The 282,365-nt window shown below is 40.9% G+C and overlaps 12 protein-coding genes, 2 long non-coding RNA genes and 1 other non-coding gene across 25 annotated transcripts in view; 7 read left to right on the forward strand and 8 right to left on the reverse strand.

The window, feature by feature from the left end:
- The first annotated feature begins 23,026 nt into the window (after positions 1-23,026).
- On the forward strand, positions 23,027-31,319 carry synpo2la (synaptopodin 2-like a). The gene is made up of 4 exons (XM_020096953.2): positions 23,027-23,365; positions 26,240-26,391; positions 26,586-27,289; positions 28,255-31,319. The coding sequence occupies exons 1-4, from the start codon at positions 23,264-23,266 to the stop codon at positions 30,897-30,899; spliced, it is 3,603 nt and encodes a 1,200-aa protein (XP_019952512.2). The 5' UTR covers positions 23,027-23,263; the 3' UTR covers positions 30,900-31,319.
- Positions 31,320-35,536: 4,217 nt separating this feature from the next.
- On the forward strand, positions 35,537-39,783 carry myoz1a (myozenin 1a). Its single transcript, XM_069538905.1, has 6 exons — positions 35,537-35,746; positions 37,230-37,316; positions 37,751-37,938; positions 38,128-38,404; positions 38,690-38,855; positions 38,937-39,783. The coding sequence occupies exons 2-6, from the start codon at positions 37,232-37,234 to the stop codon at positions 39,169-39,171; spliced, it is 951 nt and encodes a 316-aa protein (XP_069395006.1). The 5' UTR covers positions 35,537-35,746; positions 37,230-37,231; the 3' UTR covers positions 39,172-39,783.
- Positions 39,784-40,439: 656 nt separating this feature from the next.
- On the forward strand, positions 40,440-55,840 carry hhat (hedgehog acyltransferase). The gene is made up of 12 exons (XM_020087376.2): positions 40,440-40,596; positions 41,750-41,892; positions 41,976-42,040; positions 42,235-42,348; positions 42,440-42,634; positions 43,821-44,033; positions 44,629-44,806; positions 45,209-45,359; positions 46,931-46,966; positions 50,074-50,275; positions 50,920-51,064; positions 55,011-55,840. Exons 2-12 carry the CDS (start codon positions 41,778-41,780, stop codon positions 55,094-55,096), a joined length of 1,500 nt encoding a protein of 499 aa, XP_019942935.2. The 5' UTR covers positions 40,440-40,596; positions 41,750-41,777; the 3' UTR covers positions 55,097-55,840.
- Positions 55,841-59,376: 3,536 nt separating this feature from the next.
- On the reverse strand, positions 59,377-92,035 carry kcnh1a (potassium voltage-gated channel, subfamily H (eag-related), member 1a). 6 transcript variants are annotated; one of them, XM_069538567.1, is made up of 15 exons: positions 91,331-92,035; positions 90,233-90,589; positions 88,128-88,154; positions 85,667-85,790; positions 82,535-82,641; positions 82,024-82,152; positions 80,524-80,642; positions 79,980-80,372; positions 76,458-76,484; positions 74,418-74,575; positions 72,565-72,836; positions 69,674-69,873; positions 67,738-67,990; positions 64,310-64,506; positions 59,377-61,582 (listed from the first exon to the last, which is right to left on the reverse strand). In XM_069538567.1, exons 2-15 carry the CDS (start codon positions 90,303-90,305, stop codon positions 60,716-60,718), a joined length of 2,946 nt encoding a protein of 981 aa, XP_069394668.1. In that variant the 5' UTR covers positions 90,306-90,589; positions 91,331-92,035; the 3' UTR covers positions 59,377-60,715. The 6 variants fall into 6 exon arrangements, with proteins under 6 accessions (XP_069394668.1, XP_069394669.1, XP_069394670.1 ...); XM_069538568.1 differs by having other exon boundaries at positions 90,233-90,592; XM_069538569.1 differs by lacking the exon at positions 91,331-92,035 and adding an exon at positions 91,010-91,322.
- Positions 92,036-92,182: 147 nt separating this feature from the next.
- On the reverse strand, positions 92,183-95,077 carry mrpl57 (mitochondrial ribosomal protein L57). Its single transcript, XM_020087352.2, has 2 exons — positions 94,916-95,077; positions 92,183-93,346 (listed from the first exon to the last, which is right to left on the reverse strand). Exon 2 carries the CDS (start codon positions 93,329-93,331, stop codon positions 93,020-93,022), a length of 312 nt encoding a protein of 103 aa, XP_019942911.1. The 5' UTR covers positions 93,332-93,346; positions 94,916-95,077; the 3' UTR covers positions 92,183-93,019.
- A 565-nt stretch (positions 95,078-95,642) lies between these two features.
- On the forward strand, positions 95,643-100,877 carry LOC109633951 (cytochrome P450 3A56-like). Of its 2 annotated transcripts, none has more exons than XM_020094156.2 (13): positions 95,643-95,825; positions 95,951-96,044; positions 96,267-96,319; positions 96,941-97,040; positions 97,460-97,573; positions 98,098-98,183; positions 98,295-98,437; positions 98,520-98,638; positions 99,019-99,103; positions 99,535-99,695; positions 99,790-100,016; positions 100,162-100,324; positions 100,519-100,877. In XM_020094156.2, exons 1-13 carry the CDS (start codon positions 95,752-95,754, stop codon positions 100,591-100,593), a joined length of 1,494 nt encoding a protein of 497 aa, XP_019949715.2. In that variant the 5' UTR covers positions 95,643-95,751; the 3' UTR covers positions 100,594-100,877. The 2 variants fall into 2 exon arrangements, with proteins under 2 accessions (XP_019949715.2, XP_069394463.1); XM_069538362.1 differs by having other exon boundaries at positions 95,667-95,825; positions 100,162-100,365; positions 100,448-100,877.
- A 648-nt stretch (positions 100,878-101,525) lies between these two features.
- Positions 101,526-116,677, reverse strand: desi2 (desumoylating isopeptidase 2). Its single transcript, XM_020094167.2, has 5 exons — positions 116,037-116,677; positions 110,068-110,140; positions 109,803-109,896; positions 107,632-107,773; positions 101,526-105,441 (listed from the first exon to the last, which is right to left on the reverse strand). The coding sequence occupies exons 1-5, from the start codon at positions 116,073-116,075 to the stop codon at positions 105,175-105,177; spliced, it is 615 nt and encodes a 204-aa protein (XP_019949726.1). The 5' UTR covers positions 116,076-116,677; the 3' UTR covers positions 101,526-105,174.
- Positions 116,678-116,869: 192 nt separating this feature from the next.
- mtrf1l (mitochondrial translational release factor 1-like) lies at positions 116,870-121,612 on the reverse strand. Of its 2 annotated transcripts, XM_020087528.2 has the most exons (9): positions 121,428-121,612; positions 120,715-121,161; positions 120,151-120,230; positions 119,949-120,053; positions 119,580-119,658; positions 119,057-119,220; positions 118,595-118,712; positions 118,230-118,366; positions 116,870-118,076 (listed from the first exon to the last, which is right to left on the reverse strand). In XM_020087528.2, exons 2-9 carry the CDS (start codon positions 121,130-121,132, stop codon positions 117,864-117,866), a joined length of 1,314 nt encoding a protein of 437 aa, XP_019943087.2. In that variant the 5' UTR covers positions 121,133-121,161; positions 121,428-121,612; the 3' UTR covers positions 116,870-117,863. The 2 variants fall into 2 exon arrangements, with proteins under 2 accessions (XP_019943087.2, XP_069394464.1); XM_069538363.1 differs by having other exon boundaries at positions 120,715-121,589.
- Positions 121,613-124,050: 2,438 nt separating this feature from the next.
- On the forward strand, positions 124,051-127,542 carry fbxo5 (F-box protein 5). The gene is made up of 6 exons (XM_020087175.2): positions 124,051-124,185; positions 124,877-125,505; positions 125,638-125,808; positions 125,957-126,047; positions 126,175-126,399; positions 126,802-127,542. The coding sequence occupies exons 2-6, from the start codon at positions 124,925-124,927 to the stop codon at positions 127,060-127,062; spliced, it is 1,329 nt and encodes a 442-aa protein (XP_019942734.2). The 5' UTR covers positions 124,051-124,185; positions 124,877-124,924; the 3' UTR covers positions 127,063-127,542.
- Positions 127,543-133,040: 5,498 nt separating this feature from the next.
- Positions 133,041-138,197, reverse strand: vip (vasoactive intestinal peptide). Its single transcript, XM_020090533.2, has 6 exons — positions 138,058-138,197; positions 137,082-137,186; positions 136,838-136,942; positions 135,698-135,823; positions 134,948-135,059; positions 133,041-134,608 (listed from the first exon to the last, which is right to left on the reverse strand). Coding segments are annotated over exons 1-6 (459 nt in total). The 5' UTR covers positions 138,060-138,197; the 3' UTR covers positions 133,041-134,599.
- A 7,015-nt stretch (positions 138,198-145,212) lies between these two features.
- trnar-ccg (transfer RNA arginine (anticodon CCG)) lies at positions 145,213-145,285 on the reverse strand. The gene has a single exon. It is a non-coding gene; the product is annotated as a tRNA-Arg (tRNA).
- Positions 145,286-146,525: 1,240 nt separating this feature from the next.
- anapc1 (anaphase promoting complex subunit 1) lies at positions 146,526-178,108 on the forward strand. 3 transcript variants are annotated; one of them, XM_020095474.2, is made up of 53 exons: positions 146,526-146,696; positions 147,501-147,740; positions 147,940-148,104; positions 148,353-148,395; positions 148,495-148,592; positions 149,027-149,106; positions 149,263-149,336; positions 149,413-149,558; positions 149,670-149,827; positions 149,925-150,056; positions 150,205-150,423; positions 150,602-150,697; positions 150,881-150,971; positions 151,128-151,193; positions 151,336-151,473; positions 151,705-151,848; positions 153,093-153,153; positions 155,362-155,417; positions 155,647-155,778; positions 155,890-155,964; positions 156,169-156,279; positions 156,703-156,872; positions 158,135-158,226; positions 158,521-158,669; positions 160,382-160,460; positions 161,071-161,107; positions 161,370-161,443; positions 161,602-161,780; positions 162,305-162,391; positions 162,543-162,682; positions 162,878-162,996; positions 163,454-163,584; positions 163,820-163,960; positions 165,036-165,188; positions 165,331-165,412; positions 165,628-165,719; positions 165,872-166,006; positions 166,295-166,377; positions 166,981-167,059; positions 167,160-167,234; positions 167,475-167,527; positions 167,672-167,819; positions 167,943-168,139; positions 169,686-169,772; positions 170,332-170,449; positions 172,708-172,785; positions 172,882-172,949; positions 173,423-173,561; positions 174,192-174,278; positions 175,274-175,369; positions 175,681-175,870; positions 177,154-177,285; positions 177,484-178,108. In XM_020095474.2, exons 2-53 carry the CDS (start codon positions 147,525-147,527, stop codon positions 177,624-177,626), a joined length of 5,934 nt encoding a protein of 1,977 aa, XP_019951033.2. In that variant the 5' UTR covers positions 146,526-146,696; positions 147,501-147,524; the 3' UTR covers positions 177,627-178,108. The 3 variants fall into 3 exon arrangements, with proteins under 3 accessions (XP_019951033.2, XP_019951017.2, XP_019951026.2); XM_020095458.2 differs by having other exon boundaries at positions 146,556-146,696; positions 166,274-166,377; XM_020095467.2 differs by having other exon boundaries at positions 146,556-146,696; positions 149,263-149,324; positions 166,274-166,377.
- A 4,882-nt stretch (positions 178,109-182,990) lies between these two features.
- Positions 182,991-236,684, forward strand: LOC138413711 (uncharacterized). 2 transcript variants are annotated; one of them, XR_011246127.1, is made up of 5 exons: positions 182,991-183,005; positions 183,238-183,605; positions 192,486-192,532; positions 230,805-230,863; positions 235,797-236,684. It is a non-coding gene; the product is annotated as an uncharacterized lncRNA (long non-coding RNA). The 2 variants fall into 2 exon arrangements; XR_011246126.1 differs by lacking the exon at positions 182,991-183,005 and having other exon boundaries at positions 183,144-183,605.
- A 21,761-nt stretch (positions 236,685-258,445) lies between these two features.
- On the reverse strand, positions 258,446-281,197 carry bcl2l11 (BCL2 like 11). The gene is made up of 4 exons (XM_069539146.1): positions 280,846-281,197; positions 278,202-278,596; positions 274,658-274,779; positions 258,446-263,902 (listed from the first exon to the last, which is right to left on the reverse strand). The coding sequence occupies exons 1-4, from the start codon at positions 280,860-280,862 to the stop codon at positions 263,738-263,740; spliced, it is 699 nt and encodes a 232-aa protein (XP_069395247.1). The 5' UTR covers positions 280,863-281,197; the 3' UTR covers positions 258,446-263,737.
- Positions 281,198-281,460: 263 nt separating this feature from the next.
- The window catches only part of LOC138413712 (uncharacterized), a 10,859-nt gene continuing 9,954 nt past the window's right edge, over positions 281,461-282,365 (reverse strand). Inside the window, exon 4 of the long non-coding RNA XR_011246128.1 lies at positions 281,461-281,741. This is a non-coding gene — a long non-coding RNA (uncharacterized lncRNA). The remainder of the gene's footprint in view (positions 281,742-282,365) is intronic.

Consider the following 282,365-nt stretch of genomic DNA (forward strand, 5'->3'; position numbering starts at 1 on the left):
TTTTTTTTAGATTTGGTGGTTTCACCATTTCCGAAGGTCGTAGAAGCTCGGGGATGGTCCCAATGGATCGGGCATAGCCACATTAGTTGAGATGGAACCAACTTCCAAGTCTCTAAGACTTTCAGAAAAAAAGTTATTGAAGAATATCTTGATCTCCAATGGGTTTTCATCCCTAACCCTAACCCTAATCACAACCCAAAAAGCAAACACTAATCACAACCCTAACCCTAACCCTTCCAAAGGTCGTAGAAGCTCGGGGGTGGTGCCAATGGATCGGGCATAGTCACATTAGTGGAGATGGAAACAACTTCCAAGACTCTATGACCTTCAGAAAGAAAGTTATTGAAGAATATCTTGATCTCCAATGGGTATTCATCCCTAACCCTAATCACAACCCTAACCCTAATCACAACCCTAACCCTAACCCTCATTGCAACCCTAACCCTAATTGCAACCCTAACATCATATTCACCATAGGGTGAATAACTCCGCGCTGCTTGCTCGAAACGTGCTGTAATTCGGTGTGGTTGCGTGGCAGGCTACCCTCTATGAATCCTGAAATGCCCGAGCCTCTATGACGTTCGGAAAAAAAGTTATTCAAAAATATCTTGTACATCTTTTTTTAGATTTGGTGGTTTCACCATTTCCGAAGGTCGTAGAAGCTCGGGGATGGTCCCAATGGATCGGGCATAGCCACATTAGTTGAGATGGAACCAACTTCCAAGTCTCTAAGACTTTCAGAAAAAAAGTTATTGAAGAATATCTTGATCTCCAATGGGTTTTCATCCCTAACCCTAACCCTAATCACAACCCAAAAAGCAAACACTAATCACAACCCTAACCCTAACCCTTCCAAAGGTCGTAGAAGCTCGGGGGTGGTGCCAATGGATCGGGCATAGTCACATTAGTGGAGATGGAAACAACTTCCAAGACTCTATGACCTTCAGAAAGAAAGTTATTGAAGAATATCTTGATCTCCAATGGGTATTCATCCCTAACCCTAATCACAACCCTAACCCTAATCACAACCCTAACCCTAACCCTCATTGCAACCCTAACCCTAATTGCAACCCTAACATCATATTCACCATAGGGTGAATAACTCCGCGCTGCTTGCTCGAAACGTGCTGTAATTCGGTGTGGTTGCGTGGCAGGCTACCCTCTATGAATCCTGAAATGCCCGAGCCTCTATGACGTTCGGAAAAAAAGTTATTCAAAAATATCTTGTACATCTTTTTTTAGATTTGGTGGTTTCACCATTTCCGAAGGTCGTAGAAGCTCGGGGATGGTCCCAATGGATCGGGCATAGCCACATTAGTTGAGATGGAACCAACTTCCAAGTCTCTAAGACTTTCAGAAAAAAAGTTATTGAAGAATATCTTGATCTCCAATGGGTTTTCATCCCTAACCCTAACCCTAATCACAACCCAAAAAGCAAACACTAATCACAACCCTAACCCTAACCCTTCCAAAGGTCGTAGAAGCTCGGGGGTGGTGCCAATGGACCGGGCATAGTCACATTAGTGGAGATGGAAACAACTTCCAAGACTCTATGACCTTCAGAAAGAAAGTTATTGAAGAATATCTTGATCTCCAATGGGTATTCATCCCTAACCCTAATCACAACCCTAACACTAATCATAACCCTAACCCTAACCCTAACCCTCATTGCAACCCTAACCCTAATTGCAACCCTAACATCATATTCACCATAGGGTGAATAACTCCGCGCTGCTTGCTCGAAACGTGCTGAAATTCGGTGTGGTTGCGTGGCAGGCTACCCTCTATGAATCCTGAAATGCCCGAGCCTCTATGACGTTCGGAAAAAAAGTTATTCAAAAATATCTTGTACATTTTTTTTTAGATTTGGTGGTTTCACCATTTCCGAAGGTTGTAGAAGCTCGGGGATGGTCCCAATGGATCGGGCATAGCCACATTAGTTGAGATGGAACCAACTTCCAAGTCTCTAAGACTTTCAGAAAAAAAGTTATTGAAGAATATCTTGATCTCCAATGGGTTTTCATCCCTAACCCTAACCCTAATCACAACCCAAAAAGCAAACACTAATCACAACCCTAACCCTAACCCTTCCAAAGGTCGTAGAAGCTCGGGGGTGGTGCCAATGGATCGGGCATAGTCACATTAGTGGAGATGGAAACAACTTCCAAGACTCTATGACCTTCAGAAAGAAAGTTATTGAAGAATATCTTGATCTCCAATGGGTATTCATCCCTAACCCTAATCACAACCCTAACCCTAATCACAACCCTAACCCTAACCCTAACCCTAACCCTCATTGCAACCCTAACCCTAATTGCAACCCTAACATCATATTCACCATAGGGTGAATAACTCCGCGCTGCTTGCTCGAAACGTGCTGTAATTCGGTGTGGTTGCGTGGCAGGCTACCCTCTATGAATCCTGAAATGCCCGAGCCTCTATGACTTTCGGAAAAAAAGTTATTCAAAAATATCTTGTACATTTTTTTTTAGATTTGGTGGTTTCACCATTTCCGAAGGTCGTAGAAGCTCGGGGATGGTCCCAATGGATCGGGCATAGCCACATTAGTTGAGATGGAACCAACTTCCAAGTCTCTAAGACTTTCAGAAAAAAAGTTATTGAAGAATATCTTGATCTCCAATGGGTTTTCATCCCTAACCCTAACCCTAATCACAACCCAAAAAGCAAACACTAATCACAACCCTAACCCTAACCCTTCCAAAGGTCGTAGAAGCTCGGGGGTGGTACCAATGGATCGGGCATAGTCACATTAGTGGAGATGGAAACAACTTCCAAGACTCTATGACCTTCAGAAAGAAAGTTATTGAAGAATATCTTGATCTCCAATGGGTATTCATCCCTAACCCTAATCACAACCCTAACCCTAACCCTCATTGCAACCCTAACCCTAATTGCAACCCTAACATCATATTCACCATAGGGTGAATAACCCCGCGCTGCTTGCTCGAAACGTGCTGAAATTCGGTGTGGTTGCGTGGCAGGCTACCCTCTATGAATCCTGAAATGCCCGAGCCTCTATGACGTTCGGAAAAAAAGTTATTCAAAAATATCTTGTACATTTTTTTTTAGATTTGGTGGTTTCACCATTTCCGAAGGTCGTAGAAGCTCGGGGATGGTCCCAATGGATCGGGCATAGCCACATTAGTTGAGATGGAACCAACTTCCAAGTCTCTAAGACTTTCAGAAAAAAAGTTATTGAAGAATATCTTGATCTCCAATGGGTTTTCATCCCTAACCCTAACCCTAATCACAACCCAAAAAGCAAACACTAATCACAACCCTAACCCTAACCCTTCCAAAGGTCGTAGAAGCTCGGGGGTGGTGCCAATGGATCGGGCATAGTCACATTAGTGGAGATGGAAACAACTTCCAAGACTCTATGACCTTCAGAAAGAAAGTTATTGAAGAATATCTTGATCTCCAATGGGTATTCATCCCTAACCCTAATCACAACCCTAACCCTAACCCTAACCCTCATTGCAACCCTAACCCTAATTGCAACCCTAACATCATATTCACCATAGGGTGAATAACTCCGCGCTGCTTGCTCGAAACGTGCTGAAATTCGGTGTGGTTGCGTGGCAGGCTACCCTCTATGAATCCTGAAATGCCCGAGCCTCTATGGCGTTCGGAAAAAAAGTTATTCAAAAATATCTTGTACATTTTTTTTTAGATTTGGTGGTTTCACCATTTCCGAAGGTTGTAGAAGCTCGGGGATGGTCCCAATGGATCGGGCATAGCCACATTAGTTGAGATGGAACCAACTTCCAAGTCTCTAAGACTTTCAGAAAAAAAGTTATTGAAGAATATCTTGATCTCCAATGGGTTTTCATCCCTAACCCTAACCCTAATCACAACCCAAAAAGCAAACACTAATCACAACCCTAACCCTAACCCTTCCAAAGGTCGTAGAAGCTCGGGGGTGGTGCCAATGGATCGGGCATAGTCACATTAGTGGAGATGGAAACAACTTCCAAGACTCTATGACCTTCAGAAAGAAAGTTATTGAAGAATATCTTGATCTCCAATGGGTATTCATCCCTAACCCTAATCACAACCCTAACACTAATCATAACCCTAACCCTAACCCTAACCCTAACCCTAACCCTCATTGCAACCCTAACCCTAATTGCAACCCTAACATCATATTCACCATAGGGTGAATAACCCCGCGCTGCTTGCTCGAAACGTGCTGAAATTCGGTGTGGTTGCGTGGCAGGCTACCCTCTATGAATCCTGAAATGCCCGAGCCTCTATGACGTTCGGAAAAAAAGTTATTCAAAAATATCTTGTACATTTTTTTTTAGATTTGGTGGTTTCACCATTTCCGAAGGTCGTAGAAGCTCGGGGATGGTCCCAATGGATCGGGCATAGCCACATTAGTTGAGATGGAACCAACTTCCAAGTCTCTAAGACTTTCAGAAAAAAAGTTATTGAAGAATATCTTGATCTCCAATGGGTTTTCATCCCTAACCCTAACCCTAATCACAACCCAAAAAGCAAACACTAATCACAACCCTAACCCTAACCCTTCCAAAGGTCGTAGAAGCTCGGGGGTGGTGCCAATGGATCGGGCATAGTCACATTAGTGGAGATGGAAACAACTTCCAAGACTCTATGACCTTCAGAAAGAAAGTTATTGAAGAATATCTTGATCTCCAATGGGTATTCATCCCTAACCCTAATCACAACCCTAACCCTAATCACAACCCTAACCCTAACCCTCATTGCAACCCTAACCCTAATTGCAACCCTAACATCATATTCACCATAGGGTGAATAACTCCGCGCTGCTTGCTCGAAACGTGCTGTAATTCGGTGTGGTTGCGTGGCAGGCTACCCTCTATGAATCCTGAAATGCCCGAGCCTCTATGACGTTCGGAAAAAAAGTTATTCAAAAATATCTTGTACATCTTTTTTTAGATTTGGTGGTTTCACCATTTCCGAAGGTCGTAGAAGCTCGGGGATGGTCCCAATGGATCGGGCATAGCCACATTAGTTGAGATGGAACCAACTTCCAAGTCTCTAAGACTTTCAGAAAAAAAGTTATTGAAGAATATCTTGATCTCCAATGGGTTTTCATCCCTAACCCTAACCCTAATCACAACCCAAAAAGCAAACACTAATCACAACCCTAACCCTAACCCTTCCAAAGGTCGTAGAAGCTCGGGGGTGGTGCCAATGGATCGGGCATAGTCACATTAGTGGAGATGGAAACAACTTCCAAGACTCTATGACCTTCAGAAAGAAAGTTATTGAAGAATATCTTGATCTCCAATGGGTATTCATCCCTAACCCTAATCACAACCCTAACACTAATCATAACCCTAACCCTAACCCTAACCCTCATTGCAACCCTAACCCTAATTGCAACCCTAACATCATATTCACCATAGGGTGAATAACTCCGCGCTGCTTGCTCGAAACGTGCTGAAATTCGGTGTGGTTGCGTGGCAGGCTACCCTCTATGAATCCTGAAATGCCCGAGCCTCTATGACGTTCGGAAAAAAAGTTATTCAAAAATATCTTGTACATTTTTTTTTAGATTTGGTGGTTTCACCATTTCCGAAGGTTGTAGAAGCTCGGGGATGGTCCCAATGGATCGGGCATAGCCACATTAGTTGAGATGGAACCAACTTCCAAGTCTCTAAGACTTTCAGAAAAAAAGTTATTGAAGAATATCTTGATCTCCAATGGGTTTTCATCCCTAACCCTAACCCTAATCACAACCCAAAAAGCAAACACTAATCACAACCCTAACCCTAACCCTTCCAAAGGTCGTAGAAGCTCGGGGGTGGTGCCAATGGATCGGGCATAGTCACATTAGTGGAGATGGAAACAACTTCCAAGACTCTATGACCTTCAGAAAGAAAGTTATTGAAGAATATCTTGATCTCCAATGGGTATTCATCCCTAACCCTAATCACAACCCTAACCCTAACCCTAACCCTCATTGCAACCCTAACCCTAATTGCAACCCTAACATCATATTCACCATAGGGTGAATAACTCCGCGCTGCTTGCTCGAAACGTGCTGAAATTCGGTGTGGTTGCGTGGCAGGCTACCCTCTATGAATCCTGAAATGCCCGAGCCTCTATGACGTTCGGAAAAAAAGTTATTCAAAAATATCTTGTACATTTTTTTTTAGATTTGGTGGTTTCACCATTTCCTAAGGTCGTAGAAGCTCGGGGATGGTCCCAATGGATCGGGCATAGCCACATTAGTTGAGATGGAACCAACTTCCAAGTCTCTAAGACTTTCAGAAAAAAAGTTATTGAAGAATATCTTGATCTCCAATGGGTTTTCATCCCTAACCCTAACCCTAATCACAACCCAAAAAGCAAACACTAATCACAACCCTAACCCTAACCCTTCCAAAGGTCGTAGAAGCTCGGGGGTGGTACCAATGGATCGGGCATAGTCACATTAGTGGAGATGGAAACAACTTCCAAGACTCTATGACCTTCAGAAAGAAAGTTATTGAAGAATATCTTGATCTCCAATGGGTATTCATCCCTAACCCTAATCACAACCCTAACCCTAATCACAACCCTAACCCTAACCCTAACCCTCATTGCAACCCTAACCCTAATTGCAACCCTAACATCATATTCACCATAGGGTGAATAACTCCGCGCTGCTTGCTCGAAACGTGCTGTAATTCGGTGTGGTTGCGTGGCAGGCTACCCTCTATGAATCCTGAAATGCCCGAGCCTCTATGACTTTCGGAAAAAAAGTTATTCAAAAATATCTTGTACATTTTTTTTTAGATTTGGTGGTTTCACCATTTCCTAAGGTCGTAGAAGCTCGGGGATGGTCCCAATGGATCGGGCATAGCCACATTAGTTGAGATGGAACCAACTTCCAAGTCTCTAAGACTTTCAGAAAAAAAGTTATTGAAGAATATCTTGATCTCCAATGGGTTTTCATCCCTAACCCTAACCCTAATCACAACCCAAAAAGCAAACACTAATCACAACCCTAACCCTAACCCTTCCAAAGGTCGTAGAAGCTCAGGGGTGGTACCAATGGATCGGGCATAGTCACATTAGTGGAGATGGAAACAACTTCCAAGACTCTATGACCTTCAGAAAGAAAGTTATTGAAGAATATCTTGATCTCCAATGGGTATTCATCCCTAACCCTAATCACAACCCTAACCCTAACCCTAACCCTAACCCTAACCCTCATTGCAACCCTAACCCTAATTGCAACCCTAACATCATATTCACCATAGGGTGAATAACTCCGCGCTGCTTGCTCGAAACGTGCTGTAATTCGGTGTGGTTGCGTGGCAGGCTACCCTCTATGAATCCTGAAATGCCCGAGCCTCTATGACGTTCGGAAAAAAAGTTATTCAAAAATATCTTGTACATTTTTTTTTAGATTTGGTGGTTTCACCATTTCCGAAGGTCGTAGAAGCTCGGGGATGGTCCCAATGGATCGGGCATAGCCACATTAGTTGAGATGGAACCAACTTCCAAGTCTCTAAGACTTTCAGAAAAAAAGTTATTGAAGAATATCTTGATCTCCAATGGGTTTTCATCCCTAACCCTAACCCTAATCACAACCCAAAAAGCAAACACTAATCACAACCCTAACCCTAACCCTTCCAAAGGTCGTAGAAGCTCGGGGGTGGTGCCAATGGATCGGGCATAGTCACATTAGTGGAGATGGAAACAACTTCCAAGACTCTATGACCTTCAGAAAGAAAGTTATTGAAGAATATCTTGATCTCCAATGGGTATTCATCCCTAACCCTAATCACAACCCTAACCCTAATCACAACCCTAACCCTAACCCTCATTGCAACCCTAACCCTAATTGCAACCCTAACATCATATTCACCATAGGGTGAATAACTCCGCGCTGCTTGCTCGAAACGTGCTGTAATTCGGTGTGGTTGCGTGGCAGGCTACCCTCTATGAATCCTGAAATGCCCGAGCCTCTATGACGTTCGGAAAAAAAGTTATTCAAAAATATCTTGTACATCTTTTTTTAGATTTGGTGGTTTCACCATTTCCGAAGGTCGTAGAAGCTCGGGGATGGTCCCAATGGATCGGGCATAGCCACATTAGTTGAGATGGAACCAACTTCCAAGTCTCTAAGACTTTCAGAAAAAAAGTTATTGAAGAATATCTTGATCTCCAATGGGTTTTCATCCCTAACCCTAACCCTAATCACAACCCAAAAAGCAAACACTAATCACAACCCTAACCCTAACCCTTCCAAAGGTCGTAGAAGCTCGGGGGTGGTGCCAATGGATCGGGCATAGTCACATTAGTGGAGATGGAAACAACTTCCAAGACTCTATGACCTTCAGAAAGAAAGTTATTGAAGAATATCTTGATCTCCAATGGGTATTCATCCCTAACCCTAATCACAACCCTAACACTAATCATAACCCTAACCCTAACCCTAACCCTAACCCTCATTGCAACCCTAACCCTAATTGCAACCCTAACATCATATTCACCATAGGGTGAATAACTCCGCGCTGCTTGCTCGAAACGTGCTGAAATTCGGTGTGGTTGCGTGGCAGGCTACCCTCTATGAATCCTGAAATGCCCGAGCCTCTATGACGTTCGGAAAAAAAGTTATTCAAAAATATCTTGTACATTTTTTTTTAGATTTGGTGGTTTCACCATTTCCGAAGGTTGTAGAAGCTCGGGGATGGTCCCAATGGATCGGGCATAGCCACATTAGTTGAGATGGAACCAACTTCCAAGTCTCTAAGACTTTCAGAAAAAAAGTTATTGAAGAATATCTTGATCTCCAATGGGTTTTCATCCCTAACCCTAACCCTAATCACAACCCAAAAAGCAAACACTAATCACAACCCTAACCCTTCCAAAGGTCGTAGAAGCTCGGGGGTGGTGCCAATGGATCGGGCATAGTCACATTAGTGGAGATGGAAACAACTTCCAAGACTCTATGACCTTCAGAAAGAAAGTTATTGAAGAATATCTTGATCTCCAATGGGTATTCATCCCTAACCCTAATCACAACCCTAACCCTAACCCTAACCCTCATTGCAACCCTAACCCTAATTGCAACCCTAACATCATATTCACCATAGGGTGAATAACTCCGCGCTGCTTGCTCGAAACGTGCTGAAATTCGGTGTGGTTGCGTGGCAGGCTACCCTCTATGAATCCTGAAATGCCCGAGCCTCTATGACGTTCGGAAAAAAAGTTATTCAAAAATATCTTGTACATTTTTTTTTAGATTTGGTGGTTTCACCATTTCCTAAGGTCGTAGAAGCTCGGGGATGGTCCCAATGGATCGGGCATAGCCACATTAGTTGAGATGGAACCAACTTCCAAGTCTCTAAGACTTTCAGAAAAAAAGTTATTGAAGAATATCTTGATCTCCAATGGGTTTTCATCCCTAACCCTAACCCTAATCACAACCCAAAAAGCAAACACTAATCACAACCCTAACCCTAACCCTTCCAAAGGTCGTAGAAGCTCGGGGGTGGTACCAATGGATCGGGCATAGTCACATTAGTGGAGATGGAAACAACTTCCAAGACTCTATGACCTTCAGAAAGAAAGTTATTGAAGAATATCTTGATCTCCAATGGGTATTCATCCCTAACCCTAATCACAACCCTAACACTAATCATAACCCTAACCCTAACCCTAACCCTAACCCTCATTGCAACCCTAACCCTAATTGCAACCCTAACATCATATTCACCATAGGGTGAATAACTCCGCGCTGCTTGCTCGAAACGTGCTGTAATTCGGTGTGGTTGCGTGGCAGGCTACCCTCTATGAATCCTGAAATGCCCGAGCCTCTATGACTTTCGGAAAAAAAGTTATTCAAAAATATCTTGTACATTTTTTTTTAGATTTGGTGGTTTCACCATTTCCTAAGGTCGTAGAAGCTCGGGGATGGTCCCAATGGATCGGGCATAGCCACATTAGTTGAGATGGAACCAACTTCCAAGTCTCTAAGACTTTCAGAAAAAAAGTTATTGAAGAATATCTTGATCTCCAATGGGTTTTCATCCCTAACCCTAACCCTAATCACAACCCAAAAAGCAAACACTAATCACAACCCTAACCCTAACCCTTCCAAAGGTCGTAGAAGCTCGGGGGTGGTACCAATGGATCGGGCATAGTCACATTAGTGGAGATGGAAACAACTTCCAAGACTCTATGACCTTCAGAAAGAAAGTTATTGAAGAATATCTTGATCTCCAATGGGTATTCATCCCTAACCCTAATCACAACCCTAACCCTAATCACAACCCTAACCCTAACCCTAACCCTCATTGCAACCCTAACCCTAATTGCAACCCTAACATCATATTCACCATAGGGTGAATAACTCCGCGCTGCTTGCTCGAAACGTGCTGAAATTCGGTGTGGTTGCGTGGCAGGCTACCCTCTATGAATCCTGAAATGCCCGAGCCTCTATGACTTTCGGAAAAAAAGTTATTCAAAAATATCTTGTACATTTTTTTTTAGATTTGGTGGTTTCACCATTTCCGAAGGTCGTAGAAGCTCGGGGATGGTCCCAATGGATCGGGCATAGCCACATTAGTTGAGATGGAACCAACTTCCAAGTCTCTAAGACTTTCAGAAAGAAAGTTATTGAAGAATATCTTGATCTCCAATGGGTATTCATCCCTAACCCTAACCCTAACCCTAACCCTCATTGCAACCCTAACCCTAATTGCAACCCTAACATCATATTCACCATAGGGTGAATAACTCCGCGCTGCTTGCTCGAAACGTGCTGTAATTCGGTGTGGTTGCGTGGCAGGCTACCCTCTATGAATCCTGAAATGCCCGAGCCTCTATGACTTTCGGAAAAAAAGTTATTCAAAAATATCTTGTACATTTTTTTTTAGATTTGGTGGTTTCACCATTTCCGAAGGTCGTAGAAGCTCGGGGATGGTCCCAATGGATCGGGCATAGCCACATTAGTTGAGATGGAACCAACTTCCAAGTCTCTAAGACTTTCAGAAAAAAAGTTATTGAAGAATATCTTGATCTCCAATGGGTTTTCATCCCTAACCCTAACCCTAATCACAACCCAAAAAGCAAACACTAATCACAACCCTAACCCTAACCCTTCCAAAGGTCGTAGAAGCTCGGGGGTGGTGCCAATGGATCGGGCATAGTCACATTAGTGGAGATGGAAACAACTTCCAAGACTCTATGACCTTCAGAAAGAAAGTTATTGAAGAATATCTTGATCTCCAATGGGTATTCATCCCTAACCCTAATCACAACCCTAACCCTAACCCTAACCCTCATTGCAACCCTAACCCTAATTGCAACCCTAACATCATATTCACCATAGGGTGAATAACTCCGCGCTGCTTGCTCGAAACGTGCTGAAATTCGGTGTGGTTGCGTGGCAGGCTACCCTCTATGAATCCTGAAATGCCCGAGCCTCTATGACGTTCGGAAAAAAAGTTATTCAAAAATATCTTGTACATTTTTTTTTAGATTTGGTGGTTTCACCATTTCCTAAGGTCGTAGAAGCTCGGGGATGGTCCCAATGGATCGGGCATAGCCACATTAGTTGAGATGGAACCAACTTCCAAGTCTCTAAGACTTTCAGAAAAAAAGTTATTGAAGAATATCTTGATCTCCAATGGGTTTTCATCCCTAACCCTAACCCTAATCACAACCCAAAAAGCAAACACTAATCACAACCCTACCCTAACCCTTCCAAAGGTCGTAGAAGCTCGGGGGTGGTACCAATGGATCGGGCATAGTCACATTAGTGGAGATGGAAACAACTTCCAAGACTCTATGACCTTCAGAAAGAAAGTTATTGAAGAATATCTTGATCTCCAATGGGTATTCATCCCTAACCCTAATCACAACCCTAACCCTAATCACAACCCTAACCCTAACCCTAACCCTCATTGCAACCCTAACCCTAATTGCAACCCTAACATCATATTCACCATAGGGTGAATAACTCCGCGCTGCTTGCTCGAAACGTGCTGAAATTCGGTGTGGTTGCGTGGCAGGCTACCCTCTATGAATCCTGAAATGCCCGAGCCTCTATGACTTTCGGAAAAAAAGTTATTCAAAAATATCTTGTACATTTTTTTTTAGATTTGGTGGTTTCACCATTTCCGAAGGTCGTAGAAGCTCGGGGATGGTCCCAATGGATCGGGCATAGCCACATTAGTTGAGATGGAACCAACTTCCAAGTCTCTAAGACTTTCAGAAAGAAAGTTATTGAAGAATATCTTGATCTCCAATGGGTATTCATCCCTAACCCTAACCCTAACCCTAACCCTAACCCTCATTGCAACCCTAACCCTAATTGCAACCCTAACATCATATTCACCATAGGGTGAATAACTCCGCGCTGCTTGCTCGAAACGTGCTGTAATTCGGTGTGGTTGCGTGGCAGGCTACCCTCTATGAATCCTGAAATGCCCGAGCCTCTATGACTTTCGGAAAAAAAGTTATTCAAAAATATCTTGTACATTTTTTTTTAGATTTGGTGGTTTCACCATTTCCGAAGGTCGTAGAAGCTCGGGGATGGTCCCAATGGATCGGGCATAGCCACATTAGTTGAGATGGAACCAACTTCCAAGTCTCTAAGACTTTCAGAAAAAAAGTTATTGAAGAATATCTTGATCTCCAATGGGTTTTCATCCCTAACCCTAACCCTAATCACAACCCAAAAAGCAAACACTAATCACAACCCTAACCCTAACCCTTCCAAAGGTCGTAGAAGCTCGGGGGTGGTGCCAATGGATCGGGCATAGTCACATTAGTGGAGATGGAAACAACTTCCAAGACTCTATGACCTTCAGAAAGAAAGTTATTGAAGAATATCTTGATCTCCAATGGGTATTCATCCCTAACCCTAATCACAACCCTAACCCTAATCACAACCCTAACCCTAACCCTAACCCTCATTGCAACCCTAACCCTAATTGCAACCCTAACATCATATTCACCATAGGGTGAATAACTCCGCGCTGCTTGCTTGAAACGTGCTGTAATTCGGTGTGGTTGCGTGGCAGGCTACCCTCTATGAATCCTGAAATGCCCGAGCCTCTATGACGTTCGGAAAAAAAGTTATTCAAAAATATCTTGTACATCTTTTTTTAGATTTGGTGGTTTCACCATTTCCGAAGGTCGTAGAAGCTCGGGGATGGTCCCAATGGATCGGGCATAGCCACATTAGTTGAGATGGAACCAACTTCCAAGTCTCTAAGACTTTCAGAAAAAAAGTTATTGAAGAATATCTTGATCTCCAATGGGTTTTCATCCCTAACCTTAACCCTAATCACAACCCAAAAAGCAAACACTAATCACAACCCTAACCCTAACCCTTCCAAAGGTCGTAGAAGCTCGGGGGTGGTGCCAATGGATCGGGCATAGTCACATTAGTGGAGATGGAAACAACTTCCAAGACTCTATGACCTTCAGAAAGAAAGTTATTGAAGAATATCTTGATCTCCAATGGGTATTCATCCCTAACCCTAATCACAACCCTAACACTAATCATAACCCTAACCCTAACCCTAACCCTAACCCTCATTGCAACCCTAACCCTAATTGCAACCCTAACATCATATTCACCATAGGGTGAATAACTCCGCGCTGCTTGCTCGAAACGTGCTGAAATTCGGTGTGGTTGCGTGGCAGGCTACCCTCTATGAATCCTGAAATGCCCGAGCCTCTATGACTTTCGGAAAAAAAGTTATTCAAAAATATCTTGTACATTTTTTTTTAGATTTGGTGGTTTCACCATTTCCGAAGGTCGTAGAAGCTCGGGGATGGTCCCAATGGATCGGGCATAGCCACATTAGTTGAGATGGAACCAACTTCCAAGTCTCTAAGACTTTCAGAAAGAAAGTTATTGAAGAATATCTTGATCTCCAATGGGTATTCATCCCTAACCCTAACCCTAACCCTAACCCTCATTGCAACCCTAACCCTAATTGCAACCCTAACATCATATTCACCATAGGGTGAATAACTCCGCGCTGCTTGCTCGAAACGTGCTGAAATTCGGTGTGGTTGCGTGGCAGGCTACCCTCTATGAATCCTGAAATGCCCGAGCCTCTATGACGTTCGGAAAAAAAGTTATTCAAAAATATCTTGTACATTTTTTTTTAGATTTGGTGGTTTCACCATTTCCTAAGGTCGTAGAAGCTCGGGGATGGTCCCAATGGATCGGGCATAGCCACATTAGTTGAGATGGAACCAACTTCCAAGTCTCTAAGACTTTCAGAAAAAAAGTTATTGAAGAATATCTTGATCTCCAATGGGTTTTCATCCCTAACCCTAACCCTAATCACAACCCAAAAAGCAAACACTAATCACAACCCTACCCTAACCCTTCCAAAGGTCGTAGAAGCTCGGGGGTGGTACCAATGGATCGGGCATAGTCACATTAGTGGAGATGGAAACAACTTCCAAGACTCTATGACCTTCAGAAAGAAAGTTATTGAAGAATATCTTGATCTCCAATGGGTATTCATCCCTAACCCTAATCACAACCCTAACCCTAATCACAACCCTAACCCTAACCCTAACCCTCATTGCAACCCTAACCCTAATTGCAACCCTAACATCATATTCACCATAGGGTGAATAACTCCGCGCTGCTTGCTCGAAACGTGCTGAAATTCGGTGTGGTTGCGTGGCAGGCTACCCTCTATGAATCCTGAAATGCCCGAGCCTCTATGACTTTCGGAAAAAAAGTTATTCAAAAATATCTTGTACATTTTTTTTTAGATTTGGTGGTTTCACCATTTCCGAAGGTCGTAGAAGCTCGGGGATGGTCCCAATGGATCGGGCATAGCCACATTAGTTGAGATGGAACCAACTTCCAAGTCTCTAAGACTTTCAGAAAGAAAGTTATTGAAGAATATCTTGATCTCCAATGGGTATTCATCCCTAACCCTAACCCTAACCCTAACCCTCATTGCAACCCTAACCCTAATTGCAACCCTAACATCATATTCACCATAGGGTGAATAACTCCGCGCTGCTTGCTCGAAACGTGCTGTAATTCGGTGTGGTTGCGTGGCAGGCTACCCTCTATGAATCCTGAAATGCCCGAGCCTCTATGACTTTCGGAAAAAAAGTTATTCAAAAATATCTTGTACATTTTTTTTTAGATTTGGTGGTTTCACCATTTCCGAAGGTCGTAGAAGCTCGGGGATGGTCCCAATGGATCGGGCATAGCCACATTAGTTGAGATGGAACCAACTTCCAAGTCTCTAAGACTTTCAGAAAAAAAGTTATTGAAGAATATCTTGATCTCCAATGGGTTTTCATCCCTAACCCTAACCCTAATCACAACCCAAAAAGCAAACACTAATCACAACCCTAACCCTAACCCTTCCAAAGGTCGTAGAAGCTCGGGGGTGGTGCCAATGGATCGGGCATAGTCACATTAGTGGAGATGGAAACAACTTCCAAGACTCTATGACCTTCAGAAAGAAAGTTATTGAAGAATATCTTGATCTCCAATGGGTATTCATCCCTAACCCTAATCACAACCCTAACCCTAATCACAACCCTAACCCTAACCCTAACCCTCATTGCAACCCTAACCCTAATTGCAACCCTAACATCATATTCACCATAGGGTGAATAACTCCGCGCTGCTTGCTTGAAACGTGCTGTAATTCGGTGTGGTTGCGTGGCAGGCTACCCTCTATGAATCCTGAAATGCCCGAGCCTCTATGACGTTCGGAAAAAAAGTTATTCAAAAATATCTTGTACATCTTTTTTTAGATTTGGTGGTTTCACCATTTCCGAAGGTCGTAGAAGCTCGGGGATGGTCCCAATGGATCGGGCATAGCCACATTAGTTGAGATGGAACCAACTTCCAAGTCTCTAAGACTTTCAGAAAAAAAGTTATTGAAGAATATCTTGATCTCCAATGGGTTTTCATCCCTAACCTTAACCCTAATCACAACCCAAAAAGCAAACACTAATCACAACCCTAACCCTAACCCTTCCAAAGGTCGTAGAAGCTCGGGGGTGGTGCCAATGGATCGGGCATAGTCACATTAGTGGAGATGGAAACAACTTCCAAGACTCTATGACCTTCAGAAAGAAAGTTATTGAAGAATATCTTGATCTCCAATGGGTATTCATCCCTAACCCTAATCACAACCCTAACACTAATCATAACCCTAACCCTAACCCTAACCCTAACCCTCATTGCAACCCTAACCCTAATTGCAACCCTAACATCATATTCACCATAGGGTGAATAACTCCGCGCTGCTTGCTCGAAACGTGCTGAAATTCGGTGTGGTTGCGTGGCAGGCTACCCTCTATGAATCCTGAAATGCCCGAGCCTCTATGACTTTCGGAAAAAAAGTTATTCAAAAATATCTTGTACATTTTTTTTTAGATTTGGTGGTTTCACCATTTCCGAAGGTCGTAGAAGCTCGGGGATGGTCCCAATGGATCGGGCATAGCCACATTAGTTGAGATGGAACCAACTTCCAAGTCTCTAAGACTTTCAGAAAGAAAGTTATTGAAGAATATCTTGATCTCCAATGGGTATTCATCCCTAACCCTAACCCTAACCCTAACCCTCATTGCAACCCTAACCCTAATTGCAACCCTAACATCATATTCACCATAGGGTGAATAACTCCGCGCTGCTTGCTCGAAACGTGCTGTAATTCGGTGTGGTTGCGTGGCAGGCTACCCTCTATGAATCCTGAAATGCCCGAGCCTCTATGACTTTCGGAAAAAAAGTTATTCAAAAATATCTTGTACATTTTTTTTTAGATTTGGTGGTTTCACCATTTCCGAAGGTCGTAGAAGCTCGGGGATGGTCCCAATGGATCGGGCATAGCCACATTAGTTGAGATGGAACCAACTTCCAAGTCTCTAAGACTTTCAGAAAAAAAGTTATTGAAGAATATCTTGATCTCCAATGGGTTTTCATCCCTAACCCTAATCCTAATCACAACCCAAAAAGCAAACACTAATCACAACCCTAACCCTAACCCTTCCAAAGGTCGTAGAAGCTCGGGGGTGGTACCAATGGATCGGGCATAGTCACATTAGTGGAGATGGAAACAACTTCCAAGACTCTATGACCTTCAGAAAGAAAGTTATTGAAGAATATCTTGATCTCCAATGGGTATTCATCCCTAACCCTAATCACAACCCTAACACTAATCATAACCCTAACCCTAACCCTAACCCTAACCCTCATTGCAACCCTAACCCTAATTGCAACCCTAACATCATATTCACCATAGGGTGAATAACTCCGCGCTGCTTGCTCGAAACGTGCTGAAATTCGGTGTGGTTGCGTGGCAGGCTACCCTCTATGAATCCTGAAATGCCCGAGCCTCTATGACGTTCGGAAAAAAAGTTATTCAAAAATATCTTGTACATTTTTTTTTAGATTTGGTGGTTTCACCATTTCCGAAGGTCGTAGAAGCTCGGGGATGGTCCCAATGGATCGGGCATAGCCACATTAGTTGAGATGGAACCAACTTCCAAGTCTCTAAGACTTTCAGAAAAAAAGTTATTGAAGAATATCTTGATCTCCAATGGGTTTTCATCCCTAACCCTAACCCTAATCACAACCCAAAAAGCAAACACTAATCACAACCCTAACCCTAACCCTTCCAAAGGTCGTAGAAGCTCGGGGGTGGTACCAATGGATCGGGCATAGTCACATTAGTGGAGATGGAAACAACTTCCAAGACTCTATGACCTTCAGAAAGAAAGTTATTGAAGAATATCTTGATCTCCAATGGGTATTCATCCCTAACCCTAATCACAACCCTAACCCTAACCCTAATCACAACCCTAACCCTAACCCTCATTGCAACCCTAACCCTAATTGCAACCCTAACATCATATTCACCATAGGGTGAATAACTCCGCGCTGCTTGCTCGAAACGTGCTGAAATTCGGTGTGGTTGCGTGGCAGGCTACCCTCTATGAATCCTGAAATGCCCGAGCCTCTATGACTTTCGGAAAAAAAGTTAATCAAAAATATCTTGTACATTTTTTTTTAGATTTGGTGGTTTCACCATTTCCGAAGGTCGTAGAAGCTCGGGGATGGTCCCAATGGATCGGGCATAGCCACATTAGTTGAGATGGAACCAACTTCCAAGTCTCTAAGACTTTCAGAAAAAATGTTATTGAAGAATATCTTGATCTCCAATGGGTTTTCATCCCTAACCCTAACCCTAATCACAACCCAAAAAGCAAACACTAATCACAACCCTAACCCTAACCCTTCCAAAGGTCGTAGAAGCTCGGGGGTGGTACCAATGGATCGGGCATAGTCACATTAGTGGAGATGGAAACAACTTCCAAGACTCTATGACCTTCAGAAAGAAAGTTATTGAAGAATATCTTGATCTCCAATGGGTATTCATCCCTAACCCTAATCACAACCCTAACCCTAATCACAACCCTAACCCTAACCCTAACCCTAACCCTAACCCTCATTGCAACCCTAACCCTCATTGCAACCCTAACATCATATTCACCATAGGGTGAATAACTCTGCGCTGCTTGCTCGAAACGTGCTGAAATTCGGTGTGGTTGCGTGGCAGGCTACTCTCTATGAATCCTGAAATGCCCGAGCCTCTATGATGTTCGGAAAAAAAGTTATTCAAAAATATCTTGTACATTTTTTTTTAGATTTGGTGGTTTCACCATTTCCGAAGGTCGTAGAAGCTCGGGGATGGTCCCAATGGATCGGGCATAGCCACATTAGTTGAGATGGAACCAACTTCCAAGTCTCTAAGACTTTCAGAAAAAAAGTTATTGAAGAATATCTTAATCTCCAATGGGTTTTCATCCCTAACCCTAACCCTAATCACAACCCAAAAAGCAAACACTAATCACAACCCTAACCCTAACCCTTCCAAAGGTCGTAGAAGCTCGGGGGTGGTACCAATGGATCGGGCATAGTCACATTAGTGGAGATGGAAACAACTTCCAAGACTCTATGACCTTCAGAAAGAAAGTTATTGAAGAATATCTTGATCTCCAATGGGTATTCATCCCTAACCCTAATCACAACCCTAACCCTAACCCTAACCCTAACCCTCATTGCAACCCTAACCCTAATTGCAACCCTAACATCATATTCACCATAAGGTGAATAACTCCGCGCTGCTTGCTCAAAAGATGCTGTAATTCGGTGTGGTTGCGTGGCAGGCTACCCTCTATGAATCCTGAAATGCCCGAGCCTCTATGACTTTCGAAAAAAAAATTATTCAAAAATATCTTGTACTTTTTTTTTTAGATTTGGTGGTTTCACCATTTGCGAAGGTCGTAGAAGCTCGGGGTTGGTCCCAATGGATCGGGCATAGCCACATTAGTGGAGATGGAACCAACTTCCAAGTCTCTATGACTTTCAGAAAAAAAGTTATTGAAGAATATCTTGATCTCCAATGGGTTTTCATCCCTAACCCTAACCCTAATCACAACCCAAAAAGCAAACACTAATCACAACCCTAACCCTAACCCTTCCAAAGGTCGTAGAAGCTCGGGGGTGGTACCAATGGATCGGGCATAGTCACATTAGTGCAGATGGAAACAACTTACAAGACTCTATGACCTTCAGAAAAAAAGTTATTCAAAAATATCTTTTTCTCCAATGGGTTTTCATTTCTTACCCTAATCACAACCCTAACCCTCATTGCAACCCTAACCCTTTAAGCAATAATCTCCTTTTCATATTATAGCAAGTTTATGATATTAGCATTTATTGCTTCTTGTATTTACTATTTATTTCCTTTATTTCCATATTTTAAGCAACAATATGTCAGACCAAAGGGTTTAATTGATGTTTAAAAATACAGTTAAAGCTCATGAGATGAACTGGATAGCACAAGCAACAGTGTTGATATACACGACTGGTTTCTAAACAGAAGTCTGATTTTAATATGTCTCTAATTCAGAAGAAGAAATCCTGGAAAGTCAGGATCTCAGAGAGAGAAAAAAACGAGACTTAAAATATATCTTGCCAAATGTCAGGATTCTTCCTCCTTTGATGGATAAAAACAACCTTTTGAACTTGACATTTTTTAAATGTGAGACTCTCAGGGGTCAAATCAAATGTTTTTCCCAAAGGGGCACCGTCTGATGTCGAGAACGATATGTTCTCTCAGTGGAAATTAACTACTCATTTTTTTAAGTTGCACAGGTTATACTGTATGCATTTACAAATAATCTTATGGGTTTGAATATAAGTTGAACAATGATTGCTGTCTCTTTGCACAAGATCAAAACATTCCATACCCAACTTTTATTTTTATTAAACACATGCACTGTTTACTTTGTATCGCAGCCTCATTTTCACCTCATCTGACCAGGGCTGGCAGTGGCCGGTTGTTTGGCAGCGTCGGCCATGTTGGCACAGACGCCTCAGTTAAAGGGCACTGGATCTGTGACTGCTGCTTCTCAACAAACCTGTCCGTCAAAGTCTGGCCGACAAAGGCGCCATTAAACAGAAAAAGAGAGAGATGGTGCTTCACAACTAAAATAGAGAAGAAAATCAGACACACTATAAGAGAGTGGAAGAGAAAATACAAACTACCCACACGGGGGGGGGGGGGGGGGGGGGGGGGGGGGGGGGGGGACATGAGAAGGACGGACTGGGGCAGAGCTGTTGCCTCACTTAACAGTTCCTCCATGTCCGCAGGAAAAAATACCCAGCTTCCTCTATTTCCTCAGTTAAAACAACAAGCTGCACAGAACTATGGTAAAGAATATGGAATAAATAAGGTGTTCCATGAAAGCTGCTGCATATGAATTTTGACCTTTTTAATTTTCAGCTCCTGTCTCGGGCAGAGTGACTGAGCAGACCTCGCCCTGACCTCTACCTGCAGGAGCTGCAGCTCTCTGTAGCGTTCGGTCTGACAGGTAAACAGTCAGTGACAGCAAAGGGCACAGTGTGGTGCTGGAACTGCTCTGATATACAGAATCACACATTTCTTTTTGTTGGTGCAGGGTTTTTAGAAATCAGCTGCTCACAGTCACAGCAGGGACAGCATCCGGGTCCTGGGTTTTCAGAGGAGGACATTAGACTCCACTGTCAAACCTTTTTCCACTTTTTTGATGACTAGATTCTCATTAAATGCAGATTAGTTTTTACATATCCTAAAATATATTTCAGCAGTTCAGACTAGGATGTACAATACATAATATATATATATATATATATATATATATATATATATATATATATATATATATATAATGGAGCAAAGCAATGGAGCAAAGAATTAAATACGTTTAATTGTCTAAACACGTGTTGGATAATAGATGATATATATATTTTGTGTTTTATGTGTGTTATATATTGTTTGACATTATTGGACATATTTCAGTCAGATAGTAGGGAAGTAATGGCACTGTTTGAAATGTATCATGCATTTTCAGAGTGAAGGATTGGACAAATCTGCCAAAGCTAATTTTAGCTGGGGGGGGGGGTTTTATCACAAAAGAGACAGAAGTTACCACTAAAATAGTCAAATCATGAGAAGTAGAAAAGAAGCATACTTTTCAACCACTAGGAGGAGCGGTTGGCACGGCTGATCTCCAGGTTTCATGGTGTGTCTAATATTTCACTTTCCCTGTGCAAATGCAGATCTGATGTAAACTGCATCAGTTGCATCTGTACATCTGAGTCCCTGATTTAACTGTGATATACTATTCGATCTAATTCAGTCTGCAGGAAGAGACAGTGATTTTTGTTTTTCTCACTGTCTGACCCAGGACTGGTCTTAGGTTCTGTTCTGAGGTCTGGAGACAGCTGCAGAGCGACGCTGCCAAAGTGAGCAGCAGCCATCATTGGTAGTGTCCCCGCAGCATTGATAATAGCAGTGTTGCCTTTCTAGCAAGGGATTAATGCAGCCTCCATCAACAAGCTTAGAGGCCCGGAGGAAAATACAGCAAAGGAAGTTCCTGTTGCACAGAGACTGTGAGAAATGAAGGTTTTGTTTGTCTATACAGTCTATTTTTTAAGTGCTGCCATTAGATCCAGATCAGATTCATTTTAACTTTAAGATCTGTTCAGAAAACATGAAAGAACAGGGAACAACATCAACATCAACAACTGACTTTGATCATCTTTTTGGTGTCTTAGCACAGAACTCATTTAATTTAGTTTCAACTAGGCAACTATGAAAGTGGATCACTCTGACCCGTGTGCTATACTCAGTCTTACACTCCAGCATAGAGATGTTTGATTCTAAAACTTTATCTCATTTATAAGGGTATGATAAAATCTACTGCAGCTTAAATGAGCAGCAGTAAAAAAAGAAAGGCCCACAAATTTAAAGAAACATATTAAATGGGTTTTTTCCGTTCAATCAAAACTGTGAAATTCTGACTTGGGACATATTTCAAATAGATACAGACTGTTTGTCCAGAGCTTGAGTAAGTATTTACTCTGAGGTCTCTATGATGACAGGCTAGAATGTCTCCGGACCCAGAGGTGCTGGCAGCACACAGCCTCAGCAGTGAAAGAAAAACCAGAACAAAGAGCATTGTTCACATCGAGTGAATCAAATGATTTTTGAATGTAATTGAATAATGCCACCGAGGCAAAGTCCCAACCCTGAGTGCGAGTTGACTAAAGGTTGGAATAAGTAAGGTTAATGACCTCAGTGCTGTGAAGCCAGATATGAAACAGTGTCATTTGGATGTTCTGGATGTTAAACTTCCCCTTGATCCGAAGAGGAGCAGCAAAGCAGCAAAGCAGCAGAGGTGCCGGTGGTGTCCTATTTTTGGAAGAGCTATCAGCAACCCAGTGGCACAGGTCTGAGTGACAGGACAAGTGTTCTGCTGGACCCTCCCCTTGCTCATTTGGGGCAGACATTCCTCAGTGTAAGCAGACACAGACCCCCCCTCCCTCCAGTGCCATCATATTTCTCTCTCCTTCTCCCCCCTCCCTCTCCCCTTGGCTGTGATTGTTGGCCCACTCTGGGTATGGGTGGGCGCACGGCAGTGTGTGTGTGTGTGTGTGTGTGTGTGTGTGTGTGTGTGTGTGAGAGGGTGGGTGTGTTCAGGTGTGAGCGTCGGCCTTGGAGCTGGACTCAGAAAGACAAGTCTGCACCCGGACAGCGTGGCAGGCAAAGAGCAGGTCTCTCTTAGGGGGCCCTGATCGGTGACCATGGGGCCAAAGCACTGAGGGGCCCCCAGACAAAATATACGAAAACCAAAGAGGAACGGAAAATAAGCAAGATTAAGAAGAAACGCTTTTTTTAAAAAAGAAAGAAGAAAAATGGTTGCAGAGGAAGTGATAATTACATTATCCGGGGGTGCGCCATGGGGGTTTCGTCTCCAAGGAGGCGTGGAACATCAGAAACCACTTCAGGTGGCTAAGGTAAGACTCAGCAGGTTGGACAGAAACAGACAGTTCATGGTTTGCTGAGCTGGAGGCAGAAAGTCAAACGCTGCTTTAGATTCAGCGTTGGTCAAGAGAAGTGAAACATCAGCTGAGATATATTAAGGTAGAGATTTAAGAAGCTGTGAACAAAGTTGAAATGGAATATTGGCGACCACGCCGGTTGGTCTGCAGCCTGAATATGAGTCATCATCTGGTTTGAGAACTTCACGCAGGAGCGCGCTGATGATTGATTGGATGAACTTTAAACTTCAAGTTCATTTGGGAATGTAGGACGACACTGTTGCATATCTGCTAATTATTGCTGCTTAACCTATTAAACTGGATACAGCTCAAATCCATAGCAAAATTAGAGTTGTACATACAAATAACGTGTGAAAGGATTTGCAAGAAGTGCTTTGTGTGGTTAAATGTGCACGTTGTATTTGCTACTGTCCATATTGTGAGGGGCTTATGGTTACTTTACACCTATCACCCATGACCGTGATGGGATTTGTGCCACTGAACTTGTGCATGTTTCCACACCGCCATCATTTCACTAAGAAATGCAAATGACTGCAGACGTCACGTTTAAGCTGCAGGTTACCTGAGATCCATTATTACAACTCATACGTACAGATTTTATTAAATTACGTTCACAGACAAAAATGATAGAGAGTGAAATATTAAACCTTACGAGAGTTTTAAGGAGGCTCTCATCTCATCTTACCCCCCTCGAGCAAATTCTTCACAGAACAGAATTTTGTGTCGGCATTTGTCAAGTGAAGCAGCCCAGATTTGAATCTTGATCTCCATTGAAAAGTGGAAAATATAAAGGATAAAAGTAATAACAACTACCTCTGAAGGATAAATCTGAAAATCATGGGCAACAAAACTTAATTAAAAGTAAATACTTTAAATAAACATCACATTTTCTGACTTCACACCTTTTTTCTACAGCTCAAAAATCATCGATCGACAGTCTTTACTTTCCCAAGTTAGATTTTTCCCGTTGAAAAAGACTATACAGAAAGATCTAACCTCTCAATATAATAGTTCAGGTTTGAGCGCACCTGCACATACACATTATTCATACATGAATGCATATACACACCCACATACACTTTCAGTAATTGTTGACTGGGCAGAACTACTTTTCCAGGTAGCTATATTTGGTTGAGAAGCAGGGTGAGCCAAGGTGTGTGTTTCAGCCCACCGCTCAAAAATTAACCTCATACACTATTTTTGTACATGGACGTCTCAGTCCATAAAATGTAGATTTATACGGCAAGTAAATCCTGATTTCTAAACCTTTGTTGCACTTGATATTGGTAATAAGTAATTACCCTGAGGTTTGCTTCTTTAGCCTGGTCCAACTATATCATATTTGTTTTTTTCTGAATTATCAGAAATCCTGTTTTTGTATTTCAAACATTCAGCCTGACAATGTTTTTATTCTTGACTGTCAAGACTAAAAAAAAACATTTCCTATACTGTATCTTATCTTGCTTATCTACCAAAAACCTAAAAACATTCAAGACAATCATGTTCTAATAATTCATGTTGGGTTAATGAAATGTTTCTGCTTAAAAACCTCACTTATTCAAGATTCCCATTTACTGGACAGAGGGGAATCTTTACTGGCTAACATTCACAAAACAGTAGCCTACTCGACATCAACAAAAAGTTCCCTCTTTAAAATGCTAATCCTACATGTAGTTGACTTCTGCAGAATGCGGTTGCACATACACAAGAGAGCCACAGGACACTGAATCACCTTCACGGCAGTAGACAGCTGTTTCTTTTGACCATCCTAACAGCGTGCTCCTTCACCCCTCCGAGCAGGAAGGCGTAATCTTGTCAGGTCTCAAACTATATACTGTCCCTAACAGGTGGAGCAGTTCAGGGCTCCACTGACAGAGCCACTGTGTCAGTGTGTGTGTGTTTATTTATATGTGTTTATGTGTATTTTTGTGTCAGCCCATGCCGTGTGGGTCTGTGTGTGTATGTAAGCATGTAAGGGTATTATTACTGTTATGACTTGTAACCACAAGGTGATTGACTGAATAAATAGCTCATATCCTGGACCACCGGCAGGCACAGTCCACTTTGAAAGGATTAGCTAAATGGGGTAGTGGAGATTTCATTACAGGGAAACCAGAATAGCTGGAAATAAAAGTTATTCGGCCAACCAAGCTTATCTCCAAAAATCTATCGTACAATGACAATCCCTTCATAGAGTGGCATTAACACAACACCTGCTTCAAATAGTTTTTACAGGACATGTTGACATGGCTAACATAGACCTGAGGCAATTCAGAGTGGGCACAAGGCCGTGGTCTTGACAGACCTCTGGCACAAATAGCAAAGCACCAAATGAAGATGGCCGCTGGCTGGCATATCCCTGTCTAGTGCATGAGTGCCTTACTTGAGCTGCAATATGTGGCATATGTCCACAGCAAGATCAAGCTGTCAGGACAAAATCTGCTCTCTGTCAATCACTATCTCAAAGCACAACACAGTCCGGTTTTTATCTTCTAGTCCAGCAGTAACAAAAGACAAACATGCAATGTTAAGGAAATAATCAAATATAACAGTAGGGAGATAAAGTATAAGTATAATATAAATATGTATGTAAAACACCGTTGATCAGCATTCAGCTATGAAAGACACGCAACCCATTGGGCCTGAAGACATGGCTTGAAATGTGTCCTTAAGACATTAGAGACTTAGAAGTCTTTTGAAGAACTTGAGAGTTGTCTTGGACTTGACCAAAAGACTACAAAACACATTCTTCATATAGATCATTAAAACATTTGTGTAACTTTTTGCCTCAGTGAGAGCTTGAAACTTTGCCTTCCCATGCTTGTACAGGTGCGTAAACGCAGTAAGGCATGCAGGGCTGGGCTACGGGAGGGTGACGAACTGGTGTCCATCAATGAAGAGCCATGTGGAACACTATCTCACGCCCAGGCCATGAACCTCATCGACAGCTCCAGTGGGATATTACACATCCGGGTCAAAAGGTCAGAAAAAGAAAATCCACAAAAAACATAATAATCTCAGGCACAAGGCTGACTCGGAACATGCAGCATTTTACTATTTGCATATGTTTGATACTATATTTTATAAATTAAATCAGAACATTTCAGAACTATTAAAGGTCCAAAGGGCCATCATTTGACCTCAAGTATATTGTAAACCCTCTATTTGTTTGCAGGGCCCCTGCTGGTTTTCAGTCTGTGGTGCTTGTGACCCGTGCCCCATCTCCCCGTATAGACAAAGAGTACCGCGCTGCTCTGCGCGCTATGTCACCCGGCCACCCCCACCATGCACCTGTTCGTGAGGTCCACTGCAGTCGCTCCTCCCTCACCAGTGGCTTGACATCTCCTCCAGGTAGTGAGGCTTACTACGGTGAGACTGACAGTGATGCAGATGTGGCGGGCTATGAGAGGCAGCGCCGGCAGAAACGCCGCAGCCCCAGCAACTCCAACCCTTGCAAACCTACAGGACGAGCCTCCCCTGAGGGCGGGGAGACATCAGAGCTGAGCGGCTACGACAGTGCTCCAGATGCACACATCTACCCCCCTTTGTTGGATGGAAATGGAGCAGGGGGGCTACCTGGGGTAGCGAGGAGGGAGGTGATTTACCAGCCTCCTGTTCCAGGAATGTGGTCTTCCCAGACATCCACTGAGACCTCCTCCATCATCTCATCAGCGGATGACCAGGGGCCACGGGACGGAGGGCAAGAGGAGGACAGTGGCTTCCTAGAGCCAACCAACGTGCCACTTGTGTCCCCTGAGAGGGCAAAGGAGGCTATGATGCTGAGCTCGCGCAGCCAACTAGTGCCTATGGTGGGTCCTGTGAATAAACCCATTGACGAGGAGCTCACAACAACCTACATGGAAAAGGCAAAGCAAGCCAGTAAGTAAAGCTGAGGACCTGGTATTTTTTCTTGCTATTTTATAAAATATTTATAAAAGAGCTAAAGCATGATATGTTTTTTAACATTCAGAATGACAGCTTGGTTCTCATCACAAATAACATGTATCATAACCTTAATATATGAGAGATGTGCCTCGAGTGAGTTGGAAGATGAGGCTGAAAGTCATAGATATATAAAAGGGAACAATCACAGAAACTTGCAGATGAAGATAGTTTGCTGAACTAAAATGTCACAAAAGGAAGTCGGTCTTTCATATTGGTTACTATATAAGCCTGGAAAGTCACGTCTTACTGTTGGAAGAGAGAGCAAAAATATCGTGATGCAGCAACTAATACTGGCACTGACAAGCATTCTTATGTAATCTTGTCCATCATTACAATAAGCCCACAAAAAGCATAGAGTTGGGCTATTTGAAGTTAACAGGCTCTTGTAAATTTACAGGCTCTTGTAAATTTACACTTGTAAATCCCCCTTGCCAAATTAAGAACTCTCTTCAAGTAGCAGTCCATATTAGCGTAACAGAATTAGGGTGCCTATGATAATCTCCTTAATACCATAACAGGTTGAAGGATATGTTGTGGCTGCCCTTGGAAGTTCTCTTTCCAGTAACCTACAACATGCAACTTTCCACTAGCTTGCAAATATGTTAAGCTAGATGTCAGAGTACATAAGCCTAACAATGTGCAAATTTATCCCACAACCTAGATAATGTGAGAAGCTGAAACCTCGTTTGGAATTTTCCTGCCAGTGCTCCTGCAGCAAGATATGATTTGAATACCTGTTGAAGGCATGGGGTTCAGGACAGTATTACATGCTCTTTCATGAGACAGATCTTTATTTAAAGGTTAAAGCTGTAAATTCAGACTTCTCTGACCTTGTGGCAGTGCTGATGTTATGTTAATATGCAAGTACACCTAATAGCTATTGCTTTTATACCCTGCAGAACTGAACCGAGGAGACACTGTGCAAGACAAACAAGTAAAAGAAGCCAAAACCAAGTGTCGAACAATTGCATCCCTGCTGACTGATGCTCCCAATCCTCACTCCAAGGGCGTACTGATGTTCAAGAAGAGAAGACAACGCTCTAAGAAATATACTCTCACCAGCTTTGGCAGTGTGGATGAGGACAGCATTCAGGACTCACAAGAAGAGGATGGGGTATTCCCAGGGAGTGAATCAGAGTTTGACGAAGACGGCTTCTCAGCAGTTCCTGACCCAACTTGGGATAGTGACTACTTGGATATGCTGGAGAAGAGGGCAACAGCAGGCACTGAAGGTCGTGGGGATGGGGCAGAGGGTGCTCTGAGTCCAGGGTTGAGTGACACTGCGGGCAAGGGTGCTCAGTTGTTTGAGCAACAGAGAAAGAGAGCTGCTGAACATGCAAAGAAGGTGGAAGCAGCACAGCCTCATGCTCCTCCACAGTTTCAAGTCCAAGACCAGGCTCAGATGTACCAGATGCATCCAGAGATACAGACGCAGATACAACCAAATCTTCAGCCACAGCAGATTATACCACCAGGACCTGCAACCACACAACAAGAACTCTTCCAGGCTCCAGGACAAGTTGCTGTTGGCATCCATGGCGTGACTAATGGGGACCTATCCTACTCGGCAGTTAGTGCAGCTAGCATGGTGATGGCACCTCCACCTGTGGCACACAAACCTGCCACTGCCTCAGTTACTATTCTGACTAGTCCTGCACCACCAGCTGAAACACCATTACCAGATTTACCTGCTAGTAATGTTCTCAACAGAACGGCCCGTCCTTTCACTCCTGGATTCATCAGTATCCGATCTGCAACTGCCCCTGTAACGTTCCGACCACCAATCACAAAGACATCTCAACGTCCTGCCTCAGCAGCTGTTGTGCCACTGTCATACTCCACGACCTCTGAACTAGCCTTTAATGCTACATCAGTAACATCACAACTATCCCCTGGTCCTCCATCAGTGATGTCCCCACCATCCTTTGTACCTCACAGTCCCTTTGCTCCAATGCCAGAGGGTCGAGTTACTTTTCATCCCTCAGCCATCTCTACCTCCGTAGAGACAATGCAGTCAGCACCAGTACCTACTCTTCATCAGCCTTCATTTGCAACTGTGCCTCCTCTGTCTATGCCTTCCATACCACCAGCTCCCCAAGCATTGATGGTTCCAGCCCCTGCTCCTCCTGTCCCTCAGATTCTTGGTCCAGCTGATCCAATTACCCCAGTGCCTCCACCTCAAGTACCAGCTGTTCAGTCAACTCCACCTCTATTCTCAATGGCCCCTGCAGCTCAAGTAACAGTGGTCAACCAGCCAGAAGCAATAGCTCCAACCCCTGTTCCCGGTGCAACAGGTCGCACAGGAATCTTACTTGAGGCTCGGCGTCGTAGTAGCAAAATCAAACCTATGTTTAATGTGCCAGAAGTAAAAAAGAACTCCCCAAATCCTGAGCTGTTGTCTATGGTGCAAAACCTGGATGACAGGTTCACCCGATACAAATATGGCCAACCACCCACTGAGGCTATCTATGATGCTGAAGAAGAAGACATGAGTGCTGAGGCTGGCATGGGCAGGGTACCTCCTCCAGTGGCACCCAAGCCTCGGGTCATCCAAGAAGCCCCACAGATTCTTAAAGCAGGGGGTAAGGGGGCAGAGCTTTTTGCCCGCAGGCAGAGCCGCATGGGTATGTATGTAGTTGACACCCCACTAGAGACCCCTTACCAGCAGGAAGTGACCTTCCGCAATGCTTCCCAACCCCTTGACTCTTCCCTCAATTCTTCTTTTCCATCTCAGTGGAAATATTCCCCGAATGTCCGTGCCCCACCTCCCATTGGGTACAACCCACTCCTGGGCCCCACCATACCCACAGGGCCTCAGAGGGATGCAAGTAAGCCAGGCAGCAGGGGGAGAGGAGGCTCCCAAAGAGATGGCATCCAAGCTCTGGATTTCATGAGAAGGCAGCCATATCAGCTCAACTCTGCAATGTTTAACTATGGGGGCAGTGTTGCAAATCTATCAGCCATGCCTTCTTACCAGGCCCAGAGGCAACAGCAGGGTGATTACTCAACAACACTAGTGGGAAGCTCATTAATCTCGCCTAAGCAGGTCCCCCTCAAAACAGCCCGTGTCTATGAGATCAAGCGATTCTCCACACCTACACCCATGTCAGCTCCCACCCTGGCACCCAAAGTCATTGTACCCCGCTCCGCCACAACCCTTGGTGAACGATTGATTCACTCTGGCATGACCTCCCCTCCTCCTGCTCCTGTCCCTCCAAACCCAGCTCCTCTCTTTACACGAGCACCAGTCACTGCCCCAGCTCCAATTCCACCTCCCTCGCAACCAGTTGGACTTCCCAATCTCCCAAAATTCTCAGCCACCCCTGTTGCAAACCCTGTGCCCTGTGCAATCCCTACACCTTACACTCCAGCAGCCTACAGCACTGGGCTGCAGGCAGCCAAGCAGTTCCAGAGTGCCCCTGAGCTCAGTATCCTTGCTTCTTTGCCCCCACTCAAGTCCAACCCAATTCAGGCGCCCAAACCACGTTTTGTTGCCACCAAGGGGGGCATACAGCCCCATGTCTGGAGGCCCGGGGCAATGTGAAGAGCACTAAAATGTCACTGCCACCCTTGGACATCTTCATATATTATTCATTTTGGGCTTACATGAGCAGTCAGTCATTGTCAAAAAACCAATAATTTTGGTAATTGGTTCATTGTAAAAGAGCAATAAAATGCTCAATATGCATTGGCTCAAATTTCTAAAATGTGACAATATTCTGTTTCTCTCTTAGATCATTGTAAATAAAATATATTTGGGTTAGTTCTAAATTCAGCTTTGAATTTTTCATTACAACATTTAAATACCGTAACTTGTGTGTTATGGTCTTATAAATATTATCAATACCTACATGCTGTTCAAAATGCTGCTCATCACATTCATTTAGCTACAAACACATTTACTCACACATTTATCCAAGTGATGATGATAACAACAACTATAATAATAATAATAATAATAATAATAACAACATTATTTTGTATAGTCAACCATACGCCTGTCCTGGGAGAGGTTTGTGTAAGGTTACTGGAAATCTCTGTCTACTATTTTAGCAGAAGCACCATGTGAACAGAGCCTGTATCGAATTATTCTTTGAAACTTGAAGGGTCTGAGAGATGATGAAAATTAATCGGTGCAGTTCTAGGAACGAAATCAATAAAGATGGATGTTAAAGTATGTTGACAGGTTGATAGCAACTTTTTTCTTTGAACATGTATTGTGTTATCCAATAATTAACGATGTGCACAGAATGTTTTTTTTAACCACTGTCTGTAGCATTATCATAAAGAGTCTCTAGGGGTATAAATGATGCATAAGTAGTTGAAGAGTGAAATGTATTTAAATGCCTCAACATGCTGTGGAACTTCATATGAAGCTACATAGGAGAAATGCTATCTTTTTAGCATGGGTCACATACAACAAGTGCCTGTTCTGTCACTGAATATTCACTTTGTGTGTCACTGGATACCAAAGCTTCCGAACGCAACTTATAGGAACACGACAGCTTCTTTCATATCAGTCTGATCTTTGCATATATATGTAAATCCTTTAACTTTTATTAAACAAATCACACAGATAAAGGAATGTGTATTTTTGCTTTGTTTAATTGTGATGGGGTGCAGGGGAAGTTGAAGAACTGAGCACCAGCATTTCTGAAAGGGTTCATGGAATGAGAGAGAGGCTGTGGAGGTGGATATAGGTAAGCCCGATTACGGGACGGGATCTCAGTTGGAACATTTTTGATCGCAGCCCAGAAACGGTCATGGTCGGATTTAGTAAAACTGAGACTCATGATGGATTGTACATAGTTGTGATGTGCCACAGCCAGTTAAAATCAAAAGGTGATGGCCAAAGCAGTTTGGCACCTGAAGTTTAATGGAAAAGCTGAAGAAGCTGATAGAAAGAAATATAAGTTTATCTGGTGTTTTTCCATTAATAATGGACAAAGGATAAATGTATTTGATGGCTGCATATCGCGAGACACTGGGTATGTTAATGGAAACAAGAAAGAGAAGAATACGTTGTTTTCAGTTGTGGAATTCTTGGGGAGATACTTTTCTTATTTTTTACAATTTAAAAAATATAACTGAGCTTTTTTCTTGATTTCATATTATGGCTATGAGAAATCTAGTTTGTAGATAAAGTCATGTTGATGTGTATATGATATGATAAATACATATTTCTGAATGTAGCTGGATTAAATAATATGTGTGAAAGTGTTTGTTATTAATGCGGAGCAGAGGTTTATATTGAGTAGGAGACAACATTTTTAGAAGAATAAAATTAGATGTCAAGGCTCTCCCGTTGTCTGACTTTACACTGCCTCCTGCTGTTGATTGTGTGGTGCTGCACCTCTTTAACTATACAGTACATGCATGTATCAATTGTAATATGAATAAATGAGCAGTGCAATAACAAAACCGTTTACTAGTTTTAATTAAACACACAAACATTACTTGGAGTTTATGTAAGACCTCAGGTTTAATTACATATAGATCCTGAATTTATAAATTCTTTGTTGTAGTTCTTTTTCATAATAGTCAACCAGGATATCTTATTTTCTCCCAGATGCATAAAGTCTTTTGATTTCTCCCGGTATCTTATCTTTTTAGGCTTCCCTAGTGAGGGTAGTTTTCAGGCTTGTGTGGATCAATTAGCCTCAAACATTAAATGAAAATGATGAAATAAAATGAAGAAATAGCCACAACATACAACAGAATGAGTTTTGAGAAACAGTTTTGTATCAAATGAAAAACTTACTCTAAATAATCCAAATTATGAGGATGGGACAACACTTGGATAGAGTCCTGTTCATCAGAGTCAGTATCATTTCTTACATGTTTTTACAAGTTAAGATGCAGAGAAAATCTAAATATCTTCACTTTAGTATATGACAAGAGCAAAAAAACAAAAACAAGCAGAAATTAGTTTCAGGGGTAAAAGGAGCAACAGCAGCATCAGGGAAAACTTGGAAGACAAGCAATTCCAGGCCTTGCCACTAGAGGTTTTCAGGTTGACAGGGAGGAAGCCTAAATGATGTCTGACACACACACAAATATACAGCACAAAGAATATAAAATAATGATTTGTATTTTCGTCATTACAGTTATCAGAGTCACTTTGCCTTAAATGTTAATTTCATGTGTGAAACATCACATCCTTTCACTTATGTGTTCAAACCCCAAAGGTAAATGATTAATTATTTTCTTGCTGAAATTTTCCTCAGGTGGCAAAGTGAACCTATCTGAGACGTCCTGATGTACTGGAGTCAGTCAGGAAATATTTAATGTAAAACACCAGTCTGCATTAGACTGGTCAGTCTGCACTGGACTGTTCTCTGCTTGCAGTGAGTGTACAGTCAGAAGGGCATTTTATTTCCAGCCTCCACATTCACAGGGTGTCTATATATAGGGCTGCTAATATCCAAACAGAAGACTATTTATAGTGACATTGACATTTTGACAAGTTGCTACTGAAATTAAAAATGTGTTCTTCATTTAACTGCTTGATAAAAAACTTAATTTAAAAAGTCAAACAGGCTTCTCAGCTGCTGGAAAATGTCTATTTTGAGATGTATTGAAAACACGATGGACAGTTTCTTTGGTATGAAATCATGTAATCATTTCTACAGAAATAGGACAATGTTAAAACAACCAGATTATTTATCATAGGTCACATCAACCCTCAGTGTTGATTTTCTTTTAAATAAAATTGTAATAATCTTAAACAGTTCCATGGTACCAGACTAAACCACTGTACTCAAACAGATTAAATACAGAAGGTTAGATTTAAAGAAAACAAGTAGAAAAACAGTAAGAAAGGAAAGCACCAGAAATCAGAATGAGTAGACCTGTGTACAGAAGATGAGTTAAAAGAAGTGATTTGAGGGAAGACGCAGACGTGTCGCTCCAGAACCAACAGGGACTCACATAACAAAGAATGGATTGCCTTTTTTTCCTTTATGTAAAAGCCAGTGAGGTCGGATGTAAAAGTGAGAGTCATTCGCTTATTAGAAAATGTTCCTTAGGCTCTGAATTAAACAGAAGTTTGGAGATGGGTCTCAAATTCAAATGACTGATAATTGAGGGGTTAATACCTGCCCAGATTCTGGCTTGCAGGAAAGCACGTAGTCATAACAATTACTCCAGAGACATGACATTGACATGGTTGGATATGAGATGATAACACTGATAAGAACTACTGAAACACAGGATATGTAGGTTTTATGATACTTTTTCTCTTTTAAGCATGTCCTCTGCATTGTGTCTGAGAACCTCACATTCTAAAATTACACATTATTTACCCATATTGACTGTTTTAACGACGCCTGTGAGTCCAAACACTTCGGTGCAGACTGAAATATCTCAACTACGTGAGGGTTTGTCACGAAACATTATTCAGACGTTCATGATTCTAAGGCAATGAATCCTCTTGACTCATGTGATTCTCTGACTTTTTCTGCAGGTTAACGACAAATGTTTTCAGTGACATTTCATGAACTAATGATTTTAGTGTTTCCAAGCCGAAGCCGAAAGAAACAACAACAATAACTCACTTTAAAGTCACTTTTGTCTAACTTTAAAATGTTTCCATGCTCTCAAAATGATCAATACTCCAGGGAATACACTTATAAACATATATTGTCTTTTATTGGCAGTGACCTTTGGATGCTCTCCAGTAAACGCCATGCAAGGATCGCTGGCTGTGAGACAGCTCTGTCTTCACGTGTCCATCACGTCCACTCACATGACGCCTGAGAGAAACTGAAAATGTGACAATGTTGTGTCAGATTAGAGCAACGCAGGAAGGAGAGGAGCTAACTCTCAGCCTGAAACACAAACTGGCACGGCCCCAATACACACACACATTCCTTAACCTTAAACATGCACTGTGTACTTGTATATATGTGTGTCTGTGTGTGTGTGTGTCTGTGTGTACCATAAACACACCCGAGTCCTTTGAGGTTATCTTATAGCAGAATTCTGTTCCCTCTGGTTCATTGCTACTAAATATAGGCTTCAGAGCCATCTGTGAGAATGATTTTGTTCCCTTAATATCACCATCAGCACTTTCAGCTGGCCAACAGAGACTTCTCCTCCAGCACTGACGCCCCCCCAACTCCCCCAGCCAAGATCCCTATTCATACCCCCAAACCTCAACCGCCGCCTCCTCCTCCCGTCTTGACACCAACTCTGCTGCCACCCACACCCCCGAGCCTCTGGAAGATCTGCCATCTGAGTGCAGGTTGGGTTTTGCACCTGGGTCCAGCAACAGGGTCAGAGGCGCTGCGGGATTTGTAAACTTGTGATAAGAGATAAGCCCTGGGTCTCCTCCCGTCTGTTTGATTTTTATAGGTCTGCCTCTCCTCCGAGGATTACAACAAAATACCGGTGAGTGGATCTGCATCCCATCGATGTACTTTGTTCTACTAAACAACCAACAGCTTGGATTTAACGTCCGGCTACTACAAGAATGGGAAGAGGCAATAAAGACAACATATTTTCCATGCAATCATAAATGTGTGGATTGTAAGCCTGAAAAAAATTACTAAAGAAGACTCAACCTACTATGCAGAGCAGATTATTACTTTGCTTTTGATATGAATGCTTCTAATTCCACCAATAAATGGCTCAGTGAGTCACTTTGCTGCTTTTAGATTTTCTTAGGTCTTAAAATGACCAAAGGAATGGGTGAATGTGCTGACCATCCCTCTCTGTGGGCGTTGCACAGATTTTATATGGTGTCTCCAAACCCTGATGGGGGGTGGAAAACCTGATCGCAAGGCATCCCTGAGCTTGTAATTATTTAAGGAAATGAAAAACGTTTCCAAAAACTCTCCGCAACTGCTCCAGATCTCTCTGGGGTTTTGAAAGAGGTTCAAACGTGCCCTTGGCTTTGTTTTCTGGAGGTGCGCATTGTGTCCTTAAGGGCTGTGTTAAGTCCATTTGATAGTTGAATGACGCCATCACACGTCACTAAAATGTCTTGGCTGGAAATGGCTTTTAAAAATAGCTGCAGGGGGGTTGAGTTTCAGCCAGTAGATGCGATGTGATGTGATGTTTTGTCACTTGACTGTGAATTAAAGAAGCTGAGGGGTGTATGTGCACGTAGAGAGATTAAAATCACATAAACCCACAAGGTAATGTAAGAAGAAGATGCATATCCAAACACCAGGGAGGTTGTCAGAAATTTGTATTGCTTCCACTTTCCCCTGCCAGCTTGTTCTCATGAAGGCTGCAAATTGGGGAATATGAACAGATGATATGAATAATGCTGATGGCCTTCACTCTTACTGCAGCAGAATAACACCAGGGTGCATTGATCACCACAGCGTGTTTCTGTTTATGTTGACTCAGTGTGTGTCACCTAACAAAACAGAAACATGCGTCAAGGAGCTATACGTCTTTTAGGGCAGACATCTGTTTCGCTGGGTAATGTGGGTAATCCGAGGGTGCTGAAACTTGAACTTGAAAATGGAGCAGGGCCCCGTGCCGTCTGTTTGCATGTCACATTCAGGTCCCGTGGATTCACTTTCAGGGGCTGCTGATGACCGTCAGTGTTGACGAATACTGAGAAGTTGGTTGACATCTAAAACGAAAACACTCCTATCACTTGATCCTTAGCACAGATGATGATTCCATTCCTTTGAATAGGCAAATAAAGGCAGCATCATAGTTCAGGTTGTTGTATTTAAAACCCAATTTACCTTTACTTACATTTATTTTGTTTGTCTGCTTTCAATTTCTCTTTTTGCTTTGGGTTTTTTGGAGGAAGACAAGTTCACTCACATCACCTCTATCGCTTGAAAATATTCAAAAAGTACTCAAATGTTATGTTTGTGCTAACACCATATGGTTTTTCTTGGCCCTCCAGTCATGCCTCTGGGAACGCCTGCCCCACTAAACAAGCGGCAAAAGCTCTCTAAGATCATCACCGACCTCTCACACATCACTCAGGATGGTAAGTCTGACAGGAGCGCATATGAAAATGAAGTACATTTTTTATACGGTTGGGGTACCATGCTCAACACAGCTCAAGAATATACACATTTTGGTAAATGCCAGGTGAAAGTTACTGCATTCTTATAGTATGAACAGCTTTATTTCTGCAGTAAAATCCAAACAGCTATATTAATTAAGCATATATGTAAATGTTTTAGTTCTTTGGATATTTTTTTCTCATTAAATGTCAAAAAAGTGTGAAATAATGAAGGTAATGTAAATGTTAAAATTAAGTCACATTATAATTGCAGAGGAAGCACATGAACAAATATTGTAGAAATGCTTAAACAAGTAGTTTAAACATCTGTTAAATTACCTTATTGTCCTCTGTCTACTATATTGTTTTGTCATTTTCAAATGTTGAATCCATGTGTGTTGATGCCCCTCACCCAGAGTATGAGTCGGAGCCGGAGGCCTCTGAGTTCGACCTGGGGACAAAGATCAGGACTCCCAAAGACATCATGCTGGAGGAGCTGTCCCTAATGAAGAACCGAGGCTCCAAGATGTTCAGGATGAGGCAGAAGAGAGTGGAGAAGTTCATCTACGAGAACAACCCCGACGTCTTCAGCAGTGAGTCGATGGTGAGAGCCTGTAGTTGATGGAGGAAAAAAATACAAATGACTCTTCTGTAAACTCAAGGAACGTTTTTTCCTCAAAAGTTAACGATACCATGTGAATTACACACACAGACTGAAACAAGGTTAATGAGCACAGACAAATGAATGTGCTGTGGGGCATATGGTGGTTTATGTGGATCACATTTCTTTCAGGACAACCTCCAGAAGTTTGTTCCCTCTATGGGGGGTCAAATTGGAAGTGACATGATTAACCTCGGTGGGCATTTTGTGAGCAAGCAGACTGGACATGTGCACTATGGAGCGATGCAGATTGGAGGAGGAGGAGCCCCTGTGCCTCCTCCAAAGCCTGGAAGCAAAGGTGCAGGAGCAGGAGGAGCGGGAAGTGCAGGAGGAGCAGGAGGAGCAGGAGGTGGTGACCAAGGGAAAGATGGAAAAGGAGAAGGTGCTAGTGGGTGGTCTCCACTAAAAGGTTGGTTCCGCTTCTGTGGCCTTTGAGTTTAAATATATACTTACACAAAAACTACAGTGTGTTATAATATATAAATATAATATAGATATAATGTATTAATTTGTGAAGATTAAAAGATTTTATTTCACCTTTAGATGGAATCCAGCTAATTGTTTCCCCTTGTTTCCAGTCTTTGTGCTAAGCTACACTAACTGTCTGCTGGCTGTAACTTTTCTGACCCTTAATAACAATGATGAACACTTATTTACATAAATGATCCTCTAGCTTTGGATGTTTCCTCCGCAGGAGGTGGAAGTGATGATGCAACCAAGAGGCACCTTCATCTGAAGGCGTACATGTCGCCATGGGAGAAGGCCATGAAGGGTGATGAGATTCTGATAGCCACTCTCAAAGCGGGAATGCCCGGCCCGACTGAGCACAAGGATCTGCCCAAGTACAGAAGCTTCAACAGGTACTTTCACCCAGACCTGACTCCGTAGATGCTTTTGTGACGAAGAGGAGCTTTAAGAATCCTCTCACCTCTCTTTGCCAGGTTTGCCATGCCCTTCGGCGGCTTCGAGAAGGCCAACCAGTTTCTGAAATTCCAGCTGCCAGAATCCGAGGCGACCAAACCGGAGCCTGAACCCGCAGTGGTGTACCAACAAGACATCGGCTGCCGGCCTTCCTTCAACCGCACTCCTATTGGCTGGGTGGGCAGCAGCGAGCCCAGCAGCATTCACATGGAGAACGATGTTGTGCCCTTTGATGGAGAGACCGACGAGCTGTGAAAAGATATTCATACTGTGAATACACTCACTGTGCACACACAAATACACACACACGCAGGCATGAATGCATGCACACATGTTAGCATGCACACACATGATAGATGAGCTTACAGTTCACTGTTATATTGATGAATTTGAATCTCTCAATGTGGATATCTGAAAGCGTACAAGATGTATTTGGTTGTAGGGAAAAGAAACAAGTTTAGGTCTTACAGGGAGATGAAACATCAAACGTCTATTTATTAAGTTCACAAGTGGAGTCTAATAACTCTATAATTTGTCAGAAAAGTTTTTGTTCTCGGTGAGAAGTTGCAGATTTTGTTGATGAGGAAAGAATGAATCATGTATGAAGGATAGATTTATGCTATATTACTGCTGCGCATGCTGTCTCTATGTCAACTTGTTACGATATTTGTTTTTACCCAGTGCCTTTTTTGTTGTTAAGACTCTCTGATCTTTTGTTGGGCAATGAAAACGTTGATAACCTGTCGAATTCAGGATGCATGCATAGTCAGTTGCTCATTCATCAATCAACCATTTCTCCACAATAAATCATTTAAAATGAATAATGTAACACCATAAAAATAAACCATGTATCAATCCTCTTGCAGAGTGGTGCAGTGTCAGGAGAAATCATTGTGTGTGTGTGAAACTTCTTATTTAAATAAATGTTTGTTTGTCAAAGTTTCCCATATTTGCATGTACAGGTTCCAGCCCTTGTTTTCATGATATTGGTGCAAAAGTGTGTCTAGTTTGCCCGAAATGAAATACACTTATGTCATGACTTAATAACTCAAATATAAATAAAAGAAGTTGCCTGGTGTCGGTTAGCTCAGTTGATATATGTTTCATATCTTAGAAGTCGATTACATGTTTTAGAGGCTCTTCCAAGGACGTTATGTTTTGTTTGTTTGTTTGCGAGCAAGATAACAAAAAAAACTACTACACAGATTACCTCAAAATATGAAGGAAAATGTGTTAAATTTGGGTGAGGGTTCAGGAAATCTTTTTCACTTGGGTTAGGGTTAGAGTCTAAAGTCTAACCCTAGACTTGTGTTTATGAGTGTGAGCAGTTTGGTGCAGATCCAAATAAAAATCTGGATCCAGTGGAATTAAGAGCCATTTTTGTAAATCATGATCCTCGCATACTTCAAATATAAAAAAGGTATTAATATAATATGCATTATATCATATTAGATTATATTATATACAGTCTAGGTCCAGATTTTCCTGACAGAGGCTGTGTACCCACTCCGGCCCTGATGGGGGCGGTAGAGCTCTAATAAGAAGTTTTCCAGAGTGAAGCCATAGAAGAAGGATTGAGTCCCTTGGAAACCATCGTGATCATGTTGCTAAGATCCAAACACAGTCAGACAGATCAGCCTCCCAGTGACAGTGACATGAGCAACAGTCCGACATCAACAGGTACCTCTACACCTCAATTCATCCGTTAGCTTGAGTGGCTAACGTTAGCCAACTCTCGCCCGCCCGGTGTGGCCGGATTTGTTTCATAAAAACCCAGATTCAACGTGGATTTGCTCACTTTTTTTATAAAAACCAACTACGCCGAATTTCCCGTCAACAGTTTATGTTCGCTGTGTGAAGTTCAACGACCCGTTAAGTGTCACCGATTTACTTTGTCACTGAAGCAAACTTAAAAACTCACTGATTCTCAGGCGAGTTCTGGAGCTTTAAGCGCGAGCGTCCTTTTTCTAAGCGTGTTTATCGACTCTTGCTATCGACGGACTTCAGATATAAACTAACGTGAGACAGTGTCGGTCACAGTCAATCTAACAATGTGTGTTTCGTGTCTGTTCAGAGACAGCTGTGGACTACAGACTGCAACAGAGAGTTCAAGGTGTTTAAAGTTAGTCACTGGAATAATTTCAAACTTTCGTGGGTGTATTTATCTGCAGAGAGTTGATGTAGTGTTAAATATTACCTGAAACCAAGTGGAGTTGGGTTTTCGTTAGCTTGGACTGAGCTCTTTAAATGATAGGGAGCAGGTCCATGTTTCGCCAAAGACTTTTTGTCGTCTGAAGCCAAAACATCTCGATCGCCCCCTGGTGGCTGGCTGCAGTGCAGGTCGATAATCCCGCAGACTATAAGAGCGGTAAAGGTTTTTAAAGTTAGTTCAAGGAATACTGCAAAAGTTCGTAGGTGGAAACGATACAAAAAAGTTGCCCTAACCCAAAACTACTCTTCTTAGTTTCAGGTGATATTATAAACTAATGAAAACATGATCTATTTCCACATTCTGCAGATAAATGCACATTCTCCCACACGTTGGACCTTAGATTGGTCGGGTTCTCATTGATTTGACGAGTTAGGTCAACTTTACTTTACCATTAAGATCATTTACACCTATGAAAGTTTGTCACTATTCCAAGGACTAACTATACAAACCTTTGACGCTATGCTGCAGTATTTTTCCTCAAAGATGATTTACAGCTGAGACTAGAGATTGATCGAACGCGTGTAATGGTGGTACCTTGTACTTACCGCTGTTTCACACGGTGATCACGACTGCAAAGACTCCAGCTTCGTTTGTGTGTGTCTCAATCATTCTGTCTTATAGGTGCACTATAGCACAGTGATTTTACCTGATGAAGTCAAAGGCCCAGTCCTCACCCCTGCCATGGACAGAGATCCTTGTGTATTGGGTGCTTTCGTTAGGCTCACACCTCTACTCCTTCTACCAACTGCACACGTTCTCCAAAGGTAAGGCGCATGGTCAGATGTCAGTGTGACTGTTTAGTAATATGAGATAAAATAATACAGTGAATTTCTGTTTTGTATCTCAGAGCATGAAGCCGGATTAGCAAGAGAGTTCCAGCTGGAAAAAGGCCTACTTAAGGGTTTTAAAAGGGTAAGTCTCCTGATGTCACTGAAAATATTGTGTTTTAAGTTTTAATTTAAACTGTTTGTATCATAAAAACTGAAATGTTTCCAAAAGTTCTATTGTCTTTATTCATAGTCTTTTAAAATGTGGCATTAACACACTATTTAGAGTCTTCTCTCCAGGCTTCATGTGTGTTTTTAAAACTCGTTGTTTTTGTTCAGGACCCATCAGACTTTGAGTGGAGTTTCTGGACTGAATGGGCCAAGAAGTCTTTACTGTGGACTCTGACCGGTCACGGCATCATATCAAGATTCACCAGCATCTTTTACCCCAAGGTAGGAAGCAGCAGTTGAATATACTGTTGTTGTTGTTGTTGTTATGTGGGAGATATTTAAATCAAACACATTATTCATGCTTCTCTAACAGGTTAGGGTACCAGCGCTCACGATATACGGCCTCTTAGCAGCCAGCAGCGTGTTGGGGGTTAAAGGTGTGAGTGTGCTGCTGGTGCATCTGGGCCTGACCTTTTCGGTGGCCCAACTGCGAAAGCCCGCTCTGTCGTGGGGATGTAACCTGCTGCTGCTCTCCACCCTTCACATCCAACCACTTCAAGAGATCCAGGTGGGTTGCAGTCAGAGGATAAAACCGATTAGTTCAATAGTTTTTTTCAAAGTACAGTAAAGGACACTTTTAAAATGTGTTAATGCTCTTTGAATTTGAATCTGTCTGATCAGAGTCAAAAAACTCCATGAAGATATGACAAGTCACATAGGCTGTGCAGTCTGTTATTAAACCATGCAAATACAATACATTTACAGCCACCGTTAGTTTGTTTCAGATCCACTTCACTCACTCACTCACTCACTCACTCACTCACTCACTCACTCACAGTCAGTTCCAAACTTAAATTGTTAAGTAAATCTAGATCAAGCCGTAGTTGCACACACAAGAACAAAGTCTGTCTGGCACAAAAGTCACTTCACAGATAACTTCACCATTTCATTATCAGTAGGTGTCCTATTTGCAATGAACACAAGAGGGCGCAAGATACTAAAGGGGTGTGCAGGTCCATTATTCTCTGGCTGTGGAAGTTGAGTGGATTTTTTTGAAACAATACAAATCATCTTATTATTTCTAGTGTTCCCTGATGATGAGATGATGGGAAACAGCTCAGTACCTTCCTGCAAGAATTTGGAAATGAGAGAGAGCAAAAAGTCAAAATCAAGCATTTGCTGCAGCTACATGACAGAGAGTAAAAATACCTTTCATTTAACACAAGACAATGAATTACAGACCAAAAATATTTAAATTCAGTTTTAATCTGATTTTAGAAACTTGCTTCCATTCATTCTACACTGGATTCTTAATATGGAAACTGGCTCATAGTATTTCACCACTTTAAGGATGCTGTGACATGTATCCTCCTCTAAAGACATATTTTAACTGCACAGTTTGGACGAATCAAGTGTAGTGGCAGCAAGGTAACTCTGTTCCAGTTAGAGTTGAATCCAGAAATAGACCTGACAGACCTGTGCATGGTTTACAAAAACTACCTCTTCCCTTCTTGTGCTCTCACCGCCCACATACATGCAGCAGCACACAGCCGACTACCTGAGTTCAAGCACTACTTCGAAATCATCGATATTCCCATCGCTGCCAAGCAGAGCTCATTAAAAGTTGTATGGAGGATGTGTTCTTTAGTATTTGGAGGAGGTGAAGCTAAATTTAGTGCCAAAGTGTCACTATTTATAGAAGGATTCCTCAGAGATGTGTTAAAAATAATTGGCCTCTATGCTGTATTTCTCAGAGAGGCTGGTACAAGACTGAGGAGGAGTACTATCTGCTGCTCTTCAGCGTGGCTGTCTGTGGTCTGCGCTTCATCAGCTTCAGCCTGGAGCACTGCTGGTGCCCTGCAGGCCGCGGTGGAGTCGTGCAGCTCTGCTGGCTGTTTTCATACACTTTCTATCATCCCTTTTTCTACAATGGACCCATCATCACGTACAGAGACTACGTTGAGCAGGTGAGAGTGTTTTTCGTCTGGAGGAGCCTGAAGCTGATTGCTGCCTCTAAGTGGAAGTGATCTCAGGTCATGTTTTTTATAAACATTGCAGACGACACACGAGTGGAGGTTTGTTTTCAAACGGACAGATACTTTAATTTTCCTCATTTAAAGAGAAATAGCTCCCAATTATTTGGTTTGTTGTTACTTTTATAAAACTTTGAGGCTGGTGTTCACATCCATCTTTCAGAGTTAAATGTAGAATATGTAGCGTGTAAGATTTGTTCACAGAGCGAATGGTGATGAATAATTGTGATCCACTACAAATGAACAATAAGAACAATGCAGTGTGTTTTTTCCTTCGTCATACGCTGTTAAGTGAATCTGATGCAATTAAAAGGCAATGGAATGAAACATTGGTTTGAACATTGTTGGAAACATTTTGGATAATGTAGGTACACAAGCTAACAAAATGTTTGTTTAACATAGGTCTAGTTGTTTTTAGACATAATGAAGAATTGTTGCATATCATACTGTAATGTATGAAGTGTTTTGTATTGACGATGAAGATTCACCTAGCAGCCCTTAGCAACCTGCTCACTTTCCCCTCTTGCAGATGCGGAGACCTGCAGAGGAGAGTGACAGGGACGGATCTGCTTTGAGCTACTTGGTGCTCAGATCAGGACGGATCGTACTGTGGTGGTGCATCGCAGAATACATGATCCACGTTATGTACATGCACTCCATCCAATCTAATGAGACCTACTTAGAAATGATTCCTCCTTGGGCCTTGGGTAAGAATTTAGACTGTGGGTATTTTTAGCTCTCACGCGCAGCACAACATTGAGCTCCAGCTTTAATGTTTCCCTGCCACTTCAGACACACACACACACACACACACACAGAGAGAGAACATGTTTACACCATGCAGACTTTAAAAACATGTCTCCCTCACAGGATTTGGTTTCAGATGTGCTGGTAACTGATTTACTTATTGCCTTTGATTCAGCATTCAGTTTTTTTACTTGTGGATAGATTTGATTTGATTTTTGTTATTTATGTATTTACTTGCTTTTATAAAAAGCTCCTTTATGTCTTTGCAAGTTTTTGGAGATTTATTTAATTTATTCAAATCGCTGCTGTGGTCTATAAATAGTTGGATATTTGTGCAAAACTCTTCTTCCTTGGCTTCACAGGCGGTCTGGCCTTGGCCCTCGTCCAGTTCTTCTATGTGAAGTATCTGGTGCTCTTCGGCCTTCCATCCATGCTCGCCACTTTGGACAAACTAGTCCCCCCAAAGCTTCCATCTTGTGTCAGCATCATGCACAGTTTCACAGGGATGTGGAGGTAAGATCATACAGTGGAACCCATCACAAATGTAAATACAGTCTAACACTCATCTCACAGTCAGAATTCCTTAACACCTCAGTGGAAAAGCCAGAAATTCTGGAATCATTGAGGGAAAAGGTGCATTTATTGTGAAGTGCTTTAAATGAAGTGCTTTGGCAATCAGATTCTGGGCACAGTGAATTGTCTCATCTTCTGTTATTACTGGCAATCAGTAGAATACTTCACCTCCGCACCAGGAGCATTATAACTTTCTTTCAGACTCAAAGATAAAAGGGTTTGTTCATCTGGACTGATTCTGATGCTTTTAACCTTTTAATGTTTGTTGCAGCATTTCAAAAAGTGAACATTATAAAAATGAATGTCAAGATGATTTAAACATTTACCAACACAGTAAAAGACGATGCCTGGTTTCCACTGAAGGGGTCACAATTGTTCAAGTTAATGAACATGTACATTGCAGTGTTTGTGACACAAGGATAAAGCACCTTAAACACTTGAAACATAAAAAGAGTTTCCAGTAATAATTCAGCATAGTCAGGTGTTGTTTACAATAGCAACATTTTGTCCCAGATTTGTGTTTGCTGTTTAGTTTTGAGGTCCTCCGGGATGCACATCACTTCTGGACAATGAAAAAGACTTGTGGCTCACATGCTGCTCTCAGCATCCAGTTTATTAGATCGACTAGTGAAAGCTATTGCAGTCCTACAATAAACCCTAAAGCCATAAAGATTCATATATTCTGTTTGTGTTTCAGCTGTATGATAATTGTGTGGTAGTTTGTGGTTGTTGATCTGTGTTTGTTGTAGTGGCAGGTGTTTCTATTATTCTGGCCACCTATTTATTTCCATGAGGGTAGGCTAAATTACAGAAACATCGCTCTGTATAATAAAATACAGAAAAATAGCACCACAAACTGCAGCCTTCGGAATTGATCATTTGGAAATAATAAAGTTTATGTATCCGTGGGTACAAAAGGCTTTAGGAAAGGCATAAGGCAATAAATCAATTAGAGTATGTGAATTGAATTTGAATCTACACAGCTTTAAGCATCTTAACAAAAATGGATTGTTATAATCTTTATGAAGGATTTATAGCAGGACTGGATTAGATTCAGCTAGTTGTATCTATTTGATCGGCAAATTAATGTATAAAAGTTTCAGTGGAAAATGTAATTAAATGGGATATAATACTCAGGATAGAATATAAATACTATGATGAAACTAACAGGCTCGTGCGTACTGTGAAGTGGAGGTGCAGGCTGTAAAAACACACTTCCTGTAGACGAGCTCGATCATCGTGCTGACACTGATGCACTCCAATCCAGCCCGTGTGTGCTGAGCTGGCCGATGTTGACAACATTGATGGAATGCATAAAGCTGTCCACTGACATCATTGACCAAACCGTTCCAGTTTACAGCCTGAGGGGGGGAAAAAAACAAAAACACAGGTTTTCTAATCTTCTTAATGACAAAGAGCAATCACACAAACACACATGCACCATACACACTAGAACCCCAGAGCTCAGGTGTGCTGTATTATGTAAATGACCTTTTTCTTTTTATTCCCAGGCACTTTGACGAGGGGCTGTATCGATGGCTCATCAGGTAAGAGCCACTTCATGAGCAGTGGACAGTCTAATTCAAATGTTAATGTGTAGAAAAGAAATTATGTTATCTAAATCAAATAATGTCTGTCTGTATGTATATATAACTAAATTTGTATTGATTTATTTATATAATTTTATATCTATAATAATGGCCACTGTGGCTCATAAGGTAGAAAGGGTCTTCTACTCACCAGAAGGTTGGTGGTTCGATCCTCGGCTCCTCCAGTCTGCGTGTCATAGTGTCTTTGAGCAAGACTCTGAACCACTGCTGTTCAGACAGTGTGTGAATAATGTGTGATAGAGAAAAGTGCCGTATGAATGTATGTGTGAAATCATTCTTATTTTAATGTTTGGAACAGCATGTGTTTAATCTTATTGTATCTGTGTAGGAGCCATTTTTGGCTGCCTGGCGAAGTCTTATGAAATGTTTATAAATATATAAATAGTAAATTGTCAATTAAATGTAAATTATCCAGGCCTTCTGTCTTCTGAAATCTTTATATCTTTGCTCGATACTAGGATTGCCAAGTTTGGGAAATTTTATCTTACAAGTGGCCATTTAATATCTATTCATTTCTACAGTTTCATGTCTATATAGATCTGGAGATAGATATAAATTATATTTTTGGAATAGCACATGTAATCATCTTGTATCTGTTATTTACTGCACACTTGTTGTAAACAGCTCATTTCCTGTTGGGCATTGAATTTGCTGAATATTCTTTAAAAACAAAAGGTGCCATTCTCCAGCTGCCTGCCCGCATGTGTCGTCATAATGGACAAGGATGCCACATTTGCATGGAGGCTTTCTCATGATTATGAGGTTGCATGTTGTTGGTGAACAGTTCTTCTGTTGTGTTGCTGCTCCTGCACCCTGGAGAAATGCCTCCTTGTTTAATATGTGCATCTGTAATGGGCGCATTATGTGTCTGCTCACTTGTAGTTTGGACAACGCACATTATTGGTTTGTCTGCTTTTAATGATGCACACTCGGCTGAATGCAGCCCATCGAGAGTTTATGGTCCACTTGCTAGACGCTGGTTGCTATGTCGAGGCAACGCTGCAGTTGCACGGTTGTCAGAAAATACTGTGATATTCTGAGAAAATGTTCCTTGTCTTGGCTATTGTTTGCTAATTAGTGTGTGTCTGTGTGTGTGTGTGTGTAAGTGTTCTGTTATTTGGCAGATATGATGGTGTACGTGTGTATCTGCCTTTCAAATCCTGAAGATGAATTTAGAGGGAAATATGGTGTCCGAGTGGCTGCACATAATTTGCTTAAGATCCAAGAATTTAAATTGCAAATTAAAGTTTCTATTTTAATCTGTGGTCATTGGAAATTGTTTTCTCCGGTTTAATGGTATCACTTGCAATTATCATACTGCAGATGCAAAGTGACACCCATGACACAATGCCCCGCCGTTCCTTCTGCTGAAAAGAGCTTTTAAAGAGGTTTTAATGCAGTTCTGAAATTCTGTAGAAATTGTCTGAAGAGGGCTAGATGAGCGTGTAGGTGTTAAATGATGTGCTCCGCATGACTCACTGACACCACGTCTCTCTGGGCAGCTAAGTGGCTCATTCTTCACCATTCCATTACGTTTTTACTGCCTGTGCACCACCACAGTGGCTCTCAGGTCCCTGTTTCACACGCATATACAATTATTGCACAACAAAAGAGCTTTTGCTGGTTTCTGGTTATTGAAGCTGCATATGAGGAGGAGCGTTTGATCCCTACGAAATGTTAGCTGTTTTGAGTAAGTGGGGGTATGGAGGTGGTCGAGTTGAGCAAGTTCAGCTTTCAGTTTTTGTTCTGTTTGGCGTTAAAGCATGAAAACTCAAAGATCAAGTCAACTCTGTCTCTGCAAAAGCTCTGGAACCAACAATAATCGATGCTAGACCGGCTAAAGCCTGATACATACATTCATGCATATCCATTAATTACTGTGTTGTGCCAGTGCATCCTTAGGAACAACTACATCTTCTTTCTGTTTTACATGTATACAATTTGGAAAAATGAATAAACATATATGGCCTGGATAGAAAAGGGAAAGATACACCAACAAGGACAAAAATCCATTAAAGATTAAATTGTCACACATTGTGCATCATCAGTATAAACAAAATCAATACTGAGAATCACACAGTTCATACTGATCCTGTATGTTGCTGTCTGCACCCTCTGTTCACTGTAGTCAGGTGTTGATTATTCAGGTTTTAATGTATATCTCCGAATCATCATATTTTGATTAACATCTGTTTGGAATATATCTGCATCTAAATGATGGATAGATGCTGAGAATGTTTAGATATTCTCTCTTAACACTGGTACCTCTCCATCTGTCTCTGCGCCTACAGATCTTTCATCCTCTCACGTGGCCAGGCTGGCCACTCTATTTAAGGCTCTGAAAATGCTGGCTCATCTTTCTGGAACATTGATTAGCAACAGGGTGGCTGAGATAATTAGTTCCCAGCTCAGCAACATGAGATGGATTGTAATATGTTTGTTGCTAATGTGTTGGACTCATGTAGCATGTTTAGACTCCCGGTTCCTCAGGGAAGGGCAAGCGTCTCACAATATCCGAGACCATTTCTCTTCCCGGCAGCAGCCACATTTACTGATTACTGAGATTTATTAATCACATCAAGTGAAGGAGGGCACAGAGTTACGAAAAAAGATTTTATGAAAACATATGAAATTCTAAACAGCTGTCTATGCTCAGTTAATAAGCCAAAATATTGAAATCAGCAACGAACGAACAATGTGTTGACGGTTTGGTTCAAATTCCAGGAATCTTTTTGAATCATTACCCAGTTGAAGGATTATTACAGCCAATTTGGCAGGATCAGTTTGAGTGCTTCTATTTTTACCCTGGACATCAGAGCAACGTTTATTTGATTAAAAATCAATGAGCATGAAATGATCATTTCTATGACAGGAGTTCTTTGAAACCCATTGGTACATTGTACTGTCATTTCCAGTCCTATGCAATTTCTCATTTGCAGCTGTCTTGACTTTCCTTGCTCTTTTTTTCCTAAACAGTCATAATAATGTATTTATTGTAATAGAGTCGGTACTTATTAAGTTCTTGTGATATACTCATGTTTCAGATACATCTATGTGCCTTTGGGAGGTTCACGACACGGCTCTCTTTATAAAATCGTATCCACCGGCCTCGCCTTTGGTTTCGTCTGCGTCTGGCACGGTGGCCGGGACTACCTACAGTACTGGGCCCTGATGAACTGGGCTGGAGTTCTGGTGGAAAACGGATTCAAGTCTTTCTTTGCCTCGTCCTCTATTCACTCCATTGTTGTAAGTTTGAAACCCAAGTGTTTTCATCAGGCAGAACAGCGGGCTGAAAGAGATTAAAGTTGCATATTGATTTAATTCCCTGATCACTCTATTGATCGGTTTAGATGTGTGGAAATAAATGGGTCATGTAATTTGATTAAATGAGAGATATTGCCCAGAGCTGCTACAGCATGTACCGATAAGTGTTGTGTTCTGTCACATTGAATTTGGGATCGGAAATTATACGATTCTACGGACACCAATGACTTTACTGATTATGTTAACTGGTCCGGATCAATTTTCTGGGAGGTGAAGCAGTGAGTTCTCAGCATCAACACAGCTGATGTCTCACACATTTTCTTCATAAAATTGGGATTTTGTTCTCTTAAAATAACGGCATTATTCTTGAAATCTCTGATTTTCTTTTTCTTCAATATGGTCCCAATAAATAAGAGGCAATGGATTTATTCAGGTTATTCTTTGTTCTTTTTTGGCCTGTAGCCTAGAGAGAAGGTTCATATTCCCAAAATAGTAATAAGATATGATGACTGTGTAATCATTCCAGTTTATGTTCAAACAGGTTTATTGTACTTTGATGTTTTTTGCTTCTCAGACATAGAACGAACTTCTCCTTCAATCTAACTATTTATTTACTGATTTCCCAGGAGCAACATTTCTCTCCAGCGATGAAAAGGCGCTCCATCGCTTTCCTCTCTGCCTTCTCCACTGCAATGCTCATCCTCTCTAATCTGGTGTTCCTTGGGGGGATACACGTTGGCAGAATCTTCTGGAAGCGTGTCGTCATTCAAGGTAAGTTGCCCTCCAAGGCGCTCACTCCATACGATTTGTGTGTGCCTTCATTTTGTGGGATTGTTTCAGCTGGCTTTTTGTAATTGTGTTACTAGTGTGGGTCATCAGTCATTTAGCTGAATTGTGGGACATCATAGATTTCTCCTCCAGTGATGGCAGCTAAAGAGAGTTTGTCTAAAGCAGCAGAGAGGCTTAATAAATTAATAAAATGTATTACACTGATTAAAAATGCATCTTCATGCATCTGCATCGGGAAACTCTTCCTAATAGTGAGACAGCAGGTTATTAAAGTAAGATGGCACATGATGAGTCACCTGAGCTGCACTCAGATCAGTGCTGATACATCATTTTATAATTCCTATAATTTATTATAAGGAACTGTCAGCTCATGCTCAAATATAATTCAGAGTTTACTCATTTTTAAAGCAGCAATTAAAGATTTTGTGGAAACACATTATCTCATTAAGTTGCTACTTGTGTCACATTTTCCTCGTCAGAAACAGAGGGTATTCAGTTTTTATTTGAAGTTGTCTCTGGCCCAGTATTCAATCTTCCTGTAGCTGTTCACCGACTCCTGAGGGACGTTTCTGGCTCTTTAGCTGCTAAATGCTCCGCTATGGTCACCAGCTACTCGCTAACTTAATCTGCTGTTCAGGTGGAGTACAGGGGGTTCATCGATTCTATTGTATAGCTGCATGCTGCTGAAACCATGGTTGAGTAGAGCCCTGAGACCAGAAGACGATTTGTAGGGGGATGAGGTGGATGCCAGACACAGTCGGACTGACCATTAACAGCACAGGGAGAAATCCTACCCACACCAATGACCATTAAAACATCCATAAAGATGTTACTGTCTTCGGCAGCAGACCATCACTCCCTATATAATTTAATTAATTGCTGACTGCATGAGACTAGACCAAAACATTACATTTGCTGACCATGAAATAAAAACAGTAGTCCAGTTTTTTGTTAGCTATTACTGTTGGATATTTGTTCTGCTTTAAATTAGACAAATATCACATCTCCCGACTCGGATTCTTTCCTTGTGGTTTCTGGGAGGAGAAGCAGAGAAGTGGTTCTGTTGTGACCACTGAGAAAAAGTATGAACTATAAAATCTGAACACTGCAAAACCAAAGTTAGCTCCATTATGACTAACTGACTGAGAGGAAAACAACAGTTCCAGCAGCTGAAGAGTGGTTCTGCCACAGATCACGTGAACAGCCTCCAGCTTCTGTCTCATTTTAAACTTCAAACTCTTGTAATTTCCTCCTAATGATCTGTTGTGAAACGTCTAAATTGGGATTTTGGATGATGTTGTGGAGTCAGTGTAAAAAACAGCAACTCTTAATATTTCATCATAACAAAAGTCTGTGTTCACTCCCTTCAAGATAAAGCTGCTTTCTGACATGCACATGAACACATTTGCGAGTCAGTTCCTCCGGATATTTTGCTTCACATTTTTCTGCCAGCCCCCTAATAACAAGTGAGCCCATAAGAGAACACGGAGGGGAAATGTGTAGGTGTGTTGATAACGTTTCTAACACAGGACGGACGCGATACTGGAAAAGTCTAAAAGAATCTCATCTCAGGATGAAATCATGTCAGGGGCCAGTGACGCTGCGGAAAACAAAAACACCTCATTGGAATTCATACATGATGTCCGGCTGTTCTACCCAGATGCCGCTCCTCATCTGAACGCTCTGGGGATTTACCTGTTGTTGTGAAAAACATCGGAAGATTATTTCCTGCTCCATTTTTCATATGTGAAATGCAAACTCTAGAAAATGTGCAGACCTCATTTTCCAGTCGCAGAGTTCATGTCTGGAAACTGCTTTGATTTTTTTTTTTAACTTGTTGCTAATCTCACTCCTTCACTGTATTCTGTCTTCAGATGAGTATATTCTCTTTAGATGTCTTTATGTGACAAATCTGAGCCCGAGCCTCCTGACAGAAACCCTTCTCCGGTCTCCAATTGAGTTTTATAGTGACAGTAATCATTTGTTGGAAGCCTGGCAGGCTCACAGCAAATGGTGCGTTCACATCATCTTCTGACCTCTTTCTCACACATAATACTGTAGACTGCGTAAATAACTTAAGAGAGACCTAAAAAAGAATAGCAGGGTGTTTGAAAAGACCATCTCTGTTGTGAATAATTCAGAGCGAGAAGCACAAACCAAACAGAGAATCTCAGTTTGCTTTCATGGTGATTCACTCGGACCATTAAAGCACTAAAAATAGCGACTGAACGCGTCAGTGCGAGATTTAAATTGACCATTGAACAAACCACTTCGTAATTTTGCAGCTTTAAGTGACTTCTTGGTTTTTTTTTGTACTTTTAAATTTAGATATGGATCCTCCAGAAAAGCCCAAAGCCGTGCAGTAAAGCACCGAGGGGAAGTCGCGGTTCACTTCATTAACATGGAATCAATTCCTTTAAATCAGCCTGTCTGGCCTTTTTAGTGCAGGCAGCAGAGTAATTGCAATCTGACCTCTGGTGAAATGTATAAGAAGTAACTCCTATTCATAGCATGTGTTTAAAGTTGTGTGTGTTTATTGAGGATGTATAAAGTCTCTCACATACAGTCACAGTGCTGAGTTGTCTCAGTATTAATTTAATAACTTATCATCACATTATATTTTAATGGCTGCAGTGAAACCAGGTCGACTGTTGTGGACTAGTGATGTCGTGGGGTGAGGTTTTCCAGAGGTGTGGGGTTAGCTCACCTGTGAGGTCAGAGCTGCTGATTCGCAGCAGCACCCCGTCATCATTTGGTTTCATAGTTCAGCGTTTTGTTGGTGACAAAAATATAAAAGTTAAAAAAGCTGAAGCTGTGGCAGTATCTAGTTTTGTCGATGTGGGTAATGTCGATAACTTAAATTATGCATTTGGTAGAAAATGGAAGTTTCTGAAACTTTGAAGTCGCTGTCTATCTTTCCTAACATGACCCTGTTATCTAATTAATCAAATGTTATTTAAAACTTGTTTTGTCTCAAATCTATTTGTGATCAATCAATACTTTTACTTTTATATGAACTTAGAAAGTGCACCTGATGATCTGCTGGAGTTCTCATTTCCACTCTGTTAGTTTGCTGACAGCAAGTCAGATGACTTGTGCTGTGAGAGGATATATTTCACACTGAGGGTGTTAATGAGATGCACATACCTGCAAAGACTGGGACACTGGGACGTCTTGGCACAGCGGCGATGTTTGCTCGTGGTGCGCGCTGAGCCTTGAATGAAGAGTTTACACGTCAGTAAATGCTAAATATTCCATAAGTGTGCTTGAAAAATTTTCAAATAATGTGAGATTGAATTAACATTTATAATTCACTAAAATTGACTGAAAACATCATTAAGGCTTTTTAAGGACAAATGCAAAAGAAGAATTATGGACTTTAACTTGCAGGGAAAAATACTTACCATCATAATATATCTTTGTGACCCAGAGCCCAGGTACCCTTCCTCTTCTGCAGGCTGGAAACTGACAGTACAGCTGAGCATAAAGCAGCCTGTGTGCGTGCGTGTGTGCATGTGTGTGTGTGTGTCTGTGGCTGTGTGTGTGAATTACATTTTGACATGAATAGAAAAGAATAGACCATTCAACAGCATTGTGGGTGCAGGTGCAGGTTACGGAGATAATCTGGAGGCGAGCCAGTCGGGGGGGTGCAGACAGCTGTTCTTACCTGCCTGCTGGACCCTTCAAGACGCAGCTATAAATAGAAAAACCATAGCCCAACACAATACAGCAGAGAGCTGACCAGACGATTCCTCTTTGTTTCCTCTCTGTCCTGTGAAAGAATGCAAGGCTCCGTTCGTAGCAGTCACCATGTAACTTCAGTATTTATAAAGAATATCATATAAAGTTATCAGAATTGTGGATACTTTGTGTAAATCTAAATATTCCCTGTGAACAGACGTGTTAATCACTTGTCTTTTAATCTCAGGCTGGTCTACGATGGCCCCACCAATGCTCGCCTTCCTCTACTGCTTCGCTCACATTGGACTCGAGTGGACTTCTCACCCGCCATGAGTCACCTTGACTTTGAATCGCAGCGAGAGCGTCCGAGCTACCGGACAAACCCGAGCGACCCGCTGAGTCCGGTGCCTCGCTCTCACCACCCGTGCGTCTCCGTGGTGAATCTGGCTCGTGGCCACAGAACTCGTCCAAACCTGGCTGAGGTGCAGCAGAGCAGCTGCTTCCCACAACCTGCAGGACCAAGAGAAAATCCTTCTATGTCACTGAGGCTCAGAGGATCAGTGTTGATTCTTTCCAAGAGGAGAGTTTCCTGTTCTTCATGGAAAATGTAGGCGTTAATTAGACGTGGAACACTGAGTGTGATGCAGTCGTTACTATATTTAAGTCACATCTTGGCTGTGTTGAGGTGTTTTCTACCAAACGAGCTGCACTGATTCACTGTTATTCTAAGAAACAGTACAGGAGAATATGGACCTGGAATCAGTCCTGGTTAAATGACTGATAAGATATTGCTCAGTGGTGCGGTGAGGTGCATAAATGCTGATTTCATGTTTACTGTCGTCCTGTAGTTTGCCGCAATGTATTCGGAGGTTGAGGAGACAGAACACAGCAGCTGATCAGTGTCAGTATTTCTCTGTCGACATTAATATAAGAAGATCGTGCTCAAAAGCTTCAGAGCTTTTTAATTATCGCAGTCACACTGGAATACAGAGGAGAAGCACATTTTGGAGCAAGGATTAAAAAAAAGATTCCAAGCTGTACTTTTTTTGCTGATGTGTAATAAATAAATGTATGTTGTCTCCGCTGCACATTTCGTATATTTCCTGAGAGGATTTCTATGAAACTTGGTGAACGATTTGGATGTGGGCCAACCAAGAACCCATTAAGTTCTCCCTCCATTTTTTTTTTTAATTTTCCTGAGAATAATTAATGGACCTTGATGAAAACAATCAGGCACATTGAGGGGACCGAAATTTATGAGTGTCTGCAATTTAGTGCAGTTTGATGTTGTGAGCCCGATTGAGTGCCTCTCTAGTAAAATTATGAGTAAATAATTAATAACAAGTCCAAAGACATTAGAATCACCAAAATATGGAGGTGTGTTGTTGAATATGAGAGTTAAAAATTCAGTGAAATTGACTTAAGAAATTATATTTTCATTGTCAGTGGATCCGGATAAACAGGCACAACTTTATTTACTTTTTTTACCACAGCGAGATAGAGCGTTATCTTTGGCAGAAGTATGCAGCCTCTAGTTTTAATAATCAGTAACTTCTTTAAGTTATTTTTATGCAAAATGTGCAGATTCCTTCTCAGGAAAATGCCATTTTCAAGCGTTTTGGATCATTTGGATTGAAATCTATTCTATCATTTTAAAGAGAAAATAACCAGTAGATTGATAGACAACAGTAATCTGGTGAACACTGTCTATAGATATGAGGATCAGTAGCATGGCCTGATGGGAGAAAAATCTTTGTAATTTCAGAGTATTAGCATCTGACATTTACATCCAAGACATAATCTCATTTGTAAGAGACTAATTTCTCAGCTTTCGTTTTAAATGTATATGTTTTTTGGAATTATTTGGAAGCTGCTTTAAAAAACTTATTTGTCCAGTTTGTCTTTTGAGCTGAAAGTTGCAGAAACAATTTGATCCTCTTACTATTCACTGTGCACAATAAGCTTCAGGCTATGCATGAGTGAATTTTAAGTCAGGGGCCATCGGCGAAACTCCTTCATTGACTTAAAAAACTCATGTTGCCTCTGGTTCTCTGCTTGTTTATTGTTCTGCTGCAGCAATTGATTGTTCCCAAGGTTTCTCAAGTTTCTCCATCACTGATCCGTCTCACCTGCACGAGCAGTGGTGAGTCAACAGTCTTATAAAACAAGCTGTTTGTCAATAAATAATAAGTACGGTTTAATGTGGAGTCTCTTGTTCTGCTGCCATTAGCTGATTTCTGTCCTGGGGATTATCACATCGGTGACACTAAGGAGGATCAATGTAAACTCGGGTCAGCGAGGAATCCTCTTAAATGAGAATAAAACTGTGGTTTATCCGACGTAAGATGATCAGCAGGAGAAAACACCTGCTGACAAACACTTTCTCGGAGCCGATAGCTGACGAAGCTGAAACGCAGATGCCGTCAATCCTCACAAGTCCGAACAGACAAAAACGTTAGCATACAAAATGTTTATTATGAAGAGCACAGTATGTCACAGTTCATTACAAAGAGTTCCCGTTGTGCTTGTACGTTTCTCATCACGTGACATGTGACCGCGGAGGCACGTGCATATTACAGAAACCACTCATCAGATCCAAAGTGCTCGGCTTCAACAATCATTGCAAGGTGATCTGTGCATATAGAGTCCAACAGTCCGAGACCACTTTTACCTTCCCCATTCATCCCTGTGTACAATATATGTGTATAAATACCACTTATAGTGATGAACCGCTAATGTGGATCAAAAAGCTCTGGACAGAATCATTCCAACAAAAGTGTGTTATTTGTACAAAGTTTGTAAACTGCCACTGTGTGTGTGTGTGTGTGTGTGTGTGTGTAGAGAATATCTCATCTCGATCAATGAGACGACCACAGCACAGCTTCTATTATTTTAGTTTGAATCAGTAACATATTTGTTTCTTAACATTATATTCATGTAGGTTTTTATCTGCATGAGAAATAAACAAAAAAATGTTATATGATCATCTGCTTATAGTGATCGCTCTCTCTCTCTCTCTGTCTCTCTCTGACTCTCTCTCTGTCTCTCTCTCTCTCTCTCTGACTCTCTCTCTCACACATATTGCTCTCAATGCCCTTATTTCTGAATTTTAGAGGGCACCTACATCCTGTTGCAGTAGTTGATACTGTGTGTATATATATATATCTATATATTGTGGTTTTATAATTAGGCAGCTATGGAGAGCTGACCACAAAAATATTTCTGTTTTCAAATCATTCCAAAGAAGAGATTTAGATATGTCACACTGCTTTTCTGTAAGTGGGGCGATATTATGAAGGCACAGTGTTGCATGCTTCTAGAATAAAAGGTGATGGCTTTAATATTGTCAGTGACGTGTTTGTGCAGTAATGTAAAAGTCCTTTTCACTTTTCTAGATAGTTCCTCACGGTCTGGACTTTTGTTTGTAAATGTTACTGCACAGTTCGACATATTGCTTTCAATGACCTTCTTCCTGAATTTTAGAGTCAACCTACATCCTAATTCATTAGTTAATTTACTAAGATATTTCCCTTTAACTGCTTTATGTTTGTTGCAAAATTCAAATTTTTATCTGGAACAGATTTGATTATTTTAAGGAATTTCTTTATGAAAATAATTTGATCTGGTTTAGTTCCTGCTGGAAACTAAAAACGTAAAGAATTAGATTTAGAAGAAAATTACAAAATGTACATTTAAATAGAACCAATCACAGAATTAAATAAGTTAAAAATATAATTACAAATATCAACTATGTCATTCATATGTGTCATAGATAAAGTGAAACAGCATTTCATTGTTCAACTCCATGATCGCAACTGCACAGACTCGACCCCAAATGACTCCAAGCTTTTTGAATTCTGATCGACTCGGTGTAGTCGTAAGATAACAAACTGATTTTTTATCATTTTCAAGGTGCTCTGTGCTGAACTCAGAGTTCTGTCAGTCTCAGTCATAAGTGGAACAGTGAAGTGATCATGTAATAATAATGTTAAATCTCCCTGCAACCCAAACCAATCCTCCTCACTTTTGTGATGACATGCCCGTTTATTTTTAGTAGGATGAATTTTTGATGGAAGTGGAGGCTACAGTATAAAAACCTCTTTTCCTCTCAGCTTGTCTTTTGTCTTGTTGAGAAAGAACGAATGCAGGGGACATAAATTATCCATATGAATAATAAATAATATAGAATAGTGGTTATTGGTTCTTGCCGGTTAAAAGACTATTTCTACTGTAAACTACAGATAGAGTCGAGCAAGAAGCAGCGACGCTTCTGCCAGAGGAGCCTTTGACTTCTTCAGTTTTATTTAGTTTTTAGAAATAAAAATATAATATATAACTGCAGTTTAAATCAGTGATACAAAATAATACAGTATGAATGACTGCAACTAATTAATTCTCAGCAATCTACATAAACCCATCAATCTATTACGCTGCAGTAGTTTGATTGTTTCAGACATGATTTATATTCACTGAATGTTATTACACTTTAGTTAATCATTGCTTAATACCAGAACTCATGACTTTGATTAAAGTTTGATGCATCTTTTTATGGGCTTATTAGATTTGTGTTGACAGTGGTGAAATTTGGAAATAATATTTGGTGGTTCCTGAACATTTATTTATTTATTTTTGACTGGATTTTGCTCTGGTGTATTTTAATGCATGGAACATATAAAATACATTTTAATTATTATTTTATACATTCTTGAATAATGAATTTACCTCAATACATTTTTTTTCTGATCTCAGAAATCAGTGACTACTTTAAAAGCACTTTCACATTAGTTATTAACTCATAGTGCGATGATGTTTTTTGTATTTTAACTCGTGCATGCTAACTGATCTAAAAATGTACCTCAGTGGCCGTCAAAAGGCAAAAATCATCAGTCCACGTACCCCGGCCTGCTTCCAAGAACAAACCTCTGATGACTCTGTGACAGCTCGTTTTATTTTACATAAATTAATTATTTTCAGAAATATTATGTAAAAAATGCATTCCTTACTAAGTTCATGTCAGTTTTTTAAATAAGGGGCAGCAGCAGCACCATCTGCATGACCTAATTGTGCATCACCAAAGCTAAAATGCATGGCTGTCATACAATACATATATTTATACATAGATAGAGAAATAGATCACCAGCTGTGGTGTTTATATAAGAGAATGACAAGAATGCAGAGGAGATAGCTGACTGCTGCCACACAAGTTAAAATTGCATTCCATTTTTCACCGAGCAGATTTATCCATGGTTTATGGAAATGATAAGCTTTGCTGAGAGATGTCTTTGAAAATCAGATTGCGTGGCCGGAGTTATCTGTTGTATAATTCATTATGATCCTGGCAGATGATATAATAAGAGAATTCATCAATCGCTGGAGGAAATGACTCGGAGACTGTTTCAACATCTGCAAAGACCGTCCCTCTCCGCTGTCACGGTGAAATAACGCAAATGACTCAACGTGCAGCCTCAATTAATAAAATATGCACCATCTGCAATTTGAGGCACACGTACTTTATGTGACATGCAAAGAATCTCATAGAAATAATAAACCAGTGGGTCATGCTGTTTCTATAAGAGCCTTCCAACAGGGATACAACAATGTTCTTCTGCAGAGACTCAAAACCGCAGCAGATTTTGGACTCAAGATAAATTCATACCACTCAAGCTATTTTACCATTATAGTGCAATGGAAAACTAAATCGAACTTATGTACAAACATCGAGCTGTCAGTTTTTTACCTCCGAGTGCTCAGTGTTACGACGCCCAAATCTGGGCCTTGACTTCAACACGACGTTCCCTCAGTAACCAACAGGGATACGATACAGGCCGGTGTATCTTAAAGACCACGCTGATGCCTAATCTAAACTGTGCACCCAGTGCAGCTTCAGCAATCCAAGTAACTGGATTCTAGCTGAGTTTACTGAAAACTGATGCCGGACGACTCAGCCATCCCTCAAGAGAAGATATCCTCTTTGCCCAGTTCTGGTGAAGCAGGTCTGGAAATGTCAAAAAGATGCTGCGGAGAGCCAGCCCTCGACTGCCTCGCTTTGAGGAGCTGAAGTGCTTCTGTTAGTTGCACCTCCAGGCCGGACATTCGAACATTCAGGTTCATGAGGTCGTCCTTCAGCTCCAGCTTGAGCTCCTGAAGTGAGGCCTGAAGCGTCTGTTCTTGGATGGGATAGAAGGTGTGCCTGGTCTCCGGAGGCTGGACAGGACTGCGGTCCTGAGGCGTCATGCGGAACTCGCCCACTTTGTCCAGACGCAGGTCACTTTTGGTGATACCGCTGTCACATGAGTCTGTCTTTTTTAGAGACGTCTGTGATTCATGCACTTTTGTCCGTTCGGGTAAAACCTCCATGGATTCGGCTTTAGACACTTTGTTCCAGTTGTCGGCTTTGGCCATGGACTCCTTGAAACGACCCCAGCCTTTAGCTTTAACTGGTTCGGCAGGCCGGCCTCCAACCAGAGAAATGGGAGACGGCACCTGTAGCTTTGCCTTGTCTGACGGAGTACATTTGGAGGCTGTTGAAGATGAAGGCGTTGAAGATGAGGGTGTTGCTGGGCTCTCTGTTACTGTGACGATGCTGCTAGTTGGAATGGCTGATTTCGCCAGCGGGACGTCCACATACATGGGGCCCTTTTCGATATCATGATCATCTAGTGGTTTCTCTGTCGCCATTCGGGCCTCCTTCTGCTGTCGAAAGCGCTGAAAGAGTTTTCGTACCGGGTGATCCGGTGGCAGGTTCAGAGGGGCTTCATTTTTACGCCTCTGTCGCTCCTCTTCCTCACGTTTCACATCACTGATCTTTCGGAAGACGATCTACAAGACAATTTAAAGTTCTGATGAGCATGAGTTGGACAACATGCAAACGAAATCATGCTGAAATACTGAACGTGACACGTGTGAGTCACGCTGCGATTATAAAGCCGAAACGTTAGTGGCGGTGCAGCTTCTATGCTACTGTGTTGAGTGTCTTTCGGTTTCTGGTCCGTTCCTTCAACTCAATTAAAAAATGGCGCAGACTCTGCCAGAAATTCTTTGGGGAGGTGCACGTCTACGCGTAGGCTATGGCTTAGCTTCGATGCAGAAACATGAATTGGGCTTTAGAGTATAAAACCAGATCAAGATCATCTTCAGTTATTCTACATTAACACCTGATGTTTAAACATGTTTTCGGTGATAGGATTGTGTACCCAAGATGCAATGAGGACAGTTTCTGATCTGATAGGCCAAACATCCTCCAGATATGAGAATGTGTTGTCAAGTGCATAGGAGGAAATAACAATCACATCAATGAGGTAGCAGCAGCTAGTCCCCCCCCCCCCCCCCCCCCCCGCCTCACTGTTCAAGACACCTGTGGATAGAGTGAAGTGGACACCAATCAAAACGCAGGTAAAAACAAAATGTGCTTGGATACGAAATTGGATACGAAACACATTTGAATGTCAGGTGTAAATGGATTCATAGAGAACTGGTGTGTCTGTCTCACTGTGCAGACAATGTCTCAGAATGTGTGTGGTTTGTAAATGTCACCTTAATGAGCTTATTCCCACAACACTGAGGGAAAGTTCATATCATGCCTGTGGCTTCAGAGGGTGAAGACACAGTGTTCCTTCACCACACAGCTGCTAATGGACAACTGTGCTCACGAGCTGCTCTGTTTTAGTCTTCCTTCTGCACGCTGATGTATGTAAGCAGCAGTGTTTCCAGATGTATGATAATTATCTCAATATATCAAATTATTAACTCTCTGTACGATGTGCGATCAATAATCTGGATATGGTCAAATATGGATCTGTATTTATGTGACGTCTTTTTTGCAGATCATGCTTGTGATGATGAACGTGACCATCACATCGCGATGCCGTGACGATTGAAAAGGTTTGTTTCTGGACACTAAATTGCTAAGGAATCCCGACACAGCTTCTAAATGTCGGTATTGAGCGTCCCATCCCAACTCTGGTCACATATGATAATCTTAAGCTTCTGGTACGATTTTCCTATCTTGTCAAAAAAAGTAGTTGCAGTATAGATATACAGCATCTATAATAATAACCGCTCTACTTCTCAGAAAGGAGGCAATTAAGCGTATTTCCCTAAATGTCAAACTATTTCTCTGACTGAGAAAGGAAGCATTCAAAAGTATTTGTCTCTTAAAAATCACTCTGTCTGGAAAAAGGAGCACAGGTTAAAAATGGAGTATCTAGTATCTAACAACCAGTGATAACTTTTATTGTTTATTTTATGACTACTTTTTGTCATCTGCTCTTTTCTTGTTCACGGGTACGATGCTGAAAAGCAATACACATAAAATCGTTCATCATAAAAGGTAAGAGATCCCGTTTTTCTTCTCACAGCTCCACTCTTCTCTCAACCCAAACCACTTGAATGCTGAACATATTGTGCTTTGCTGCTTTTCTTTCTCAACTTCAAAACACAACCTCACCAGCTTGATGTCTGAACGCAGCGTTTGGCTCCTTGTTCAGCGAAATACTTTTGTCCATTTTTGTCCATGAGAAGATGATCAGTGGTGGAAGAAGTACCAAGAAGTACTGATACTAAAACGTAAAAATACTCAACTCCATGTGAAAGTATTGCCTTCAAAATCCTACTCATATAAAAGTGAAAACATCAGCAAGAGGCAAAAGTTAAAGTGCTTGTTCTAGAGAAAGATGCCCCATTTGAATGATTTATTATTATATATTACATTACTTTGTAATATATTGATTAGTGATTGCTGTATGCAGTTAAATCCATTGGTGCCTGACCTCAGGGTCACAACATAAATCTGTGGAGGGGGTCATAACTCATGAGGTGACAGGAAAGAAGAAATAAATATTTCCGATGCACATACTCTTAATCGTTACTAAACTATTCTCTAATCTTTACTGTTATTTGTGAAATGTTGTATATTCTCAAGGCTAAAGGGGATCATGTGTTTACTTTTCATCCTTTTAAATTGTAAGTATTTTTATTTTATTGTTTTTTATTCTTGTACTTGTCTTTGTTTTTATTTATCGGCTGCGCTTTGGTCGACACAGGTTGTTTTAATTGTGCTTTAATGTGGCAAGAAACAAAAACAGAGAGAAATAAATTGGTCTCAGTAGAAACAGTAGAAAGAAAAAGCTCTCCCACATTACGACATGATCTGTGGGAAGCTCAGTTCAAAACCAACACAGCAACTGTGACTCAGCACCAAAATGAAAACAGGATGCAGGACGTCCACTTAAGGTTCAAGCTCTTATTAAGGTCAGCTGAAATTGAAAATCCCATTGATCATATTTCAAGGAGCAGATAAACAATGTGGGAAAAGAGATTTTAAAATCTTGGGTTTATTATCATGTTGTACATTCAGGTCTAAAAAAAAGGTTCTGCAATAAATCTTCATTTTGTGCTTTGTGGTGACTTTTAATTGTATTGAGTTATTTTCTCTACTGGGCTTAACAACGTCAGAACATGATAATAACATCTAAATATTTTTCTCTGTAACATATTTTAAATTAACTGTAAAACTGTAACCCGTCTGTTCTCTGAACAGCCACTCACCCTTTTTCGCAGGTTGTAAGTGAGCAGCAGATTTCTGGAGAAGTGGTTGGAAAATGCCGTGTAGAACTCCAGCACCTTCTGCAGGGCGTCGCGTTTGATGACGTGGAGGTCACAGTAAGTCAGAGCTCGCACGTTGGCGCAGGCTTGAGCCAGAGTCACCTCCTTCCAGAAAACGTCGCCGAATACATCACCTTTACCTGCAGACACAGAACACGGTGTTAGACCAGGGGATACTTCCAAAAGTACTTGATGTATGTGCTAATTAGACTTCCTAGGGTGTTTTGGGTGTTTGTCTATCAAGGTTTAAATTTTACTCCTGGACTGTGCTTCTTTTCTTTTTCTTCAGAAAATGTCTCAACAGATCCTGAATAAATATATATAATTGTAACTCTGATAACTGAAATGATAAAAGATCCGTCTTGCAAAAAATATAAATGAAATAGATAAAATAAATAAATAAAGCTACTCAGACTGAAGGTCTATCAGATAATAAAATGATAATTTAGCTGACTAAACCAGTGAGTCATGTTTAATCTTGTAATAAGTACTATGACTCAATATATAATTTACATGTAAATGAAAAGCTTCTCTCACTGTTAGATATAATCACTAATTTGGTTTTACTAAAAACATTTAACTACTTGTTTTACTGGATCAAGACCTGAACAGGAAGCCGTCTTTAAAGATATGCAACTAATAATCAAATTATCATTGAGTCACAGAAATCAATAACATTTAGAACTACTCTACAGTAAATTTGTACTGTGGCAGTAGTAGTATTTGTCTAATTTACGACTGTATTGTACGTTATATTCTGTCTTGTTTGTAGCTGTACTTTACATGTTGTTTCTGCTCTACTTTGCCATTCAGCTAATGAGAATTTGACTCATAGTGGTAACTTCTAAATGGCTTCAGGCTCCATTACAGATCCATCCAGGTCAATGGTATCCACCTGACAGTCTGGTAATTGTTGCCAAGAGGAAACAATATTGACGAAAAAGAGCCAAGATGGTGTCACTGGTCCTGCTCGAGGACGCCAGCCATTATTCACTAAATCAATAATTTGGAAAATTAAAAGCAGGGGGTTTAAAAAAGAAAATGCTTGTGGGAATTAAACAGACGGACCCAGAGGAGGAAAGAGATTTATTTTTATTATGTATCGAGAAGATCAGCTCTAGGAGCTATGAAGAGAAGCTGGGTTCATAAATACTAGTCAGCAACTGGCCTGTTTCATTCCTCAACTATATGTGGGTCAGATAATTATAGTCTAAGGATGATGGGTCGGTGTTTATCTCAATGGGTCTTGGATCTGAGTGGTTACAGAATCAGCCCTGATCACGTGATATGTCACAATCATGGACACCTGATGAATACAAATCTAACGTTGACTCTCTTTAGAGCCCATTTTTAGACATGAACTCTGAAAACTGTCCAGAACATTCTCCAGAGTTTGGCTTTCACATATAACCAACACAGCAGGATTCAGACGCCTTCACAGCAACAGGGAAATGTCCAAAGCGTTACAAGCACATTGGACACTGGAGTCGGCCCTCAAACCAAAAGCTCTCGAATCTCGCCGTGTGTCCGTGGTATTGTCTTTGTCGGCGTCTTCTACAGATATGAAAACTCTTTTTCATCCTGAGCTATTTATATTCTTTTGCTTTGTTTTTTTTTAATGGTCTGGACTTCCAAAAGAGGATAATCTCTGTTCAGACCCCAGAAACCTACGGAGCGCTCAGGTGAGGGGTGGTGCAGAGGCAGGACATGATGTATTCATTTCACTACAGAGATCACCTGAAGCTCAAAGATCAGCTCGTCATCAATTACTCTGCCAAGATATTTACTGTTACACAACCTCAACAGCCGGAACATTAATTACTCGCGCGGCGATGACCGTAGGATTTTTCCTGGAATCTAATATCATCCCTTTAGTTTTTGACACGTTGATGGAGCATCGTGCTGCTGCTGTTGGTTTCCTTCATTAGAGTCCGCTCAGATTGACCACACTCTGTATCACGTCTAATTATCCGCAGGTCGATTTGGGTCAGGTGTCTGTTTTTTTAACAGTTAATTTATGCAGTTTTTCATCAGTTTGATTCGCTGGCTGCAGTTCAGGCACATCCCAGAAGTAAAGGCTGAATCACTAACTTTCATAATAAAATATGTACATTTATTTTCTAACATATTTAAAACTGCACAAGGCTGCATTAATGTGTATAATAAAACAGCATCCTTGGTTTCTATTCTCCTCTTGTTTTCCTTAATATTATATGAGGATATATTTTGATTAGGACTAAAGCTCGGATGACTGGTGGATTAATAAATGACCTTGAGAAAATGGATCCAAAATTTATAATATTCTGCTTTCATTGTAATTTAAATGAAAATATCTGAGACTTTTGAACTGCTGGTTCATTCGCTTCGGGTTCGGTGAAACTGTGACGGACAATTTAAAACTTCTTTGGGACATTTTAAGAAACCAAAAAATATGTAAAAGAGGATGTAATCAAAATATGAATCTGTTTTAATCAGGTTTTTGTAAAGGTGATAAACTCAACTGCTTTGTTGATATAATACTTCTAAAGATGAGAGATGTCCCAAAGTGCTTTACAAAGAAATAGAAATATACATCAAGATATAAAGCAACTAAGAACTTGAGAATAGTCAGAGTAAAGCTAGACTTCGGACACATCAGAGATGATACTAAAGTCTTATGTGAACCATTCTGAAAATGAATGCGTTTAGTGGATCAAGTTGAAAAGAGCCGAGTGTTTCCAACGTGTTACACAGAGGATTCAGAGTCTGTGACAAACTCTGGTACAAATCCAGTTAATGACTCAGCGGAAAACGATCCCCAAACAGCTCAGCTTTCACTGCAGTCAGAGTTTGTAAAGTGCTGCCACACAGAAAAGTCTCCTCACACAAATATTCTGTGCCTAAGAGGCAAAACCTTTTCGTTTGACCAGAGCTGGAGGCCAGTTTGACGATGAGATCATAAATTCAGATATAAGCAGGAAGCTCCAGCAGCAACTCTGCATCTTCAACATTTGATTCTCTGTCACAGTAATTCAAAGCTTTGGAAATCAAACTTTATATTCTGTAAAACTTGGCTGAACCATTCGTAATTCATAATAAGGTAGTTCTTCTCGTTCATCGTGTGCTCGGCAGCAGCTGAATTCCTTTTCTGCTACAGTTTGATTGTTTTCTTTCCATTTCAACGACCTCTTTCATCTGTTAATTGTTAATTTTGAAAAATTATTGCTGGTAGAGATGATGAGAACCTCACACAAATCATTAGACCCAAGAGTCGTGGTTTCTTGAGATTTCACAGAAACACAAGAATATTTATTAAATCCTATGAGTCGGAGGGGATTAGATTGAGTTCTCATTAAAGCACGATGCCCATTTAAACAACAGGATCAACTCACCTAAGATGGCCACCACCTCATCATCCTGGATGACCTCCAGAGATCCAGACACCACAAAACAGAGGCTGTCCACGCTCTCTCCTCCGTGGTAGATGAGGTCGCCAGGAGCACAGTGGATGGTTTGAAACTCCATGGCCAGAGCTCTGAGACACCCGTCACTGGCCAGCCGGAAAGCTGGGTGCTCTTTGAAAACCTTCCGGTTGAGATGAACACAAATATCTGCTCTCATGTCCTTCGGACAAATCTGCAACACCTGGAAGAAAATCCAAGAGCAGAGAGAAGAGCTGAGGATCCAAGACAGACCTGCTCCGGTCAGGTTTGGGTCGGGCTCAGCTTATTTTCTCTCAGGCCTGGTTTGGTCAAGACAGAAGATTGTGGCCTGAGCTGCACTGTAACATGCATGAGAATGACCTGCATGTGTTCTTCACTGGGTAATCACAACAATCAACCCTCAGCTGCCCCAGTTTGAATCCAACTCTGTGGGAAACTATTAGATGATTTCTTTCTCACTCTGCCTTGTTAATAGCTGTGCTCAGAGAAGCAGTTATGAAGAAACAATTTTATTCGCTGGGACTCAGAGAATATTGGCTTTATATTCAGAAGCCCTCTTTTAGCTCTGTTTTTGGTTTCTACCAGCTCCTCAGGGAAATATGTGGAGCTTAAGCTGCTAAATTCTCCTCTTCGCTCCCCAGCTCGTCGCTAACTTGTTCTGTCTGCTGTTTAGTGCTGAGCATCATAGTATAGTGCCTGCCTCAGAGTATGCATCAATTTTTATTTGATTTTGTTTTCATTCAGAGAAGTGAAAAGAACAGTTGGTACCTTTCTCTTATTTTTTATTTTGTATCATCTGTGGATGTTCAAGGTGAAATCCAGCCTGAACAATAGTTATGTACTTGGTTTAGATTGTTTAATGAGCTTTCAAAATCACATACTCCAAACCCTTCAATTAAATGATTAAGTATCTGCCTCCACATTTTTCAGAAGTTCCTGTTATTGTTCTCAAAGCATAAATTAACTGTCACAAGAAACACGGTTTTATATTTAAAACAACAGATCTGGAGCTCCTTCCTTTTTCAGGGATCACCGAACAACTGAAAGTGTCCTGATATGTCTGTGAATGATGTTTTATTGTGAAGGTCACATGGAAGCTGTGAGCAGGTCAGAGTCCAGCTGGCTCTCTGCTGAGTGTCACCGAGTGGCAGCATCTCGTTCGAGTGCATTTAATCACCGGGATGTCAGCCTGTTGCACGGCTTGGCCTTTAGAACAAATCTCTTTGAAGATGAAAGTCAAGCAGAGAAGGATTATGAGCCATTTTTAGTCCCTTTAGTGTCGCCTGAAGCCAGACACATAAATGATACATGGACACAATGTGAGGACGCAATAAATACCACGGTTTGATTTTCATAAACAGCTAAATCCTTGTTTTATTAAAAGTTACATTTCTAGTTTAAAGCGAAACATTGTTCTATTTACATGATTGTATTTTTGGAAAGGTGGATTGAAATGTGTGCAGGGATATTAAAGCTTTCTGGCCTCACATTAACCAGAGTGGTTAAAGCTTCCAGCTGTAAATGTTTAATTTTCACACGTTCACATCCTTTTAACATCACTTGGATTCAGCCGGACGCCTGCTGGTGACTGGTTATTGTTTTTTCCCCAAAACAAATAACTGAATTTTATATAAATACCAAAAAGTAACATCACTTTAAAAAATCCTTGAGGTGACACAGATATTTCACCTCACTCCTGTTCATGGTGACTCTCACTGTCTGTATGACAAGTTTCAGAAGATTTTCCTGTAGAAGTTTTGAGAAAGTTAAAGGCAAAGCTGGCTACTATTTTCATTATGGCACTCTTAAACTATGTCAACTCAATATATCTTGTGCGGATCATGGTGATTTTACAGACACGGGCTGTAGAAGATGTCTGACGCACCTTTTCGGTGTCTATGCCCCGTGACATGGACCAAGTGGAGGCGATGTAGTCCATGACTCTTTCGCTCAGGCCTTTGGGCACCTGGTAAAGCTTGAGGAAGTCCCGGACGCTGTTGAGCATCTCATGATAACGATTCGTGTTGGCGTACATCTGCTGGAAGATCGTTGTCACGTTACCAAAGATGGTGGCGTAAAGCAGGGCTGGAGAAAAAGAGACAAGGTTCATATTAAACACTGAAGCTTTGAGGAAGCATAGAAATCAACCTATTGTTAGACAATTATATGGACGTATTCCTCATAAGGAAACAAACACTTTGTCAAATCCTATAACAAACTGTCATTTGTTATAGGATTTAAATATTCCTTTCTCAGGGGATCCAGTGGGTTTTGAGGGATTCATTAAACACTTGCAAGTCCAGGGTCACACTGCAGATTTTAAATTAAACATGAACAGTCTTTAACAAGCAAATCAGGAATTTCAAGGACATAAAAAACCTGATTTACAAGGACGGACAAGATGTGCCTTAAGAGTTAATATTGTTTGATGTGGTGAGTGCTTTAATCAGTCACGTGGGAAATAAACAGTTACTTCTCACCGTTTCCAGAAAATACAATCAACACATCTCTTGCCAAAGGGAAAAACTATGATTACAGCTTTTTATTGCATGCAAGCGTCCGTTCTCGTGCAGCTTTATCCGACTAAACAGGGATATATTTTTCTTGTGATACAAGAATGAAAGAAAAGGCAAAAGAAAGAATACAGCAGTGCATCTGCGAGGTGGTTGGGTAGTTGAACTGGTGCAACAGCTGGCATGTGTGTGGATCAAAGCCATCAGATGTCTGCTCTGTATGGAGTAGTGTTCTCCTGGCAATGGAGCCCTAATTAGCCCTGCTAGGAGGGATGGAGAGGAAGCATGCCAGCCACACATTTCAATTATCCTCAGATGATGACAGTAACCTGTGCGTGCATTTGTGAGTGTGTGTTTGTTTATTTCACAGCGCACAATCAAAGTGTTGAAAAACTGCACTGGGAATAATACTAATTAAAAAGTGCTCAAAACCCCCCAAGGGCGAGGAGAACCGCAACTTTCATCCTTTCATCCCCATCGCTCACTGGTACTACTACGTTGTCAAGCGTTGCCGTACAGTGCGATTTTCTTTATCAACGTAAACACAAAGGATATGTTCTTGTTTTGTTGCATCCTCTCAGCGCTGCACATTCGCAGGCATCCAACTCAGCAAGTTGACAGAAGAAGAGAGACGATTTGACAACCACCTCGTTTTGAAGTCGCCAAAGTTTCTGGACAACTACTGCTTCCAAGCTTGAATGCAAACGCTAACTTCTCTGATTAAGCAGGAAACGCTGTCACAAAGGAAACTCAATCGGCCCCTGCGGAGCGGAGCTTCAGCTCGTCCCCAACATTCCTCCTTTACTCGCTGACGTGCACAACTCCGTCGCAGCATTGCTCGCTGCTTGTTTGAGCGTAGACACTTGTCAGAAACTCAAGCCCCCTGGCCAACAGTTGCTATAGAAACAGGACATACTGTATATACACTTCCCTCCCACGCTTCCCCGTGCCACCCCCCACCGATCCCTCGTCACACTGTGATCTTCTCCTGCCAGCACCGATCCACTGCTGATGGTAAAAATAGAACAGTATCAGGGCATCCATATTTCATAGAGAACCGCCACAGACTACAGTAGATTTCATCTACAACTCAATCCTCCCGAGGCTGTCTGCTTTCTGGATATTTACGCTTCAGGTTGATTTGTATCTCACAATAACACATTTAAAACAGATCCAAGCCTGCAGATGACTTTTAACCAGCTCCCCCGAGATTATATTCATAAACCTGAACAGCTGAAAGGTAAGAGAGGGGCGGAGGACGAGGGGGGGGGGGGGGGCATTATCCTCTCGTCTCAGGGTTGAGATTGTGGCTGAAAAAAGTAGAAGGGAGGTGAGGAGTGATTGCAGAGGGAGCACTGTGTTAAATTGATCTGGCAGTGTCAGTTATTGCTCCGAGGTGCTGCTCTCTGCGTGCAGTCACACATGATGACCCCGCTCTTTACGCTGCATTATGAGATACACAAGCAGAAGATTCCTTATAAATGTTTAATACAGAGAAGTTGAAAGAAAGGCACGCTGTGAATATCCACCTCTGTTTTTAACAGATTAGACGTTCTGTTAAATAAACAATATCTCAGTCACCATTATGTGCTGGTTAACCACTAGGTGACTTTAATAGACATTATTCATCATTATTTAAGTGTCATTTTAATAATAGATTTCAGATGTGAATATATTTGGTGACTTTTAGATTCACGACTGATGTGTTTCAAATCTGCCAGTGACCACAAACGCTCGTTTAGATGCTTTTTTCTGAAATACTAAAAACTTGTTTGAGTGACATTCACATAAATAAAGCAGCGGCTACATGTAATCATAATGGAGGAGAGAATAAAGAGCCAGGCGTCTGTGTCCTGGAGGAAAAAGATCTCTCTGACCAGTGGCATGCTTGTCAAAATACACACTAAATGTCCAGTCTCTGAAAACTCTGTGGAAGTTTACAGGTGAAAATGTGGATAAAAAACACTTTCAACCTAAAAACTGTTGAGAACACAGGCCCATGATGGTGTCAGTGAAATAAAACCTTCAGCGAGGAGTTCTGACATCAACTATATTCAACCCGAGCAGATTATCCCAGGTGAGTTATAGAGAGTTGGAAATATTGCTCTACTAATTATCGAGTTTTGCTTTTTCTGGGCGTCAGAGGCTCCATAATTCATTTATTCACCTACTTCTGTGGACTGTGGTTTTAAAGAGCATAGTTAAACTTCTCATGTTTCATGTATTTGCTGCATTAGAGAGAAGGAGAGACGCCTTCACTCACATCCAATCATCATCATGGCCACGGCGAAGATCTTCTCTCCGTCTGTCGTCGGGGCGATGTTCCCGAAGCCGATGCTGGTCAGGCTGGTCATGGTGAAGTACAGGGAGGTGATGTAGACCGAGTCCTTGTTCGGCCCACCTTCCCACTTCCCTGAGCCGCTGGCGTTGAAGCGATACGGCGTGCCCACCGTCTCAGCCAGGATGAAGAGCCAGCTGTCGCTGCGCACGATGTTGGTCTCTTCGTCGATGACTTCATAATCACCGATGCTGTACCTGGAGCATGAATAAGCATCATGAGGCAGCTGAATCTCACAACAGAGCGTTTTTCTATAGGAGAGGAGAATTCATCTCTGAGGTTTAAATCAAGTCTATACAGCCAATTTGTACTACACCCTATTGAGTTGGTTATTTATGACACGTCTGAGTAAGCTTCCTGGGGAAAGCCTTGGAGACATGTAACAATCCTTCTGAATATAAATTTGATAAATGTCCTGATGCAGCAAAAAAAATGATGACTGTGCTTCAGTTTACGTTGAAGCGGTGAACACATGAAGAGGAAATCCTTTGTTTCAATCTTTTTTAGAGGCCCGGGCACGTTAAACTCGACACAAGAGAAAAGGAAGGATAAAAGAAAACCCACAAACCAAACAGAATTCTGTGTGACAGGATCTAAATTTTCTTATCAATACCCTGATGATTATGAAATACCAACAGCCACTTCCATTATTTCGTGACGGGCAGAGAGGGAGGCTGCTGCTGCAGCTGTGAGAGGGCCTGGCTATTCGCTGCTGTCATCCGGTGGTTCAACTTTTCTCAACACGACACCACGACTTGGAGTGTGACCATGGCAACCACAGAACCCGCACTGAGGGAAGTGGTACAAGGGGCTGATTTTACTGGTGTGTGGTTTTAAAGCAACACCAGCGTTATTAAATTGTCTGATTATACTGTCTGGGTGTGAGAACCCCGCAGGAGGCTTAAATAATGCATATTAGCCCAGTTTGTCTCATATAAAAACACAATGCTTGAAATTGCCTCTCTTGCAATTCTGTTCGAGAAGTGTTTGTGTAAAGGAAAATGTGAGTGTGCGGTTATTTTGTACAAAATGTATAAACATAAACGGGCGTCTGCGAAGGAAAGATTTGAGCTCATCATCAACTATCCGACATATAGTTTGACATTATGTTGTCGTGATGGCATCTCCAATCCACTGTGTGTGTTTCCAAACATAAACAGAACAAAACAAGCACAACACATGATGGGAACTTGCCCCCTGTAGAGGAGCTGATCTGATTAGACTTTGGAGGCCCGTGCTCCATACATTTACATATTAATGAAGAAAAAACAAATTCGCTCGAAACCGCTATACCTCTGTCATGCAGGCTTTATAGTAGGAAAAACACAGGTTTAATACATGAGAACAAGTGTGTTGACCAGAAAACAACAGCTAATTAATGCAATAATTAGGTTAATCAACGACCTCATTACATTACCTGGCTCTGTGATTAATTAATCCAGACGATGGCAGTCTAGCACAACGTGTTATGTGATTTCATGTGTGTTTTCTTTTTAACAGATGTGAGACTGAAACTGACAAAATGCTGCCTAGGATACACATTGTAAATAATTTTTGAAATGATATTCATGTTCAGTCCGAGTTATATACTTGATTTTTCACATTTCACGTGACTTAAATGAGTGAAAAACCATCAGACTCGTGTCGGGTTCAGAAACAAAAAATAGGATGTCAGCTGGGATTGTTAGGACAGAGGATTCTGGCCCAAGAGAGTTTAAAAAAAGTAATAGAGTGAAAGGTAACGACGGATTAGTGATGAATAGATGTCATGAACGTACCAAATGCAGGCGAGCCAATGAGCAGCCAGTCCGAAGACACACACCAGCAGGACCAGTACAGCCGCCCCGTACTCGATGTAGTGATCCAGTTTACGAGCAACACGACCCAGACGGAGGAGCCGGACCACCTTCAGGGAGCTGAACAGACTGCTGATCCCCTACGATGAAAACCGAGGAGGAGAAAGATAGAAAGAGAGACAGACTTTGAAAACAACATTTATAAAAGAGAGAACAGTTTTTTTAGTTACAACATAGTAAATGACAAACTATACAGTTGTATACATCTAAAGTGTTAATTATAGCAATTTTAAATTGCCATATATAGTATATTTCATATAATTACAGATTTTTAACTATATTATCATTTATTAAGTTAAAGGTGCCCAAAGGAGTTACAGCTGTTGACATATACATTTATATTTGTTTACAACTACATCATTTCATGTTCATGTACTGCATACAAATGCTAAATATAGGTTAGAATGTCTTATCATATATACCTTCCAGTATATATTTGCAGTACAGTATTACTTTTTCAGTTCAGTTTCTAATTAAAACACATTTCATTAATGTTTTCTTTTATTCATTTATTTTTCCATCCACCTTTCTCTGTGTCCTTATGTTGTTTGTGTTTCATTATTCATGAGTGACTGGTCGCTGTAACGCTGAAGTTTCCTACTGGGATTAATTAAGCTCTTGCTGGATAAAACAAACTTTGATAGTTCTTCAGGTAAAGAAATAGGTGCAAGAACTTTACAATTAAAATACATCTTCAGATTGAACAAACCTCAGGATTAAGGTGATTTGCAAGAATCGGTCATATAAAACCCAGTGTGAACACAAAGTGTTTCCCTCTGGTGAGTGTGATGACAGGAAAGCATTTTAAAGAATCAGTAGACGAGTGTATGAACCTGTTTTTTCTAAGTGCTTCAGTGGATGTGACACGACCACAAGAGCAAAACAATAGTGTTAACATGCGCTGAGTTGATTTTAGAAAACATTCCCATGCAATGTGATGAAGTTCCTCAACTTATATATGTTACATAACCAGCAGCTAAATGTCTGCTCAGCTTAACTGTGCAGTGAAACACCCACTCAGTGATTCAAACAGACAACTGCAATCCCATCAGTCTGCTCTCTGCTGCTATTGCGTGCGTGCTTGTGTGTGTGTGTGTGGCGGCAGGAGGGGTATTGATTTAGCTAATGTGCTGTGGTCTGCAATGCGAGCAGACCTACAACTGCAGCGCTCGGTGTCACTCGATCTGATCAAGCTGCCGGACACCTCGGCTTCACTAAAATCACTTTACCGACCTGAGCTCCAACACAATTCAATTACCACTGCGGTCGTGCTGTTTGTTCTGCTGCAGCTCAACTCAAAACACGAGTTGAGAGAAAGGTGCGACGCTGAACAGATATGAAAAATAAAATACGTCATTAAAAGAAGAGTTAAACATTTTGGTATCAGGAGGGAGCTGAGACTCTCAGCAGCATCGTATTAGCTCGGCGTTAAGACCAGAAACAGAAGAAAACAGCTTTTTAAAGTTTCTAAATAGTTACAAAAACCACCTTAACTCACAGAATGCATCTTACTTGTTTAATCAGTAAACACAGAAACCAACAACAGAAGTCTGAGCTAACCTAAATAGGCCTGAATTGAAAACTGTGGTGTGGGGGGGGGGGGTGCTGCTGCAATCACATCAGCGGTATGAGTCTCTTTTGGCCATCAGCTCTCATGCAACTTTAATGATGCTGTTGTTCATTCTCAAACTGCAGAACACAATCTGATCGATGTTGTCTCCTGGCAGTGAAAAGCTTTGGCAGAGACATTTGTGACTTTTGTTTCCTGCATTGATGCGTCGGTCGTCGTTCTCATCAAGCAACTGCGGCGGCTAAAACGCTGGCGTGAGAGTAAATGTGGGAAGTGTGTGCAAATGTTGTCGTTGATGGGAGGGACCATGTTTGGCAGTTGTGCATGTTAAATGAAAAAAAAAACACAAAAACTGTTCATCATCATCATATTCTGATCAAACTGAAGCCTACTTGAGTGACAGCTCGGTGGTTCCAATTCTTCCCATCGCGTCCCATGCATGAACAAAGGCGGAAGAGGGAGGGGCCATGCAAACAGAACAGAGGGATGAAAAAGAAGAAAAACAAATACGAAAGCACAAGTAAGAGAGAAGACACTTGATCAGTGGTAAGCGATGAATAAACACATGAGAAAATCAATAATCAATAACGGCTTTAAAATGAAAAGAAGCATAAAAAACCACATCATCTGTGATTGTAAACATGTGCAGTGACCAGAGCATGCAAACAAAGCATCGCTTCATCAGCTGTTTGCTAAAAACACTCAGACAACGTGAAGTGGATCATTCTCTGTTGTTTGGGTTTCCAGACGTTAGAAACTGAAATGAGAAAATAACTCGTTGTTGTTTCAGTCAGTCTCAAGGTGAGGATTTTAAGATTGCAGAGAATAACTTTGACAGCCGCTCCTCGCTAATGATCTTCCCTTCTCTGTTTGGAGACCTGTTGGGGAAAACAGCCATCAAAGTTATTCATGCCAGTCGTTAAGATCCGTAGCAGCAGCAATACGTTCTGCTGCTGCTTTAATAACGTGGACAATCTCTTAATCTCATTTGAGATTCGCCTCAAAAAAATTTGGGAGCAAATTGGAGTCGCTGAGTTGTTGCAGAGACGCAGCGGAAGATGTTCCTGGAAGTGGACAATCGCAGCTTTGATGTCGGTTTAGAGTCAATGTGTTCGAAACCTTATCATAGGCAACACGTATGTTCATGTCTGCCATTAACACTTATTTTCCCCGAAAAAAATATTTTTACGTTTTTTTTCAATTAAAACATTTGTGTCGATAAGAAAATTTTGTAAAAAAATGCAATTTCCAAAATTTGCTCGTCAAACGTTCCGTTATAAAAACTCACTTAAGAACCAATGAATTCTATCTGTAGAGAATTAATCAGTTTGATAACTGATCAGGGATTTAATATTTGACTGACAGCATAATGACTAAATAATCATTTTTCATGGGAAGTACTGACAGTAAGAAATAATATAAGAATATTTGGTTTTAAAATAAGTACATTTGAGGTTTGGTTTTTTCTTGATAACACTAAAAAGATCAAATAACACCAGTCTGGTTCTTTTGTGGTTGTTGGTTTTCTCTTCTTCCGCCTTGTTTTTCTGGCCCTGCTGACCCCTGACCACTTCTGCTCTGGACGCTTGTCAGCGTTTCAGATGCTGAAGTGTTGAAAGACTAGAAAGGAGAAAAATGCTGGAGCTGCAGATACAAGCCAGCGCTCACTGACCACCCAGTAACGAGCCTGTTTTTCATCACAGGATTATCACAGCACGTCATGTCGACTCATATGGATACGTGCTGCCCGACGGCCCCTGAGAGCCAACGTGCACCGCGCCGCCCGCTGCGTGACACACTGCGCGGTTAAATGCCATCACAGCACTTTGCACAACCACGTCATTGCAACAACACACACATATCATGAGACACGTCACATTCAAGCACGCAGAGGCGTTCACACACAGTGATGCATTGACATAATGAAAACCAGCAAGTGCTGGACCCCGAGGATCCATTTAATCAATCAATGTGTGTGTGTGTGTGTGTGTGTGTGTGTGTGTGTGTGTGTGTGTGTGTGTGTGTGTGTGTGTGCGTCTGTGTGTGTGTGTGTGGGTTGGAAAACAGTGATTTACAGGAGCAGTTGGATCAGATTCAGAAGCTGTAGTTGCACTGTACAGCTAGAGATATGAAGTAAGCATCAGCTGCATGTTTTCTGATTAGATTTCATCAGCAAATATATAATATTTTAATATGATTACAATCTGAAAGGGAATTTATTTCCCATAAATATTCCTTTGCTGAATCTCCGGCTGTATTCTCACATGGGATCACTCGAGCATTATCCAGAGTTTTAGCGGCCTGGCAAGAATAACTGCAGGGAATGCACACAGGAAGCCCTCTCTGGATAATTTCAGGACAATACCTGAGGTTCAGTGCACGTCCGAAAGCAGCTCAGGCCTGGTGAAAATTGGTCATGTTAGCATAATCCCACTAAATGATAAAGCAACAATCACATGTTTTTTTGATGCTTTTGTCAGCTGCCATAAGGTGTTAATGGTTTTGGTGCATTAGTGACACAGCGGAGCTCAGAAGACAGCTTCAGTTTAATAATGTAAACGCTCCAGTCCCAATTAAAATGTGCCAATTATCTCAAGATCCTGCCACAGTTACTCCACCGAACCCTCCTCATCCTGGCTGAAACCCACACGCAGACATTTCATCATGCTGCTCACTCAAACTCAGTTTTTCACTGTCACCGTACAAAACAACAAGTGGAGCCGGATCTGATGTCGGCTACAGCGGTTATTAAATGTGGTCGAGTGCCTGCGTGGAAACCTAATGACCTGCCAGCTCCGTTCAAAAGGATCCACTCTACAATGTTAACTTAGTTTGATGGGAGAAAAAAAAGATGAGCAGGCAAAGAACAAGTCTACGTTTCTTAGAGGTAGTAACACAAAACTACTGCATCTTTTACTACAATAAAAAAACACACACCAGTACTGGAGTTTGAAATACTATCATTGATATTTAAGGGTTGAATAAATCAGATAATGATAATATTCAATGATGTTACATTCATTAGGTACATTTTGTGCATAAGCACTAAAGCCTCAATGATATATTGGTTGAACAATCAAATTGGCCGATAAAAGCCTTAATCAGTATTGACACTATGTTTGCTGATGTGTCACACAAACACAATAAACTATCATGTACATGCATTTATTTTCTTAATTCAAGTTCTATACATTTGGTTGCATTTGTGTTTTTATTTTTAGTAAAATATCAATTTAATATTTGCTGATAAATAGATTTTTTTTCCCTCCCTATTATCGGTATCAGCCTCAACCCACAAAAATCCATATTGGTCCAACACTAAATTATCTGTCACTAACTAAATATCTATCCGTCCATCATCAACAACACTTATCCTTAGAGGGTCATAGGTGAGTGACCCTCTAAGCAGCCTGGGCCAATCCCAGCTGACCTTGGGCGGGGTTCAGCCTGGACAGGTCACCAGCGTATCACAGGACCGACACACAGAGTCAAACAACCATTCACGCTTATTTTTACACCTCAATTTATAGTCTCCAGTTAACCGAACTCCAATCTGCATGTCCTTGGACTGTGGGAGGAAGCCAGAGTAGAAACTGACTCCACACAGCAAGGCCCACTGACCTATAAATCAACAAATAAACTAACAGTTGATTAAATGTCTCTTCCGCTCTGTCAATCATCAACTCATCCGCTGATTACTTTCGAGAGTTTCGTCTAAAAAGTCTGAAAATGTCCATCACAATTTCACTCATTATTTTATCTGACCAACAGTCTGAAAACCCCCAAATACTTGATTTATGATCACATACTAGCAGATGATCGGCGTGAAGTTTGAAATGAAAATGAAGAATAATGATGATTATCCAAATAGTTTCTCCGACGCCCTCGCTGACACACAGAACCACTGCACTGACCTCGTCCACGTTCTCGAAGGCGTTGATGACGTCGTACGGCAGACAGGACAGCAGGTCGATGACAAACCAGGTCTTCAGGTAGTTCATTCGAATCAGCTTTGGGTCGGAGATGACCTCGCCGGCCGGTCCGACGAACGTGGTGTGGAAGTTCAAAACTATATCCACCAGGAAGATGACGTCCACGATGCTGTCCACCACCAGCCACGTCACGTTGTTCTGCTTGGTCTTGAAGGAGACGTTGTACGGCACCATGATGGCCGTGTAGAAGGTGAGGATGAGGATGACCCAGTCCCAGGTGGTCTTGAAGAGGCAGTAGTGCAGGATGATGTGAGGAGGGGTTTTGGGGGTCTCCTGCTTGTACTGAGGTAGGAGATCTGAGCCAAGCTGGAGAACCTGCAGAGAGATGTAACGGGAAAGTGTAACTGCTCAGAGGAAGAGCTGATCTCTCTCTCTTTTTCAGCAAAGTAACGATAGTTCTCAACCATTTCTCCAGAATGTGAACTGATTCTAACTGAACAAAAGTCAGCGACTGAATCGTCTGTACCTCAGCTAAGCGCGAGTGCTTGTGGACGTTCTCTCCTTTGTGGACCGTGGGCTGCAGCTGCTGTAAGACTCCTCTGCTGCTCGTTAGAGCTCGAGTCAGTCGGGCAAACTTCCCCCAACCTGAGGATTATCAACACAAACGATTTACAAGCTTTAAATGTTAATTCAGAGATTTTTCTAGGACTACAGCAGGTTTTCTAAACATGTGGGGATTCTTGATAAGACGCACAGTCAGGGTCTGAGGTGTTGCTTTCTTTTCAAACAGACTGCTTGGCAACTGGAGTTCTCAAACCTTCAGTATATCTTCTGCATCACCAGCTTCAAAAAGCCTCGGGTTTGTGTTCGGTTAAATTGATGATGTCTGACTCATTTCATCTGGAGACTTTTCTTATGTTGGGAAGAAATAATGTTTTGGGGTCCAGTCGATTTATGTCGACACAGCATGGTACCGACTGCAGGACCTACTGGAAAGTCAAAACATCATTTAACATGAGAACCGAGCTTCTTTTAGAACGGTGCACATTTTACTGCAGTGGCCTTTTCAGGTTTACATATGATTATATGTTTCTAAAGCTGCAATAAGCTGTTACAGGTTCTGGGTACTTGGTTGTGAGGCTTTATATTCCAATTTATATCCTGTTCCATTACTTTTTAATCTTAAATTCATCACCCTGCTGAATTCAAATAAGAACTTTTAATGATACTGATCCATAAAGAATTACCAAATGCAAGTGTAAAGATTTAGCATTGCACTCCTTTGGCATAGTCGGACTCAAGATGGACGATTCTTTGCTTTCTTCCTCTTGTCGAAATCTGCTGCCCTCATTACACATAATGCAACTCAAGTAGCCTCAGGTAGAGACGAGATCCAACTATTTCATTTTCAAGCTTCAAGTTTTCAGACTCGACTGATAAGTGAGAGATCTGAGACTTTGTACAACTGGAGCCGCAAAAGATTTTACACTCTTGCTTTTTCTCAAGATCTGACAACAGATTTTAGTGGGTAGAATCAGTGAAGTTCTCCTTAAAGCCAAACTATTTCAAAATGACCTCGTAAAAACATTTTCTGAGTTTTGCTTAGGCAGCATAAGGCCACTTTATTTCAGCACAGTGATATATTCATGTCTTCATGAGGTGATGCTACCTGTTGATGCTGTGATGAGTGTCCTTCTGTTTTTTTTCCACCACTGTGCGTTTATCGTTGCTCTCTTGCACTCATCCCTGTTCTATTCTAGCCGTCTTCAACAGTTACACAATTATTCAGTGGAAAAATGAATAGTTTCTTTGTGTTGTGAGCTGATGTGTTTGATTGACTGGGTACTTGTCGGAGCAGATGCACAACGCACAAGGTGGAATGGTGCTGCCGCTCTCATTTGATGACAAGCATGGATCTAAAAGTATTGTTTCTATTTCAATCCCTCTGACGTAGAATTAACTTTCGCTGCTTCAGAAAGGCTTCGTTTCTGACAGAGGGCGTGAGGCTCAACAAATGAAATCGAACCTTTGGAGGAATCGTCTTCGATGGGCTGTTTAAAGGCTGTTATATCGCTGAACGTGCAAAGGAACAGGACCACTTTCTCCTGTTCGTTTCGAATGGGCGCAATCTTCACAAAAAACCAAACAGGCGTCCCTGGAAGTATAAAAAAAGAACACACACATTAATCTGCGTTATTTTTGGATCAGTGTGAGCGTGCACATGGCAGAAAATCTTGATTGCACAGTGTTAAGTAAAAGTGAAACGTTGTGGAGTGTAAAAACTTTCCGTTTCTCTGCACCACCTGCAAACAGATTTACACCTGCGAGAGGAAACAAGCACAGCATCGCATTTTTCTGGGAGAAGATTTCTCTGGTCTGGCTCTCAACCAATTAGCACATTTCTACAGAGGTAGGAATGTTCTGGGCTGTGTTTGAACTCGGCTCTGTATTTTACACAGGCTGTGAATACATTTGCATGACAAGAAAGTGGAACAGCACATTTCTCTCCTTTTCTTACATTCGTCGTCGATACTTACTGTTCTTCTTGTACATCAGTATTTCAAACGAGTTCATCTCATAATTCTCGAATGTTAGTCGCACTTTTTCCGTCGTGTCCTTGTCTGTGAGCTCCCCGTACATGAAGCTGGAAAACACAAAGGGAAGTGACAATTTGAATATTTAATAGATAGATTCATTCTGGCGCTGAGGAAGGTTCAACTGTGTCAATATCTCAATGGATTTGTTTCCAAGTACATTGCCTCCTTAAACGTTGGTGTTCTGTTTTGCTTTTTATATCAACATGCTAAACATAAACCTCTTCTTAAATACAAATCTGTATTTTCTAAAAAATAGATGTAGCAGCAACGGCTGGGACACAGAGTAGGTGATCGATGTCGGCAAAATCTAAAAGGTTCTAAAGGGTTCTGTGTACTAAGTCGAGCTTCACTAAACAGCTCTATGTGCAGCAGCGGTGGTGCATCTTCAGGGTTCTGAGGACTGAGTCCAGCAGCCGTGCAGCTCGATCACTGCAGGTCACTTTTCCAGTTTCAGAAAGAAAGCTGCAACCAAGCGTCACCACAGGCCAAGCAAACAGCCCATTTCATCCAACCTTTGATTTCCACTTGAATATAAATGTATATTCTCTTAACAAAATTAAAATTATGTGCTATTCAAGTTACACTTAAATTGTGCAGACAAGCTGCTGATTGCTTGCTACAGAGATCTTTAGAGAGGCAGACACTGCAGAAATAGGCTCCATTAAATATGGAGCAGGAGTAGATTAAAAGTCATTGAAATATATCCTGAAAGCATAAAAAAGATAAATGCAATCTGGTGTCTAATTGGCCAAATGCAAAGTACCGCTCAAAAACCAATTAAACCTGGAGATGGGTCAAGCAACCATGAGCACATTTAACTGGAGACATTCATCTCACTTTGCTTGTGACTGCCACCCTCAGTAGCAGCATGTTCCAGCATGAGCTAAATATAACGTAGTTTGTTGTGAAATACAAGAGGAAGGCTAAATTTAATGAGACTGCGTTCTGACACTGCAGAGACTTTTCAGACCAGCGCTCGATATAACATCACTGATGAATGTCCTCTTTCTTCTTCTCTCTGAGCTGAGAGGGATTTTGCTTCAAAGAAAAAAAAAAAAAACGCTTGAAACCCCAACCCTCAATAGCTTTCTTGTCACGCATGAGAAATTCCCACAGGTCTGTCACTGTATGTTTACGGGATCCAACACAGAGAACGATATATGCATAATTGAAAAGACATGGATCAAAATAAGAGCAGTTGAAATGGAAATAACATCTTTGACCTGCTACAGTGAAAGAGGTTTAGTGATTAGACCTAAACACTCTGGAGGCATGAGTACACATTTTATGTTTGAGTCTCACTCAACATCAAACGTCCACAATCTGAATGTTTAATGCCTCATAATCATCGAGGCTCATGAAGTGACAGGAAATGAATCTGCACGTTGCTGCTCCTGTACGACACAGTTCAAATACTGTTGATATGATTCAAGGTATAAAAAGGACAGGAGGGTTTTCTTTTTAGAAGCTAATAGCAGCTAATAATAAGAATTTTTTAATTATTACTACAGTTGTATAAAATTGCCGGTACAAATGGCTGCCAGATCATTTTGATAATCAGTTTATTTTCATTTTTATATATATCGGACTGAGACACAGACATTCACCAGAGTGGCGTGTTTAGCCGGTTTTTTTTTCATAACTAAACAGACCTCTGAAATAACCGACATGTAATGTTTGAAAAAACAACAGTTAAGAAATCATTCAGACTTAAATAAACCACACACACGATGCAAGAACAATTATAAAGCAAATTAAGTTTCATTTTATGAAAAAGATTACATAATATAGAATCTCCACTGCAGATAAAGCAGGTAGGATGAACACAAAGTTTTCTAACTTCATTCTGCAACATTGACTGTTTACAAAAAGTTCTGCACACAAACAATAAAGAAGTGACAGTGTATTGTAGAGGGTTTTGAGGACGGGGACTATATACAGTATATATATAAACACAAGACTCCTCTCTATGGAGCAATCAAAAATAAGCCTTAAATTGTCTCACACACTGTTAAATGTTTGTACTGGCACATGTACTGAAGCTTATGTTTAGGGAGCCGAGGGTCTGAATCAGTAATAGCAGCAGTGCTGGCTGTGACACACACCATCTCCCACAACACAAACAAGCTCCCACGGTTTTCTAAAAACCTGGCAGCTCCAACGTGATCCCATTAAAATAACGTTTTACTGATGTGTTTATTACAGGTACAATACACACAAGTGCTGAAAGTGTTCGCTCCAATATGAGGACGACTCATTTGGAGAATTTCCTTTTATTCCTCACTGCATTTTGGAAAAACACCGGGGACACTGTGTCCACACTTCACCGTTACAGTCGGTGATGTGGAGGCAGTTTCAGTTTTTACAACCTGGTTACATCACAGGTCTGTCTTCGTTATCTGGGTTCTGGTGTTGCAGGAGAAACAAATCCGCTGGACTGTCTTTAACGATGGGAATATTATTAAATCTGATGCAAGTGATTTTCTCATTTCTGTCAAAATAACAAAACGTATTGTTTTAACTTCCTCTGCTGAGGGACACTGGGAGATGTAGTCCATCCAGGGTCTCTGTCACAGTTACATCTGGTATAAATAAGGTCTCCTGAGAACCAGAAAACTGAGCTACTCACGAGTTCAGCGATCCTGCAGAATGCAATACACACAGCTAATAATCGTAAATTCACGTTTGAAATGAAGAGCTATATATCAAATGCTCGGTGGTTCCTCGTCCACCACTTTGGTCCAGTCTGAGACATCTATCTATGGACTGCCGTGACGCTGACGATCCCCCTGACGTTTCCTCTGGTTCCACAATAAGGCTGACATTTGTGTTATTGAGTGAAATCTCTCATCAACTATTGGACTGTCACAAAATCTGGCACGCACATTTATATCTCCCTCTGGATGTATTGGAATAACTTTGGTGACCCTGTGGCATTTGATCTAGTGCCATCTAGAAAATGTCACTTTCTTCTTTCCATTGTTCTTTTTTAAGACAGTATATAACTTTTAAATTTGATTATATTTTAGTTTGTGTGTTCTATACTCAGAAACGCTGATTCCCTTTACCTACCTGCAGGTGCTGCTTTTCTGCATCACCTCTGCTCTGTGGTACCCAGACAGCTTGCAGAAACCATCGTTACTGTAGACAATGGGCCAGTCCACGATCTGAGCATTTCCCAGCACAAAGTTGGTATCTGTTTGAGAGTAAAAGGGCAAATTAGTTCAGACATTAAGACTAAAACATTATACAAATACTTCAATTAGAGTTTGAGTTGGGGAAAAAGGCCAATTGCACCTGATTTAAATCAAAGACAAGGATGTGACTGAAGTTATTCAAACACTGACAGGACACAACTACAGAAGATACAGATGTTAAATGATTAACCCTGAACATGTTTTTGTTATAAGGCAGATGTTGGAGTTTAAAAGAGAAACATGTCACCTTCAGTTACATTGCGGATTGGAAAGTGCACATGCTTATTTATAAAGAAGAGAGAAAACATTTACTGGAGCATTACAGTGATTCAGCAATTATACTGGGCCATTTAAATGTTCAGTAACAATATGATGGAGGTTATCCTCACACCAAAGCTACAAAACCTGATATATGATTTTAGTTTCCTCCATCCTGTATGTGTGTATTTACAAATGTGCCCAAAGCTCGTTATGTTGTCCCTCATCTTTAAAAAGATTGAGTAACCCTGCCTTTAAAGAGCCAACACACACTTTTCCAAACACACTGAAGATTTCCATTAGTGTCCATGAGGGTCTACGGCCCATTACACACTCCACACACACAGATGTGACCCAAGCACCAACTCTGTGCATCTAAATATCTGCTTACTTGATTTTCTTATTAGTAGTTGCTCATTAGCCGTTTTCACCAGAGCAGCTTGTGCGGAGTGTGTAAAAGACCTCATTAGCTGTTTCTGAGGGAAAACTGTTGTGTTTGTTATTTGGTCCAATTTACAGAAACATTATGATAAAGTATTCCTTACTGCGTAATGCTGTGTACAAATATTAATACCTGCCGTCATCAGTTTTTAAATGTCATGGATAATAGAGTACATTAATTCTCATACTTTGCATTTTGCTTATTCAAATGTCAGCAAGGCTTTCGGGTTAGGCTCCAAGCGAAACTTATTCATGGTTATAATGTGAATAAATAATCAATGCGTTCAGGTCCACTTTAATTGGCCATGTTACTTCCATCCTATTTTGTTAACGACAGCAGTTTTGTAATCAACATTCACATGCTGGCACTCTGTGTCATTACCTAAACTAGTAAAGTCTTAAATTAAGGGATTACGCTGGTATTCTTAATTTTAATGGATGGTTTAATGATCTAACAATAATGAATAAAACAAGCACAGGTGAAGTAAATTTAAGAAATAGAATATCCACTGTTCGCATAATTAACTGTTAAAATCCCAATACATTTAAATACATATTTCTTATACCTTATTAATACTAAATCCTGATTATTATAACAGCAGGTATTCATATTTGCGAATGTACTGAAAAGAATACTGTCTTAAAATTCACTGTAAATTGGACCATTTAAAAACCCAAGTTCCCTTCAAACAGTCTGTGATTCAAGAGCCAATAAGAACCAATGACAGGGACCAAGTTGACACTTAATGTGTACTGATTGATCGACTACATCAACTCATGCGATGAGAAACACACGAGAACATTCCAGCTCAAAGCCTCTGAGTTTAATGTTTTCTAAAAGGCAGTAAAACATTACGTTCACTTTATTTTAGTTTCCTCAGAATGGATGTTTTCAATATGACTACAAGTGAAGGAAATTATTCAAAACACAAAATAGTTGTGTTCCTTCAGCGACGTGCTAAACACAAGCTCATAATCCAATATTCAAACAAATAGTTGTGGTATTGCAATATGAATATATGCAATATTTTTTCCCTGTCTTAAAATAAATGGCTATGTTTGGTTAAAATTCCTTTCAAATCATAAGATATTATTGTACACTTGTGTTTTTTTGGATACTCTTTTGAAATAATCAAAAAAATCGACTTAACTTTGGAGAAAGGCAAGAAGGAGCAGATATAATGGTTTTAAATGTTTGGGAATCTCAAGGCAAACCACCCTGCTATTCACACACATTACAACAATGTGACGACACAGGGGAGAGTTGAAAAACACCTGGTACAAAAACACACAGAGATTTTATACCACATGTAAACACACACGCACAAACAAAATAAAAATTACAGTTAGAAGCATGAGAACACTGACAGAATAAAAAGCATAAGACGTTCCATGCCAACGTGTTATTTTACAGTGATCAGGTGGATGTGACTCTTGTGATTAAAGAAGCATCAAGTCAAAAGCTCTCATTAGAACTGGATTTGTTCGTTTACTGTTGTGATGCAACAAATTTGGACACAAATCTCAACGCATTGAATCAGTGAGGTGCTTTGTAAATTAACAGCATTTGGTATAGAACATTACAAATGAGAAAGATACTGTACACGAGCAGCACGCCAAACTAAACTTCAAAGTACCTGTCTGTTTATGTGACAGTGTCCAAACTGAAATATTTGAAAAGAAAAGAAGGTTAAGAGAATATACAGTGAGAGACATCTGTTGGATGCCAGACAAAAAAAGATGGGACGTGTCGACCAAAAGAGAGAGACAGGTGATTACAACAAGTCAGTAATCCTCACACCTGAATGTTTTCTTCATGACAAACTGTACAGCAATCGTCTGATCAACACCTCCGGCTGAAGCTTTACCTTGTTTTAAAAAGCGTATCCTGCAATTCTGCTTAAGTTAACAACAACAACAGACACTAGAACATACATCAGTTTGATAGGAGCTGCCTAAAAATCACAGAAAACATCTTTTCAGGAATTTGGTTTTAGTGTGCTCCATGTCCCATCCACGAACATGGAGGAAGAGGGACTTGAGACCCATTCTGCAGTCAGTCAGCAGGTGGCGATCCAGGTTTTTGGTGTCCATCTTTAAAACCAGTGGACGGTGGAGATATGTTACAAAAAGCTGATTTTGTGTTCCTGGTACGAGTCATACGGTGAGTCCCAGACATGAACATGACGACTGCAGCTGGGAGGAGTTTATTTTACAAAGAACGACTGGAAGTGACCTCATAAGGAACGTGTCGTTGTTTGTGAACGCCCACCCACCACTGTGTCCCTCACAAGTCGCTCCATTGTTTCTCGGTGGAATCCTCCAGATTAGAGGCTCTCAGGCTTCTAGCTTCAGAGAGATTTACTGCTCACTAATCCATGGACCGCCCAAGGTCATGAGAAAAACATATCCTCGTGCTTTTGTTTTGAAACGCCTCTTTTTTTTTTTTACACTTTAGGGATTTAGATATCGCACGTTTATCCGAGGAGAGCCTCGCTCTGTCGTGACAGATTTCACCATGTGCAACAGAGGTACATATGACACACGTTGGTTTGTCATATTCTGGGGGTACAACCCGAAAATGAAAGCCCTAACCTTACTTCAACCAAACCCCAATGAAAAGAGAAGAAAATATAGCTCAAGCAAATGAACTGGTGTACATCCAGGCTGGTGACGGGCACAAACACCATCCTGTCTGGTGCCATAACCCTCCAGTCTGTCATGTCACTTCCAATCGGGTCAAACGCTGCAGAGAGGTCAAATGGTTACTGAGACACACCGTGGGCCCTCCATCAGTTCTCAGCTTTCTAATGTGGTTAATTGTCTTCACATCTGGACGGCACACTGTGCACTAATTGGCCAAAATAAAATTAGACTGGAAGCTCGACTTAAAATCCTTTTATTTCAATAAATCAGTTGTAGAGGAGGAACTCATCACTGTTCTGTTTTTTTAATGTGTTTTTGATTTCTGGTTTAAACTGAAACATTCCGTGTGCTGAGAGTTAAAGACTTTTTAACTGACTGAAAATGATTTAATTAGTTTCATCATCGCTCATCATTATCCTCCAGGGGGAGGATTTTATTGGTGAGACCTCTGCTGAATAATTTCAGTGGCCCCATCAGCCACAAAATAAAAAATACAGAATAATAATAATAATAATAATAATGATAATAATAATAATGTGTGCAGTATCTGAGCACAGCTTGATGTTTGAATGGAAAACTACAACTACAACCAGAATATGTTGGCTGATGTTTGACATTAAAATACATAAGAAAAAGTCTCCCAGTTGGATTTCAATGTGTTTGTAACTAATTGCTTTCACACTGGAGATGATGCTCAGACATGAATGACAGTTTATTTGTTCTTTTAATGACATAATCTTTCCTTTACATAAACACGTCAGTATCCAGACATTTCTGCTGTGCGTCATTTTGCAATTAAGATTTCCACTGGTCTTAATAATACATTTAATGATTTAATGATCCCAATTACAAACAGGAGCTGTGTCGCAATCTGAAAAATGAATAAACTCAACTAATTGCATCAATGAGATTTACATGAATACGATTGTAAAACCAATATGCTAAGAACAAAATAATAATTAACTTTCTATTACCAATTATCTTCCATTTTTTTTAAATGTCCTTAATTGGCTGAAAGGTTTGATTGTCCAGTTCATGAGTCAGAGGGTTTTTGTATTAATGGTTGAATCTTAACTGAGTGAATAAATCTTCTTACCGTTCGACCGTCTCACAATATTCTCCAAAAAAGTATTCTGAGGGGCCACAAGTCCTCTGCGGCCCCCCGCCATCCTGCCTCCGGTCTCAGTCTGCAGGTGAAGCTCTGCTGCTGCCGCTCGTCTTCATGGTCTCTCGCTGGATGTGTGGGACAGCGGCGGCTCGTCTGTCTGCTCTCCTCCGCAGATGATGCCTCCTCCTCGGCCTCCTCAGCCTCCTCAGCCCGGCGCGGTGCTGTTGGCGCCTCTTAACGCACCTCATCATCCAGGAGAGGAAAACAACGCCGGGGCGCAGCGGCGCAGGAGGGGCCGCTGCTCCGGTGCGCCACCGTCAGCCACACCCGGAGCTGCAGCGCCACCTGCTGGACCAAATAACCTTTACACTCACAATTACATCAACTTTGTTCATTTATCTCATGTTAATAGTATTAGTTTGTGTTATTGACTTGTATTTCTTATTTATTTTAGGGTACTTGTATATTTTTGTTATAGCTTTTAAAATATATTTAGATTTTTTTTAATTTCTAAGGTAAGTGTTGTTACTTTTATTTTATTAATTTAATGCCATTATTTATTTATTGATGAAACACTTTTCTAATAACTACTGTAGCCACCTGAGTTATTATGGCACATGAGCTGGAGCAAGTTTTATGCTCCTGAGATGTTCATGAATTTACAACTCATCGTTCTTATCATTGTTATTTCTGAAAATATCCATATTTTACTTTTAGTGCCTCAGACTTATGCGTAGCAGATTAAAACAAACTAAATTGACGTACATTGCCAAACTGAGAGGAGAGAGAGTTCCCTGCAGTCAACCCAGGAGTTTTCTGGTTTCTTGAGAATGAATCGCTTACAGTCGGGCTCTTGTTTCATTAAGGAGCAGTAATACTGCGCCATGTGGATTTTGCCCTTTGATTCCTGCAGTAAAATTTTTACCCTTCCAGAGACAGCGTTTCCTCCACCAGCTCATTAATCCTGCTTAATTATTTCTGGACCCTGCAGTGTCTGTACTGACAGAACTCCAGTAACGCTGCAGGTCACAACGTCCTCATCAAAATTAAACTAACAGTACAAAAGTAGTTGGTTCAAAGAAATACCTGTGGCTCGGAGCTGGTTGTCTCTCTTCTCAATTAGGTTTCACCTGTTGTCACAGGTGGACATCAGACTTCTTAATGGCTCCTATGGAGAGCAGCAGGCCTCTGTGTGCTGAGCTGAATATCACCGTTCTGTGATAAACCAGGTTTGAACCATTAACTGTAAAAGTACCGACACAGGCTATGAGTTGGACAAAGCTGAACCATGTTGCTGGAATTCCAGTTTTGCTGACACTTTAATTTAACCCCATGTTTATCATTGATAAAAGGTTGAAACCATCAGAAGCTCCCCTATAGTTGTGAGCACGTGTTTATTAATGTAATAGTCAACAGTTACTACTCTTCCTGTGGACACATGTAAGTGGAGGCTATTTTATTTGTTCATCCACAGAAGCTTACATCAACTTATATCATCCTGTGCTATATATAAACGTCTCTATACTTTATAGCCTCTGAATGATTAATTGGGCAAAAAGAAAGTGTTTCAAGTCTAAATATTGTTGAGTCAGTTTCTGCTTTCATATAACAAACACTTTGTAGCTTCTGAAAAGCAGGAGGCTATAATGATCCCCCTGGCTCTTCCTTTAGATCTGAGTTAGTGTTCAAATAACTTTAAGTGTCTGCAGCTTTCGGTCAAGCTGTAAATACATCAAAGTTTTATAGACGGTCAAACTCCTGCACAATGTCCATCACTGAGTCACCAGTTAGCTGCTGTCAACACAGCCCTTTCGTCCCAATTAGTAAAGCATCACTTTATCACAGCAGGTCCACCTCAACCCAGAAAAGGAGTGGGATCATTTCTATGAAGCTTTTTTTACTCATTCTAACTTCAAAGGCTGAAGAAAAGGATTAAACTCAAGTCTCAGATTTATTTCGCCGCACTGACAGTCTCAACTGTTTAATACACAATTAAGTGAAATAGAATGTAGGATTAACCCTGTGTGAAACATTTTGCCAAAAACTCCCCTTCCACTTTATATAGTTCCTCTATCATTTACCTCAGGGGAAACACACTTCAGTAGCAAATATATAAAATCACAGATGTTAGAACCAGCCGGAAGCCTGAATTTCTCAACTTGAAACTGTATATTGTCAATTAGCTCAAAGGACCCACAGATCAGCTATAGAGCCGATTATCTAAAGCTGCTTTCAGACATGCACTGACATTTTCTGGAGGGGCTGTATGTGAGAGCACAAATGCCTAAGTCAGTTGCTGCAGGATTTTTCCTGCCAGCTAGTGACATGTCCACAAAATGCTTCAGTGAGCCCACGAGAAAATACAGTAAGAACTCGCCTGAATGTTCGCGTCTGAACAGAACAATCTCCTGCTGCGTCTTTTATATGTGACGGACAAACTCCGTAGAAATGTACAGATCCAATTTTCCGGGACGTTTTCAGAGTTCATGTCTGAAACAGCTTGAGAAAGCTGATCTGAATGTGGAGGAATCACAGTCCTGCTGCAGAGTGGATTCAGTTTGTTCCAACAGACAAACCACAAACTGTTTTGAGGATTAGTTTTATGGAGACAGAGTTAAAACAGGCTGTTGAAGTATTGACACATTTTCATGGCAGCTGTTCAGCCGACATTCTGAGTCCCCTTCACATTGATAACAAAGCAGCGCTCTCCCTCACACATTAACATGTTGTGTTGTCACATAAAGACAGTCTTTGTGCGTAGTTTCATTGTTTGCATTAACTCGACCACGTCTTGGTGATGTTGAGATGACTCAGGTGATCCGTTATGTGCTTGTGTTCTGGGAAATTGGCGAATTTGGACTCCTTGATCTTGAGCCAGCTCTTGGCTCTGCGCTCGGCGGCGTTTCCGTACTCCTGCTCTGAAGTCATGTACGGCCGGCTGATCCAGTATTCGTTCTCAGCCTCGATCTCCAGCCGCTTCAGCGTGTTGCGTTGCATCTGCCACGTGATCTGCCGCGGACGCCGGTACTTTCCGATCCACTGCTTCCCGGGGATGCCTTTCCGCAGCAGGGTGAGGGTGAGGAACATATTGGCCGACTATTTCTGAAAAATAGTAAATCAGAGAGATAGAGATCAGTGATTGCTGTAATGACCCTAAATGAACAGTACCACTTTTCATTTAGGGTTGGGCCATATGGATACAAATATATTCAAGATAAAAGAAATTCCCATTGGTCGATATCAATAATTACATTAAATGTCACATTATTAGTTCAAGTTTAAAGAAATAGTTTTGCTTTGGATGAATATTGTGGTTTTTAATTCATTTTCTCATCCAACACATTCCACTGCACCGTTGTTGATCATGATTTACTAACGAATAAACTGGACTGAACTTATCACCGGAGGTTCATCAACTTTCTTATTGTTTACCTTTGGAACTGTGTTGAGTCACGGGATGTAAAACTTTACAGCCATACATGACCATGATATCACATCAGCCATCTCATCCTATCATGGTTAAGTGGGTGACTGCAATCGAACTCAAGTGTGTAACAGTAAAAACTGTTTATAGCAGCTGCAATCTATACTGTATGACCACATGCATGTGTCACCTTTATTACACAGTACTCAGACTGTGGACATTCCCTTGCTGGAGGTGCTTTGATATGTTTTTCAGGACTTTCATGGCTTCTGCTTCGAAGACATAAATCAGCTTCATTTTCAGATTTTCAGCGAGTCGCTAAGAAGAGCATTGAAGATTCACAAAGAGTAAACTGTAACTTGATTGTACCTGTAACTGATCTGTCAAACAACTGAATTAAGATCTTGGAAACCAATGGAGTTCTGAGACTGTAAAAGTTGAAAGGTTCCCAAACTTTCCACTTCATAAATAGATCAAATACGTGATTTGCCTCGGGGGTGCTCATAGTTTTGCAGACAATTGGGAGATTAGTCAAATAAAAATTAATTTTCAGGCCGACAAACATTTGCTGGATCAAGCTTCAATAATACGATGACTTAGTTTTTCTTGATCTTACTGTGTCGTAACTTTAATATTCTTGTATCTTATATCTTTGACAAAATCTAAAATCTAATGTCCTCACCTGGTGATGTAGGCTTCTCTGTTTATGATCATTTAGCAGCATGCACGTGTGGATCTGAGTGTTTGCTTGGATACTTGTATGTAATGTGTGTTCTCATTTTTCTAATTTAGCTCCAGAAAACATCTGGATTGATGTCATGAGTTTAACCGAATTAAAAAAATCCAGAAAATAAGTGGCAGCACAAGTTTGGGACCCAGATTATTGGTCTACGGCCTCAAACAACAATAATGATGATAACAACAATAACAATAGTAGAACAACATGAAGGTTCAACAAGATAGAAGCTTATAAAATGTCGATAGCGTGAATAAAACCGTTCGTGTAAACATTCAGTCTTTATCGACGTATGTCCTCCCACGTGTTCATGTGTTTACTTGAGGTGAAAGTTGCAGCCAAAGTTTAAATTTGACCCAAATGTAAAATGACATTGATGAAACGTGTGTACGCGGTGCGCTAAAGCTAGCTTAGCTTTGGGCTAACGCTGCAGACCAAGGGCAGCTCAAAGGGAGAATCCAGTTTCTGTCGTCGTTCAAATAAAACGACGCGACACGTTTTACTTCCTCACCTGCTCTTCTTCCTGCGACAGACGAGGATCGGTTTCAAGCGACGGGACGAAGAAACGAGAAGAAACGAGAAGAAACGAAAGGTTTTAAAACACGAAACTGTGGAAAATGTGTCAAACAGCGGTGAACTACACGACCACTTCCGGGTTAACTACGGAGCGGGAGGAGGCTCAAATGTGTTCAGATCCGTTCACTGGTTTATTTTGTGATATTAATTTAATTTTTAATTGTTCGAAGGAAATAGTGTTCATGAGAATCCTTTCACAGAAACGCCGCACGAATCCTAAAATTAAGTAATTAACAATTTAACAATAATTAATTGTAATTATTGTTGACAAAAGTCTTAAAAAAAAGATTAATATCAATGTATATCGAATAAATATAGAATTACATCACCCCCCACCCCATTCCCCATTTCTACATTTTGTAATTTTACTAATGTGACTTTGTTGTGTGCTTTGTATTCTGGGAAACACAAAAATATATAAATTAATACACAAACTATTTTAAAGAAACTGGGGAAATGGATGTGGATGCAGCATTTCTATAAAAAATTTTCGTGTTTTTCTAGAGAATCCTCTTGTTTTGAGTCGAGTCTGGTTATCTTTATATAAGACAACCGATAGTTTATCAGAACATGCATCCGGTGCATGATCCATGTGAAAGGTCACCAGCCACCTCCTCACTTCTGCTCCTTTGTGTGTTTTATAAACACCAGTCATTGGATTCACTGGAGCTCCTCCCCCCTGGGCCTGGATTTAAGAGGTTACATTAGTTCTCAATACACTTCCTCCTTCCTCTCTCAGTTTGTGCTCGGCTCTGCTTCCGCGCGGTCAAGATGGTTTTCCTCCTCACGTTGTTTTCAGCCACCACCTGGACTCTGCTGGTTCTGTGTGCCACCCTCCTGTTTCTGTGAGTTGTCTCTGGATCAGACTGGAGAGAGTCAAGCTGCCTTTATTCACTGAGTTGTGTGAAGTTGTTCTATCATTGATCTTGTTACTGTAACATGCACAACTCTTTCTGTTTTTGTATTGCAGCTATTCCATTTGGCCTTACAGGTTTTTTAAAAAGCTGGGAATCTCCGGACCACGGCCTCTGCCTATAATGGGGACATTGATGTACTTAAGAAAGGTATCACACAAACCCACATTGTAAGGAATATACTGTATATGATACTGACAGAAAGTGATCACAGTGTTTGTTATATGTACATTCAATGATGATGACCCTGTTTAACTAAAACACAATTCAGAAGTCTCAGTATCCTGACCCTCACTGCTCAACCTATCACTACACACCATGATTGTAGCTTTTTAAAGGTTGTCAACACATTAACTTTCATTTTCCTCACAGGGTTTTTATGCTTTTGACCGTGAATGCCAGGCAAAGTACGGAGATGTGTGGGGGTGAGTTATTGCTTCATCTTTCAACTTGCACAGACTGAAAGGCAGCGGATGAGATGATTAATAGGACAGGGAAGAAGAACTTTGACGGGCTGCTGGGGACATTATTTATATTAGATATTCTTGAAATCTGTTTTTTCCCCTTATTACTCCATTGTGTAAAACTAAGTCATGCAAGTGTAACACAAATGGAATCTGCCTATCAGTGCCTCTTGTATGAGTGTCTATGTAAATGTATGATCTCTCTTATTGCAAAATGATCATCTGTAAAGAAACTAGATGGACAGATAAACACTTTCATTGATCCTAAGGGAAATTTAGGGAATTTTTAGGAACTAAAGACCGATAAATGTAATAAAATAATTTTAAAAAATAGATGAAAATTTAATTGTACAGGAGTAGAAATTTAGTATAAATGGCATGATCGTCACATGTTCAAATATGTTTTTATTTTCAGTAAATGCTCATTTTATATCTCATCATAAAGATAGTATAAGATGAAGAAAATACTTTTTGAAATAATGTGACACTAGAAGAAGCTTGCTAATCCATATATATAAAAGAGAAAAGTATAATGCAAATAATTAATAAGTTATTATAATCACTCTTGTTGTTTTTGTGCAGGTTGTATGAGGGACGCTTACCAGTTTTAATGGTGTCAGACCCGGACATGCTTAAAAGTGTGATGGTGAAGGAGTGCTACTCTGTGTTCACCAACCGCAGGGTAAGAGACTCACCTGGCTGCATGTGACTGAGTCATTTTAAACTCAGCATATTATCACACAGTGTCATCAGCACTGATGTAATAATAACTGTAGATAAGTGAGAAGACCACGTGTCTGTGATGCAAGAGCCTCTGGTTGAGGCAGAATTCAAAGAAATCTATTCAAAGTCAAAAAGTACAAATCAAAGCGACTACTGAAATGAAGAAATTTAAATTGAGCAGATAATGTGTGGTGAACCACCTCACCTTTGTAAATACTCTGCATTTACCCAAGTTTATGTTGATTTATATGGCGTGTGGTCTCATTAGAACCACAATAAATATGTCGTCGCACTTTCAAGATGGAAGGAAAAACGTTGTATGGTCAGCGTAGGAGAAAGGTTGGAATCTAAACATTCAGAGTTTCCTCTTGTTCTTAGGATACTTTTTTTGATGGACCGATGGATGACGCGATTACAGCAGTGAAAGATGAAAGGTGGAAACGGATTCGGAGCACGTTATCTCCCTGTTTCACCAGCGGACGACTGAAAAAGGTCAGTATCAAATCTGAGCTCACTGACCACGTCTACTTTCTTTTAACTACGTCTGTAGTACGTGTCTATACTGTGTGTATCTGTCTGCTGTACACACTGTACACTCTCTGAGAGAAGTATTTACACCTCTTTGTCAACATTGCAAACAGTGGAAAGTACCTTCAAACAAATACTGAACTTAAAGGAACACAAACTTTTCAGTCTGATGGTTCAGAATAGTGCCACTTTCTTTTCTATTCTATTTGAAGGTAATAATAAGGGTTACAATAAGGTTATTGAGTGTTGCTGTAACAATCAAGTATAATAATATGTAATAATAAGTCAGTCACAGGTCAGAGTCTTGTGATAAACAGTAAAATGTGATTGATTGACAAAGGGAAGAATAGGTTTTCTAAATATTTCCTAAATAAAGGACTCTTACTTGAGTACTTTTTTACATTGTGGTATTGATACTTTGGTTTGAGTAAAATGATATAAGTACTTGTTTCCCCACTGAACATGATGCAACCTTTCTTTCTTGTAAGATCTTTCCCATCATTGCTCGCTATGCAGACCGGCTCGTTGAGAAACTAGGAGAAAAACACGAGGATGAAATGGTCGAGGTCAAACAGTACGTTATAATTCTGTCACTCTAGGCATCGTGAAGTCAATGAACATGAGAGTAATGAATCCACGTCCCATCTTAAGAATGAAAACAACCTCTCCTTTCCCTCTGATGCAGACTGGTGGCACCTTACAGCTTAGACGTCGTGACCAGCGCATCGTTCAGCGTTGAGGCCGACTCCCAGAACAACCCAGACGACCCACTTATCGTTCACCTCAAGAAAATTCTGAACTTCAGACTGTGGCCGCTGGCTATAATATGTAAGTCCTCCTTCCACGTCTGGTACGTGTTTGGCATCATTTGATCGATACTCTGGTGAACAGCGCTTTGTCGTCCTTTCAGTGATATTTGGTGTTCGTGTGTTTAAACTGCTGAAGATCGAGGTGATGCCCAGTCTCAGCTTGGATTATTTCTACAACATCATCAAGAGATTTAAAGAGCAGCACCATGCAGACGACTCCGTGAGTATTTGGTCTGTCCCAGTGAATTCACACATTTTATAACTAATGACATGTTCACGATTCAGACAGGAGTTTTATACATATTTCAAAAGTAGTTTTTTTTAAAAAAATGCTTTCCACGTTTGTTTCTGGTTTAGATGTATCAACACTTATGGATTCAACAATAAGCTGCAGTTTACCATTGACAGAGCCAAGCTTGCTGTTTACTTCCAGTCTTTATGCTAAGCTAAACTTAAACCGACCAGTGGACATTCAGCTCCTAATCCATCCCCTCTCTCTAAAATGTTAAACTGCTCCTTTAAACCCTCTGAAATTTCTTATTATCCACTTATTTCAACAATATTTCTGCCGACGTTGAGATTTTCTCTGTGCTGGTCTAGATTCGAGCCGACTTCCTGCACGTGATGCTTCAGAGCGAGATTCCAGATGCGGAGATACAGAACGAGGAACAGCAGCCGAGCAAAGGTGCGTTTTCTCCACAGAGGTGAATCACAACAGTCGAGGTGACGCAGAGATTCTTTTGTTTTTGGTCTTGTGAACGCAACATCTCAGGAACACCTTGTGGGGATTTCTTCAAATTTGGCACAAATGTTCGGTTGGACTCAAGGATGAACTCATTAGAATTTAGTGATCCAAGGTCAAAGGTCAAGGTCACAGTAGCCTGATTTAACATGTTTTCCGCCTCTTGAATATGACCTCTTAAGTCTGCCTTAAGGGAATTTCTTCAGTCAAACTTCTGATCAGTTGTCACTTGGACTCAAAGATAAACTGATTCGATTTCAGAGGTCAAAGGTCATGAAGGCAAACAACTGCAGGGGGGAATTCTAGTGAAATGGGTTTCATGTTTTAAATGTTTCATTGGATTGTTGTACACATTCTGCTTTGTTTTGTTGTAGGTCTGACTGAACACGAGATCCTTTCTCAGGCCTTGATTTTCATCTTCGGAGGCTATGAGACCACCAGCAGCACCCTTTCATTCCTGTTTTACAATCTGGCAACCAACCCTAACGCGATGCGGATCCTGCAGGAAGAGATCGATGCCAGCATACCGAGAGATGTACAGTAATTCATCGGTCTTATATTGTTCTGTGACTTTCATTTTCATTTTTTATAATGAAAGCTGGTATCTTTTGCTGGTATTTCACCTCTAGGCTCCAGTTTCGTATGACGACCTGCTGCGTCTGCAGTACCTGGACCAGGTGATTTCTGAGTCGCTGCGCTTGCTTCCCACTGCGCCTCGGCTCGAGCGGATGTGCAAAAAAACAGTCCAGCTCCACGGCATCACCATCCTGGAAGGAACGCTCATTGGGATTCCTGTGTACTTGTTACACAAGGATCCACGTTTCTGGAACTCACCAGAGCTTTTCAGACCAGAGAGGTAAACATTCATTCTGTACACGATTAATAAGGAGGGGTAAGATCCCCCGCTTTCTTCTTGACTGTGAAAACAGCAGATGATCAATTTTTTCAGTTTGAGTTCATCTAGTGTGTGTGTGTGTGTGTGTGTGTGTGTGTGTCTGTAGGTTCAGTCCCGACAGCGGGGAGGAGGTGAACCCGTACGTGTACATGCCGTTCGGGCTTGGGCCTCGTAACTGCATTGGGATGCGCTACGCTCTCCTCGTCATGAAAATGGTTGTTGTGCGTCTCCTGCAGGATTACACCATAGAAACATGCAGAGACACTGTGGTAAGAATAACAGCAACACACACACACACAGACACACACACGCACACACACACACACACACACACACACACACACAGACACACAGACAGACACACACACACACACACACACACACACACACAGACACACACTAACTTTCATGTTCACTCAGACTCACTCTCCTCAGCTGATCTAACATCCATTTCTCTTTTTAGATTCCTTTAGAGCTCAACTGGAAGTTTCAGCCGGTGGTGCCAATAAAACTCAAGTTTGTTCCCAGAAGACATTAGTCAGAAGAAGAAATTCTGTCAAAGTCAATATTATGTACATATCACTTTTCTATAAATAGTCTCAAATGTTTCATCTTTATGTCTTAATTTTTCGGAAGAAAATAGAACATTTATCTTTTATTTTTATGACTATACATGAATTTAACTATCTTAGTTAAAAAAATTGTAATGGACAGTTAAACCTACCAGCGTCATTCTTATAAAACCGCTTTAATATTTTAAGGGGAACATGAGAGAATGTAAAATAACCTGATCCAAACATAAAAATACTTTATAGCACCATCTTTGCTGTCTCCTTTTTTCAAGGTTCCTGTTTTTAAAGTCACTTTAGCACAGTGTGTGGATGATGCAGACGTCTCTCACTTTATTAGCTTCATGCTCTGATATAATTACAACAATCAGATACATTTAAACTTCCACTAATGATACCATGTTAAATAATTGTTGTGTTACATAATTGTGTTTGTCTTGATTTGATTATTGTTTATTCTGGGTAGGATCTTATTCTGGTTGAAGTAATCGGTAAATCCTGTTTATATGTCTGTGTCTCATTCAGTCTTAATATGGTTAACGTCTGAATATTTGTGTCCATGTGAACATAGTCGCTGACGTCTTTAGCTGCATCATTGATGAGGATTTGTCTCCATCTAGTGACGTACACTCAAAGCACTGACTAAAGTACCTGTAGGATATGAAACATTTTAAATACCCGGATAAAAACAAATACAATCCACTTTTACACTTCCACACCAATTAAAGAGGTGCTGCTACACACTACAGTTGATAAATGAATCTGGAAAAACTGGTGCAGCACTCAGTTCTTTTACTGCTAACAGCTTCAGTTTTAGATTTTAAATAAAAACAGTTTGGAATTCCACGTTAAAGTCAAAGATCATAACCAGAAGTCATGTATAAAAACAGTGATGACACAATGAAAGTCACAGATCGTCTCTTTAATAACTTTCAAACAAGAGTATAAATCTGTTCTGAAGTCTCTGTGACAGTTTACCATCAAACAGCTGAAGTCATTTTTTATTGTGGGGATTAAATGACTGAGGTTTCCTCATTTACATTCATAGCTCACACATGTGGTGCAATCAGAACAATTTGACAGGACATTTACTATTATTATTAAAACTACTACACAAAGAATGAGGGATTCCATTCAAAATAAGAAATCTGTGATTAAGTGGCTTTAGAGAAAAACTGAGGAAGGACAGAAGGTGATTAATTGTGTGTTAAATGTTGTAATCTGAACTTTCCAGTTTTATTTATCAGCATTTTGAAATGAAAGGTTACACATGTTTAAACGGTGTTTGATGAGATACTGTTTATCAGTCAATTAAAGATCAACACATTATGTGACGCTATGAAGGTTAAAGGAAAAACCTCAGTGTCTGTGTGAAGCAGACAAGTAACAGTACAAATGACTTCCAGCAGATGGCGCCGGCATGAGCAGTACAAGTGAGTGAGTCAGTCTGTGTCAGTGCATTAAAAATAAAGTTTTCATATTCAGATTTACAAAGAAACATTCAAAATGAATCTCGTAGATCGAGTGGATTAGAAGAATGTGCTGGTTTTAATAAAAATGTTGTTTTACAGTGCGTCCTGCTTAAACACTGATTCTGTTTGGTTTGTTTATCAGAAAATAAACGTCCTGAAATCTGTCGCACACTGCATCAAAATAATGTAACTGAAAATATCCTGAATTCAGGTCAGAGGACAAAATGTTAAAAGAAATTCAATCGGTTGAAGAAAAAGAAATAACTTTGAAACGCTGCTACGGTTGGGAAGAGAATGTGTGAGATATGGAGAAGTGTGGCCAAGTTGACAGGTTGTTGATGTCATAGACTGTTTATAAAGTTGGACGGACTCCGTAAAAGTGAAGCCAAAGTGCCAAAACTGCCCCCTGGTGGCTTTATGCAGTACAGGTCATAAACCCCTCCTCTGCCATGTTATTGGAAGATGGATTATTTCATTTTAGGTAGTTCTTATCACACTGGTTTGGTTTTAATTAGTTATTTGAGCATTAAATGACTGACTTCAAATGACGTGATCGAGTTGTGTGCAGGATATTTTGGCTTCACTTCTGGTTAGTGGTGGGAAGTGGAGATGCGTCGTCCATCTTAATACGCAGTCGATGGTTGAAACAAACCAGTTATAATACACTTGTGCACATTCACGCACAGACAGAAAACCAAGAGCAGCACAGGCTCAGATACAAACATCTGGGCTGTAAATGAAAGCTTTTGTTTGTGTTTCTTAATCAAAGAGGAGAGTATAAAAAACTGCACCGCCACAGTGCCACGTTCTTCAAAAGCTCTATGGAGTGACTACTGCATTAGAAAAAGCAACGACAACGCAAACGTAGAGCCGTGGGATAAAAAAGTTTAAAGGAATATATTACAAAGCCTTTTGGAGTCCTGAGTTTATCAAACATAAACAAAACAGACTAAAAGGCCAGAGTCCATAAAATATAATTGAAATACAATAAAGGATTTAAACAAATAAATGGTTCCTGCTTGTCGTCCGGTCCTCAGACGTCCAGGAAAACAAGTAGATCAACTGAGAAGTATGTTTGACACCTGTTTGGGACGACACACATTATGCAGCATACGTGGTGTCAACAGCATATATAGAGTTTTAAATGAGGTGCTCGTCTTTTTGGGAAAGCAGCATTGTCTTTAGATAAGAGTGACACAATGATTTCAATCAGTTTTTCCAACATAAGATTTAAGTATAATCCTTTAAAATAAAAGCTTAAAATGTGTTTGTGATGTTTTAAATTAACAACAGTGTGCGACATCCCTAAACGGACACAGATGTGAGTCGTCAGTTTAAGACACACGTCCCGACTTTGACGACATCGTGGCCGCCAAGTTACTCGAGTGAAGACAAAACACGTTGCTTCACACTTACAGATGATAAACACGCTGACGACCGGGAGCGGTCCAGTTAGACCACAGTAGTCCTCTACTGGTGGCCACTGGGAAGCTTGTAGGTTAAGTACCTTGCTGAAAGGCACCTTGGCAGTTGCTACTAAGAAAGAATTCACTATTTTATTTAGCAGAACTCAGAACCTCCTAGGTTATAAAAAACCTTTTGACCTCTCAGTCACTGCCCTGCAAACATAATAATCGACGTGATCACATCATTGGTGAAGAAATTACCGGTTATTAGTTCAAAGGCTGATACAGGTTTGAAAATTGTGTCATTAAAGGTTCCTGAACTTGAACCAATCTCAGGTGTGATAGGGATGTTTCTCCCATTTAGATTCTGGTCCTGGATCAGTTTATCTGTGTAAATTGAGGCTGATTGTAGTTCTTGTTTAAGTCTCTCCAGCTTTCTGTGATAGAAGAAGAAGCCTGAGGTCCTGACGCTCGCACAGTATTCTGAGGAAATGCTTTCAAAATTTTACAAACCAAATATTATAGAATATATTGACCAGCCACAGTCAAATTATACCAGCGCTCGACGAGAGGTGAATTTGATGTTTATTGCATGTTTGACTTGATTGACAGCTCTCTCTGGCTCCTCCTACTTAGCTCATAGCAGTTAAGTCGTTTTTTCTAAATGAAATATGTAAAATTGGCTCCAGACATTTTGTGGACTTTGCCTTTCACATATGAAACACACAGCAGGGATTGCCGTGTCAGACGTGTTCACAACAACAGGAAATTGTCCCGAACATTCACATGAGGGGTGGCGGCTGGGTAGAGCACGCAGGACGTGACGTATAACTCCCAATCCAGAAAATCACATGTTTTGGTTTTGGCTTACGGCCCTCACTGTCACAAGCTCTCCAATGTCATTGTCTTTTGAAGTTGGCATCTTCTGCGTCTCCTCTTTTCATCCAGAGATATTTGTATTCTTCCACTTTCATACCCCACGCTTATTAGAAACGTCATCAACGACATTTACCTGTTGCGTTCTCACATCGGCACCCTCGGACATTTTTCAGACGTTTTACTGTGGGGCTTGCAGGCGAATGTCCGGATCAACTGACATTTGCATTCTTACATACAGCACCTCCTGAAAATGTCAGCACGTGTCTAAAAGCAGCTTTAGATTATTCAGCTGCAAACAACTTAAAAACTAGACATGAGTAGTATGTGTTCTACCATGTCAGCCTTTCAGAGTTCCAGTTTGACAGTATTCTCTCTTTCTGAGTTTAGCACCATCCATTAAATAACTGCTGGTAAAATCTACATGTGGCTGGTAAATCTTCTTAAATTACGAAACACTTTGGTGGAGAAAAAAAACAGCCCTGCTTCTGGGCGGTCTGGGCAGATAAGATAAGAAATAGTGAATTTTGGAGGGGATGTTGTCAGCTGTTGTCAGCCGTGTTCACTGGGAGGTGATCCAGCCTTTGTCAGCAGCCAGATCTCCTTCCCCCTGCGAGGAGAAACTATTCCAGTGCTCTGGATCATTGCAGGGATTTGGCTGACGTTCTTACCCAGAGCAGGGAGCGGTTCAGGTTCTGCTCAAAGACGGTCCTGACAGACTGTAGCTGGACTCATCAGCTATTCTGTTTCCTGACCACAAGTCCAGCCCTGTGTTTCTCAGCAGGCTTTGCAGGTTCTACCGGCGGGGCTGGTAGCGGGAGTGACGAGGCAAGGAGGTGGGGCTGGAGGAAGAGGAGGGCGACATGGAGGCCAGCGAGGCGGTGGCGGCGGCGTCCTCAGCCTCCTCCAGCTCTCCTGCTCCGTGGAGCTCCTGGCTGACGCTGGACTGTAAGGCAGCCGGGGTCAGCCACTCTTTGGGCAGGCAGGTCTGGAGGAAGGGCACGCAGGAGCTGAAGTAGGCCAGACGGTTGACCCAGCGAGGGATCTCCCGGCCACACAGGATCTGAGGAGGGGAGAAGAGCAAAACATTTCATAAAATAGTTGATAAAACAGCTCTGGTGCTGTGACAATGAGCTTTGGAAAGCGACGCCACGTTGTTCATGTATGATAAGAAAGAAGTCGTACAATGAGACTTGTTGAAGTAAATTCGTAGCATATCTTAATAAAGGACCAACATGTGGGAACCCCCAGCACCGGTGTAGAATTTGGTTAATAAGAAACTTTATAATCAATACACTCACCATTAGGGCATTTTTGTGTTACACTTGAGTCTGCATTCATGTTAAAATAAACTTGAGCATCATTTGTCTTGATTTCAATGTGAAGTCCATGAATCAATCTTCACTTTTCTTTGTTCACTAAACCAGAACAAACACTCGTTACTTCCTCCTGGTCTGTTAATGTTTTCTAAGTCAGAAGTCGTCTGTGGACATAATCAGTCTTTCAGAGTTCAGCTGCGATTTCAGCGGAAGAAAAAAAAATCTGGAACCATGCATGTGTAACGTGAAAATACTTCCTGCCATTCTCTTGTGAAGTGACCCCAGTGAAAAAATTTTCAAACCTCCAGGGAATGATGTGACATTTCCTGACTTTCTGTGCCTTAAAGGAACAAACAGTGGCAACCCAGCGTTAGTCATTTCAAGGGACCAGCAGCTTGTACATGAGTTGGAGGATTGGATTTCTCTCTAACCTCCTGCCCTTAGCAGACTAACACTGTCATTGTGAGGGCTTATTATCACCACTTTGCTCTGTCAGTGCTATTACAACATCTTGGGACAAGTGGTTTCCCAGAAACTCTGGGTAAATGCACTTTAATCACAACATCATCAAAGATGCTGACTGGCTTTCTTAAAAGCCACATGTGAGACGGAGACAGTGGGTTTTTTTAAAAACCACAAAAAACGTCTCGTAGAGCCGATGATTTTACATGTTGTGTCCCATCACGAGCAGCCTACAGATGATTGTATCCTATGTTAATGCTGCAGCCACTGCTCTGTGTCAGCCAGCTGAAAACAGATTCCTCACCTCCTTCAGAGATGAGAGTGATGTGACAGAAAGAAATCAAAGCAAATTACTTTGATCTCATGAAGTCAGATGAGCACAGCCACAGCTCGGAGGACAAATCCTTAAATGTACCAGAGCTCTAGTTGATCCACACAAATCACCTGGTCTAGCTTTTGGCTTTAGCTGCAGGACTCACAGCGGCTTCGTGTTTTAAGAAATACCCTTTTACATTCACTAAGTTTCAAATCACCAGCATGAGCTGTTCACCGCAGATCCTCAGTTTTTTTTTTAAGCAGACACTGAGCATGACTCTGGATAAAAATAACTCAGACTAGGTGGCAAGAGAAGATGAAGAGAGAAGGCAAGACAAGAGGCATAAATCGGTTATAGTTGAGGACATGTGACCCTCACAACCTTCAATACACAACATAAACAACAGAAAACTGTCCCTCTGAAAGTATTTTTTTTTCTTTGCTGAACTTTCAGGACACGATTCTTGTGCAGTGGCATCATCCATATAATAAACTTCCATAACGAGACAGAACCAGGGTGTTAACAGGGAGCAGTGTGTTGATTCGCGTTTCAGAAAGACTGACGACAGAGTCATGCACGTCACACATTCTCTCTGCACAATTAATCATCACACTTGATATTTCAAAGCTGCAACAACCAAACTACGTGTCCAATCCTATTCATCTCCTCTTTAAGAAAATCATACATGTTAATGAGAGCAAACATGAAAATTAAATCCTGCAGGCAAAACTGCCTCCCGCTGCTAAACTGGGTTTCTTTATACATTCCTGTTTATATGATATCACAAGTTTAAACTGTGCATTTCTCTGTGAAAGTATCTTCAGATGTCGTGTTTACTGTGTGCGAATATTGTAAGTGTGTGTGTGTGTGTGTCAGCTGACTGCGTGTCTGGGCTTGTATCAGTGTCCTAATCCCCATCTCAGTGCTAGATGCTATGTGTAAGACTTCCTGCTCATTAGTCATACAAAGATAAGCTGCTCGTTAGTATGCACGCTCACACACACACACACACACACACAGATACGTGTAGCAAGGGTTACACCTTATCTGACTAGCATGTTGGGGATTTTTGGACCTCATGTCAGGTAAGTTCAGTTGAGCTTGTTGAAAACAAAGTGTGCACGTGTGCTTTGTGTGTGTGTGTAAGTACACTTACCTCTGAAAGTGCCGAGGAGAAGTGGTTGCAGTTCTTGTGCATGAGGTGGTAGGCGTTGCCTCTGTACTCCTTCCCCATCTCCTCCACGATTCGCTCCACATCCTCCTCTGTGAAGTCTGTGCTGCCGAGGACTATGGCTTCTCTGCAGGAACAAGTGTGAGCATTATTACTCACTCACGTCCATCTCTACACTGTTTCATACATGGAATACATATACATACAAGTGTTTGCCTCTTTCCTGCGTTGCCTTACAGTTTCGCATCACAAGTTTTGTTATCAAGAAGGAATGAATAATATTAGTTTAGTCTATATTCATACGATATACAAAAATGTTAACATCTGAAAATTAATAGTAATAATAAGCAGTTGATCTGCTTGGTCTCTTTAAGGAGGGAAACATATTGTGAATAATTGTTTTTCACTGGTATCAAACCAATATGATGGATTTCAGCCTGAGAGAGAAACCTGGACATGGTGGCATTTGTCCCGGATGATCCATACTTATGGTCCAGTGGCCTGCATGGAGACAGCAAGTGTGTCTGAGCACCATGTCTGTGGGCGTGTGGGCGTGTGTGTGTCAGATCAACTAGAGCAGAAGTAATACACAGCAGCACAGTTGCTCTGGGTAGACACAGACACACAAACCCTTGGTTGATAATGGGAACACAAAATCGTATTGAACTGACTGTCTCAGCACCGAAAATTCACTTAGTTCAACTACAGTAAAACACTGTACTCATGTTTACGAGCACTTTTTTTTCCCTCTGAAACCCACACGGGTTTCACAGGTTTCATAACATCGTGCTGCCTTTTCTTTTCCATCCCATTTACTAACATCTTTTAATAAGCTTGAGCTCAAATGATTACATTTTTTTTTTTTTTTTTTGGGTTAACTGAATACATTTATGAGTAATTTTTAATGCAAAATGCGAAATATTTGCTGTTTCCAGCCGTTCAGGTCTGAAGAGTTAATGGTTGAATAAAATAAGACATCTGATGACGTCGCCTAAGTCTGCGGAAAATTACAAAAGGCGTTTGATATGCAATAAATTGCTAAAGAAATGAATCGTAACCTAGCGCTCTATTAATAAACTACTGACTAATACCAACACCACAAGCCTGCAGAGCTTAATCACATGCTTTCTGAAATCATGAACATTTCGTTGCAGGGTGCATTGGAGTGAATTACATGTATTAATGTTCATATTAAAAATCTGTAAACTGAATGTGATTCTGTGCAGCTGTTTCTATCCCAGTGTCTCTTTTGCGTTCAGTATCACAAGGAAAGTGATGACAAATTGACACTTTATTTATGCTCTGTCTCTTCTGTTCTCACTCTCAGTCCAAGACAAATCAGCTGCCTCACCAAATGAGGAAAACAGTGTGAAATTTAAAAAAAAATGTCTGTCACATGCTCTATCTCTCTCTCCCTCCCTCTCCCTAACCCTAACTCATTAGAAGACACATTAACTGACTGGGTGAACCCAGAAGCTGTGGAATCTCTGACTAATTAAATATTCTCTCACACAGTGACTGTTGGATGACGACCGTTTGACTCACTGGTCACGTTTAGTTCAGTGACGGCGATTCCATTAAAATGTTCATCAAATGTGGAGCTGAGGTGATTTACAGACGGTTCAGTTTACCTGTCAGAGTGTGATTCAATACAACTCAATGCAACTACATCAACTTTAGTGACCTTGGTACTGTAAATACATGACAACATGCAGCAGGTCAGTTCTTATCCCAACCTTTTATTTTGGAAACATAAAAGGAAGATAAAGAAGAAATCTGTGTTCCCAGGAGACACCATCTGATCTATGCTGATTATGAACAAAGGGGTTTCTTGTTTTCACGACATTAACATCATCTCACTGGTGAAGACATCGTCTCTGTGTTGTCTCTGTGTTCAAATGGTCTGTGTACACTCTCGAGACTCCAGGTAGTGTTTGTAGTCTTTGTCCACAGTGAAATGCATGAACAACACAAAAGCAGCTAAGATGTCTACTGATGAAATGAACATGAAAACAGGTTCATGGCATAAGCTTCGATGTATTGCAGGCTAAACCGAAAGTGACAAAACTGTCTTCTAAACTTTAGTACCACAGATCTCTCAGCAACACACAGAGACTTTCAACACTTTCACCACACATCAAATACCTCAAACTTACTTGAACTTGAAGGTGTCGCCTAGTTCAGTGGCATCGCCTGGTGTAATCTCAAAGATCCCTGAGAATGGGTACGGGTGTCCACCATAGGCAAACTCTAAACACACACAACACAAAAACACACATTTAAGCACATTACCTTCAACAAAAAGTTCCTTCTTTGAGCAGACACAGTTTTATATTGTGAGTGTAAAAGCATCTTCTCAGAGGACTAATCATAAGTAGTTGACCTGATATGTGTTGGTGTCACACATCTGCGTAATCTTACCTCTTCCATAGATCTCAATCCCTGAGTGAAACACTCCGATGCCCAGAGAGCTGGTGAACTCATTGATCCAGTACTGAGACAGAAAGAGACAGAATTAATATATTATTTTATGAGAAAAAGTCCAAATAACCCAAAATATTTGACATATTACAAAGTCGCTGCAAATGCCTCAATGCAAACTTCAGTGTTGAATGTGTCGTTGTACCTCAATGTTTTTTCATCGTCATGTATCAAATAAAAACATAATTCAGCAGAGCAGAAACACATAAAATCCCGTCAGGATTCATGAGAAGAATCGTCTACATAGACTTAATACAGATCCACAAACTGAATTAACCTCAACAGCTTATTGTTTAACGACAGCCGGCGTCTCCCTGACACTCGACCACTCTGCGATTGCGGCTGCTTGAAATAAGATCTGAGAGCCTCTGGTGTTTACACAAGATCTCTTACACACAGACAATAAAAGACAGGCCCACACACAAACACACGACAGAGCGCACAGAATCAATGATCTCTGACTGGAGCGTCCATCTCTACAGCACAAACATGCCGTCGCTAGAGGTGATTGGACGGGCTGTTGCTCGGCAGAGTTCGTTTGTGTGAGAAGGATCTTTAGTCGCAGATGATGGAGCAGTGATTTCATCTAAATGGTAAAATAATACATTACACAATAACATCACTCATACAAACAATATTCCGTATTGAGTGAAATGAATAATTCATAATAATTATTCATGTTGGTGGTCAATTACCAAGCTCAGTATCTTGACCTTTTGACCTATGGCGAGATAAAAAGTTGAGCCAAAGACAAATCAGCATTATTAAAGGTTACGGTGAAGTTACTATGAGCAGTTCCTGTTTTCAATGTACCCACAGATGTACAGACAAACTGTCACTGGATCATTTTGATACTGCAGAAATCATGATGATTCTGAATCCTGTTTTCTCCTGAATCCATTCTATCAACACACACTGTCTTCATCAACTTGAGGATGATGCATCAATGATCTGTTTCTACAGAAAACATAGTCAGGAGGTGATGATGTTACTGGACTGGTCTGTTTTTTCCTCTGTTGTAATAGCACTTAAAGAAAATACAGCTTAACAATGAGTCACACTGTGACTGCACCACTGTGTTGCATTATAAAACCCACTTCACTTACTGTATATGTAGTTGATTGTATTAACACTTCTAATACTGCAGATACAAAGCAGTGCATCGACCACCGAATTTCTCATATTGGATTTAGGTGAATAATTTGTTTTTAATTCCAACTTCCCTCCTCAATACAGTTTATATTTCCTATTGATGTTGATGTTTACATTACGCCTTAGTTTAAAGTGTAATTTCTATCATATGATTAAATATGTGGTACCCTATGATTAACATAGGAGCAAAACTCTACACTGAATAATTCTCAAGTTTGGAGGCCGACAGTGTTATGACTAACCTTAATGTCCCTATAATTTCTTTGGACAAGTAAATGCAAATGATACTGACCCATCAGAGACAAGATAAGACTGCTGAGTCACAACATTTCCATCTGATGTCTCACAGTTACCTGACCCACATACAGTCGTTTCCAAAGTTCACAAACAGAGAGAGGCACACAAGGTGGAAGTACAGGTAAGGAAGGAGGTTGTGACATTTGTCATTGATCCTTCTCATGTCCTTTTTTTTTTTACTCATCCAGAGACATTTCGATTTTTCCAGTTTCGTATTGTTTTCAAACAGACCCACTGGAGGTGTTCAGGTTAATGCCTGGACTTCAGTGCATGTCTGAAAGCGGTTTAAGTTTACTCTAAATCCCTCTGAGTGGAGTGTTAGTTCGATACTTTTAATTGCAAAAGCAAAATCGCTTCAGTGTGAGTGAAAACCTCAGACTCAGTGAGGAAAAAAGCGGATTGCTTCCCTATCTGCAACAAGACAGAAGGTTTAGTACAGTATATCCACCCCCACCCCCACCCCCACCCCCGGCTAGTGAAGTAAGACTCTTATCTCAGCGCTCCTTACTTCAAAGCTCGTTAAAAGCAGCCTCCTCCTCAGCACAGACGATGAGATGAGCATTTGCGAGAGTAACAGTTTATTTACGTGATAATGAATTAAATTAAGACGGATGAGTGGAGGGAGGGAGACACAGGGAGACGGATGAACGCAGAGGAACCGGGTGCTGAAGTTAAATGTTTGTAATAAATGTAATCATCACAGTGCCACGTGCTGCATTCCTGTGCTGTAATTTTTCTTTTAAAGGGATTATCATCGCCGAAAGTGTTCAAGCAGGATAATTAACAGGGAGATATGAAATGTCTTCAGCATCACTGCTGCAGCAGAAACATGTCAACTGAAACCAAAACTGAAATACATAATATGATCGCAACAGTTAGATATTTAATCAAATATCACGACTGATAGAAATATAATCATCAATTATATTGTTGGTATTATATTAATATTAAATGTGAGCTGCCACAATTGGGGATGAATATTAACAGCACGATGCATCAATGTATTTATTTCAGTTCCAGCGCAGTGGAGACATAAAAGTGTTAGAGATTTGTTATACTAAGCTCCCCAGCTACTGTAGTATACGATAACAATCTACTAACAATCTAGTATGAGTTTCTCAACTTCTGTCCTGTGAGAGACTTAAAACTTTAAATTTAATTTTTTAACTTTAAATTAGACAGTGCAACATGTTGCTACACTACACTACACCAGCTGAATCTGTGGTCTCTCACAAATAGCACAGTGACACTACATTCTCATTTATCTCATGTGTTTCTTTAGCCTTGGCACACGTTACCTTGTAAACTGGACGATAAACAGAAAAGCTGGAGTCATGATGTCTGCACGTCCCTGACTGATCCTGAGCAGCAGCCACAGCAGAACCCTCCACCAACACAGAGTAACACAACCCGCTCTAATGTCCAAACACAGGGATACAGTAGTCCACGGTGTGTCTGGCAGGCAGACAGACAGGTGGTGTGCAGATAATGCTGTCTCATTAGAGCAGCGTACTGAAGCACTCAGAGCTGGCCAGGAAATCCACTTAGCAGAGATGGGAGCGGGACGGAGGAGAGGACTTGACGGAATGGGAATTGTGGAAGAAGGAGAGAGTGAGGGGCGTCTGTGCTGGTGCCAGTTGTTCCTGAAAGTCACGTGATGTTATTGATCCTCAAATGTAAAGGGGGAAGTGGGCGTTTCATCAGTCTTTTTGAGTAAAATGTTTCAGTGTCTTCTTAGAGGGAACAAATCCCACACTGACCAAAGTGTCAGCCTCTGCCAACAACCAGGCTGCCTTTCAGTAAGCACTCACCAACACTGTTCATGCTTACACAGTGTGAACATCTGATGATGGCAGTGGGGGTCCTGCAGCGTGTGTCGCCACTTTCCTGACCTCAGCTATTCCGTAAGCCAATAAACAAGGCCCCATTCAGACCATCTAATAGCACTGCATCATAAAACATGGCCTCCTCATTCACTTCTTTAAGACCAGCGTTAAGGACTACTAAGAAAACTAAGGACTGTCTCAAAACATATATATAATCCTGGCTGAGTTTTTCTGTAGCAAATCTCAGTGTTATATGAAGCTACAGCCAGGAGTTGATTAGCTTAGCATCACGACTGAATGTGGGTGGCTGTTGTCGGCCCTCATCGCCAAAAACTCACACATTTCATTGTCTTTCCAAGTTGACATCTTCCAGTTTCTTGTCTGTCACGTGTAAGAAGTGTCCTCAACACGTCCACTCGCTGGCTGTGAATTTTACAGAAATTGTCCTTGCTGTATTCTCACATGGGCTCACTGTGAATGTCCTGAGCAACTGACGTGGACATTTGTGTTCTCACATACAGACCCTCTGGGCCTCATTGTCAACTTTTCATTTCTGTAAGTCAAGTAACCAACCAGCGGACAGAAAGTCCACAGAGACACTACTCATACTCACTTTCTAATCGATACAAAGAGGAAGCGTATAGAGGAATGAATGAATAGGGAGCAGCCATCATCACTGCAAACAGGCCAAAAGTCTGGTTACCACAGCAGCACAAGCAAAAATAACACAAATATGCATGGGTGTGATTCGATGTGCAAGCACATGCACAAACCACGGAATTCCTTCAATGAGTAAAACGCACACTCATTCTCCCACTCTCACATGCACACAATGAAAACACACATCGAGCAACTGTAAAAGCAGTTTATGGGTGTGTGTGTGGCATGAGCAGCTTCTGTTAGCGTGTCCAAGTGTGCAGAGGAACCCTGCAGCAGTTCACATGAATGGAGACCAGATAGAAAGATAAAAGCTTGTCAGTGGTCTTTACAGAAAAGGAACTAATGTGGACAGCAAGTCAAGTGAAAGACCGAGAGGAAGTGAAAGAAGGAAGGGGGAGGAGAGGAGAAAGAGAGAGGGGGAGGAAAAAGACTGACAAGAGGCAGAAGAAAGGAGAAAGATAAGATGGAACAAATTAAGTAATGATATGGTTCTATATGACTTTAGATACTGTGCCACTATTTTCTACAAGAAAACCATCTGTACAGGTTCTCAGAGGATGGTTTAATGACCCTGTAGCCCTCAGTGTTAATCCATATGAAACAGCCTCCAACATTATGACCTCAGCCCTGTGATGATATATTGACCATCAGCTAAAAGGGAGCACAACAGCAATAAATCAGATTAAAAATAGAAGTAAAGTAATCGTGTCTCTCTCTCCAAAGGAGGAGGACCTTCATATTGATCCAGGAATAAACATCTCAGGTGTCTCCTGGTGTCTTCTTAACTGTTGAAAGTATTGGTGGATGGAACAAAACAGACACAAACAATCAGATGTATGATGACGAAGAAAAGCTCGGTGGACATTGATGACAAGTTTTATCCCCCAAACAACACCTCTCCGGTCTTTTAAATAGCCCGGACGATGTAATTCCAATTGCGAGCGTGCTCTGTCCAACACTGAATCTATATCAATCAATGATTCATCGACAGATCCATCACTTTCTACCCCCCCTTCTGACTCACCCCTGCTTGGTGACAACACAATGACTCAAATTCTCGCTCTGAAACAAAGAGACCTGCATTTCCTCCAAAGAAGAAGTGTCGACAGGGTGAAATTTAACATCTACTTGAGGTTTAGCAGCATTTTGGTTTCAAATCCTGTGTTTTCCTATGACAGCAGGCTGAGAGGGGTTTACAGAAATACTGACTCTGTGGTGATCGCGTTCTACTGTAAATATTTCACTTGTGACACTTTGCTGTTTTGGCAACAGCAGATTAAAGAGTATACTGAGGATCATTTTGGCTCCATTCCTGATATGGAAAACCATTTCCCAGCTTTAAAAAGCACATTTTACACTCTTGATTTTCATCTTTTATGCGTTCTATCTTTTGCGTGAATCCTTCTAAGTGTTTTTTAGATCAGGTGCAATATTCAACTCACTTTTATCTGCGTTATTATTCTGGGTTTTACACATTATGTCCTTGTGGGCAGTTTTTAGGTGTTTTTTACACAGCGTATTGTTTTTCAGCCCAAAAAAATGTATATTACAAATAGTGTTGTACAGGAACTTTGTTTTTTTATCATTATCTGACTAGTGAAAAACAATTTCCAAGAGCACTTCTGGTCACTTTTTGCTGCTCATTCAGTCCCTTTGTGTATTTTGCTGGAATATAAGTGAAAAAGAACTGATGAACCACTAAATTAAGTTGAAATGCTGAGTTACATGTCATGAGTGAAGGCCGAATTGAGAAATGACATAAGGTCATTGGTGAAGAGGCTTCAGTATTGAAGTTTATTCAATGCACCTCAGCTGAAAACTAACTCAAGCTTTAAATCGCCTGTTTTTACAATAGAGTTTGGCGTAACGTCCGGGGATTGTTCATATGGCTACGCCAAAACAACACAGAACCGTTGTGCTCGGATAAAGTATTAAATAAACAACCAAAACACCCATTGTTACCTCTCCACTCACCATATCATAGACGTTTAGGATGATCGGCTCGTTTGCCATCACTGGCAGCGGCAGTTTCCTCCCGCTACGTCCCTTCTTCTCTGCGGGTCTTCCTCCTCCTCACACCCCCCGCTCCTCGGTTCCTTCCCCCGGTGAGAGATCCGAACTCTCGCCCTCTCTGAAAATAGACCTCGGTCCTCCACCGTATTCGCGGCGCTTCCACGACGGATTCGACAATTCAGCTCCACGGCAATGGTTTCAAATCGTGGGGGGGTCCGAGGATATGTTCCCACCGGCCAACATCTGACGGGCTTTGTCCGGAGCCTCCGCGCCTCACAGAGCTCCAGCGGCGGCGGAGGACGGCGGAGCCTCTCGCTTGGCAAGACGGACGGACTCGCTAACCGAGGTCGGGCTGAGAAGGCGGACTTCACGCGGGGGGATGTGTCTTCCAGGAGCCGCGTCGACACGGAGGAAATGTGATTTCATCTTCCCGAACAAGACAAATATTTAACTAACCGTCATAACGCTGATATTCCAACGGGGGAGAAAAAAAAAATGACTTCCGACTCCCTTGTTATTCGCTGGCTAACGGTAGCTCCGGAGCTGGCGGCCGGGCAGGATGCGACCGCTGGCGGAAAAGTGGTCGGAGAGAGTGGGCGAGCGGAGCGATGACAGCACGCTCGATTCATCAACCTGCGGGCATTGTGGGGGATGTAGTTCTCGACGTGAAGGCAACGAACCGATAAACAATAATAGTGAACTGTATTTATGCAGCAATAAAAAATAAAGAGTTTACCAAGAAAATATGACAATCAGAATGGAGGTAGATGAGTGAAGAACAACATGATGTCACGTTTATTCTTATCAACATGTTTAATTAAGTATTTTTCAGTAGACAATGCCCTAAATTCACGGAGACGTATTTTTTACTTGGTTGTGCACCATTAATTGTTCTGTGAGAAATCAAGAGAACATAGTGAGACGTCCTTTGTCCGAGTCTCTGGATTCTTTCCTGACCCAAAACTGCATCATTCCACGTTTCCACGTTTCGTGGATTTCTGTTCGGTTGTTTTTACAAACACACACACTAGGGCTGAAAATGTGGCCTTTGCTCGGAGGTAACAGGAATAGCACTCAGTAGAGACAGTACCTCTACCAAAGCCGTCCTCTTATTTATATTCAATCAAGCTGCACCGCATTGCACACACATTGATATCAGTTCCCTCCAAATGTCACATTTTTGTCTTCAAGATCCATTAAAGATGAACATTTTGGGGAGAAATAAATCCTATCTTGACCTTCGTTTTAAAGAAAATTATCATTTCCGGGCTCCACACCAACATTTTATGGGTTTTTCCCTGACCCATAATTACATATCCTTCCACAAAGTTTTGTGGAAATCTGTCTCAATAATTTTACGTCAGGAGTGAAAACAAACTCCTTGGCAGACATACCATAATTTTCCTACTGTTAAGCATGGGAGCGGTGACACTGATAGAGGAGAAAATAGATTTCCAAAACAGATCTGACATAAAATACAACATGAACTACTCAAGCGAGCATCTGCCAAGCCACTCCATAGTGCAGTCACTTCATTTGCCACCTATAGGTGTGTATACATAAATAAGTGTAAATGGCTTCCTGTATCTCCATCTGTATAAAATAAAATCACCATATTTCTAACTCTGGATGGGCAGAAGCATTGAGACGTGGTCCCCATCTTGGTCCTTTTCCTTGTGGTTTCCACAGAAGAATTTGAAGCACAACAACAATGACCTACAATATTTCATATATTGTATTTATGTAGCAGGAACTTTTCCACAAAATCCCTCGTCCTCTGAGACAAACTCATGAACCCCCCTGGTCGTTTTCTCCCAACAGTTCCATGAGCGTCTCCTGGTTGGAGAACTCGTGCAGCGAACAGTTCATCTCATCCAGCAGCTCCTCTCCCAGCAGGAAGCTCTTGACATCGTGCACAGTCTTGCCGATCCGATGGTCTGTGATCCGGTCCTGGGCGAAGTTGTATGTCCGGATCTTCTCCGATCTGCCTTTGGTGCCAATCTGGAGGAAGAGAAAATAGTCAATAACTGCTTTGTCCATTTTTTGACATTATGTTCTCAAAGCTTCTTCAATGCTTTTTTTTTGCTTTGCTGTCTTTTCTTTTGTTCCGATTATTTTTCACACCACCTTTTATAAGTATCTCACTGTCTTCACCTGTACTTTACGCTGGTTGTAGCGTTTGCTGGTCACCTCCTCCAGCTTGATGCTGTACAGTTTTGCTCTCAGGGCCTTCATGGCCTTCTCCTTGTTCTTCAGCTGGGATCGTTCCTGCTGGCACTCTGCAACCACGCCTAACAAAACACATACAAAAGAAGTCATGTGGCCATCTAATTTACATTTCTCATTGCCAAAGGTCCTGAAAACCTGTTTTCTGCAACATAAATACAGTTTTTGTTGGGTTATTTTTTTATTTTACATGAAATATTGTTGTATTTGCTGGATTGAAGTGGGCAGGGCTGAACTGAGGTGTATCTTCTTGGTATTTCATCAAAATAAATCTAAAAACTTGCAGCATTTACCTGTGGGCAGATGAACTATTCTGACTGCACTGTCTGTGGTGTTGACGTGTTGGCCTCCAGCTCCACTTGCCCTCTTAGTTTCTATCCGCAGGTCCTTTGGGTTTATCGTGAATGAGATCTGACAAGAACACGGAAACACACATTATTTACTTAAGTCTAAATCAGCAGAAGAAGAAGAGTACAACTCTCATCAACCTAGCTTCATGGTTAATCAAGGTTCAAACACTAATGAGAAATGAAGGAACCGTTAAAACCGACACTAAATTAGAGCAAATGAGGAAAACTTTCCCAAATTAAACCAAAAATGTTTGTGAAAAGTGTTTTTGATTGACACACATAGAACAAGCAATAGCTGCCAAAATATGAAAAAAAAAATACTCCCATCTCAACAAAGTAAATTTTTCTACCTAAATGATCCATCCAGATATTTTTGTGCCATCCGTCCATCATGTCAAACAGTACCTCTGTAGGTTGGGGAAGTACAGCCACAGTCATGGTGCTGGTGTGCATTCGACCCTGTTTCTCAGTCTTGGGAACCCTCTGCACTCGATGGACTCCACCTTCGAACTTCATTCTCTTGTAGCTCTCGGGGCCACTGATACTGGCCGAGGCGTGACGGAGTCCACCTGGGTGAGGTGAGTAAGTAGTCACTAATTCTTAATACAGGGGATTCTTTAGAGTCTCACTGCAAACTGGTGGAAATGAGATTTAGTAATTTAGTAATTTTTTTTTTTAAGTAAATAAAATAATTTGTTTAAGCAGAATTCATTTCTAGAATCAATATAATGATGATGGAAAGCCTGTTATAGGATATGAAAATATACATAATATGTTTTTTTTTGTTTTTTCACACCATATCTTGTAGTAAGGTTTTTCTGGTGTTTTCCTCAAAAAAATCAATAAAGATTTAAAATGAAATAGACAAAAACAGAGAAAAAGGGGAAAAACTAAATGCCTGAACGATTGGATTGAACTGACCACCCACCTATCTCGCTGGTCATGTGCTCCAGGATGTCAAAGGACCAGCCGTGATGCTGAGCGAAGCCGTGGTACATGTCAAACACCTTTAGAGGAGAAGAGACAAGTTATCAAGCAAATACAAAGAATATCTTATAGGTTTTTTTATTTTCATGATGAGTCTAATTCTAATATTTCTACGGATGATGGGAAATCATATGATGTTTGTGTGTGGGGGGCATGACCAAAACTTACAAATGTTTTTATTTTGTTGCAATTATCAATTTAAATTTTGGTCCAAATTGTTCTAAAATGGATGCGGTGTTTTTTCTTTATGTAAATGTGCTTCTACTTTGCTATTTATTTACTATTCAGGTAGTTATAATTGTTTTGAGACCTCAGCAGTGAACAACATGGCCTCCTGACCCCCAATACCAGCTGTGACCTCCAGTATGAGGTCGCTCAGATCAGCCTCCTCTTCAGGGATCAACAGATCCAGGATCTGATTGGTGAAGCAGCAAATGAAAACATCTTCAGTTAGTTTAGTCGTAACATTAGTTACCATGTTTATTTATGCTTCAGCTGTTTGTCACTTGTACCTTTTGTCTAAGATCTTGAATATCTTGCAAACAGCCGTCTCGTTCCAGCTCCGCCAGCTCTTGAAGCGCAGGGTCTTCATCTTTCAGGAGAAACAAAAAATGGAAATTGTTGGAAATTGCCAAAATGTTTACATCATCGGATCCGTCTCATATCTCGAATTGTACTGAACTACTTCATAACAATAGTAGATCTGATTTTTTTGATTTACTTGCATGATTACCATCTAGTTATTTAATCCTAAAAGTCACAATAAAGTAAATGTACCAATATAGAATTACAAACACAGTGAAAGAGGACTTTTATCAATAATTTCTGACAACTGTAGCAACAGCAGTGCTTATATAGTGTGTGCCCGAAACCAAACCTGGGGGTTAATTAAATAGTGTGTGGACGTCTACCCTCTCCTTCATTCCTTTCCTTAATGACTAGTAAAGACATTGGTAGTTCAGACAGGAACTACATTTATTGTGCAGGTACATTTATTACATTTGTACTTTGTGCCTCAAATGTACCTTTGAAACATAACCCAGCCTTGACTTAAGTGCAGATGGAGACAGTCTCACCTTTCAGCAGCGCCTCAGTCTCTGTGATCTCTTTGTGTTTGGTGTCCAGTTCCCTGATGCTCTGGGCGAGAGGAGCCAGCAGCGACACCCTGCTCCTCTTGGCCCTCAGCTCCTCCTCGCTGCATTGCTCCTCCATCTCATTGTGGTTCACTGCTCTCAGACATTCACTGTACTCTGCCTCCGTCCTCTTCAGGTACTCCTGCAGAGACCTCTGGGCAAACAGCTCTTCCACCGACAGTAACCTGGACACCAGCAATGGTGAACCGGTGTGAACAGTTCTCGCTCCACTGCAACGGTGGTGATGAAATCCAACGATTTGGCTGAAGAAGTTTGGTGATTTTTTAAAGAGATGTGCCAACTTATTGAAGACACACTCATTTCCTGTTAGAAGGAGGGTCCCAGCTCTTCTGAGAGCCATCGTATGAGCAGATTCAGGCTGAAGATTGACTGTAACGAGACAAAAACATGTCCTCCTTGGATTTGGCCTTTAGCAGAAGAACTCAGAGCCAACGAGTACAGCACCAAACTTTACTTCAACAAAGAGTGACGTATGGCCTGAAACCTCGAAACTCAGAGAAAAAGATTTAACTTTACTTGTTGCTATGGAACTTTGGATTTTAACAACAGACTCGGACTAAACACTTTGCTGACAGTTTCTTGTCATCTGATGAGACCTTCGAGTCGAATAACAAACTGCTGAACGCCTCTCTTACGTTTCTCCTGTCATCGGAAACATCGATGCGACTGAAACGAAGCGGTTTCCTGTCACAAATGTCCGAAAAACTTTTAAACGAGTCACTATCGAGGGTTGTTGTAGAGATATTGCTCCTTCACCACCTCACGTTAGGGCGCAGCCATATTAGAACTTCTTCTTCTCTGGACTTAGACGGCAGCTTGTATCCTCGGTGTTGCATTACCGCCATCTACTGGAGGTTTGTAACTCCTACAATATCCAGATTGTCCACATCAGTTTTAAAGATGGACAGATGTTTCCTGCCTTGTCCACCTCCACCACACTCCAGTATATATATATATATATATATACACCTGCTTCTGCTAGTCCTTTTTATTCCCTCCATCATGTCCTTACAATTCATATTCCCGGCAGTTAACAAGTACGTATTCTACGGTTTCTGGAATCCGACAATGTCCAGTTGGATGTTTCCTTATAATGTGATAAGTCTTCTCCTCTTCAAACCCAGTCGATGTTCCTGTCTATTCACATGTCCACTGAAACTTGGAAAGTGAAATAAATATAAGTGGATATGATACAAGATAAAGAAAATTATATAAGACTTTAACTTACTTTGCTTACTTAATAAATCACCCTGTTCTATAGACACTTATGTGTTTGCATTGGTTATAAATCCCATTCTTCTGAAAACAAAAAAATCTGTCATTCAAATAATAGATTACTTGACCAATTATTTCAGCCAGTGTGTATCTGCTGTACTTACCACCACAGGTTTGTTGTGTGTCAGTTGGTGATTTCAATAAAAACTAAATTTAAGCGTATGCAATAATGTCAGAAGAATACATTATTTGCAGAAATTTACTCAGGGCCACTCTAAATAACAGGGTGTCTGGATGAGCGACTCAAAGCCTCAGTTGATATTCAGTTTTGCTGATGAGATACTTGTACGTAAAATGCTCAACAGGCAGTAAGTGTTGAGCTTTCAGTGGCCTGCTGTGCCCATCCTGTTCTGTACTTGTAACTAAAATGACTGTGTGGATGTGTAAATTGGACATTGAATTTAAACAAGGGTCGATCCTGGAAGCTTTTCATTTGCATAATGCAGTATGCAAAGATGTTAAACATCAGGACTGAGAGGGTGTCACCTCCCCAACATAAACCCAGCTTCACACTTTCTGTGTCTCTCTCTGTGTCTCTGTCTGTCACTGTTTTCTTATCTCCCCTTTAGTTTTACTTGCGTGTTTCCCTTGAACATAAATATCAAAAAGCACCTTATCAGATTTTGGTTATGACATGAGTGAAGATTTCTTCCCCGGCATCTCTGCTTATTTTCCACAATACAATTTATACAACAGTGAGAAGTTTAAATTGAAACACACATGCTAATGTGAACTAAACAAAACTACCACATCCCCCAACTGCCCCCTTTCAGGTTTCAAGAAAGAGTAACACATTCCAGGCAGGGGTGTGAACTAAACAGTCCTGTGTCTCATGGGCCTTTTAGCATTTGCTTCCCACAAACAGTGAGATTACTGACAGAAGAGAATTCTGCTCAGTCTCATCTATTTGAGTTTGCTCTGAATCCCAGTAAATTACACAATAACTCTACATTATGTTTATGTAGGAGGATTTTAGTTTCAATTACAGTATCTGTCACATAATAACAAATGTGATGTGACTTGAAACAGAACAATGAAGGATTATACACATTGTGCCATTTACACATGCTGTACTTTTACAGGAGTCTCAGGGGAGATGATGCAACATGTAGCAGGAAGATGCAATAAAAATAAGTAAATTACACTGAGTATTTTCAAAATGGACAAAACAACTTTATAGTAAGTAAGTAAGGAAGGATTTCTTTTATAAAACACCTTTCAAAACCAAAGTTATAACGTTCCATAGAAAACAAACATTAAGATAAAGACAGGAAATCACAGAGTAAAACACAAACAACAGCAGAATACAAACTACACAGAGGACAAAAACAATGGAACCATCAGGGTTAGACCAAGTTAAAAAAAAACTTCTAAAAACTGTTGAAGGACTCTGCATTTTTCACAACTAAGTGAAGAAGGTTCCAGAGGGAGGGAGCCATGACAAAAAAGGCCCAGTCACCTTAAGATAGGTCATTTATCATGTAGAACATTGTAGAATATATTTCATTCTTTACAAGTTTCTACAGTTTTTATTGCTTTTTGTATCTGTGTATGTGATGACTCATCATATTGTCTGAATAATATTTCAAATTGCAATTGAGTTTTTTGAGATAAGTTACATGCAATACTTGAGTGTAAGGAATATAAAATATTGAAAAAATATGAATTGAATTAAACCGTTAAGATACTAAGCTGGAAAAATAGTATTTTGCCGTAAAATCCTTTATTAAATTAAAAATGGCGTCTCTTTTTGTTTAATTAATAGCAAAATAAGAGGCCGTTTTAATTAAAAACATTAAAAAATAAAACCTAAACAAGTTTCCGTTTCATTACTTCCGGGTTTGAGGTTTTAAATCGGGTGGGAAAAACCAGCGGGAGGACGTCGATTAGCGCGCTGACGTCACTCCACCCTGTCCTCAAGCACAGCTCCCATTGGTCGATGTTTTAAAGGGACGGACCAGCTGCGCTGTGATTGGCTTGCGCCTTTTACGCACGGATTTCAAATGCGCCGCAGCGACTGGCGGACTCACAGTTCAGCGGCGGAGCATCGAGTCAGGTCTCCGCTCGGTTCGGCGGGGAATAGCTGGAGTTCACACCGGATAACGACGCAGAAACACGGTGAGAGGACTTGACATCCAACTCGCATCCTCCAAAGTGTTTGGAGCAACTGTTGTTGAGGCGACGTTAGCGAGCGGGAGTGACGGCGCTTGCTAGCTTAGCGCTACTTAGTTCCGGCGTCAAGCTTCGCGAATTAAAAGTCCACTAACGAAATCAACACATACTGTGCGTAACCTCACGACTTATTTAACCACTGGCAGTTTGAGTTCAGTGAATATCACGAGATAGTAAAGTTAGTCCGCTGATTCCTATTGCAAACTAATGTACGCGCGAAAATGGAGGCTGCTATCCGAGGTTCTCTGGATCCGAACATTGTCCTGTCAACGAGCATTGGTTTATATTACGAGAAGAGGCTCATGTTGGAAACACTGACAAATGCTTTTAATGATTCTGGCTTCCTGTCTCCGAACATTCACGTCATCGCAGATTCCTTTCCGCCAAATTTACATCGCCGCGCCAAAACCAGTCGTTTGTTTAGTCAAACATCTGGCGGCAGAGTTTGAAAGTGCATTCAGTGTTTATCCGGACATTTAAGATGTGGTCTAGTTGTGTACATGTTGTCTCAGTGGGGGTTTCTAGCTGTTTTGTGAGGTAACTCTGATGCTATGGGGAGCTAAGTTAGCTTTGCATGAGAGGAGCCACGTTGTCAGAGATCTAACACCCACCCCCCCGATCTGTCTCCTTCATCCAGGGATCTACATCCTGCACATCCTGTAGTTTGCAACCTAAATAACCTGCAATGAAGTGCCCTCGCTACGACACCACCAGAGTCTGCAACATGGAGAAAAGTGCTGATAACGTGGCTGCTGGTGAAGCCAAAGTGCCACATGTCAAAGCTTCCCCTGTGAAAGAGCCCATCCCCATCAAACCCCAGTGTCCACCTGCAGGAGTGACCAGATTGTTGTTCTCGCTCAACAACGACACCAGAGCGGTCAACAACAAGGAGAACAGCACCGGCAGGGAGCACGACAGGACTCTGGATGAAGGCCTTGAAGACAGTGGTTATCTGTCTCTGCACAGCAGCCAGATTGATGATCACCACGGGGACGAGGAGGATGACCACATCCAGAAGAGAACCGGAGCTACGCTGTTGCTCTCTGCGACACAACAGAGGACGATATCCCCACACAACTCTCCCTCCAAATGTAACGCAGGCCACAGAGAGTCTGTGGTGGCAGCTTCCACTCCTGTGGATCGTCCCAGGAGAAGAATATTGTCATCTACACCCTCTGATAGCCACAGTGACCCCAACCTGCCTATACTGAAGTTCCAACGGGCGGTGTGTGAAGAGCTCGCCAAGAGCTATCGGAAGAATAAGAGGTAGATTTACACCGTGTATTTAATCTTGGATTAGATTGAGTATCGATCATTTAGACTGGAAGGTACAAATACCTAGTCTGTCTTTATTAATGACTTGAACAAGGGAATTACAATTGTTTTCCTGTATTTCAGGTACGACTGGAGCATTGTCACTAAGGTGGCCGAGGATCACCTTTTGGATCGCGTGATCGGAGGCCAGATGGGACGGGAGTACGTCGACATGTTTGTGTCTCTGCTGTCCAGGAACATGAGAAGTATCCTGAGCAACATCCTGGCCCTGCTGGGAGACATGGACCTCATTAGGTAAAATAGAAAAGACGTGACTCAGTTCTACTGACCCGTTCTATTTTGGATGGACGTTTAATTTAGTGTTTTTCAGGTGTTCCTTTTCATACTTGATTTGTTTTTCTTGTCGATATTCATCACATTTTTACCTTTTCTGACGTTGCAGCTGTAAGAAAGTGAGCAGGACGTGGAGGAGAATCATCTGTGAGGATACCACAGCCAAGAACAGGTGTCAGCAGGCGGAGGATGCACTCAGGGTGAGGACACAACAGATAACACGCACACAAGGCTACTCAAATAACAACAAATGCTACACATGTTGTACAGGACTTGGTTGTTCTGTATTCATCTCTTATAATTTTGTTGGTATTATTCCTTTGTTAGGAGTCAATGAGCTCTTTGAGACAAAAGGACTGTGGTCTGACAAGAGACGTGGCGGTGTCCAGGGTGGTGCTGTCCTGCATGCAGAGCCGGGCCTCAAGCACAGTATCATCATCATCCTCCTCCTCATCATCCTCCACAAGCTGCAGGGTCAACAGACGCATTACTCTCTCTCAGAAGGGCAACACCCCCCCATCCCAATGTACACGCTTCAATGAATTTGTGCAGGTGTGTTTGAGTATTAACGACTAAATTTAAAGATTGTTTTTATTGATTGAACTTTTACTACTTTTATTTCTCAGTTTAATATTTGATCCTTAGCACCTAACACACCAGTGAAAAGACCATCCATGATTCCCAAAAAACCCAGATGTATTCACTTTGTTGTAATGGAAGAAAAGGAATGGCAGCAAATTCATTTTAGAGCCTGGGACCATTAAGTTTTAAGCATTTCTGGATTAAAATTAACTTGAGTGGTTGCTGGTTGTGGTACACTAGCTTTGGTGTGACATAGCTTTTCCAGTGGGGGGAACAATACATTTCAAGCTATGGAAAATGCAGCAATATACATTTCATTCTTTCAAATTCCAGCTTTAACAAACATGCACATGTTTTTGTTCCTCTGTCCAGGCGGCCAGCAGCCTGAAGCAGCACGAGTCTCTACGTTCCTGCAAGCGCTGCGGTTCACCAGCGACGCATTCAGCAGAGACCCAGCGGGCAATGTGCACACGCAGTGACTGTCTCTTTGACTTCTGCACCTGCTGCCAAGAGACTTTCCACGGCTCGACCCCCTGCCGAACGGTGGAGTCCAGACCCCACTTAGTCACCTCCAAGGCGACCCCGATCCTACCCGGCAGTGCTCGCAGCAAGAGGAACATCAGGCGCCTGTGACGGAGGTTTAATGAGTTTTTATTCACTGACAGTTTTAACTGTGGGGCGGGGGGAGTCTTTCTCTGCACTGGCAGTGACTTGGACAGCGAAGCGCAGCCTGGGAGCGGCTTCTGTACGAGCACCATATAGTATTACTCTCAAAGCTCTGGCTCTACACAACTGAATCAACCGAGTAAAGCACTTGTTTACAACACAACTGGGACAATCAACCAGAAAAGTGTCGTCTGGCTAAAACTGTTGTCGTCTGTGAGCGACAAACAAATCTGATGCCAAAAAAGAAAGAAATAGAGCTTGATATGCTTTATATTGTAACATTTTTATCATGTTTTAAAACGAAATGGATGTACATTTATCGTATTGTCACTTTTAGATGGTTTTGTACGTTTATATTTTCTTTTAAATAAATGTTGAATGTCAGGAACTCTTTAAATGTTCAGATTTACTGTATGTTCTGTAAATAGATGTTTCATAAAATTTAAACTCGTTTCCTGTGTTTCTTTATTGATCCCAGAGCTGAAATCGGATATTGAGGCCGACATGAGTTGTTGGGTGTTTGGCTGTTGATCGGTTACATTTTAAGACGTGTCTAGAAGAATTGGGAAATTAAGGACAGGCGCGTATTTGAACTTTTATTTGTCGGCTGATTCATTAAGGACGTAACATTTTAGACACGATCCCAGTTTAAAATTCTTTATCCATACATTTCTACCTATATTCAAACTTAGTTCTTTTCTACTCTTATCTCAATTTGTTTGTCCCGTTTTTGTAGTGAGGTCATTTCAACCCAGGTCAGATCTTAATTCTTTCACTAGATGGCAGCATTGATCAGGTTTTGAGCGATAACTGCTCTTCTACCATTCTTGGCAAATATAGATTCTTAAAATTTCATTCTTCTCATAAATTGGATCTGAATTTTTCATTCAAATCAGTGGCAACTTCATGGGAAACAATTTTTGGATCTATAAAAGCTAGAACAGTTTTAACTTCAAGCAGATTCTAAAAGACAAAGGCAAACTTTTTTTTACTGTAAACCATTTAAAACTTTATATATATATAGTATTGAAGTTACGTCGTTTTGATTTCTTAAAGGTTGTCGCACGCTCGGGTGTGATGCCCTGTGAGCTGCACCTCCTGAAGTTGTGACACATCTGAATTTGTCTTCAGGAAGAATCTAAAACACTCACCAGCTTTTGGAAAATTCCTCTCAGGATAAAAATGGCCTCTGCCACTTTCCCCTTAAAAACAAGGCATCACTTGTTTAGTGGAGTAATGAAGCCGTGACAAGCATCTCTGACATTAGACGGTTAACTCTGACATTTGCAGCATGACCCATTTGTCTCCCGCCCGTCCCTCCTGTAGCTGAGCTGCTCTTTGGTGTCTTGCGATGACACATAAACATCCATCAACTTTCATTCTCGTGTCAGCTCCTGCGTGGGAATGATGTCTGTTCGGCCGGATGTCCTGTGACGTGGAAAGATCCTGCAGGTTTGTCAGGAAAACACTCAGATTACAACACAGTGTGGAGTTTTAACACAGAGAAGCTTGATGCATCACGCTGGCTGCAGGGGGTGCTTGTTAGAGCTCACAGTTTATTTTTACAATGAGTCCGAAGATGCCGTCATCGAACCCTCGTGACAAAGAAACGTCATTGAGGCTTGATGTTTCAACAGTTTAACTATAACATTTATTATGAAAAGCCATTTAAAAACAATAAAATACAAATACAACCAAATATATAGAACTTGAATTAAGGAAAAACATATTTGTTTACATTAAATATGATAAATGCTTCTTTTCTTTCCTGAATTGTGTACTAGAAATAAAAGAGCTGATATAGACGCATGATGTCAAAGTTAAATGCTGATATGTGTCTGATAAATCACAGATGTTTGTCCTGTTCTATAATTTATTAACAATCCTCTTTCTGGTTCAACGTTCTCCATCATCTTGTTTAATCTAAACAGGTAGATCAACTCATTTTACAAGTTCGCAAGCTGCCCCCATGTTTACGTCTTCTACTCAGCTGAATTTGAAATATGAACAATTTGGCATTTGCTCCGGGTGCGGATGTTCATGCAGCAGAAGTAGAAAACCTTTGTCGAGGGCTATGTTTGATTTCTATTGTCATCCAGGGAGGAACACAGTAACATAATTACAGATGTAATGTAATAATATAATAAAGATGCCCCTTGTTTTCACAATGTCTTGTTTTCATCCGCAGCAGCCACATTTTAAATCCAGTATCCAAACCTCTTTTTCAATTCATTTCATTTTATTCTCTTGTATTTGTGAAGCTTCAAAAAACAACATACATCATTTTAAAGCACTTAATGTCATAAGGTCGAGAACTTACAATGTCCCAGAGAAACTCAACAGCTTCTACAGAGAGCAAGAAAAAAAACCTCGAAATAGAACCAGACACAAATGAGGATACATGATGTCGGCTTCAAAAAACAACACATATGATACATGCGTGTTGACGTGAAGGTGAGGAGAGCAGCAGGTTCTCACCTACAACAAGTGAGAAAGTGTCATGATGATGGAACTAAATGGACTATTTTGTAAAACGTCAGAGCAGCCGACGTCACTGTGGCAGCGGCTGATTAATCTGTGCTGTGGCCTTTCACTCCCTCAGCGACTCTGGATCATTTATCTGGCAGATTTATTGATCGGCTGCTGCAGCGACACACACACTCAGACCTGCTGCTAATTCTAAAAGGGCTTCCACATCTGTGTGTGTGTGTGTGTGTGTGTGTGTGTGTGTGTGTGTGTGTGTGTGTGTTCATAAAGTGGTGCACAATGGAGACGGGAACATTGAGACCTCCTGTGGCATTTAGTGCAACTTGCTGCCCCCAAAAAAAATGTTTTCCTGTAAAAAAGGCAAATCTGCGTCTGTCTGTTTCCCATCATCCCTCCTTCTGTCAACGCTCTGATCATCTCAGCATTTGAAGTTCACACTTTTTTTCTTTTGAATTTTGCACAAATAGCTCATTTGTCCCCAAGGAAAGAGGAGGCGGGGCGGGGGTTGGGGGTATGACAGGGCAACTTCCATGTGAGCCTGTGTGTGTGTGTGTGTGTGTGTGTGTGTGTGTGTGTGTGTGTGTGTGTGTGTGTCAGGTTGACGATGATCCTGATTCACAGTGACGTCCACATGCCAATCGGCCCGATGTCAACAAAGCTGAACTGTAAAAGCCCTGAAATGAAGCTGTCACTCGATCAGCTCCAGGGAAACGAGGGGGGAGCAGGAAGCAAATCTTTTCAGACTGAGAATGAAGACAGGAAAAAAAGGGAGAACATGTTTATCATGGGCTGTTTGGGAGGAAGATGGTATCTCGTGTGTTTTCTGTCACCAATAGATCACAGGCTGGATTGTCTTCAGAGGTGACACTGTTTTACTTGAATGATGAAGACATGAGGGACCAGGAGGAGGTTGTTCTCCACAATCCATCTGTGGAGAAGTTCAGGCAACCGAAGGGGGAGAGGTTGTGGTCACTCTGGAGTTTTTCTGTTTCACATTATTCCCTGAAATGAACAAAGTGCTGCAAGAACACAAACATGAACATACAAATGTATATTTTCCTACGAGATCAGTTTGTTCATTTTGGTAGAAGTTTTCTTGGATGATTAAGCAACGTTATCATAACCATTTTAAAGGATGCAGAGCTACACACACACACACACACACACACACACACAGACACACACACACACAAACAGACACACACACGTGGTGTTAAAAGGCTGCAGCACTTTCTCTATTTTTACTCCGTTTGGTCCATTAAGATCAGAGCAGTGATGAGAGTTAATGAACGAAGCCTCTCCACAAAAGAGGCTGTAATCACAAATGTCCTCCACACACACACACACACACACACACACTCTCACACACACACACACACACACACACACACACACTCACACACATGTTGACCAGACGACACATCTATCTACCTCACTCTGGAACAGTCAATTAAATGTGTACACACAAAGACTCACACAGACACACACACACACACACACGATGATAATTCATGGAACATATAAGGTTCAATAATGTGACCTGCTCTTACAATGTACGACTGTACTTTATTCATTTTGTTTTAAATTCAGGAAAATATTTGGCAACACTATTGGTCTGTAATTATATAATATATAATAATTCTTTTAGCCCAAACATCCTTCTCTCTAAATATACATGCAAAAAGAGTTTTGTCTTATTTCACCACACAAACCATCTGATTGAAAGCAATATAATGCTGAATAAGCACATTCCTTTGAATCTTTCGTCTTCTCACACGGACACATTTGCTTCTAATTATAGGACGGGCTGATCCTGGTGCAGCCCTGCAGAACATTGCTTATGACATTTATGAGTCAAATATCCGCTGCCCTTTTGACACTTGTAAACAGACTGAGTCACAACAGGGAGAGCGAGCAATTAACTCAATGCTGGAAAGTATTTGTTTGGAGGAAAAAGTATGGGAACGCTGTTTTGTGTTTGCTTGATGAAAGCAACTGAGAATATAAAGAGTTCAAATCACATCTATAAAACATTTTTTGGAAAGATGATGAAAGAGAAGGGAAAATGAAATAAAATGATATTCCTACACTGAGCAGGGTCTTTGAAACTGGATATCTGAACTACAACTATACGCGTGAGTGTTTTTTGTTCCTTCATGTCCAATGAACAATAACGAAGCCTCATGAGAAGCTGTACGAGCTGTTAATGTTCAAATTAGAGCAGGTCTACATTAAACAGAGAAAGTAAGAAACAAACCTGTGAAGACGAGAGTGAACGAAAACAGTCCATTCACACCTGAACCTCTTTCATCACCTGCCTCCTGTTAGTGGAGCCATTACAGAGCAGAGCTGTGGAAACTCTCAGTGGTCTGACAGAGAAATCTGCTAATGGTGCGAAGCATGACGACACGACTGAAAGCATTTCTACATTCAGACCTTTAAACAACCTCACAGCCGTATAAAACCGTGAAAACTGGCTGAATCAGATTTAAAGATATACCAGGAAATGTACTCTGAAGGCCACAATATAGGATTTAATGTAGTTTAATGCTATTATTCATGTTTTAATTGTACAGAGTGTTTTGTTTGAAAAGTTTTTAAACAAATCCACTCAAACTTTGTTGCTGTCAATAAATGACGGCGTGAAAAAAGCCCTTGTGATTAAAAAAAAAAGATTTTAAACTAGAATCTGGAGCAGCTCTTTATTGAACCTTTGAGCAATTGTTTTGGAACCAAACATTTATTTTAAAAAAGAAGAAAAAAAGAATTAAAAATTGTTCAAACCAAGTTAACACACAACTGAGTGTCGCTGTCCGTGGTGCTGAAGTACTCAGACAAGCTTTATTTTTTGTTTCCTGCGACTCACTCATCCTTCTCCCCTCCTATTTCTCATCAGTGAACATTTAAGTGAATGTCTAAACAAGGGAATCAAACAAACAAGGATCCCTTCACCCAGCAGGAGACCTTCAGTTTCAAAACTAAACCCCCCCCCAAATTGAATTGGAAATAGCCTCTGATAGAGAAACAAATGAGGAAACTGTTGTGAAAGAACACCAGCTACCGTAAAACCACTGATAAAACTTTGCCTTGAAGTTATTTTCTAATTGTTTCTGTGAGGACATTCTGCACAAAGACAGTATTTCTGTCACTTCGTGCTCTTCATGTCTGTTTGAATGTGACATAAGGATGATTCTGAAAGAGATATTCAAACAAAACCTTTCTGTAGATCTCAGACCTGCTTTTCTCACCACTGGGAAAGCTGGTGAGAGGTCGGACTCAGTTCCTGGGTCAACTAGGAAACAATGAGGTGTTTGAAGGTAAAGGGCAGACCCATTGTTTTCATCTCAGTGAAGTTAACATCTGTGAAAGTCACTTATTTTCTTTTTAAATTTTGGGAAACTCGCCTCTGTAAACCTCAAACTAATGAAGTCGTCAAACAATCAGCCAGACAAAACAACTCAGCTTTGAAAAATAAACCAACATCTTTTATTTGGTGAGTGGCGTACATCACTATATGCGCTACAGGCAGGTCTATGCACAGTTATAACTTCTCTGCTCTACATAGTGGATAGTATAAAGTGAATATATGCGTCTGTGTCCATTTGAAATGTGTCCTCCTTCCTCTTCTGTCTATGTTTAAAAACAAATTACCACATCTGGATCCTCTAACACGACCAACTCCGCACTTAGATCAGGACTGCACCATTGAAAATGAATGGAACAATGGTTCATTTCACATGACGGATGTTCTGTTCACACTTGTCCCATTTAATTTCCCTGTGTGTGTGATAGTACATTAAGTTTTTTACATTTCTTATCATCCCGTTCTATTTCAAGTTAATTGGACAAATGTTCCGATAGGTACATCGAAAATAGAATAAATAAATTAAAACAAATGCTGTTCCATTGATGTTCAACAGGTCAAATGTCAATAGGTAGAATTTTACTCATGATTAGGGGGAAATGTTTCCATTGAAAATTAATAGAACAACACTCTTCTTGAAAATAAGGTGACAGATATAAAAGGTAATGAAGATTGGTTGCAAAGCAGCTATTCCAATAAAAGCTAATTGTACAAGAATTCATTAAATATTAATTGGACAAGTGCTCTACTGAAATTCAATGTAAATATTAATAAGTTATAATGAGAATCTATCAGACAGAAGTTTCATTTAAAATTTAAGTTCAACAGGTCAAATATTTGACGTAAAGTAAAATCAAATCAAACAAATTTCACCCAAATTGAATAGAACTTTTATTCCATTAAAAGTACTGTCAGGAACTTTTTCCATTAAAAGTTTATAGTGCAACAATAATCTTGAAACAAACTGTGACATATATTACATTCATGTTTTATGTAACTTGACTTCTATTAAAGGTGACGGGGCCCATTGAGGAGACACTGGACGTGTTCTCCATTGAAAGTTAATGGAACTCTTATGCATGAAAATATAAATATTTCTTTTCCTATTTAAAGTTAATTCAACAAATGTTGGTCAACGGAAGTTAACATTGAAAATCAATGATAAAGGTGCAATATTAGAACTAAATGCTGCTCTGCTGACATTCAAATGTTTGACTGAAGGTTAATGGGACAGATTTCCCTCAATTTTAACAGGTCGGTGATTCCTTACAAAAGTTATCAGGGGAGAAAAGTTTCCACTGAAAGTCAATGGAACAACATTGATCTAAGAAATAAAAGTAAATGAGCTCCAGCTGATATTTTTCTGTCACCGGACGCCGTCTTCAAACGCTGATTGACCAAACTGTTCGCAGACACGTGTTGCTTGGTTCGGCCCAAAAACTGTTTGAGCCATAAATCTTTAGTGATTAGTATTGTGTGTATATATATTGTGTATATACAGTGTAAACATGTACGGTGTGGATGGATAGATAGATAAACACATCATCGTTGGTTCATTTGACTTTGACTGTCCTTTGGATTAACACGGTGTTGTTTTTTTTGGAATGAGCGGTTTCATGAGGATGAGTTGAGGTATTCAACGCAGACCCCTCCTCAAAGAGGCTGCAGAGAAAGAAAGAGGAGAGAGAAGAAGAGACTTTATTTATCTGGAACAACCGACAACCTGACTGAGATAAGGAAGTTAACAAGACAATATATATTGAATCAGGATGTAAGTGTGTCTTCATAAGCTTCACCTGTATGTTTGTTTACTTCTTATAATGTATGTGGACACTATGTGTTTACTCATGAACTTGTCTTTCAGATTGAGGACATGTGATGAAAGTGAAGGTATTTCTGTTGGGACTCACGTCTCTAAAGAACTTTTAAGACATGGTTTTAGGTTTTAAGGTTATAATTAGGTGAAGGAATCTGTTAATGTGTGTGTGTGTCAGTACCTACCAGTTGAAAGTTGTTTAGGAGGTGATCTACATTGATGTCGTCGTAGCTCTCCGGGAAGGTGTTGGGTTCGTCCCTGGACTCTTCTGCGTCGCTGGTTCCAGGGTCTTCCAGGCTGTGAACATATCAAACATTTTATTCCATAAAATTTAATTTGCGCACATTTTTTTTCATCGAACAATCAGGAAAAGATGATGGGGAAACATAAAGAAAAGCCTTCCAGGCTGAAATCCCCTCAAACACACATTAAAAGGTAATGTCTGAATGTTCTGCAGTATTATCATATCAAATGTGATTTACCTTCACTCGTTGTTATATATCCACTACAATTGCTCTCAGGATTCATTTGAAGGTAGAAGACGACCACGAATAGAGATAATTTGCCATATTTAATCAGCTTTGCAGAGGTTTCTATCATGATTTTTGGTTATTTAATTCAAACCCATTAATTTGTTCGTTAAACTCGTTTTAAACTGCAGGGAACATTCGAGTCTCAGAAAGCAATTGAGTAAAAGCTGCTCGTGTGCTTACGTCTGTATTCAACCTCTTTTGAAATAGAAAGATTCTTTTGTTTTACAGCTCATTAAAAACTGAGCTCAAGACATGAAGATTAGACTTTAATAAAAAGGCAAAGTAACTTCAGATGATGTCTGAGCTATTAAACACTTGCAGGTGGAAGTTATTTAACCTACAGTGATCAAATGGCGACTGAATGACACGGTTCACAGATGAAGGTCGAAGGAGGACTCATACCTTCTCTTCCCTGTCAAGACTGAGTTCAGGTATTTCTTGACGGCCATCTGTTTGCGGAAGCGGCTGTAGTTGTCTGTAAAGATGGCATCTGAGTGACGCTTGACTGGCTCCTCCATCAGCTCGTCACTGCACAGAGGAGAGATCACGACGAATAAAGAGAAGAATGAAGGTATGAGTGTCACCGCAGGTCAGAGGGCAGCAGGCTTCAGTACAAAGTCAGTGCACATCAGGATCTGATTCAATGAGTGTGTGTGTGTGTGTGTGTGTGTGTGTGTGTGTGTGTCCCTCCTGGCTGTATAAAAAAAACACGTAATGACGCATTAATGGCATAAATTAACCTTTAAAAATGTTTAGTCGATTACAAAATGCATCATCAAGCCGGTCGGGTCCTTTCATTGTAAATGTCAAAGTTTTTCCTCATCGTATAGTCGAAGGTTAAGGACAGAGGATGTCCCTGCACCCGTACATTATCAAACCCTATGAGGCAAATTGGACTTTGTGTAATATGGGCTCTACTAAAAAAATTGATTGATTAACTGATAAATTAGAAAAACCCAAGTCTTTTAAAGAATAGGTGTCGCACAATAAAGTTTGCTCCTTCGTGCAGCGAAACCAGACATTCAAAATAAATACTGACTGACTTCTGCATCTATTTACATTTAATCTCGTCTTATTTTCTACTTTAACCTCTTCATGTTGTCCACAACCATGACATTACCTCATATTTATCACTGTGGGTATACTTTTATAAATAATTGTGCATTTTGTTCCTATAACATTCAAAGTCAAATTCCTCATGAATTCAGCTTGTGCATGATTAACTTCATCGTTCTTTAAAGGATGAGGCTGAACTTAGCTTCATTATATTTTCTAAACTATATTTGAAAGACTTTGGCCTCTAAATTTCCTTCTACTCAGGTCAAACAGTTTATGAAGCTCAGACCTGGAATTTGATGAGATCTAGACAGAGAAAATTGTCTTTTGGTGGTTTTCCAAACACGAAAACCTAAAAATGTATTCACTTGTGACTTAAAAATCAGTTTTCCCTTTTACGTGCGATTCCAAAGCTTAATCGAGCCTCCTGCCTGCCTGTATCTCTCTCCGCCCTCCAGAGCTCTGCGGACGGGGAAGGTCACCTACCTGACCCGCTTTCCTATCAGAGACTCCAGGTACCTCCGCGCTGAGAGCTGCCCCAGGAGTTTGCTGTATCCGCTGGTGAACAGACCGTCTGCGTGCCTCGTCGGTCTGCACAGGACAGTACAGCGTAAAATCAACACATGCTTCATCATGAACCGGAGCAAGAGTCAAATCCATCCACAGGTCTAATTGAAAATGTTTTTTTCTCTGTGGGTTTAGTGTAGAAAGAACACAGGTTTCCCCTCACCTCATGGATGTGTATGGCAGACTCAGAGTCCGGGAGTACAACACACTGCATAGGGCTATTAAGAGAAGCAGCTGGGGGCCGGTCCGTTGTAACATCGCTTTACACCTGAGGGTGGAAACGTTCACTGGTTATTCTGCCTCCAACCTGAACACGACGAGCACTCCAGGTCATTTCAATGAAAGGACAGGAGATCTATCATCTCCTCACTAACTCTGTACGTCTTATCCATTATCTTACATTCTGCGTAACAGTCAGGTCGTAACCAACTGGTGATTTGCTATGTAGGAAAAAAGTAGAGTAGTTTAGTCACAAGAAGCCGTTTGGAAATAGATTCAAACTCCCTCGGTGAATCTGATGTTTAAACGAAGAAATAATCCAATGCGTAATTACGCACGGCTCGGGCACGGTCCCGGACTTAATATTCTATTACACGTCGTCGATACTGCAGCTCCGTTGGCAATTTTTTAAACTGGGCGAGCATTAAAGGTGTTCCACTAGAACTGTGAATAAATTAAGTTGTGGTAATGTTCGTTTTCCCAGAATTAGTTCTATGATTTATCGTGGTTACTTGTCGTTCGAAGGAAACAAAACCGATTAGCCACTAAGAACGTTTAGAACATTGATCTCTGGCAAACCTCTCGATTTACTGTGCATTCTGACATAGAAAAGAAAAATACCAATGCGTAATTACGCAGAGCGCGGAGAGTATGATTGGACATCTCCCGTGGAGACTGCTGCCAAAGACAGAACATCCAAAGTGAATATGTAGAAATTGCTGCTTAAATTAAAACGACAATTTATTCGATATTTAAACTCAGCAACATTTGTTTGAACAGTCTCATCCAATACCTGTCTGGAGCGCGTAAACAGAACAAAACATCCAAGTTCTTATCGACCAAAAACGGAGATCACGTGGACGCACTGTCTAAATAAACTCTTTAAAAAATAGCTTCTGTGTAAAAAAATGAAATCTTACATGTGCTCTGGAGAAAGTTGTCTGCGTTTGTCTCTTCCTCCAAAGTCCTGATCTCACTGTATGTCCACTGTGATGATCCGGTGTTTCCTGACTGTCTCCTTCTGCTCGCTCTTTAGCTCCGCTCCTGTTTTATACACCTGGATGTTTCTCACTGAGCAGGAGGGGACATCATTCAATCAGGGGCTTGAGACGTCAGTAGGTCGCTGCCTTCGTCATTAGACTCGCACACAGTCGGAACCAAACAGACCTATGGTGAAATTAGTGGGGAGTGTTTTTTTCGTTTTCTTCCAATTAATCGTTGGAATAATACATTTATATCCAGGGTTGACTCATCTGATCATTTCTCCTTGGCTCCTATCACATCAAGGGTCAGCTGCAGGGAGGATGTGGGCAACTGGAAATTGGACAGGAAACATATATGGAAATGATCCGAGGAGTGTGAGTTGAACTCAAAGTTTTCTGCAGATCTGTTACACGAGATAGACGAAGAAAAGAAAAGGAGAAGATGGTGCAGGGCCAAAACTTAAATCATGTAAAAGTACATTCAATAATATCAAAGAGATTCCAGAAATAATAGATCCATAATAAAGATGCAGTACATATCCATATACCTTCTGTGTACAGGGGCCTTTGGGGTAGAGGTGATAAACTTTGAACAAGCTTTTATTGTACTACGGAGAAATCCATTGAGTGTTAAAAAGGTCCAGATTTACCTCGTGATATTTTCTTGTTGTCAGATTGTTTTTGTTTTTTAAGTTTCTGGGATGTTAAATATGAAATGCACAATAAGAACCTGCTCTAACGCTGTCATACAAAACTATAACTTTTGATGTGTTATATGCACTTTTTATTGACCTTGAGTTTTCAAACACGTTGCAAATACAGTACGTGGTATAATGTTGTTTTTTAAAACAGGATATTTGTGCAACATTTTTGAAAGACAGGTTAGAGGGTACTTGAGGCCACAGTTTGAATGGCCCTGCATGGTTATTGGTATAAAAATACATTTGTGTGCAATGTATTGGACTGAAATATATATATATATATGTATATATACTTAAAAGCTTAATTTTATGCTTTAAACATTTCCTTTTATATCTCATGCATTGTCATGCGATGACAAATTCTTAATTCCCTTGACAATCTTATCAAAATCCTGCTGCTGCCTTTTCCGCCCATTTGTTTGCCCCCACATGTGAGATTTAAACATATTGATCCTGCAGGTTCAAGAAACACAATAACATTATATTTAGAAGGTGTTGGCACGGTTTTATATTTCAGGTTGTGTTGGGCTTTTATAAAAGAACACCACGCAGGACTGAAGTGTCTCCCAATCCACCCACAGTGTCCCTGATGAGGTGATTTTCTCTGCCAGCACAGCACATGAATTAGCTGTGATGTCGGCCGGTACTCGATCCATCTATTCATTCATCCATTCATCCATCAATCCATTCATTCATCCATCCATCCATCCATCCATCCGCCTGCAGAGCTGCAATAGGTTGAACACAAACAATAGTTGTATTCTTTACACCAATAAAACATTGATTGTAAGAGGTTTCAATCGATGTTTTATTGATATATTTATACATCGACGGAGAATATTTTGTGGAGAGTTAATCCTGGAACCTAAATAACATTCATATTCAACAAGAGTTTCCTATTCACCACAAACCTTTGACGTGGGACCAGCTCTTTGTGGCACCTGAAAGTTTCTCTGATTTACATTTGCCTGAAACAAATCAACACTAAATTACAAATTACAAACAAACTCCGAGTGCAGGTGTTGCAGGTCTGGAAGAAGGATCCCTGCTCTGTTGCTCTTCTTCGGCTGAATAAATTATGGCTGCTGTCATGTGTTGTACAGATTGGTAAACTCCCTGAGATCAATTTCGGATTTGTGAAAACTGACTTTTGTTCCTGTGAGGACATCTGAGTGTCTCTGTACCAGCACCTGCTCACTGTGGAACACATGGGCCTTTAAACAGAAAATGTATGAAGTCAGTTCATCATCAACTCCATGATTGAAGAATATATAGAATATAAAATAGAATAGTATAAAGTATGTACTGGTAATATATCAGATGACTGTGATGGCAATGATGAACCAACTCTGCAGCTATCTTAACGACACAGGTCTATCGGCTCATTGTTTTGATTTTACGTTTACATCTGTACTGTTTTGGTTCAGTCTCAACTCATTAACCCTGTTTTTAGCAGCAGCGCACAAACATTTTCAGCCCTGATAAACTCATTGTTCACTTCCTGTCAGACACAATCAGGAGCGAGCATGTGATGAACACAGCCGAGCATCCAGCAGCTAAAGAGCCAACTATAGTTTTCAGGAGGAGGTGGAGAACAAAACAGAGTTAAAAAGATTAGGATTCATCAGATTGACAGAAACATGACATTCAATTAGTAATGATGTAACTCTGCATCTGCTCAATATTTTTGCTGACACCTCAATACATTAGTAGCATTGTGTTTCAGCCAGTGCTCCCACCCGTGACCCCCCCAGCAGCCAAAGCTTCAAAAAGGATTGAGGCAGATTATCAAGACCCGAGACGTACCTCTGCTGTTATCTACACTGTCTTGAAGAAATAATGATCATATGTCACTGAATCATTTCCATTAATAAGTTCTGGTAATCACAGTAAAATGCAACTCGTAAATGATTCAGTCGTATTACACAAGTACAAATATTCTGGGGCGATGTCATTTGACATGGAGTTCTGACTGTTGGTCAGGGTCAGTTTACTCAAATCAAAACTGGTTTTTTTTGGTTTAAAGAGAAAACTTGTATGACATTTTTTGAAAAATTCTAAATCATTGTGACATAAATGAGGAAACCGATGTGTGAGCAAACATTTTCTGTAAAAGATATGATTCATTGTTGCGCGTGTGATTGCGTAGCTGATGATGATGGGCCAGAATTTTATTTGACCTCTGCATCATGACAACAATGTCTCTGGTCTTCGTGGGTCATTGAAATCTCCTCCCAGTCAGCAGATCACCCCCCTCTCCTCCTCTCTCCTCCTCACCTCTCATCCCTTCTCCTCCTCCTCCTCCTCCGACCTCTACTCAACCATGATGGCACCATTGGAACCTTAATGTGATCAGTCCAGAGAGAAAGTGGATTACGCAGAAGTCCATGGGAGAAGGAGCTGGTCTAATTGACAGCAGTGATTGGAGACAGATCCCTGCAGGAAGAGGAAGCTGATGGAGGAAACATCAGCGTTATTATGTTGATGTTGATGGAATGTATGAAAGAGGAAAAAAAGTTCCAATGGACAAATAACAGACCGACTCGCCTCTGTTCACCACAGAGAACTGAAGATGACAAGAATATAACGTCTTCTATTTTCTTATCAGCACACTGAATAGTACAAACTATTACTGTGACCACTATCACTACTTCTAATTTCACATCCACTTCTCGATGAAGCATCATACGTGACTTTAGTGGAATCATCTAATCTGTCCTCATTGATTAATGTAAATATTTAAGTTTCATTCACTTCAGGTTACAATTTAAAATGTCTGGTTTTTTATTCTCAGATCATTTCAGAGCTTGTAAACTTCAGCTCTTCAATGCACTGAATGAAACATGTACATGAAGGTTTCTGTATATATCATATTATTAAACATGCATTTGTCTGAGAGTTAAAATTGTATTTTTGTAGCCTATATGTTGGGAATGGTTTTTCTTAATCACAAATCATAAGCCATGGTTGTTTCTTTTTATAACAAGGACATTTTATAATATTATATTATCAGTACTCTTGCTGTACTCACTACTTTTAGCCTACAAGTTATAATAATAAATAATGTGTTGAAAATCAGTGGTGGAATGTAGTTTCAGGTCCAAATGGAGGATGTCTTCATAATCACGACTCTCCCACCAGACTGTGTGACGAGGGGAATCCCCTGGCTCGCTGAGTGCCTCCTCTGTGCCACATTATCCAATTAGCAAACCACAGAGTGACGACTCTGATGGCAGATTACTGCTGGCAGCCGGACCACACTCACCGAGCTCTCTCTGTCTGTCTCTCCCTCTTATGAGAGCACAGGTGGAGTGATGGATGAAGACCCTGAGATAAGATAGAAATAAATGACGATAGAAGAAGTGTGAAGTAAAGATTGTATCTCAGAAGCAAAGATAAGACACGAGTGTGACCGAGAGAAAGGGATGAAAGAAAAAAAATGATGTGGTTGTTCAACATTAAATTAGAAAGTTTTCAAGTAGGTTTGGTCACAGAACATAAAGAATAAAGAACATAAAGCTGTATAATTGTTTCATTCATTTCTTTGTTTGAGGGACTGCAAAATATGAGAACTACAATCAGAGAGTCTAAAAGTTAAGAATTTTATTTCATCTATTGTTTCTGACAGAATTTGATGAAATCATATAAGATCCTCCTTCCATGCAGTTTAATGTTATTAAGGGGTCATTTCTTGTACGTTATGTTGTACGTCTGTTTGGTTAAAGGGAAGAAGGCGACTTGCTCTTGTTGGCTGAACTAAACTTGCTTGATGTCTCTTTAATAGAACAGTTACCAGTCTTCGATAGCTAAGATAAGGGTTTTACCTGCCATAAATACGAGCCATAAAAGCAGTATTTTAGTAAAAGCTCAAAATGTGACTCTTCCTACATCTGGACCTTAGCTGTAGAGAGAACATACCACAACTAAAGGTGCTATTTTACTCACAGAAAGTTTTTCATTTTGATCTGGATCAAAAAACCATCACTGGATTCATGAAGAAACTTTAGCTCATGTGAGGAAATGAAATTTTTTTCTTTTAAAGTTCTAATTTTCAAATAAAACAACTGAAACAAATAAAGAAGAAAGAAAGACATCGCAGGAGATCTAGAGGAACTGTGGCACAAAACAGCAATAAATCATCATGAATTTTTAAATGCAACACTCTCTTGCCTTACCTCTCCAAGGCTGAAACATGTAAATACTTTCTACCGTGTGTGCATATTTTATATACAGTATAAAGGCTGATATACTGGATCTACTGGAAAAAATAAAGTTTTGTGAGTGAGGTTTACTCTAACAATAGAAATAATAGACAATTATTGGACATGCATCACCGTACATTACTCTATTCTTCTCGTAACTCTGCACCATCATACTAACAGTGTTTGTGCGGACGTGACAGTATCATGTCGTCCATCAGCCCTTCACACTCATCTGGAATGTCGTCATAGGTGCCGGTGTCAAACAGGTTTCCGTTTCCCATGTGTGGAGACTCTTCTCCTCCTGGCTCGACGTGGGCCCATCTGGGTTTGGTGAATGATTGCCTTCCTCAACCAGAGGAGATTAGTCTGATAAATTACAGCTAAACTCCCCTGATGGCAGAACCTGGTTTACTGCGGCAGGAGGCAGCTTCAGAGCAGAAAGTGGAGACAATAGGTCAACACAGCCGGATGAAATCTGGGAAATGAGCAATATTAATGTTCTAATGCAAATGACTTGTTTTCAACATAACTCTTGTGGACTCACAGTTTCCCTTCCTATGAAAGTGGACAGACTTTTGTGGACACACCTGTCAGCTTTAGTTCGTGACAACTGTGGTAGAAATTGTGAGTTATTTTTATAGTATTGTAACTAAAACTGACTGGAAAATGTGGGAAACAGCTGCAGCAGAATACAGAAGAATGGCACGAAGACAAAACCACCTGTTAGTGTGACGTTATTCTGACTTATTTCTGGATGATTCTTGTTTTCAAACTTTATAAAATTACTTATTAACTTATTTTATTGTGTTATGACAATTTATTATCAACAAGTGAAACTAAATCAAACACAACTGTTATTTGAGTTGGATGAATCTTGTTCCACAGGGAAATTTGCCTTGGCCTATAAATAAAATGTACACATCATCCAATACAAAACAAAAAAAAGCCTTATCACACATATTTTTCAGCAGTGGTGGTGTTCGGGGCTGTGTAAGAAATAATCTTGTGCTTTCACGTGGTGTCAGAAAAATGGAAAAACACCAGATTTCTTAGCCAATGGAGACATTTTTATGATTAACGTTTGAAATGATTTATAGGTCAGTCATACATGATCCCTTTTCTTCGCTCTTCATTATTATGCTAATATTGGACAGAGGTGTCAAGGTGATGTTTAAACGCTCCAAACATATAAATACAACCTATTTGTGTCGACAGCCTCCATGTTTTTTCCACATTCTGACTTCAGAGCATGTGAACACACCAACATCAGAACAACGACCACACAACTTCTGTTGGAGCTTCTGCACAGATGGTTACGCACAACTTTACCAACACTTGGACAATATTCCACTGATCTGTCCAAGGTTTCAGTATTTATGTGTATTTCATTTCACACAACAACACAAACAATAAGAGACTCGCTCCTCGCACTCGTCACAGCCTGCATGTGTCCCTGGAGGTTCCTTTAATGGAGGCCTTGTTTTTGGTGTGTGGCCTCCTGTACAGATCAATTAGGCCTCCAGAGCTCTTCATCGCATCCTAAATTAACTAAATACATAAATACATTTGGCCCGGATTCAGCCCCATGGCAGACATTACGTACAGCGATGCCATCTAGAGACTTTAATTAGTGCAACACACACACACATTTGCGTGTGTGTTTGCGTGGGGATATGAGTGTGTGTGTATATACATCTGTGTCCATCTGAATTTTGTCTTTCTGCCGCTGCTATTCCATCACAGGGTTGCAACATTTCGAGCACCTTCGCCTCTCTGCTCCCACCTTCCCGCACATTTTACCCAGGAACTCTTCTCTGTTTCCTCTCACTTTATCCCAGCTGCAGATTGGGGACGGGATACAACTGATAAATAACTTTGCCTGTGCGGCAAGTCAGAAGGATGAGGGCTGAGTAACAAGAAGGTTAGTTTCCTCAAAGTGCGACTGTGACAACCAGAGTGAGTCTCTGCCCGTCAGCTGAGTGCAGTGTGTCGCCGCAGACAGAAGCGTTAAAGGGAATGAAATCCCAGCACCTGTCATGGCAGGATGACTTCACCCAGAACATGAGTCTTTTTGAGTGTTGAGCTATATTACTGCAGTGACGCCTCCATTTGAATAACAATGCATGTCTGTTATTTTCATCTGAGTGCAATTAGTACTATTCTGATCACCATAAATGAACATCAGTCATCAACCCAGGTGGGACTTGAACCCACAATCCCCAGCTTCGGAGGCTGATACCTTGTCCATTAGGCCACTGGGTCATGCTTTGAATGATGATGTCACCTGTTTCTGTCTCTGCCCCCCCACACACCCTGACAGCTGCACTGATCTTGTGTGTGACAGTTAACTCAGTCAGATAAATCCCTGTTGTTGTGCGACATCCATCAGCAGCCGTGACACCTAGAATCCAGGTTTGGCGCTCAGGTGTAATTTTTCATGACCCCCTTTTTGCTGAATTAGATTTCTCAGATGCAGGAGGAGTTACATGAGACAGTATACAACCCAACATGAAACTAGTTCACGATATACAACAGATGAGCTGATTCATTTATAATAGTTACAATAATAATACATGGAAAATCATAATTATTATTATCATTATAGTATCTATCTATCTATCTATCTATCTATCTATCTATCTATCTATCTATCTCTCTCTCTCTCTCTCTATCTATCTCTCTATCTTTCTATCTCTCTCTCTATCTCTCTATCCATCTATCTATCTATCTCTCTCTCTCTCTCTCTCTCTCTCTCTCTCTCTCTCTCTCTATGTATCTATCTATCTATCTATCTATCTATCTCTCTATCTCTCTATCTCTCTCTCTCTACCTCTCTCTCCCTCTATCTATCTATCTATCTATCTATCTATCTATCTATCTATCTATCTATCTATCTATCCCTCTCTCTCTCTCTCTCTCTCTCTCTCTCTCTCCATCCCTCTCTCTCTCTCTCTCTCTCTCTCTATCTATCTATCTATCTATCTATCTATCTATCTATCTATCTATCTATCTATCTATCTATCCCTCTATCTATATATCTCTCTATCTCTCTCTCTCTGTCTATCTATCTATCTATCTATCTATCTATCTATCTATCCCTCTCTCCATCTATCTCTCTATCTATCCCTCTCTCTCTCTCTCTCTCTGTCTCTCTCTCTCTCTCTCTCTCTCTCTCTCTCTCTCTATCTATCTATCTATCTATCTATCTATCTATCTATCCCTCTGTCTCTCTCTGTCTCTCTCTGTCTCTCTCTCTCTGTGTCTCTCTCTCTCTCTCTCTCTCTCTCTCTCTCTCTCTCTCTCTCTCTCTCTCTCTATCTAATTGACTTCTCATCTACTCCTCTAATCATTTCCTCCGGCGGGATGTGATGATGGAGGAGCGCAGATGTTGGGGGGGAGGAGCCATTGAGCAGCATCTGGATGAAACTGGGACCTCGGTGAATCCAGCCAATCGGCGCCATCCTCCCTCCCTCCTCGGCGCCGATTGGCTGGCTGGCGGAGGAAGAGGATGACGGGAACAGCAAACATGTCCGCGCTCTTTTGAAAACCTGCCGCAGCCAAATCCGCAGTTTGGCTCCTGCCCCGAGTTGATTTTATGTCGCTGCCGGTGGAGACTCACGCACAGGAAGGGCGAGGACTCCGCGACACGAGCCAGACGATTCCTTACTATCAGGTCAGCCGCCGAACGGGCTCAGACTCCAAGCTTAGCCCCCGGAGCTAGCGTTAGCTTGCTCGCTAACCGTGAAAATCAGTGTTACTACAGTGTTAGCTTTAGCATGCTAGCCCACCGGTGACATGTCACACAGTATCGTGTTATCGTTTATTCACCGTCTAGTACGTTTGTCTGATTGTTTTGAAGTTGAACTCCTCAAGTACAACGTGAAAACTCAACACCACCATTTCACAGCCGCTGTCTGAACAGCTGCTCCGCTCATCAGTGAATGTGAAGCTGTTGTTGTTGTGACAGACACAAGTGAAGATTCCTCCCGGACACGTGTTTTCAGCCTCGATCCTTCTACTCGTGTTTTTGACTCTTGTTGTTGGTCTGGACGCTTCAAGTCCTGTTTTATTTTACGTCACTGTCTTGACAACAAGTCAGTACAGTGTTGGTACAGCGTTACACCATGTTTTCCATTTGCGTTTTTGCAGTTTAAGTCTTATTTTAATGAGAAACTTGTATTTCAATTAAGTGTTTTCCGCCCTGCCTTTTAGTCCCACACAATATCCCCATGCAGTAGAGTAACTTCCATTTATAGTGATTACCTAAATGTGTGTAATCTTGTCTATGAGATGGTTCAGATACAGTCGAAACTCATAAATACTTCACAACAGTTTTTGTTGTAGTCAGAAGTCAAACAGCAATGTTCCTCTATCTGTACTCAGTTGAGTGTCTATGAGAGTATGTAATCAAGATAGCATCGGAAATTTAAGAAAATATGGCTTTTTTGTCAATATGTTTCCGTCTTCTTCTTTCCAGAAATAATGCTGATATCTGTAACTCATGTCGGAAGTCGTGTATGAAGAGACAGCCACGATGATCGCCGCAGGGGAATTGCAGTCGTTTATCCCGTTTGGCCGCGAGCACTGCAGGAACCATCCAAATGCCTTCAACCTGCAGCTCAGAGAACTCCAGCCTGCCTCGGAGCTCTGGTCTTCAGATGGTGCCGCCGGCTTAGTCGGGTCCCTGCAGGAAGTCAGTCTGCAGGAGAGAGAAAAGGTTGGGCTTTTACTTAGTGGAGCTTATATTGTAGCATAATAGTTCTTCTGTTTGTAATATACAGAAGAAGATAAAACCAACAGTAGTGCATAATAAGAAAAATACAGTGCAACGATGACAGGAAAGGTTACCTCTCAGTACGGTGTGGATTTTTTATTCAGTCTTTGTTGTGTTGACTTGGGCATGTTTTGATTGACAGGAATGCTGGCAGCTTAGGAAGGGCTGCATGGGAGTCAGACAAGAGGATTTGGAGTTTGAAGAAGAGCTCTACGTAGCAGGAAATGTGGTCGTCTGGAGTCAGGGAAGTCGGACTCAAGCTTCCAGTGTATACAAGGCCTTCACTGTCGACAGCCCAGTGCAACAGGTAGGTTTCTAAAACCTGTTCAGACTGTAAACTAACTGCTTCGCCATTCTCAATGCCTCTGGATGGATCTGTGGGAAATTAGAAAGTCTTTTAGCCTTACGTTAAGTATTTAATTTTGAATCTCAGTTTTGAACTTTCGATAGTGATTCAGGTGACAGTTAGATGTCATTTATCTTCTTAGGTTAAGATATATGTTATAAGCTTTTTAGGCCAAAATATGTCAATCAGTCCTATTATTCTGTCTGCAGGCCTTGTGGTGTAACTTCGCTGTTCCTAAGAACAAGAAAGATGGTACAGTATCATTACAAGATTGAAAACAATTACTGTTAAAATGCATTTATTTTAATTTAATGTGCAGAAAAAGACAATGTCTTTAATAATGTGTTGCAGAGGAGGAAGTGGAACAGACGGTGTGTATCGTCCAGAGTAGCTGTGTCAACGTTCACACTGTGACTGGGAAGGATTTCATCTCACCACTACCATTCCAGGTGAGAGACGAAATGTTTAAATCCACATTATAAGAGGAGAAAAGACTCAAAGAAAAAAGTTTCTGTTCAGAAAGTGTTTTTTTAAAAATCTTATCCTATAAATAAATTCCTGTTTATGGAGGGATGAATTCCTAAATGCTCAAGTATCCATTTTGGAAAGGCAGCATTTCAAATGCTAGTGACTGTTATTAAGATCCCCCCGGGCTGAGCTGTTGACTGGATAACCAGCAGTAATGGAGAATTTGGATCATTGACAGTGGTAAAGAACCCACTACATTCAGTGCACTTCTGAAGCATTCAATTGGGAATGCATCTATTTCTTTATTCATACAGTACATTTTATTAATTTAAGATTCATATTGCCCTCATTATTTAAAAATAATTTATCATTATGTTAAATATGTCTCTCCTGTTCAACTTATCATCTCCTCCAGGTCTCAGATGTCTGGGCAACCAAGTTTGGACTTTTGCTGGAACGAAAAAACGCTGCTACCGACACACAACTCCCCCCGGGGTACATATGACACTCCATGCATGTGCATGCAAAAGCTCAATTCCTGAATAAATGTGCCTACATTAAAGTCATCCTCCTAATCACACACTCATGTACACACAAAACATTGTCAATTGGCTTGTTACTGAGTCACTGAGCTTTTTCTTTTGTCTACAGGGAACCTCTGCCCACATTGTTCAGCATGTTGCATCCACTAGATGAGATCGCACCAGTAGTGTGTAAGCCTACAGGTATGAAACACACGGAAACATCTCTGCGTCTCTCTTCCTAAATTATTTTTTTTACCTCTGTGTGTGTCTCTTCCAGGCCAGTTTGAAGGCTCCCGTGTGCAGTATGCGTCTGACTCCACCATGAAGATTGTGTTCAGCTGCTGTCAGCCCTCTTTAGTTGTCTCCTATGACACTTTACAGGGAATACACTTTGTATGGGCCCTGCGCAAGGTCACTAATGATGTGAGTGATCACACACACACACACACACACACACACACACACACACACGCGCACACAGATACACTCCCCCATGTTTCCTGTCCTTTATCTGGAGCCTCTGACCTCCATCAGGAGCGTTCTGTGGTCCTGCGGTGTCCGGCAGAGCCAGTCGGCACACCGTTGGGTCTGAGGGCCTCAGGTTTCCTGACCTCTCATCTCCGAAACATCTCCCGTCTGGACTCGCCTGGAGGGAGTGGGGCAGCTGGGCTCGGTCCTGGGACTGGAACAAGGTAATGAAAGTCGATTGAATGATTATGAGACATTACTTTAGTCGACCCTCTGCTCCCTGACTGTTGTCTGACCCCTTCCTTGGTTTTCTGTGTCTAGTTGTCCTGTTGGCACGGGCTCCCCGCTTCACTGCAGCGCTCTGCACAGCCACCAGAGCAGGATCATGACGTCCTCACCGGGATTACATTCCCGCGTTCATTCCCCAAGTATATCCAACATGGCTGCCCTAAGGTGAGTGTAACTCTTAAGTTCAAGGCAAAAATGTTTTTCTGCACGTTTGCATCCTTGTACTCACTGAAACATTTCTCTGCTACACCACTAGTGGTCAATAATACACACTATGTGCACTGTTTTCTCTTCCACCATCCTTCTATCCCAGCCGCGCCCACTCCCCAGGCATGGCGGCTCCATCCTTTTCAGGAGTGGCTCGCTTCAACACGTCTTTCAACACCCCGTCCCCCAGGGGGCACCATGGCTTGTTAACCTCTCCCAACAGCACGGTCAATGAGACGATGCTGGTGCCAGAGGTGGAGCCCATTATACCTGATCTTTGCATGGAGCAGCTGTGGAGTGAGACGGTCACAGCTGGATGTCACAGGTAAATATACCAGGACTGGACTCTACTGAATCCTCCCACTTCTATGGTTAAAAAAGAAATTGTTCTCAGATTGTTTGCAAATATGGTGTTGGTTGATACAGAAGTTTTATTATGTTGTGTGTTTTCACTCTTACTTCCTGTATATATCAATGAAATCTTCATCTTGACTCATTCGTAGGGAGATGAGCAGCCAGGCGTCTAAAGTTTTCCTGACCTCTGATGTCTGTGAGAACCGATACCTCTGTTACCTAGTGGAGTCTCACCAACAGCTCAGGTCAGTAAACATACACAATGCTTTCTCACACTATTAAATTTCATACAGACACTATTATGCACATAATATATATATATTAAAGTCACAGATTATTTAAATCAAAGGTCAAATAGTTACTGAACAAGGACAAACCACTTGAAATAGTTAAAATGTCACATAACTCTTTTGTGTTTGTTTTCACAGATGTGTAAAGTTTATTGAGAGCAATGATACGTCTCAGCTCATCTTTGCCTCTGTCACGTCCATCGCTGCCAAAGATGCAGAACCTTTGCAGGTACTTTCTTTCTTTATGCTTTATTTATTTAAAATTAATTTACAAAATATAGGCAAAATTTAGTTCGCGAGCGGCCTCGTCAATACTAACTGAGTCTTCAATTTTTTTTTTTCGCAACCATTAACATGCTATTGACTATAAAACCTTGGTCCACAGAACATAGATGCCATGCTGGTTCTGGAGGCCTGTGGAAGTCTGGTTCTCTACACAGGAATCACCAGGGTGAGGACGAACGTCAGATCAACTCTTTCTGATTCACAACCCTCTTTCACAGCCGACAATAGCAAATGAAGATTCCTGGATAATTAAGTGATATTACAGGTTGGTGAAGTCCTCAAACTGTATTATCTTGGCTTGTGTCTAGGTCAGTAAGGTGTTTGTCCCCGGACTCCTGTCGCCCACCTTCAGCCTCACCAATCACCTGCCTCATCTCAGCACGCCAATGGAGAACGTTAGCACGCCGGCAAACGCTGGCAGCAGGCACATCCAAAGACTGGATGAGGTATCTCCATGTAAATGTATTATTCTTTGCACATTGATGGATTTCATTTTTTCAATCTCTCACAGTAAATAAGGCAGCTTAATTTGGTTTCCTGTTTCATTCTGCTGCTTAAAATAATATTTAAGATCTATTTCAGGATTTATAGTCTGGCCCTTCATCTTGGCAAACTTCCGTTTTCCCTATTTTCTCTCATTTTACTTCACCTGTCTTGTTTCCTTTTCCCTCCTTCAGGCCGTGATGCCTTCCCCAGTGTCAGAGCTGAGGGGTCCAAACATTAAACACCACGAAGCTTCATTTTTGGAAGATTACTCTTTTCAACAGGCCATGCCCTACATCCATGCACTCCGGGACCCTGTCTGCAACCGGGTCACTCTGGTAGGTTTGTTTTTGTGTGTTTTCAAGAATGTTAGAAATTGAATGATCATGAACAACCTTTCCAAAAGTTTTTGTTTCTTCAAATTCTTCTCCCAAGTTGCTTCCAAACCCACAAAGCTGTGTGTGTTTCTGCCTTGTGGGTTCATACTGTCAGACCTGACACTGACGGTCCTCTCAGTCCAAGGACTCGTTAACAGAAAGTCACTTTGACTCCTTGATGTGTGAGTCTGGACACCAATTGTTTGCTAAAGCCGTTCGCTGGACTTTTTAAAGCACAGGCAGCTCTGTGTGTTGTCCGATCGAGACAGTTTGTCTTATGACTCAGTTCGGCAGTGCTGTGAAATAATGATCGAACAGGGCCAACGCCGCTGGAAAAAATATTCCATTAAAGCAACAAGTGACATTTTCCCACTATTGCCAAGTTCCCACATCATGCGTCAAAGGCTGAAAAAAATCTCCATTGTGCTGCCACTACCCTCAACCATGTTTTCATTGACGCACTACAAATGCATGTGTATTTAATGTGACATTTTTCACAGCGTTGCAATCAAACACTTACAGCCAGGAATTTTATTGTGGCTTTACCATGAAACCAGTAACCGTTACACCCCTGATGCCAACTGCCTATTTCCTGTTGGAAATTTTTTTGCGAAATTTGGCTTACAAACAAACAGACAGGAATAAAAAGATAACCTTCTCGGCGGAAGAAGCAATACTTCATGGAGTCAGTGTGAGACTGTAACTCTGAAACATGAGAGTCGAAGCTGATACAGAGAGTAGCAGCAGCTGTTTTCTGTCTTTGTACCTGGAGATGGTGAATCACTGCACACACTAATTAACTTTTCTATAAATGTGGATTCTTTGATTCTCTGCAGAGGTATTTCTTCGCCTTGTGGTGAACAACAGACCTCTACAGCAGACATTTTGTCATGTCACTGTCAGAAATGGGTGTAAAATAATTGAATTAATGAAGACTGGATTCTATCGCGCTGCATCATTTATGTGAATGCTGTCACGGCGTACTTGAACATGTACAAAGGACAGAGGCATTGTTAATGTCATCGGTAACACCTGTATTTTTCCTCTAATTAAAAATGAAAATATCTGCTAATTGTGATTAAGGTGCAGTGTAGATCATTTATCATCAACACTGACCAACGGAGCTGAACCAGTTGTGCTGAGACAACATGAAACCCTTCTGAACGTGTGAATTAAATTTGTGGTCAATCTCTTTATCTGTGTAGGAACTCAACAGTGGCACAATGCTGAGGATCTCGATTCCAGAGATCGCTACCTCAGAGCTGGGTGAGACACGCACGCACGCACGCACGCACGCACGCACGCACGCACGCACGCACGCACGCACGCACGCACGCACGCACGCACGCACGCACGCACGCACGCACGCACGCACGCACGCACGCACGCACGCACGCACGCACACACACACGCACACACACACACACACACACACACACACACACACACACACACACACACACACACACACACACACCTATGGCTGAGTCAGAGCAGTTAAGCCCTGGAGATTAGGTTTGAGAGCTGCACTACATTGTTACACAGTGACGTATAATCTTGATGTATCGAGGATGCCACGCACAAACACACACACACACACACACACACACACACACAAGCACACAGCATCACTGATAATAATTAAGCCATTATATCAGTGAAGTTTCAGTGTGTAGCTGAGTGAGAAAAATCAGAGACACATGTTTCCGTGCCTTTTAAAGAAAATCTATTTTTCTGTGGAAACATGTTAGTGGACTAAAATTAAATATGACTTCATATGAATTTATCATGTGCCATTAGGGGCCTTATGTATTACAGAATTATGTGTTTAGATTAATGTAAAATTTAAATGTGAATAATTTAGTCCTGGTGGGATAAGAGTAGAATTGAAAGACGTGGGAAAATATTATAATACAGGTTATGCGTGGGAACCTCAGGTAATTAATAAATTCTTTGGATCAATACTGTACCTGGGTGGTAAAGTAATATTCTGAATGTGCAGGTCTGTGTTGGTAGCAGATAGAACCCATGTCTGCTATAACTAAATTATCTCACTGTGTTATTGGTGCTTAGATGCAGAACCGTAAAGTTAATGTTCGTTCACAAATCATTTTCTGTGTTTTCACGCGAAATTTAAAAATTAACTTTCTTGCCAAGCTATTAACATCCTTTTGCAGGCACCTGAAATCCAATTTTTCAAGCAGTTAAAGCTTGAGAGATTCAGAAGCAAGTGTGACTCACCTCTTTGTTGTTGCTGAGAGACTGCCGATGCCAAACAGTTGAGAAAAAGCATCAAAATGTAAAAAAATACAGATTCCAATTAACAGTTTACACTTTTTAAGACAAATTACCACCGTGTCAAGATTTAATCTGAAGCAATTATAAGAATGTTCCCATTAAAATCTCTTTTCACTAACCATGTCCTCTTGGGTAATTTTTCTATTACAGCAAAACACCATGTTTTGTGCCACACCATCATTCCTGTTAAGTTTAATTTTTCCATGCCAAACATTATGATGGCAAACAGATAATTGCTTGTGCAGTTTTCTTTGCTAGAAAAGTCCGTTGAGCTGATAAAATGGAAAGCTTGAAAGTGCTAAAAGTGACGTGTTGTTGCAGTTGCTGGGGAAACATTTCCACCCTGATTTTACCTCTTGAATCTAAAAACCAGTTCATGACAAAGTTCTTAATTAACGATATGCATTGGACTGACAAAATATTTAGTATTTCACCCAACAACCGTAATTTCTACACCCCACCACCTGCTTCCGACAATGAACTTTAAATATATTAAGTTTTTCAGCCACCTTTTAACATGAAAAAGAACTTAAGTATCGTCACTGTGGTGTGTGTCCCTTCCTCTGTGTCTTTGTCCCCCATTATTTACTAATCGATCCTACTGAAGAGTCCTCTCCCTCTAATGAAATGCCATTTATCCCCTTCTTCCCTGACCTTTCCCGCACTGGATGTTCAATTAAGTGACGGTGACGTTGATTAGGGCTCTGATTGGTCGGAGTTGTAAGCAGACACTGATACACTCATTACTGTCATAGTGGTGTTTCCTTTTTAATTTCCTCCTTTCTTGTCTGATCTTCAGGTGAAGAGGCTGTTTAAATGAGTGTAGAAGAAACTCAAACACTTTTCTCTCGCAAAGTTCTGGTACAGCATCCGGACCTTTAACTGGAAGTTCTTTAAACTATTGCTCACCAAATCTTAATTCTTAAATCTGAGCCTATTTCTTTGACCTGTGGACTAAACTATAATCTTAATATGGGGACATACTGTGTGTCAGTAAAACCATGAAGAAGATACCAAGTCTGAAACTCAGGCACTGAGTTATATGATAGAGAATCAGGTTACGTGGAGTGGAGTTATGGTCACGTCTTTTCCCTTTGCCACACCCCTTATTACTTATTACTAGAACTTCATGTTGTATTTCTGCATTGTCACTTTTTCTTTTCTGATTTATTTCAGTGAGGAAATGCCTTCAGGCGATTCGGATAATCCTGCCTAAGGAAGCCGCCATGAAGGTTTGTTGGACTGATGGTTGATTCTAGAAACACTGCTAAATGAGAACCAGTGATACTATGCAACCACATATTCTGTCTGCAATAGTACCATTATTTTATACATACATTTGAATTGTTTTATTTAACATGACTTGAATCTAAATGGATTCATTGACTGGAATAAATTAATTTGTGATTTTAAGTTGGGTAATTTGCAATTTCTGTAAAAACTAATCACGTTGTCATGCAGGTTTTGGTGAAGTGGTATAACATCTACAACGCCCCCGGCGGTCCCAGTGCTCATGCAGAGTGGAACCTGTTCGTCACCTGCTTCATGACACTGATGGGCTACAACACTGAGCGCCTTAGTTGGACAAGAAATGTAAGTCACCTGCACATGTGTTTTCTTTTTTAAGCCTCGAAAACCTGGTTGTACCTTTGATCAAGTGTTCGAGGTTCTTGACCTTGCTCTCTGTCCTCGATGTCTCCCCAGCTGCATTTTGAAGTGCCTCTCTCTCCCGTGATTGCAGCCAAGAAGGCGCGTCCCTCTGACGGAGGCTCTGATGAGGTGCGTGTCTCAAGTAGGATCTGTTGAGATGTGGTGTTTGTAGCACAGTTAGCGTTAAACACAAGCATTGATTTCTGCTTTGAGAAAACTTGCAGATTGGTTTTCTCGAAAGGATGTTGCATGTTTGTGGGGAACGTTTTTCATCTGTAGCAAACACTGTCTTTGTCTGTTTTTACTGGCTTTTAATTTGTCTTCTCTCTGCAGGACTGGGACTATTTGTTGGGGTCTCATTACCACCGTCAGATGAACTTCCAGCCAGCCTGCGGTCCTTTGGACTCCAGTACTGTCGCCACAGAAATTGAGGGCCTGTGCTCTGTATGTAACTCGTGTAACTTTTTTGCGTGTTGTTTGATTTAGTTTGTTTGCACAACAAATGCGCTTTCTTTGAAAAAGACCTGATGTTATGCATCTTCAGTTTCACACCATGCATAAGCACTCAAAGGAAAATAATCACTTTTAAATTCGGGACCTAAGACCACATCTGGAACACGATGGTTAAAGGAGTACTGAAGCTCATGAACAGAGCTGTGGCGATACATCAAATAAAATAAAGTTGGAAACCACTGTTCTAAATGATATTTGACACCTTGTTGTAGAAACTGTTATTATTATATTGTTAGTATCTTCTTGAATATGGACGGTTTAGTACAAATTTACTGCAACATCATACAGTGAAAACATATTATCCCCTCTGTCCTCCTCAACTTTTCCCCCTCTTCTCCTCTTCCTTTGTTTCAGGTCTCTTCTCCCTCCAGTCCATCACTGAAGCTGGACAGTTCAGCTCCTCTCTTCCCCCACATTCCTGCACTTTTCTACGTTCTCCACCTGCTCTATCAGGAGCTACAGCTGGACGAGCTGCAGAGAGCCAGAGCCTCATCGCTGGTCTGCCTGCTGCAGCAGATGGCCAGGTAACCACCGCTGAACCCACATGTCTCTTTTAGCTGCTTTGAGGAAAGTAAATCGCATTTGACTGGTGCGGGCTGATCAAAGAAAGAACTGTTGCTTTAAAACATAAATGTTACAGAATAGAGAAGAGACTTGTGACATTTATTACAACAAAGAACCTGATCTACTTTCCTGCCAACAACTTTTAGCTCCTACCACAAGAAGAAAAGGTGAACACACTTCATTGTTTTCAGTGAAAGCTTGCGTGTAATCAAGGCTCTTTAGTGGCGTGTACAGAGAAATAAACTTCAACAGGTTGTGAAGAGACCGCTGTGATTGGTGCCGATGACATTCACAGAATAGGTGGAGTGGGAGAGTGAAGCGCTCTACAGAGTAATTGGCCTGTGTTGGTTTATATGTGGGATGTTGTGAAGTATGGTGTAGTTTTTTTATTTTTTTTTTACTGTCTGCTTTTATCAGGCTAACTGTCTGATAAAACCTCATGGTGATCTTGATGGTTTTACGTGGTATTGTTCTGCAGAGATAACATGTTTTTAAACCTTTATATCTCAGAGTTTCATATTTAAAAGGCAGTTATAATATATTTCATAAAAATGTTATATGAATGCCTCGTTTTGATCTGCTCCGTAGCCCTGAAATGATTTATTTCTTCTATATAAATCGTAGTCACTTTTATACAGCAACCAAAGTACATTTCCTGTCATAGTTTAATTATTTAGTTTTTCTGTGGACTGGAAAAGTTGTACAAATGCTAACAACATCATTTAGTAATAGGGAAAAGTTTACATTCAAATCAATTGCAATACAATTTTATGTATTTCTGTAACAGCAAATTTCATCAATTTGACCATCTTAGATAACTGTACACACGTTACTTCCCACTGAATAACAACACGCCTACAAAGCCGAACAATTGTGTGGCTGTGGGGGTTTGGTACCAGGATTAAAAACTATTGACTATCTGATTAATTACTCTGCCTATGTGTTTAATTACTGCTCAAAAACAAGTTAAATGCCACAGAGGTTAAAACTGGACGCAAATCCATTTTAAGATGTTTGTTCCATTGTCCTGCAGCAATTTAGTGAAAGACCTGACACAAGGTCGATGTAATGACTGTTTTGTCGCTATGGTAATAATAAAATCCTACCTCTGACCCTTTTATGCTGTAGATATCTTCAGTATGAGTATGCGTGATGTGTTCAAGTACTCTGAGTCATTGCTGCACAGGAATATTAATACATATTATAATTGTTTTGTTTGCAGAGACCTCCAGTTGGATGAATATGTGGATCTATACTGGAGAGACTACCCATCATTAATCAGTGGCTTCACTGAGAGCTGCCTCGTAGACCAGGGTAAGACCTGTTTAATAATGGCATCAAGTCAGGAAGCAGACGAGACATGTTGTGGTGGAGTAGATGAGGCTGGATGGTCTGTGGTTGGTAAAGCCCAACCGTAATGTTTCTTTCCATGTCTGGGCTTTTTTTATTTAGAGATGTGGGCCAGTGACTGTATATGAAAATGGATGATGCGTCTCCACTTCCTGTCCCAACAAATATTATGTTAACTCCTCTTTACTTCCTCCATCCTCTGTTGTTTCCATTTCCTCTTTGTCCTCCACTGTCGCCTCTTCACCTGCCTGCTCTCAGCCATGATTGGTCAGATGCAGCATCCCTCCTTCCTGAGGGCAGAGCCTCCCTGTGTGTTGAGCTGGCTCAGTAGCTGTCTGAGAGGAGAAGAGAGCCCACCTTTCCCCTACCTGCAAGGCATCTGTCAGAGGACCAGGCTGCTGGTTCTGGTACGACCAAAGCTCCTCTCTTTCATCAGATAAGCTGCTCGGACTATAGTTAGTGTTGTGACTGAAACAGCTGAAACAGCCTGCACAATCAGATTGATTGAATCTTGATTGTCGACAAAAAATGAGTAATGAAGATTTGATTGTGTGTACACCAGAATATATCAGGGTTCCATTTCATGGAAAATCATTGTTATCAGTACCGAACAAATGACAATGAGACTTGCGTGCGTGCGGGCAAGACAGTGAGAGTAAAGAGTTCAACCTTGATTGAGATGCAGTCTGATAATCTGTTTGTGCGGCATGTCTGATTGGTTTTCGGAACATAAAGAGCAATTACATCATGGTATGGATGGAGTAGTGTGTGTGTGTTCGTAGGGCTTATATATTTAACCTTCGACTATCCAGGAGGAAGGACACTTGGAAACAAGTCTTATTTCCAGCTGCTTTTGTTTGTCTAGACAATGACGGAGGTGATGACGACTTTATAAACAGTCTGTTTATGTAGTGTCCATTTTTCTAAAATATAATTAACAAGTGATGTTAAAAACCTTCTGTCCACTGCAAGATAAAAGAGACCCGTTTAGCAAGTTTAGTCAACGGAACATTTTTATTTTATCATTTAGTTTTAAAAACTTCCATCTGATGCCATCACAACAAAAGTGTTTGGCAAATGATTGGGAGGAACAAACTTTTGCTAATTAGCTATTATTGGACAGACTGAGAGAAATATTAGAGATTTATAGACGCAGTGTTTATTCTGTAGAAACTTGCTACAGATCAGTATGAGAAAACTTTATATATAATAGAAAATATCCTGGTCTTTATTTTGGTGAATCTGTCTGTTTCATTTATTAATCTATATCCTCTTGAAACTATGAACTAGCTGTTTGAGCGATGCTTAAATAAATTTGAGATATGTAAACGATTACAGCACCTAAAACTAGAATTGCGCATTCCAGCCCCAAGGCCCAACAGAGGTTAAAAACCTACACTGAATTTAATCAGCGTAAATGGTGCATATCCACATCTTTATGTTTACCGTTTTATACTGCTGCTGCCATTCCTTCTTTTACCCCATGGTGGCGCAGGTTGCGCTGGCTGGCTGGTCTTGACCCTGCAGACAGAGCAACTTGCAGCCTGATGAGGCTGTTTTAACTGAGCCTCCACTTGGGGGTTCATCTCAAGGCGAGAAATAGAAAGGCCCTCAAACAGTCTTTTCGTGTGCGCCTGAACATGGTCTGTATGTCTATGCTTTGGTTACTCTTTGCTCTAGAGTCCATGTTTACTCTGCTGGTTTATATTGTGATGGATGTTGCGTGATCCAGGATCTGCAGTAGGAAGAGTAATGTTATTATCGCACAAATGGCTCATGAGCTAACTAGCCCTCTGGTTCACCTCCCTATAATTCTAAATGCCTCCTCCTGAGTAAAAATGTTTTTTTCCTTGCAGCCAGACATTTCAGCTTTTGCTTATCAGATGAAGTGTTAGACAGAAGATGCACATTTAGATTCACTTCACATGTATGTTAAATATTTTCCTTGAACACAGACTTCCACCATCTGTTCTGTAGTTTTTGTGTAATCCTGCTGACAAACAAACAAACAGACAGACGGTGAAAACATGACATCTTCGGCAGGGGCAGTAATCAGCCCAGTTGATACCTGCTCTACAATCTGTTTATATCTCCTCTGTCTCATTTTTTTTCCCCTCAGAGTTACGCTCTCTACATCGCCGGAGATGAAAATGCCACTTCGACTGATGTGTCCACGTACCTGGTCAAGCTCTCTGCAGGTTTGTTTGTGCTTGTGTGTCCAGTGACCAGCTCAAAGATCATTTTACTACTTTGTTTGTATCCTGACTTGTGTTTCTGACCGAACCCTTTCACTGCGTTATTGACAACCAGCCTTTATTACCTGCCAGTCCCATAATTCCCTGCTTTATGCTCGAGAAACAAAGAGAGAAAGGTGTGTGACGCAGATTTGTGTGTCACCTGATTTTCGCAGTTTGAGCGCTGAGGTGAGAGCAGTCGCTGCAGGTCTTTTTTTCCACTGACACAGAATTGGATTTTGACTTTGTGAGTGGCTTTGTGCAGAGAGACTTTTTCCAGCACAATGTTATTTTCAGTGACACAGTAAAACCAAACAATAGCAGATGTCATCCCACATAAACATCGTCCTCCACTCACCTGGGACGAGATGTTATCTTGATTGAAGCCCTTCATTTTAGTGTCCTTTCCTTTTTCCGTCAAACTTCAACAAGCAGTCAGTGCAAGTTTGAAAATGCAGCCGAGAGTTCAATGGGATGAGCATTATTTACAAATGATGGATCAGATTTTGGAACCAGTTGACCTCTTCCCCAGAGTATTGCTCTCGTCCATCACTCTCATCTTTATTTTTCTCAGGCCAGAAGACTGGTGCCAGTGAACTACATTACAGAAGGTAATTCCGCTCACAGCAGTGAGAGGGGGAGATGATTTTTTGTGTGTTGTTTTATAGCAGCTAAATAGTTACGTGCAGTGGGATGGTCTATGAAAATCACATATTTATTTATATAACAATATAAAATAATGTTTGAGTCATTATACCTGAATTTCATTATATATATTTTCAGTTATTGCATTTCATGAATTATTGTTTTGCCTGTCATAACATTAGATCAATGATCATTTAAGTCACTAATTTTCATTTTTATTTATTCTAGACAGAGCGGTGTCAAATTCAAGTGTTCCAGTGAGAGTCTGGCTGAGCAGCTGGTGGTGTGGCTCGCCTCCGAGGGTAAGACGAGTGATTTTTCACCTTCATTATTTACACTGCGGAAGAATTACCCAAGCCATACCCTCTTTATCAGCACCGCAGCTTCTAAAGCAGGTCTTCAGATGCCTTTTGTCTGGCCTGAGAAATAAACACTCATCCTTCTCATTTCACCGGTTTAGGTTTCACCCTGAAGGACCTTGAGTCCGTCCCGTTTGGCGTTGCTTTGCCCATCAGAGAGGCCATCTACCGCTGCCGTGAACAGCCATCTTCTGATTGGTCTGAGGAGGTCTGCATGCTGATTGGGCGACAGGATCTGACCAAACAAGCTCACAAGATGACCCTGGCCAAGAGCAAAGCTGTGAGTGTGAAATAAGTTAACCCAAATTACTGATTTTGAATAACAGATTAAGATACATATGCTGTTTCTTCTGAGCTGTAAAATTAATGAATCTGGTTCTCATGTTCAAATTATCATATTATTTTGTGACTGATCTTTTTCTTCTTCTACCCTTCTACCTTCTATGCATCAACAGATTGTGTGACCCCTGACAATATTTGAAAATTGCACCAATACCTGCAACATTTTAGGGTTTGCAGCTCAAAGGCTTAGATAATATATTTAAAGTTAATGGCAGATCTTTCCCACTCACAAAAATGTCTTTCCTCTAATATAAGTGATATTTATTGTGGGAGTAGATCCCTTAAATAAATGGACATGAGTCTCTGGAATAAATCTGTGTAGATGAAACATGAGCCACTGAAGACTGACAAACCTTTCTCTCTGGCGTTTAGGGCTTAGATTTAAATTATATCTACATTATATATTGTTGGCATCTTTCATTGTGGTATGTAAACATACGTCTCATTTGTGTTTGTCTCCAGTCTGTAGGTTCAGGTCTGTCCTTGGAGCCTCCTGTCACCACAGAGCCAGATGAGGAGGAAGACGGGATGTCGGACATAATTCAAGAGGTAAACGAACAAACAAACGTTGCTTCCTGCATTATTGTTCTGTCACCACTATATCACATTCCTTGACATCACTAGATTGGGCATCTATCGCTTAAAACTCTGCTGGATGGATTTCAATTTCTTTTTAACTCCGGCTCGCTCTCCTTTCCAGGTTACTGGGCTGATCTGGAGTCAGGATCTGAGGGTCCAGGAGGTCAGGAGGCTCCTGCAGAGTTCCAGACCGGTCCGAGTCAGTGTGGTTCAGCTACCAGAGGTTTCTGACCACGAGTACATAGAGGAGAAAGAGAACAAGTGAGTGTAATGAATGTGTGCCCTGTTTGCCTCTGGCCTTATAGAATATCTTATCATTTAGGCGGCAAAAATCATCTTTCGTTGGATTTCTCATTCATTTATTTGAGTTTTTTTTTTCTTTTGTGCTATTTGAAATCGTTCTGTTTCTCAAAAATACATTTTCTGTTTTTATCCACGTCTTTGTATCTTCCCCAGACTCCTGCAGTTGTGTCAGAGGACCATGGCTCTCCCAGTTGGCCGAGGCCTTTTCACTCTCTTCTCCTATCATCCTGTACCGACTGAACCTTTACCTGTCCCCAAACTCAACCTGACAGGTAATATCTGTTAATGCCCTTAGGTGATACCAGGCAACTGATATTATACAGAATATATACAAGTTGTATGTTTTGTAGTTTATGCATAAGTTTACGTTAAATGCAACAATTAATGATAAAATAAAGTTTTGTAGTGACACTGAAGATTGTCCAGCTTGATGATCTTTTCTGATGGATGTTAGAAACAGGACAATGTCCATCAGGTTAACTTGTATAAATACATTACAGTGATGTTTCCTATTCAAACATTGAAAATTAATATATGAAAGTGCGACATGATACAAACCTGTGAAGTTATGAGTCTGATGCCTGCATATGGAGAAATATACAAATCATTAAAAATGAAGGAAACCCGATTTTTTATCTGAACATCTATTGTTTGTTACTAAAAATGTTCTTCATGTTCAGTGGGTAGTTTATTCTTTTTAATTTTTGTAGTTCTCTTGTTTCTCTGCAGGTCGAGCTCCTCCAAGGAACACGATGGTGGATCTGAACAGTGGGAACATTGATGTTCCTCCCAATATGACTGGCTGGCCAAGCTTCCATAACGGAGTCGCTGCCGGACTCAAAATAGCTCCAGCTTCGCAGGTCTGTCTGAAACCAGGGGTGCACTGCAGATGATGACTCACTTGTTTCTACACACTGCCATGTTGGATTTTTTTAAATTAAATTTGCTGTTTATATTCAAGACTTCATAATAAAACCTAAAACGGCTGGAATCTCATCTTCAATCTATCTATTCATTCTTTTGGAATTTGGAAAATCTCCCTCCTGCAGTAAACAAACCTTATATATTAAATATGCTTAATTTCTGTTCGTTAAGGTTGACTCAGCGTGGATCGCCTACAACAAGCCAAAGAGCCCCGAGCTGGCCAATGAGTACGCAGGCTTCCTTATGGCCCTGGGCCTCAATGGACACCTCACCAAGCTGGCTACGCTCAACATACATGACTACCTCACCAAGGTACACACTCATTCACACTTGCTTGTACGTTCTTCACACCTTGAGTTTCACAGCAAGAACAAAGCAAATACAAACACCTTCTTTCATGCAGTATTCACAGGTGTAATGAACACCTTTGCACTCGGTTTACTGTTGATTGTTCTCTTAAATACTGTTTCTTACTGTGGTGTTAACACACACACACAAACACAAACACTCACACACCAAAGTACAAAGAATTGCAAGAGAGTAAAACAAAAATTAACCTACTCCAGTTTTCAAAAAGGCACCTCGAATCTACTTTCATTGCATGCGCACACACTCACAAAAGCGCACACACAGTCGTTCTCATACACATTTCTCTAGATAACTTTAAATGCGAGACGTAAACTTGTATCAGAGCCAAGCAGCCAGTCAAAACGAAACTGGGCTTTCAAACTAGACTTCCCACTTTCAGGTGAGAAAAACAACAGGATGCAAGAAGAGGATGCAATAATGTGTCCACACTTGATTCGAGATCGATTCACTTCCAGTTCCATATCGATGGATGGTGTGAAATGCAGTTGCAGTTCAAAAAGACGAACCGGTTCTCTGTCTCAATCATCCCTCTATAGATAGAGAGGTTACAGAAGTTCCTGAGATTTGGAGAAAATCTAATTTTCAAGTGATTATATTAAAATTTCGATGTCTCTCCCTAGATCCACACAATTAGTGACGGGAATTAAATTAACTGTTATAAAATTGTTCAGTGTTTCCTTCACAATTCAAAATTTTTAATTATACACAGCGTTCTTTTTAGAGTGTTTGTGTTGTAACATGCAGGCAGAGAATGATATGACACACAAACACACACACACGCAGCACAGAGGTGATTCACAGGGGTCTAATGAAAGCCCTCAGTCACGTTGAGCTCTTGTGGAAACTGATTGGATTCTTCAGAGTCATTTGTTCTGCTGCAGCGAGTATCTGGTTCACAGTGAACACACATCATCTTTCATGGTTTAGAGTAAATTGATGTCTACATTTTACTTAGAAGAGAAGCCAGTTCAGAGAAAAAACACTCACCCCAAATCCACTGTCTCTGTCAATCTGTCAGGGCCATGAAATGACCAGTATCGGGCTCATACTGGGCGTTTCCTCAGCCAAGCTGGGCACCATGGACATGTCAATTACCCGCCTGCTTAGCATACACATCCCCGCCTTGCTCCCACCCACCTCGACTGAGCTGGACGTGCCACACAATGTGCAGGTAAAGAGTGTGCATGCAATCATTCAAACATAATGATAAAAATAATCCTCATGATGCATAGCGGCTGTATGACCCTGTGCAAAAACAGAAATTACTGTGTATGAAATTGAAACATTCAATTCTCTCTCCGTCTTATCTGCAGGTTGCTGCTGTAATTGGCATCGGGCTGGTGTATCAGGGAACAGGACACCGACACAACGCTGAAGTCTTGCTGTCTGAGATAGGTGTGTGTCTGGATGGATAAAGACATGAGCTGCATTGAGAAGTTGATTGGAGGAAAATGTATCTGTGTTTCTATCTATCCATATCAAGATTTTTGAATTATTTAAAAGACAAATCAATCGATTGATCCGGGAAACAATGGTCAGATAAATCTATATTGATAAGGAAAATATTGGTTGGTTCCATTCAACACAAATTAACAAAAAACCTTTCTTAGGTCGCCCCCCTGGTCCAGAGATGGAGTACTGTACAGACAGAGAGTCCTATTCACTCGCTGCTGGACTGGCCCTGGGCATGGTCTGTCTGGGGGTAGGTCACATCACATAAACCCCACTAGTGAAAATATCTTTCGACTAGAATTACCAGTAGTTGTTTTAAAAAAAAAAATTCTACTCTGAAGTCAAAATGGGGATGACTTTTTATCCCCTTGTCTTCCTTCATTCCTCTCTCTCTCCTTCCAGCATGGCAGTAACCTGATAGGGATGACAGACCTGAATGTTCCTGAGCAGTTGTATCAGTACATGGTGGGGGGCCACCGTAGAGCCCAGGCTGGGGCCAACAGGGAGAGACACAAGTCCCCAAGCTACCAGATCAAGGTAGATGCACAAATCTAAGGATCGATAAACAGTAAAAGTGTTTGATCATTCTGATTATGTAATGGTGAAACCTTTACTGTTGTATTTCACGGCATATTAACACAATAGTAAATGACTCACCTCTTGAGATGAACTGGCACCACAACACAAAACAAAGTTTCACAACTGATGATATATGATGAAATGAAAGAGAGTAATGATTCCTGGTAATTATCTGACCACTTAATGAGGTTAGCTAGCTAACTAACAGCTAAGCTTTCCTTCAAGCACTATCAATCATCGTTCCAGGAAGGTGACACTATCAATGTGGATGTGACGTGTCCCGGGGCCACGCTGGCCCTCGCCATGATTTACCTCAAGACCAACAACAGGTGAGAGAAGAAGAACACAAACTCTTTTATCCAAGGCGACCGTGTTTTTCATTTAACTGTAGATTCAATAGTTAATTCAGTGAGGATAACAATACGTTTGTGTATGTGGGCCATTGTTCAACAAATTACCTCTCTGAAAAAAGGTCCCACGTTGAATGTGACTGCTGATGCGTGAGCGTTACGTTAATGTTCTGACTATCTGCTATTGTGAATCAAAATCAAGTATCCCACTGACCCACTTTGTATTTTATTTTAAGACAAACCATTAAAGCCAGTAAATGACATGAATACAAACTTCATAACAGACACATACTTGTATATCATGACTTTGTTAATGCTTGTTAAGTTTTATCATATTGCCAAAGTGTGGTTCTTTCTATGTCATTGAGCAGAGCATCATAACTCCCCTGAAGAAAAATCTCACCCCTCCCTGAGTCCCGTTGTCACATTACGCTGCAGAAGAACAAGTCTCGTAGCTTTCTGCAATTGGTCAAGAAGTTCCTGTCTTCTTCAAGGCTCATCGATGCCGGCTGTCTATTGGTTCAGTGGGTGTTAAAGGACTTTATTAACACCCCCTTACCTCTTTGTGGTTTTCTCCACTAGGTCGATTGCTGATTGGCTGAAACCTCCAGACACTTGGTTCCTGCTGGATTTCATCAAGCCAGAGTTTCTGCTGCTGAGGGTTAGTGTAGCACTAGCTTTGTGTGTATGTGTGTGTGTGTGTCTGGTCATTTTTCTCACCTTTCTCTCAATCTGGTATACTTCTCTCTCTACCCTCACAGACTCTTGCTCGGTGTATAATCATGTGGGATGAAATCCTCCCTAATACCGAGTGGGTCAAGAGTAACATACCCCAGGTGAGAAAATACACACATATGCAGACATACTGTATTTGTGGCTGTGATGCTGCAGAGCAGGAAACAAGTCACTATAACTTGTAAAGAATTCCCAGCTGAGTTGTGGTTCATTTTTCTGCAGAGGGCAGGTTTAACTTTTAAGAAGAAAAGTGCAGTGGTTGCTTAGACACATTGCATTTATATTCACAACACCTATATCCTAAATAAAGTAAATGACAATTCATTTTTTGGGGTTTTCAGATCATGAGGGGGACATTTGACCCTTCAGAGGACATCAACATGGAGACAATGGCGTGAGTATTAAGAGATAAACATTATCAACTTTAAACCTTGTATAAGCACATATTCTCTTCATCCATGATTCTTCCACCACCCTCAGTGGTTGTTGTAGTGGCGCTCTTCCACCATCATGACTGAGCACATTATGTTTCTCTCAGCCAAGCCCAAGACTACATCACAGCCGGGGCCTGTATGGCACTGGGCTTACGCTTTGCTGGCTCCGCCAACTCCGATGCTTTCGACTGCCTCTACGAGTTCGCCAGGACCTTCATGAAGATCATGTCCTTCGCTGGTACAGCTGCTGTGGTAAGTGTTTTAATTTGTATACATGTGAATTTGACCTTAAAAGATGAAGATGTCACAGTTATGAACTTATACTTTGAGATGAGTTGAACGTTCTTTCTGCCACCGTGCGTGTTCGTTCCCCAGCAAACTGGTTATTACAACCTGCAGACCGGTCTGTCGATGATCCTGCTGGCGATGTCCATGGTGATGTCTGGCACCGGGAATCTGAAGGTCCTGCAGCTCTGTCGCTTCTTCCACAAGCGAACTGGTGGTGAGATGAACTATGGCTTCCACATGGCTCATCATATGGCACTGGGCCTGCTCTTCCTGGGAGGCGGCAGGTGAGATGCTCATATACTCACATTGATACACAAATAGCAGCTATTTAAAAGCTACTGTACGCTTGGGGTCAAAATCAGCAGTGTTCTTATGCCCCCCCCCCCCATTGCAACAGACTCAAACTGAAAACATAGCATACATTCTGGAACACACCCACCAGATTTCGGACTGCCATTTCCGCGAAGAACCAGATACACCACATACACAAAAGTTATGTGGGCGAGCCACATAAATACACAAGTCTCTTTTGACTGCTGTATTCTGCATAATGAATGGTATTCACACCCACACACACACACACACACACACACACACACACACACACACACACACCTAAACCTAGTTACTCTAACTAACTTTTCTGATAGCATGATTAAAATGATTCTCCACCTACAGCCACAATCAGAACCTTTTGATTTTATTCAGGTTATGTTGTTATTTTACACCTGCCAGCTGAAAGCAGAGCTTCAGTTTGAATGTCATGCTGTGCAGTGTGTTACCCACGTGCCTGCAGAGGTTAAAGGTCATGCTGGAGAGCCGTTGTCGTGCCGTGTCATTGTTTTATTTCCTGTCTGTCTGCCTTTCAGTCCGTTCCCCACTTGCATTTCACTGCCATGCATGTGTTATTGCTTTTCTATGAATTTTGTTTTGCGCTACGTTGCCGTTATTCATTTTCTCAACTCTGTTTTCCTTCCTTTCTTTCTTTCCTCTCTCATTCTGTTTGCTCAGTTAGTTTCTCTTCCCATTTATTGAGTTTTTATGCAGGAAACTGAAGTGAAAGTTTAATTTTTCAACCCAAAGCCACTTTGGGCATTCAGACTAATTGCTGCTACTGCTCGTTTGACTAACAGCTTATACCACAGGCCGACAGGGGCTTTCTTAGTGGCTTATCATGTTTGAGTGGGTTTCCTGGGAGTGGTCAAATGTCCTCCCACGACAAGTTACACCAGATCAAGTATTGTGAAACTCTAAAATATTTAGTGCGGGTCAAATGTAGATCATAGATTTCCTCGTATCTAATTAACTTCACACATCTTTCTGGGCAGTAGAAAAAAATAGCAACACAGCTAGAGCTTCACTTGTGAGGTTGCAGGTTTCATGTAATGGTCAGCAAAAGTCTGTAACTGTTTCAACCACAAAACAGATTATTCTAAAGTTCCCCTGTTTGTCATCGTCACTGACTGTGGCTCTCTGTTTCAGATCTTTCGAATTGTAAACTTGTGAGAAAAGAATGTAAAGTTCAGTGAAGATGAGGTTTTTAAAACACGACTAAAGCATCCATTAAAGTGGAGAGCGAAGTAATTCACCTCAGGTAACAAGTGCTCTCACAAGTGACCTGTGTGCAAGAAGCCTTTTATCATCTGAACCACTTAATGATAATGACTCCATTAGTCAAAGCCCACACTCAACTGGCTGCTATTACGTTTAAGAGGCTCTGTTGTGGCCGACCATGACGTTGACTACATCAGAACGCACATCTGGATTAACTAACTTCACTTTGTGAAGAGTGACAAATCAAGTAACAGTATTTCTAACGTTGTTTGTTAGGTACACCCTGAGCACCTCCAACTCGGCCATCGCTGCTCTGCTGTGTGCCCTGTACCCACACTTCCCCGCTCACAGTACCGACAACCGGTGAGACTGACACACACTCAGATTATTTGCAGTGAATACATGTTTTACGTCTTGTAAATACAAACACCTGCACATGCTGTAAACTGTCATAAAGACAACACCGAGCATCCAGCAGTGGAACCTTGCATCTGGAGTCAACACAAAGCGTTAAAATTGAATTCAGGCCCTGTCAGGGCAGAACAACATTTACACCATTGAAACTCCAAACTGATCCATGGAAACTACACACAATAAGGGAAAAACCATTAAGTGGATCATAGCTTGTTAAATACAGGGTGACACCTGATGTTTGTGATGGTGTTTATGGTCAGGGAAGTTAATTGTTCTGTGTTTGTGTGTAGTTAAAAAAAATAATAGAATAAATATGAACTCTAATTTTACTCAGTTCATGAAATAAACAATACAAACAGACTTATTTATAAATTATAATATGATATTATTTTATACATTTCTCATGTTTTTCCGAAGTAATAATTTACTCTATACTCAATCTGTCATGCCAACTTATATTTGACTGTAAATCACCAACTCTTTGCTGATGTCGCTCCTGCCGCTGCAGCTACCACCTACAGGCCCTGCGGCACCTGGCCGTGCTGGCTGCTGAGCCGCGTTTGCTGGTCCCTGTGGACGTGGACTCCCTGAAGCCCTGCTACGCCCTATTAGAGGTCACCTACAAGGTCGGTTCAACAAGGGAGGTCTGGCTGACACATGTAGACACACACACACACCTGAGGATCAAGGAGATGCCCATTCACAAAGCATGTTTTATGAATGTTCTCCGGAACACCTTGAGGGAATTCTCTCACATTTGGCAGAAACATTCACTTGAGCTTGGATTTCATTTTGGTAGCCAAACGTCAAAGGATCAGATCACGGCGGCCTCGCAAAGTATTTTTGTGTTTTCTTGAATATGATATCTGAAGATCAGATTGAGGGAGTGTCTTAAAATTGTGGTGCCTGGAGGTGAAAGGTCAAGGTCACAGTGCCCTCGTGTTCTTGTGAATGTGATATATTAAGACTGGCCCGTATGGAGGTTGAGTACTTCTGGTACAACACTGATAAGATCTATATGTTTTCTGGCCTCTTGAATGTGATGTCTCAAGACTGCTTGGGGGTGATTTCTTCATCTTTTGATCAGTTGTCACTTGAACTCAATGATAAAGTGATTACGTTTCAGTGGTCAAAGGTCACACTGACCTTATATGAATCTGGAAAAAAGTATGTAGAAACATGTACATGGAAACTGCACTGGTAGACGGAGGAATGCATACAGCCTCAGTGTGGTAATTTTGGTTTTATAGTCTGTCACATTTAGTCGCAATATGTAAAGCAACCAAGCCCATAGTTTAAATGAGCTATACAAATACACTTATTATAATATTTAGCATTTTATCCTCTATTTGCTCGACCTCCTTCACCGTGTATTCAGTCATGAAGAAGCTCAATGTGGACACTAGAGAATGAAACTTAGCATGGGTTGTTCTGTTACATAGCCGGGCGTGCAGTTCCTCCCTCACTCTCTCTCAGTCTCTATCTATGTCACACTTGTAAAATCGACACACTTCCTCTTGACACACACACACACACGCACACACACACACACACACACACACACACACACACACACACACACACACACACACACACACACACGCTACCGTGAACTGTAATACACAATGTGAGCTAATGTCAGTTCATTTCAAAATAACGCTCCTGCCCACCAAACCACCACGTTCTGCTTTTCGTCAGCATTGCTGCCGTCAGCCGGGCTGCTTCCTCCGGCTCACAGCTTCAGTGTCCTCTCACTCATTCACTCAACACCAGCTCTTTACATTCTCTCACAGTTTTGTCCCTGAATTATTTCAAACATATATATAAATTGCAATACATTTCTAAACCTGCTCTGTGTATAGTAGTTGAAGAGAAGAGTGTTGCGCTGCTGTATCTTGACCTTTTCTGTCTGTATGATGTTGTGGGTCACTGCAGGATTTTTAATGCAGTTTATTAAAAGTGTAAACTACTGATATTAGAGAGATGAAAAGAAATGTGGATGGTGTACTTGGATCAGGGACACGGTCGGCTTCTTAACCCACTGTGGCTTCAAGCTGATAGTGTTTCCACATGTGACGGATGGTTGAAGGTCAAAGATGGACTTTACTGTCCACTGTGAACACGACGCCTGACAGCGTTCCTCACTTCAATTAAATTCACAGCAGAAAGCTCAGGTGGACACTACGACCAACAATTACTCGTTACGTGACTCTTGCAAACATTCACGCACATTTTATAATCTTTTCGTTATTATGTTTTATAAAGAATTCAGGTAAAATTCTTTCATAAAATGTAAATATGATACGTTTACCCTGAAGAGAGAGAAGAAGACACGTGTTATGCCTCAAGGTTCAGGTCTTGTAGTCAAACTTTCTGGTGTTTATGAGCTCAAAAAACCTGTTTGATTGACATGTGAACATCACCAGTTATCAGTGCAACTGAAGATAACTCCTGCTTAACGCTATAGACCCATATTCTTTCTGTCAAAAATACTTCATTCATTCCATTTTACTCTCATCATCAGAATGAGTCTACACCCAGTCTGACTCGGTTAATTCAGGAATGACTCTGTAGTAATATGTTCTTTTAAAAGAATTTAGGCCTTTACAGCTCATATGAGTACTGCAATAATCATCTGCTCTCTGATTATGACTCTCACTATCGTGTGCGGCCTTTCAGAATTCTTGCTGTCACAGTTCTCTTCATTTCCAGGAAGGAAGATTATTTCAGCCGCTTTGCTAAGGCTCTTTGAATTCAGGTTATAGGTCTTATTATCAATCTCAATGCGTCTGTAGTTAGATTTAACAGTTTGAAAGTGTGAAGCTGTATATGTGTGACCCTTTTATCTTGTGCATGCTGTGATGATGTATTTCTCTGGTTTCAGGAGACCAAGTGGTACGATGAGACAACGGTAGAGTTGATGGCTCCCACCATGCTCCCTGAGCTGCATCATCTCAAACGGGTAGAGTCTCAGAACAGCAGCTTTACAGCTTTATTGCCCAGTGGAAATTAGGTTTACAGATCATCTAACATGCATTTATATATTTGCTTATTGCAGGTGAAGGTGAAGGGGCCACGTTACTGGGAACTGTCCATTGATCTCAGCAAAGAAACACAGCATCTGCAGTAAGTGGGGCTGGCCAATCAACAAATATCAGCAGTTATCACAACATAACTTTCCTCAGTGGCAATATAACAAAAGCTCAACATATCAGTATAATTCCTGTGCATTGTGTTAGCACAGTGAAAAGATACAACACATTATTGACCTAAGATGTGTAAAATGTTTTTTTCATTGAGTTTAAAACCTCAACCTTCACTTGAGCACAAATCAGTCTTTAAACACTAAATAAATAATAATGTTTACACATTTAGAGTGTTAATTATCAGTATTGATTAAAATTAAAATGTGTTTCTTGATATCATTTTCCCAGCTCGAGCAGTAAGTACAGAGGGAACTGCTGAAACCACTAAATACACTATGTTAAAGTGATCAGACATTCATAGATGGATAAGTAGAATCCAGGAATTCCCTCTGGTCTCATGTGTTAATCGGGTTCATTGATTTAAGGGACAGTTTCTCTCTTTGTCTCCCTCAGGTCCATCCTCTCTAGACATGGGGTGTTGTATGTAAAACTACGGGCCGGACAGCTGCCCTACAAAGACGACCCTCAGGGGTGGAAGAGCCTGTTGGCTTCCACCGTCAACCACCGTAACTCCGGAGTCCAAGCCTTCAAGGTCTGTCACAGGGAATTTGTCCAACTCTGAATGTGAAGACCAAACAAAAGATGTCCTATTTTTGCAGTCTGTTTTTCTTACTACAGTTTGACTCTACTGAAATTGTGTGGAGAAGTAATAATACTCACGGATACACTGAGACTGTCGTGAAAAGGAGAGGGTCTGGAAGAAAACGAGAGAGTTGTCACACAGGCTGCAGGTAGAAGTGAATGCAATGGAAGGGGCCTCCTCCCCTGTGGCTGGTTGTTTCCAGTCTTGGCAGGTTGTCACTACAGGTTCAGCAGGCAGCTGTGTGGCTGACAGACTATTACTGGTTTCCAAATGGCCTTAGTGTATGCTGTCAATACACCTGCAGGTCCACTAAACACACATCACTTATTCCACTCGTCCCCACTGTCCTTCCTCCCCCTTCATCTTTTTCTTCTTGTGCATTCATCTTCCCTTCCTTTCTTCCTTCTCTTGATTGCTTCTCCTCGTACACTTCTCACCTATTGTCTAAAAAAAATCGTTTTTTCTTTTTCTTTTCTCCCCCTCGTCCTCGACTGTCTTTTGTTTCTTTATTCTTCCTTTGTGTGTTTGTGAATCTAAATAATTTGACTCTTTCCTTGTGTGTGGTTTTTTTTTTTGCAGCCTGAAGCCATCTCAACATTCACGTCTGAGCCGGCTCTGGTCTCCTTTGCTGAGCTCTTCTGTAAAACATCTGATGGAATGAAACACGTGAGTTTGAACGCACAGCTTTTGTATTTTTCTACACTTTAAGCAAGTGTTGCACAGCCGTCAGGGGCAATTAAGGATTCAGTTCATTGCCCAAGTACACTTCAGCATGCGGACTGGACGAGCAGGGGATCAAAGTGCCAGCCCTCTGATTAGTGGAAGACCCGCTCTGACCCCTGAGCCAGGGTTTAGGTCACTTTCAGTATCGGAGCCATGAAGGTCTAAACAAAATGTCATCTCTGCAGAGATAGATTGCCACGGCCAATGCTTCATCTGGTTAATCACTTGACTCATATTTTCGGAGTAAAGAGGCTGCTTCATCGCACCTCCAGGTTAATTGGTTGGGTCGCTGGTTCCAGCTTGCACAGTGAAATGAAAGAAAATTAGTAATTTTCTAGCGTAACCCTCAGTAATTGAATTTAACAGTTTTCTGTGCTGTTTATCTGTTATTATCAGTCCAGTGACACCAGCTCAGCCTTTCCTGCTTCTCCTCAACGTCTCCTTGTTTATTAAATGTCAACACCTTCTTTCTTTTTACATTTAGTATGTTGGCAAGTAATTGCAAGATTCTTTGGTGTCTGGTTTTATTAATGTACCGTTAAATAGCTCCACGTCTAGACCTGAATTTACAGGCTGCATCCTGCCAATCTCCCTATGTCTGCTAGTTGTGAAAATGAAGAGATGGCATTGAATGTATAGTATAGTTGTTAGTTTGTACAGTTTCCAAATGAGTACACCTTAGTTTTCTTGCTGAGTTCAGATTATTACCTTATCTTTTAAGGAAAAGTGGTGGTTTCCTTTTACTGATTTAAAATGAATCACTTTGGATTTTGTGATATACAACGCTGTATGTTTGACAAGTTCCCCATTCGATGGCTTCGGTTTTATTTAGATGATGATTCATTGAAAATTCATCAGTTTATCGGAGAACTGTCAAACTGGAAATGTGTAATACCTAAACCACACAGATTAACACAGTGTGTGTTGTGTTTGTGCAGAGGGAAGATACCCTTGCGTTGTTCTCAGCCATGTTGTATGAATGTGTGACACAGGAGTGTCCAGAGATGTTGCCCACATATATCGCCATTGAGCAGGTAAAACACACACACACACACACACACACACACCCACACTATTCTGTTAATATATCTCTTCATAAGCTTGTTTTTACCTTTACTTGATATAATTTCATTTATAATAAATAATAATAAAGCCAATGTTCCCTTGATTAAATGGGTTAAACCTTAACGTGTCTGTAGGTTGATTTTAATTTTGTAGTGAAGTTGTTCACTGTGATTTTGAAATACGCAGTTACTGAAAACCTAACGTCACTCTCGGAGATAAAAATCTGATCTGCACATACAAAGGTTTTTTCAAACCCTGCGTCTCCGCTGCTGTCTGTTAGGCGGTCGGTGCTCTGCGGCGGGGTGACCTGCTGCAGACCTTCCCTCTTTGGCAGCTGCGTCTGGTGGTGGAGTTGTGGGACGGCAGGGTGCTGCGGGTCGCCGCGAATCGCCACGATGCTCTGCTCACCTCAGAGTTCCTGCCCGTCATGAAGAACATGGTGGATGCGGCGCTGGACTGCTGGCTCAAAGGTGAGGAGAGGCGGGAGGGAGGGAGGGAGGGGGAGGGAGGAGTGCGTGTGGAACGGATGGATCGTGTTGAAATAACTTAAATGATAATCTGGCTGGAGTTTGATTCACATATGAAGTGAAAATATTAAAAACATTTGATGCTTTGGTTGCAATTTTTTTTTACATTTTCTTGAATCAAGCAGAGACGTAGTTAAAACTTAAACCTAACGGAGCCTCAGTTATTTACACCATACATGTTTTGAAACCACAAATCAAGTGCGTCTCTGTTTTGCTGTGTCACTGCTCGGATATTTCACAGGCTGGATGTGTTTCAGCTTGTTTTCCTGCACTGGGTGTAGCACACTAATGTCATAGTTTAGAAGTTAAACAGGCTGTGTATACACTCAAACAAACACGCATTCCATCCCTCACTGGTACATGCGCACACACACACACACACAGTGATGAGGGCTCACACAGAGGCGTGGGAAACAGGTGTCGTGGGACAAAGCCTGTGATCATGTAAACAGATCAAACGTGTTTTCACCGCCATGTTTCATGAAGATTCTTGTTGCTGGCAGACGTATAAAAGAAAAAACAAACTGACTTGAACTCAAGCTTCAGGAATGTCTCTGTTCTCTGGAACTTACCTTGGAATCAAACCTGCGTCTGAGTCAAACCTTTGTAATTTTTTTACCATTCTGGTTTTTTCTCTTCTCTCCATTCATCCGATGATGTTTTTGAATTATGTGTTAATTTTATGATCTATGTGCATTGTTGTCACTATTAAAATATGTGTTCTGCTGCAAGACACATTTCCTCCAGTGGGATAATAAAGAACTGAACTGAATATGGTGAAGAAGAGCTATGTATTTTCTTTTCGTTCATTTCATTGTAATAGTTAAACTTCAAATGATGTCATATACAAGTGTTTTTGTGGCAGATTGAATGAACCTGTCTGGTGCGACAGATGTGGATTATGTGTGTGAAGAAACTCAAGTTAAAACAATTGTCTAATAATACATAACTTGAGAACAAATGTGTTTCCTGCATCTTGGGTCCCATCATCAGCTCTTCTGTTTAACATCAACAGTTAAAATGGAAAACATTTTTCTTTCGTTTATCCTGTGGTACGTCCAAAAAGAGTTTTGTTCCCGAAGTTAAGTGTTAAATTTGTCTTGTAAACGAGTGTCTAGAGTTTGTCACCCGGTAAAAGAATCACAGTTATAAAAAATGACTGCTACAGGTAATCTATTACACAAACACCTTGTTTGACTGTTTGACCTGTGTGTTTTCTCCTCTAGACAACAGCTCCGTGTTGAGGTCCTACCTGAGGGGCGAGGCCCTCCCTAAGGACACCCACTCCATCACGTTGGCCTGCTTCCTGGTGTACCGCTCTATCCCCTGCCTCAGGAACACACACACACAGCTGGAGGGTGAGACAAACACGTTAATTTAGACTCCATCATGCAAGTAATTCTGATGTACTTGTCTTGAATATATACATTTTCTACTTTTCAATATTTCCAAATCCCATCCAAACAACTTGTGTATACGGAACAATGATATTCGTACTCGTGTAACAGTGCTGTTGTAGTTGACCTCATCTGAAGCTCTGTCCTCTCGTCCTGCAGGCTGCAGCTCACTCGGGGATTTGTTGTCACGTAGCAGCCAGCTGGGCATCCCTCTCAGAGACCTGCTGAGGCTGGTACCCGTCCTGCTGGGCTCTGCATTAAATCCACAGACTCTGCCGGGCTTCCCTCTGCAAGCCTTTTGATACCGATGCAGTTCACAGCCTTATGCTCCCGCTGCGAGCGCAGGTAGGACAGATAGCTGATACCTTCAGGTGTTTGTAGCAAGTGGGACAAAATATAAGACGTCCCGATGTCTCACTGCATCTGTGTGGCTGCACTTCCTCCAACTAAAAAGACCTAGTCTCCTTCTCAGCCACAAAAAACTCTCATACAATTTAAAGCTTTTGTAATATAATATTTCTATTTAGTTTTTTTTTAACCAAGTAAGGAGGTTTAGGCTTCAGTAATTATGCAGTGCAGATGCCAGTTCTCTGGTGCAACATAATGGGGACTTGTACGATGGATGTCATTCGCTGAAAAGACAGGAGGCAACTTTTCATTCTTGCCAAACAAGGACAGAAACAAACTGCTCAGTGCAAAATGAAGACTCTCCAGAATTCAGGCTAATGTGCTGTGAAGACGGGAAAACTGAGGCGAGACAATAAAAACGAAAAATACGTGCACACTTCATGAATACTGTGGTTTATCCTGTGTGTTACCATTTCCCCACGAGGGAGAAAATCTATTTTATGTCTGTGTATCCCAGTGTTTCAAACAAAAAACCTCTGCCTCAACGATTTAGATCCCAAACTGAGCAGAGAAACCCTGATGTCAGTGGGAGGATGTGCAGTGTGAGCTCAGCTTGGAATTCCAGATAATTTTTAACCAACCAAACATTCCAGTGAAAATGGAAAACATGCGAAATAACAAATGGCCCACACCCGCTCCACAGAGCTGCAGCACACAGATCAGTTCCCCACGCTCAGATCAAACCCATTAGAATTCGTTTTCATTTAGTTCTTTGTGTGCGTGGACACTCAGAGCTGGAGGAAACATTTCACCCACCTCAGAATTAAAACCTGCTCACAATACATTTCCGTTTGAGAAAATGTGTTTGTCCCTTGCATTCAGCCTTTAGCACCAAAGTTCCTGCTGCAGACAAACCTTCTCCGGTCGTCTCAACACTCAAACTATTAAAAGACTCAGAAAAATAGCAACTCAGACATGACTCATAGTTTTTTATGGATAAAAACAAACTTCAGAGGATAATTATGGTATATTCTGTTTTTCCTTTATAACTTATTTCCACACAGCTTCTGTGTCAGTCTAAACACCAATGATTCATATGCTCATCTCTGTGAGCCTCTGTTCTTCAAACACTTTATGAGTATGGAGATCCCACACATCTGTTTTGGGGAGTTTCATATTTTGTAGCTGGTTACACTCAGTTTTGGCAAGATACATAAATACGATTGACGTTACGTCTTGGATTTATTCATATTTTCATTAATAGGTCACAGGAATACTTATGATTTTTTTTATTATACATACTTGTGGCAGCATTAAGCCGTTTTATAGATTGGTCAGAATTAAACGGGTGTGAACTGACCTACCGGCTGCTGCAGAGCAATCAGTACATGGGGTCCGCGCTCAATCAGGACATATGTTTCTGTTTTTTCTTTATCGATGAAACAAATTTTTACTTTCAACCATCAACTTTGTACAAAATCAAACCGTTATCACTTTGAAGTGATATTAAACCCACACGTCGTCACATCTGAGATCCTGCACCAGTGAATAAAAGGCATTTTCCTTGTTATCTACCTTCAGCCATCTGTTCTAAATTGTTTCAGCATTTGAAAAGTTGTCAGATGTTGTAACATCCCATCATCATGGGAGAGCGTTGGAGCTGAACCTCTGCATGTAGTCGAGGAAAGCAGGGTTTTGTCAAAACTCCTCGTCATCAGACAGAGTCACATTCAACCAGGGACACTTAATGACCAAGTGCTCACTGAACACCGCAGGAGTTTCTTCCTTCCTGTGACCGTCCAGTTTAACATCTGTGCTCTGTGACACCAGTGTTCAGTTACTGCTCATCCACATTACAGTTGATTGGCTGTTCATCCTAATCTGCTTTGCATGTTTCTATTTTCGTCATCTACCTCGCATTTTACTTCTCTTTGCTTACTTCAGATTTTTTATTATCTATTTTACAGAAGGTTTTACTTTTACTTCCTTTGTTAACTGAGTTTTAATATGATAATAGTGGTTTTACGCTTGTTCTTCATCATTAATATAGAAACTAACAAATGCAAATATACAAATTAAAATTAGTCATCAATTTCAGAGAAACATATCGCTATATATAGATATTTATATATATCTGACACTTTATTTTGCTGAGTGTTTATCTGACTGATAACGTGTGTGTGGTTTCCTGGAAACACGTTCAGTTCGACGTGTCTCAACAAACATCCTGGGGAAATGCCACATGAAATTAACCAGTAAACTGAGAGTCCGGACCCAAAGGGGAACTGGGACGACGCTTTGGGCGTTTTTAAGATGATCAAAGTCTTAGATAGATAGATTACTTTATTCATCCCCGAAGGGAAGTTAAGTAAACAGTCTTGAGGTTTTAATAGTTCTGGTGTCTCCTCTTTACTGTGATGCCGCAGGGCCACAGTGTGTTCTAACCTGAAGGCTGGGTGCACGTTTGTCTCTCTAAGTAAATCCCGGTGCAGACGAAGAGACGTGAAGTCTGAAGCCTGTGTTGAAAGTGATGAAGCTCATTGAAAGACGCTGTTTCCGGTGCACCTCAAACACAAAGCGACATCTGCTTTTTTTAAATTCCTGGTTTATAGCTGTGAAAATTAAAAATAAGGGTTAAAGATAGTGACAGCGAAACTAAACTGAAACTGACTTCATCTGCTCTTTGACTTTGTGGTTGCTTTCTAAACAGCAAATAACTGCAGATAACATGTTTGATGCTCGTCGGGGACAAAGATATGAAGAAGCTGATGCTCTGTCAAATGTGTCTTCAGCCCTCTGACAACTCAGACAACTCTGTGTGATGGTTCCATCCGTACTTTAGTTGCTAATTCAGGGTTTTTGATAAAATGACAGATTCTGTGTTTTTTCTGCGGGATGGTCTCGTCCCAAGATACTAAAAAAACAGTCAATCATTTCCTGTCAACTCAAGCTGGGCCTCCAGCTAAGTGATAATATGACATGTCAACTTGTTGGCTTGTCAAGTTTCCTTTTGTTCATAACATTAGACTTCCTGCCTCGAAGCTTAATAACCAACATACATATCTTCAAAAACATCTAATCTTTACCGCGGCCAACATTTGAACGTCACATTAACTGAAAAGGAGATCTTGTCGCAGCTCCAGGGTGGTCTGTCTGCATGTGATGCAGAACCCCTCTATAGCTCATTTATTGTGAGTCGCTCTGGATCAGATTTAAATGCCCTAACATAATGTGAGATTGTGTAATCATGTGGGAGTTGTGTTTGTAGCCACAGGACTCGGAGGCATGTGTTGTGAAACAGTCCAGTGTTTGTGATGTCTCTCTGTCTCTGTGTGTATGGATTCTGTGGGAAAATGAGCGCTGCTGTCTACTGGAAAAAAAACTCCTCTGCTGCTTGTTTCCACAATAAGACGAAGTAAGTGTGTCCCAGTGCACACGCCCTCCAGCCCTGTGGCTTCAACTGCACACACAGACACACTACGGACTCATGAGCGTTTAGGTTTAACCCGTTTTTAAAAGTACACATTGAAAGACTAAGTTTAAAACAAATTTCAGTCAAAACTGACTGACTCCTTTCGGGCCTCGTCCCTTCTTCAAAGCTCCTCGAACAGAAAGAGACAAAACAACTTGAAATGATAAAACCTGTTTATAATCACTTCGTGTCTCTTTGTGGAGGTTTTCCGTCTCATTTGAAACTCTTTGTGGCGGTTTAGCATCTGTGGCCATCTTGTTCTTATTTTGTTTTCCTGTGGTCATGTTAAGACTCTTCCGTGGTATTTTGTGTCTTTATGGGCTCTTTGTAGTCGGAATCGAACCGACGGTCACTGCAGGAGGACTTGAACCTCACTTGATCTGTAGTTTTTTGTGTTTTCGGTATCGTTTTGTCTCTTCATAGTTGTGATTACGAGTCTCTCTTTTTGAGCTTCGTCTCTTGTTTTTTTTCTCTTTCTCGATGTTATTTGTGTCCTGGTAGTTTTTTTTTTTTGTCTCTGCGGCTGTTCTGTCACTTTGTCGTCATCTTCGGACAAATCGTTTCTGCATTCTCTCGTGTCTTTGTCCTTATTTTACATCTTATCGTAGTTTTTTGGAGACGTTGTGTTGCGCCCCCTGGTGGGCCCTGATCAATCCATGACAGAAAAGAAAATTTGGTCTTTTTGAAACATCTGTCGTGGGCGGAGTCCCTGACATGACACCACATCTGCACTTCCCCCTCCTCTAACGTCCACTTCTCTACACAGGGTCAAACCTACGAGAAGCGATTAGTTCAGATCTGGTTTCCACACAGTTTGCACTTGGCACGAAATTATGTAAATCTTAACAAGAAATTTCCTCATGTAGCATTTAATCAAATTTCGATCAGGGTTCATTTCAGTTCATGACTCATCACACATACAGTATCAGCCCACTGACAGAGGCCGGTGCGTCCACACATGCAGAGCACTGAAAGAGACCTCTATCAAAAGACTTGTCTACTTTTGAGCAAGGCATTGAGAGCTGAACGAAACAAGCTGCAGGGAAGTGAACCCAGCTTTTACCGCAACTTCTGCTTTTACTTCCTTATGTGTTCATTTTTGAAAATGCTCTGAACGTCCCTGTGTCTTTATGTATGAGAGTTTTCAACACGTCTGCCTAATGTCCTCTATTAAAAATACATGAGGCATAGGAGACAGACGGAAGAAGGAAGACTGATATCCTCTGTATCAAGATGTGCAGCGTCTTATTGAACGCAACTTTCGTTTATATCGTTTTTCATGGTATTGTTTGAATTGTGATTTTATACTTTAAATCTCTGGATTCAGGTATTTGTATCGTCTGTGTTCATTTGTCGAGGAGGATGAATGAACTGTGACGCTCATGATTTTTGCAACTCAGATGAAAGTCGGGATGAATAAAAGAAACCTTGAAGCTTCTCGGTCAGTTTGAGAACAGGCCTCTATAATCCTCACTCTGAACCCACAATGACATTTTGAAAACTACACTGAAAATAAGTTTGGGGCTTTGTTGTGTTGTATTTTACATTTTCATTGTTGTGTGTGTGGTTTAAGATCCCCATTCGCATTTATCTATATACCGCATATCACATATAGAAAAAGCCTAAAACTAAAGGGAACAACCATTCACAGTCTCACCCACAAGCACTTTCAAGTCTCTAACTGGCTAAACTATCTTTGGACTGTGGAGGGAAAGAGAAGAAAACTTACAGACACAGGGGAGAACATGCAAACTCCACACAGAAAGACCCCCGGCAGGTTCCGACCCAGGTTACTAGGTTTGATTTACACTGGTTGGAGTCTCAGGTGGAGAGACAAAGATTAACATGGTGAAAGCAGAAGGTAGGTGAGTTCTTCTTTGGAAATATTAACCTTTAAAAATAGATTTTCAGACAGTTTCTGTGCATTTGCTATTTCCTCTTAGTCCGCAGGGCTTCAGCTAATGTGTGTGTTTCCCTCTGCAGGCTGCTCACACAGAGTGAACTTACACTCTGAGACAGGTGTGTTTTCGTACCTTTAGCCATTGTGAGTGTACTTTACAACGTGCCCTTGTGTGTGTGTGTGTGTGATCTAGTTCTACAGTGATGACAGACAGAAGTCCATTCATGGTGCAGCACGGAGGGAAGGGCTGGTGGGTGTGACCGAAAAGTACGAAAATGTATCAGGGTGCAAGTCTCGCAGCCTCCTCAGTATGAATGGAGGAGCAGCAGAGGAGAACAAGACCGGTGCTGGAGTGAAGAACGTTTAGAGAGGAGAGAGGCAGAGGAGATGCCCACATGGCGCCCGGTGCGTCTGGATGGCTTTTATCACGCACAGCAACAAGTTTGAAAGTGAAAGAGAAAAAGAGTGTCAGGTGAAATGTGTGCACATGCGCGCCTCAGCCAACATTACTGAGTTTTAAAAAAGTGAAAGACGAGTGTGACCGCCAGTGACGATGAGGGGGTAAGTCTTCCTTTTCTTTCATGACTTGAAAACTTTGTGCCACAGTCTGGATCCAGGTTGTAACTCTGATTAAAAACTGAATTGGAGTGACACATATTACACACAATACAAACTTTTTTTTCTTGACAGTGTAGAAATGGAGAAATGGAGACGTGCAATCGCCGCGCACAGGCTCATGCGTAATGGGCGGTTTGCGCAAAGATAGAAGGAAGTGTGCGGTGTCAGTCAGAGATAGTAACCCGGCCTTCCTCTTCCTTTTGTATCTTTTAAAAAAATAAAAAAAACTTATTGAATGACTCGACCTGAAACTTTTCTGTGACATGATGGCACAGTCGCCCACCTCCTCCTGTGCGCTTTAGCCATAAATGCGCTGGTTTTTTATTCTTGCAGTATCATCATTCTGCAGGAAACATTCCTGTGAAGCTCGATCATCTTTTTATAGTCTCAAGTATGTGTTAGTGGGCGTCATCTCCTGGGAGGAAAAAAAAAAGCCTCGGAAGAATGTAGTGGGCGTCACTCGCTGGAGCCAGGGTTTAGAGTGAAGACAGAAAACACACAACTTACTCTGAACTGCATCATCCACATCATGAAGGAGAAACCAGACCAACGGCTCAACTGAGTAAAACTAGGCTACAGTTTCATTAACGGTGAAACAAAACTAAAGTTACATGTTCATGAAAACATATTGTGACTTTGCCTCAAGGTCCATTTAGTCGTTGTTCTGGTGCTCTGGCTTGTATCACACTATCTTCCTCTGCTCCTGAGCTGCAGATGTTTTGACTTTCAACATTTCTGTTCATTTTAGATATTGAAAATGATGGTTTAACCCCCCCCACACACACACCAAAAACAAAGTCAATGGGTTCTACTTTCTAGGTTTTCTCGCTGTCTTTCGTTATAGCCGACAATGGTGACGAAGCAAATTTCATCTGCTGTCACTTAACAAGCTGATGGGTTTTTGCTTATTCACTGACGAGAACCTTGAGGTTTGACTCAGAGAATCCCTGAAGGCCTTAGATGGACCTTGAGTTATTTTTTCTTATGTCCAACAGGTTTTATTTCATCCAGAGTTATTTGTGTTCGCTCTTGTTTGAACAGGATTGATTTCTCTTGACATAGTTGATTCGTTGAGTTCACCTTCATTGCAACATTAGAAATTAGAACAACACAACTTTGCTATAAGTGCAGACTTCTTTTTAAATGTAATTTTCTAAGAAATTCCTTCTCCACTGCAGAACCTAAAGATTTATTACCCCCCCCAACCCTTCCACTGTGGCCTGAAGGTCATGTAAAGTAGTGGAGCGCTTTTTCTAGAGCCACTGTTTGGTTTGTTCTTTCTGAGCCACTGTAGAAAAATGGCAGCGCAATATGGCAGATTCTAGAGGACCCCCCCCCCCCCCCCCCCCCCGCTTCTGATGTGAATATTAAGCTTGTTCTAAGGCAACAAAAACACAAAGAGGCTTGTTTCAGGTTATTACACTTTTAATATTAACATTATATTACATTTCTGCCAATAAATTAAATTCTAAATGTTACACACTTGACCTCTAAAGAGTTAAATAAATAGTTTGTAATTGTGTGTGTGTGTGTGTGTGTGTGTGTGTGTGTGTGTGTGTGTGTGTAGGATTGTGTCTGTGTGTGTGTATAGGATTGTGTGTGTTTGAGAGTTTCAGAATGAGTGACTTGGGGTTTCCCTGTCCCAGTTTTCTCCATTCATGTGGCTGGAGCCTTAGAGGCAGAGAGCTGTCAACCCGGATGTGTGCAGAAAATTGAGTGAGTGTGTTTGAGGGACGATGAGAGAATGAGTGTGGGTGTATGCTTATGTGTGTGTGAGAGAAAGAGAGAGAGAGAGAGACTTTTGGAGGGAGTGTGTTTGCATGTTATATTTATACAACCTTTATTTCAAAGAGGCTCGTTCTTTGAGATCATGTATTTTATGCCTTGTGTGTATGTGCATGCATACGTGTCGTTTCCTCATTCTACTTCCTGGTGACCTCAGCAGCAGCTTCCTCTTGCCACTTTCATCATTTTGCATCCCCAGCAACTCTGTGCGATTCTTATCAGGAAGAAAACGAACACAGTGACATTTTTGGCTGATGTTAACTGATCTCATATTTTGTGTGCAGCAGGAACAAGATGAGAGATTATGTGTGAAATACAGTTTTAAAGACGTGTCCCCAGCAGTCGCTTAGGTTCAATCGAGCTGCACCAAATCTCTCACACTCACAGAAATCCGTTCTTTAAATGTGCCTGAATGTTAACGTCCTGTCTCGCATTTAGATCTGCACCAACTTTTTAATGGGTTCTTCCCTGACCCATGTCGCACGCTTCCAACAAGGTAATCCTATATTTTAGAAACTGATATAAAAGTTTCACCCACTGTATCTGTGGCTTTGTCTGCAGTATAATTCATTTACCATTTAGTCACATTGTAGTCGTCATGGCTGCAGGTAGGAATGCCCTCTCCTGTATCTCTGTGATATTTAGCTGTTTGTGTTGTGAGTTGTGCCGGTGAGCAGGGTGACGAGGCAGAAGCAGGAACCAGATGATTATAGGCTGCTTTGTTTTCTGTGTTTCCACTAATTAGAGGGACATCGTACGAGAGAGATGTTGCTATGGAGAAGCAGCAGAGAAAGTTGAGAGTCAAAGGTGTGAAGTTCATTTTAAGTTCAGTCGCACATATGGAGGGACTCAGGTTAGTGTCAGATTCACAATAAAGTACACGACGATTTTGACTTTTTACAAACTAATGCTGCATATTTCTTTGCTGTCATGGTCAGTGAGGTCTGAGGAGATTTGAACTGAGAAACTGAAGACTCAGAGTCAGAAGGGGTCAGATAGAGTGTTTTCACTATTCAAACCAGGAAGAGGAAACTCACTGTCTCTGCTGAACACTCTCCCACAGTGACGGGCTGTTAGAGGACTTCATAAAGAGCTTATTCATCATTTTTCTTGGCATAAGGAACCCAGAAGAATCTGCATCTGATTTGCTTGTGCATTTTAGTTTATATAAAAAAACTTACTGGAACAAAACACTTGATCGTATATCAGTGTGATAAAAAAACGACCAGGAACTACCTCTGAGACAGAATTACTAAGTTAACTTTTTTATTTTAGTCCAGCTTTTTATATGCAGTCTGCAGAGTGAAGTTAGAAAACTTTGCGTTCATCCTGCCTGGTTTAACTACAGTGAAATCACTCACACCCACAATACACACTTTTTTTTTTGGTGCAGTTTTTATTTGGCGACCACACTTGTTTACAGTTAAAGTTACTGGTTTCTAGTAAGAAGCTGCTCAGGGTGCAGCTGGGTGAATGGAGGATGTGCGACAATTCTTGTGTAGATTCCACCGAGGGGTTAACTGTCCCACACTTTGCAGTTTATTGGTAACTTAACGGCTGCTGCTCTTGCACCGTACATGACTCCTGTGGTGTTTTTAGTCAGAGCGACTGGTTTCCAGTAAAGATCTGCACCCAGTGGCTTCACAGCAGAGGAAGTGGTGATGGAGTCTGAAACTGTTCAGAAAAAAGTTGACATGCGTTTATTGCTTATCTTTGCATGCAAAAAATCTTTGGCAAACTAACGCGCATTTACATATCTGCTTTTTATATGATCAAGCTCATGGCACAGCAGCTTCCTGTGATCACACAGTGAAAGAGAAGGACAAAGCCACAGTGCTCTGCAGTGAACAGAACTAATATACCTGTATTTATGGATCTTGAGGTTTTGTGCCACTCGATCGATTTATTCTCAAGAGATAAAAGTGAGATACAGTATTATAAGTGTTAACATATTGTTATATTATTCACCGAAGTGAGAAATGAATGGAAGTGACTGTAATCATTCAAGTTTTAGCTTTAAAAAAATAAACATTTAAGAAATAAACATCCTCTTCCATCGCTAATCCTTCATGTTTGGTTCTGTGCAATCATTGGAGCTGAACATTTTACTGACTGTCTGTGGCTGTGGGTCCACAGTCACCACCCTGTGCTATACACAGGCTTATATCGCCACTTAGTGGAAAGGCACAGACATGACAGGGATCTGTCCGCACAGCTCAGTCAGTTGCTCTTTTTCCATATACATTTTTTTTCCTATAATTATCTTGAACTAGGTTTATACAGCGTGATTTCCAACAGGATGTTAAAAGTATACAAATGAATCAGTATAAACAAAGAAGTGCATGTAAATGAAAACCAGTCAACAATGGAAGTTAAGGGTTCGCTCTCTTGCTGAAAGGCTTCACACAAACAGTTGCTGCAGGAGAGGAATTAATCTATGGAGCTAATGGACAGAAAATATATCTAATTAATAATCAAGTTTCTACTAATATTTTAAAACCAAAAATGATCAAAATGACCTTGTTCCAGAATCTAAATTGTGAGAATCTGCTTATTCTTTGTCTCATGTACATTCTCATTTGCACGGGACATTCACATGAAGTGTTGTTTTCTTTACCCTTGAATCAGCCCTTTATATTTAAATACTTTATATCTACATAGGGGGGTCCTCTCCACCAGGATTTCTTCAGTAGCCCAAACTGGACAAACTAAAAACACTGAACCTTTTAATATCCAGACCCTGGTGTCCGCAGTGTGTGGTCAGGTTGTGGCCATAAGAGGGCAGCGTCCTCCTCATCATCAGAACAACAGCTCAGTGTGTCTGAACGTCCAGCTTCACCAGCATCTGTGGATCCTTTCAACCTCTGTCATTCCCACAGAGAGGAAAATACCACATCTGAAACTCCGCCCCCGGGGGAATGTGAGGTATTGATTGGTTGGTGGGTGTCAGCTGGAGGTATCGATTGACGTACTTACAGGCAACAATGGAGGAGAGCAGTGAGAAGCAGCCGGGGTTTGGTTCACACAGCGGATCAGCACCGTGGAGACAGCTGTGGCAGTTCATTGAGATAATTGTGTGTCACTATAATACTTGTCTTCAATTTAGATTATTTATATGCAGAGAACTATTATAACTATTACACAACCATAGCACATCAGTCAGTGTACAGTAACGTTCTCCAACCTCGATTACTGTGTAGAAATCAAGACTTGGAGCCAAATTCTAACATCATCACGACAAACTGGAGATGGAGATTCTACATTTACCTCAGCCAAGGAGGTGCTGCTTTCATTTCCATTTGTTTGGTAGCGTTACGCCAAAACTACTGACTGGATTACCAGGAAACTTGTTATGGTTCAGGAAACGACACATTCAGTTTTGGTGTGGATCTGGATCAGGGGGCAGATCCAGAAATGTTATTCTCACTTCCAGATATTGAGAATTTAAACGTGAAACCTCTAAAACCCCAAATACAGGGAAACCAAATCTAGAAAGTGGATCAGTGGTCACTGGCCACTCAAACCAGCCACACCCTCAAACATGACCAGTCTCAACAAAAACTCATCATTGCCTCAAGCATATTTAACACAGTGGTGTTTATCATCCTCCGTCCAAACCCGTAAAACAAATTACCTGTCTCACCCCCCTCGTCTTTCATCTCTCATCCCTCCCCCATCTCCCCCCGAATGACATTGTTTCCTCCTCTTCCTCCTCCTCCTCCTCCTCCTCCTCCATCCAGTCTAAGTCTGGGTCGTGACTAAGAGGCAGCAGAGGATCTGAGTCACCTCCTTGTGAGTCTAAACACCATTAGTTTCCAGGGAGTGGACTGAGACGCTATTGTGTTTCTGATTAGCCAGCTGAGGCTGCTGTGGGTTATTGTGTGTCTGTGTGGGAGTGTATGAGCCAAAGTCTGCTCCAGAAGTCTGTACGTCAGTGTGGGAGGTTTTTATGTGTATTGCCAGATTTGTGCGTGTGGTCCAGTGGGTGAGTGTGTGACAGAGATGAGAGGAAATGTGTCTGTGTGAGACCACCGGACTCGTTGCCTCAGGTTGGATGCGTTTGTCTCTGCTGAGGGTCCAGAACTGACTCAGTCTAACAAACCTGATATTTTTCATCAAGATCCTTTAATTATTCCCAGAGAAACCAAGAAATATGTCAAAGCCCCGAATCTCACAATGTGGAGATATGTCGTCAATCTTTATTCCCAGTATCAATCAATACAAGATCAACGGTTTATATCAAACCATGATTCAGACTTAACATGTTTATTATCTTCTCAGAGTGAAAGGCAGTTAACAAGGTGATCAAAGCAGTAAATTCATAAATCAGTTGTCAGATGACTGGAGGACTGTTTGCTGCCGTGTGTTTTGATAATGTGACACAACAGCCTTGAGAAATGAAAGCTGCTGTTACAAAGAATCACAATCTCGCAGGATACAATCGGAGGTTCTGTTTCTAAGGAGCCGCGGCCTCATCCGACCTCTGTGAACGCCCTGATCATCCAATAAATAATACAGCTACGTTAACACAGGCAGACGACAGGCTCTGTGCAGCCAGACAACCAACCAGCCATAAATAATGACTTGGTATGAGAAGAAATTATATGGCATTTAAAGAAGGAAAACTCTGTTCAGTGCCTTGAAAGTGTCAGTGTTTCTGTGCAGAGAACAGCTCTGTTCTTTTTAGACCCTCATGAGATGTGTTAAAAATGAAGCTTATTTCTTAGCAGGGCTGAAGTTTGTTGTGTCCTTTAGGTGAAGTAGTTCAAAGATAAGGCTTCGAAACAAAATGTGCAAAAAAAAAAAGATTTAACATTTCTCATTTTCTTTTGTTTTCTGTGACCGACGCCACTGAATCGAACAAGCTAATAACCGAAACATACGACTTGACTCTTCAAACTTCTTCTCAAAGATCCATCGATGAATTTCATCTATAACCTTAATGCATTTGAGATGTTTTCAGACATAAGAACCTGAAAACGTCCGGACATATTGATATGTGTTCATTGATATTTACTATATCCGAAGCAGCTGGGGATTGTTGGGGTAGAGCACGGAGGAGATGTGACACTGGTGTCTGTTCTTATCACCAAAAGCTGAAAAGTTGACATCTTCATCAGCATCTTCTATTTAAATAGCACCTTATACATTTATATTATTTTCATTTTTTGTCCAGTTTTACATCCATTGTGCGTTACAAATGTCATCATCTCTCTCTGGACACTATCCTGCCTTATTCTCTCACTGACTCACTCCGACATTCTCCGGGAAATTTACCAGGAGGTAAAGCACGTCTGTATTGTATCTCTGACACCAAACATCCTGAATTGAGGAATCTCTGCCTCTCTTTCTCCGTGCCTGTCTGTTCTCTAAATTTGACTCACTTTTACACCAAAAGGTACAAAGAATCTTTTAAATGCAGGTAAACCCGCTAAAACCTCCTCACTGCCGATCAGAGCCGCAACCGATAAAATCTGCTGCCGAGTCATCTGACCCGGGACTGAGCAGATTTTATTTCCCCCGCAGACAAAAGCCACATGTGAGTGGGTGTTAATGGCTTCTATGACCAGTGGAAAAGGGGCACGAAGAAAATGTATAAGGTCCAATAAATGTAAAACATCTTTTTAAACAAGTATTACCTGTACTTATTATTATTATTATTGTTCAGAATATGATAAGTAGAAAGTTATCTATAGTCTATACATAGACCTGAGTTGAAGGTTTGATTCCCACACACCCACGCTAACGATAGAGAGAGTTTGATTCATTTTGATATCGCCTGCAGTGGTTCTCCTTGACTCATCTGTAAACTCAATCCCCCACTTTGAGAGCTCTTAATGTGTGTGTGTGTGTGTGTGTGTGTGTGTGTGTGTGTGTGTGTGTGTGTGTGTGTGTGTGGGTGTGTGTGTGGGGGGGGGGGCTGGCAGCTCACAAAAAGCCAAGCCAAGATGGCTCTGGACAAAATGCTGAAGCTTTAAAAAAAACTGCAGCTCATAATCCAAAGATCTGATTAGGTTGGTGGTTTGCTCCTTGTACTTGTACTGTTCACACCTAGAATTAGAATGAGTCTTCATATGCATCATCTGTCAGCAGTCATATCCTGTTCATCAGTAATATTCAAACAGAACAACAGTAGTATCTGGTGTTTGTGTGTGCGTGGGAACTGGAGGGGAGGATGTTGGTATTTAAGAAGTCAGCTCCCAGTTCCCATGACTTCCTCCGGATAGATCTGCACAGAGCAGGAATTCATTCATATCAGACAAACTAATTATCAGACTCCGTAAGAATCTTTTGCAAGTGTTGGACTTGTCCAGTGAGTGAGGCTCCTAGCTTCGTCTTTTCAGTGTTGTACAGCATGAATGTGGAGCGGAGGAATCTATCACCTCCCTGGATGGACAGAAGTTTAGTTACCATGCCCTGGGGAATTCTGGGAAAAGGGAAACGCTGTTTATTTAGGGAATGTAGTCGTTTCTCATGACACAAGCAGTGAGGTCTGATCATGGGTCATCTTCTCAGGCTTTCTGTTGCGTGCGCACACACACACACACACACACACACACACACACACACACACACACACACACACACACACACACACACACACACACACTCACACACACACTCACACACGGAGGAAGTGGTGCTCACTGATGACTCAGCCATGCTCGTGCATTTCTTTTTTCTCTCTCCGCTCTCCCCCTGCCTCTGTCATCTGCTTTTCTTTCTACATTCTATTCATTCCTCTCTCCTATTCTGCTTCTTTATTTTCTGTCCCTTCATTCATTCTTTGTCATTCTCCTGCACTTTTCTTTTCTCTGCTCCTGACCTGCGGAGGTATCTCTGTGTGTGTGTGTGTGTGTGTGTGTGTGTGTGTGTGTGTGTGTGTGTGTGTGTGTGTGTGTGTGTGTGTGTGTGTGTGTGTGTGTGTGTGTGTGTGTGTGTGTGTGTGTTGTCTGAGTATGACTTAGAAATGTGTGTGGGAAGACTTCAGAGTGATTAAAACATTCCTTCTCTCCTCTTTCTCTCTGTGCCTCTTAGTTTTCAGAGATCTTCTGATGAAGAGGAGGATGAGGACCGACAAACTGGTGAGTGAAAGAAGCTGTTTTAACCTCTGGTTGGTATTAATCAAGCTGAGAATGAGCGCAGCTCTATAGGAAATGATCTTCTTTCAGATTTTAATGTTCGGGCTGGTCAAAGATTGTTGCGTAGTCACTTTTCTGCTTTAAGACGTTTGGTAACACAAACCAAAAAAAGAAACAGGGCTAAAGGGAAGGATCCAAGTAGATGGAAAATATGAAGTTTTGTGCGAGGAGTTAAACCCTGATTTAAAGTTACATGTTTTATTTTCTTGAAGTCTTCAAAACGCAGGCAAAAATCCCTGTTTTTGTTAAAACATGAAAACCTTTAACTTTCTTGGATAAAGAAGAAGCAGTAACAGCTTTGCCTTCTGCAGCTGTGAGGACATGAATATCACTGTGAGGAATGTTTCCAGTTTGTTGGACGTTGCTCAGGTTGTGGTGAACGTTCTATATTTGGCTCTTGGAAAGATTGTATAATAACGTTGTGACGCGGTGGCCGTGCCTCTGAGGGGCTGAAGTGAAAGTGGAGATGTCTCCTGGTGATGTTTCAGCTTCAGATGGAACAAGGTGATTCAAGATCTGTGTAGAGGAATGAGTTTGTAAGTGACGTCTGTGGTGTATCAGACTGCATCTGAGGGAGACAAAAACACATAGTGCACAGGTTCTCATTTTGAATCAACGTTAAGGCTTTGAGTTGGATGACTGGTGCAGAGCTTTCATGCTGTTGTGTTTTTTTTTTAATGACATCTCAGAGATGCAAGAGATATTTTTGTAAATCATTACATGGAACGTGCGGTTGTTTGTTACAGTGCAGAAACTTTAACATATGAAACATATATCGCCTCCACACACTGTATATCCTTATATCTATTTAGTTTCGCTCAACTCATAATGTCTGACGATATCGTTTCATGTAGGCCTCAAGCAACTATGCAAGTGCGAAGTGAATATCGTGGGTCAGAGTTCACCGAGGTGGAACCGCACGCAAAGCCACGCTGCGATTAGCCTCGCCACAGGGAGCCAACGTTTTGTTCGGCTCCTCGCTCGCAAATCTACCATCTTGTGCTTTTGGAGCCAGAGTCTGTGCGGTAGCTATTGGGGGATGGAGCAGTAGCCATGAAGTCCCATCGATACACGAACTCAACCAATCAGGAGCCAGTCTCCAAATCGTAACATGTCACCACGTTTTCACGGCGTTAAAATAACCAATTAAAATCAAACACCTGCACAAACATCTGTGTGATAAGAATCACCTAAGATGTGTTTGTTTACACGTTGTCCAGTCGAAGAATCATGCTAATACATGCATCATGCAGATATCATGCAGGTACCGTTTTAAGAGTTAATTACTGAGGGACGGCTACATCAGACTTAGTGTTTTTAACGTGTGGGGGTAGGCGAGCGTTTTGTGCTTCTCGGCCTGGCAACAGAAAGCTGAGTCATTTCAGTCACAGCCCTCCCACACCTACCCACGCTGCACTGCTCTCTCTCGGTGGTGGAGGTGCAAGGCCCCGGACCTGAAACCAAAACTAACTGCATCACTTCATCCAGGCCCACTCATGACAAAAACACACATTTACCGTAAACAGGGGGGGGGGGGCCGTGACGCGTGTACACGTGTGTGTGTGTGTGTGTGCACACTGCTCTGAATCAAGCTGGTTTTGGTTGGTCTTTATGTGAAACCATGACGTTTAATATTTGACCTTCTTATTGTAGAAATTTCAGTCAGTCATTTTTAGTTTGTCACGTATGTGTTCAATGCCACCCATGATTTTAGTGTTTAGAGAGTTTGCAACAGTTGTGGGGACGTTTCACTAGATTTGAATTTGAGGTCTTATTAGGTTGTTAAATTAAACATTAAGATATTAGGATTCACATGAAAATTTCACTGCAGGTGAGTGAGTGTGTGAGTGTGTGTGCGTGTGTCCCTAAATGACACTAAAACTTTGAGTCAGATTCGAGATCAATACACGTCAAAGCTGAATATCCTGTCAAGGTGGAAACAGTAGTATAGGTCATGGTGTGTGTGTGTGTGTGTGTGTGTGTGTGTGTGTGTGTGTGTGTGTGTGTGTGTGTGTGTGTGTCATCTTGAATTATGCCATGAGATACAGTAAATGACTGAGACAGCCACAAACATCTCTCTGCTCATTACTGATGTTTTAAGAAAAGTCAGACAAAGACAAAGACATTTTCAAAAGCTCATATTCCACAGTAAGAGTCGGAGGTTTGGTCGCATTGGTTGGTTAAAACTTCTCTAACTGACATTGTTTCTTGTCTTCTGTTCTATTCTATTCTTATTTTTCTTATGTTGACCGTGTTCAGTTCAGATCATTATTACTCTGAATCAGTTTCCATCACTGAGAGGACTGTCGGCCTCTAGTGGCATCTGAGCTGCACTTATCATGTTCTCAGCATCACAGTGATATGGGCTGAAAACACCAGCTGTGTCATATTTTCATTCACTTACATAAAGCTTGTTCGACTTTACCGCTCAGATCAAAAGCAAAGATGAATAACTTACACGGAAAAATATTTATTATCAGCATCTTGCTTTTTCAGATAGAGCTTGGAGAATTCGATTGTTTACCTTTCATAGAACAAAAAAATCAAGCAAACAATTATAATCTGCAGATCAATCAAGAAAGAAGACTCAGATACATTAATATTATTAATATATATATGGGTATAATCTTAAAATTATATATATTTATACACCAACATGAACATTTTTAATTGTGTTGGCACAAAAACATATGGTACATAAGCATCATAAGGAGAAATTAAAGCTGCTATTAAAAATGTAATCCAAAATGTTTTATTTTTCTGACTGCTGTTTATTCATGGCATTTTAATATATACTTTGTTTACTTGCATCAGTTTATAAAATTAGGAGATAATTCCTCTGTGGTGTCATTTAGGGTTTTTAACATTAGTGTGATATCTTGAATATTTGATGTTTCTTGTAATTCTCATTTTGGACCGAAAGTCAATAGTGGTCATAGTGATTAACATGTTTTTTCACTATGTAAGCTTCACACAGTCATGATGATACTGTGTGTTTGTGTGACCTCCACAAACAGACACACACACAGGCCTTGGGGCTCCGCCCCCACTTACTCGCTCCGAGCGTCACACTCACATGAAGCAGCAGGTTAGTGACATTGTTGAAGAGCAGTGGAAACAAACAGTGAAATCACAGAGTTTCTATCTGGTCCACAGCTGCTCAATGATCAGAAGGTTGGTTTGCATCATGCTGGAGTGTCTGTGTCCTCCACTCTGACCTGCTCTCACTTTAAAGGGACCACCATTTAGATTCAGGATTCAGGGGTTTATTTTCATATTACAACAATTACATTTAGCAGTTGCTGGCAATGAAATGCTTGAGTCCAAAGCTCGCCCTCTAGCCGTGCTAGGAAAATTAATAAAGGCAAACATAAAAATAGAATATAAAGAATAAAATATATAAATATAATAATATAGAAACTAAGAATAAACCTGAAGTATTCAAATACAAAAATAATAAATAAAAACATTAAAATGTGGTTGAAACAGTCTGAGCCTGGTGGTGCGGGCCTGGATGCTGTGGTAAAGCCAGCTCAGGTGCTGTTGGCGAACCTGAACCTATTCCATCACTTCCTAAACCATATGCGGATTCTCTCAAAGACTGACGTCTCGTTTGGTTTCTTAGGGAGAACACTGGAGAGAGACTCCTTCTTAGTGAAATCATCGTCACTCTCTCCATTGAGCTCATTACTGGAAACATCAGCTTCATGAGTGTGACAGAACTTATAAGTAGCTCTGTGCTTCTTCAGCTCTTCTTGGAGAAAGTCCATCTCCTCCTCCTGGAGCTCAGCGTATAACTCCTTCTCAAAAGCGTTTTGCTGCTTGAGTCTTATATCTTCCATCTGGCAAAAGAGGGAGTCCCCCTCATCCCTCACGTTTTTATTCACAAGCTCATTCTGGATCACTCTCTTTTCATGAAACTTGATTTGTTCCTCAAGCTCATGGAGGTGGTCAGCCTTTAGCCTGGTAGTGACAACATTAGCTTCATATGTTTTGCTGATCTGCTTGTAAGCATTTCTGAGCTTGATCACCTCTTCTTCAAGAGCTTTTTTGTTCTTCCTCTCCTCCTGGATCTCATCGTCTAACTTCTTCTGGTTGGTTGCATGACTTTGGCAGGGCCCATCATCAGAAGCTCTGATGTTCTCCAGCTCTTAATCGAAAATCTTGTGTTCATGCCTCTCCTCCTGGATCTTATTAAGCTTCTGCTGGTTGATGGTGTATGCCACATACAGCTCCTCGTAATCTTTCTGAAGGTCTTTTTTATTCCTTCTCTTGAAAGTGTTGTTCACCTGAGAAGCAATCTTTGCAGTGCTGAGGGTTTCTGGGTTGCTGTACTTTTGTAACCTCTCCAGCTCTTGCTTTATGTTCTTTCCTCTGTTGATGATCATTTCCTTCTGCTTTTTCAGGTGAAACAGCTCTTGTTTGACCTGCTCTAGCTCTAGACCCAGTTGGATCCTCCAGTTGTGCTCTGTACTAATGTTGGCCCTCACCTGGGTCAGCAGGTCTATGAGGTAGCTTATTTGTTGAGGCACCGTGCCCGGCAACAGGCCCCCCTGAATGATACCTGTGACTGGAATTGTCCCCACGTTTTGGGGAATAGTAGGCTCCATAACTGGTTTAATTGGATGAGTTTCAAGTAGAAAGTTGCAATTATTCTAAACAGATTTCTTCGTCAGTGTAAGTTTTCTCTTTCACAATGGTGGGTCACTTTTAAACTGATGTGATTTTCTTCTCCTTTGAATGTTATGTCTTCCTATTGTTGAAAGGAGAAGAACTTCGACATCATACAAACATGAGCCTTTGATACAGACAACTGAATTATACATAGAGCATTTTGAACATGGTTATTCATTGTCTCTGATCTTGAACAGACCATTTCTTCTGGAACATTCTATTTCTTCTTGTTTTCTTCATTTTCACATTTTTATGTTAAATATTTTTCACAGTCATATTTCACCTGTTTTAATTAATAGATGAGGGGATAACGACAAAAGCAAAATTCTGGATTCATTATTGTGGATTCAATGAATAAATTCGAACTTGAATGGCACTCAGTAGAGCACATACCTCCACCAGTCCCCTTAACGTATGACTAGTCTCATCAACATCCATAAATTATTTTCTATAAAATAAAAAAATGTTTTAAGGTGACTCAACAGATTAAAGTTCAGAACAGAAGAAAAATAAAATATTTTCAAAGTGATTTTAAAGAGTCAATCCATTTGAGTTGATTGTTAAACCAGTTGAAATGAATTAAAATGTCAAATTAAATCAGATTTTAAAATAACTAATAAATGAGAGTTCCAGCCAGTGTTGTTTGACGGCTGCAGCAGATCGAAGTTTGGCAGAGATTCAGAAATACTGATTGCGTTTGTGTGTCTCTCACAGCAGTTTATAATACATATAATTCATGTCCTCCACTCTGACCTGCTCTCACTTTAAAGGGACCACCACTTAGATTCAGGATTCAAGGGTTTATTTTCATATTACAACAATTACATTTAGCAGTTGCTGGCAATGAAATGCTTGAGTCCAAAGCTCCCCCTCTAGCCGTGCTAGGAAAATTAATAAAGACAAAAATAAAAATAGAATATAAAGAATGAAATATATAAATAGAAGACTATAGAAGAATATAGAAACTAAGAATAAACCTGAAGTATTCAAATAAAAAATAATAAATAAACACATTAAAATGGGGATGAAACTGTCTGAGGCTGGTGGTGCGGGCCTGGATGCTGTGGTAAAGTCAGCTCAGGTGCTGTTGGCGAACCTGAACCTATTCCATCACTTCCTAAACCATATGCGGATTCTCTCAAAGACTGACGTCTCGTTCGGTTTCTTAGGGAGAACACTGGAGAGAGACTCCTCCTTAGTGACATCATCCTCACTCTCTCCATTGAGCTCATTACTGGAAACATCAGCTCCATGACTGTGACAGAACTTATGATGGGTAGCTCTGTGCTTCTCCAGGTCTTCTTTGAGAAAGTCCATATCGATCTCCTCCTCCTGTTGTTCAGTATTGAACTCCTCCTGGTTTTTTGCTTGACTTTGGTTGAGCCCATCATCAGAAGCTCTGAGCTTCATCAGCTCTTCTTGGAGAATATTATCCTTCTCCTCCTCCTGGAGCTCACTGTTGAACTCCTCCTCAGAAGCCTTTTGCTGCTTGAGTCTCATATCTTCCATCTGGCGAAAGAGGGAGTCCCGCTCATCCCTCAGGTTTTTCATCACAAGCTCATCCTGGAACGTTTTCTTTTCATGAAACTTGATTTGTTCCTCAAGCTCACGCTGGAGGTGGTCAGCCTTCAGCCTGGCAGTGACATCAGCTTCATATGTTTGGCTGATCTGCTTGTAAGCATTTTTGAGCTTGATCACCTCTTCTTCAAGAGCTTTATTCTTCTTCCTCTCCTCCTGGATCTCATCGTTGACCTTCTTCTGGTTGGTTACATGACTTTGGCAGGGCTCATCATCAGAAGCTCTGATGTTCTCCAGCTTTTCTTGGAGAAGCTCGTGTTTATCCTTCTCCTGGATCTCATTGTTAAGCTTCTCCAAGTTGATGATGTATGCCACCTGCAACTCCTCGTAATCTTTCTCAAGGTCTTTTTTATTCCTTCTCTTGATGGTGTTGTTCACCTCAGAAGCAATCTTTGCAGTGCTGAGGGTTTCTGCATTGCTGTTATTTTGTAACCTCTCCAGCTCTTGCTTTGTGTCATCTGCTCTGCTGATGAACATTTCCATCAGCTTTTTCTGTCGAAACAGCTCTTGTTTGACCTTCTCCACCTCTAGACCCAGTTGGAGCCTCCAGTTGTACTCTGTACTAAGGTTGGCCCTCTCCTTGGCTAGCAGGTCTATGAGGTAGCTTATTTGTTGAGGCCCCGGGCACGGCAAAAGGCCCCCCTGAATGAGACCTGTGACTGGAATTGTCCCCACGTTTTGGGGAATAGTAGGCTCCATAACTGATTTAATTGGATTAGCTTGAAATAGAAAGTTGCAATTATTCTAAACAGATTTCTTCGCCAGTGTAAGTTTTCTCTTTCACAATGGTGGGCCACTTTGAAACTGATGTGATTTTCTTCTCCTTTGAATGTTATGTCTTCCTATTGTTGAAAGGAGAAGAACTTCAACATCATACAAACATGAGCCTTTGATACAGAGAACTGAATTATACATAGAGCATTTTGAACATGGTTATTCATTGTCTTTGATCTTGAACAGATCATTTCTTCTGGAACATTCTATTTCTTCTTGTTTTCTTCATTTTCACACTTTTATGTTAAATATTTTTCACAGTCATATTTCACCTGTTTTAATTAATAGATGAGGGGATAACGACAAATGCAAAAATTCTGGATTCATTATTGTGGATTCAATGAATAAATTCAAACTTGAATGGCACTCAGTACAGCACATACCTCCACCAGTCCCCTTAACGTATGACTAGTCTCATCAACATCCATAAATTATTTTCTATAAAATCCGTGATATCAATGTAAAAGAAATCTTTTATCTCTCAATGTTAAAAACTAGTCTAAAATTTATTTTCATGACTATATTAGCCAATATATTGGTATTGATTACTCCAAACGATCAACATTGGCACCTGCACCTCAAGTCCACATAGGTCAACTTAATTACTACAGCACTTTACACAAAGTGCTTTACAGCACCAGAAAAATATTATCAAGTAATAGTCCTTCAAAAGAGGTGAAAGAAATAAAATACAAGATTAAAAGAATCAAATAAAATGTGACATATAAAAACGTCACAGTATAAAATTGTTTTAAGGTGACTCAACAGATTAAAGTTCAGAACAGAAGAAAAATAAAAGATTTTCAAAGTGATTTTAAACAGTCAATCCGTCTGAGTATTTTATTAAACGAGTTGAAATGAATTTAAATGTCAAATTAAATCAGATTTTAAAATAACTAAAAAATGAGAGTTCCAGCCAGTGTTGTTTGACCGCCGCAGCAGATCGAAGTTTGGCAGAGATTCAGAAACACTGATTGCGTTTGTGTGTCTCTCACAGCAGTTTATAATTCATCATGTCATGTGTGGATTGTTTACCTGGGAGGATGGGAGCAGCTCGCTTTGTTCAGAAACTGAAACCAGGCCACAGAGTCAAATATATAATATATATAGAATATACACAGTAATTTAGTAGTTTTAAGAATTACAATACTTACTTATATACGTTTCCTATAGAATAGGGCATGGCTCTACGTCGAAAATAAACGCCATGTGTCAACGTGAGTCTGCTCTTCCCACCGCCGTTCCTGCCCCTCCAACAGCGCACCCAAGCAATGGCAGCGCGCGCGTGCACAACCACCGGGAAGCGATCACACATTACATTACAAAAATATTAGAAATCTGCATCCTCTGTGTGATGAGCAGCACACATAAACAAACCTCATTCACAAATGACAAGTTAACCGGTGTGCTGCCAAATGATTAACCCTGCTCAACACAGCTCTGTTCAGAACTAAACACAAGAATAAACCACGTGTGGCACCGGGAGGGACAACGTCAAATCCACCTGACGTCCGAATTACACGTACAACCATTTTGTCTACAGTGCTCTCTGTAGAGTAAAATACACGTGTTGCAACTGTCCAGCAATGGTGACTAATGTTAGCTTAAATACTGATGATAATACTGTTGAGAAATTACTGCAGGCAAGGCACCGAGCCACCTGACGTTAACACCGTCCATGAAACAATAAAAGCGCATTTAATCAATTGTATAATGTTAGACTTACTTATTTGCACTTATGACAGCTTTGCTAACGTTAGCTTCGGTAATGTAAGCTTCGCTAATGTTACCATCTGACGGTGCTTACAGCAGTAATGTCGCACAACAATTTGGCCTCACGCACATTAAGATAACTAATTAACATTATAATAAACTTACCTGACATGTGAGGCCGAGAAGAATCCCAGTACGTTAGAAGCTGTGTCTCCTCCTGGTGTTCGCACTACAATATACAGTCTATGCTACAAACTCGGTCTGTCGTCCGAGGCGGGGAACGTGTAATGGCGGCACAACCGAAGGTTAACCGAGGCGTTAATGGGCGTGGTCTCCCGCTGTTTTACTCCAGTAGAATTTATTCTGAAGGAGAGAGGAGGAGAGAGAGGAGGGGAGAGGAGGAGAGAGGAGGGGAGAGAGCAGGAGTGAGAGGAGGGGAGAGAGCAGGAGAGAGAGGAGGAGAGAGCAGGAGAGAGGAGGAGAGAGAGGAGAGAGGAGGAGAGAGAGGAGGAGAGAGAGGAGAGAGAGGAGGAGAGAGAGGAGGAGAGTGAGGAGGGGGAGAGAGCAGGAGAGAGAGGAGGGGAGAGAGGAGGAGAGAGCAGGAGAGAGGAGGAGAGAGAGGAGGAGAGAGGAGGAGGGGAGAGAGGAGGGGAGAGAGCAGGAGAGAGAGGAGAGAGGAGGAGAGAGAGGAGGAGAGAGAGGAGGGGAGAGAGGAGAGAGAGGAGGAGAGAGAGGAGGAGAGTGAGGAGGAGAGTGAGGAGGGGGAGAGAGCAGGAGAGAGAGGAGGAGAGAGGAGGAGAGAGGAGGGGAGAGGAGGGGAGAGCAGGAGAGAGAGGAGGGGAGAGAGGAGGGGAGAGAGCAGGAGAGAGAGGAGGAGAGAGAGGAGGGGAGAGTGCAGGAGAGAGGAAGGGAGAGCAGGAGAGAGGAGGGGAGAGGAGAGAGGAGGAGAGAGAGCAGGAGAGAGAGGAGAGAGAGCAGGAGAGAGGAGAGAGGAGGAGAGAGAGGAGAGAGAGCAGGAGAGAGGAGAGAGAGTAGGGGAGAGGAGGAGAGAGAGCAGGAGAGAGGAGGAGAGAGAGCAGGAGAGAGGAGGAGAGAGAGGAGAGAGAGCAGGAGAGAGGAGGAGAGAGAGGAGAGAGGAGGAGAGAGAGGAGAGAGAGGAGGAGAGAGAGGAGAGAGGAGGAGAGCGAGGAGAGAGGAGGAGAGAGGAGGAGATAGGAGGAGAGAGCAGGAGAAGGGAGGGGAGAGCAGGAGAGAGGAGGAGAGGGGGAGAGGAGGAGAGAGCAGGAGAGAGGAGGGGAGAGGAGATGAGAGCAGGAGAGAGGAGGGGAGAGGAGGAGAGAGCGGCCATTGTTAGCTGCTAATGCTAAGTTGCTAAGCTAACACGGATAGAGTGTAAATCACAGTGATTTAGCGAACGAGTCACTAAGAGAGGGAGAGGTGAGTGTAAGGAATAGTACAACTGTGAATGTGACTCAAAGTTAGCTTCAGTGCGTCAGATATTAGCAGAATAGGGAGAGACGAAAGAGAGAAGAGTTCAATGCACGGACACCGGAAGTGACACAATACGCTCACCGAGATACGTCAGCACGTCGTCCATAATTCATCTTGTCTTTATAATTCATATTGTCATGTGTGGAGTGTTTACCTGGGAGGATAGGAGCAGCTCTTTGTTCAGAAACTGAAACCAGGCCACAGAGTCATGATGATACTGTGCACGTGTGTTTGTGTGACCTCCACAAACAGACACACACACAGGCCCTGGGGCTCCGCCCCCACTTTCTCGCTCCGAGCGTCACACTCACATGAAGCAGCAGGTTAGTGACATTGTTGAAGAGCAGTGGAAACAAACAGTGAAATCACAGAGTTTCTATCTGGTCCACAGCTGCTCAATGATCAGAAGGTTGGTTTGCATCATGCTCGAGTTTCTGTGTCCTCCACTCTGACCTGCTCTCACTTTAAAGGGACCACCATTTAGATTCAGGATTCAGGGGTTTATTTTCATATTACAACAATTACATTTAGCAGTTGCTGGCAATGAAATGCTTCAGTCCAAAGCTCCCCCTCTAGCCGTGCTAGGAAAATTAATAAAGGAAAAAATAAAAATAGAATATAAAGAATGAAATATAGAAATAGAAGACTATAGAAGAATATAGAAACTAGGAATAAACCTGAAGTATTCAAATAAAAATATAATAAATAAACACATTAAAATGTGGTTGAAACAGTCTGAGCCTGGTGGTGCGGGCCTGGATGCTGTGGTAAAGCCAGCTCAGGTGCTGTTGGCAAACCTATTCCATTACTTCCTAAACCATATGCGGATTCTCTCAAAGACTGACGTCTCGTTTGGTTTCTTAGGGAGAACACTGGAGAGAGACTCCTCCTCAGTGACATCATCCTCACCCTCTCCATTGAGCTCATTACTGGAAACATCAGCTTCATGACTGTGACAGAACTTATGATAAGTAGCTTTGAGCTTCTTCAGCTCTTCTTTGAGTAAGTCCATATCCATCTCCTCCTCCTGGAGCTCACTGTTGAACTCCTCCTCAAAAGCGTTTTGCTGCTTGAGTCTCATATCTTCCATCTGGCGAAGGAGGGAGTCCCGCTCATCCCTCAGGTTTTTCATCACAAGCTCATTCTGGATCACTCTCTTTTCATGAAACTTGATTTGTTCCTCAAGCTCATGGAGGTGGTCAGCCTTCAGCCTGGTAGTGACAACATCAGCTTCATATGTTTGGCTGATCTGCTTGTAAGCATTTTTGAGCTTGATCACCTCTTCTTCAAGAGCTTTACCGTTCTTCCTCTCCTCCTGGAGCTCATTGTTGAACTTGAACACGGAAGCTTTGATGTTCTCCAGCTCTTCTTCGAAAAGCTTGGGTTTATCCTTCTCCTCCTGGATCTTATTAAGCTTCTGCTGGTTGATGGTGTATGCCACATACAGCTCCTCGTAATCTTTCTGAAGTTCTTTTTTATTCCTTCTCTTGAAAGTGTTGTTCGCCTGAGAAGCAATCTTTGCAGTGCTGAGGGTTTCTGGGTTGCTGTACTTTTGTAACCTCTCCAGCTCTTGCTTTTTTTCCTTTCCTCTGTTGATGAACATTTCCTTCTGCTTTTTCAGTTGAAACAGCTCTTGTTTGACCTTCTCCACCTCTAGACCCAGTTGGAGCCTCCAGTTGTACTCTGTACTAATGTTGGCCCTCACCTGGGCCAGCAGGTCTATGAGGTAGCTTATTTGTTGAGGCACCGTGCCCGGCAACAGGCCCCCCTGAATGATACCTGTGACTGGAATTGTCCCCACGTTTTGGGGAATAGTAGGCTCCATAACTGGTTTAATTGGATGAGTTTCAAGTAGAAAGTTACAATTATTCTGAACAGATTTTCTTCTCCTTTGAATGTTATGTCTTTCTATTGTTGAAAGGAGAAGAACTTCGACATCATACAAACATGAGCCTTTGATACAGAGAACTGAATTATACATAGAGCCTTTTGAACATGGTTATTCATTGTCTTTGATCTTGAACAGACCATTTCTTCTGGAACACTCTATTTCTTCTTGTTTTTTTCATTTTCACATTTTTATGTTAAATATTTTTCACAGTCATATTTCACCTGTTTTAATTAATAGATGAGGGGATAACGACAAATGCAAAAATTCTGGATTCATTATTGTGGATTCAATGAATAAATTCAAACTTGAATGGCACTCAGTACAGCACATACCTCCACCAGTCCCCTTAACGTATGACTAGTCTCATCAACATCCATAAATTATTTTCTATAAAATCAGTGATATCAATGTAAAAGAAATCTTTTATCTCTCAATGTTAAAAACTGTGGAAAAAACAGTGAATCCACAATTACTGCTGGTAGTTACAAGTCTAAAATTTATTTTCATGACTATATTAGCCAATATATTGGTATTGATTACTCCCCACGATCAACATTGGCACCTGCACCTCAAGTCCACATAGGTCAACTTAATTACTACAGCACTTTACACAAAGTGCTTTACAACACCAGAAAAATATTATCAAGTAATAGTCCTTCAAAAGAGGTGAAAGAAATAAAATAAAAGATAAGAATTATCAAAAGAATCAAATAAAATGGGACATATAAAAATGTCACAGTATAAAATTGTTTTAAGGTGACTCAACAGATTAAAGTTCAGAACAGAAGAAAAATAAAAGATTTTCAAAGTGATTTTAAAGAGTCAATCCGTCTTGAGTTGTTTGTTAAACGAGTTGAAATGAATTTAAATGTCAAATTAAATCAGATTTTAAAATAACTAAAAAATGAGAGTTCCAGCCAGTGTTGTTTGACCGCCGGAGCAGATCGAAGTTTGGCAGAGATTCAGAAACACTGATTGCGTTTGTGTGTCTCTCACAGCAGTTTATAATTCATCTTGTCTTTATTCAGTTCAATTCAATTTCATTTGTATCGCCCCAAATCACATTATATATGATCTCATGGCACTTTACATAGAAGGTCAGGACCTTAAAATCAAAATATAGAGAAACCCAACAGTTCCCACAATGAGCAGCACTTTGGCGACTGTGGAGGAAAAACTCCCTCATTAACAGGGAGAAACCTCCAGCAGAACCAAACTCAATCTGGACGGTCATCTACCTCGACCTGTTGGGGTGAGCAAAGAAAACAGGGGAAGGAGATGAGAGATGGGAGGAAAAGAGGGGAGAGAAGAGAGAGGGATAGTGGGGAGGGGAAGTATGGGAGGGGGGGGTGAGAAAGACCGGGGACACTTGAGCGCCATCAGGTGTCAGATCTGACTAGTTAAAATGTAAACAACAGTGCATAGACTATTAATTATTATTGATAACATGCAAAATTCATATCATAATTAATTACTGCGATATTGTAATTAATAATAGTAAAAATGGTAAAGTTGTTGTCCTGAGGTTCCGGTGTCAGAGATATCTGAAATGAGAGAGAAAAAGAGAGAGAGAGACTATGGGAGTACAAAGTGAAATAGTCATTGACATGCAAATAAATAAATGAATGAATGTGGGGGGGCAAAGAGACAGAGAGAAGTGGAGAGGTGCTCAGTGCATGATGGGAGTTCCCCCAGCAGTCTAGACCTATAGCAGCATAACTAAGTGATGGTTCAGGACTCACCTGATCCAGAACTAACTATAGGCTCTATCAAAAAGGAACGTTTTAATTTTAAGGTTAAATGCAGAGATGATGTCTGCCTCCTGAACCAAGAGTGGGAACTGGTTTCACAGGAGAGGAGCCTGGTAGCTGAATGCTGTACCTCCTGTTCTACTCTTACAGACTCTTGGAACCACAAGAGAGCCTGTGTTTTGTGAACAAAGTGATCTATTTGGATAATACGGTGTTAGCAGGTCTTTTATATATGAAGGATCTTGATTGTTGAGGGCTTTTAAATGTGAGGATTTTGGGGGCACAATGATTTAGCGAACGAGTCGCTAAGAGAGGGAGAGGTGAGTGTAAGGAATAGTACAACTGTGAATGTGACTCAAAGTTAGCTTCAGTGCGTCAGATATTAGCAGAATAGGGAGAGACGAAAGAGAGAAGAGTTCAATGCACGGACACCGGAAGTGACACAACACGCTCACCGCAATACGTCAGCACGTCGTCCATAATTCATCTTGTCTTTATAATTCATATTGTCATGTGTGGAGTGTTTACCTGGGAGGATAGGAGCAGCTCTTTGTTCAGAAACTGAAACCAGGCCACAGAGTCATGATGATACTGTGCACGTGTGTTTGTGTGACCTCCACAAACAGACACACACACAGGCCCTGGGGCTCCGCCCCCACTTACTCGCTCCGAGCGTCACACTCACATGAAGCAGCAGGTTAGTGACATTGTTGAAGAGCAGTGGAAACAAACAGTGAAATCACAGAGTTTCTATCTGGTCCACAGCTGCTCAATGATCAGAAGGTTGGTTTGCATCATGCTGGAGTGTCTGTGTCCTCCACTCTGACCTGCTCTCACTTTAAAGGGACCACCATTTAGATTCAGGATTCAGGGGTTTATTTTCATATTACAACAATTACATTTAGCAGTTGCTGGCAATGAAATGCTTGAGTCCAAAGCTCCCCCTCTAGCCGTGCTAGGAAAATTAATGAAGGCAAAAATAATAAAAAAATATATAAATAGAAGAATATAGAAACTAAGAATAAACCTGAAGTGTTCAAATAAAAAAATGAGAAATAAACACATTAAAATGGGGATAAAACTGTCTGAGCCTGGTGGTGCGGGCCTGGATGCTGTGGTAAATTCAGCTCAGGTGCTGTTGGCGAACCTATTCCAAGACTTCCTAAACCATATGCTGATTCTCTTACAGAGTGAAGTCTTCTGTGACTCCTCCTTAGTGACATCATCCTCAATCTCTCCTTTGAGCTTACTTCTGGATACATCAGCTTTATGACTGTGAGAGAACTTATGATAAGTAGCTTTCAGCTTCTTCAGCTCTCCTTTGAGAAAGTCCATATCCATCCCCTTCTCCTGTTGCCCAGTTTTGAACTCCTCCTGGTTGGTTTCATTACTTTGGTAGAGCTCATCATCACAAAGTCTGAGCTTCATCCGCTCTTCATGGAAAATAACATCCATCTCCTCCTCCTGGAGCTCAGCGTATAACTCCTCCTCAGAAGCGTTTTGCTGCTTGAGTCTCATATCTTCCATCTGGCGAAGGAGGGAGTCCCTCTCATCCCTCACGTTTTTATTCACAAGCTCATTCTGGAACATTTTCTTTTCATGAAATTTGATTTGTTCCTCAAGCTCACGCTGGAGTTGGTCAGCCTTCAGCCTGGTAGGGACAACATCAGCTTCATATGTTTGGCTGATCTGCTTGTAAGCATTTTTGAGCTTGATCACCTCTTCTTCAAGAGCTTTATTCTTCTTCCTCTCCTCCTGGAGCTCATCGTCTAACTTCTTCTGGTTGGTTACATGACTTTGGCAGGGCTCATCATCAGAAGCTCTGATGTTCTCCAGCTCTTCATCGAAAAGCTTGTGTTCATGCCTCTCCTCCTGGATCTTATTACGCTTCTGCTGGTTGATGAGGTTTGCCAACTGCAGCTCCTCGTTATCTTTCTCAAGGTCTTTTTTATTCCTTCTCTTGATGGTGTTGTTCACCTCAGAAGCAATCTTTGCAGTGCTGAGGGTTTCTGCATTGCTGTTATTTTGTAACCTCTCCGGCTCTTGCTTTGTGTCATCTGCTCTGTTGATGATCATTTCCATCATCTTTTTCTGTCGAAACAGCTCTTGTTTGACCTTCTCCACCTCTAGACCCAGTTGGATCCTCCAGTTGTACTCTGTACTAATGGCCCTCTCCTTGGCTAGCAGGTCTATGAGGTAGCTTATTTGTTGAGGCACGTTTTGGGGAATAGTAGGCTCCATAACTGGTTTAATTGAATGTTTCAAGTAGAAAGTTGCAATTATTCTAAACAGATTTCTTCGTCAGTGTCCGTTTTCTCTCTTTCACAATGGTGGGTCACTTTGAAACTGATGTGATTTTCTTCTCCTTTGAATGTTATGTCTTTCTATTGTTGAAAGGAGAAGAACTTCGACATCATACAAACATGAGCCTTTGATACAGAGAACTGAATTATACATAGAGCCTTTTGAACATGGTTATTCATTGTCTTTGATCTTGAACAGACCATTTCTTCTGGAACATTCTATTTCTTCTTGTTTTCTTCATTTTCACATTTTTATGTTAAACATAAAAAACAGATTTATGTCAAATTGAAGAGTCAATCCGTCTGAGTTGTTTATTAAGTGAGTTGAAATTAGTTAAAATGTCAAATTAAATCAGATTTTGAAAAATAGTTAATAAATGAGAGTTCCAGCCAGTGTTGTTTGACCGCAGCAGCAGATCGAAGTTTGGCAGAGATTCAGAGACTGTGTGTGTGTGTGTGTGTGTGTGTGTGTGTGTGTGTGTGTGTGTGTGTGTGTGTGTGTGTGTGTGTGTGTGTGTGTGTGTGTGTGTGTGTGTGTGTGTGTGTTTTATGTAGCATATATAGTATATCTTTCCATCCACTAGAGGGCGACTCCTCCCCACAGGAAGCTGCCTGGGCCTCCATCATTTTTCCATTGATCAAATCCCTTTTATGTCTCTGCGTCGAAAATAAAATTGCTTTTATACTTTTCCCTTCTTCCTAAACTTTAATTTTTGTCAGATTTCGATATAGAATCATCAGAAATAAGAACCAGCCTGTGTTTTATTGTTTGACATCATGAGCTCCAGCTCTGGGTTAGTGGAGGTTTATTATCTCCTCAGTTTTACGCAGCGGCCGTCGGACCAACACTCCTAATCCAAATAACCACTTTAATATAACAGTAACTTTAAATTCACATAATGTCGATGTAGTACATGTCAAATTCGTTTTTCTATTTTTATTATAGATCTCATATGTGATTAATAAGTAGCTTAACTTAATAATAGGCTGATTTCTCCCTGACTCATAATAATGTTCTTCTTTTATTTTCCTTTGTAATTTTGGGATGAAACCTCATTCGTATTTACATTTTTTGATTTTTGTAAAAACACTGAAGTTTTGTTGTGAAGTGTTTCAGATCTGCTCATGTGCAGAAAAGGTGCGTCATTTTATCACTTTGTTATTTTTATTACCAGAATTTCTAGACAACAGGTCAAATGGGATTTTTACCGAAACGAAAAAGTGAATCTGTAATTCGCAGTATGTCGGGATGGCACATTAACACAAAGTTCGCTGTTCATCTTTTTTAAAAGGTAAAATGTGTTGATGCAAGTTTCCACTTCGAAAGATTTTATAAATAATAAAAATCTGAAGCAGAAAATTAAACATTTCCTCATATCTTCATGCATAATATAAAGTTTATAGTTTTACATTTTCTGCAGCTCCAGGAATTGACTCAAGATGTGACAGTAAATCGAAGTTATTATTCCATTATTGTTCAGTGGGATGATTGACTGTAAAGAGGATTTCTACATGAATTACTTCTGAACAAAACGCGTCAATGTCTAAAAGTATATTCAAATAATATAAGGAGCTAATGAGACTCCTGGTTTTTAACTTTAGTCCACTTCAAGTTTCTTCAGTGTTATTGCTCCGATGCTTCAGTTTAGAAGTGAAAACATATTTGTTGCGTCATCACTCTACGAACTTTTTCTATCGCGCTGTCTTTTTATAATTTAAATAATATTTTCCCGACAGCTCATTGAACTCGGAACATTTCGGCAGAACTTCGTATTATTGGTGAAGACTGTTCAAAACAAACGGCAACGATCTGTCACCGCTTCTGTAAAAGATTGAAAAGAGAAACGAAGACACACTAGATCATTGAACACGGTTATTTTCCCTTTTACCAGTACTGACGCGACATATGACCTCCTTTGTGTGAAAATATTAAATATTAGACGATCAAAATGTCAAAGCTCGACAATGTTCCTGTGTGATGAGAAAACAGAGATCACGCGCACACACGCGCGCGCGATGAACATGTCTGTAAAAATAAAAGTAGTGGGCTGTTAATGATAATATTAAAACGCTATATTTGAAAATATTATATTTGAATATTTAGGATCTCTGCTATCTAAATATGAAATCATACTCGTACTTTTTTTAAATTTAATTCACGACTCTTCATTATCAATACTCTATTTTTCTGTTTGAGAATTTTAACTATGGACACATGGATCCTCTGGGTTTTTTTTACTCTTTAAGATGAAATTGAAATAATTTCATATTAGGCAAACTTTATTTATATCTTTTAATATCAATAAATGTCATAAACTCGTTTGGATTGAAAGACTAAGGAGAGAAGAGAGTCAGACTGTTATTCAATATCTGAGTGATGTGTGTCGACAGTGATCTATATCTAAAATGTCTTTAAAACCCACAAAACATGTAAACGAGCACCAACATCAAATTGTGTGTTTGAATTTGATTTTCTTTGAACTATGAGTTTGTAAAGTTTCACATCTTTGTTCTGCTGTGAGAGTGTTTGTGTGTTTCTGAGTCACCTGCGGTCGTGAGGAAGATCCTACTCACCCTCAGTGTGTTGTCTCTCACTTTAACTCAGCACAAAGTGGATATTAAAGAAGCTGAAGGTTGAATTGTCATGTTCGGTGTTTCATGCAGGAGCTGGATTTTTTTTTATTTCAATCTGTAACTAAAACACGAGGCTCAGCAAACTGCTGCTTAACTGGGAAACAGACAATACACGACAACTACAAATACACAACAAAGTGGTATAGGAATACGTGTTTATGAGAGAAGTCTTTGTCACCTCAATTCTTTTCCAGCCTTGATGAGAAATTTAAAGAATAATTTCACTCTCAGAGAATAAAAGCAGACACAAACTTAACAGTCTACTTGGTTTAAACCTTTCAAACTTCCTATTCAAGGAAATGATGACCAATAATATGTTTATAAGGGACAGAATATACAGTAAACCGATTCTCCATGTTCTTTTCACCTGATTTCAAAAATCAAACATATGTTTGCACTTTGCTCTTGTTGATTATACATAACACAGAATCACAGACAAAAAAACTGTATTATTCCCACATGCACAAAATTGCAGGACGTGATCTCAGGTATAATCCCAGTGTCACCAACAAAAAGCAAATGTTGTGCATTAAACTGAAATTAAAATGGAAGAAATTGACCTTTTTTTATTTTCTTTGTTTTAATAGAAGCATCACGCACTGTATTTCTCCAGAAAAAATCTGCGTGAGGCAACATATTTTGGGAAAAACCAAGAGTTGGATAATTTTTATGAGTTTGGTTGGAACAGTTGAGGAGCGTCTTGGCACTGAACCGATGTCCGTGTGTGTGAGGTGTGGATGTTGGTGCGTTGGCGTGCAGTGGGTTACATAAGGCCTCCATGTGAGATGATGTTGAATAAATAACTTTAACATTAAAAACACACCTCGGTGTCCCAGTGTTACAGAGGCAGTTGTTCTAAAATAAGTCAAGAACTTACTGGTGAATTGCAGAGGACATGTTTGTCAGTAACGGTCTCGTTCAGTTATTTTTAATAGGACATTTTTAGCATGTGATTTGTTACTCTGGTACCACTGTGTTGTTTTTTTTATCTTACTATTATTGCAGCTATATTTTATGTAGTTTCGTAAACAGGACGGATTTTGACTCTGCTGCTTAGGACAGTAGGTGTTTAGTTTAAAAGGGCAAAGAGCTAAAGGTGTCTGATTTACAGCCACATGGTTTTTTAGCACTTCCATACAGGCCAGTAACCAGTTTACCTTTAGCCTCATCGTACCCTCAGGTTTGAGCGTCAGTGCGATTTAAAGGCCAACACACCTGATGACACAGAGGTACAACTGAAACATGATGGTTACACAACTGTTCCTGGTCTCTCTCCCTCTCCTCTCTCTCCCCCTCCCACCGATCGAGGCATATGGCCGTCCACACTAAGTCTGGTAAACAATTCTTATTTTATCTGTATAGTGCCAGATCATAATACACATTATCTCAAAGCACTTTGCATATTTAGTATGAGACCTTAAAAATGATAGAACAACCAAACAGTCTCCACAATGAACACTTTGGCAGCTGTGGAGAGAAAAAAACTCCCTCGTTAAGTGGAAGAAACCCCAGACTCAGTGTCTCAACCAGTTAGGGTGAGCGGAGAAAAATGGGGAAGAGAGGAGAGGTGGGTGGAAAAGAAGGGGGAGAAGAGAGAGATAAAGGGGGAGGAGGAGAGAGAGCAGGAACAGTCGTGTAACCGCATATTTAAGCTCTGTCAGGTTGGAAACCAGGCGAGGATCCCACTGTGAAACACATGAGAGATTCTCAACATTAAAGTCGCCCTGGCCCCCTCACAGACATCACACATCCACACACACACCTACATCACCCACATCAGCCACACCCTCATACCGACACACACACACACACACACACGTCTGCCAAATGTACAATGTGTCACTGGTGTTTTTCGACATCTGGCTGGATGTTCGTGGGTCACCTTGACAGACGGTGTGTGTGTGTGTGTGTGTGTGTGTGTGTGTGTGTGTGTTTAACGTCCCTGTTCCTCTCGAGTGACGTGAAATCTGAAGATGTTGAAAAGGAAAGACTCGTTTCTGAAACACATTTTAAATTTTACAGGTAACAGTATGAATATTACAAACTAGAAGTGTTGATACTGATGATATTAATATTTATGTTTCTCTACAACCACAGCTATTACTAATACCATTACTGAAACAGATGCTGCTGTTAACAATATAACTGCTACTAATTGTTATCAGTAAGTCACTATTACTACAATTACAACTACTACTACTACAGATATTACTATTGCTAAAGCTACCATGGTTATGAAACCATTACTACATTACAATCTGATTACTACAACATTAATATAAGAAGTGACAGAAGTCACTAATAAAACTCGTATTATTATTTTTTATTATTAAACATGGAGACATAGGGAGACCATGTGTTTTATTTTCTTTTACATTTATTCACAACACATGAAACAACTAATTTGATCAGTGAAAATAGAGTTTGTTTTCATCATTGATTAATCATTTTGCTTGTTAATGTCAACAGGATTTGATTTTCACATGTTAACCGACTTGTTGCACACACACAAAAAAATATCCAACTGCAGGAGAAAGGTTTTCAAGAGCAGAGGAAAAATCTGAGCACAGGATATAAGCCCAAACAGAAAATATGTGAGTTAGAGCACTGGGTTTTAAGTGGAAGCATCTGAATCAACAAGTCTTACTCTCAAATTGAGACTACTCTCTTGAAGACAAAAAGAAGAAGTGACTTAAAAGAAAATCATAGCAGGAAGTTATGTTAATTCCAAAGGATTCACATACTTATTTTTATTATTTCCCCATAATGGCAACTTTGTTAAAATAAAACGTTGCTGAAGAACTGATATGAAAAGTCATGGCTGTTTTCCTTCAGCAGAGAGATACATGCATATCTTTGCACACGTGTACAGTATAAGTGCAGTGGAGTGATTTTCTGCCAGTCACAGTTAAACCAGTGTAGTAACCGCCTCACTGCAGCTCCTCTGCATCTCCTGATGTTTCACGTGTTGTTAACATGGCATTTAGAGCCCACGAGCACGACCTTTGAACACTCACATTAAGAGAAAATCTCATTTGAATCTTGCAAACAGTTGTAAATATCAGCCTGCAACTGTGCAAGAGTCTAAAAACATGCAGAAATCTGCATGAGTCTGTGCGCGGGTCGCTCTCTTTGTTGGCTTGGTTGTGTGCACATACATGTAATAGCTGCATATATAGGATACCTGAAACAATTGTGTTTAGTTGAAAAGTGGGAAATCTGCATGTTTTCAAATTGTATTTAAAGGTCTTTGTCTTTATTGGCATATAAAAACCAGACAGCTGCTCCTGTGTGCACTACATAATTCACAGTGTATTAGCTTGTGAGCTACTTTTACGAGTGGTCTAAACTCGTCACAATCACCAGTAAATACATCACATAAATCACATCTGCTCAGTTCTGTGGACGTTTTTAGTTGAGATACAAAAACACTTTCTGTTGGAATATGTTTCTACCAGTAGTTTTTTCTGCTGTTGTTTTCTGAAAATGGTGTAAGATTTCCACAATGATGTGTTTGGATTAGGTTTGCATTTTAGTGTATTGGTTATAGAGTCATTCATTAATGACCACATCACCAAGTTGGATGAATTCCTCTACGCTACAGTTTGGAAGAATCTCACCTCAACATGAAAAATAAAATAAGCATAGACAGCAGTGATACATGAGTACACATGGGCAGGACTCACATACATTGACATATTAGTTTTAATTTAAAGAAAGCACCGAATGTTCATATTTGGAACCAGAAGTGAAGCGAAAAACCGGTGAATCCTGCTTTAAAAACAACATTCACATTCATCTGTGACGGAAATAATTTGTGATTCATTTTCTGGCTGATTATTCATCAGCTCTGAAATGTGCTGTTTATATATATCGTTTTCAAGACACAGGGAAAGATATAGGAGACTGAAAATGAAGTCACATTCGAGTGTTGAGATGAAGTGTGTGGGCTTTGTTTGGTGTCACAGATGGCACACACACACACACACACACACACACACACACACACACACACACACACAGAGAAACACACAGAAACACACAATGTGAAATGTCAGCATGCAGCCACACTGTTGTCTCCTGTCAAACACGTCTCCCTGAATAGTAAAGCATCGCCTGAAACCCACAAACCTCTTCTCGGTTCAATTTTTTTAGAAGTTGACAAGATAAAAAAAAAATCAGAGTAAATATGTTTTGAGATGTTTTCACATTCCTGGAACACGTACACTACCTGGCCTCTTGTCACCTGTTTATTTATGAGAAACAGTTGGGTTGTGATGGATTTCCCCCGTCACATGTCTGTGTTTGTCAAACAGCCAAACGTGTCGTGTGAGGGAACAATTGGCTAATTTGAGGTAGAGAGATCATGTGTCGAGTGCAGGTTGACGTGCTCACAGCTTCTTATCTGATCTGACGCTCTGTCACTGCTAAAGCAGAACTCTGACTTTTCATCCTGAGCTGGACTTTCACATCATGTTTATCAATTCTGAGGAAAAAACATTAGGAAGAAATCTAAAATGTGTTTTCAGTAATTCATTAAAACTTCAATCACATATTTATCAGCAGTCATAAACCATGTAAAAGTTATTTTTACATATATTATTTTTATTTGAGCAAAACAACCTCATCAATTTGGCAACACATGTGCCAGGAATACACACAACACACACAACACGCTAAATGCACAAATGTGTTGTCGAATTGATGATGTTTTCTTTATGTGCTTGTGTTTAGCCTCACTGGGAACTTGGCTGTGTTAAAATACTGTGTATGAGCAGAGAGAAGCAGATAAACTGGCTCAAACGAGGCCACATGCAAATAAGCCTCAGTCCAATGTTTTACAGCAGTTCCACAAACGCATCCTGAGTTTCTCACATATGCCATCCTGCCCTGTACGCTGGGTCTGGACCCAGTCTTGTTGATGCAGCGTCTCAGGCTGCTGTTTGTCATCAGCGACTCTGAGGATGAGCCAGACGGCAGCCTGAGACACAACAGGTCTGTTCACTGCAGCGGAACAAGTAACATGAGATTTAATTCAGTTGGAGCTGCCATCCTGATTTATCACTGCGGCACTTTGAATTGCAGAGGAAGCTGCCAGCCGGCAATGCAGACTGAACCGAGCAGTGACTAAGATGGCATCGACAGCTTGAGGAGGGTTTATTTTTGAACCGTTTTCTGTCATATTTTTAAAAAGACATGCTCTGTTAGGACTGAACTGGAGGGCAGCGACCTGGCAGAGATGTGTGCTCCACAGTGAGGCAGTGTTTTATCACCGCTTTGAAACGGTGGACTCACATAATTGGTCTTTTGTCGATGTTGCAGAATTCACCACAAAGACACCACTGTTCTCCTGTTTTTATTTCAAATGAGGGATGGATTGAGAAACGTCTGTGGCCTTTGAGGCTCAATAAAAAAAGTACTCACAGTTTGAAATCAGAATTTAGTCAAAGCGGCTTCTGGGTCAAGAGTTTGGTCAGAATTCATCGTTATAGAGGAGACAGTGAAGATGATTCAGGAGGTAAATGGCTCTAACATTGACATTTTATAAACAGACGTCAATCTGTAATAGTGAATTGGTCTAGAAGCTTCAGACCACGAAGAGACAGTGAGTTAAAGGTTTTATTAATAAATGTCTGAGCAAAGATAAACAGTCACTGAGGCTTCGTCATCTTTTAATACACTGAAGCTTTAAGTCAAATGCTTGAGGCTGGTTTGAAGTGCAGGAGTGAGTCTGTTGCAGTGGAGGTCCGACAGTGAGTGTCCCTAAAAAAGTCTTAATGAAAAGTTGAGTCTGAAAAATATTGAGATTTAAAGCCCCCCCCCCCGGTGTGTCTGTGAACACACCCAGAGGTTTTTAACACATTTAGAGAGAGACTGACTTCAGTCGTCATGTTGGGTGGCCATGAAGTTCAAATCCCACCGGAGAGAAAGAAGAACACACAACAAGACATCACACAACAAGACATCACACAACGGCAAATGAGTAAACATGAAAGTGTCGTCCCATGAAAAAAACAGGACGACATTTTACAAAGCACAACAGATTCCCAAACATCAGAAACTCATTGTGTTCTGTGATTTTCCATCGTGCGTTCTTTTTTTTTTTCTTCGTGTGTTCTTATTTGCCGTTGTGTTTTCTGCCACCGTAGTTATGACGATGAAAGAGAGAAAGAGAACTTTCTGTGTTTACACTGCTCCGACTGAGACACTGAGACGGGATATATAGATAAATGAATCCTCATCACATGGGAAAACACAAAGTATATATTTTTAAGTAACACAAAAATAATGCAACTGGAACTCAAAAGAACAACACTCTCATACGACTAACCCCCCCCTCCCCCACATGACGAGCTGTAACGGACCTGAATCACCTTGTGAGGTGACAGTGTTCAGGTGTTCACTTGGTTGTTGTCCTTATTTACACTTACAGTACTCGACTCGTCAGGAAACTGCATACAACACATTTTTAGCTCCATAGCTGATGTTGTTTCCTGTTGTGAAGTGTTATTTCCATTTGCTTTGCCTGAATCGATGTTTTCTGTCAACCGGACAATCACACAAGTCAGCTCGGATGCACAGCCGACCTCAGATCTGTGGAGCTGTTTGAGTCCAGCTGTAGTCGTGTGGTCTCACTGTACGGTGTGTGGCTGCAGAGCGTTCTCCAACAATGTTGACGCGTCAGGAGACACGGGAGAGTTGTTCTTCTCCGGGAGGGTTAATGCAAGTTCTTCTCTGAAATACACACGTTTGCTCTCAGGTACATTGTGGTTTACCACTATAGGAAAGTACAGTAAATTCAAATGTTTTGGCTACTGAGAACTGAGCTGCACCTCTTATCCCCATCACCACTGTACTATAAGAACCACAGCCATCAGCATGTACTGTGTTGGAGTACTGTGGAAAAACAGCAGATTTTCATGAAATATCCAAAAATGAAAACAAGATAAATGTTACTGTCGACTGACAGAAGCTCTTTAAAATGTTTCCTCAGGATTAAAATAAATCATTTGCACAGTGAGTGTGTCAGTAACTGTGGCGACGGTGCAGTCAGATAATATCATCCAGCTTCAAATGCAAATTAAAATAAGTTTCTAAAGTTGTATAGATTTCTCAAGTTGTCTTCAGTTGATTTTAAGAATTGGTTTTAAACTTCTTGCAGAAATGAAAGATTATATCACTTGTTAAATAAGTTTTTTTTAAACATAGATACAGAAAAAGTTAACAGGGTATTTTGGAATTAACTGAAAGTGAGTTTGTGTGTGTTGTGTGTGTGTTGTGTGTGTGTGTTTTTGTGTGTGTTTGTGAGACCTCTCCCACTTGTGGTTATCTTGTCCCAGACCGTGGGAGGTTTGCAGTCTTTCACATCAGGACAGCACGTTGTCTGCATGCCACCGAGACGCACACGCACAAATTCTCTGTGATGTACAAACAGATAAACAGACAGACACGCTATGGGGAGAAAAAAAAAGAAGGTGCTATGTTTTAAAGGACACATTGTCACTTCAACTCCTACTTGACCAGATAAAATCAAGGTTTCAAGTGTAAATACTTTAAGAATGTTTGTGAGTTTAATCTGCTGTTAACATACTTATTGTCAGGCAGAGCGATTATCTATTCACAGGCGATTCATTTTTGCTGCGTTGTTTATTGATAATGTGTTTGTTGGTGGTAAACTGGTGAAAGAGTTGGTGGCTCAGTTTGGAGGAATAAATATCAGCAGGTGATATTGAGGCTGATTTCCACTCCACTAATCCGTCACATGATAAAATGTTTCGTACCCTCAGGCTTCATTGTTTCTAGATCCTTCACACTTTGCATATAGGAAGAGAGTGGGAGTTGTTGGAGTTAAATTCTAAACGCTTCACTGCACTTACAAGAACGAGTGCTTCTGTTGTATTTCATTTTTAATTCCTGCATCCTTTCTTTTACACCTCAGGCTGTCACACTATCAAAGCAGGTGAGAGATTATAGATCTGGAGTCCGCCCTGTTTCAGGACCAATGGAAATCTGTCCGAATGAGACACTACGACGTCTGTGAGCTTATTGACTGATTGATTGCTTTGGTTTATGGATCTGGGTTCCAGGCTACATTTACCGGAGAACTATACAGTAAACCAAATGAACACAAACCGTCCAGCCACTCAAATGTGTGATCAGTGCATTATTTAGCAGATAGACAGACACAAATAAGACGTGTTAGTAAAAATGACAGATTTACAGGATGGACGGACAAATTGTCTTTCAGTCGCTTAAATTGATTAATTAATCAAGCTGCTCCAACTACTACACACTCATTGATTTTGACTGAATACACTACAAAGAATGGACAAATTGCACATTTTTGTGTATATATAGCATTTAACTACTGTTATGTATATATTTCTATTTTTATTCTCACTATATGTTTCTCCTGTGCTGCGACTCTCTCGTGCTGCTGATGCTAAATATGCCCTGTTTCTTGGTTTCTTCCCTGACCCCGTATCTCATCGGTTTCCTTATGATCCATTTTGTAGTTTTTGTGTAAACATACAAACAATCACACGGACGAGAGTGAAATCATGACCTCCTTGACGGAAGCTGGAGCTCATCTTACAGTGGGATTCATCAACCTTGAAATTGCAATTAAATCTAAAAAATAATGTAAAAATAAGTTTGTAAAAACCATTTGACGATACACAATTGTTCCACAGGTCAAAGGCTTGTTGACTTTCTCCGCATAGTTTTTCTGAGCTTGTCTTACTTATCGCCGGGTGCAGCCAGGTTGTGTTATTAGTCACAATGAGTTCAGGTGAAACCACTTGATTAAATCCGTAACACCGCATGATTCAGATCTCACTCAGGTCACTATGTAAACATTTACAATTAAATTTTATTCGATTATTTGAAAAAATGATGCCACATGGTTACATACGTCTTTAATTTTAACATGCTGCAGAAATATTGTAAATAAGAGTGGTTGTTATCTTGATTTCAGTTAGTGTGTGTGTGTGTGTGTGTGTGTGTGTGTGTGTGTGTGTGTGTCTAATTTGCAACAAGCACCACAGTTTAACCAACACGTCTTTCCCTCTTTCTTCTCTCTTTCGTATTTTTTTTTTCTGTCTCTCTCTTTTCTCATGTTTCTGCTTCAAATGATTCAGAGGCACACGAGAAGCACTTTGATCGATGAGGCATGGAAGGTGACATTTCACAATAGGACTGGTGAATACTTACATAACATGTGCATCAAAATCCTCCTGCTTTATTTTTTTTGGAATAGTTTTACCCCTTTAATAAACCAACACACTTTTCTTTTTTATTTTATGTTCTGTTTCTTTTTTGTTGTGGCATTTTTTTACTACCTTAAAATGTCTGTAGCTAAAAAACAGAGGGGGGCAAATTTGAGCTCTGAAACTAAATCCAAACATAAACATTTGTTAAGTTACTTTTGCTTATTTAAAATGCAGAACGTTGTGGGTTTACAATTGCTCTTATTTGTGGAAATTCTCTGTTCAACCCTTCTTCTATCGTCTCTCCTGTTTCTCTTCTGTTTTCTCCCCCTTTTTCAACTTCAAACTTTCAGCGGCAGAGAAAGAGGAAAAGCACATTTCAGCTCTCCTACCCTCGCTCTCTCTTCCTCTCAGCTTCCTTTTCACTGTTTGAAACACACACTGATCGCATCAAAGCCTCGACGTCTCCTCTTCTGCTCTCTGACTAATTTTGATAGTAAAAAGATGTAGAGTAAAAACGCCAGATATGTCCCCACTCTGTAGTTCTTAGGTATCGCAGCCGTGCTGGGTTGTGTCATATTTTTCAGAAGGGAAACAAGTCTGTGGGGGACGATCGTCTCCAGCGTTGGCTGTTTACGTCCCACAGAGATAAACTCAGTCTCTGCCGTGTGGGGAAAAATTGTCCATCTCGTTCCCGGTTTGACTTTGTGTTTGCTGGTTTTGTCGCACGCTAGAAAATTGTAGTCGGGGGCTGTGATGAGTTGCAGGCCCCTGAATGTTCCTCGGGGTGTGTAAGTGTGACAAAGAAAGTTCAAGTGTCGATGTTGATGGAGGAGAGAATGCAAAGTAATTATTTGAACCTAGACTTGTGCAGAAAGTTTTTTTTGTGTGTGTTTTTTAATAAATAAAACGAGCAGTAATAGTGAAACTGCATCAGAATGAGAATGACTTTGATCGCCGATCCTTTAAAGGTGACTCGTGGGTGGAGTGAAGTTAAACGGTTATTTTCTTTCTAAGTTACAATCTAAATATCTAAAAGTGTGACGCCTCAATGAAACACTCTTCTTATCTTAAAGAACGTTTATGGCAACATGTGGTTCCATTTACATTTAAGGTCAAAGTCATGTGATTTAATTCCTGATTATTTAAAAAGAATTTGTCTAAACTTTAAAAAAAAATCATATTCTATAATATGAGCAATGCTTCATTTTTATATTTAATCTATTATTAAATTATTTCTCATATTGAGACAGAAACTGAAAATCTAACATTATATATATATACACACACACACACACACATATATATATATATATATAAACACACACATATATATATGTATTATTTCTATTTTGACATAAAAAAGCATTGATCCAGGACATATAAACTCAAACATGAGATTGTGTGTCGTGTTTTTTGGTGTCAGGCTTGTTTTCTTCTTATAAATAAATCCATAAGTCAAAGTGAAACCATGATGCTTTGGAGTGATAATATTACCAGAGCATCGGGGGAAATTTGCCTTGTTGAAATGTTCGGTTCTCAACCCACTCAGTTTCGACTGGAAAAAATCTTTTAACCTTTTCTGCAAATGCATGTTAAAAAAAACAAGAGCAAAAGAGAGTGAAATGAGGTTGACTGAATATTGTCAGGGTGTGAATATCCTGCTGTTTAATACAAAGAGTAGTAATCTAGCCGTATATAAATACTCAGTTTGACTCATCTCTTTATATTTTCACGTTTTTATTTGAGCGTTTTCGTAACTTTGAATTTGACGTCTCAGTCCTCGCTCATGTTTGATCATGTCTCTGTTTGTGACTTGAGTTGAGCAGTTTCAAAATGAGTCGGTAGATATTTCACTGCAGGTCCTCGCACTACAAAGCAGTTATATATATATATATATATATATATATATATATATATATATATATGTATATATATCAGGTCCAGCACATTGGTTAAATGGTTCCTTCAGTATTTGTCTTTAAGTTTAGGGAAATTAATTACAGAATAACCTACAAGAGATAATATAGTTTTTACTTTGTGCCGAAGAGACCGGACTTCTCCTCACTATGTTTCTCATAAATCTCACATGGGACTTCAGTGAAAATGTTTGCAGTTGTTAGTTGAAGACATTAAATGTCACACAGTGTGTGTTCAGTCTCTCTGATCTACAATGAGACAATAAGTAAATAAAAACATGTTTATGGTTTCAGTCAGGCAGTGAGGAGTCCGTGTGGGTGGCATCACTTTGACTAATCGCTAACTTGTTCCGTGTGTATGAGTGTGTATATTTATACAGCTACTTTTATGAGCACTGGTCTGTATATGTAGTATGTAATACACATATATATGTGCGTACTAAATATATATAGATACATATATATATATAAATGTAGAGTAAGACACTTCAACAGTGTGTGTGTGTGTGTGTGTGTGTGTGTGTGTGTGTGTGTGTGTGTGTGTGTGTGTGTGTTTGAGAGAGAGAGAAGTATTTGTTTGCATTTATCTAAACAGTACATCCAGTTTTCATCATGTGTCTTTGTGTCTTTTTTACACATCATGTGTCTTTGTGTGCAGACAATGTGTGTGTACAGTGTAAGTGCATGTAAGTATATGTAATGCTTGCTTGCGTGTGTGTGTGTGTACTTGTGCAGGATTTGTCTACACTGCACACATCTACAGCTCTGTGTGAACATACAGTATTTTGGTCCATGTGTGGGCTGCGTCTGTGTGTGTAGCATGTTTTGATCTAGTATTTCTGATAGGATTGTTATGACCATGTGCAGGTACCTGAGGCCTACATGTGTTTAATGTCTGCTTCAACACTGACCCACGGAATACTGGGTTAACTTTGTATGAACCAAGTGTTAGTGTTATAATGTGTACTGTAGTGTGTTTCCACCGTGTCTGTGTGGGTCTAAAGACGTGCAAACGGGGGTGTGGTTGATTGGAGAGTCTAAATTGACCGTACGTGCGACTTTCTCTATTTTATTGGATGGATGTTATCTTCTTTTTATTTTTGCAACCACATCAAATACAGATTCATTCGGGGACGTGCCCGGTCACTGAGCATGTGGACGAGCATGAAGCTCTTCACCTCCACCATCACAACACCAAGCGAAGGTGTTCCGTTCGGCTCTGGAGATTTTTCAGAGAATCCATGTAAATATCAGGTGGCCTCAGACTCTCTCTGCCATGTCTGCGTGTGTGTAGTTGTGTGTAAGGCTGTGTCTCCAGTGCCGCATGTGGTAAAATGTCCTGTAACTGTGTGTGTGTGTGTGTTTATTTGCACGCTGATGTGAAAAGAGCTTGTTCCCTCTTCTCGCTGCTCATCATCTGTCCCAGGTGACATTTACACATTCAAATCAGAGATTGTTTATCGTTGTTTGAAGCACATGACGAGATTTCATGCTTCTTTTCTTTTTTTTTTCTTTTCTCTTTTTTTCAAGATAACCACCGAGGTGACTGCAGCACGTAGAGACGCCGTTTCATTTACTGTCAGACTCATGTAACACAGACTCTGTTGTCAAGTCAAATCCTCTCCCAGTTTCAGGAACAAAAGAGGGTTAGTCATCCATGATTTTTTTTTTTGCTTCACCACTATATGCTGACCTTTTTGTACATATTAGATAAAAAGTTTTTCAAGGAAGAAAAATGGAAGTTGCAAAATTAACAACTTTTTATTTTTAACTGATGCAGCAGTGGAGAATCCAAATCAAGGAGGAAGTAACGTTAAAACTTAAATAAACTTTTAGGTCAAATTTTTTTTAATTTCCTGTACTATACGCCGTACTCTTCTTGAAATGGCTTTTCACTCTACAGAAGCTGGAACAATGACTTTTACTGACTCCTACAGAATTCACCGCTTGTTTTCTGTTTACCTTGAAGCTGAATGGGGGAGAATAGAGCAAAAACTTTAAAAAACTAGAGTATTTTTATGAAGTCATGTGTATGCATTTGAAAACAAAAGTAGTGACTCTCGGACAGCGTATACCTAAACCAAGGTGGAGCCACCACAACATCAATCTTGATCTATCTCTGTAAATATTACACATTTTTATTCACACAGTCCAGATTATCCAGATATCATGTTTTCATAGATGTCATCCTTCCACATATGCCGGATTTGTTATATAAATATCTTTACATTGTTTTTGAGAAATTTGCACACACACACAAAAAAGCCCCATCTCACAATTTTAAAGTGAAAAAAAAAAAATCATGTATCTTCCCACGGATCTGCTCCAAAAGTTAAGAAGGTCTTTCTTGCGCTATACCCCACAATTTCGGTTCAGTGGTTTTTGTGTATTCTTGGTAATAATAGACAAGATGAAAGAAAGAGAAGAGCTGCTCCGTCATCTCTGAGCTGTACTACTTATGAAAGCTTTGTTACCTCATATCTCCACTTTCACAAATGTTCTTAATGTTGGTTCATATCAGTGAAGATTCAAAGACTTTCCAGTGGTGCAGAAATTGAGAGAAATGAGTTCCTTGAAACCACTTTATTTTTAAAATCAATCTCTTTGTGGTTTTTGTGATCCGATCACAAGCGGACAGCTCTTACGTTCAGGTGTGAACACACTCAGATAGAGACGATCAAACCAGATCACTGTCAGAGGTGGTTCTGGGCCTCGTGTGTCCTCTACGACTACTTTGACTAATGCTGATGTCCTCTGACTACGAACTGACACCTGTAAACTCAGCCTGGGTCAAAACAACATCATCAGGTCTTAAATAACACAAATGACATACGTGTTAATTTGCATATAGGGCAGGGAAGTGAGATCCGATCACAAGTGGTCACAGGAGACACGTTCATTTTGATGCCCAGGTGTGAACACACGTACTCAGCACTGGCCACTTGTGATGGGATCCCTCAGGACGGATGTTAAAACCAGGTCTGAACAGGGTCTTTAAGTGGCCGTGTTGTGTTTAGGTCCCAGTTCTCTCCGTGTCTGTGTCAACACTTCACATCCTGAGGAAAACACCGTGCTGGAGATTCATGTTGATGCATCAAACACTCGACCGTGCTGCTGCTGCCAACTTCACTTTAACTGGACAAATTTATAGAGTTTAAAATGTCAAAGTAAAAGTCACACAGTTTTCTCTGAGCCCTTACACATTTTTTTTTCACACGCACAGATATTCGTCGTGTTTTCTCGTCTGCATTTCAGCTCCTGTTTACGATATTGCAGTCAGATGTCACATGACAGAATAAGAGCATTTCAGTCCCGTGGGTTCGAGTTACTCGTCAGGTATTCATGTGACTGAAGTGATATTAATTACAGCAGCGTGTTGTTCTGCTTGACAGAGGTTTCAGGTGTATGGGTGGTTTGTTTCAGTCTGCTGCAGGATCCTGGTATCAGTTTTTTTTTTTTTTTTAAAGAATGTCAGTAAACATGTTAAAGCCTGAGGAGATCCAGCTTCTCTTGTTGGGTAAAAAATTGCAATATTTCTAATTGCATTTACTTTTGTGGTTGCAGTCTTGACATTTTAAAACCAGGTGACTTCTGACTCATTTTTCCTTGAAACACTTCAGAACAAAATATATATATATATTTCTCATCATTTACCTTATGAAAGTGTATCTGACCTAATTTACATGATGTCACTTTTATTATATACATTTTGACTTTTATAAAAAAAATGGAAATAACATTTTTCACTGTGTTATTGTGAATGTTAACTGCGACGACCAGGATCTGAATGATAATGTAAATTTGATATTTTTAGTAAAGTCAGATTATGTCCCTTTTCAATGTTATCGCATTTCACAACCCTAAAAATAATGTTTTTAATTTTGAGAGTAGGAATCATGAACTTACTTGGCTCTGTTTTAATGTCAAGACAAACAGTAACAGTCTAGAATGTAAAAATGATTTAGTGTATAAGGATTCGTACGTCTGAGTTACATATTCATTGTACCTCATGTACAGAACAATTCCGAGGCTGCGTGTGTTTGAAATGTAAATTTAAGAGTGATGACAGACGTGACTGTACTCTGATGACAGAGCTTCACCTTAATGACCTGTTTAATCTAATGAGGACCCTGTGATACAGCGTTTTTTACAGGTGTGGGTTGATACGTTACCGACATGTGACACATCAGAAAATACTTCTGTGGTTTGATTTGAAAAACATAATATTTAGTCTCTGACCCTATTTCCTTTCCTCAGTTCAGTTCTGTTTCCGTGACCGTGTGTTTGCTGCTCTACAGCCTCAGTTAGATGTGAATGTCTCTCAGTCACGTGTTGTGTCTGGATGTTCCCTGTCCTCCGCTGCCTCAGCACCTCACTGATATTAAACCTCTCACTTCCTGTTTGAAGCCGCGTTGTTTACCGGCCAACATGTTATTCTTACCGGAGGCCTCTGCTCTGCTCAGATCACCATCGAAAGGGAGGTTTTCTTGTTTGGAACAACAGTGTTTTTGTGCCACTGATGCTCCGTGACCGTTACTTTCAAATATATAATGTGTAAAGATTTGTTTAAAATGTCTAAAAACAACTTGACCTACGTTTTATTTTGTTGAATTTTGTTCAGACATGATCCAAAATGTTTCGAATGATGTTTTAAACCGGAGAAATCCACAATTTTATTCGAGGTAACGCAACATTTCATCTCGGTCGCCTTTTAATTGCATCAGATTAACCCGTGGTTTTCCCCGTCTTTGCTTTAGCACTGCTAGCCAGGGCTGTTTTTTCCTTCCATTGTTTGTATTAGTCACTCGCGCTGGATCCCGATTATTCATTGTTGTTTGCAGTAGTGGTGAAGTGAACAGCTCCCATGATCCCACGCTGCTTCACCACAACATCAAACTAGTTCTTTTGTTGTTGTTCAGCATTATAGTTGAAGCCATTATTGGTTTCCACCACATCCCACACGTATTTTATTTTTTTTATTTTATTTAATTTATGTATTGAAGTTTTAGTGGAATTAAATAAACTATTGGAAAAATAATGATGAACCAGGTCAAATCAGAAATAAGTGACTTTATGGGAAGATTAGTTTTACCTTCATGTCTGTAACTGAGCAGCTCCAAAGAGAGTTCAGGGTCAAAGGTCAGCACTTCTGCTTATATTCATGTGTGATGTTGGTTTACAGACTCCCAGCATCAAATCCTACCAGGAGTTTTCAGTAAAGAGATTCCTGACATCTCTCATGTCTGCCTCATGTCTATAATGACGTAAAGAGACTTGAAGGTTCAGGCCGCGAGTTGTTGCTTCCTATCGTCGTTCGAGATCCTCCACACTTTCCTGTGTCTTATGCAACAAGTAAAAAACAGGAGGAACAGGATGTTCTCATCGTTTTCCACTTGTTCTCTCCTGCATTGTTCAAAATCTCGTATCTCTCTCTCTCTGTTTGTCTCCAGTAAGAAGTGGTGTTACTTAAGTGTCTCGAGGCTTCAGTTACATCGTTAGCTCCTCTGTTTTGTAGAACCACAGATCCACATTTAGAAGATTCACACAATCCAAGAGTCTTTTTCATACATTATTTTTTTATACCCCAGCCACGGAGGTTATGTTTTCAGCCCGGTGTGATTGTTTGGTGTGATTACACAAAAACAACTGAACAAACATCCACGAGGGATCAGGGAAGAACACATTAAATATATAAAACAGGAGGCCTATCCAGGATTTTAGTTTGATTTTATTTTTACATTGCAAGTTAGGACAACTTTGAACTTCATCACCATTTTCCCAGGGAAAAAATGTGTGGCTCTTGATGGAAAAAAAAAAAAAAATCTGACATATTTACAGAGCTGAGTGTGTGGACTTTAATTTAATTTATGGGGACTGAATGCTGTTTTTTATTTGCAACCACTTCAGCTTCTTTTCCCACTCGTTTTATAGCTCATCATTTTGCCCAGTATCAAAAGGTTAAGGTCAAAACTTAATGAGAAGCTTATGTCTCTTCAAAGCTTCATTGGTCCTCCAGTCGATATCAAACACTTTCAAGTGAATAGTTTTCATTGCAGGACACTCACAGTTGTACAGAGCTGGACAGAACCGCTTTTCTTTTCTTTGTGCCCGCTGCATGGAACTTATTATAAAGTGTCTTAATAATGAATACCTCAGGAAATTTAAATCCATGGTTCAAAATCAACTTTATTGTCAATTCTATTATATGTACAGGACACAGAAGGGATTGAAAAGCGGTTTCTCTCTGATCCCACGGTGTAAACATATAAGTAGACAGAACATATAAGTGTGTAACATAATAAGTTCTCAAAACATAGTACACAGTACGACATAGTACACAGTCATAAGGATAGGATGAGAGGAGTGCAAACCAGAATTGTGCAAAAATACCTCATGGGAAGTGATGCAATGTACTTCATGTGCAGGATGTAGTAATGACAGTTAAATATTGCAGCAGTTGTAGTATTATATAAGGATTTACAGTAAAACAAAGAAGGTGAAATAACTTCTTGATATAGCCATTTGGCTTCTGTATGTGTGTATTTTATTTTATTTTACTTGAACTGATTCCTGTTCTGTATTTTGATGCATCTTATTTACACACCGTGTTAATTTATTGTTTCTAACTGTATTTTATTGTATCCTGACTTCGTTGTTAACGAGGGCCTCCCTCAGTGAGTACAAATGAATGCTCATAGTAAATTCAATTTTCAATATATAACTATCGAAATTGAAAGATCAGAGAAGAAGCCTGATTGACAGTTGTCCTCCTACGTTAGATCCTCTTTCAGCTTGTGCCTGCTGCACACACACACACACACACACACACACACACACACACACAGACTTGTTGAGTTGAAACCCTGCCCACACAACAGTGTTTTTGCATCTGTCTGCTGTGTGGGACGGTTTTTCAGACATTTTCTCATGTGTTGAATAAATACACCGACACCTGCGAACTGTAACATGGAGACATTACTGAAAAGACTTTGAGACACAAATCAAAAGCCGGACTCCTGTGATGTTGAAACATGTGGAATGATCAGAGGGTTGAACTTTGTGTATCGTAGCTCTCGCAGCTTTTACTTTGACCTCTGTCAGGGTGTGGTCGATCTCATAGAATGTTCCAGTCCTGTGAGTTGGTATCTCAAAACCAGTTTACACTTAAAGTTGTTCCATCGTGAGGAAGCTCCAGATTTAATCCACATTTATTTGTTTGGAAATTGTTTCATTACCGGATTTCTTTGCATTTTGGAAAAATTTTAAATTGAAATTATATCGCACATATCACTTGGATGGAATAAAAATGTTTTAAAACATTTTCTGTTAATATTTTAACGATTGTGCGACTTTATATCAGATATTTTACCCGATGCTTTTGAACATTCAGACCGATTTGACATGTACGTTTCATCTAAATATGAAACGAGGTGTAGTCATTTGGCTTCTTTCAGTGGTTCACGCATGAGAGATGATTAATTTATCTGACAACAGCTTCTTCAGAGAAAGAACATTCTCAGGAATTGTTATTTCAGTTTTTTGTGAGAAATTCTCTGTGTTTCAGCACAGAAACGGATATTTCTCAACAGTGGGCACGGGTGAGTGTGCTTCCAGACAGTCTTTGCACCATTCATACTGAGAGTCAGCCGCAATGAGTGTGATTTCATATCCTGCCAAAGAAAATGATCAAAATATCCAAGCGAGGGATGAGGGATGAGTCCACATCCTCCTGTTAAAGGTTGCAATTCAAATCGTGTTGTAATTCTAAGACAAGAATAGTACATCAAACATTATAAGGGAATGAATGAGGGTCTCATATTACATATCTTATAATTTGTACATAGACTTGTGTTGAAGCTTCAGTTTGGGTCGACTTCATAAACCAGAGCACTGGTGCTTTTATACTGAAATCATCAAACCGATTTACACCCATGTCACCAAAGCTGTTTTTAGATCTGAACTGAACTCTGCAAATCTCCCAGAGGGGCTGATCAGAGACCGCAAATAGGTCTGAGTCAGTTACTCTGGACATTTTACGGAATTTCTACTATCAAAATGTCCGTGTGAGCACAATGACAAAATGTCCGGAGAATTCAGTTCAAGCCAGCGAGAGTTTGTATTGCTTTTAATTAGTCACTTGTATAATATATAATATGACACAGACAGTTCAAACTGTTTTTTTCTGGGACTAAATTCTTTGTCTTTATTTTGTATTGTTCTTATTTGTAATGAGGCAAAATATAAAAACTGGGATTTCTCTTCTTCTTTTTTTTTGCAGGGATGATTCGCAGGTTTCCACCACGTTGAAGCGGAGGGGACACCACCTGAGAACATCTGGTGAGAATTTGCACATTGTTAACTACTGAACTCTTTGGCCGTCTGATCAGTGCCGTGTTTATCTAACATGTTTATCTCACGTAATCCCTCAACCTTTCCTGTTTCCTCCCGCGGCCGTATGTGTCATTCAACAGCAGCTTGTTCTCTGTCTGTGATTTTTCTGTTTTTTTTTTTTTTAAAGAAAATATCAAACCTCGGGGTAAATCATTTCACTTGCCCTGTCAAGGTCTTAAATCTATAAAAAAAAGATTTTGGAAGAATCAATGTCATTAAAGCTTTTTGAAAAGATACCGATCTCACAAATGACGTGGTGGCGTTCACTTCAGGGTTTACACCAGCGTCCCCACAGCTTCGTACTTTAGATCTTAAACGTCCTGTTGTGAAAAGGTGCAATCGTGACATCAGTGTGTGATATGGACATTTTGAATAAGTTAGCAAATACAAAAATAATGTAGTGAAAATTGTTCACTCAGTGTCAGGATGCAAAGAGAGGCCATTACATTCATGTAGCATGTTTTAAGATGAAGGTGAAAATGTTCCCAACGTTCCTTAAATGAGAAACAAACAGATTCCATAACAACAAATCTGCCACATCCTCTCCATCCTCCTCCCACAGCTGCTCTATGCATTTTAGTTTATCTCTCAGGTGTTGGTGGACCGACTGCAGAGCGGCTGCAGCAGATTAATCAGCCGAAGTGCAACACACCCACTCATTGCACGGTCGTAATGATCGATACTGTGAGCTTCACGGCCTCGTGAGAAAACAAAGTCTGGAAGCAGCTGATGGAGCTTTAAGAAACATTCCCACGACGCACATGAAGCTCTGCAGCATCGGATATGAAGTCTAGACGCCATATTTGTAGTTTAAGTGTGATGGTGTTTTCCAGGGCGGAGGAAATGATTTGTTTGGCTGTAGACAGAGTTTACTGGAGAGATTGGTCATTTCTGTTGTTTAATTCTTTAATAATAAAAAATTGGACGCAGACCTCTGAAGCTTTTGTGCAACGCATTAAATGAACAGACTTTCTTCAGCGTTGTGTGTGTGGGTCTGTGTGAATGTGTACATGCTGAGTGGAAACTGAGCGTCTGACGTGCAGCACGACCGTTTCCAGTATTCTTCCATCAGTCCTGCAGCCAGACACTCGGTCAAAGTTAAACCCACGCAAACAAAACACAATCACAGCACAAAGCAGCAGATGTTCATTTATTACTTTATTTTTTTTTTATTATTCCCTTAACTTTATCCCTTGTCTTGTTTTGACAGCTGCGTGTGTGTGGCCACAGCACAATTTGTGGTAAATGTCTCACCTCTGTCTCATTCCGGACTCAGGCTTTTTATCTCCACATCCATCCATCCATCATGAAATGAGACAAACTACAACTACAGATGTTAAATGTTTCTTCTGGTTTCTCTCTTTAGTCACAAAGGATCAGTTGGTCAGTCTTAAATTTAAATTTCTGGTGGAGATTATCTGACTGAATAATAATCATGTGTAATAATCATGTAATAATGTTATTTTAATTGAATTCAGCACATTTAAAGAAATATAAGATGAGCAGTTTATCAGGCACACCAAGCTAAAACAGTGCAGTTTAATATAGTTCTGCAATTATTTCAACCTCAACCTTATTCAACACTATGGTTATTTTAGACTTTGTTGTGTTGTGCTGCGTCTGAGGTGTTTCTTAGGTTCAGTCTGTGCTACACGATTCAACAGCAGCACAAACTACATCCTTCAAAATATAAAGTATAACATACTTGTAACATTACACCTATAAAGACAGGGTTTACTGCAGTAGTGTTGAGTAGATGTGCCTAATTCGGTTTAGTGGCGGTCGGCAACGTCAAGGTGCATTATCCCGCCGGCGTGCCTGATAAACTGGCAGTGGAGTTCGGATGAATCCTCTATTGATAATGAGCCGAATGATAAATCCACCGCACACGTCCCTCACCTTCACCTCTGATCTGCAACCAATTCATACAGCTGCTGTTTAACACGCTGACAGCTGCGGAACGCTGATGCAGGTTTTCACTTCATCAACAGAGACGATGAGACAGAGCGTCGACTCATCCGTCAAATCTCCTCTCAACAGTAATGAACCGAGCGGAGAAACTCTGCGGCGTCACGCCCGATCTTTAACCACGAAGACATTTGTGTTCACACTCACGGACTGAAAGTGATGGGAGTGGAGAGTGATGGGTGTTTCAGCTGCTCTCTCCACAAACAGGTATCTCCAGAGGCCGACAGACGAGCATCAGCATCTCTGTTGATAATTTGTCTTTTCAGTAAATACGGAGCTGCACAGTTAATACTGATCCTAATCCAACACTAATCCGTCATGTCTCTCAGATGTAATCACAGGAAAAATAAACAATAAAACAACACAAATAGCTATTTATCCAGTACGATTTCAAGAGAAATCATCACATCATCTCTTTATCCTTAAGGGTTTATAAATATTAATATAATCCATTTTTCAGAAAGTAGATTTTATTAGTCTACACTCAATATTTAGATTCGAACGTTGAATCCTACACACTGAAAAAATAAAATTGTTGGACCAACTTGAAAAAATTATTTCATTTGCTAAAACAAAAAAGAATTAATTCTGTACAATTTAAACTTAATAAGTTAAATTAACACAAATACTAACTTTAATTTGAAAAAAGTATTTTAAGATGAACTTTATTTTCTGTCACGGTTAAATCTTATGCTGTTGAATGGAGCCCTCATATATATTATAAACACATTTCCCTCAATAAAATTTAAATTAAATAACAAAGTGTTTTAATATTAGTATTTTTTACTATAGAGAATCGGCTACATGAAGGCAGGTGTGGTGTTAAACATCTAAACATAATCAGTGAGAAGCTTTTAAAACGTCCTGTCACTGTTTTCAATAAATCTCCACAGAGGTTAAAGTGTCCACAGATCCACTTTATCAGGCAGGAAGACAAAGCATCTATCAGACTGGTTCGTCTGGTCCCGTCCCTTCAGTGATTCATCATCGTCATGCGTCTTTGTCCAGAGAGAAAAAAACATCTCTGGAGTGAATTAAGTCACGTCCCTTTAATCCCTTTAATGTTTTCTGTAAAGACAGAGACGCAGAGGTTTTCGTCTTTAGGAGACGGTGGCCGTGGTGACCGGTTGATTGATATTTTTCGAATTGATCTCATTCTGAAAATCTGATTTCATGCAGACACATTGTTGTGGACAGAAATATCTTATACTTGAACTGGAATTGGCAGAATTTCCAGGAAGACAAAGAAGTGAAAATGAAACGTGTTGTTTCGCATCGATATCTTGGGTCTGAATCAAAAGTGAGCGCCACTTAAAAAGGGCAAACGACTAATTCATCTCCTGAGCTCTCAACGGAAAGATTAAAAGTGTCGCCGCAAATGTCTCCGAGCGTCTCGCCTGCGGTGGGTGTAATGGTGTGAGGAGAGAGAGAGAGAGGGAGAGAGGGGGGGGGTTATAAATGGAAGATTGTAATTTATCTTTTTACACTTCTGACGAAGTCTTTAATCACAGCGTCCAACGATGGTACTTTAACTTGGCTGAAGACGTTCATCCTCTGGAGGGAAGCTGTCGATGCAAAGAGATTTGTTTTCATAAAATTAGGTGTGTGTGTGTGTGTGTGTGTGTGTGTGTGTGTGTGTGTGTGTGTGTGTGTGTGTGTGTGTGTGTGTGTGTGTGTGTGTGTGTGTGTGGCTCTATTTCTGCATATATTGAAATCCGTTTTTCAACATTCTCGTGGATGTTTATGCAAAGAAATCTGGCCTATTTTTGTGAACTGATGTTTGTGGGTGCGAGCAATTTGGTGCCAATCCAAATTCTGATGAATTGAAATGTGGTTTCCCAGTGCAGGTGATGTTTGAGCTCTGTACTGAGTCACAGTCTAGTTTCAATTGTGTGCGTAGAGATTTAATCTTCATCTAATCAAGCAGTTTCTGTATTTTTGTGAAAAACTTCTAAAAGCACTTACTGAAAATCCTCCAGCGTCCCAGTTTTGAGAAAATCTGATTTTTAATAGTGATTAAAATTGACAAGAAATACTTGATGAGATGGAAATGTTGGCTGAGTATTTACATATTCTTAAGTCCTTTATTTATCCCTCAAAGGATTAACAGAGGATACATGAGTCATAATTATCAGCACCATCACCACAACTACACAGACAATGCAGGACAGGATCAAAGCATGTGGTCGATTTAAGGGACTATTTATAACAGAATAAACTAAATGACCAGATTTCTGTAAAAAGGGAACTTACATGTTTTCCAAAGTGTCATCTGTTAAAAACCTCAACCATGAACATCTGCCATCATCTTTCATCTCTTCCAGTGAAGCAGAAGGCTCTGGGGAAGAGGTCCTATTGTCTGTTGTTGAGCCAAAACTGAGAGGCACTTTTCTTTCCAGCAAAACTCTACAGTAAAAAAACAAACCGTGCTTTAATCTGTTTAGACTGGACAGACGGGTGGTTAAATCAAAGTGACCCTAATTAAATTAAATCACATTTCAAATTATGTCAATTTAAGCTTTGGTGTCAGGGAAGTTTAGTCGAACTCTTAAAAGTTGGTGCCAGTTTGCGTTTGGTTAAAGATTTAGGTTCCTATTAATATTTTGGACAATCTGAAGAATTTAGATTGAATGTAATGTTCCTTTTGCTTGCTTTAATTTTTGGGAATAGTTTTTCCTCAGCAAATAACCTAATTTTATTGGAGAGAAATAAAAGCTGCACAGTTTGTGCTGCAGTCTCTTTGATTTGAGCTGTGAAGGGGATCCTCTGATACTTGAGCACCACTTACTGCAGCGTGCACCTCCTGTTCCCGTCGCTTATTAAGTTATTTTCCTCCATTTTCATTCATCCTGTGCTTTTCTCTTTTTCTCCTCCCGCGTCCTAACAATGTTTTTCTATTGCTGTGTTCCAGATGACATGCTGCTGAGTCAGTTTGGGGTCATGACATCATCATCATGAGATGGGTGCGGTGAGTGGAAGGAGACCGCTGCTGGTGTTGTGAGTTGCGGTTTGCAGCTGCTGGTTCAAAAACACACAAATGTGCTGTGGATTTTGTGAACAATTAGCTCAAATGTTGAAGGGAAGAACACACTCATGAGCTGTGAAGGGGCAGCGAGGGGGGATTTTATTGTTGCATCGCACCAGACGACCATAAAACACCTGCAGGAGGATGTAATTTTTTCAGAGGGCCGAGGATTGGCAGATGTTCTGCAGCCTGTATACAGGAACCACACCCAGGGAAGTAAATACTGATGCTGAGGAATTCCTGCATGCTGGTGAGCACAGGAAGTAACACACAAGTAAACGATAATGTAGCCTCTGTTAGTCCCAGTGGGTTTTATTTACACTAACTTTATCTATTTATCATAAATTCAAGCGGACGAACCCAGTGGCCTTGATCTTCATATGTTGAATCATTAATATGTTCATTGATTTACAGGCACAGACTCAAAGGGACAGAGGAACTAAGATAATAGATTTTACACGTAAATTAAGTTTAATATAATTGTATTTTTATGTATAATGTACAAAGTGAAATTGTATTCCTTTCAGATTGTCTTGTAACTTGTGCTCCTGGTAGCTAAATGCTTTATAAACAAATCAGGCTTGTCGCTGAAGTCTTTGGAATAAGAACAGTTTGTTAAACAAGGAATTTATTATCAGACACTAAACTAACAGAGATCCTGAAGTGTGAGACGGTCATTCCAGTTCTGCTTGTAGAACAGTGTGTGCTCGCAGGTCATGTTTTTTGTTGAGTCAAGTTGAGTCAGTCAAAAAATAAAAAATTGTTAAGCAGTGACCTACATTCAATTTTAAATAATAGACATACAGTTTGTGCAGAATCTTTCAAAACAATAGAAAAGACAGATCTTTTAAAAAACGACATTGAACACGTGTGTGTGTGTGTGTGTGTGTGTGTGTGTGTGTGTGTGTGTGTGTGTGTGTGTGTGTGTGTGTGTGTGTTGTAACTAATGCATCTTCCCTTTATTTCAATAATAACATTTAACACGTTAGCTAATAATTCGGTATATTCAGTATAGAAACAGGCTCATTGTGTACAGTCAGTGCATCAGTGTAAGTTCGGGATGTGATTCACGTTATTTATCAGCCTCTCAAATAATATCAACTGACAAAATATCATTCAGTGTATTAAATATCAAAAGACTTCATTTAAAACCATTTAAATCTCAAAACTACTTTTACAACCAGACTAAATGAGTTTTGCCAATGCCTATACTGATTTTTAAATTTTCTAATACTGATATATAGGCTGATGAATATATTTTTAAAAAAATGTCTAAGATGTTTTTATCAAAACCCGTATGACAAAAAACATTAAAATGTAAAAATGTTGACTTTTAAATTTACAGTTAAACCATAAACGTTTATATACATACATTTATACATCAAAAAACCCAAATGCAACCGTACATACAGAACTTGAAATAAGAAATTTAATATTTTACAAACTTTTCTTCATTGTTTATTCTATAAAATAAACTTTATTTTACTTGCACTTATCTTTATTTTTAAAGTTTATTTTCACGCACATGGAGGAAGTAGAAAGCTTCTCCATTAAGTTTGTTCTCAAATATTTAAGTAACGTGAAGAAAATTTGAATTTCACAATAGGATCCCTCAGACAGAATAGATTATATAACACTATTGAAGAGTGAACAATAAAATACTTAATTGATTATATTTGAACAGCTTAATAGCTTCATAATTCACATTTTCATAAACCTGTGTCTGTTCCTGCTGCGTAACGCTGCAGTGTTTTATGACCACTCACAGGTTTGTATTTATGAGTTTCATGACCCTCGGGCTGTTGTCAAACAGTAAAACAGCATTATCTAATTTTAAAATCAGTGTAAACATGCATCATTCCTGAAAAATCTACTTTTTCCAAACACATTTTACGCTCGAGTGATTTCCTGTTAATTCTCCAGATGATCTGAATTATGTTGTTTCACAAAAAAGATTTAAAAAAACAGGTTTTAAGCCTGAAGAAAAATATTTTTTCATTTTTATTGCTTTTATCCGAGAATTAGAACAAGCTTGAAAACGACACCTGTCAAAAGTCCGGACCTGCGATGACACGTTAAGAAGAGCTGATCCATCTGAGACGACATTTTGTTTTCCTGTACACGACAACATCACGTGTGGATAAAACTCAAATTCAAAAGTCACACATTAAGAACATTTATCTCAAAGATTGTTTTGCTATGTTTTAAGTTTTAATTAGTTATTTGATGCCATCAAACAGGGCGACACGTCTCGTTGAAAGCTGAGACTGGCTCCTAATTGGTCGAGCTAGATCTTGCTACTGCAGCGTCAGCATCAGCACAAGATGACAGCACTTCCTGTTCGGGTTACTTTGGCTACATTTCTGGATGATGGGAGGAGGTGGGGTCGTGTCAGCCATCTTTAGTTTTAGTCTTTGTGAGGGACAAGTAACTTAGAGAAATGATAACAACTCATGAAACAGATTTTTTTTCTCATAACCATCATTGGTTTCACAAAAAAAATTTTTTTATGGCCCCTTGTTAACACAACACAACCCTGATATTTCTTTAGTTTCATATAAAAACCTTTGTCAGACAGACAGACAGACAGACAGACAGACAGATAGACAGACAGATCGAACAGGAAAGAGTGTGTTTGAGAGAAGACGGAGGGAAAGAGGAGGGGAGATATTTAAAACTTCTCATTTTAAATTCTGGGCCTGTTGAGTGAAGTTTAGCAGAAGTGAATCCTGACTGTAAGAAATTACACTCCACCAATAAAACATCACACACTGAGGAAGTTGTCTGTTGTTTTTGTGCTTGAAGGAGAACGATGAAACAACACTTCACGTTTCTGTCGAGAACGTTCAGAACGTTGTTAACCCGTGACATCACATCACCCCGACCCTTGAGTCTCACTTATGATCTGGATACTAAAGGTGAGCGGGCCATCAGGGCCCCTCGGCCTTGGAAGAGTCAGTGACTTCATTTACTTCTTAAAACACATTTTTATAATTTTATCCTTTTACTGCTTCTATGAGACATTTTTATTTATTGACTTGAACATTACTTTGTTTTCAACAACCTCAATATTGCTTCTTTCTTCTTTCTCCTCCAGTATTTGCTTGTTCATTTGCTGTCGAAGAACTTTGTAATCTCTGTTTTCAAAACTACTATATAAATACAGTTTATTGTTTTAATTATTATTATTATTATCTGGAACATGTATTTTGTTGGTTTTACTCATTTTAATATTCAGCCAAGAACAGGCAAACTTTAAAAATGGCCTCTTTGGAATTAGGTGAAGATGAATTTCTCCAGTTTTGTTTGAGGTTTAAACTCTCACATCTCGACGTGCACCAGTCTGCCCTCTGACCACCAACCTGAAATCACCCGCCATCAAACTCACAGACAGACACCGAACAACCTGCCTATTCTGGGTTTGGTAGCTGTTTCATAATTACAGAGTTTCGAGTCACTCAAGTCATTACCTACATCTGCCATAAAGAGGAATCTTAATCTTAATCTTTGAGGTTTTCGTCTTTGTCTGCTCGTCTGTCAGTGAGTAGAATTAAAACCTACTGGACACATGAGGACGGTGGAAGGCTGAGCTATTGGTCAGGAAAGAATCCATTACAATTTGAGTTCTGGAACAGAACTTTTTCAAAAACTTTATTAATAATTTATTAATCTTGATGGTGGAAAAAAAAGAACTGAATATTTTTCAAAATATCTAGACAGAGACCTCAAGAGAGTTTGTGGTGATGAGAGTCAACGTCGATGAGCTGTAAACAAAAACTCACGATCTCCGCAGATGAAGTTACATCCTGCCTCGTCTGCTGCTCCACCTCTCACCTGAATCCTGCGGATCATTTAGTTGCTGTTGTGAACACGTCTGAGCAGAGAACCTCCCACTGCGGGATCATTTATCTTGTCTTAATCTCAAACCAGTTTTAATATTCTCCAACATTTTAAATGTTCGAACTTTAATAAAACACCACGTGCACCAGAGAAATGTTTAAAGATATGACATCTAGACGGTCAGTTTTTTTTCTCCAGCCTCCTCGTCTGAGAATTCTTCTGAATCATAAAGAAAAACACGATTTTTCGGTGGTTTTTTTTCACTGGAGTTCAGGTGCAGCACAGGTAGATCCCCCGGGTGAGGCTACTGTAACACAACTCCCTCACAACAGTGAGTCAGCAGAGTGTTTCTGCCGCACACGTCAGACAATAAAGAGGCCGTAAACCGATATTAATCAAGATGTGGCTCATCGACTCTGGCACCTGGACGTCTGTGAGTGTGACAGGTCACATGAATTAGGATTTTCCTCTGGCAGTGTGGATTCAGTTTGGAAGAGAAGTTGTTCTTTTTAAAAAAAATAAAATACATGTAAACCTTCACCTCTGTTATAACGTTACATTTTAGAATTACAAGCGTTGTCCTTGATTAAAACCAGCCACACAAACACTGCTGGATGGTTTTCAATGCAGATGGCAGACAGCTGGAGCTCAAACTGTTAGTTTGCTTTTTACTGCTTCTTTAAATGTTTAGGATCTGATCAGTTTGTGCTGATGCATCATTATATGATAGAAACTAGAGGCTGATACCTGTGTACGTGTGTCACAATCATTTCAGTGCCTCAGGCCTTTAAACAGCACTGAGTGAGAATACGCCCGGACATGTCTAGTAGCTTGCCACACACTCAAGTACATGCACACACATAAATCTGCAAGTCTGAGATACACACACGCACACTCACACACCCACACAAACACTTAAAGGTACAGCGTGTAGAATTTAGTGATATCGAGTGTAGAAATTTCTTGTTGCAGCTGAACCCCCCTCACCTCACCCTCTCCTTCCAAACATGAAAAAGAACCTGTGGTAGACTTCAGTTGTCATAAAAACTCAAAAGGTGTTTAGTTTGTCCAGTCTGGACTCATGTAAAAAACATGGCGGCCTCATCATGAGGATTATTCTACATTAAATTTCTGCCAATAGTTTCCTTTCACCTAAATCTTACACACACTGGAGCTTTAAATGTGCAAGGCTGAGATACACACACTCACAATGTGACACTGAAGCTTCCATAAAACACACTCACAGTTAAAGCCTCTGTGCAGGCTGGTTTACAGCCCAGATAAGAGACCAGGGACTGTACAGGTACAATTAACAACTAGCTCAACAACATCGACTGTGACGAGGAGGAATTCTGTGAAATCTCACGTATGAGCTGCTCCCTGCAGAGATAAGCCCCACAGGTCACTTTACCCTGATGTTGGGTAAAGATTCCTTTACTGTCGCCACCTCCGAGCTTTACAAATACAATGCAATCTTTAATGATTCAACTGATAACTGTGTGTTATTTGTATTCTTGTCTTTGTGTTTATTGAGCAGCGGCTGTTCAACTCTGGATGTTTAAAATGTGCTGCATAAATAAACTTGACTTAATGACACATCCTCTCGCTCAGTTGTGTTTGTTGAACTGTTTTCTGTTTGAATGGAGGCAGAAACCTGGGGAGCTGTCAGTTCGGTGCACAGACACACTAGATTTTTTTGCATCTGTGCACTTGAGTGGTTCATTTGATATCCATCAGAGTAGTTATGTGAATTTAGCATAATTTATCAACTACTGAGAAATCAAACTTGTGGCATTGAATCTATTTAGTTTTGCATGTGTTATTTGAAACAGAGACCAGTCGTACTTAACTCAGTGATAATATGACAAAAGGCCTTTGTATCTCCTGTTCATTATTTACGACATGTGAGATGCAGATGGGGTCTGAGCTAAGTAAGTAACTAAGTGAAATTAGCAACTCTTCATTAGCTCTTTGCCAAAGAACACAAAGAGGCAGTGAAGTGCAGTTTGATCTGTGGCCAGTCTGGTGATGCAGGATGACTGTCACCAAAAGTGTCCACAAATCTTTTGCAAAGATTATAACTTGAAACTATTTTACAGGAAAAGATAAACCACGGATGAATGTGGACTTGGTTTGTTGAGGAACAGCTGGAGGTATTCATTCTCCAGCTGACGCACTTTAAAAACATCTGCACAGGAAGAGGGTGCAACAAGATGACGCACTTACTTGTGTCAGTCAGAAGTTCAAACGGTTGTAAGAACTAGTAGAAAACGTGATGGAGCTGCTGAAGTCATGTTTTATTAATTATATCAATAATAATGACAACTGTATTTGTAAAGCACTTTTCAATACAAGTGACAAAGTGCTTTACAACAAACAATATAAAACTCTATGACCTTTACCGGCTGGCTGCAGTGAAGGTCATAAGCCCTGCCTCCTCCATGTTAACAGACATGGACCAAACAAAAAAGTACAAGTTAAATAAATGTTTTATCAGGTTTGATGTATGTCTCATGTTTTAATTCCTCATTTGATGCTAAATATGGTGTGAAAGGTCATGAGAGCTGAGACTGACTCGCTGTTGGTCAGGGCCTCGATGGTGCGACTCAACTGTGCAGACTCCAAATGATATCACCGGCACAAGATGGCGGTACGTGTTCCCGAGATACAATCGCCTTTATTTCTGCACAGTGGAAGGAGGTGGAGACGTGTCATCCATCTTTATAAGCACATCTCTAAAGTTTGACTCTTAAATGAAAGTTAAAGTTTTGTGCTTTAAATATGTACAACATGATTTATCACACTTTGCTCTTAGCAGTACAACTTTTCCACCTTAAACAAGCGTAATAATGTTCGAACTATATTTTGAGAGAATATTTAGAACAAATTTTTAGCCAGTCCCCATATCTGAAGACTTTCCCTGTCTGGTCAGTGGTCATGTGTAACAAAAAGAGGAAGAAATAGAAAATAGTCACAGTGCACAGCTTATCGTAACCACTGACACTGCACATGGCCTCTTTGCATTTAAAGAAAAACATTTTTGGCAACAGGGTTTTTTGTTTTTCCATAATTTCACGACCAAATTTACTGTTTTACCAGCTGGTTTTATATTTTCCCTCCATTATTCTTCTACCTCTAAAGAATGGCTACCTGGGACAGTTGGAGTACAGATTATTGAGTTTTAAAGAAGATGTACCACTCGTGATAAAGTATTCAAGTTGTCATCTCGAGTTACATGTTGAAATTGTGCTTAAACAAATACTCACATAAAGAGGCAGTGAAGAAGTGTGTTTAACCAAGTCGGTGACAAGTGAGTCGACTTGTGCGCTGACACGTGCACACACACACACTCACACGTTATGCATTGGGTTATTTTGGAAGTAGCTGGATTGATAACATTTACATAAGTTGAATGTCAGATCTATTTTTGTTGCAGTGTGTTTGTTGTTGAGCAATTTCAGGTTTTTGTAAAATGTATTGATGCCAAAAAGGGTTAAAATCAAAAACTCTCTTTAGCAAATGGGCTTTTAAGAATGTGAAACCAAATAATGGAACATTTGCAACATAACATAAATAAGATATAATAGTATTCACGTGGTAGATGACAGATTTTGTCATTTTACTGCTTGATGTGTGGCCACTGTCCCTGATCTTGTTGAGCACTTTGTAACAATGTTAAGAAAAATGTAAATAAAATAAATTGAAATTGTGTTCATAGATAATAAGATAATATATCACCACTCAGTTAAAAACCTATTTGTTCAGTGCTGAGGATTAAAATACATCTAGGATCCTTTAAATCAACACTTAAATACATAAAGTGGAAACATTAACCTGTGTCACTAAAAGGTTTCAACGTGCTGCGTGAGAACAAAGCTTGTGCAACACATGTGGATGTGCCACATGTGAAGGGTTAAGAGTGAGCTTTGGTTAAAAAGGAGAAGCTTGTTGCTGTGGAGAGACACACAAACACACTCAGTGGTGAGGTTTCTGTTAAGAGGGAGCGCACCGTCTTTCTTGTTTAGACAGACCATAGGGACAATAGGCGGACATGTTGAAATCTGAAACTGCACAGTCACACTCATGCTGGCGTTTTCATGTATGATATCATCGGGAAGTGCCGCAATCTGTTGTTGATTGTGCTTTAATTTGTTACGCCAATGATAATTACTCCAAATAAAAATCCAAATTACTCGCTGACGTTAAATTTACACCCGTCTCACATACGTAAATGTTTGACAGGCAAACCTTCACCATAATGAGCAAAACATATGATTTAATAAACGATGCTGAGGCACACTAAGAAACAGCTTTGAAAATCAGGTTTTTATTATATTTGCTGCCATTCTGTACCTTCAGTTTAGCTTTGTGTTTATAGTTTGTGTTGTGTCATGTTGTCGTACCCTTATTATTTAGGATTTAATAGTGTGGGACATTCAAATCTACTGGTGTCAAGCCTGATCCTAACAGTGAGAACAAATGAGAACATTATGGATCCCTGCGGAGACACAAGAGCAGACAACCACAGAGCAGAGTTTTCCTTTCACACAAATGGTGGAGCGTCCGAGTGGAGGCAGGAAGTGACATACTAACTCCGCTATGGAGAGCCCCTGATTTTCTTCAGAACACACAGTCATCGGTTCTCATCGCCACAAACTCTCTTGACACGTCGGTGTCTCCCACGTGTGTCTCATCACGTACTCACTGGAATATATTGTGTTTTTGCGTCTGTCCTGCGTTAGAAGCCTCCTCAACCCCCCATCTGGCTCACAGTGAATCCAGCGGGGGACCCCCTCCCATATCGACATGGACATTACACTCGGAGGCCAGGCGCATAAGATCCGCAGAGACCGTGTGAGTTCAGTGCATGTCTGACAGCAGCCATAGTGTTAAAAGATGAGTCACAGTGGGGTAAGTAGAGACAGGAAGCTGGTCGATGGGAAGGGCTGAGTCACCAAGCAACAGCTCCTCATTGGTTGGAACATGAGCCAATAGCAAGAGAGCTATAGGGAACCAGTTTTGTAGCTATTGTAATGGCTTTGCAGAGGGACGAGCAAAGTTCGCTAAAAAAGAAATTGGTCATCTAAACCCAGGTTCGCTCTGAAGAATTCAAAACTCTATGTAAACATGTTATAGAAACAGCAGTCAGGTTTACGTGGGTTTGAGCTCATGTTGGGACTCAAGCAAACTCTAAAACAGACTCAAAGTGTGCATTAATTCAGAGTAATATCATGATTGCCTGGTTAAAGTATTAGGATAAGGAATAAAAGATCTAAAATTACAGCGAAAAGTGGAAGGAATTAATACAATACGGAAAAACATCGATCATATCAAAACCAAGATCAGAATACAGGGTGGAATTTCGCAGGATTCTACGGTTAGCGTTTGACGATCGATGTGCCGAGTGCTTGGTGCCGACGCTCAATCGGCACAACGACAATATAATAACGATATAATAGCGTATAATAGAAGTAACGACAATAATCACAGTGTCATGCTCGGGACACACAATATGGTGAGCTTTCATAGCTATCAGTACAATGCTAAACTGACGTACGCTACAAAAAAAATACAATCAGATTAAAACCGAAGTGGAAAAGGAGGCCCAGGAAGAAACTGCAGCAATAAAATATTAACAGACAGAGATAACATAAGGTCAGTTAAGTGCATAGATAATTCAAATGTAGTTTAGTTTAATATACTGAGAGTAAAAGTGTTTGTTTCCTAAACACATTAGAAATAAAGAATCAGTCAAAGAACGGCGGTGACAGCAAATAAGTTTAATATCTTCAATATCAAACTTTTGGTTTAAGAATAAATGTGTTGTATTAGAGGCATTGGTGTTATCCAGGGTGGGTTTGCTGATAAAACAAAATCCAACGCAGGCTATGAAAGTGAAACTTAAAAACCAGGGAAGGGCGTGTTACACAGACACACACACACACACACACACACACACACACACACACACACACACACACACACACACACACACACACAGTACAGTTTTAGGAGCATGAGAGAAATTTTCTGGGAAGTGTTATTCAGATAGAGAGGGAGAGAAAGAGAGACAGAGACTCACAGTTAATTGTTGTTGGTTCCATGTTTCGGGGGAGGCGGTTTATCTTTGGATTTGTCAGGGACTTTCATGTGGAGCAGGAATTTAGACACAACAAGAATCACAACACGATGAAATAACATATTATAAAATACACTGTGAGGAATGTAAAGCTACCATTTAAAACCTTTATTGACCGTTATCACATCATGTACTGCTTTAGAGATCAGTTATAGATCATTCATAATAACCATTGGGCCTGTAGATGAAGATAATCCCCATCTTTAACAACTCTATCAAGCATTAGGAAATGTTTTGTCAACCGTTGTAAAAACCATTAAGAGCAGTAAACCAAGTCAGGTTGATAATTACTGTTAGATTACAAGCAGGGTTTCCTGTCATTTAAATGTTCTCTCTGGTACGCTTACGTTCTGACTCCAAACTGATCTAAGGCTTTTAATCAGTTCACAGAACAGAGTCATGTATCGACTCCCCTGCTTCGATGAAGAGAAAAGTGAAACCAAGAAAACTTCCAGCGAAGATGACTCTTTGGGAAAAACTTAGAAGAGGCATGTGAGTGCGAGACACCGTTTGTAGGAAAAAGCCATTTTGAGCAGGCGGCTCATTCATGTTGTCTTAATGGGACTCAGAAGAATCTCCGGCCTGGCCCAGCAGAAGAGGATAATCATGCTCTCAGCTTCGGGCTTTGTTGATTCAGGCCTGATCTGAAGTGATTATCCTGTAATGAGAGGGGTTTTACAGACAACATCTTAATGTCACAGACTGGACCGGAATCTTTGCTGATTTCAAATCGCAAATATCAAACAAGCGCCACCAACCGGATGTTACATACTTGTGTTTAGAGCTGAAACATGGCTGTTAGATTTGTCTCCTGTGCCAGGTGGACAGTAGAGAAAGAGGACACATAAAGTGAGACAGACAGTCTCAATTTATGATTTAAATAATTTAAAATCAGTTGAGATTAGAAAATCCTCTTGTGCAGCAGGCATTAGCTTCCTCCTACTTTCAGGTGGAAACATAAAATACCAATAATGATTATTGGAATGGAAATTGGAGTTCACATTTACCAGCAGCCTCAAAACAAGAATCCATTTTTTATTTGGAAAGTCAGAGGAGGAACCGGCTACTCCACCTTGCAGCCTCAGCATGATCACAGATTAACCTCAGACTGAGACAAAGATCCTCACCGATTGGTCCAAACAGGAATAAAGGCGGGGCATACAGTGTGGTGTGATTAACCGTAAATAGAGACAGATCCCTGCGGAAAGTACCAGAAGATTTTAGATGAGCCAGGAGTCAGGATAGGGTCAAGTGTTTTATTGTGTGTGAGAGTGCATGTGTATGTGTGTGTACTTGTTTTTGTTAGGACTCCTTAGGACCTTTTCCAGCATAAACACTGACTTTGTGAGGACCAGTGGTAAGGTCCTAGTTCAGGTCAGGGACAAGATGTGTGACGTGTGTGTATTTTTCTTCCCTATTTAAAGAAAAAGATGCATCACTTGTTTCAGAAGAGTAATTACCACCAATGACATCGGACTCTTAATGAATCGAGGAAACACTTATTTTGGCAGAAGAGGAAGTTGAAGAGAGTGACGGTCATTGTCCGGCTACGAGTTCATGAATTATTGAGAATGAGTTAAAAAGAAAAAGGAATTCAAAGTTAAGGACGGAGAGAAACAGACACACACACACACACACACACACACACTCTTGTCACATGAACAGCCCATTGTTTTGCTTTTAGTTGGCTCAGTGACACATGTTTTCCGTAACACAGGAGGATTTTAGATGCAACTGACCTGACAGGAAGAAGATTCTGTGTCCACATTAAAAAACATGTGTCACATGTGGCACAAAAAATCCACACACAAATAAGCAAGACCTGCCTGTGAGGGATCAAACACTATCCGTCTTCTTTAAATGGCGTCCGGCTCTAAACACTGAATTTACTCAACTCTACGAACATGAACACATACTTTGATGATGATCGTGATAACATAACAAGATGACGGATTATCGGTCATCCCCAGGGTTTCGTCCTGATTCATGCTGATTACTATTCTGCTGATTATAACTCTTTTAAAGGGAGAAAAAACATTTCTCTGCAATGAAAATAATGTTTAGAAATAATGATACTTCTGCATCACAGGCGACGTTACAATGGCTAAAAATAAATGACTCATATAGAGAAGAGAAAATGAAAAGCCACAGTCCCCTGCTGTGGTGTTTCTACACTTGTTTTAACATATTTATCAGAAAGCACCACTCACATTTACACAGTTTGCACTGTTTCCTCAGTTTGTGGTTGACCTTTTGAGTCATGAACTGAATAATGACTTACAAAGTGGTAAACTCACGTCATGAACCCCACTTCCTCATTTGGACCGTCTTGGTTTCCATTTCTGGGAAGTCACGGTATCTTAGAGGGCAACTCGTTTTACCTATACTTGTTCTGTTTACTTCCATTTTCTCTTTTAAAAAATATATATTTTTGAAATTAATTTCCAGTCTGTGTGTGAGGAACAATTTATGCTGACTTGTCCAACAAACTACAGCTATGACCCTGTAATAAAATACCTAATGTACCCAAGACAGCAGCAGGTCAATGTTTGTCTTAAAGGTTCAGTGTGTAGAATTTACAGACATCTAGTGGTGAAGTCGCATGTTGCAGCGGAACACGCCTCACCTCATCCTCCCCTTCCAAACATGGAGAACCTGTAGCAGCCTTCAGTTGTCATTAAAACTCAAAATGTTGTTTAGTTTGTCCAGTTTGGATTACTTAAAAAAAACATACTGGTGTAAATAAAACAACAATTTGTACAATTTAGATGAAACACACAGTGAAAACATCAGTAGGATTATTTTATATTCAGCTTCTGCCAATAGATCCCTGTGATCTTACACACTGAACCTTTAAATAGTGACAAATCACAAACATCAAACCATTTCCTCATCTTACAAGATGGAGTCGGGTCCAATATGCAACCTATATATTAACATAATCAACATAAATGAAGAATAAAGTGTAATTAAAAGCTTAAAAACAGCTGATTTTTATGACATAAGGCAAAAATTAGGGGGGAAGCAAAGGATCTATGAAGGAAAGTGTTTAAACCCTTTGAAATAAATGGTCACATTGAGTAGATTTTGAGTTCAACCTTTTCTGTGTTAAAACCACATCAGACGACATTCATTATTTTGATCGTCGTCGTGGTCTAGTTAGAACGACGGTGAATGGTTAAAAGAAAACCTGCGTCAATTGTTGTGATGCTTCAGAAACCAGAAGCCTCTTTATTGGCCTCCTGTGTTTAACTGTTAACCCAAACAACCACCGGTGAACCCTCTGTGGACAAAGTGGCTCTATATTGATCGCGCGTCTCTTCTTTTGCTCTCAACCGACAAAAGATTTAAAGTTAGTGAAAAAGCAGCACCTGAAAGACGAGTCAGGTGAAATGAGGTTTCAGGATCTGGAGTGATGCAGATGAGTATGAAAACGTCCCTACATAGATATTTAAAGTGGAACTCGTGCAATCCAGTGATTTAGTTCTGCACTTTCAGTCCTAAAAATTGAGGCGGTGAATTCAGAAGTTCAGAGTCACAAGCACATCCTACATTGCCCCACAGTTCATCAGAACTAGAGACGGGATTTATGGCTCTTTGGAGGGAGCCGGATCTTTGGGATAAAGGCTTATAATAAAGATTAAAGGTGCTGTAAAAAAAAGTTGTTGGTCAGTAACGCCATGTCTTGTTTAAGTGCAAATTTTAGAGATATACGTTTCACACAAGTTGAGTTTTAAAATGCCTGTGCAAATTGTTTGTGGAGATTTAAATTAAATTATCTTCTGGCAAATATTGCACTTAGCCTTACTGTCTGCCTCAAGCCAAAAGTGCATCCAAATGCTGCTCCCTTTTCTTTGGCTCATTTTGCAGAACGATGACGGACGGTCCTCCCCCTCCTTCAGGAGAGGTGAGTGTAAGGAGTAGTACAACTGTGAATGTGACTCAAAGTTAGCTTCAGTGAGTCAGATATTAGCAGAATAGGGAGAGAGGTAAGAGAGAAGGGTTCAATGCACGGACACCGGAGGTGACACAACACGCTCACCGAGATACGTCAGCACGTCGTCCATAATTCATCTTGTCTTTATAATTCATCTTGTCATGAGAGATGGGATTTATGGCTCTTTGGAGGGAGCCGGATCTGTGGGATCCGTTCATTTCAAAGAGCCATTCAAAAGACTGGCTCATTTGGCTCATTTTTATATTTATTCACTTTTAAGAAGCCAGCCTGGGGTTAATTCATTTTATCCTGGAAATAATCACAGGGAGGAATGATGGGCTGAGATTTGAATCTGAATAATTTCGAACTCAGATCGCAACGCATATGAAATAAGCGCTCCTCCCCGTGCTCTCTCCGTCTCACTTAGTGGAGGAGCAAGGTGGAGCTTGTGTGAGCATCTGTGTGAACCATAGGTGTGAACTCAGGGAGAGAGAAAAAAAAAAAGAACGGCTCCCGACCAAACGCGACTCGGTTCCCATCGTTTATGTTAATGAGCCGGTCAAAAGATTCGGTTCATTCGTGAACGTCAACACTCTAATCAAAACCTTCCGGCCTGGTGAATGACCACATCGTTCAAACCCTCACACCCACACTTTCAGAGCCAGGCTGGACTATGACAGCTCCAGACAGAAGATGCTGTGTGTCCTGTGAGAAACAAACTGAGCTTGATGTGGAAAAAAATCTGTGGAATATCCATCTCCAATGATTGTCTCATTTCTTTCTGTAATTACTTCTCCCTGAGTAGATTTCCCGCTCAGTTCTACGCTTTTTAATCTCAGCACAGCACAATATTGCGCAACACAATGCAACTGGAAGAAACACAACACGATGCAAAAACACAACAACAGGACAATCGACGAAACGCAACGCTTTGCAACACAGACCCTCAAAGCACAACGGTGCATCTAAGATAAATAAAAACTAAATGAAAACCTTATCATTGATGTTGCATGAGCCTTTTAGCGTTTCACTTCATTCAGGTGTATCTCTCATCATTCTCCCCCGAGTTCAGTGCAAAATAAAAGTGTTTTCGTAGCGTTTCGTTGCCCGAGGTGGTGGAGCAGCTTTGATACATCTGTTTTTGAAGATGTGAAAGCTTTTGATTCTGAAACCTGTGGCAGGGTTTTTGCAACAGCACCTGATTTTCAGCCTAAGTGGAGTTTAAAAGATCTTTCAGCGGCTTCACGGAGATTAGACGTGTTTGTCTGCGTTCTTGCCTCACGGTCTCACAGTCAAACAGCTGATGAAATGTTGCAGAGGCACGCGATGTGACACATGACAGGAGAGGACGAGGTGTCGTGGAAGAAAATCTTCACGTGTCTCAGCTCAACCAGAGCTCCACATTCATTTATTCAACCATTTCCAATCTTCACTCATCCAATAAAGCTGCTGCATGGGACTATTCACAAGCACTTTCCATAACGTGATCCAACATTTCTATGAGTACTGTTCAAATAAAATTTCTTCTGGTAAAATTAAGGTTATTTCATTTTAAAATATGGTTTTGATAATCTAGTAAATGCACCACAGCTGGAGCTGATCTTGTTTGACTCACTTTCTCTAGTGAATCACTGGAAATGTTCCAAACCAAGTAGCTTTTCTACTGGAGAGGTTCAGCTCAGCAGTGGTGCATTCGGTGCCAAGCTCTCCATGGTCCTGGACACGTAACGGTTTCACGTCCAGCATTTGGTCCAAATTTATGGACTAAATTTGTTTATTCTATGTTTGGTGCAAAAACAAACCATTGTAATCTGTTACCAGAGTTGCCAATGCAGCATGGAGTGAAGTCTTCACAATTAAAACACATTGAAATAGTTAGATAGTTAAACTTCACTTGTCTGCACTATTATCAGAACCTTAGCCAGAATTTTACAAATACTGCAGGTCCACCCAATGCAACTTACACATATACATAGTTGTCAAATTAAAAAAAAATTAAATGTTGGACTCTGCAAATAAAATGTTCATCTTGTGTAAGATTTAAATTTTATGTTTCAAAAAAACTCACTGTCTTCAATGGCACAGGCAACATCAGGCAAAACATGGGCTGCATTCAGTTTCCTGTTTGAAGCTCTTGACTTTCTTTACATGCAAATAACTGGATTCATTTATTTGTAGAAAACTACATGAAAATTATATTTTCAAAAAAGGAACAGATTTGATGTTGATTTGAAAACAGATTTGAAAATCTTTTTGACATGTCTTTAACCAAAGAGGGATAACATCTTATTTTGTTTTGGGAAATATCAGGAGACAGAGTATCACTGAATCTCACTGTGAGTCACTGAATGACGTGTTTGCTCTATTAAACGCCAGCAATTATATGTTGTGTGAGACAAACCTGTCATTAACCCTGAGGGCACGGCAACAGCGCCTCTCAGAGAAGAGTTAAAAACTGCCTCAATATTTTCTCCATGGTTCAAACATTCAGTTTCACTGAGATTTACAATTACACACTTTAAGCATTTATAAGCTACAGATGTGTATTTGTCAAATGTAAACAGACGGACTCCCAACAAACTGAGTCTGCACACTTTTGCCCCGACAGACTCACGCGGCTTCTGTCACACTTGCATGTTGCTTTAACTGGGAGAAAAAAAGTTTCACAGAATATGAAGTGAGAAACGGAAGATAAGAAGAAGAAGTGGCTGTGTTAACATCATCCAGGAGGGGGGGGGGGGGGGGGGGGGGCACCTTGGACAGGTCGCCAGGGTGTCACAGGATCGACATGCAGAGACAAACAACCCACACCTATGAACAACTCAGTCTGCACGTCTTTGGACTGTGGGAGGAAGCTGGAGTAGAAAACCAACTCAGACAAGGGGAGAACTACACATAGAAAAGAACCAGGATTCGAACCAGGAACCTTCTGGCTGTGAGGTGATGGTGCTAACCACGAGGTCAATGTACATTAAAGCAAACAAACAATAAGAAAGACACTCGGTAAAGAACCTAAGCTGCACCACATTTCACACACTCATACATTAGTTCTTCAAATATGGGAAAACAATGAAAATGTTAAAAAAATGCCTGATTACTCATTGTTAAAGAAAGTGAAAAATAATTCCTCGATCCGCACCAAAACTTTCTATCATCTTCTCTGACCCTTATGGCATCCTTCAACCAAGTTCCCTGGAAATCCGTGCAGTTGTTTTTGTGTAATCTTGCTTCCAAACAACCCAAAATACCAACAAACAAACAGACGGGGGTGAAAACAAAACCTCCCCCGGCGGCTGAAACCTTGTTTGCACAGACAAAACACGACCCGGGGACGTCCAGTGATTCGTAACAACAGCAGAAACCGTGTGTGATTTTAATCCTGTTTTTGCAAAGTAACAAAGTTCCTCCCATGTGCAGCTCTTTGTTGAAGACAGAGGATCCTGTGTTGTCGTGTCAGCATCCACACACATCGTCTTTCTTCCGTCATTTAAAAAAAACACATGGAGGCAGGAGGGGAAAAAGGTTTAGAAACACAACATCAAGCCCCATGAGAGTCCACAACGTTCCTGTCAGAGCTTTGTGCAAGTGTGAAGGTCGACAAACTAACAAACGTGCAAACTTGTCTCGTCTTCAGTTTTATATATGAACAGGGTGTTTCATGGATGTAGAGTTTATACAAGTGTTAATCCCACAGTTCTGTCTGATATGAAATATGTCAGTGAGTCGCTGAAAGGCAGCTTCAGGCTTCAGGCCTGTGAGAGGGCCTACGTGCTGCATTCCCTATTCAGAGGAGCAGGGGTTTGTGGGATGTTGCTGTAAACAGGAAGTGAAGTTGAGCATGAGAGCCGCTACAGGAAGTGCATCAGTCAAACAAGATTTATCATTTCCAATAACTTCGGCTTGTTGCCTTTTACAGTAAGTGTTCACACACAATTTTTATGTGCAACAGTGACTGTGTGCTTTCTCATTATTGTTCCATCAGTGCAACGTCTGTTTGGCACCATTTCCTCCACCACATTTTTACCTTATGAGCTTTCAACTAAGTACAGTCGATAAACAACCATTGCAATTATTGTAATTTTTTTAAATCCATACTTGTTTTGCTTTCTATACTTACTTTGTTGTTGTTAATATGCTATATAACCAAGTCTGACTTAATTTAAACAAATATCCAGGTTTAACTTTAGATCCTAATTTTTGTAGATCACAGTAAAATGATAGTAAAAAATAAAGTAGTATTTAAAATATTAGTAATAAAACAAAGTCAAAAGAGTCAAGTTATAATTTAGTTATTAACCCTTTGGAGTCTACTCTTGTCTTGGGTTGAATTAGAATACTTAATTAATAAGTAATTTAGCTTTTTGACTTCGTGGATCGATCGATCATCCTAAAAAAAAAACAAGATATAACCATTGTGATTAGAGATTATTAGAGGAGCTGGAAGGAAGATTCAAGATTCACTTGTTTCTAGTGCTAAGCTAAGCTAAGCTAAGCAGCTGTAGCTATCATACTTGAATGTGGTACCAATCTCCCCACTCAACTTTCCTCAAGAAACAAATAAGAATAACATAGTACGTCAAAGTAATCCTCTAATCTGAGTACCTGGAAATGTAAAGGCTCATTTATACTTAATGTTAGATACATCGCTTTTGTCTGTTTATTCTTCTGTCTTTTCGTACATTTGAGGACAAGGACAGATTAATGAACATTAGCATAAAATACCAAATGTTGGTGGCAAAGTTTGCAAGAATGTTAATTTACATCGGCTATCCCTGTACAGATAAAAAAAACAAAAAAAAGAATGTGAGATTACAAACAAACAAATACTACAAATACACAAATAGAAAGACGGACATGACCAGGGTTTGGTTTTAGATCCTTCATTATTCCATACAGGTTAAGTTGTGTGTTTTAAATCGGGGCCTGTTTTGGTTCTCTGGGTGTTTTGTATTTCGGTTAAACTCAGACACATGTCCTCATTGACTCATGGCTGCAGTGATTGGTCTCACGGTCTCTTGTGCATATCTGGTTCGTTTGGGCCGCTTGAGTTAAATTGCTTGTGTCTGAGTGAGCTCTTACGTTTCACTGGTGTCCTTTGCAGCGGTTTGGTTAAGCTGGTTGTGTCTCCTTCACTGTGGCTGGGTTGTGGTTTGTCTCCTCTTTACTTGGATTTGTTAAGTTGACTCTGGAGCTTCTAGCTCGATTTGCCTCAGCGAGTCCGGCGCTGCATCTCTGCTTCAGTGTGGCTGATGTAACACTGAGCCAAAGAGCTGCAACTCTACAGTGCTGCTCATGGAGATGCTTTGATAAAGACGGGCTCATATACTGTATGTGCATGGACACACACACACAAACACACACACACACACACACACACAAACAGAGGAAAATTCTCTCTGAGAGCCGCGGCCTTTTGAAGAAAAAGAAGAGGAACTGTCTTTTTGCAGCAGCGCTAATCAAAGGGACATAGTGCATCATAGGAAGTGCTCTGCATTTTAATGAGGGGATGTGAATAAAACGTACCGGGGTCATATGATGTAGGCTTCTGCGTAAAGAAATTTGCCTTAGACAAAATATATTGCAGAAGAAATGCAAATAACCGTCTGCCCTACAAACAAGTGTGTGTGTGTGTGTGTGTGCATGTGTGTGTTGAAGAGGAAGATGTGAGTTTTCCCATTTACACAGAGGGTCTGTCGATTCGGCCCAAAACAGGAAAAGCACAACTTCCTCAAAATACAACCCTTTTCTCCTTTAACAGATACAACCGCTCTTATTTCGCTCCCTCTTTTACTGTCTCTCCCTTTTTTCCTTTTTTTTTTTTACCGCAATGCCAAATATATAGTATGACTAAGCACTGTAGCTGTGATATCTCATCTTATTTCATGGGTGTAGAACTAGAACGTTACGTTATATCTGGATGTGGATTCATGCTCATACTGTTGACCTGTAATTAAAGCTATAACTGAAATTTGTCTCTTCTTACTTCAGCCGTCAGTTCAGATTTTGGGTGAATTTGTATCATAGCTGATGTCATCCACCGAGGAGGTTATGTTTTCACCCCCGTCCATTTATTTGTTGGTTTGTTTGTTTCGCATGGATTTTGATGAATCTCGGTGGAGGGATGAGACCTGGGCTAAAAAAGAACATATTTAATTTAGGTGAGGATCCAGGCGAAGGGGTAGATTCAGGATTTTTTTAAATGATGGACAAAAATCTGACATATTTAGGGGACTGGTATTTGTGTGTGACATTTGGTGCAGATCCAAATAGAAATAAAGATCTAGTAGATTTAAATAAATCTGATAGTAAAATACATTTGTGTGGATCAGTTGTTTTTTGTTGATAGTACTTGTAAATGCAGGTTTTGACTTGTAATTATTACATTTTATTGTTGTTTTTAACTCAAGTATCTTAATGTCTTCCAGCTCAGGGAGCTGAAACACACACACACACACACACACCCAAAAGAAAACAGTTAATAGAGGAAGAGAATAGACTGGAGGTCTCTGACCACAGCATCCTGAATACGTTTTCCTCTTGCCCCAAACAAAGCAAACACAGCCGACGAAGCCCAGAGAGACACAGTAAGAGAGGAAACAACAGTATGTGTACATCTGGTTCCTGCTGTGTTTTACTGAGGTGTGAATTACAGCCAAACCACTGAACTCCACAAAGTACACCCATGTTTAAAAGTGAGCGTGTTAATGGCCCCATAGCGTGGTCATTTCATTCAGTGCATTTTAATTAAGAAGGAGAACAAAAGTCTTTAAACCACGTTCTGACCCTGTTCCTCTTTAAGACAGGACGTCAGGTTGAGTTGATGAAGACAAACCCCCTCTCAGGTCTTTATCATGTTAGTTGATGTGCTTTAGTGAAGCACAATCAAAAAATTCCATTAAATTGTAATTTAATTACTGTACACAAATTGTTATACAATGAACCTGGGGCATTTGGGGGACCCCAGGGGGTCTTGGGTTTGTGGCAGTCGCCCTCATTCCTCTATACGCGGGTCTGTGAGCACAGATTTGAAGTTGCCTTGGTGTGTAAACTGTGGCATTGAAGTAAAAACAGGTTTGCTTAACGAGCCATAACCAAAGAAGCTAATCAATTTGCAAAGTGAGAGCTGGTGGATGTTTGTGCGGAGGCTCGTTCAGATGATCACAAGATATGGGTCCAAAAGGTTAACACAGTCAGGCGTTTATAAACCTCATATAAACATGATTAAAAGATTTATGACACACTAAAATGTAGATATAAGTGCTCATTATATATTTGTCGAAAAACACGAATAGTCTAGTATTTTTTCCTCTAAATATTATTCTCCGTGAGACATTTTTAAAAGATCTGTATATAATCTAATTTAACAAAAGCCAACCGGCTGCATGAAAGTAGAAATAGTATTTTGCCCTCACACCTTGAACCACAAAGGGTTAAAACAGTTACTTCTCTCTTTCTCTGCAGATGGAGGAATCCACCCTGCTGCTCTGACTCATGCACACGTGTGTCAGTGTGTGTCTGTGTGTGTCAGTGTGTGTCAGTGTGTGTCTGTGTGTGTCAGTGTGTGTCTGTGTGTGTCTGTGTGTGTCAGTGTGTGTCTGTGTGTGTCTGTGTGTGTCAGTGTGTGTGTGAATGCAGGAGGCCTTTATGTGCATGACCAAATGTTTGTGTGTGTGTGTGTTAATGAGTTATATGAATGTGTATTTGTGGAAGACATAATTATCTGAGCATGTGTTTGTACCAAGCTGTGGAAGGCACCGTACTTTCCGTGTCCTGCAGATGAGCACATGCACGCACACGCACGCACCAACACACACACACAAGAGGACAAGTGAAAGAAAATAACGAGAGTCTGCTTCAGACAGTTCAGACAAGTATAGGAAAAAAAAAAAAAGTGTCCTCATTGCACCTAAATTAACTTTAATGCCAACAAAGTACAATGACCTGAGATGAACTGAGGAGGCTGGTGATGGATCGTGCAGAGATTTCACAGAAGAATGTCTAATGAGTTGACAGTTTGTAAACATATCTTTCACTATATCTTGGTTAAGAGTAAACTCTCAGAAGGACGTGCAGTTTATGGTTTAGTGGACATGTTTATTTTGTCCTGTCTTTGTGTTAACAGGCTCGATGGTCTATCAGTCTAAGATTTAGAGGATTAGGACACAATATTTATAGTTGTATAACAAAATTCACAACACATGAATACTACACTGAAGTAATTATTCCTCCTTGTCCTGCTCTTTTCAGTCTAACTATGATGTACTGTGCTTCTGTTGCAGCTTAGAGTGGAAACACAAAGAGAGAGGTCATGAATATTTAACGTTATGCAGAAAATCTAAGATTTAAAAGTCAGTTCTCTGGGGTTTTAAGAAGCCAACGACATTTTGTGTGGCTGAGAGAGATAAAGTTAATCTTTCTCTAAGAGTAGAGGAAGATTAGCTTTATCTCCCTCAGAAAGATTAGATGTGTTTTGTCATAGAAGTCTTAATTTGTAAAGATGTAGCAGTGAAACTATTGAAGATATATAACATCAACTTAAGTGCAATGCCTCGAAATTGTAAAGCACTCGGCTCAATAACTGAACTAACTGAACCTATATACAATAAATCACTCATGCACTTCATGTAAAAAGATTTATTTACAGTAATAAAAGCATTTGAAAGAAATTATCATATTACAAATATGTTCAGTGTACGATAACAGTACAGAAACCAAAAAAATAATATTGCTACAGATGTACTGGGTCATTTGGAGTTATTAAGTTTGTTATATCTATACACACACGCTCTAGCAGATGCATTTCTGTACAACATTGCAGCAAAGCACAACACACCCCAGGCCCTCTTCATACCAAACATCACCAGGCATCACGGGGGATCCGTTCACAAGTGGTCAGCTCCGAGTACGTCAGTTCACAACCGACAGAAACTCAACGTAGGTCTCCAGTGACGACTTGTGATCGGATCTCCCTCCCCAGTTCTATATACAAAGAACAAATGCATTGTTGTTTTTTAACCGGCAGGAGGAAACAATGCTCCACCCGTGTCTAGTCCGTCAGAAAATTTAAAAAAGAAGAAGAAGAAGAAATCCAAACAATACAGACCGGGGCCATTTATTCGAGCAAAGCAGATCAGGCAAGATCTTTGACACTTTTAACTCTGTGAGCTTTCTGAAATTTTTAGACGTTGTGGACAAAAACCAGCTTATGAAGTTTTTAGTTTGCAACTGAGTACAAACTTCTGTTTACACGAAAGACATGAATAAGACAGGCTGTCCTTCAAAGTAGCCCTTAATGACAAACACTAAATATGTAAAGTTGACTCTCCTCTGAATGATTCTCCTGTTCCATTGATCCTAAAAGCTCAGAACAAACAGAAATCTGCAGAACGCTGCTCCAGCAGTAAAACAATGAATTTCACACTGTGACTGTTTCTGTCCCGTAACAAATACTAAAGTTAGACGTGAAGCAGCACATCAGCAGGTTTCCATATCGGTTTCAGAGGACGGTAATTCATCTTTCAGTTTCCTCCCTGCCATGCTCTCCTCTCACTCTCCGGCTGTAATACAGTACTTCAAAAATGAGGTCTTAGGTTTCACATGGCACAATATCACGAACATGAAGCATTCACAGCGCTCTCAGCGTCACAGCGGGGGGGGGGGGGGGGGGGGGGGGGGGGGGGGGTCATGTGATCATGTGTGATGAAAATTAAAAGTTAAGTTGAATACTTTTAACAGTATAACTTTTTTGGTACCTTGACATTGGTTGGCAACTGCCAATCTACCGAACAGTAGAACTGGCTCTACGGGCAGGGGCAGCTTTAAAAATCTAAAATCTTAAATATTTTAAAATCTATTCCAGATAAAAATCTCTAATTCTACTCATATGAAATATTGGAAATCATAAATATGAGCTACTCCAATAAACAGTTGACAGCCATGGCCAGATTATGAGATGACAGGTTCAAGGACACAGATACGATAGACGCCACCACTCCTTACTAATAGGATCAAGACTGTTCATGGTCATTTTTCATCTCTTTGCGTTTCCTCGACTCGTCATTATATTCGGGATGCGTCTCATCTTGTGGATTTTAGCGGCTATTTGTAATTGTTGTGCACCTCTGTACGATTGCTGGGCTGCTTTTCCAAAAACAAATGATTCCGGGGTTAAGCTTAATGTGACGTCGTGATTTCTCAACAAACTACTTGGAGTAGTTACATCAGAGGTGGATGAGTGGGAGGGATTTCTGCATCTGTACAAAAGAAGCTCCTGCTGTCGACTTCATCCACAGAAAAATAATCAGCCATATCTTCACTGTATACATTATGCATGCACCTGAACAGAGAACCTGATGCATTGCAGGAAGTTTGAAAACGAAGCTTTGAGGCTGAGCAGCTAGATTGACCATTAAAACGTATGATGACAGATCTCAGTTGATCCGTGATGAAAGTTTAAGAAATGATTTGGTCAGATCACTTAATCTGTTTTGAATTGGTGTTGACTGAAGCGTGCAAACAAACCAAGATGACTTGAATGTTTAACAGCAAACGTCTGTTGCTGCTCTGATTTGCTGCTCGTCTGGACGACCTCACAGCGAGCGAAACTAATTTGTTTTGGACACATAAATTCAACACACGTAACACAAATAACAACAGACACTTTCATTTGAATCGGATTAACTCCGACTGAGGGGTAAAGCTTTTAAACGCATTAAGTTGGGATTCCTGAAAATCAACTTATTCAGATCTCGGTCAAATTGCTTTAAAGGACATTTCAGTGACGCCGGTTGATCTCGTCAAAAATAAAACAAATTACATTTCCATTTTTATTTCAGTCAAACTGAGGCTGATTCACACAGCAGCTGATGTGATTTTGTGATTAACTGATACAGATAAAAACAACACAATGACACAGGATTTGTTAATATTTCACTGGTACCATCAACAACAACCCAAAATGAAGTTTTACAAAAATGTCTTTGGTCAAAATTCAAACTGCATCACTCGACATTTAAGGCTCATTTATGCTCAACGTTTGATGCGGAAACGAACAGAACCGTCCGTCTGCGTTCATTTTGTCCATGTGTGTGAACGTCCTCTGAAAACGTCTCTGGACGAAACGGAGCAGTACCACGGGAAATCGTGGGGGGGCAGTGTAGCCAATAGTTCATGCAAGATCACATGAGTGAGAAATTTCAACAATGACGGAACTTTTTGAGAAGAGACTTTACAAGTCGACATGTGTCACGTGACAATTGACGAATTTGCTGTCAGAAACGCTCAGCTCTGCAGTGCCCTCTAGTGGCAATAACCAATGCCGATGTAAAAGACCCACGGAAGCATGTGGGCAGTGACGGTTAAACTGTCGCATCTCTGATGGGACGTGAACGCAGCATAAATGAGTCTTTAAAACACAATGATTGCTGTTAAGGACTGTGGAGATCAGATTAAACTTTAACACTTTATCTTAAGTGTTTGATTTTTACAAGTCAGCTTCCTCACCTACAGACAAAACATACAATACACGTATGATCTCTCGATAAAATAAGGTGCTTAGGTCAAATTTCTTTTGCATAATTCTTGTTCAGGACAATGACACAACAAAATAAAAAAACTCAAGCTGTTTGTGGATACAAATGAGCAGGCGTTTCATATTTTTGGATTAATGCATATAAGGGTTTTCACACTTTCCCAAGCTGTTTATTGAATCAGCTGTATCTCCTAACATGCATCTTAGTAATCATAAACCAAGACCTAAAAAAAAAAACAATCTCCATGACTGATATCTTTTCATAAATATAAAAGACAAGAAAAATAAATGTAGCCAACTTAATTTGAAGCTGGTATTATCAGTGTTTGTTGTTACTGTTAGATATCCAGTCAGTAACAAAACCCTCTTTGACTCTGTATTATCCAGTGTTTGGTTCCTGTCCAGAAATCTCTCTTGTGAGTGTTTAATGACCTGGCAGGCGTGAGGAGACTTGGCCTGCGTCTGAATCACTGTGCTAATAAACACACGACCTTGTCAACAAACCGGTACACGCCTGCTACACTCAGTGAAGCCACTAATGATAAATCCAGAGGCTGAGACTACGAACAGTAACACGACTGGTTTGATCACTTATTATGGAAGATGTTAAACAAATGTCAAATTAAGGTTTGTAAACGCAGAGGGCAGGAGATGAGTAAACATGACACAATCAAACGCTTTAAAGGATTAACATGGTTTAAAATCTCGTCACTGTATTAACCAGTGAACTTCTCTGCTCCTGCGTCTGATAATTAAGGTGCAAAATCTTTGTTTTGGTACCAAATACAACCGGAGCAAAGAGCTAAATGAAGCCTCGGAATGCTTTTTTGCTTTTAGGACTTTTTCCCGAATCAATAAACACATATTGTATCTGGTGATGAAAGTGGTTTGGAAATTCTCAGAAATCTTCTAAGTCTTTTAGACTTCAGCGAGGGGGGGGTGGTGGTGTTGGTGGTAGTGGTGGGGGTCATGTGCCAAATGGCTCTAGTGGTTTCAGAAAGAGAAACACGGGCTCTTCTGTGCGGAGGAAGACTGGTATCAGATACTCTACGGTTGGTATTTACAAAGGAACTGCTCATGATGTCTATTGTGTACTAGTACGTACGTTGTGAAGTGTAAAAGTAATGCAACTATTAATGTATCGGTTTTCCAACTGTGCATGTTCAGAAAACTCATTTCAACAACTCCGCTTGCTTTGTGCATCAGCTCATGTACCTTCAAAAGAATACAATCTAAATTAAAGTTAAAATATTTACAGTAGCAGGAGCCACTGTAGCTAAAACTTAACCTTGGGTATTAAGATATGACACAAAAATCAAAATGGACATAATATTATTGATGTAGATTAATAAGAGCATCAAGTATTTCAAACATTTCATTTTTGGCAAAAGATGGGTGATATTAAGATTGCATGTGCTGATCAGTCCAGGGTTTGTTTTCCCTTATCTTGTTATTTACTGTCCAAAATATCGTTTTTTTGAAAGCAATGATGTTTCATCTCCTCAGCTGGAGATCATGAATATTCTTGAAGCATAATGCTGGAGTTCTTAAAAAGCATGAAGACCATTCTGAACACATTGCTGAGGACCACAGAAAATATTCCATTACCCGGCTCTCGTTTCCATGTGTATTAAACGAGTCCGAACAGGACTTTTGCTGCAAAATTCAGCACATCATGGTTTTTGATGTGAGACAATATATTTCCTGGGGCTGAAAACGCTGATGAACAGTTGACAGTGCAAGCATAACACAATATTTCCTGGTAGCTAAAAGTTAAATGGCACAGTTGTCGTAGAAAAACACTGTGATGAAGAGGTTGGATAAAAATGCTTTGGCCCGGTTGGTTCCCACACAGGTCACAAGTCTGTTGCATCCTGGATACTTATGTGACAGGAGCTTTTTTCTGCCTCAAACTTAAGTGAACCCATGTACTCCCCCGGGTCAGCAGAGTTGATCACCCAGTGAAAACATAATCTCTGTACAAAAAGAGGTTAAAAGAAGCTACGAAGAAAAGCAGAATGACGTAAACTGTACAAGGCACAGTTGAATTTCCACAGGCGTTGTTTTTGCAGAGAGGCATATTTAGATGACAGGAGGAAAGGAGTGCAAAATCCAGGCTCTTTGGTAGCATCGCGAGGGGTCAGAGACCGTGAAGGAAAAAAACACAGGGGCAACATCAAAAATACAGGCGCTAAAGAGTTCCTTAAAGGTGTTTATAAGTGATCTCCGTCCAAATTAAAAGTCTCCCTCCTCATTTGAAACAAAAAAGCATGGAGGGTAAAAATCAAGTCACCCACAACGCAAGGAAGATGCAAGATGTGATAGATGCAAAAACACAAATATATTAAGAAAAATGCTACGGCTGCTGGGTTTTCCAGAGGCTAAACCTGAGAGTGGTCCTGGAGGTTTGTACTGCCTTGCAGGTAGAATAGCCGTCCGATCACGAGGAGCAGGAGGCCTATGCACAGCAGCACAGCAGGCTCCTGGTGGACGTGCGGCAGCTGGTTGGGATGGATGACAATGTGTCTGTGTCCCCCTCCCGCCCTCTGGAACACAAGGAAGAGAGAAAAGACGAGATTCGGCATTAATGAGAGAAATATGGAAACATGGACGCACAAAACTTATGGAAAAGTCTCGTCAAAAAAATCTAAATATTACAGCAATATGAAGGGGGATGGGTCCGTGGACCGCTACTCGCTGTTATTCAGTTAAATCTGTCAAGCACTGTATTCTCGAAATGTTACTGATGAATAAAAAGAATCCTGATCCAGATCTGTACCAAAATGTAATGGTTTCCGTATCTCATCTTTCCACTAAGATACATTCAGTAGTTTTAGCGTAATCTTGCTGGACGGCCTCAAATAGAATTTCATTGCTGATGCAGTGACAATAAAGCAGTGATAATAAAGCTATCTTATCTTATCTTAACTGGCAAACGCCATTTAAGTTTTGAATTATTGGCTCCTGTGGCTGGACGGTATATTCCCAAAGTATTTCTGTGGTTATTGGGTAAAAAGGTAGTGTGAAGTTTCCAAAACTCAAACGCCAGCGGAGTCATTTCATTCAAGACACCGAGGGGTGAAAATCCTGTTCATCTCAATGAACATTTTGCATTTAGTTTTGCATAGCATGTTCTCAGTGTGTTGTGACATACATCAGATGTTCAGGTAAACACTGTGGGGCCACAGAGGATCCCTTGATGATTTAAAATGAAAGGACACACACATACTGTGTGTTTACATCCACAGGAAGCAGGTAAGTACAGTTTTCCACATCCTGCCTCAACTGTCTTTACTCTCTGCGTCTCCAGGTGTGAATTCTTAATGTCTGTGTGTATCAATGCATATGTGGTGTGTTTATCTGCACGTGTTGTGGGCTGCTACAGGGCTTCCGATATTTGACCACACAACAGTTACAGCATCCACTTTAACTAGCTTAACTCAAGAGAGTTTCCATTTATGCAAACTGTTCGGATATCCTTATGCACAATTGTATGCATCTTTAAAATAACCCAATGGGGTCAAAAGGAATTACATTTAAATAAAGAGCATAATAACAGGACAAAGCATCGCTGTTTAATGAAAGGCGTTTGAAGAGTTTAAAGAGCAGCTGCTGGAAGGATTTGGTCAAATAATGTTCAAAATTAAAGGTGTACATTACTAATTTAGCGTTTCAGTTTCACAAAGTCTCAAAAACATTGGATACTACACTTCTTATATTGTAGCTGGCGAATATTTGATGAATTAAACATGTTGACTTAGGACAACAGGCTGATCTCCATTGAGGTGTGTTAAATAGTCTGAGTACCCCTTTAAGGATGTCTGACAAGGGACAATGAAAATGAAAAGAGAAATGACACTGGTCTAACAGCACATTCACATATTATGGACAAGACTTTCCCCAAACGTCGTCTTCAAACCCTGATGAGAGGATCGTGGGCCCCAGCAGGCGGCTGCGTAGCTGTCCGAACGCATGAAGCTGAAATCTGCTTAACAAGACCCACCCTCGGCTGCTGTTTGCTCAGCTAATAAATAAAACTTTATAACACTCGGACCGAAGTGTTTACAAGAATAACTTTGGTATTTACAAGAGTAAAAATCATTTTTTTCCGGTGGGAGATGATGTCCTGTTTTGGCACGAAGCCCTTCACATACACACCAACCGGATGGACTGTACAATACCATCCAGACATTGGCACAGAATAAGTCCCCGGGCGAGACCGTACTCTGAATAACAGGATCTTTATGGATGAGAGGGGGAGAGGGGGAGAGCGAGAGAGAGGGGGGGAGGGAGGGGATATCAAAGCTGTGTGGTTTGGTGGTTTGATTCCAAAACTGAGCCAGAAGCCACAGAAACCTCTAACGCCGGAGGAGGAAACAGGTGAGGGGAAGACTAGTCAACCCTCAACCCTGTGATGAATCATGGTCTGATTCAAATTATGCATCGGACTCACAAAGTCCCACAAACAGGTCAGAGCTGACCAAACAACCGCCAGAGCACTGATTTAAACAAGACTTGACTCTGGTTTCCTGCACAGAACAGTTTAAACAAGCCGACCGACCAGATCCATGGACTCAGAGGAAGACGTCCACTGTAGCAGAGGCAGGGAAACGATTATTTCTGAACAAGGTTGTGACATTAATGTTGCCCTCTGGGAAAAAAAAAACTTTGTGTACTTTAATGATCGCTTCACTTCTTATCAAGCAGCGTTATCAGTTCAAAAGTTCAGTTCGTCCAATAACGATCAAATACCTGCCAAACTAATGACAGTTGTGTACAGTTACCATAATAAATATTATATCATTATCATACCACTGTTTCCACACAAGTACAGGGCTGCTAGCTTTATTAGCTTTTTATTGCTGAGTTTTGAATTAAATCCACCGTAAAAAGTAAACTACGCATTTTTCTGGAAAAAAAAAAAAAAACTAAGAAAATTGGCACAAATATATTTCTGGAAAAACACTTGATTCTGGTTTAGATATGTTATTTCTTTTCTGTTATAAGATTTCTTCTCCACTAATCGTTACCTTATGAACTCTCTGACTTCACATCTACGTCTGGGGACACCGGTGTAGGAAGCAGCTGAGAGAGCAGCAGAGGCTAATTTCTCTGCAGCTAAAAACTGAGCCTTTATTTTCCTTGAATGTCATCAAGGGACTGATGTGTTTGGCAGCTACGTCGAAGAGCAAACTCTCCAAACATTGAATTTTGTGGATTTGGTTTCATCCCTGCGACCTGCACTTCTGCCACTTTCATAAATCAGAGCTCATGTGGGTGTAGAAGCAGTAAAAACCCACAAATCCGACCTCCCCCTTTCGTTTGGCAGCACACGAGCTCCAGAGTTTGTTGTTTGACATCACAGATTTGCACTTCGTATTGAGAGGAAAGTTAAACTGAATTTTCAACTGGAAAAAAAAAAAAGAAAAAACCCACTAAAGAGGTCACATTTGTCTTCAATCATTTGTTTTCTCAGATAACACCATTTCTGGCCTAAGGAGATGTGATCGTACTTTTTTGTTGTGAAAACAGTGACGTTATTATTAATGTCAGTTTTCTTACAGCAGCGTTAGCATCATATTGCACATTATAGACTTGTCTCCTCTCAAAGCAGCTGCGGGAGACAGACTCAAGGTTTGTGGTTTTGAAGTTGGCAGCGCGTCGGAGCTCTTTCCTCACCTCATGAACCGCCGTAATGATCTGATCTGTCGAGATGGTCTGCAGTAAAAATAAATGAGGGAAGGGACCACACTGGCAAATACACGAGTCTCAAGATACTAAGCAAACTTACTGAAAGCTTGTTTTACTATTACATCTTCAATTTGTCGAAGTATTGATGTCTAGATACTTATTATTTGATACATGTTGTTATTAAATTATTGCAAAGAGCATGGATTCTAAAATCCATTATAGCCATTACAACCACAGTCTGAGCTCTACTGGAACAGCTGGGATTCACAGCACTTATTACAATTCCAGATAAGGAAGAGTTAGTTAAACTCCAGATTGTTCTGACTCTGAAGACAAAATGAACACATGTTGAAGTCCTTCCACATTATATTCCGGTAAAAGATAAATGGACTGATCTTATGCAACGCTAATTAAGTTTTAATACAGCACTTTACACCATTTATCACATTCACCTGTTTGCACATGTGTCTCGAGACTCTTTGGGGTAATTTAAGGACACTTCGGTGCTCGTGCTGGGGCATCGAACCACCAACCTTCTGGCAAGCTGCTCTTCCTCCTGAGTCGCAGCTGCATGGCTGTCCACAGTCGTGGTTGTGACTATATTATACACCTACTGCTAATGAAAGTGCAGGAGAAACTGTGAATTAGCACAGAACAGGAGGATGTGGTGCAGCTGGGATGTTCGTGGTTTAACAAAACTGATGTATTTGCATGTGATCAGCAGTATCAACCAGATCTTATGTTGAGATAAAGGAAAGGAAAGCAACCAGCATACTTTGTCCAAAGTTTTAAAAATATAGTTACCAGCTCCACCTAAACTCATAAATTAATGTGTCGTATTTTGTTTCAATCACAAACAGCAAAGCCAAAAAGGCTACGGTACACCAAGTGTTCTGGGAACACAAATAATTGCCTGCGATTAAAAACACCAGAAGCAGATGACGGGGCTGGTCTGTTATTTGGGTGATTGGTTGTATTTCACAGTCGGGATGAGAGGTTTGATTTCCAGTGCAATGAGGAACAGATGTACGGCTCAGCTGACAAACTGCAGACTAAGAATCTGACACAAAGCCAAAGAATCTGACACAAAGCCAAAACCTGCCTCACTAAACACTCTTGATTTTCAACCTTGTACCTTCGGATTACAGAAAAGGAAACACACATTTAGAGACACACACTTGTGGCTCCTCTAATAGTTTCCTCATTTGAACTCTTACCTCAAATAACCCCTATCATCATCTGAAAATAGAAAACCTGCTGCCACAAACCATTTTCCTACTGTCACTGCAACTCCACAGGCAGTAGTCCATCTCTTGTGTACACACACATACACAGAGTGATAGTGTTGCACATGCACTTACACAATCAGACATGAGTGTCGCTGTGATGCAATGGAAGAACAGATGGACAAACATGCGATTAGATAATCACTAAATCTACAACACAAGAGAAAACCAAGCGGATCATAATCCACATTAACTAACTAAGGAACCACACAACCACACAACCAGTCAGTCGACGTGTCAGCGAACCAATCATGCAACCACACAACCTTTCATTCAGCGATGACACAAACTGTGCACAACATTTGCACATCTGCTTAAATGGTCAATGTTAATGCATGTTGCAATTACTGCAGATTGCTTGAACACATTTTCCGAACCACACAACGTTTCAGATTTTTAAAATCGTATATTGGCAGCCATTGGTTTCCGTTCATTAAAGATTAAACATGAAGGTCCTATAAAACAGGTGTAAGGATCCATGGCAATAAAAATAACATCGTCCTCATTTTACATCAGTAATCAGTACTGTGCCTTTAACGCAGAGTAATATTTCAAAAGTCTTCTGGGGTGATGAGTTCAAATGTTGGTCGGAAAGTCCAACATCAGAGATTTGCATTCGTGCATGACAAAAGTAAATCAGGTCGTAAATCAAAGAAAACGATAAAAAGAAAAAGAAAACTAATAAAAATGGACGACTGACTTGGCAGGTTTGTGCATTAAGCTAGAAACAAAGTCAAGGGTGCCTGAGTTCCTCAGCAGCTCTTGAAAGCATCTTCTTTTCAAATATATGACTTACGTTAAGAGCCTCAATGAATTACCTCATTATCTCAAGTGTCTGCAAGTTCATTTGTAGTGAAGCTAATAGAAAACAAGGACGGAGCGCTTTGCAAAACAGATGATAGTAAAGTAACACAAGCTATGAGTTCAAAACATCGCAGACCAGTGTAAGTTTATTTTTAATCAGAAAACTCCGTAAAGGAAACAAATAGAATGAGATTCTGATATCCACCTTCCCTCTCACATATTTGCCATATTTTTCTGTTTGTGTTTGGAAACTGTTGCTGTTTCTGCTCCGAGACTTTGGGAAAGACACGTGTGTGATACAGCGGATTCAAATTTCTGAGCTCGGTTTGTTTCTCGTCTTCTTGTCTCTTTCTTTTCACAGTGGAAACATTGAGTCAGCCCGTTCCAAAAAGCTCATGTGACTTTGTTTGGTTACCACAGCTTACTATGCTGCCGCTCAAAAATAGCTCACAAAGGCGCGCACACACTCAAACACACACAAGTTTGCACAGCTATCATTGTTAGGACGAGGCATTGACTTCCATTCATTGTGGACAGCCAAACCAAAACAGTATCCCTAACCTTAACCAGGACCTCAGAGATGACTTTGTGCTTCTATCTTAGTGAAGTCATGTTGACATGTAAACATCAGTGTACACATTATCCTTTACATCTCACACTGCAATTCAACACCCACACACAAGAGTGGCATTAATGATGCTATGGTGGTTTTGAATCTGACAGATGACGTCCATCACTGTCTCCTGTCATGGTCATGTTGGGGTCGGTTATGTTCTGTGGGGGGATGGGGTCGGGGTGAAGGACGAACCCGTCACATTCTGGTACGAAGGTGGATTAAAGGGGCAGATCCTGGAATTTTTATGACAAATAAATAATTAAGGTTATGAGACCACTTCCTTTATTTCTGTAAAATGAACTTGGCGATCGTGTGTTGGATTGTTCGGACTTGGCGGAAGTGTGACAGACATTCTTCACTTCACAAACACTTCAGGCACGGTTGTGACAGTGAAACAGCCGAGCGTCATGTTTTAAAATGCAAACAAGGAGCTTCATGCGTGGAAAGTGAAGGACGGCTAAACACGGTCTCTCCCGCTCTTTGTCTTTCACGTACATTCGATCGCACACAAACAAAAAAAACGAGCAGCCAGCCGGTGACACCCGACGGGTCCAGTGTTCCTCAGGGTTATTTCTGTCTTCAGGACAAAGGGTTGTACCTCACAGTCAAAGAGTGTGTGTTGGAGTTTGTTTGAGAATGTGTGTGTGTGTGTGTGTGTGTGTGTGTGTGTGTGTGTGTTTTGGCAGGATAATTAGACCTTGTGCTTTGCTCTCTGAGAGTTGTTTAACCACAGGGCTGAGCCATAATGGATCTACACTGTCACGGACACTAGACTGTCACACCACATGGACACATGCATGTACGTGCAAGCACGCACACACTCACACACCACTGAGCAGGTTTACAGATGTTTGAAAACAAACACGCACACATAATCACGCACATATTGTGTAAATGTTTAACTGAGAGAGAACGACAGAGAGGGAGGGTGGATTAAATGAGGACAAAGGAGAGCGAGTCAGAGGGAAGACGACTGAAAAACAAATGATTACTCATCATTATATCAGTGAATAAACCCATGTTCCTGAAAATGAATCACTTCAATACTGTTTTCGTGTAAAGGTTTCTCTTATCAAAGTGTTTTGCTAATTTCTCAGGCAATAAAAAACGTGTGAGCCGTTTGTGTGTGAATGTATCTCAGGTAGCGTGAGTCATTTTATAGCCTGAGGTGATGCGGCTCCGCGTCTTGGCAGAGGCCTTCAGGCGATGACACTGAATAAAGCTCTTTTGTCAACACTGGGTCTAACTGTGCTGTGATGAACAGTTGGTGATAATGTGAGAACTTGTCAGTAAGAGCCCTCTGAGCCTGGTAATAAATTGACTGTTAATACAAAACAAATCTAATGTCACAATATCATCATTCATGAGAAAGGCAAAGTCCGGAGAATATCCATATACCCAATAGTCTGCTGAAGATATTAGCACCATGGAGGTGCCAAAGTAAAGGTTAATCAAGGATCTCCACAGTTATGAGGATTCATCATGAATCTGAGGAGCACATTTCATGGCAACACCAACTGTGGTGCTGGAAGAAAAGTCAGGAAAACACCAGAGTCTGCATGATTCATCGTCTGTGGCGCAGAAGTTTTCACAGCAGCCCGTGCCGTAATAACAAAGTTCTTTCCTCTCTAAATGTGCAGGTTTTCAGAGAAGGTGGGATCGTGGGTCTACGGTCCAGGCCCAGCTGCAGCTACATAATCACCATGAAGTCACCCCAGGGCCAGATATGATTCAAGATGATTCATCCATCCTGCTGGGCCTGTTTGATGACAGCGTGAGGAACGCGGCAATGTTGAGAACTTTTACTTTTACGTTTACTACTCTGTTGGTTCAAACTGTTCTCAGGTCAGGGGTTTTGCATGCTGCACGGCAGCGAGTTGGCCTGAAGCCTGCTATGCAAAGGACATGATCGGATCAGATTGAATCATTTATATTTTGAAGCGTGAAAGAGATCAGAGGATGACGCATTTCTAACAAACAAAATCTTGTTTTCCTTCCTCCTCAGTTCAGACTGACCCTGGCTCCTGTTCTGTGATTCTTGCCCAATGCTAAAAGACAACACACCTGATCATTTGTTTGACTCCCCGGCAAGAAGGTAAAATGTGAGTATTTTCACTATCCTACTTGTATCGTAGATTACATCCAACTTCCATCCGGACGAGCATTTAACCTCCGTATCAGAAGAAATCTACACCCATAATAACCCACCTGAGACCATTCGTGTACATGGGCCGTGCCAGAATCACTGCAATTAGTTGCTCAGTTTAGAATGAGAACAAGAAACAGCAATGATGAACGAACAGGGATTCCTTTCACTTTTACTGATGACAAACTGTTACAGTCAGAGCTAACAGTGATTTCCAATCACGGCTGAACCGAGTCATCACTTCAACACAACTAGGAAGCTAATGGTGCATCATTATTTCCAAATGTCTGCCGGTCGAGACTAAAACTGAAGCAGTGCTAGCTCCATTTCTAAAGCATGAGTGTCGTGATGTGTTTTGAAATAAAAGGTTTTAATGTGGATTCAGTCAAAATCCCTCACTTCTGCAAAGTTACCCCCCCCCCCCCCCCCCCTCCCCCACCCACACATTGCTACAGCCTAACGTTTATATCACAGTCATGGTTAGCACGGGACGATTGTTCAATCTCAGCAGAACAAATTACACTGAGCTTGTTCTTCCCTTGTATGTTCGTCTCAGTGTGATGACTAAGTATCTGCACTGTGGAGTCATGAGTACTCAGGCCCGAGCACTTGTTCACAGAACCACCAACACCTGGTGAGAGAACAGGGAACAAGCCTCCACGTTCCTCTTTTCTCTGCCTCCTCATTGTTCAGCAGCTTGTGCAAACACACTTTCTGGATTGTTATTACCCAGGTCACAGAGACCTCACCACCAAGACTCACACTCGTCTCTCTCTCTTTCCGTCTTCCCAGGCAGCGAGGGGATGAGTCACATCCTCAACTCATCACACTCACATATTTCCACAGCCTCCCTTTCTCCTCTACAGCTCCATTCACAGCCGTCGGGGCCAAACCACCTTCCCCCCCCTTGAGCGACTCTTGGCATGTTTTGTGACCCAGTTCACGGGATTTTCCACACAAATGAAACGATGAACATTCGTCCTGATGTCAATGAACTGAGTGATCCCTCTGACTTTTACACAGACGTCAGTGAATCGGTCACAGAGGTGCTGACGGAATATCCGATCGTGCATGAGACAGTTAAACGCAGGATTTGATCGACATCAAGACCTGAGTGATGGATGCATAACCCAGCTCCACTGGTTTGAAAGCAACATGACCGCTGCTTATAGCATAAATAATATCCCTTATGGGGTTTTGTGGGTCTTTGGTGAGGGAGTGTGTGTGTTTGGGGGGAGGAAGGAGCACATTCCTGTCTTATTTAACTGCTCAGCTTTACAGCCATTAAGCGTTTGACACCGGGGGAGAATTCAAGGCTTTTTACTGGGTCCTGTCATGCTTTTTGTTGACTTTCATTTTTTTTTTAATCCATTTCTGTGATGAGATTAGGGTGAACTCAACCGAGCACTGAGTTTTCCCCCTCTGGCTTCCCAACGCTCCAGTCTGCTCCGTGATACAGTAAATACAACTGTGATGATGCAACCTGCAGAAATGTTGCCAGGGAAACAGAAGCCAGGAGGAGACGAGCTCCAACTACAGCGATGCAACTTTGCACAACACCCGCTCCCACTTAAAAGTGGTTTAACTGCAGCATTCGCAGGATTCATATTCCCTGGGATAATGTGATTATGTGTTCAGTCAAGCATCAGTCAGACTGATGTAACTGTCACTTCATGTCATAATCGGAGCTGATTGACTAAGCTGGGTAAACTCACTCCGTCACATGTCATCCTTTCTAAACAAAATTCAAGAAAATTTAAATTTAGAAAAAATAAAGCTCATTAGTTTTGAGTGACAGTAAAATGCTCCCAAAGCTGCTTTCACACATGAACACTGGGAAACGTTCACACGAGACGAGCGCAGCAGAAGCTTGTCCGAGTTTGTCGCGTGTTAGAAACGCCATCGACACGCTGGCATCTTCCTGCAGAAATCACTCTGTGCGTCTTTGAGGTCTAACAAACATTTTACTCATAAAACATTATCGACATTACACAACTGGTCATGTCGCAAAAACTAAATTTGAGACGCCCTTGGAAAAACATTGCTTCATAGCGCTACTACTGCTCCGATCCCAAACTGTGTCTCTGCTGGCGCCTCGATCTTTTGATTGGTGCGAGTCGTTAAAGTGTAAAATGATTTGCATTTCCTGCCTAATTAATTTAACCCAGTAACAACACATAACTCTCTTGTGCCAATAAAGAGCCCAGCAGTCACAAACACCTCCACATCACTTCAGTTCCTCAGTCTGAGAGCCAAGAAGTAAATCAGCTAAATTACAGCTGCTGAGGCAAAACAAACAGGCTCCACTTTTATAATGAGAGCAGTCAATGAGCCGCTGTGGGTCTCACCACATTTAAACACCCAATTTGTACCACTCCGGTTTGTTTTAGTTTCTTCCCCTGATGCTGGTAAGTAACCGAGGGCTTTGTAGAGCAGAACAAAGCTGCTTTTCCCTCGTCTGGGCTCAACAAGTCCATCTCCTGCTGTCGAGGGGCTCTTTCTTGTTTCACATGTCTGTTTTCTTTCTATTTTCACTGCAGCTGTTACTGTGGTATCTGGATTTTCTGCTAGTTTACTTTCTGATCAGAAGTCAACTCGTTTTGGAAATAACCATCTGATCATAGGCTCCAATCGCCCAGGAAAGAGATTAACTGACTTTTAACTGACTTTTTCTGACTTGACCTGCAGTGGATCAATAAACCCTGGTCAATCAATAGACACCCACACACACACACACACCCACAGTGTGATCACTGACCCTTAACAGGAGGAGTCTGTTAAAATCATCTCCAATTCGTCGGAGCTCCTGTCCGACTGCCTCCGCCTGCATGTCCTCTGCTGCGTTTCGGTGCCGTCTGCTAGAGGGGCTGCGAGAGCTTTCTGAAACAGAGGAGAGAACAACATGCTGCTGATACGGTCACAAACACTTCACATTAAACAACTGGTTGGATTATTTAATAACGCTGAACACCAACATGTTTGAAATATTACTTGTAACATGAACAGAAACAAGAGTGGGACAAGTCTCAGTGGATGTAAACACTGCTGAGACTGTAACCTAAATCTTAAACTTAAACCACCTTATCAAGGGAAACAATCAGCAGAGTGTGATTCAGAAAGTGGTTCACGGTATCAAAGCAGAGACTTTGTTTTTAGTTTGAGCCCAGTTGAGTTTATTTGATGTTAAAAAAGATGCACAGTCACGTTGACAAGATAAAACCCACAGAGGAGATGTGACTCAGAGCAGGTGAGATTAAAAGATTTTTTTTTAGTACAGTTGGTTGTGAATTCAGACTTAAATATATAAGAGAACATGGAGCAGAACATTAGAAAAATAAGTTGGAATCAGTCACAGTGTTTCATACGCACGTGTCTCAATGGCATCATCAGAAAAATGGTGGGAAATATCAGTCTGCCAGCTGAGCAATCATACAGAATATGTGTGTGTTTTCGTGGTTAATCTGTTATAGTCTCAGCTTGACATATGAAAGGTTCTGACCTGTTACCGGTCTCCGCTTATGACTCATACACGCAGTTATGAAACTTACACTTAATATTTCTAACATCCTCCAACAATGAAGATGCTGATACAGCAAAGAGGCTGAGTCCCAATCAATGGAACGCGCTGCAGACCACACAGATAAAACCCAAAGAGGGAGAGATGGACATGACAGTGGAGTATAATCCAGAACTACACGCTGGTAATCCATCAATTAAAAACTGTGTGACTTAAATTCAGAGGTTAGTGTTTAAAGGCAGGTTGGAGCAGACTAAGCCGCCAGGTGACAGTGAAGCTGTTTGAATAAGTCATCCAACTCGCTTCAGGGCACAAATGTTTACAGAGAGAAGGATGAGGCTGAAGAAAAGGTTCAGGTTTATGCTCAAATTCAATCATTTCCAGACACAAATATGTAGAAATACTCACAAATATTTGTGTTTCGACACAAATACAGAATGCCTGTCAGGTTCGAGTCGGTCTCAGATAATTGTCTCTCTTTTCCAACAGAAAACTGCAGCTTGCGAAAGGCAAAACTTAATCTGAAGAGTCTGAATTTACCCACAATGCATTATGAATTAGACATACTTAAGACAGTCAATCATTAGTCAGCCTGGTGCAGCCGATTAACTTGTTAGATCGAAGCCTCCGGCAAAATCTGTCTCACTGCAGCCGGCCCCTGAGGTTGTGTTATAATTAAACCCTGTGAATGAAAATCAGCAGAAGACAAAGTGTGAGGAGGAGGAGGAGGAGGAGGAAGAAGAGGAGGAGGACGTGTTGTGACCGGAGCTGTGATCACAGAGATCACGGAGACGTCACAGCAACACCAACGACACGACGATGAACTGATCCTCCTCAAGCTCCGGCTCTTTATCATCGTCTCGAACACAAAGCGACCAGCAGTGTTGATAACTGAGACCGTGTTTGTATTGAGGACAATCGTGTACGATATTTTGTGTCTCTGTGTGTTTATCTCCTGTCTTTCCTATCTGATAGACGGAGTGGACTGAATGAGAAGCCAAACGTTTCTGTCTGCGTTGCACAAAAGAGCAGGAGGCCTATTTTGACTGCCACACACACACACACAGGCCTTTTTTGACTGCTGTGCTTAATGAATAAGACGCACACGCCTGCTGGTTTGTTTTGACTGTTATCTCGTCTGTCTGGCTGCAATAGAGAAGAATAAGTGAAGCTAATCACTGCTGATGCAAAACTAAAAGAATACAAATATCTCAGGATGAAAAGAGGAGTCGTAGAAGAAAGAAGACGAGATTCAAGAGCTCTCTGGATAAAGGCCGATGTGATCCGGACTAGTCCGAATGAGTCCAAAAACCACTTCTGTTTAAAGAATCTGAGAAAAACAAATAAGTAAAATCTTATCAGGATGATAAATGCTTCTGAACAGTGAGATGTTTTTTCACTTCGAGGGGATTCACTCTGTTATTGTTTGTTTTGCCAAATCTCAAACCTCTCGGCTCCGTTTGGTTTGAAACCAGGCAACAGCGAAGACAACTACAGCCAAGAGCCTCACAACTACAGGCAGGAGTCTATTTTTCTTTTAACATGTGCTCATATAAACAAGTTCACTGCAGCTCTATTTTGAATCCCTGCTGCTGGAGGTGACAGACTTGCGTGTCTTGCTTTGTATCTAAATAAACAGCGGAAACAAAAACAGGGTCGAGGCTGAGAGAAGTGATGAGTGTTCCACAAACACTTGGGTGGTTCTATCAAGAGAAACACAAAGCTACTAAACTCCGTGTCATATTTTGTTCTGAACATTAACGCTGAGGAAAAAAACTAATCGCGTTAAGCCGCGTTTGAAATGTGATGTTGGTTTAACGAGAATAAAAACTGATGTCATGAAATAAGCTGAGCTCCAAAAATGGTAAGTGGACTTTCATCACTTCAACTTTTTCACTGCTTCAACACTTCAACTTGTTAAAGGGGAAGTGAACCTATTTTACACTTCACAGTCTGTTTACGGATCATAAACGGCTTTGAGACACGCAGGGACCTTGAGATTATCCACATGAGCTGATGTGGAAGAAGAGGAAGAAGAAGTTGATCCAGCAGATGACTGCAAATGCACCTTGGCTGCCACCCACCAATAAACCGAACAAAGAAGACGACTTTACCCACACGTCATGTCTGAAAACGGCTTTAGTTTAAGTCACTAAATCAGCATGTGACTTACTCACCGGAAACTAGATGAAAGCAGAGTATAGTGGAAAAACTAAGTCTTCCCTAATGAGTGTTCATCTTCTGCATGTCACCGTTAACTTTCACCACCATCGCCGCCGCCCAAATCTTTGACAGAGGAAGCCTCAGGGAGCTTGTGCTTGGCTACTGCACACCCGCACACCCACACACCAGCAGCAGTGACAGCAGCAGCTACACAGTGAAAACAGTCAGAGCAGCTTGTACAGGCTGATGCAGAACAGTAACTCTCACACACAACTACAGATATTATGGAGTGTGTATTGTGTTTTTAGACGCCAACACTTCAGATTGCAGCTTTACAACCCTCCTTTATCTGATTGTGGAGGGTACAAATTGGTTTATAGCATTGTTGTTGTTATGTTTAAGCAAACTTGATGTCAATGACACTGGAGCGACTGGAGACTAACTTAACCTCGATAGAAAGAAAAGTGCTGCACAAGTTGTGAAGCCTGCTTTTGTTTTTGTTAGGATTTGTATTTTTCCACTTCAAACTTATCAGTGAACTTTGTAATGAGACACGTTGATGTTCCATATGTGTGTTATCGGAGGTTAGTCATCAGTTAATCATCAAGGTGCCTGTGCTCACCATGCAGCTGCGTCCCCGGTCCTCCTCCGTGCGCCTCAGCCATGCGCTGCAAGGCGTGTTTCATCACCTGGCTGCCGAGGCTCGGAGTCTGAGTCGCTTTGTCAGCCGTCAGCGGCAGCGAGTCGCCGTCGAAGGAGAAATATCCACTGGATCTGCGGCGGGGGAAGACGAATATAGATCTCTTCTGAAACACGCCGAGGCTGTCCACGGAGGATCTGCTTCTGCACCGAGCCGGCGACACCGGCTCTCCTCCTCCGACGGAGCCGGTATCGCTGCTGTTGTTGTTCGAACGGGAGGTTTGCTCTGATGCTTCGGCGGCACCGACTGGTGGTAGATCTCCTCCGCTCTCCTCTGTTGTCGTTACTGCGGTCGAGCCATCGGACCGGTTTGGTGGTCTGTTGGATGAACAGAGCGGAGCCGTGAGCCTGGGCTTTCATCACCCTGCGCAAACAGCCTACAGCCCCGCGTCTCTGTTGCATGTGGAGCTGCAGCGGAACGTGCGGCGGCGCAGTGCCCGGCGCGTAAAGCACTGGACCTCGGAAGATTTCACGTTTACACTCTGCTCATTCGCAGGTACGCCCTTTACGCACGGGATCTCCATGCCAAAAATAAACCGTGGACAATAGGTTTCTTTTAAAGAAGCTTAACCATACTCTATCTCAGCTGATAACGCACAGACGCGCTTGTGCCTATCAGCTTTTGGCGAGTGTGTAGTGAGTGTTTGATAAGTCAACGTGCAGTGGACGTGTTCCTGTTCAGGCGGTAGCTGCAGGCTTCCTGTCCAAACTGACCGCCCAGTGCGTCTCCTTTGTTTGACAGAAGTTGTTGATTGCAGCAGATTTGACTTGCAGGGAGAAGAGTAACAGGGCATGAAGGAAGCGTCTGGACTAACTTCCACTGCGTCACTAAGAGTCTGACAGAGTCACCATTCTGGAAATGTCATTTTCAATTAAATCTACCCCCCCCCCTCCAAAAAAAAATTCAGTTGTCATGTCTCTTTTGTTAAAAAACACCGATTCACCTCAGGGAACAGTGTATTTTACACATTTGGCATTTCACAATCTCGAATCTAAACGTTACAATCAACAAAGGGGACTTTAAAATTTCAATATTTAGTCGCTGCGCTTCCTGTTTGTCCAGACTAAACGACAGCTTCCTTCCCGCTGACACTGACCTACTTCTGTGCCAAAGTGACCTAAAACGAGGCTGTAATTTAAACACAAAGTCTTCACGTCACCTACCGTCAAACTCCTTTTTCGCACCTATGGTATTAATTGGGTGTTTTTACGCACGGGTTAACAGCACTCTAACTGGACCCTGAAGACTTTTCCTCCTGCCCCCGGAGAAAGTGTAACCCTTCCCCGCGAGTTTCGGTGCGAATATCCGAGAGCAACGAGGAGCAGCGCGTCGGGGCGGGACGTGGAAGAAGTGGCACCGAAACGTGCCGGCGATCACATCACCGAGAGGGAAGAGCAGACGGAAGGGAAGCAGCGGACATCTACCGGCGCCAGAAAACTACCAAACAATACATTTAATCAGGTGTTTCATCTTCTGTATTTAGATGAAGTGGTAGCTGGAGTTTTTGTCTCCGTGGGCGATGACAGAGGAGTCTAATCTCAACAGGAAATAAATTGTTCACACGATAAAGTTTCATGTCACCATTAAACCAAACATGTTAAACGGACAGTATGTGTGTGTCCTGCTATTATCATTTGCCAACTTCTTCTTCAAAATAACCCAGAAGAGCGCGCCCGCCACCCGCAGGACACTGCCACCGTCTCCTTAACTTCTAATACAACAGTTAAGAAAAATGAGCTCCTCGTCCATTCCGCTAATTGTCCATTAAAATAAGTAATAACACCAAAGCAGCGGCGGGTCCTGTCGTCTGGATGGGTCTCGCTCCTATCTCCTAATGGAGAGGTGAACTTTAAGGCAAGTGAACTCTGTGACCTCGATCAACAAGAGAAGAAAAATGTGTTTTTGAAAGAGTAAGAAAATGTGGTTTTTTCTATTTGGAGGAAAACTTATCATCGTGTCGTCCAAAAAGTTTTGTAAAAACTTTGCCCAGCTAATAAACCACATTCTCTCTCTCTCTCTCTCTCTCTCTCTCTCTCTCCCCCCCCTCCTCTCTGCACTCCTGAAGACAAAGCATCTGCATCGACGTGAACAACTTGTCATTTTCACCCTAACGCAGCATCAAACTGAGGTGAAACGCTGTTTACGCACGACTGGTGGGTTGTGGGATCCAGTAGAAGGAAATGAAGGCGCGTTGCATTGACCGGCAACGTTCAGCAAAACGCTGAAACAAAAATTACTTCATAACAGTTCCTCTTATAACAGATTAAACCTCCACGAGGTGTGAAAGTGCGGCTTTAACATTTGAAGGATCGTTGCATGAAATTAAAGTTGCATTCGGTTTAAATCGCGTTTTTTTCCCCACACGACGAAAACTCGTCAGTAAAGTGACACAGCGTCGCAATGTTACAGCAGATCCGGTGTGAATGTATTATTATTATAAAAAAGAAAAGAAAAGTGAAATGTGAAGTTAGAATAAACTCGTGTGTTTGTGACGTGCGCGCGGGGAAAGTGTTTTTTTTTTTTTTTTTAATTCCAACACACACTCGCGCGCTCTGTGCCAACTCACCTGGTCGGAGGGTGCATGTCAGCAGCAGGGCATGACCGCTGTCAGGCTGGTGGTGACTTATCAGAACAATGATATCAGTGCGAGTCCGAATAACATCCACAGGTCCAACCTGAGCAAAAACATTCACGTCCACGAGGAAAAGAACACAAAGCAACACAGTGAGATTAATCCCAGGGTCTGTGGTGAAGACAGGGACGCCTGAATAGTCCGCCTGGTCCGTGTCCCCTGTGCGAGAGGACGTAAACAAACCCAGAACTGTTTAGTCTGCACTGAGGAGGTCCTCTCCCTCCTTCTCTCAGCTACACACTGAGGGAGCGATTGTTTGCGCTAACGCTGATATGAGCGCTCCTCCCTCCAGAGCGCGCAACTCCCCTACTGCTGGGTGGGGACTCTGGCCCCGGTTCCCTCTGGTGTGTCGCCCCCTGTCTGTCTGTCTGTCTCAGCAGACTCTGCTCATCGTTACTGTTTTTACTTATCTTTATTTGAGTTCTGGTTTTTTTTTAAATTTTTATCTTGTGTTCTTAGTTTTACTGTTGTTCTGTTTTCCATCATTTTACAGGCTTTGTTAGTCTAATGCACAACTTGGTGTAGCTTCAGTTATTTTATATTTAAATCTGTATTTATATTTGGCTTTAACACTCTGTCTCAGTTACTTGTGTCTTTCAACCACCCGATATTAAAACACGTGTATTGTCAATAACTCCATCGTACTTCTTTATACTGACAGACTGTAGTAGTTCTGGTGGATAGACTTGTCCTCAGTTTGTTGTTGATGAAACAATGTTCTACTTACAGGACGTCGCTGCTGCTGCTGCAGTCAAACAAACAAGACTCACACCTCGTAGGTAGTGCTCGCTGGAGGCAGCAGGATGGACGGATCTACACAACTCCACCAGCTGCAGGGGAGAGAGAGACACACACACACACCGATACAGACAGACAAAAGGGCTTAGACAATCAATGTAATTTACATGTGCTCAATACCGATCAATTCCTCCGAGTGTGGGAACATGTGAGTGAATGGCTGCAGATACTGGTTAATGGTAACTTGTGTTTTCTATTGATGCTCCTGCTTTTCTCTCACTCTCTGTCCATCAGGTCGTTTCTATCTCTGTCAGTGACGACAACAACAGTGACGGTTAACGTGAGGGCTCTGTGAAAATGTTTTATATATTTATATATTGTAGATATTACAAAGGGAATGGAAAGCCAACACTTACTTTTTAACAACGTCCATCAACGTCTCATTTTCTCCACTAACAACCAAAATAAATATTTAGAATGTGTAAACAGGAAACCAAGGATACGTTTACATTACATCAGCTAAATACAGATCGAGCTGCACCAATCCGCAGACTCATACAGCAGTCCTCTAATCGGGCCGGATTTTGTCATAAGGATTCGTATATTATTTCTTATTCCCTGTAAAAAAAAAAAAAAGAAAAGTTTAAAAACTAATCCTGGATTGAAGCCCTGATCCAGATTGGCACCACATTTTCCACACCCTGACTCAGAGCACA

This window comes from Paralichthys olivaceus, chromosome 14, assembly GCF_024713975.1.
Source record: "Paralichthys olivaceus isolate ysfri-2021 chromosome 14, ASM2471397v2, whole genome shotgun sequence".
In the NCBI taxonomy this organism is placed as follows: Eukaryota; Metazoa; Chordata; class Actinopteri; order Pleuronectiformes; family Paralichthyidae; genus Paralichthys; species Paralichthys olivaceus.

What these genes read in the sequence shown, in the direction of transcription:
- synpo2la (XM_020096953.2), top strand. Translation starts at nt 23,264, where the DNA reads ATGGTTGCAGAGGAAGTGATAATTACATTATCCGGGGGTGCGCCATGG. An exon ending in AACCACTTCAGGTGGCTAAG is followed by an intron (nt 23,366 to 26,239) that starts GTAAGACTCAGC and finishes ATGCTTGTACAG; the next exon opens with GTGCGTAAACGCAGTAAGGC. An exon ending in TTACACATCCGGGTCAAAAG is followed by an intron (nt 26,392 to 26,585) that starts GTCAGAAAAAGA and finishes ATTTGTTTGCAG; the next exon opens with GGCCCCTGCTGGTTTTCAGT.
- myoz1a (XM_069538905.1), top strand. Translation starts at nt 37,232, where the DNA reads ATGCCTCTGGGAACGCCTGCCCCACTAAACAAGCGGCAAAAGCTCTCT. An exon ending in CTCACACATCACTCAGGATG is followed by an intron (nt 37,317 to 37,750) that starts GTAAGTCTGACA and finishes CCCCTCACCCAG; the next exon opens with AGTATGAGTCGGAGCCGGAG. An exon ending in TGGGTGGTCTCCACTAAAAG is followed by an intron (nt 38,405 to 38,689) that starts GTTGGTTCCGCT and finishes TTTCCTCCGCAG; the next exon opens with GAGGTGGAAGTGATGATGCA.
- hhat (XM_020087376.2), top strand. Translation starts at nt 41,778, where the DNA reads ATGAAGTCAAAGGCCCAGTCCTCACCCCTGCCATGGACAGAGATCCTT. An exon ending in TACTTAAGGGTTTTAAAAGG is followed by an intron (nt 42,041 to 42,234) that starts GTAAGTCTCCTG and finishes GTTTTTGTTCAG; the next exon opens with GACCCATCAGACTTTGAGTG. An exon ending in CCAGCATCTTTTACCCCAAG is followed by an intron (nt 42,349 to 42,439) that starts GTAGGAAGCAGC and finishes CTTCTCTAACAG; the next exon opens with GTTAGGGTACCAGCGCTCAC.
- kcnh1a (XM_069538567.1), bottom strand. Translation starts at nt 90,305, where the DNA reads ATGGCGGGGGGCCGCAGAGGACTTGTGGCCCCTCAGAATACTTTTTTG. An exon ending in ACTGTCACATAAACAGACAG is followed by an intron (nt 85,791 to 88,127) that starts GTACTTTGAAGT and finishes ACTCTCAAACAG; the next exon opens with ATACCAACTTTGTGCTGGGA. An exon ending in GGGGCATAGACACCGAAAAG is followed by an intron (nt 67,991 to 69,673) that starts GTGCGTCAGACA and finishes ATTTTCTTCCAG; the next exon opens with GTGTTGCAGATTTGTCCGAA.
- mrpl57 (XM_020087352.2), bottom strand. Translation starts at nt 93,331, where the DNA reads ATGTTCCTCACCCTCACCCTGCTGCGGAAAGGCATCCCCGGGAAGCAG.
- LOC109633951 (XM_069538362.1), top strand. Translation starts at nt 95,752, where the DNA reads ATGGTTTTCCTCCTCACGTTGTTTTCAGCCACCACCTGGACTCTGCTG. An exon ending in TGTGCCACCCTCCTGTTTCT is followed by an intron (nt 95,826 to 95,950) that starts GTGAGTTGTCTC and finishes TTTGTATTGCAG; the next exon opens with CTATTCCATTTGGCCTTACA. An exon ending in ATGCCAGCATACCGAGAGAT is followed by an intron (nt 99,696 to 99,789) that starts GTACAGTAATTC and finishes TTTCACCTCTAG; the next exon opens with GCTCCAGTTTCGTATGACGA.
- desi2 (XM_020094167.2), bottom strand. Translation starts at nt 116,075, where the DNA reads ATGGCAAACGAGCCGATCATCCTAAACGTCTATGATATG. An exon ending in GATTGAGATCTATGGAAGAG is followed by an intron (nt 109,897 to 110,067) that starts GTAAGATTACGC and finishes GTGTGTGTTTAG; the next exon opens with AGTTTGCCTATGGTGGACAC. An exon ending in GGCGACACCTTCAAGTTCAA is followed by an intron (nt 107,774 to 109,802) that starts GTAAGTTTGAGG and finishes TTGTTCCTGCAG; the next exon opens with AGAAGCCATAGTCCTCGGCA.
- mtrf1l (XM_020087528.2), bottom strand. Translation starts at nt 121,132, where the DNA reads ATGGCTCTCAGAAGAGCTGGGACCCTCCTTCTAACAGGAAATGAGTGT. An exon ending in TTCAAGATCTTAGACAAAAG is followed by an intron (nt 120,054 to 120,150) that starts GTACAAGTGACA and finishes TTCACCAATCAG; the next exon opens with ATCCTGGATCTGTTGATCCC. An exon ending in ACAACCAGCGTAAAGTACAG is followed by an intron (nt 118,077 to 118,229) that starts GTGAAGACAGTG and finishes CTCTTCCTCCAG; the next exon opens with ATTGGCACCAAAGGCAGATC.
- fbxo5 (XM_020087175.2), top strand. Translation starts at nt 124,925, where the DNA reads ATGAAGTGCCCTCGCTACGACACCACCAGAGTCTGCAACATGGAGAAA. An exon ending in AGGCGGAGGATGCACTCAGG is followed by an intron (nt 126,048 to 126,174) that starts GTGAGGACACAA and finishes TTCCTTTGTTAG; the next exon opens with GAGTCAATGAGCTCTTTGAG. An exon ending in GCTTCAATGAATTTGTGCAG is followed by an intron (nt 126,400 to 126,801) that starts GTGTGTTTGAGT and finishes TCCTCTGTCCAG; the next exon opens with GCGGCCAGCAGCCTGAAGCA.
- vip (XM_020090533.2), bottom strand. An exon ending in CTGCCATACACATCCATGAG is followed by an intron (nt 136,943 to 137,081) that starts GTGAGGGGAAAC and finishes TGTCCTGTGCAG; the next exon opens with ACCGACGAGGCACGCAGACG. An exon ending in CTGATAGGAAAGCGGGTCAG is followed by an intron (nt 135,824 to 136,837) that starts GTAGGTGACCTT and finishes TCCTCTGTGCAG; the next exon opens with TGACGAGCTGATGGAGGAGC.
- anapc1 (XM_020095458.2), top strand. Translation starts at nt 147,525, where the DNA reads ATGTCGGAAGTCGTGTATGAAGAGACAGCCACGATGATCGCCGCAGGG. An exon ending in TCCTAAGAACAAGAAAGATG is followed by an intron (nt 148,396 to 148,494) that starts GTACAGTATCAT and finishes AATGTGTTGCAG; the next exon opens with AGGAGGAAGTGGAACAGACG. An exon ending in AAAGAAACACAGCATCTGCA is followed by an intron (nt 172,950 to 173,422) that starts GTAAGTGGGGCT and finishes TGTCTCCCTCAG; the next exon opens with GTCCATCCTCTCTAGACATG.
- bcl2l11 (XM_069539146.1), bottom strand. An exon ending in ACCGGGGACGCAGCTGCATG is followed by an intron (nt 274,780 to 278,201) that starts GTGAGCACAGGC and finishes CCTCTGTTTCAG; the next exon opens with AAAGCTCTCGCAGCCCCTCT. An exon ending in ACAGACTCCTCCTGTTAAGG is followed by an intron (nt 263,903 to 274,657) that starts GTCAGTGATCAC and finishes CTTGTGTTCCAG; the next exon opens with AGGGCGGGAGGGGGACACAG.